Source organism: Uloborus diversus, chromosome 3 (genome assembly GCF_026930045.1).
Source record: "Uloborus diversus isolate 005 chromosome 3, Udiv.v.3.1, whole genome shotgun sequence".
NCBI lineage: Eukaryota > Metazoa > Arthropoda > Arachnida > Araneae > Uloboridae > Uloborus > Uloborus diversus.
Window position 1 is genome coordinate 130071597 of NC_072733.1, and position 288358 is coordinate 130359954.

Below are 288358 nucleotides of genomic sequence, written 5' to 3' on the forward strand. Positions count from 1 at the left end.
TTTGCAATGTAATAACAATCCCAACCTTAGTATTACATGTTGCCTTTCAATCAATAATAAAAGTCATTATTAATTTCAGGATCCAAACCGCACCCCTTAAAAACAAGCACAAACCTGGAAGCTTATACAAAAGGTTTGTACTCATCTTTGGCGGGAGGGGGGGGGGGGGGGGGGGGAGGGGATAAAAAAAAGGCAAATGAATGGAATTTCAGTTAGATCTCATACGGTAATACCTTTTCCACAGCTCATGTTTTAATGTAGTACATTTTTTCCTCATTCAAGAAATAAATAAATGTTTTGAATAAAGTGGCTACTAATGGTAAAAAAGGGCTACTAAACTGAAAGTGTATGCCAGCCACTGACGACTAAGTAATTTTTTATTTATTTTGTTTTTCGCGAACACTTTTCTTCCTTATGCAAGGAATTAAAACTAAAAATAATTAATTGATAATTGTCAGTGCCGGATATACGATTTTTTCGAGCTAGGGCAAATCTTGAAACTGATGCTCCTACTCATTCTCCTTCAAGTTTTGTATTGAGTTTCAACGACCCCCCCCCCCCCCCCCCCCAAGGAAATAGAACAAATTTGTTGTCCCCCAAAAATTGTCTCACGGGGGCAAAGATCCCAACTCCCCCCTTCGCCCCCAGATCCAGCACTCATCGTTTTAGTTAATATTCAAGGAAATAATTAGTCATTAAAGAATTCCACTGCACTTACATTTTTAAAGGAACACAACTAATGTTTAAAGTCATTGATCAGATACCAAGCAATAAATCACTGAATAGGAAAGTAGCACGAGTTCAAACAATGAAGGCAAATTTATTTTGATTCTGAGAAATTAAATTTTTTGAAAATGAAATTTATGAAGCAACAAACTGAAGTTATGTGAGCCTTTGTTTGTACAATTTTTATTACTTTTTACAGTATGGATTAGCTTTGAAAACTAAAATATGGAAATTAATATTTTAAATATATGCAGTTTCTGTACTAAGTAATATTGTGCACTACATTTTCCTGCAACCTTTTTATTGGTAAACATTGTTCGTGTGCAATTCTGCTGTAAGATAGTCAATTATCTTGGAAATATCATTGTATTTTAAATTTTCATAGTAGCTATGCTGACTAATAATTATATTCATCCAAAGCCTAAACCATCATCAGCCTGTAGTCTCAAAATGAACACGAATTTAGTGCATATTCTTAATTTCTAAAAGCTACTTTTATATTTGTGCGGTAGGTATCCTCGGATGATATTAGTGCGAAGAAATTGTTCTAAAACGCATTCTAAAAACTCTACCTGTGCCACAAAATGCTCAAAGAAGTGTTCAAAAACGTGTCTTTAACGCGATCGTATAAGTGCTTAAAAAGTGCGCTAAAAAGAATGCTGAACTAAATATATGTTCCGAACTGTGTTTCTAGAAGTGTTTTGGAAACTGACCCCAAAAAGTGTTTTAAAAAAGGGGACAAGTGTACGTGTTCAAAAAATGTTTTAAAAAGTGTTTGATTATTTGCAGTGTATGTGCTGAAAAAAATGTAATGAAACAAAGTTCTTTTTTCTTATTATATTGGTTTTTCTTCGCGCGCGTCTTTTGTAAAAGTTTGATTCAGTGCTTTCACATTGCATATCCCCCATAGTCAAAACCAAAAAGTGTGTTTATCTAGTTCCAATGACGTAAGTCTAAAAAAGCGAAGTATATATTAATCTAATAAGACACTTAAATTAGAACTACCCGGGAAATCCGTTCTTTTAAAAGTAAAGCTCTGCTTACAGCACAATTTTAATTAATGTAAAACAGAGAATGAAAAAAAAAAAGAGAGAGTTAAAGATATGGAAAACAGCAGGCACAAAAGGAGATTTTTCTGTACATGGAGTTGATTACATTACCCTTAATGTAAAAAATGGTTTTCAGTTGCTTCTTAGTGTCCAATCATGTGGTAATTCATACTTATTTTTTCTGGGTGTTAGGGCACAAACTGCATTGAGCACACTGCATTGATACCTAAAAAGACATTTTCCACACTCGTAAGTATTATACGTAATTAATTTAATTTCTTGAATACCATAAATAAACATCTGACAGTTTCTGCCCAAAATCCGAATTTCACGATTGATATAGTTCTGATCGATGATCACTGAATTCATCTACTTAACAAATAGATGGAAAACAACATAGCTTTTGAATTCCGCTCTGTAAAAGCGATTTGTCTTCTATTCACATTTTAACTAGAGAAATATATTTGGCATGTAAAAGCAGCATAAAAAATTATGAGCAGTAAAGTATATGCAAAACATGCGACACAGAACTAAGCGTTTGTTCAAAGAGATAGTTATAATTGCTTTTGATAAGTTGTAGATAAACTTTTATGAATTGCACTGTATTTCAAAACGGAGAGCGAAATATATATAAAACAAGAGTCACTAAATGGTTTCTGTGTTTAAAGTGTTGATAAAGTTTAATAAGTTACAGACACACATTTTGTTAATTTAATGCATTGCAGGTAGTCATATTTCTGTTTACTTCGTAAAGAAGCTCTTTCTCAGTTGCTTTATTTGTACTTCTTCACGTATCACATAAAACTATTATTTCATAAATTTTAACGTCTATAAAAATTTTATACCAAGATCAGTTTATGTTTTCCACAAATTCAAGTGTGATTTTGTTTCACAAAAAGGTACGGAAAGCATTGAAAGAATCCTTCACATTAAACAATCGAATTGCTACAATCGTTTTATTTAAAATAACACCGAAAGAAATTCTTTTATTTGAAACGAATCTGGTCCTTCTCATACAATTAACTGCCCAAATATCTTTGCATGAGTTTCATTACAAAATAACGAAGTGTGATGAACATTTTCAAACGCCAGTTAATTCTCATTCTTTAAGAATGCTCGGAGAAGGTTTTAAAAGGAAAACGTCATTAACCTTCAAATGGACGAAAGTGATTAATCAAGGTTTTTCTTCCACTTGAAAGAATATAATCGGCAATCGATGAAAAGAGTTTAGAAAAGAATTGCCGTTTATTCATCCAAAGAAAACATTAGAGTTTCAGTTTAAAAGGTTACCAAAAGTGACTGTTGAAGCTTTTTATTTTAGTATTTAACTTTATTTAGTAAATAAGCTGAAAATGTAAGAATATTCTGCATAACAATGATATGACAGAGATATACACGAATTCACAAAAATATTTAGCTATATATTATAAGTTAGAATATAAGATGAGGAATGAAGCAACTAGTTTATCGAGTGATTTCTGTGATTTTCTTACAAATGTATGAACTTATATTAAGTTGAGGTTATTTTCCATCCATTCAACACATAAAATACTTCGAAGTATAAGCCTAATACATGTGTACATGTATGCGTATGTAAATAAATGTGCATGCGTACAATGGTTATAATTTGGTAAAAATCAATTTATGCTTTTGATATTTGCCTCATAACGTTAGCAGTTTATGAGGTCAAATGACACTAAGACTTATACTGGCATTAAAAAATTTCCTTTTCTTCTAATGCAAAGAGTTTTATTAATTTTAAAAGGCAGTTTTATCCACATAACAATGTTAAGTACATAATTGTTACCTGGTTATTTTTTTAAATATTTGTTAGCTAAATAACAATATCAATTTCTATTTCAAACGTATTTTGCACTTAAGGGCCATTCCATGAAAAAAGTCAACCCTTTGTCCCGCACGTGACGGTTCATATATTTCATCAAAAAATAATACATTTAGAGGGTAATTACGAAATTTTTTGCGAAAGCAATTTTCTGCATACTTAATTTTTGTACAAATATTACTTATATATGTTTTAAATTTGACTACTAACTTTAAAAAATAGTTTGTTTTCCACTAGCATTCTAAAAATTTACCTTGTAGCTTATAGATAAATGTCCTTCCGTTACCGTATTTTTTTGTCCTTTCGTTACCATTAAAAAGCATATAAATTAAATCTATATTAAAATTCTAACTGAGCCTCCTTGACAAGGAACATAATTCTGTTTTGCATAAAAAATATTAGTTTCTATACCCAATAGGTTCTTGGTGAATTAACTGAGAAGTAGTATTTTGGTAACGGAAGGACATCAAACTGTTACCTTAGTAATAGACCAATTTCACGGTTTAAAAAAAAGAAATTTTAAATTACTTACCGAAAAGTTCAACTAGACATTCAAAAGATAAAAGTTAATCTAAATAGTATATGCTGATAACAAGTATATTGTAATTACAGTATGTAACAAAAAAGAGATTTTTTGCTCTGTAAAAACACAAAGAGAAAACTTGATTTTGCACTTGATTTTCTGAAAGTCATCAAACTATTGGGAAAAAACAGGTTAAGATTCAAAAAGTTCATTTATTTCAGAAGAGAATGGTATATGGCAAGTGACAGGATACTAATTTTTAAAATTCAAGTGTCATGTCACCTTTTTCCTGGAATTCACCTTTTATATTATCTATTTATTATTATTTTAGCTTCAACCTTACTAGTTCTAGTTTCTTGTAATTTCTTTTAATATAAGGAAATAAAACTACTTAATTTTAAGTTGATCTATATTTCAATAAGCATCAACAAAACGTTCTTAAAACAATTAACTGAAAGATTTAATCTGTAATCCTGGAAGTGAATAAAGGCATTGAATTTACAGGGATTGTTTATGATTTTCTAAGATGTTTGAAAGTATTCTTCGGTGATATTTGATGCATTGTGATCCTTCGAAATGACCGAAAACACAGAAAGATATCTTCGATCGTCGGTCATTGTATCGCAACTAAATCCCTCGCTTAGTAAACGGATAACAGTTGCTCAAGTATGTGATGCATTTTAAAGATATGTGATTACAAAAGATAAAAATTTACGACTAAGATCCTACTTCTCTGAAGAATATTGATGTGCATACAAATTAAAACGCTTCATAGACACCCTGGTAAGTCCTAGTCCCACAAGGAGCGCTTTTCTCAAATCATCTGAGCAGATTCCAGTTAAACAATAGCCGGAAAGTCAAGTCCCATGTGCCTATATTTCAAAATTGTTTTCTTACATTAAAACATTTTAAATATGAAATGATTCTAAAAACGTGAGTTACTACTGCCATATTTTGAAACATTTGATAAATTCAGAATTAAAAAAAAAAAAAAAAAAAAAAAAAAAAAAAGAAGAAAAACGTGTTTGAAATTGAGTCAAAATTAAAGTAAAACGTACTTCGGAAATTTTTAGTTATTTTCATAGGATCAATTGATAGTTGAGGCAGTTCGATTTTTGAATAGAAACCAACTATTTCATTTCCATTTTTGAATTTTCATAGAAAAAAATACTTTTAATTCATTGAAGACAGTAAATATTAAGACAGTAAATAGAATACAGTATACTCCCGATTATAAGCGGGTGGCCTATCCGCGGGGCGTATTATCCGCTGCCTTTCACACATAGCAAACAAGGAGGGGGGGGGGGACGGCGATGATCAACTGAAAGTAGATAAACGCACATATTTTAACTTAATAAGTGTAAAATCTATATATATATATATATATATATATATATATATATATATATATATATATATATATATATATATATATATATATATATATATATATATATATATATATATATATATATATATATATATATATACAGTCCCTATTTCTCTCTTCCTCTTCCTTCCCAATGACACTAACCTTCAAAGGACACCGAACTCAGACATGTTGAAACCTAATTTTTAGATCCACCCTATAGATGCTGCTTCAGATTTACGCTACTTACTGATTTTTAGTTCTACCTTACTTATAAATATCTACGTACACGTGTAAAGGAATTATCGGACTAATCATGAAAAATTTATCTTCCTCTCCCCTGTCTTTTTGGTATAACCTATCTTGTTAGAGTTAATCTGTTTGCACGCTTTGCTCGAGTAATCCGTTTGCAAATAATAAGCGATCCTTTTTTAGATTTAACCTACATTTTTTCCATATATTGTAATCGCTTTATCTATAGCTTAAATGTATGCGGGTGTTATTTTGCCGTGTGCAGGTAAACGGCAGTATCTGCAGAAATGAATTTTCGAGATATTTGAAGAAATTTGTCTTATTCAATAATAACCATAAGGAAATCTTGGAATTAAACGTTTTTTTCACACCTTTTTTTCAGCGAAAACCAAAAGTAAGATGTACAATAAAGCTAACGTACAATAGATGCCAAAAAAAAAAAAAAAAGCAGCTACTGCCCTTGACCTGCACACGGCAGCATTGATCTTTTAAAGCCATTACATATGCCAGCAATAATTTTCTATGCTGCACATATTTTCACCAGTATCACGTTTTAAGTACAATATAATCATTTTTAAGCAAAAGACGCAATTTTAATCTTATCTCTCATTTTATATATTTTTTATAGTTATCCGCGGTGTGCCAAGCAATTCTGCGGATAATCGGGCGCTTAGTGTATGTAAAAAATAGGGGGAAAATATATTTGATTTCGCATAAATATGTAGTACATTAAAAAAAAGAACTCAAGATATTATAATTGTACTTGTGTTCTCTTATATTTTTTGTGTTTTTCATGATCAACTTTTATTTAAAGTGTATGTGATTAGCGAAAATTTTTGTTTCTGAAGGTAGAAATATTTAAAACAGTTTCATTCGAAATATGTTATTGCACTGTTTTGAAAAACGACTAAAAATCATAATTCAGAAAATAATGAACGTTTAGCTAAAATTTACAATTTTATTTGCATGCGACAAAATGTGCTTTAGTAAAATAAAATACACATTTTTAGAGAAAAATCATACTGTGTACCAAGGTTTCCCAAAACAAGTGCCATAGGGTGAGGTGGGGTATGAACGTAAGTGTCATTGAAATCAATATACGCATATACAGCGTTTACAGACTTTCAGGGCAGATAGAGTACACCTAGACGTTGGGAAACCACATAGCAATGCATGGTCGGATATGCTTTACTGGCGTGGTAGTGATGACTCAAATAACCAAAAAGACAAGACACGATTAAGAGAAGAAAACATGTCAATTATTTTAGTACAGCAAAAAACTAAGAAAAAAAACATGAAGGAGCATCAAAGTAGGTGTTGGAAATTTAAACCCCGGGCCGTGATGCATGCCTGACATCTCCGGCGCATTGAAAATCGAACGTCAAAGTGAGCGCGACAACAAAAGCCACGTGTGCACATGCACCGTCATCTGATGCTTCGGTTTACGTAACGACATCTATCGTGTTCACCAGGCAAAAATTTACCAGTATTTTTGCTGTATTAAAAATAATAAACATGTTTTATCCTCTTATTCGTGTCTTGTCTTTCTTGTGCTTTGTATCGTCAATATCGCGCCAGGAAAGTTTCCGACCATACATTGGTATGTGATTTCCCATCGTCTAGGTATACTCTATCTGCCCTGAAAGTCTGTAAACGCTGTACTGATACACCCTGTATAAAAACACTTGGGGACCATCAGGAAATTGCAGTTCTTCAAAGGGTTCGCGAATCGGAAAAATTTTGGGAACTCCTGTTTTATACAAAACTAGCACCTCGAAGAGAAACTGGTGATGCACATCTGCATCAATGAACCGGCCATTGCTTTAGCCACCGACTGCTTTACATTCATGAATCGCAGTCGTTCTCCCAAGATTATCACATGTAACTTTCTTATTTTTTAAGATACGTTTTAGAGTATGGTTTTGTATTCACTTCAGCTGTAGATGCAGAGCACCAAATCATAGGATGCGAGAAGCAGTGGTACTCATCAATACCATTAATTTGCAGAAAGTGTGGAGTGAACTAAGCTGTTCATTTAATATTATATGGGACTGCTGTAGGCAAATAAGGGTCATTCCATGTCAAGTGATCCAAAATTCGGGAAATTTTTTCCCTCACCCTTTTGTATTTCTTTGAAATTCGGCTCATCGGTTGTACCCTTTGAGGTAAACAAAAGTCCAAATTTTTAGATTTTTATCTCCATTATTTTTTTATTTATGACACTTTGATTTTTCGAAAAACCGTCTTTTTTTCATGGATGCTTGAACATAAAACGGACGATAACTCAGCCCCAAATATAGATAGAAAGATTTGGCAAAAAGCATTTTAAAGTACATTAGTTGCTGTTTAATGGGATATTCAACATGACTAATTTCAGAAAAATTTTAATTTTTAAAAAATAAAATTTAAATTTTAAACTTAAATTTTTCAGAAAGGTTCAGATTTTTTTAAAAAAAATTCTCAAAAATTTGTGTGTATTTTATCTTCATTTGTGCAAAGTTTCAAGTTGGGATCTCAATGGGATCATATTTTTATGAATTTTTAAATAAAATTTGACTTATGAAATAATGACATTTTTCAGATTCTAACTAGTTAAATATGAGGTTCTCTTACTGGGGATGGTCTAGTAAGTAGTAATTGATCATGACTATTCTTGAAATGAGCTGACATGAATACATGAATTTGTAGATTAGTACCCCCCTCCCCTCCGCCACACAACCACTTTATGTCTTTTTTTTTTCAAAACTTTTCAAAATGTAAAAAAAAAAATAAATAAATAAAAACCAAAATAAATAGTAAACTTATTAAAAATTGGTAAATGTTTTTCTTTAAAATAAGAAAAAGCCCTCCCCCCCGAACCACCACTTTTATTATTTTTTTTCAAAACTATTTTCAAACTGTAAAAAAAATAAATGAATAAAATAAAACAAAATGAATAGAAAACATATTAAAAGCTGGTAAATGTTATTCTTTAAAGCAAGACAAAGTACATTATCCCCCCCCCACTCATCCACACATACGATTAACACTATACTAGTATCACGCCTCACCTGATGTTTTTTTTTTCAGACCAAGTGTTTCCTTTTCAATCCGAACTTCACAAAGTATACTTGATTAATTCACTATCTGATAAGGAAAGTTATGATTCATTTCATCCTTTACCCTTGCACCAACTTTCAATTTTGGAGGGAGGAAAGAAATAGTTTGCCCCAAGATCATAGCAAAATAGGAGTGTTTCCCCACGCGTTGTTTCATTCTTTTCACACTAAACTAAAAATAAATCTAAGAATCAGATCATATGTCTGTCCGCATAAAACTAAATGTCTTTCTACAACATTTGGAGTGCAGCTGTTTTCTTTTCTTTAAGGCTAGCTTTCTTTTAATTTCAGTTGTAAAGGAGAGCAATGCAGCGAGATCTATTTATACATATATTAAAAGCAGTTATAGATCAAACAAATTTTGCTAGTTAGAGCATAACCTTCCATGTTGTTAAGTTTCATTCCAGATTGCCTCCCCCCTCCTCCTCCCCCTCCCCCTACCGTCCCAGTTTCCGAAAGAAAAAAAAGCTGTAAATGAGTGGTTCTATTTGTCTGTTAAAGTTTTTATGACCCCCCCCCCCCCATTTATCACTACTGATGTTTTGCAGCGTGCGTCCCAGTTTATTACGGTTATAACTCTTACGTGCCAGCTTTTTTTTTTTTTTTTTTGAATACTGTTTTGAAAAAAAAAAAAAAAGATAAAAAGTGGTTGTGTGGCGGAGAGGGGAGGGGGGGGGGGGGTACTAATCTACAAACTCATGTCAGCTCATTTCAAGCATAGTCATGATCAACTACTACTTACTAGACCATCCCCAGTAAGAGAAACCCATATTTAACTAGTTAGAACCTGAAAAATGTCATTATTTCATATGTCAAATTTTATTTAAAAATTCATAAAATTATGATCCCATTGAGATCCCAACTTGAAACTTTGCACAAATGAAGATAAAATACACACAAATTTTTGAGAATTTTTAAAGAAAATTTATTATAAATTTTCTGAGAAATTTAAATTTAAAATTTAAATTTCATTTTTTTAAAAATTATTTTTTTTCTGAAATTAGTCATGTTGCATATCCCATTAAACAGCAAATAATGTACTTTAAAATGCTTTTTACTAAATCTTTCTATCTATATTTGGTGCTGAGTTATCGTCCATTTTATGTTCAAGCATCCATGAAAAAAAGAGGGTTTTTCGAAAAATCAAAGTGCCATAAATAAAAAAATAATTGAGATAAAAATCTAAAAATTTGGACTTTTGATTACCTCAAAGGGTACAATCGATGAGCCAAATTTCAAAGAAATACAAAAAGGTGAGGGAAAAATCTTTGGATCACTTGACATGGAATGACCCATAAGCAAAAATTCAATTAATTAAAACATGATTACTTTGTTCTTTTTTTTTTTTTTGCTGTTTTTTGAATTGTTTCTGTATGTTTCCTAAAAATACCATTATGTTTAAAAATCCAGTCATTATTTTCGTGTTGCTTCCATTATTTGCATTTATAAATTTATTCCTTGCAAAGAAAAATTGAAGTTAGCTGGTATCTTCCGAAATCTGCGACCTCTCACATGATTTAATAATTTTTGTTTTTATATTTCACTAGAGTACAATTCGCTTTCCTGTACTATTTAAAATTTGGAAATGGTTAAGTAGAACTTTAGTTTTGCATCTTAACCGCACTAAGAGTGAATGCAAAATTGAAATTCACGCACCTGAGTAGTGTAGTTAGCACGACGTTTCTTCTATCCCTGAATAAACTCTGAAGTGTTTCTTTTACGGTTAAAATTTTAAGACTGTAGTAGCTCACGAATATCATTCAATCGTTACAAATGTGTGAAAGATTCACCTATATCTGATTTAATCCATTCCAAAATTTTCTACCAGGCACCCCAGTGCAAACCTTTCCGTTAATCCAAACATATTGTCAAAACTGTATAGGTCTGATGAAAAATTATCACATAAGCTTTGTGCTACAAAATGATTAAAGTGAAAAACCAACGTAAATAAAGCGCAAATATAAGAGAAAATACAGCATACAGCTATTTCAAGACTACAATGGAACATCTTCATCAGTGCAAAAAGCAGACCGACACAACAAAAGTCGCGAGAGAACCGACAACAACCAACTGGACATCGGTATTTATACCAAATAGGGTAGCCTTGAAATAGCTACAGTGGCTCCCAAAAGTGTTTGTACACCTTGAAATTTTGTAGTAAAACCAAAATAACGCAAAACTGAATTCGAATATGAAGTTCAATTTTTTTCACACCATTTCTTTGCCATTCTGAATAAAACCCAGTAGTTTTTTTTTAAATATTGCCAAATTTTGTTTTTGAAATTTGACAAAAAACGATAAGACAGAGCAAAAATACGCCACAAAAGTCATCATACACTGAAATATTTTCGAATAAATTCATGATTAAAATTATCATATGTGTTTTTTTTTTATTATTTTTGCATTGCAATGACACTGTAAAGTCATTTGCCTTTAATTTTTTGTTTATTTATTCCCTAATATTCTGCTTATTATTTTAAAATTGCAGGTACGCGTAGAAAACAACAAACACGATTCGAAATTTGATTTTTCCCCTCACAGAAGCCATAAGTTGGTTTGATATGTCTCCCAATTAGTTAATTTATACCATTTCATAGTGAAGTGCTTGATAAAATGCTTTAAAGACAAGAATCGGATCGAAAACAAGGTAAGAAAATGTCAACTGGCAAAGTTAACAAAGCGTGATAGGAGGTTTACAGTTTAAAAAAAATATGAAAAATACACATTTGAGCGCTGAAAAAGTTTCTACAGAATTGAATGAAACATTTTACGTTTAAGTTTCACCAAAAATTGTTCGCCAAGTTCTCTGATTAGCTGGATTAAAGGGACCTCTTCCCGCAGAAATTTTCTTGCTCGTGCGAAAAACAGTAGCCTTACTCTTTCCGTCGTAAAATCAGTGATAAATAAGCTCAAAACGTTTTGGAACAACGTCTTACTTATAGGTGAAAATAAATTCAATATTTAGGGTTCAATTGTTGTATAATTGTCAATAGAGGAAAAAATGAGGAATTTAATCTTAAGAACTTAGCTGGATCAGTTAATCAGGACGGTGAAGGTGTTCTTGTGTGAGGGTGCATAACAGCATCAGAACTTGGAAATTCGGAATTTTTTTATGAAATAATGAATCATGCTGTCCACTTACATATTTAAAAAAAAACAATTTTAAACTATAAGCCCAAAATTTGGCAATCGAAAACAACTTCGTTGTTTATCAAAATAACGATAAGAAGTACACGTTTGCGTTTGGTGCCTCAAAAATTGTCCTTAAACTTAGAAATATCTCCTGAATCACCAGATTTAAGCTTAATGGAACATATTTGGAGATATCTGGTAGCTAGATTACGAAAATACACCATTGAAACGAAAAGCGAACTAGAAACAGTAAGACTCGAAGTGCGACTGAACAATTATTCAGAAATTGCATAAAAAAAGAAAGAAAAAACAATGAAATCTATTCCCAGGCGTTTAAAAGCTGTTGTTGATACTGCATGATATTCTACTAAATAATAATTTTGTAAAAAGATAGATTATTTACTAATTTTTTGATATTTTTTCAAAGTGTACGAACTTTTGTGAGATAAAATTTCCGGAACTTTTTAGTTTTTTATTTTTAAAAAACTAAGTTTTAATGTTTTATTAAAAATTTTCGTGTAGTTTTGTTAAAAATAGATCATAGATCTCATAATTAAATACTTATTTCGAAACAATAATTCTAATCAATGCATAGGGGCATGTTTAATTGAATGTCGTAGGTATACGAACACTTTTGGGAGTCACTGTGTATGCTGTATTTTCTTTAAAATTTGTACTTTATTTAAGTTGGTTTTTCACTTTAATCTATAGGTCTTAGTCTCACCTCACACCTATCCTTTAACTTCTTAGCGTGTGCCAAGATTGCTATGTATACAAAGTGTAACCCTATAAATTCATACCTTACGTTTTTCTCTTTGCCTTGAATCAAAACTTAATTTTTCATAAATATATGGGTCTTTTTTGGGTTTGCTTCACAGTTCTAGATGTACAAGTTGGCAAACAAATTATATTCTCCCATTTATGTGTCAAAATTAAGCCTATAATTCGATTAATTCAAATTTTAACTTTAAATTTTGATTCTACATTCTTGTAAAGGGAGAATTTTGAGCTCATAGGACAGTTCTGATCATAAACAAACTTATCAGCACCCAAGAACCAGACAAAAATAGAACTTTAACGCGCACCGCTGTTTGTACACAAAACGAAAAAAATTGGAAAAAAAAAAAAAAATTAATTTGAATTCTGAAATTTTGAATTCAAATTATGTTTTTCGCAATCACGAACTGAGACAGGACCCTACTCATTGGAGTTATTGTTTCTAGAAACGGCACCTGTCCCCCCCCCCCAAGTCTGCCTCTCCTCCTGGGCGGTTACTTGTGCATAGTTGTGTGTGTGCGTAGACCTGTGTGTATGCACGTAGGCGTGTGTGAGTGGATGTTTGTGAAGTCGTGCGTGTGTATGTGTGTGAACGTGCGTGTGTGTAGGATATGGACGTCTCCGACCAGGAGAAGCGGATAGCTCAAAACGGAGCAGCCGCGTCGCGCCGCCAGCAGACGGTGGGCGGTGGTGCTGCAAAGACTTCTGGTGGGGCATTCCACGGTATTTTTGACATTATGTAGAGTCCGTAACGTGACCTTTTTCCTGCCATAACTTTTTAATTTACCGTTTGATTTGCAAATTATTTTAATTTGAGCTGGTGTGTTGGTAGGAAAAGATCAAAATAAAATTATATACTAATCAAACAGTAAATTAAAAAGTTATGGCAAAAAAGGTCACGTTACGGACTCTACATAAATGTCAAAAATACCGTGGAATGCCCCTGGTCCAAGTTGAAAAAGGCACGGACACCAAAAACGGTCAAATGAGAACAATAAGCAATCGTGATTGCTCAAAAAAAAACCCTCACATTTTCAGTAAGAAAGTAAAAGTATTAAATACTAGATTACAATTTAAAAACCTGCAAAGAAATTAGTAAAATTAATGCTAAGTTTGTTTTCATGAACACACAAAACAAAAATATACTTCTGATCATTCAAATTAAGAGTTTAACGCAAGAAACACAGAAACTCAAAACAATTTCATTGTAGTCCTAAATTTCCTATTTAAATACAAATAGAACTACTTGATTATGTTCTGTATGCAAATGAAATAGAATTTGACAATTCACTTTCCCTAATGTTTTGAGCTGAATCGCATTTTTTCCCTTTACACAAACAAACATCACGTGAACTGGAATTGAATCCTAAGAAACATTTTCTCTTTAAAGAGTTAATTCAGATTTTTCGAAAGGACAAAGTAATTGCTTTTGGCTTCCGTGGAAAACTTAACTTTCTTGATTGCCGCACCTTTCGAGTGCTTTTAAGCAAGAAGTCAAGAAATTTTTGAAGTGAGGGAATGCAAAATATTTACAGGTAACTTCACCGCGCTCTGAAAAGTTAGATCAAGATTCCGGTGAGAAGCGAACTAGAAAATTACTTTAAATAATACGAGAAGAAGAAAGTTTCTCGGTCGGAAACGTATTTGTCAAGCGGAATAGGTTTTATACTTTCACTTGCTACGTTGTGGTTTCTTTTAGAAAATAAGTAATATTTTCCCCCACAACATACAATTTAGTGATGGTATTTAATTGACATTTTATACTAGGCAATTAATAAGCTATTTATCTATTGATAAATGAGGCGTTTGATGTAAAACCAGCTCAATTTATGAATTTTAGAAGTGTTTTTCTTTCACAAGTTGGTACTTTTGTCTATACTATTGTCCGTTTTCCACGAGAAGGTACTTGACTCCTCTTTTGTCATGTGGTATCCGATGATTCTATTTCGCTGTTTTCGACAAAACCTATATTCGGATCATAGCGATTTGTTGTAAAAGCAGCAATTTTTAAAATGTAAGAATAAATTAAATTACAACAGACAAGTGAAGCAAGTGATGTGTTTTGCACATTAAAATGCACGCCCAAGTTAAGGCTGTCTGGTTGTCTCATTTAAAAGCGCGTGGATTGCTCACTGATCACCCCCGTGAAAAATGGAATTCTGCGTTCGAGCAGGCGGGGCGAAGTACCTTCGCGTGAAAAACGGACAATACTCACACCACCAAGGGTTTTGTAACGAATCCCTATTAATCAGGTTTAAAAACCGATGCTCTAAGCCTGCTTTACTTTTAAAAGAACATAATCCATGCTTTTACCTTAGTGCCACTAAAAGTTCCAGACAAAATGGGTTCAGTCCAAGCCGGTCAAAGGTTCACCGTCTTCATTAATGGTGACTGGGGGGGGGGGACGTTAAATATGCTCGTGGACAAAAGGTTCTCCAAGTGAAACGATACCTCTGGAGGTGCTGGACCAGGGATTGCTCGGTTTCTGGTCTGGATTAAAAAATCAGAGCTGTCTTCAGGGTCCCAACCAACTGGTTAGTGGTAGGTAAGGGGAACGTTGGACTGAAAAGTGTATAAACGTACCGGAAACATTAACTACATTATTAAAAAAATTTGCTTTATCAACTGATATTTTTGATTATGTAGGTCAACATCGGAATTTGAACGAAAAATTAAAAAAAAAAAAAAAAGAATCCAATTTACATAAAAAACTAGCTTAATCAAAGTTATTTTTATCGGTAAACAGTTAGATATTACTGCTAATTCAAATAAAAAAAAAATTGAAGCTGCTCAACGATTATTTTGGACAGTTAACCTTAATTTGGGTTCATTTCTGCCAGTTGTTACAATTTTTTTACCTCATTTACTTCGGTTACTTTTTAGTCGGTCAGTCCTTCTATATTCCTTTAAAATCTTACATACTGTAGATTGTAAAACGTTCATTTGAATTGAGTTGGGTTGTTTTTTTCTGACTTTATGCAATGATACAATACGTAGCTTCGTTTTTTCCCTATTTATCACCTTGACGACCCATTTCAAACAATAAAAGGCTTTTAAAAGGGCGTAAAATTATCCGGGCGCCAAGCTTCATAATTGTGTCAAACTATCGGTTAACAGGTATGCAAATATTTTCGTTACTTTTTAAAATTCACACTGAATGAATAGATTATTCTAATTTTTTGACCCATATAAAAAATCAATATAGTTTTCCAATGTGTTAATGATCCATAAGTTGTTAAAATAATATCTGCAAAGTTGTTGAAATTGATTTACCCATTCATAAATAACGTCTTTTATTCTTTTTAATTTGCATGCGTTTATTTTTTCAGACTCAGGGACAAGTTTTGTTTAGAAAGTTCAGATATTCTATTATTTTGAATTTCGGTTGTATATTAAATCACATCCTAATGGCCTCCTTACACAGAGCGTTCTGATGATTTTAACAAACTATGGTACTATGTAACAAACTACATATTTGTTTTCCAGATTAACGTGTTTACTTAATATAACAAAGAAATATTTTCAAAGAGGCGAGAACAAACAAATATGTGCATACTTAGAATATTTGCAGCATTTATATGATTTATAACTTTATTACCAAACATCAAATATTCATAATACTTGATTCAAACTAAAAAATTCCAGATTTCTATTCCAATTTCGTCTCAGACTATTATTGAAAATGCATTTTGACTCCTTTCTATGTATATCAGTTTATATTAAATATTTGCCTTAAATCTGTCAGCGAACTGATACCTTTTCAGAAGAAACATAAGACATCTGATCAACAACATCTATTCACTATCTTGATTTACCTCCGAATGGTGAAACGGTTTCATTAAAGTTTGAAAATATTCTAATGAAGTTTATCTAACATGCGTCAGAAAAATCCGACACATATAATTTTGTTAAATCCAGACAAACCCGTCCACCATTTAAAGTTATTTGCCACTAATTACGGTATCAAATGCTTTCTTACGCGCTAATTCAAGTTTGTGGCAAACTCGTGTTTTACAACTTTTATATTTTTAGTTCCATGGAAATTTTCCCAATTGAGACACATATTTTGTTCTGGGTTCGATTTATAAAATTGAGTTTAGCAATGATTTTTCGGAACTGACTATGAAAATAGATTCAATGTGAACTTTCTAGAAACTAGAATTAATAAACCATATCGACGAAAGAGTGTAGCGAGAAATTATTATTTTAACTTCTCAAAAGAGTATATTTACTCGAAGTGATGAATTTCCTTTGAAATAATGCCGTACCAGCAAGAATATTCTTTAACCAAAGTTCTCTAAACAAATAAAATAAAAAATACCAAATAAAATGTTTCTTTTCAACGACCTAAATTGACCTTATCAATAAGTTAAATACTGACAACAATGCACTTTTAGTCTCTGATATTATATTGCATTATTATCGCATTTTATATCATACTGCACGGCTCGACGACGGGTGCCATTTGATGATTCTAATGCTTTTGCTTTTTGACGTCCTCAGGACATACTGGATGGCCATTTTCCAGCCCCTTAAGATTTGGAGGGGGGGGGGGAGACAGGGCTGAACAGCTCCCTCTGGATGTTCTGTATCCAGCGGTACCAGTATTGACTTGGTAGACATTCACAGTCCAGAGGATTTAGGGGTACCGACACACACACACACACGTACACTGACAGACGCGCACAGGTTTTAATAATATAAATTTACCAAGGTTTTTGAATTTCCGCTTTGTTAAAGCATAATTTCCGGGTGGTGTTTCAGGATTGTGCTTTACTTTTTTTAAAGCCATATTTTAATTTAATTCTAACTATTTTTTGTGCTTAAACTAGAAATAGCAACATTTATTACGTGAATTATCTCTATTGTAAATTCAATGCACAAAATTTTTGATTAATACTACAAAGTTATTTTCTAATAATGAGCACTCGTTAGTTGCACAAAAGTATGCCGACAAAAGCCCCTGTATCTAACGGATCGTCGAATTTGAATTGGTTTTTGCACAAAACAAAAGTATGATCCTTTCACTAAGATTGTAGCTTTCAAACAATATACTGTGCTCATTGATTTTTGAATTGCTAAATCTAATAATGTTACGTACTTGTTCCTTTGTTTCTTCATGTTAGTTGATAGTTGTGTAGTTTCATGTGCATTTGATTCATTAGAAGATAATAAATGCAAATTGGTTTCACCAGTTCGTAATCTCTGTAAAAGTTTGATTATTTCTCTGATATTTGCTTTTACTCTGCGTTCCAACGAGACATTCAAGGTATCGATCAGCATAAGTGTAAATATGCTACTTATGTGGGTCCTCTGCTACTAAATAGGAAATTCTAGGGTCCGACTAACTAAAAATGAGGCCCAAGGCCCACAATAATTTGGAGGCCCTTCTCTATTCTATCACTTTAAGTCAACGCAATGTAATACAATGTTAACTTTCCCGCAGTGTTGGTACTGGCCAATTTTTATATTCATTTTTAGACTTAATACTTTTATAGATCAACTAACTAAATTATGAACAGAATATTGCCCTCCACACACAAAACCCAAAAGTAAACTGTGGTCAATTACGAAACATTTCTTTTTTCTGAGTCTTCTTACTTCATTAGTCAGTTTATGTAATACTATATATATATATATATATATATATATATATATATATATATATATATATATATATATACAGTCGAGCCCGCTTAATGGAATATCGTACAATAGAATATCCCGCTTAATGTAATAATGTTCCAATGTACTACACCGTTGATGTGCGTTATTTTTATCCCGGATAATGGAATATCCCGTTTATTAGAATAAATTTTCTTGGCAAATTGCCTATTCCATTGAGCGGGCTCGAATGTATATATATATATATATATATATATATATATATATATATATATATATATATATATATATATATATATATATATATATATATATATATATATATATATATATATATATATATATATATATATATATATATTAGCTGACCCAGCCCCGAGTTGCTGTAAAGAAGTACTTGGATTAAAATATTCTTTTTACTCAATATTTTGATAGAATCTAATTAATATTTTTAGTAAGGCTTAAAATAATCTAGCCAATTTTAAAACAAATGAGATTGATAATGTACGTGTTAGGCTGAATTAAGTAATTATTGAATTTAGTAAATACTAACTAAATTTTCAATGGTTAAAGCACTATACTTACGCTTAGTAAATTTTGCTAGCATGATTTCGGCCAAAAATAAAAGCAAAATAACTTGAAAGTGATAGTAAATATCGAAACTGATTGTAATATATCAGAACGTAGAAATTAAACACAAACCAACATACACTTTTAGAATGTGCACTAAATTTTATTCATCTCAATTTATCTATAGTTTGTACAAAATACATTAACTAAATTAAAAACATATAAAAATTAAATTTTATAAATGAGATAGTTAACATTGACTTCGATCTATTATTTCTATTATTTGAAAACCAAAAATTATCTAAGCACTAAGTTGTGCACAATATTCTTGCTTCACCTGTCTTTGCTAACACGAATAGGTATGATAACTTTCCCACTCGTGAATAGGCAGTAGATACAGGGTGTCCTGAAAAGGACGGACTGTTTTCAAAAATTTATAACAGGAAAATGGTTAATGATAAAAAAAAATTGCAGAAAATTCATGTGGTGGGCCGTAAGTTTCGTCCCCCAGAGCTCCAAAGTTTAGTTCAAAAGTTTTTCAATAGATGGCGCTGCAGATAGTAAGCCTCTAAGTCAAAAAATAATTATTGGAATTCACCGATATTTCCTCCAATTGCGACATGTGGTTGCAGCCTGCGGCAGGCATTTTGAAAATATTGTTGCGACATTTTATTTTTCAAACATTTTTCGAAAAACTATGATGTAATTTTCTGTCTTTCTTTGATTTACGGTCTTACATCTGCTGCGCCGTCTATTGGAAAATTCTTGAACTAAATTTTGGAACTTTGTGGGACGAAACTTACGGCCCACCACATGAATTTTCTGCTTTTTTTTTGTCATTAACCATTTTAGTGTTATGAATTTTTGAAAACCGTCAGTCTTTTTCAGGACACCCTGTAGTTGCCCATGAGAGAAATATGTATGTTTCAATTCCAAACCAAAAGTAGACATTGTTTGGTCTTGAGATCTATTTATGGTCTTTTCAAAAGCTAAACAAATCGGAGATTGAAGCCTTCCAAATGTGTTTGAAAATTATGACGCTATTAATCGCTTACGTGGCGACACAAAAATTTTTCCTTTAAACTTTTCCGTCAAAATTGTTGAAATTTTGATGAAGAAACGTGTACCGTTGCATAATGTAGGTGGGTTGAAACTGAAAAAGAATAATTGGTGAACAAATTTTCAACCGAAAATCGTCTAGTGGCATTCGTGGTATAACCAGAGAATTTAAAAAATCAGTTGGAATGTTTACCGCTTTGTTTTCATAGACAACTGTATAGCCTTGTTCAGCATCAACGGTCGGCACAATCTGATTATGATTTTTTTTTCAGCTTTCAGTAATGGCTCATTATTCAAAATAATTGAAACTAAGACAGCGTCATTCCACTTTTTTTTTCTCCTTTCAAATCAGTGTCAACTAAGTCGGTGACCAATCGATCAGTTGATATCACACCATAATGACTAAACAACAAATTTGAAATTGAAATGTATAAACCTTCAATCAATACTAAAGCTTCATTATACATCTTTTATGGTTAATCTTGATTTGGATATCGGTGTTTTTGTTTAACTCTATGGAGTACATCTTCAAGTATAAAATATATATAGTTTCCCCACAGAAATTATGATTGTGTTGGATATTATGTCGTGAAAATTATCTTAAACAAATGACGAATACTGTTTCTCGTTATGCAAAACCTGCATTTGAAAATTCAACTCTCACTGATTGCGTGCTACCAATAATTACAATTCGCAAAATACATCGTGATATGTATTAAACACTCGACAATTAACGGTCCGCAAATATTCCCGTCTTTTAGGGAATGTTTAAAGAAAACAAATGCAAAAAATACATTCACTTTGTTTTGGATGCACAGTTTTGTTTTGGATCGAGTTTCGGTCCCAATGTCTTGGCTTTAATTTTTAATTATGCCCGAGATTGATGAATGTTGTGTTCTTTGTTTGCGTAACTTCCATGATTTATTCAACATCGTAAAAATAATTAAAAAACGTCCTGAAAAATAATGGGCAGCGAATACGCCCAATTTCTGCCAGTAACATATCTTAGAAAAAAGTAGGAGCGTATCCCACTAAAAGTGAGAAACCTTCCTAAAATTATCCTGAAGTCATTCTGAAGAATTCCGAAACCTATCCGATTCGAGACAATCATTTCTCTGAAACCTTTAGAGAGAACCGAAATAAGATACACACAAAAAAAAAAAAAAAAAAAATTGAATTTTGACATCTTGAATTCAAATTATGTTTTTCGCAATCACGAGTGTGTGTTTGTGTGTGGGGGGTATGTGTGTTTGTGTGTAGGGGTATGTGTATGTGTGTGTAGGCATGTGTGTTTGTGTCTGTGTGCTGGTATAAGTGTGGGTAGTTGTGTATATGAATGGGTGTGTGTGGGAGGGGGGTATGTGTATGTGTGTGTAGGCATATGTGTTTGTGTCTGTGTGCAGGCATGAATGTGTGGGTAGTTGTGTGTATACGTGTGTGTATGTGCTTGTGTATGTGTGTGTAGGTGTATGTGTGTATGTGTGCGTGTGTGTGTAGTTGTGTATGTATGCGCGTGTGTGTAGGACATGGATGCCACTTGGAGACGGCTTTCGCTATAGGAGCAGCATCGTGAGCAGCCGGTCGACGGTGATGGTGCGGAGGGTGGCGGTGGGAGAATAAAATCAAAGGACATCAAAACAGTCAAGTGAGAACAATAAGCAATCGTGATTGCTCAAAAAAATAATATTTTGGCACATTTTTTGACTTACCAAGAAAGTACCAAAAGCATTATCGCAACCATAGCCACTGCTATGAAGGACTTTCAAGCACGCAAACAAAGAATTCTACTTGCTTGTTACTCTTGGAAAGTTACGGAATCCAGGGACTCCCTTCCTCCCGTTGGGAGTTATGTCAATCTGTACGGACCACGAAGACGGTAATGAAGTCAGTTTATTAATAAAATTCATTAATCTTCCTGAAATTATCTTGGAATCTTTGAAGAATTCAGTACTATCCCAGGCTAAAAGCCAGTCGTGTCGCTGGACCTTCAGAAAAAGATTAGGTAAGTTGAATAGAAAGCTTGAAATCTCTCTACTTTTCCAAGAAAGCTCCAACACTAATGCTGCAAGCATGGCGAAAGGTAAGTCTGCGATTCCTGCAAAGCTACGGAATCCAGAGGCTCATTCATTCTCATTGATAGTTTAGTCAATGTAGACTGAAAATAATCGAACTAAGCCGATACACTTAATAAATACGCTCAGTTAATCTTTCAACTGGAAATTAAAAATATTTTTCGCAAAAGTGAGAAGTCTGCATTCATGACGTTTGCAGCAATTCAGGAAACTTTTTGAAGCAGATACAGTCGAGCCCGCTTATTAGAATATCGGTTAAAAGAATATCCCGCTTAATATATTACATTTTCAATGTACCAAACCAATGTAATTTGTTATTTTTATCCCGCTTAATGGAATATCCCGCTTATTAGAATATTTTATCGTAGCAAAATGGCTATTCCATTAAGCGGGTTCGACTGTACTTGATTTCCAAATAAAATTGTTGTGCACATGTGAAATCCCAACATGTTCCACGGGAATAATCAGTGACATTTCGGATTTGTTTACAGTGCATGTAAAATAGCGTGGAACATTGGTAAATTATTTTATATCTGAGAATTGGGTCAAACACATTATGTTTTTGACAATGTAAAAAAAAAAATCAGGGTCGTTTCTGGTGGTTTAAGTGCTCTCCGTAGAAAATATCTTCGGTAAAATATACTCGTTGACCGTTTTCAAGATGTACTGCAAGATGCTGTACAGAAGGGTCTCTTTCGTACATGGGGAAGCCAGATAGCTTCGGTGCTGTTTTTATGTCCACTCGTCGCCCATTGTGTTTTTTCGGGATTTTGTCCATATCTCTTACTTCAAATGCTACCTAATAAAGACCTTTAATAACGTATTTGACGAAGTATTTAATGAATTTAACGGAATGGCAAAACTCGACATTTATATGAGCCTCATACGTTTTTAAAAGCAGTGGTGAGTATGGAACTACCCGCTGCTTATCACTTTCAACTTGATTTGTAGAATTTGACATTTAGATTGAAAAGTGTGCCTCTATACTCCTCCTTTCTGCGGCGATATTGTTGATAACCTTCAATATCCGTAACATAGTATCATTTGTAAATTTTAGTTAACTGAAGAATAAAATTTTTGAGGATGAATCATCTTACAGCGCCATCTAGTAAGAATTTACAGAACTAAACAATCAATACACATCATTAATGTAAAATAGACATTTTATTTGCAATAAAAAATTTTAAAAACCATCCTATCTTTTAAGTTGGACCAAATTACAGATACTTATTATATATATATATATATATATATATATATATATATATATATATATATATATATATATATATATATATATATATATATATATATATATATATATATATATATATATATATATATACCTAGTTACTATGCTTAATTCTGCATGAAATTTAAGAAATAAAATGCTCTTACTCATGCAGAACCAATTAAGTAAGATAAATACTAATCAAAATCAGATTTTTTTCCTATTAATAAATCACTAATTTTTTATTATTTTCTTAAAAAGTACTCTATTCCTTAATGCTATGCATAGGTTTAAAAAAAATGAGGACCCTTAGGAAGATGAGGCTCCAGGTTCAAGCCTACTTGGCTGTGTGGTAATCAGGCTCTGAGAAACTCTATTGCCTGTTTCCGAAGCATACTAAACGATGTTAATCGATCAGCTAGTCGATTCAACACGATTTAGCATAAAATTTGCGTTTTTTTTTTAGAATGACGTCAAAGCGACAATAACTTCCAATGGCAATTTCTACAAGTTGGATGGTGAAATAATATCATAGTTGAGCCTTATTAGAATATCAGTTAAAAGAATATCTCGCTTAGTGTCATTAATTTTCAATGTGCCAGACCGCAGTTAATTGCCCTTTTAATCCCGGAAAATGGAATATCCCGCTTATTAGAATAATTTTTCGTGGCAAATTGGCGATTCCATTAAGCTGGCTCGACTGCATTTTATTGCACTCATCTTTGGAGACTGATGGTGAGCAGATTTAGTCCGTTAAAGATTTTGAAATGCATTCCTTAATCTTATAAGAAATATTCTATGACAGTTGCCGCCGCTTAAATAAATCACGTTTGTGCTAAGTATTTTGATTCCATAAAGTGGCTGATTCAATAACGCGGTTGATTCAATTAACCGCTGATTCAATTAACCGGCATTCACTGTATTATAATTGGGTTACTCCTGCTTGCAGAATCCCAAAATCCCAAGAGATTGAAATTTGCTTGGGATTGAAATCTCTAGTTCCTTCCCATTTTTTTTTTGTCTAGAACATAATGTGCTAACATTTTGACTGAAGATTTTTGAAAATGTTAACACCTTTTAAGCACTTTCTCTATAATAGAACGTTTGAAAACCGACATTTCCAAAAATAATTCTAATCCAATCTCACAATCACTTGCAATTTCATTTTTATTACTTAATGAACAGTCGTAGACTTATTTAACTTTCTTAACATATTCAACAGGAGACTTTAATGTTTTCTTGTTCTTTTTTCATGATGAGAATAAAAGGAGACGAGTCAGGCTTCAGACGATACCCGTGAAAAATTCGTTACATAAACGACATAAGTTTTGCTTGTATGTGTGTGTGGAGTGGGGGGGTGGGGGTGGAGGGAGACTGAAAATGTTGCAGGATTTCGTTCTCAGTCTCACTGTGTCAATCCCGCTAAACGTTGTAAGGAATTCGGATTCGTTGAAAATTCTAACTGAACCCACAACGTAAATTTTGCACTCGAACTTTTAAGAAAAATACAATTTATAACATATCGAATAGCTTAACGAACTTTTGACAATAAACCAGGTGGTTTTACTGGAAACCTTATAAATGTAGCGTCGTTTTATACGAAAACTATGATTCAGACGCTACTTTTTCCAGCTTAAAGAGATTAGATGTTAAATGGAGGATGAAAAAATGCACCTCGGAATAAACTGGTGGTAATTTTTTTCCCGTACTTCACTTAATCAGGGCTTTTAGTACCCCAGGCTTTTAGTAGTATGTATTAGGGATAATACGAGTTATTTTTTTACCAAGATCCAATCGGTCGCGAAATTAAAATAACGAGAAAATGAAAACTTTTATTTGAGAGTAGATCATCCAGCTACTTTTCTTTACCGTCAAAGTTCCAACTAAGACATTTGTCTTAGTGTTATACCAATATTATTAACCCTCGTCATGTAAGACTGACATCTAGCCTTTTAACCCATCCTAGACTCTGATTTGAGCCAAACTTGTGTGCTTCAGCTAGATTTTCGGTTAAGAAAAGGTAGAAATCCGAAGGTGTCAACTTTGGACTTTTGTGGTCGGACTGTATGCATCATGCACGTCATTCTTTTCTCATGAAAATTATCCCCTACTCATTACTGATTTGTAGATGAATTTCTTTAGCATTGGAGCCCGCAGATGTAGAAATCGAATGGTAGCCTAAATCATGAAATTTACACTTCGTACTATTATTTGTCGTATGTTTACGTGCTCACTACGCGTTGGAAACTTAGAACTGCGGCCTGACGTGATTGACGGGTACATTAGAAACACTACACAATAAAGCTAAGCGCAGTGCCATTAGATTTTTAAGGTAGTTTTTATTTTACGACTATTCAGACCTTAAAAAAGAAAATTTCCCTTTCTACGAAGAGTATGCTGCATTGAATTTTGAAAATTTATTGCCGTTTTTTATTTATTTACTTATTAATTATTTTTATAGTGTTGAACGATTTCTTTCAATTTGAATTTCTTCAGTTTAGAAGCGTGTTGCCGCATTATTGAAAATACCTTCCAGTAAGAAACTAGAGGTCATCAGTAGGGAGATTTGGGGCAAAGTGAAATGGTTAAGATGATCAAGTTTTTTCAAAATGAACAAATCGGAAATTTGTTTTGAAAATTACAGTACATAAAGGGAAAACATTGTATTTTAAAAGAAAACTTGCGTTGGAACAGTTTTTTTTAATTTTTGGCGGTAAATATGAGCATTCAAAAAAAGTGGAAAATTTTCACTTTTTTTTTCAAAGGGCAAAGTGAAAAATAAAATATTTCTTAATGAAATATTTTTTATTCGATTATGAAACGTATTTTTGATCAAAAGAATCAGTAAATAAAAGGTTGAATGAATAAATGAAAAGATAAAGAAATATTTATTTATTAAACGAATAATTTAATAAATAAATCAATTATTATATGAAGAAAAATATGATTATTTTAATAAAATATTTATTAAAATATTTTAATTGCCTGTTTTACCAAATGCTTTAATCTTCGGCCGTATTTTTTTCCTGACTAGAATAGACTACATATGGTACTATATAGTTAAAATAATACCTGATAAGTGGAGCTAAAGGCAGAGAACATATTTCACCATTTCGCTTTACCCCGCTATTTCACTTTGTCTCATGTTCCTCCTATTTAGTTAATCTTTCCCTAAAAGCAGTACATGCTTGCACTACATGTGAGGCATTATGACCATAAATTAAACGGAATCACTTGCGTAAGTCGAATTTGCTACAAAATCTAAAATTTGAAGTATTCTATCTCAGTAATACTTATGTAGGATGTATAAATTACTGTGCAATTGTAATTATCTCAGTTAAGATTAATTAAGTTATGACTTGTAAATGCATTTGCTGATTTTAGTAACAGGGGGTCAAAAAATATGGTTTACATTTTTTTACAGTAAATATTGCTCTGCTACTCTTAATATCAATACCTTTCTGCTTCACGAATACGCTTTACATCAAGGTAACATTCAGTGGTCTTAGTGATTCTTACATTCAATAGTAATTGACGAGTCAATAATGTAAATACAGTATTGTCTCAAAGTTATATAATAAAATTGGTATTTATTACATTAACTTGAGAAATGTTGTTATAAGTTCAAATCAAATTTTTAGTTCTTGACGGTTATTTATAGAAGATGCTGTTCTAAACTTGCTTCCCTACCCCATACTTAGTGCAATAAGAGCTAAGATAATGTTTAATTAAAGTTCAATAAGCAAAAAAAAAATCAATTTCTTTGTTCATAGGAAATCCATACTTTTGAAGCCATGCCATTAATGTCTTATTGTGAGAGTTTAATTTTTTTTTCGGAAAGTATATTAGCTTTTTACGTAAGGTTCATCTAACTACTTAATATTCAATGTTGAAAAGGCTTTCGGTAGTTAAGTTATTATGTATAAGCAGTTTTTGGGTCCCATTAAAGATGAAGATATTCCATATTCACATAAATTATTCTTGAAATTTGTAACCCTTCAACTTCCTTGCAATATTCAAACTCCGATTTCTTTTGTACAAAGTAAGTGTTTTAAAAGATTTTTTTGGTAGTCCTTTAGGTATGTAATGAATGTTCCAGCGTTGAAATGTGTTTTTCTAGTTAATATGAAGAATTTCAATATAATGTATGAATTATTATTTATTATTTTATTTGAAGCTGAAAAAGACATGCAAGAAAATGTGTAGCAAAAATTTAAATGTCTAAAAACCCCTTTTAAGCTTTTAAAAGGAAAACTCTTCAAAAAAGAGTCTTCTTCCAAAAAGGCATTATGCATTCATTGAATACGTTTTCGCTTTGAAACAAAATTCACAGGAACTTAAATGCAAATTTCAAAAAAGAATTTTACGATAGACAATTCGCAGCCAACCATTACGCTTTATACTTAAAAAGCATTGGCATCGAGAATGAGTGAATCAAAGAAGAAATTTTTCTTTTGAAGATCTGAAACAAACTGAAAGAACATTTTCTGGAAGTTTTCGCATATAAATTAAGTGCTATTGAAATTCATAATGTATCACTGATTCAAGCACATAAGTGTTTCTCATAAACTACAAAGTCTGGGAGCAATTCAAAATAATTTAAAATCACTGAAGCGTAGAAATATGCTGCCTGATGATTTAGATTTAATCCATTCATAAAAGAAGCATATGAATCGCATCCATTTCTTTTACCTTTGCTTCAAATTTCTTTTTCTTTCCAAAGACGTATTTAATTTGTGGTGAAAAAAGGACGTGATAGATTTTTGCATGGAATACAAAAGGGATTTGTAGCAGGCTCTAAAGTTGCAAACTTTTGGAGAAATTAATAATAAGGATATTCCTAAATTAATGTGAGCAAACTATAAAAAAAATCTCAACTGTTAACAAATAATTTCAAATAGTGTTTCGAAGAAAAGTTTTTAGGAACAGAATTCTTAAACACTGTTTTATAACATAGACAAAGTACACTTTAGGACAAAGTGCTATGAAGTAATGTCTGAAAAGTTTTAGACTATTTTGAGCGAACGAATAATTAAAAGAAAATACGCACGAGAAAGACATATTTTGTCTTCTCCAACTCAGTTAGTTGTATTGAAAAAAAGTCAAACAACGCTATAATGAAATACTTACGAATAATTAAAACAAGGATAAAATTGAGACTTAGAGAATAGATAAGATTTTTAAATATGAGTTGGGCAGTTAATTTAATTGTTTCTACTTATTTAAACTCTAAAATTGATTTAAATTTTTAATTTCTCGCAAAATGTACATTTATATTCGACCAGTTTTTTTTCCGAAATTAAAAATTGTTCGATCTAGATAGTTTCAGGACAAAAGTAACAAAAAGTAATGTATTTTATGTCAGAAAAAAAAATCATCACATTTCTCAAAACAAATATTAATATAAAGATACCGATACGCAACTTCATTAAAACGGAATTATTTATTTATTTATTCATTTATTTTTTATTTCTTGCGTAAGTGGAAACGAATTTTTTAGGAAAAAGAAAAAAATATTACTTTTCGTTCGGGTTTTATGAAACTTCAACTATAAAAAATTGAGAATTTAGGAAATGTGTCACTGGTTTGGCGATAATAAATAAACAGTAAAGATGATCGAAAAATATGGTTAGTACTAACGATTGATTAACCGTAAGTAATGGAGCATAATTTAATTCTTGTCTCACTTTGCATTGATCATTGATTTTCTTTGAGTTTAGGAAAAGGAACAAATTACCCCCCCCCCCCCCCCCCAACATTCTAATAACCTTAGATTCTTAGTTCCAAATATCCGTTTCTGTAAACTGTAATGATTTTTATCTCGGAATAATGTCTTAGACACTGATCACAGTGAATTTTATGGAAAATCTTGATTTATTATTGGAATTGCGTTTGATGATAACATTTTTATAAGTTGGGTCCTGCCTAAAGACTAATAGTGATTTATTGGAAAATCTTGATATGGTGTGTTGGTGTTTTCCGACCATATACCTTGCGTAAGCTCTGTTCTTTTTCTCTCTTGGCACTAACATATCATTACCTAGCAGTCGTGTTGCTTGATTCTCGATTTTATCTCTATCTCTTCTAACTTTATTGTTGCATGGGAGCAAGAATTATTTTATCAGCATATCCCATCTTCTTAGTTGTCTGAAAAGTTGCAGACTGTTGAGATTGGTTCTCACTTTGTTGAATCTGATTTTTTTTTTTTTTGGCAGTGTGACCTTTCGAGGACATTTATTTTTCCTTAGTACGTTAAGACCGTTGCTCGTTCTTTGGGGTGATGCTATATCTGACATTTTTATCACAATAGCTTTCTTTCCTCACCCTGTCAAAAATATTAGATCTCCAACTTTTATCGTGCTTTAAATTTATGATTTCTATTCAACCATTGACTCCTTTAAGTGTATACAAAACGTTCTCAGATGCTTATAAACTAACCATAATCGTAGTGTTTCATGATTAAAAAAACAAAATTAAAACTTAAGACTGCTTCTTAATTTTCTTTTTTTGCTACCTTAATAAGTCCAAAGTTAAATTAAATGTAATTACTCTCTTTGCCATGAAAAGTTGATCAACAAGAAAGAGTTTTCAGAATAAAAAAAAAAAGTTTACATACGTTGATATAAGTAAATGCTTAAATAAGTGTGATGTATTATACAAAAATTATAACATTAAAGGCTATATGATCATTTTTTTTCAGGATAACTAAAAAATAAATGAATTTCCTAAATAAACTGTGGAGTTACCTAAACCCTGTAGAAATTTTTGTGTAACTTTAGTCCGTAAAATCGGTGGCAGCTCAGCTGCCTCCACTATTCTGAAGTAACTTAACTGATATAACTGGTGTAAAGTTACACTTCGCTTGTGAAGATAAACCATGGTAATGTAACAATAAGTATAGCGCCTCACGAATTTCTATGTAAGATTACACTAGAGTTTTTTGTATGCTTACAGGGAAATAGTTTAAATGGTTACACATTAGCAAAAAGGAGTCTCTCATCTGACTTTCTTGAACGGGAACTCATTTTTAATTGTAAGTAGACTTATACTTCAAGTTAACTATTCAACAGTCTAAAATTTTTCAGATATTTTAAGGGGTTTAAGGACCTTTAACCTTCAAAATGTTCGATTTTCTGCAAAAAATATATGTGATGCATACTTTATCTCTGAACAATTTGATACCTTATTTACTACCATACGCCAAAAACTTTTCAAGTTATCGTAAAAATGCGTAAACTTTCCCCATAGAGATTTATGTTAACAGCAGCTGTTTAAGCCTCTTTTTCTCAGGTGCCAGTTTCTTCAGTTTTCTCGTTTTGCGCGCATATTTCAGAAAGTTTCTTATATATTTCCGTAAAACTTTTCATGCATGTTTGTTAGATATATTTTTATAATCTGAACCGAAAGTTTAACCAAAAATGAAAGTTAATATTAAAAAAAAAATTTTTTTTGCCCAAAATTTTGAAAATTTTCCGTATTAACATAAAACTAAAAAATAAATAAATAAATAATTTAAAAAAATTAATACATTTAGGTTCAGAGCATAAATATAAACCAGATAAACATACATTAAAACTTTTACGGAAATATATAAGAAACTTTCTGCGATATCATGCGCGCAAAACGAGAAAACCGAAGAAACCGGCACCTGAGAAAAAGACGCTTAAACAGCTGCTGTTAACATAAATCTCTATGAGGAGAGGTTACGCCTTTTTACGATAACTTGAAAAGTATTTTGTGTATGGAAATAAATAAGGTATCAAATTGTTCAGAATTAAAATATACATAACATTTATTTTTCCGGAAAGTCGAAAATTTTGAAGGATAAAGGTCCTTAGACCCCTTGAATGATCAAGTAATAATTTCTTTCTATACGTTTTAAATTGAAAATATAAAAACTAATTTGTAGGTTACAATACTTGAAATTTCCTTCTACCAGTATATATAAAAAAATCATACTAGAAACCCCTTGTTTTCTGTCTTCTTTACAGCTTTTGCTTTCATTCATTCGTATATTCAATATTTATCAAGTTTATGTTTCACAACCCAATTATTTATTCATTTTAATGTACAAGCAAGACATTTTTATTGCACTAAGAGAGGAAATAACACCAGGTGTTGCCCCACAATGCGAATTCCATTGGCGGGCAGCAAAGCAATTGTTTTTGTTGCTCGGCCACTAAAGGACGGTTTTAGTTTCACTGATAAGAGTTTACCAGCTGTGTCCCAATGATGGTCTTTACGCATGCGCTTTGAATTATACACAAACCATACACTGTAAAAACTTCCGAAACGTTACTGAGTATTTCCGTGTTACCTTTCGGGATTTCAATGGTTTTTATCCACTTCCTGGGAAAGTCAAGTATCATTGTCAAAATGTTTCCTGAATGTCTACAAGTCGTACGAATGCAGACTTTTCACTGTTGTAAAAAATATTTTTATTTCCCAGTTTAAAGATTATTTGAGCGTATATATAAAATGCATCGGCCTGAGCTCAGTGACGGCCTGCCCAGGATGATAAAGCTCTCACAGGGGAGCAAATAAGTCCACGGACTACGTAGCTTAGCTAGAATTGCAAAGGAGTAAAATTCTTAATACTTACTTGCAATTCTGGCTAAGCTTTGGCCATGTTTGCAACACTGCGTTTGGAACTTCCTGGATATGTTAAAAAGGTGCTAAGCTATAATATTATACCTTCTTAAGTTTACTCTAATTTTCCAGATACAGGACTAGTTTTAAACGTGAAGGTTTCAAAATTTTCCAGGAGGCTTGCAGGATAATTTCAGAAAGGTTACTGAATTTTAGCGGAAAACGTTCCAGGTTTTTGCAAGATATATTACTGGCATAATTTGGACAAGCCAGCTGCCCATTATTTTCCAGGAACGTTTCTGAATCGTTTTTACAGTGTGGTGTAAAGTTCCTCTCAGAATTTGAGTTTTTAAAGCAATGATACTACACACTTCAGAATTCATTTAACGTTACACCAATTAATACTGGTAACCTTAGACATTTTTTCCAGTGCTGCTTGAATGCACGGTGAGATACAGGCAAGAATCGAAACATGTAAGTACTCATGATGTCTTACGTCATTTCGTTCCACAGTTACCACAAAAACACCACTAATTTGATCAAACTTGCAAGCTGACCAACCTACGGCCTCAAGTGATCCTAGATGTTGTGCTGTCTGTGTGATGAAATCAGGATATCGAGTAGGCCAGAAGGACACCCCCGCCATGTGTGTGCATAAAAATGTTTTTATTTTCGTGTATAAAAATGGCTTCTGGGAGTCCTGTTATGAATGGCAACACAGGTAAATGAAGGCCTGAATGTACCTTTGGGCAGCCCTGATGTTATGGATAAATATTAAGAATATCGTGTAGTATACGGGAAGGTTGCCGTCAATGAACCGGTTCCATGACTAGACCGCGAAGGTATTTCTCGTACCAGAGTTTGTGCAGACTCGTAATCAGTTTTAGTACCTTTCTTTGTCTGAAAAGTTTACTGCTGAGTCGTCAAGTAGATAAAATTATTTAATCATAATGCTGATAGGCAAGAAAAGATTTCTACCGTTATCTTGCTAATTATTGATATTTTCATTTAGTTATAACATGCTTTGAATATCACTGATCATCTATCTAAACGTTAACATTGAATTAAAATAGCGCTTTTTCAAGTACAATTCCCCATACTTCATGTTTCATCATGATTCGTCACAGCAGTAACACCTATAAGAATATTCAAAATGACGCAGTTGCTATCATTGACCAACTAGGTGTTTCCATGAAGGATCCACCTGACAAAGTGTTTTATTCATGGAAAATCTCAAATATTAATGTAACTTCAGATCAATTACCTTTAAAAATTGCTCAATTGTTTTAAAATAAATATGACAATGAAAAAATTAATCTCAGTAATTCATGAAAACTCTCATACTTTATAATAATTTCAAGGCTTTTTTTAATAAAATTGATTAAAAATTGAAAACATAATAATACAGTTAAAAATACTTTTGCTGTTCAAAAAAATGCGAAAATTAGTGAAATGGTCAGTGGACAAGTGAGAGCATATAACGTGCTTCAGCTGCTTATAGAAATAGTGGCATGGACCCTAACGAAGTCTGCCGACAAAATAAAGTTCTAAAAGCAAATTTAAACAGTCGCATGGAAGATAAAAACCGGTTTGTTGTTACCCTAGTCACTTATTGAAAATTTAGGAGATAAGCCTCCGAAATAGGAATATGATTAGTGAATCATATTTTGAAACTATAGAAGAAGTTTTTGAAATTACTTCCGAAAAATTTTGGGAATTGGCCTTTCAAGAGACTGAGAAAAATACTTGTCCCACAGATTTAATCAAGACAAAAAGTCTTCTACTACTATACTGCCGTGTGCAGGTAAACGACAGTATCTACAAAAATGAGTTTTTGAGATATTTGAAGAAACGCGTTTTTGATTTCCCACAAACATCAATAAAATATTGAAATTTGATTTTAGGCTATTCTATATGTTTATATCGAAGTATTTTTTGGGCAGTCTGTTTCATTTTGATTTTGTAATCAAAATTTTAATTAAAGCAGATACTGCCGCTTATCTGCTCTTCGCAGTAGTAATTTTCATGCACTTTTACTGGTAATCAGCAGTAACTGCACAATTTACTATTGAATAATCAATAATTACAAATTCAACATAATACGGAGTAGATATGTCATTACGAAGTATATTTATTGCAATGTGAATAATATATTTTATTTTAAAAAATAAATAAATACTGTGTATACACTTGACATAAATTTAATATTAATAAATGAAATGTAATTTAAAAATAAAATAAAAATTCATTTTTTTACACAAATGTTTTTATGCCAATATAAAAATAAATTAATAAATATACATGTACAGTCGACTCCCGCTACAACGCGATCCGACTTACGCGAAATTGCTATAACGCTAGTTTTCCAGGAGCAACGAATTTTAGAGCTAAAGCGAATTTCTCGCTCTCAACACGAAAATATTTGGAAAGGATTAGTGATGCAAAGTTTCGGCTTTGTTATTGACTACTAAACAAAAATTCGTTTATGTACTTTCATCTTTTCAGCACCACTGACTGCGCAAGTTCCCACATACCGCACTATAAACATAGCATTGTTAGTTTGCATATATCACCACTCCTTATTTATCATTTATTTATTCTAAATATGAAAGGTGATGAAATATTGTGGCACCAAGGCACACTGTTTCATCTAAAGTTTGAAGATGGAAACAAAAAGCGTAAGTTTGCGACAATTACAAGAAACGGAATTTTAAGAAAAAGGAAAGATTCTTGATATGCTTGAACAACTAGAAAGTGGATCGAAGGTAGCGTAGCACGACAATTAGGAATGGATGAATCTTTTATACGTATAATTAAAAGTCAAGAAGGGAGAAGGCAATCCGTATAAGTCCAGGGGGTCCCACAGGGGTGTCCCCATAGATGTAAATGTTATAAAAGTAAACGCGAAGCTACTGTATTTAAAAATATATTAGAATGACGATCAGATCGTGCAGGATAAATCATCATCTTCAATTTTTAAGTTATAAATGTAACTTATTGTATCTATTGTTTATTACTCTTACAGTGCAGTGCTTTATTATTACTACATACTGTACGTACCATAGTTTTATTTTTATGTCGCTCTCTCCCATTGATTATTGATTTCGTGCATCGTAACAGTATTTTATGTTGAATAATGCAACTTTTTTTAAAAATCGGTAAAAATTCAGCTTTTTATGTAAGAAACGTTCATGTATAGTTAAAAAATGGTCAAAAACAGTTTAAAGGTGTTTAAATGTCTAAAATGCTTGGGTATTTCAATAAAAAAATCATATACACAACACTTTTCCACAACGCGAAATTCCGACTTACGCGAGGAGTCTTGGAACGCATCCCTCGCGTAAGTCGGGATCCGACTGTATATTTATATATATACATATGTTGATTATAAATTTATTATTAAAGAGGACATAATTTAAATAGGGTATCGATCTACATCCACTTGATATCAATTTAATCCAAAACACATTTACGTACCTCCTCAGATACCAGATATACTTGCTGATTTAATAAACAGTCCTTGCTACAACGAACTCATTTTTGTGCTTTACCTTTTTAAACACTGAATAGAAAAAACTCCAGTAGATTTTTTTTTTTTTTTTGCGCATCTACTAAATCTTCTGTCATGTTTCTTCTTAATTGGAATTCCTCAAAATCGCGGACGAAGGGGGGGGGGGGGGTGCAGACATAGAATTCTTCAGATGAAAATTATTTTTTAGGAAATCAAATTCCTTGAGCTGATTATCTTCATGATCCACTTGTAAAACAGATTCCGGGAACCTCAGCGAAACGCAACTTTGACGATGTCCTCTATGTACGGTCTTGACATGGATTTCAGTTTCCACTGAGATTGTCCTGCAGGGAAACCACGGAAGTCATCTGTAGTCATGCTGATGACAGTCAATTTGTTGTTGTTGGAGGAAGCCACAACATGTTTGTTCTTCCAATTCACTCAGAAAATCTCATAAATCAGTAATTCTAAACTTCATTAACTAATTCCAAAACGTATTTAAACAAAGGAAGATATTTTATTGAATATAACGTAATACAGTTCTCCGCCGACGTAGGGCGAGGAAAAAACTATTCAACTGCCACGTTGTTATTCACAAACTCCACCTGTTCCGTTACAATTCTTCGCTGTTGCCATACATAAAAAGAAATATAAACCGCAGACGATAAACAGAAAAACTATTAAGCCGAACATTGCACGTAAAAGGAAGAAGCCGTAACATACTCCCACTCATCAAGAAACTATTCTTGATGTGTTGGAAGTTTGCACAATTTTATAATTGGCCGTTTAAAACTATATTTTGCAGTTTTTAAAGTAACAACTCTTACCACACCATCCTTACCTGAATGGGTAGCAATTATTTTACCCAATGGCCAAATAGAAGGAGGAACGTTGTCCTCTCTTATGAGGACTATATCCCCTACAACAAAATTAATGCCCTTAGTTTTTTATTTTTTTTTTTTATTTTGGAGTGAACTCAAATAGTCCACACGCCATCTTTTCCAAAATCCAAGTTTCATTTTTTGAACAATATCCCATCTAGAGCGTAGTGACAACTTACTTTCCTGTACATACTCAGGAGGAGAAGAAATTACTTCACCTATCAAGAAATGGGAGGGTGTTAACATGCTCAACTGGCTCAAATCACCATCATCAAGGGTAATGAGAGGACGAGAATTAAGTAAAGCCTCGATTTGAGTCACAAGAGGGGTTAGTTCTTCAAACGTTAAATTTGTATTCCCGATAACCCGTTTTATATGAAATTTTACTGATTTAACGCCTGCCTCCCATAATCCACCAAAGTGAGGACTTAGTGGCGGTATCATATGCCATTCAATATTCATTTGGGACAAGAAATAACTTATTTTTTCATCTTTATTAATAGAGGACACAAAGTTATATATAGTTGACAACTGTTTTTTAGCCCCGACAAAGGTAGTACCATTATCAGAATGGATGTGCTTTGGAGCTCCTCTTCGAGAACAAAATCTGCGCAAAGCAGCAATAAAAGTTTCAGATGTCATATCACTAACTAACTCTAAATGTAGAGCCTTGGTGGCAAAACAAACAAATAGCGCTATGTAACCTTTAGTAGTTTTGGCACCCCTACCTCTATGCTTCAAAATACTAACTGGGCCAACATAATCTACCCCACACACTGAAAACGGTTTAGTAAGAGTAACTCTATCTACAGGAAGATTACCCATTATTTGTTTTGAAACAGAATATCTATATCTACAACAAATAACGCAGTTATGAATACATTTTTTGATAATTTTTCTAGCACCTATAATCCAATATTGTTGGCGCAAAATACCTAGTAATAAAGTAGTACTAGCATGAAAATGTTTAACTAATAATGAACTAATTTTATGCTGAGCTGGTAAAATAATTGGGTGTTTAGCACTAAAAGGCAGCTGCGAATTTTGCAACCTTCCTCCCACCCTAATCAAGCCATCTTTATCAATAAATGGGCATAAACTTAGCAATAAACTTTTACATGGTAGAGACTTGTCATTCTTGATGCAATTAATTTCATCGCTAAAGTACGCAGATTGAATATAAGAAATTACCACTTTACCTGCCTGCTTTCTTTCAGATGTAGTCAGTGGCAATGGCTTATCATTGCTCAAAATACCTGGTTTTCGCTTACGATTTCTCATTCTACAATTTGAGATAAACCTAAAACAAAATGCTAATATATCAATAATTTTAGAAAATGAAGAAAATTTCTGAAATAAGTTATCAATGATACTACAATTAACAGAAGTATTGAAACTAAATTTAAAGTTCTTTTTCTCCTTCAAGACAGTTTCTGAATTTTTAGCTCTATGTAGTTGATTAGGCCAGCTTTCTTCAGTTAATTTTAGCCACGAAGGTCCTTTCCACCAAATTGTGCAATCCGGAAGATATTTAGGAGCTAATCCTCTGGACACAATGTCTGCCGGATTTTCCTTCGTTGGGACGAACGACCAACTTTTAACCGGTACTAAGTCTAAAATTTCAGAAGTTCTGTTAGAAACATAAGGTTTCCAATTACGAGGAGGAGACGACAGCCAGGTTAAAACGACTTGAGAATCTGTCCATGCATGGAATGAGATATCACAGTCTGAAAATATGCTCTTTGTCGAAGAATACAATCTTGCTAGTAACAGAGCACCATTTAATTCAAGTCTGGGAATTGAAACAGACTTCAGTGGAGCAACCTTGCTTTTAGATGTCAAAATAATTACTTCTGACTCCTCATCAGAACGAGGCTGCACTGCATAGATGACAGCAGCATAAGCACATTCTGAGGCGTCACAAAAACCATGAAGAATAATGTTCTTATTAGTTGTTTGAATCCATCTCGGAATGCGAATGTAGCACACTTGCTCAAAGTTCCTTTGAAAAGCTTCCCATTTCGTAGCAAGTTCTTGAGGCAGAGGACTATCCCAGTCCAATTTCAAAAGCCATAACTGCTGATAAAATATTTTGATAGAAATAGTACATGGTGATAAAAACCCAAGAGGATCAAATAACTTAGCTGATTGCGATAAAAATGTTCGCTTTGTAATGTTACCTTCAAATTTGAAATTAACTTTAAAAACAAAGCAGTCGTTTAAGGAGTCCCACGTGAGACCTAAAGCTTTAGAGCACTCATCTGGATGAATCTCTAAATTTTGAACTTCTTTGGGTGAAGTAGGCAAAGAATCAGACAGTACTTGTGGAGAATTAGATCGCCATTTTCTCAAATGAAATCCTCTAGCCTCCAAAACTTCAGAAAGTGTTTTGATTGTTGCAATAGCTTCTTCGTTCGAATTTGAACCTGACATTAAGTCATCAATGTAGAAAGAATTCTTAATTATAGATGATACAGTAGGATCTTCGTTTTCAATGTCTAAACCAATTTGATGCAACACTCGTGTCGCTAAAAATGGTGCTGCCGAAGTACCATAGGTAAGAGTACATAATCGAAATTCACTAATTGGAGAACTCTCCGATTCCCTCCAAACAATTCTCTGTAGATCTTGATCCGCAAAATCAACAAGAATTTGCCGATACATCTGTTGAATATCTGCTGAAAATGCTATTCTATTCATACGAAACCTCATGAGAATAGAAAATAAAGCTGGTTGCACTGTTTGACCAACAGCCAAGATAGAATTCAAGGAATGTGAATCAGGTGGCTTACATGAACCATCGAAAACAACTCTGAGTTTTGTAGGAACACTATCATTCTTGATAACAGCATGATGAGGAAGAAAGTATGTATCAGAGTTTATAAAGTCAGAGCTTGTTTCAGCACGTGTCATGTGTCCCAATTTTTCATAATCAATCATAAAACTTTTATATTCATCTTCAAACTTTTTATCAGTTTTGAATTTTCTTTCCATTGCAAATAATCTCGATACAGCTAGTTTCTTAGAGTTTCTTAACAATGATTTATCTTTGTAAATTGGCAACTTGACAACAAATCGACCCTGATCATTAATTTTAAAGGTAGTCTGGAAATGAGTTTCACAAAATTCCTCTTCTTCGGATAGCAGTCTCTTTTTCACGGGTAATTCTTCAGTTTGCCAAAATTTCTGAAGAATTGCATCTATATTTGTGTTTTCTTCGACATTAATAAAATGCGAATGAGCAATGGGAGACGAAATGTCACTGCGAAGAATTCTTCCAGCAATGACCCATCCAAACATCGTATTTTGGGCAATGGGTTCATTCTTCGAACCAACAATTTTACCATTTCGCATTATCGTGAAAAAACAGTCGGAACCCAAAATAATGTCAATTGGTTGCGGACGCATGAATTCTTTGTCCGCAAGATTATTGATAGCTTTAATATAATCTAAGTCCTTTAAATCCAAAAATTCAGATGGTAACTGAGCAGTTAATTTATTCAAAATATATGCTTTAACTTCGATGCGCTCATTAGAAAATTTCGACCCAATGTCAAGCATTACGGAACCTCGAGTTTGACCTGCGGACACTTCAGCGATCCCAGTCAAAGAAATTCTATCATTTTTTCTTCTTAATCGTAACACATTCATTAAATTCTCACTGATGAATGAGCACTCAGATCCTGAATCCAGCAAAGCCCTGAAAGTGTAAGATTTTCCAGAACTATCCTGAACTACAACTTGAGCAGTAGGAAGAAAAGAAACACTTCTAGTATTGTTTACAGAAGTACTGGAAATAACACCCCGATTTACGTTGTTAGAGTCAAGTTCACAATCAGGTGAAAAACTCTCTCGTGGATTGTCATTTTCTTCTACGGTAGTTGGAAATCTTTTTTTCTCAACTAAATATTCAGAAACACTAGCAGTATTCCCCTTAATATTTTCATGCAATAATGTATTGTGCTTTGCTTGACACAGCATACACTTTAAATGTGAATTCGGACAGTCTTTTACCCTGTGCACATTTAAGCACAAATAACACAATTGGTTTCGTTTTACAAAATTCTTTCTCCCAGTAAAATCCATGCTTTTAAATTTCACGCATTTAAACAAGGGATGCACTCCATGGCACTTAATGCAATTTTTAGTAATTCTGACATCTGAGCGATTTTTTATACCAACATTATTTTTCATTGGCTCTACTTTTTTTAACTCGTTGTTCATTATTAACTCAAGAGACGAACACCTTGTTTTCAAGAAATCAAAAAATGATTTCAAAGAAGGAAAGTCTACGTTAGCAGTCTCAGAAGACCAAAGCCTTCTACTTTCTGTATCAAGTTTTTGAAGCATTAAATAAATTAACCAAGGATCTCTACTTAATGCTTCCTCACCAAGAGCTTTCAATCCTCTAATAATTTCATCACTTGTATCCATAAAGTTCTTTAAATTTGTATCATTCGCCCGTGAGATACCTTTCTGTTCTAAAAATGTTCCTATCAAAGACTGTACAATTTTCTTCTTTTTATCATACCTATCCAATAGATTTTCCCATGCTTCCAAATATGAAGCGTTAGATAAGGGAATATGCTTAATTAAAGACGCTGGCTCATCGGTGAGCAACCCTTTCAAATATTGAAACTTTTGTACATTAGATAATGAATCTTGATTATGAACTGTTACAAGATAAAGATCTTTAAAATTTATCCAATCATTAAAATTGCCAGAGAAAGGCGTAATATTTAGCTTTGGCAATCGGAAATTACTTAAATTTGTCTCCGCATTTTGCGTTACAGTAGAACCACCACCATTAATTTGTACTTCTCTTATCTGAGACGGAACATGAAAGCTTTCGATTTTATTTTGATACTGAGCTTTTAATCTAAAATATTTTTCCTCAAATTCTGCTATTTCAGAATCTTTATCATCTAATAATACATCAAGTTTTTCAAATTCCGTAAATAAAGTATCTAACCTTTGAATACGTATCAAAACTTCATTTTTCGTATTTATATCATTAAATGTATTCTCAAGTCTTGTTACAGAAGCTTTAATTCTTCCTCTAGAAGCTATTATTTGAGCTCTATCTGCCCCTTCCATAATACTAAGTCAAAAGTAATCGAATTAAAGTCAAATTCTTAATTCAAATAAATTTATACATCTCGCATAAACCAATATCAAATCAGCATCAGTTCCAAAAAATTAAGTGTAATCCTCAATAAGAACTCATCAAAATATTAACAATAAAATATTCTACAAATCAAATTAATACTTCAAATAATAATATTTTCATGAAACATCGGAAAATGATCTTATGCAATAAATACAAGTAAATAAAATATCTGCTTTAAATCTTCTCAAGACGTCCAATTATCTTCTTAACAGATTTTATAAATAGAATAAAGAATATTAGAATACAGCACTTATCTTAGTATAAAGCACTTATCTCACCGGGTGCCTCCATTAGTTTATGTTCTTCCAATGCACTCAGAAAATCTCATAAATCAGTAATTCTAAACTTCATTAACTAATTCCAAAACGTATTTAAACAAAGGAAGATATTTTATTGAATATAACGTAATACAGTTCTCCGCCGACCGTAGGGCGAGAAAAAAACTATTCAACTACCACGTTGTTATTCACAAACTCCACCTGTTCCGTTACATTTCTTCGCTGTTGCCATACATAAAAAGAAATATAAACCGCAGACGATAAACAGAAAAACTATTAAGCCGAACATTGCACGTAAAAGGAAGAAGCCGTAACAATGTTCAAAATCGTGAAAATCAAATACATTTACTCAAAATTCAAAACCTGACAACGAATAGTCGACAAGGCATATAATTTGATTGCTTAACGGCATTGTCGAAAACCCTTTAATGTTCCTGCGTTGTCATTTGGCAACTGGAAGATTCTTTAGGCATTTTTAAAACTACGACAAATATCTTAATGTTCTGCACTTTGCAATAAAGCAATAAATATCCATGAAAATTTAGGCGAAAGAAATGCTTCGTGTGTTAACAATGGCTCTCATCGAACTACTAAAAGTGCAACAGCTTAGTATATATTAAAAATTGTGAAAAATATCGTCTGAGACAAAACAAAACAAATAGAACAGAATCGTTCTGTTGCTACACGTTTATTTATCGTCTGCCAAGCATTACTTGTGTTTAATCGTATGTTATCTTCTATAAATGTACATTAGCAAAAAATAATTTTGTTTTATTGTTTTTAGAACACGGATATGAAAAATCAAAGATTTTTTTTTTTAAATGTTTGAGGGCTGTGAAATTACAAAACGTTTTCTTCGACTTTATTTGAAATAAAGTATGATTATTTTCCTCAAGTATCTCCCCTTTTAAGTATATTTTTCGCTCAAGGACGAGAGACGGTAATTCCCAAATTTTGCCGAAAGATTACGACCTGGCACGTATACCTACATCTAATGAGAAGCGACTAGGAATCATTTTAAAAAATGCAATATTTTGTCTAAATTTGCCAAATCAAGGAAATTTTTGAGAGGTCACACAATGACCTACCTCCCATCGGGGCGTTACTGCTTGCGCTTAGTTGAGCTAAAAAGAAATTGCGAAAACCGTTTATGCGTCTTGGTTCAAGTTTTGGTGGCGATTCATTTATGTTCCATTCTCCGGACAATGGTTATGGGTAGGTATAGAGCAGTAAGTACATACTGCTGATTACCTGCATAATGTAGCGATAATATCAGTTACTGCTAATCACCACTGATTAAAAAGAATGCTTTTATTTAGCGCTAACCAAATAAACATGTTTGCACCATGAAACTGAAGAAACATAGATTTGAAAAATTCCCCCCCAAAAAAAAGAAAGAAAATGGGGAAAAATTGCAGTTACTGCCATTTACCATCCCACGGCAGAACGATCATGGGCAAAAAATTTCATGAAAATCAAAAAATTTGCAGTTACTGCCGTTTGCTTGCCCACGGGAGAAAGTTTCCGTTCTTCCGTGTGCAGGTAAAGAACAGTAAGTGCATTCTGCCAATTACCTGCAAAATGTAGCGACAAAAGCAGTTACAGTCGGATCCCGACTTACGCGAGGGATGCGTTCCAAGACTCCTCGCGTAAGTCGAAATTTCGTGTTGTGGAAAAAGGCATTGTATATGATTTTTTATTAACATATCCAATTATTTTAGACATGTTTAAGCACCTTTCAAACTGTTTTAAACCATTCATTAACTATATATTACCGGTTTTTACATAAAGAGCTGAATTTTTACTGTATTTTTTAAAACATTGCATTATTCAACATAGAATACTGGTACGATGCACAAAATCAATGATCAATGGGGCGACATAAAATTAAATGATACAGTTCGTACAGTATGTAGCAATAATAAAGCACTGCACTATAATAGTACGGTACAGTAGATACAATAATAAGTTACATTTATAACTTAAAAATTGAAGATGATTAGTCATGGTGCGCAATCAGATCGTTATTCTAATATATTTTTTAATACAATAGCTTGACATCTACATTTATAACGTTTGCATTCTATGGTTTCGCCCCTCTTTCAGGGTCTCTATAATCCAAAATATAAGAGCAGCTTCTAATTTCATATTGTTTGCATTTTGCTTAGACACTACTGTGCAAACTTCATATTAAAACTAAATTCTGAACTTTTACGATTTGCCTTTTTTTTTAATCTTGAATTTTAATTGCACGTACGGAAAGTTCACTCATACCTAATTGTAGTGCTACCTTCGATCACCTTTTTAGTTGTTCAAACGTATAAAGAATCTTCGCCTTTTCTTGAATTGTCGCAAACTTTCGCTTTTTTTTCATCTTCACTAACAAAGTGATGTTTAGACTAGTGCGGTGTGTGGGAACTTGAGCAGTCAGTGATGCTAAAAGGATGTAAGTGCATTCACGAAGTCAGTATTTAGTAGCCAATAATGAATTTGACACTTATCACCACGATTCCTTTCAAATATTTTCGTGTTGGGAGCCAGAAATTCGCTTTAGCTCTAAAATTCATTGCTCGTAAAAAAACTCGCATATAGCCATTTCGCGTAAGTCGAATCGCGTTGTAGCGGGAGTCGACTGTACTGCCGTTTACCAGACCACGGAAGAAAGTTTTCGTTCTTCCGTGGGCAGGTAAAGAGCAGTAAGTACATACTGCCGACTTCCCGCAAAATGTTGCTAAAAAAGCAGTTACTGCTAATTACCACTGATAAAAATTGCTTTTTTTTTTTTTTTGCGGCAGCCAATTAAAAATGTTTGTACCATAAAACTATAGTAATAAAGATTTCAAAAATGCAAAAAAAAAAAAAAAAAAAAAATCAAAACATCTGCAGTTACTTCCGTTTACCTGCACACGGCAGAATAGTCTCAGGTGGTTTGAGACTTTTGCTCCTGGTTTCAGTAATAAAATGGTCAAAAATATTCTCTGACGTTTAAGAGAGCAAGTAAAATCTTGGATCAAACGAAAATTTCAAAATCAATTTAACAAAATTCTCAGCAGTTCAAAAGAGGTTGAAAGATATTAGCTAAGAACAGTGTTACACAGGTTGGAAAAATATCAAGTGGTGAACGAGGTGTGCTGACAACAGCTGTGTGTTGTATTAGTGCTGAGCGTTTTTTAATATTCCTCTTATCCGAAAATAAAACATTTTAGAAAATAAATCTATTTTTCTATACCTTATTGCTATTCATAGTGTTTATTGATCACCTGTTATAAATATTTGTAAGTTACGTATTGATTTTTTAATTTGAGAATGTGGCCCATCGATGGAAACTCGATGGTCCATCCATCGCAACCGGTAGCCATGAATGGACCACATGCTAAAACATTTTTAATTTTCATTCTTTATTGTGTATATTTATCATGAAAGTGAATATTATTATTAAAAGAGAAATAGGCTGAAAAATAGTTCCTATAATTAGCGTGATATTTGAGTTGGATTTCCTTTCTAAAAAAATCAAAAACTGTGTGTTCATTGACGGCAACCTTCCCCTATGCAATGCCACCTCATAACATCACACTGGCTGTAGGTGCAGTGTGCCGTTGAAAAGCAAAAGCTGGATAAGGGCTTCACACATAAGGGCTTCTTCCGCTTGGTGAAGTCGTGCGTTTGACGGGATTTGACTACAACAGAATAAAGCCATGTCGTCTTTAGCGAAAACTCCAGATTCAATATTTGCGAGGATCACTGAGGGTGTAAGTTGGTCGGTTTGACCAAATTAGAAGTGCGTGTACGGTAACTGTGGAATGAGATATCGTAGGACAATAGGAGACTTTTATGCCCAAATGCCAGCCGATTACTACGTGCATGCACAATACAGTTGGTTTGAAAGGAAATTAAATCTTCTATTCTCTTGAAATTTTCTTGTATTAAATTATCATTATGCTTCAATTGTATATTCACGTACTTTTATCAACATTGTACTTAAGTATGTATCACTCCATGTAAAATAAGCAAAAATGAGAAAAAATTGGTGATGACATAGTATTAGTTTTATTATGAAACTTTGTTTATACATACATTACATGAACCCGCATACAATCTAAATTATTTTTCCTTTGTATTTTTTTTCCAGTAATTACATAAAGTTAAAATTGGCACAATACAACAGAATTCGCTCAAATGTTGCCTTGCATTTTATGAACCTTGAAGCCTTGCATTTTATTAAGTAGTTAATGTAAACACAAAAATATATAGATATTTTGTTACAACTATTTATCTGTTTTACTAATTGTAAACTCTAAAAATAGTTCATTTTTTACAAAGTTAAACTTTTAAATTTTTTCTCAAGGTTTAAGGAATTTGGTGGCATAATTGAAATTTATTTTTAATACATTACTAACTTTCATAAGAAGAATGCTTTACTTTTGAAGCTACCTTCCTTTTCTTTCTTTTTAAAATATTTTTTTGAACTTTAAGGAATTTGCGTAAAATGATGATTTTCGCGTTCAGATAGGCACAAAATTTAAAATAAATATAAGTAATAATAAAGGAAAAATTCAAAAATTCTCAAATTTTACAATATAGGCCCTTTTGTCAATTATGTGCTGTAACAAACCCCAAACTGCATTTTGATATCTATGTTTTAACTTAAATTCAAAATAAGGTTTTTCTTTGTGCTTTATGTGACATTTCTGGAATTCCTAGGATTACAGAAACAGCTAAATGAAGCAAAAGCAAGTATATCCAACCTTTATTTCAATTAAAATAAACTCTACAGGCCTAAAAATTAAATTGTGAAAATTTTACTGTATACATTTTATATTTCAAGCAATAGTAATAATTTTAATAAATGCAGCAAAAATGTTTTTCACCCCCTCAATAAAATTTCTTTCAATTTTGAGTCAAGTGTGTTGCTCAATTTCTATAGGACATTCCAGTTGAAATCTTTAATAGTACTTTCGCTAATATATTTTAAGTAGTATCCGACAAACCTCATCTCTTAAAACCCATGTACATATAAGTAACGGTCCATATGTGTTCACGAACTTTATAATAAAGTCATTCTCATCTTCGAGAAATGTAGACAAAGGAAAAGAATATGGAAAAGCATTGTCTAGCCACTAATACTCATCATATGCATAGCAAAAAAAAATTACGATATTGATATTGGATGCATGATTTCCAAACTATCTTTATCTTTAGACCTTTTGCTACTAATACTGATGACTGACAAATATGACACTAATACTTTAGGAATTCAGTTGTTATTTGGGATAAATAAATGAGAGTTTTTCGTAAGTACAAAAGTTCTGCTGATACTTCAGTAAATCGTTATTGGAGATATATTTCATCATTAATAACGTTATTGATATTAAAAAATCAAACTAATATTCATGATTGTAGCAATGCAGGAGAAAATATCATGCAGTTATAAGAAGATTATTGTATGGACTATCCAAACTTGCTTTTGCTGCGAATGTTTGTTAGTCCTATCCATACTATCATAAGAACTTTTACCATGGCATGTACTAAAAAATGCCTCATCGTCTTTCCATTGGAAATTAGATTTATTGAAGTAAATCTTTGCTAACTTGCTATTTTTGTTATGGCAGAAGAGCTAATAGTTTATCCACTATAGGTATCTTTTGTGCCTTTTTTCCGAACATCTCAGAAAGATAGGCCAAATAAATTGCGTATAGAATCAATTATATTTATTCGTGGTTAAAAATTTTATCGCAAACGTATTGCCCAATTTCAAAGGCTATTGATAATTTGACGGAAAAGATCAATGTCCTCATTTTAAAATTCACTTTGTTATTTTGGTTCTATTGACACACACGATAGGTTTTATAATTAACTTTCTTGCAATTTTATTTTCACAGGTTTTCTACATCACGGGTTGAGATGGAAATCCAAATGTCATAACCACAATTAGGTATAATCTCACTGTGAGAGAGTGTCTCACATGTTAAAAATAAGCTATAATACAACCCCCGTAAATTAATATATTTTCCCTTTGCATAACGTGAAAGGAAAGATTTCTTCGAGTTTTCCTCCGCTCTGGGTCAAGGTCAAATTCATGACCGAAGCAACAGTTCTTTCTCACCTGTTTGGCGAGGGTGCATTTTCAAAGCGCGAGGCAGTATATGGAATCTGATTGGTCAAGAGCCTGTAGTTTCGTGGTCAGTGACCCTTTTCGAGGGTAGCCGGAATGCTTTGTGTGAAAACCTAGCCTCGCTGTTTTTTTGCAGTCAGTACTTCACTTGTGTCTTAGGAAGCGCAGAGCTCGAACAGCTTGTCCGACCGGGGGAATTTTCTCATGGCGGTGGAACAGATTACCCGAAACAGCTAAGATTGATTCATTTTTCTTTTAATTTCTATCTAATTTTTCTCGGAGCAAATGTCGTATAACTTTACGGATTAAACTCTTTTTGGGCGGACCACCTTAAAATATTTAATGTATTAGTATTTTTCTGTGATTTTCAAACTATGATGCTGAACGCATGCTGTCTTTTGTAATCTTAACATGTGATATCGTTGTAATCGTTCGCACCAGGTTAACAGCCTATGAATGGCTAAATCTTTTGAACCGTTTAATTTTCAATATGTGTAAAATAAAGTTGTTAGTCAAGTTTAAACACTTGTTTTCCTTTCTTTCCATTTTGGTGGTCCAATGCTAATAGTTAAGAATAACTTTTAGGCTAGGTTTTGGGTCATCTGCTGAAGTGCCTTTTTTTCAGTTGTCATATTTTCTGACATACGTCTATTTATTGTCCTAAAACTATGTTTGCGCACCTCGAAGCCTCTCGACCGGATTTAAGTGGAATTGAGGATCCTGGAGCCAGTGTGATTTTAGCATCTCACCTTTCATCTTCAACCGATGAGGTAATCATGGCCATAAGGTAAGTGACCTTGACTCTACCTGTCGAGTTTTGTGACCCATGTCATACATATTGTAGTTTTAGCCTTTTTTTAAATTCCACCGCCGGCCTTGAACGGGCTTTTGGGTGTTCCATGCTTTGACTGCATCTTTTCTGCCAAGGGAAACCTCTCTTTGACACAATATATTTTGTTTCGATGAAATGCCTTTGACTACAAGTGTATTGATTTGTGTCGCACGGCTCAGGCCATTGTTTACCTTGTCTGTACTTCCTACCACAAGCCTGGATCATCTGGCACGACCGGCAAAATTTCCTCACCTTTTTTATTTTTTTTTAGGGTGTAGCATGGGGCTTTTGGCATAACCGCTTTGTACTAACAACTACCACTAGATCACCGCCACACTCTTTTGTGTCATTTGCACCACGACTTCGCGCGCGCCCCCTCTACACCACAAGTGGTGCCTCGACCTGGATCTTTCTTGGTAGATATATTTTTTTTTCATGCTGCCTGTCGCCTCGGAAATAATCAACTTCCGATAAATTCATGTGTAAAATTGGTCCGCAAAAATTTTTTTTCCTTGTTGCTACTTGTGCTACTTTGTGATCCAATGCTTGTGTGTACTGTACACACAAGCATTGTGTGTGCAAAAATCATGTACACTGTACATGATTTTTTTGTTTTTTCGCACACAAAATTTTTTTTTGCCCACACAAATTGTGCATATTAATACCTGGTAAACTGTTTAGCTGGATAAATGCGATATGTATTTTGATAGCCATAGCCATGCAGTTCTGCAAAATGTCATGCATATGTATTATGTATGTTCATAATGTGTTTTTATCAAATTTATGGGTACTCGGAAATTGTATTTTGTGACACCATTGACATCTTAATTCGAATGACATCACACTTTTTCTGTATACGATTTTAACAATGTTTTTGACAATTATGCACCAATTTTGCTCTGCACACTGACGTTTTTGCTAAAAATTGTGTGAGGTATCAGGGCACATTCGAGTACACACCTAATATTACACGATGCCTCCTAAAAGCAGAGCAAAGGGTCAAACCTTAGGTACATCTACAGGGTCGACACAGCCCACACCATTGACACAGTCCATACCACATTTAAATCATGTACAACCCACACACTCCTCAAAATCAACATTTATGGTTCCTGTTTCTCCCTTTGACGGAGACCCTGAAACTTTAGAATTTTTTTGTGAACAAATGACAGACATAATTCATGTTAATGGGTGGTCAGATGATGAAAGAGGTGTTATATTTTTACGTAGTAAACCCCAGGGGGCTGCCCTTAAGTATGTTTTGGACACTCCTACCCTGAGATATGCACATGATGTAAAAACGATTATTGATGCCCTAAAGGAATTTTTCCAGAAAAGAACAACACGTTTCTCTATGCTTGATTTTCATGCACTCAAAATGTTAGGAGGTGAGAACATCACAAATCTTGCACATAGAGTTAAGAACATTACCTCACATGATTTTCAAATTTCAAATGCTGAGGCCCTTGACCAAATTCGTTTCCAAAAGTTTGTAGCTGTAATTCCACCGAACTATCGAATTAAAATTCTTGAGGAAAAGATAACATCATTCGATGGCGCTGTAAAACGAGCCAATGAAATTGAGAACGTGTTGCTCAATGCTGAGTCCTATGCCAATGACAATGTTGAAACAGAGCAGGTTAATCTACTTAAGACACACATTGCTGATTTGGAAAAGCAGCTACAAACTGCTAAAAATACGAATGTGAACACTGAACCCACGACCAGGGCAGCAATCGCTAATACTCACATTAACACACTGAGTAGTACCCCTCATAAGAAAAGGAGTCTCAAACAAAGGAAGGTAGGCAATTGGTCTTCTCCCTCTGAATCTAAATCAGAAAGTGACTTTTCCACCGAGTCTAGTCAGAGGAATAAAAGGAAATGTGCTCGCTGTGGCAAAAGAGGGCACTATAGAAGAGCATGTCCTGAGCATGGTAAAGATAAACAAAATAGGTCTCGGCAGAATTTTCCCTCACATAAGGGCCATTATGAGAACTTCAAAGATAGGGGATATTATGGTAGAAATTCTAATTTTGTGCCACTAGGCCGAAGAAGGACTTGGGGAAATTCTTCCACATTCAATAGGGGAAATCATAACAATGGCAATTTTAGGAATTACAACAGGCAAAGGGGCACATACAACAGAAAAGCTGTTTTTTTTAAAGGTAGAGCCAATTGGCACGCTAATGATAACAATGACACACTAATGGGAAATAACGAGTTTTTGAATGCATCTTTCACAACACGGGACTTAGTTTTCCCCACTACTTCACACCATGGAATGCACGACAATTGTCAAACACAATGTTCTTCAAATGCATTAAAATTGCTGCATGATTGTCAAAATCATGGCTCCATTTTACTTAATGAGAATTCTAACCCCCTTTGTGAAGACAATTGCTCCTTTAAAATTCGAAATGATACTATCGGTTTGAGTGGTCAAACTAATCACGGTGTTAGAAATCCTGCTGTTTTTGGGGACATGTCTGTTCCACTGCCATCACATCCACCTTGGTCGGTCCCTTCATATGTGACTTACAACCAACCTCCCGCCGTACAGGACTTAGGTGTAAAACATGCCGTCACATCTAATGTAGCAATGAGACCTCCTCAGAAATCCCGGGGAAGGATAGTACTAGGAAAGACTGTAGAAACACAAACTAGTCCGAAGAAGCATGTCGAGTTGAAATTGTCACCTCATGCTGTCGAATTTATTCCTTCAGCAAGATATGATAGTACATCACCACATGAAAACATTAACTCTCACTTATACAAAGTCCAATTACCTCTTTTGCCTATCAATATTGGCCAGAGGATCTTTACTTTTCTTGTCGACACGGGGTCATCCATTTCAATTTTGTCTACTGAAACATTCGAAAACATCAAAGGCATAACCAAATACAAGAATCTCTCACGTGCAGTCTCTATCTCAACTGTAAACTCTTCAGTCAATTTCAAAAGTTGTGTGGAGTTTTCCTTTAAAATTGAGACAGTATTTTTCAGGCATAATTTTTTTGTTATTGACCTCCAGGAAAATTCACCTTTCCAAGGTATAATAGGTTTTGACTTTTTAACAAAATACAACATTTCAATCAACCCGGCTGATGAAGCATTGTCTTATAATGGTCAAAAGTTTTCGCTATTAGGCCCCGTAAGACCCAATCATTGTGTATTGAACACAACTGCCACTAACACTCCTATCGAAAACAACAATACTGAAAATGACACTAGTCTGGACTTAGACCCTGTAAAACAATATCTGGTTTACATCAAATGTAAATCAATCATACCTCCCAATACTGACAGATTTATTGAGGCATACATCGACTGCAAGGAAGACCATGTCGAAGGAAATTTTCTTTTCACCATGACCAAAAACAACACCAACATTACCATTGAAGACTCCATTCTTGCTTTTCCTCATGAAGAGAATAGCAACACTGACAGAAGACAGAATAAACAAATTTTCTTTCACTTACCTATTGAAAACAAAACTAATGTAAATATACACCTAAATAAGAAAATGTGCCTTGGTAAACTTGAATTAATTGAACATATCAAGGAAATAGAAACACTAACAGAAGAGTCAAATGTGAATTTTATCCAGGCGTCACCAGATATTATTGAACTACGCAAACAAGAATTCAACCTTGAGAATTTTCAAATAAGCCACCTTACACCAGAACAACATAAGGTCATGCAGGACCTATTACAAGAAAACTTTCAAGTTTTTTCATCATCACTACGAAGTCTAGGTCACACTGACAGAGTGCCAGTTCGGTTTAACTTCTTACATGACTACCCTGTCAAGACCCTACCCTTCCCAATCCCTCAATCACTGCAAGCCGAAGTGCAGGAACAGATTAAACAGCTACAAGAAGCTGACATCATTTCACGACATCTTGGAGACTGGGGTTCACCTATACTTCTGGTCCGTAAAAAATCCGACGGGTCAGGAAAACAAAAGTACAGGCTAGCAGTCGACCTACGCCTTGTAAATAGCCTCATCGCACAGTCAGCCTATCCCTTGCCAAAGATTCATACAATCATCGACTCACTTGCCCAGTACAAGTATTTCACTTCATTGGACTTACTCTCCGCATATCACCAGGTCCATCTCCCTGAAGATCTTCAAGAGAGATTCTCTTTTGTTTCACCTTTTGGCACGTTCAAATACAAGAGATTTGAACGTGCTTTGGTGTTAGAGGAGCATCTTCAATTTTTCAAAACCTTTCTGACAGTATCATTGAGGACACTAACTTACCTGGAATCTATGCATTCCAAGACGACTATATCATTGCTGCAAATGATTTTCCCAGTATGGTTACGAAGCTCAAAGCTTTGCTGAATACCTTTAGAACCTACAACATAACCTTGGCACCTGCCAAGTGTAAATTTTTTTTAGATACCATTAATTACCTGGGGTTTCAATTAACACAAAACAAAGTCATGCCCATCTCTACAAATATTGAAAAAATAACATCTTTTCCAACCCCCAAAACTAAGCGCCAGCTCAAGCAGTTTTTGGGTGTTTGCTCTTACTATCGGTCACTTATTCCGAACTTTTCAGAACTTACACAACCACTGAATGCGCTCACACATCCTAGTGCGACCTTTCGCTGGTCCGAAAAATACGAGCAGTGTTTTCAAAATTTGCAGAAAATCTTTTTTTCCAAGCCCTTTGTCACATCACTAGACTGGTCGAAAGACTTTTATCTAAATACAGATGCATCCAACATAGCGATAGCCGCAGTACTACTTCAGGAAAAGAATGACATTTTGGTACCTGTTTCATACTATAGCAAGACCCTTTCACCCAGTGAATCACGATATCCCGCAATCAAATTAGAGCTTATGGCTATTGTCAAGGGAATTGAAGCTTTTAAGTGCCACTTATATAACAAGCATTTTTATATACTCTCCGACAGTCAACCACTCAAGTACTACAAGAAAACTTCTCCAGCCTCATTGACAACTCGTTGGCTACTTGCTTTGAGTGTATATCAGTTTACATTCCTTCACATCCCTGGAAAAAGGAATTTCCTCCCTGACTATATTTCTAGAACACCTTTGGATAACAATAAAGAGGACTTAGTATCCCATCCTGCACTGATTCACGATACCAATGCACCTGTAGTGGAGATAGCTAAGGAAGACGACGAAACATTTCCTGAAGTGGTTCAGACAAAGGTAAACACACTCCCTCTAAGTCGAATTCCCACACACAGCCAGGACTTTTGCCAGACTAATCATCTCCTGCACAAAGATACCTTGGAATATATTCTAAACATCACCAGCAATATACAAGAGGATCCACGGCTCGAGATTTCAGGACATACTTTTGTTAGGGAACAGCTAAATGATCCACAGCTATCACTCATTTACAACAACATAATTAATAAGATAAATGGAGATAAACACAAGAATTATTTTATTGATGCTAATACAAAAATACTCATGTATATGAAGAATAATGATGACAACCCCATGGTAACTGAAAATAAGATAGTTGTCCCCGACTCACTCAAGCCCAAAGTACTTAGGATATCTCATCTCTCTCATCTTGGTGTACAGAAAACTTTTGCTACAATCGCCGCAAAGTTCTTCTGGAAGAATTATTGTGTCGACACAGTAAATTTCATCGCCTCTTGCACTGTCTGTGTGGTCAACAAACCACAGAGAATCCCGCAAGCACCTTTTGGGGAAACGATGACACCTACACGGCCCGGTCAACTTGTGACTATCGACATTGTTTCATTATCTAGCAACTTAAACATTCTAACAGTCATCGATGCTTTCTCAAGGCATGTCGAGTTGTACACTCTAAAAAATATTCGATCCGATTCAATGGTTCAGAAAATCTTTGACTACATAACCACATTTGGAAGACCAGAATTAATTCTGTCAGACTTAGGGACACAATTCACCTCAGAAGTTTTTGAAGAATTTAATAAATTATTTAACATTAAATTAAGACACACGACCAGTGGAAATCCAAAAAGTAATACTCTAAGTGAGAGGATAAATGGCTCGATAAAATCATCAGTAAGATCTCTCATGCAGAGTAACTTCAAATTCGAGCACGCTGTAGCAATACACAAAGCCATATACAACGCCTCCAGGCACAGGACACTTGAGTTTTCTCCCAACTCTGTTCATTTCGGAAGACAACTGTCCCTCCTGACAGATGTAGTAAACTTCGACATCAACCCTTCCTTGAACAAAGCCTTTGAGCTGCACCAACTCCTCGATGAGCTGCAAATTGTGTACAAACAAGTCTACAACAACATAATTTCAAAAAAAGCTGTACAGAACACCAAACATGCCACAAAAGCCAAGCTACGTAAATTCTCGTTTGGAGACTGTGTATACCTCAGATCGAAAAATTCTTTCTGTCCCTCATTTTCAGGACCATTTACTGTGATAGAAGTTGTAACACCTGTGTTAGTCACTATACAACTTACTGACAACCCTGCAGCTTCTATATTTAAAGTCCATATAGACAGACTCAGGATTGTACTAGGGCTCGACCGATGGCATTTTTTGGCCGATGGGCCGATGCCGATTGTTGGCCGATTGTTCAAAGATGGCCGATGGCCGATGGCCGATTGTTTTCCTCCAAATGGCCGATTGCCGATGGCCGATGGCCGATGCCGTTGGCCGATGGAAAAAAAAATCAAACAGAAATAAATTAATAAGATTATCAAGGATTTAAAGGATCGTTTATTCATTTCACTTTACTTCCTTTCTACGAATAAGGAATGGTATAATCACACAAAAAAAAAAAAATGATTTCGACCTAAATTTCTATTTTACGATCACCCAATTTAAATTTCATAAAGTTTTTCCGGCACATTTGTACATGCATATGTACTTAAGAACATATAGATGACCGAAATATCCATTTTGAACGCCTCCTCAGTTAATTATCGCAAATTCTCGCGTAAACTTGCGCCACTCAAAAACGTTATGAAATAGTGTGTTAAAAACACATACGTACGTAGTATGATCTAAAAGTTCAGGGACAAGTTTTATAAAACCTTACCCTGAATAGTTCACATTACCGAAGCACATCTATCAACAAAATAGTCACCTTGGACGACTATGCACTTCTGCCAACGTTCGTATAGCTTTTAGAAGCACTCCTGTGGAAGACATTTTTCGCAACCTCCTGTAAGGCCTCTTGCTCTGCTGCTTTAACTTCATTGTGGGGAAGAAGGCGAGTTTCATGTTGAGGCTTAGCTCCGAGGGACTTTTACTTGTTCCCAGCCAAAAAAAAAAAACATTTGCATGGACGTCGCTTTCTTCCGTTAGGAGAAGATAAAGCTGCATCATAGAAGGTAGCGAAAAACGGCTTCCAGGACTGATTCCAGAAGTTTCATGAACACTGGCAGAAGTACATAGTCCCTCAAGGTGACCTTTTAAAGGTGAACGTGCTTCGGCAATGTGAACTATTTTGAGTAAGGTTCTATACAGCTTGTTCCCGAACTTTTGGATCGTATTACGTACAATCTGTATAGGGTGTAGTTATGCTTCTCCTTTTTTGACTGATGTGTGATGAAAGAGAAAGAACAACAGCCAAAAAAAAAAAAAAAAAAAAAAAAAAAAGAATGAAAAAAAATGAAGAAAAACAAAGAGACTGTTTAATAACCAATAGATTTTTTTTTAAATTGAACATATAATTAAGATTTCAGTAATATTGTAATAATGTATGGATTTAGGTACACTAAAAATAGTTTTAAAACATTAAATTATGTTATTTAATCATTCAAAAATAATAATAATAACATTTAAAAAAAAATAAAAAAAAATAATAAGAATAAAACTGAAACCGTCAACAAATTACGCAATTAAAGTGGAAAGATTGCACGTAGACATTTTTTAGTCATCAAATCAAACAAAAAAGGTGTCAGATAAATTACAATATTAAATCATAATAGGAATATTTTTGTACTTATTTAAAATTTATGAATAGAAAAGTTTGCATTTTTCATAAAAGCTATAATAGTGACAGACATTTTGCTGAAAAACGAAATAGCCATGAAAAGAGCGAGGTTCTTAAAACGCAGCTACAAAAAAAAAAAAAAAAACTCAATATTTACACCAAGTTAATAACCGAAATAAATATACTACTTGATCTGATGTTTGCACACATAATATTGAACAATTTGATTGTTTAATCTTTTATGAAGCTTTACAAACAAGTTCAAATTAAATTTTTAAATTTAACAATAATTTTCTGAAATTTTTTTTAAAAAATGCATAATAAAAAATCCTTGAAACTTTTCTATAAAAAACGAAAATAACTGATTCATTGATTTTATATAAATACATAAAAATCGTTACTCACAACAGAAAAAAAAATCGATCGCTATTAATGATGCAAAAAAGAAGGCGTATTACGAAATATAGGTGAAACAAGTATGAGAAATACGCAAAATGACATTTCTTGACCAAAATAAATAATCGCTCTAAATATTTAAGAAATGCTTGAAACGACGAGGGATGGTTTGGGGGGGGGGGGTCACCCTCTGATTTTGGAGTAACTCACACTTCGGCCCCATTTTAGGCCTCATTTGTTTAGTACAGAACCGCTACCACCAACGCCTCGGAAGAGTTTCTGAATCTACTTCAGCACTTCTGAAGAAAAAATTCAAAAGTCCCTTGGATTTTCGAATTGTCACCATTCAAAACGTCTTTAATCAATTTCTTACATTAATGCTCTAAATTCTTTCTAAACAATAGATAAAGTTTGAATAAAAACATATCTAAATATTGTTAATTTAAAGAACTCAGAAGTACAACTAGAGTTTAATTTCAGAAATTGAGGTAGTGGGAGGAGGGGCACGCAAGTGTTCTCGAAAATTCAAAAAATAGTCGTAAAAAATCGAGTTCAAAATAATCATAAAAATAGAGCTGAAAAAAACTTTTTAAACTTGCACCCGAGTTTTTTTTGACGTGCAGTGGCGGATTTAAAATATAGCAAATGTTGCAACTGCACGAAAGGCCCCATAACTATAGGGACACCGTAGGAGTTACAAAAATGCTTATGATAAATGTTTTACAACTTCTGTGATAGAGAAATGGGGCCCCAAAATATATTTCGATGGGCCCCAAACTTGTAACTCCGCCGAAGCGATACAGAAAAGACTGCATTAATGTGATTCATATTAAAAATATCGAAAAATTAAAAATTACCGTCGGTTCAACTGGAATCTACCAAAATGACACAAAAACCGGTTTTGCCATCTCATATTTGTTTCCATGGTTTCCAATGCGGCAATGTATCACCAAATGATCGTCAGTATGAGACACTATATTAGTTTTACATTGAAATAAGTAATTAATAGCTACAAAAAAGGAGTAAACCGGCTTTTCAGAACACCCAATCGAAGACAAAAAGGGAAGCGCACAACTGGAACGTACGCACACCCCGCATGCGAAAACTTAACCTTCTACAGCTTACCATCTTTGAGTTATGACTTATGAGAGATATATACGTACATCCAACTGCAAGAAACAACGCAATAATTAACTTGTTTGGTACCTGAATGTAGTATTAAAAACTCTTTCAGAGGTGACTAAAATAGAAATTCATACTGAAATTTAAGTAAACAGTTTTAAACTCCCAAAAATCAAAAACTCCCTTTACTTTGTATTAAAAAGTAAAAACAGCAAAGGTCCTTTAAAAAAAAAAAAAAACATCGGCCTATTCCATCGGCTTTTTGATGTATTTTAAGGCCGATGGGCCGATGTTTCCTGCTAGTTAGCATCGGCCGCCGATGCCGATGCCGATGGCTAAATTATTGAACCATCGGCGCCGATGCATCGGCCAGGCCGATGCATCGGTCGAGTCCTAGATTGTACCTACAAGGCGTCCCCACCTGGACAGCCCAGCCCCGAAAACAAAGGTTGCCAGTCCACCCGTTTCTGAAAATGACGAAATTATCGATCCTTGTACTAATCCTACCTCTATTCCAGTTCCCTCTCACCCCTACAACCTTAGGAAAAGGAAGTAAGCTGTCTCGATGTCACGAGCGTGCCTTCAACTTGATGTTGCACTACTACTAGTCTGCTTCACCTGATTGACCGGTGGCCATGCCTATCGTCTGATGCCCGCCACTCCTGAGTGACTCTTCAGGTCATCTTTATGCTGATGTCCTTTTGCCAGGCTGTAGACTCTCGGTCCCTGATGTGATCCACCAAAGCATCCAGTTTCCCAGAGTCAAAGTTCCTGAAAGACGCTGCCTACTGGTTCATCTTTAGCAGGTCTGCATCAGCTGCTCTGTGTTATATGCTGCACCAAGGTACCGTTCAAGTATTCATCAGTGATATCCACACGGACATTACCTTATCTACTTTATAAACTCTTTGTTTGCGTCTGTGAACTGGTGCTATTTTGAAGTTCATATATATTTTTAAATCAATAGGTTTAATTTCTGTAAAGCATATCTTACATCACACCATTAGTTACAGCATTATATCTTGATCAATGTACGCTTGTGACAACGTACAGCCCACTGTTGCCATGACACGCTCACTGCTTTTAGTCATGATCTCTCTTTTCGCCATATGTATGTATTTAATTGTGAATTTTATGGGAACAAAATGGTTTTATTGAAATCTTTATTTATTTAATGTTGGTATGTGCTACATCTGTTAATAACTGGAGTAACAAAGTTTTCTCATCCTCTGTGTTGCAATTTGCTTTAGGTCATCTGTGTATGAGTTTGATTGTCATAAGTTTTTTTTGACTTCACCTTTTTACTCATCAACTGTATAATAAATCTTTAAACCGTAAACTATTTTATTTGCATGACTGCATTTGTTGTTGACACTATTGTTGATTCGTACTCACTACTGACCCGTTTCAAAATTATGTGCACCTTTTCCCTTTTTGGTTTACCAGCCTCATTTGGCGTTTCCCTTAATCTTGTATTTAAAAAAAAAGAGCTAGCTTTGTAAATTTTCGTATCCAATCTCTTTTTATCTCGTAGTGTTCTACGAAGTTGATGATGTGTGCTACCGACAATGTTTGTCTGCTGGCATTGAAAAAAAAAAAAAAAAACTTTGCCGAAGGATGTCTTTCACTTTTTTACTGATTCAATGACATTTCGTGCATTGACGTTCAAAATCTAGTTAGAACTATCTGCCTTTTGCTTTCAACTGTCACAGTTTGTGTTGTTACTCTTAACTCAGGTCACCCATGTGAGTACATGTAATTAGGTTGCCACCTTTGAGAATTTTACCTTGAGCTCCCAGTCGCATTAACAGTTTTTATTTTTATCAGTGGGGGGGAGTAATCCCACACATGGTGTATTATACTTATTGTCCCGTTTCGTTGTAAATATCTCACTTCACCCACAGACGTCTGTTGTTTATATGCAATGCATGCTGCAGCTGCTATTATTTTGTATAAATGTATTATGTTTTATTCAAGGCTTAGTGTTTATGATTATGTGGTCCGACCCGCTCTAGGTTAACATTGCAACTGAATGTGTGATATGTAGTCTCATATAATTGGCTCCGTTGGGCAAGACTGCCTCTGCTCAGAATATCATGTTGCTCTAGCTTTCGCCTGTTCCACCCCTATTTGTTTTTTTTCCAACTTTGGCTTGGTGGGGGAATGTGAGAGAGTGTCTCACATGTTAAAAATAAGCTATAATACAACCCCCGTAAATTAATATATTTTCCCTTTGCATAACGTGAAAGGAAAGATTTCTTCGAGTTTTCCTCCGCTCTGGGTCAAGGTCAAATTCATGACCGAAGCAACAGTTCTTTCTCACCTGTTTGGCGAGGGTGCATTTTCAAAGCGCGAGGCAGTATATGGAATCTGATTGGTCAAGAGCCTGTAGTTTCGTGGTCAGTGACCCTTTTCGAGGGTAGCCGGAATGCTTTGTGTGAAAACCTAGCCTCGCTGTTTTTTTGCAGTCAGTACTTCACTTGTGTCTTAGGAAGCGCAGAGCTCGAACAGCTTGTCCGACCGGGGGAATTTTCTCATGGCGGTGGAGCAGATTACCCGAAACAGCTAAGATTGATTCATTTTTCTTTTAATTTCTATCTAATTTTTCTCGGAGCAAATGTCGTATAACTTTACGGATTAAACTCTTTTTGGGCGGACCACCTTAAAATATTTAATGTATTAGTATTTTTCTGTGATTTTCAAACTATGATGCTGAACGCATGCTGTCTTTTGTAATCTTAACATGTGATATCGTTGTAATCGTTCGCACCAGGTTAACAGCCTATGAATGGCTAAATCTTTTGAACCGTTTAATTTTCAATATGTGTAAAATAAAGTTGTTAGTCAAGTTTAAACACTTGTTTTCCTTTCTTTCCATTTTGGTGGTCCAATGCTAATAGTTAAGAATAACTTTTAGGCTAGGTTTTGGGTCATCTGCTGAAGTGCCTTTTTTTCAGTTGTCATATTTTCTGACATACGTCTATTTATTGTCCTAAAACTATGTTTGCGCACCTCGAAGCCTCTCGACCGGATTTAAGTGGAATTAAGGATCCTGGAGCCAGTGTGATTTTAGCATCTCACCTTTCATCTTCAACCGATGAGGTAATCATGGCCATAAGGTAAGTGACCTTGTCTCTACCTGTCGAGTTTTGTGACCCATGTCATACATATTGTAGTTTTAGCCTTTTTCTAAATTCCACCGCCGGCCTTGAACGGGCTTTTGGGTGTTCCATGCTTTGACTGCATCTTTTCTGCTAGGGAAACCTCTCTTTGACACGATATATTTTGTTTCGATGAAATGCCTTTGACTACAAGTGTATTGATTTGTGTCGCACGGCTCAGGCCATTGTTTACCTTGTCTGTACTTCCTACCACAAGCCTGGATCATCTGGCACGACCGGCAAAATTTCCTCAACTTTTTTATTTTTTTTAGGGTGTAGCATGGGGTTTTTGGCATAACCGCTTTGTACTAACAACTACCACTAGATCACCGCCACACTCTTTTGTGTCATTTGCACCACGACTTCGCGCGCGTCCCCTCTACACCACACTCACACACAGATGTAGTATGCTCTTGGCAACAGTTACGGAGAAATATAATACATTTTGAAGATGATGGAGCACGAAACAAAATGGTTAAATTGTTCTGAAGTTACAATAAATGGCCTAATTGGTAAATTTTTACTTTTAAAGTTTAGTGAAACAAATACACAGAAGGCAAAAACAAGAATTTTACGCTGTCTAAAATACACTTTGATAGATTAAACAAAAATGTTGAGTAAATTAGCAGCATTCTTACATGCCAGAAAAAGCATCTGAAATAGTGGAAAAAAGAAGCTTTCCAATTTTATTTTTTTTAAAATGTATGATTCCTATTAAGAAATTCGAAAACAAGTACAAAATTAAACCTAGTAGTGAGTTGTAAGAAAATTTTCTTTACTTATTACTTGTTCTGTCATTTTTCCATTGATAGATATAGCAGAATAATTTGGAATCTAAGGTAAATTTCTAATAACAGAACGGGAAACTGGGGAGGTTTGACCCACTTTTTACAAAGGTATTTAAAAAAAAAAGTTTCCACATGAAAAATTCCGAGTTGACTGTTTTTGAAACGAAATATATTTGAGCAGCTTTTTACATTGCTATTTTTTATTTAAATTGGGTTTTTATTATTTACGATTTTTCAATAGTGTCCAAACTATGTCAAACCTCCCCACTTGAGGGAGGTTTGACCCACCTAAAGGGAGGTTTGACCAACAGAGGTTAAAAGTTATAAAAACTATACTGAAAAGTAAATATGTCTGATTTATTGCTATTATATGATACAAGCAACAATTACATCAAAAGAAAAACCATATTTTTTGATAACATGAGAATATTTCACGTTTCTACTCACTGTTTGAACAAAAGTGAAATCATCGTTTTACTGTTTGCTTCAAAAGAAATATTTTTAGACATTTTCCAACTCTTTCTCATATTTTGAATTTTTTCTGTCTCAGCTTTGACAGGAGGGTCTGTCAAAATTCAAGAAGTGATCCGTTTTCTACCTACTTTGACTTTTCTAGGTCCTGCTTTGGCAAATAGGAGCAGCTGTTCAGGTGTTACGAGTTGTGAATACGATAAATAAGGGCGTGTGTGGGTTGAATATCTTAATAAGTATATTAGGCAAAGTAGAAAAGAAATTTCAGTTGTGTTTACTTTGATCAGAATTATTCACAAACAGGAAGTGTTTCAAATTACTATTATCTACATGTAAAGTGGCTTCATTTCATTAATTACAATTTAAGAGCAACATTTATTTCATTTGAACTAAACACAGTATTACTTAAAACAAATAAAATAAAGTACATATTTTTGAAACTGTTACACCATCAAACAAAACTAAATGGGGAGTTTTCACCCGGGTCAAACCTCTCGTAACTGAAGTGGGTCAAACTTCCCTTACTAGCCATTTTAGAAAATATAATAAAAAACGTATTAAAATAATTGTGAACTTTAAAAGTAAGTATACAGACGTTTAGCACATCAATCAGAGCCACTTACCAACTATATAACCAATGCCACTTACTTTTATAAAAGTTAATAGCAAATCGCACAGAGGAGATGAACTTGCAACGAAACATTTTACTTTTTTGCGTGAAAAAGCTATTACACGTGATTTTTTCTTAAATGTACTTCAAATTGGCTAAAAAAAGGAAACGGCTTTAGATTTGACTTAATATCAGGCTGCCCTCCGGTGCTCACCAGTTACAAATGTATCTAAATATGAAAATGACGGGGTAGGTCAAACCTCCCCAGTTCCCCTAAAACCTAAAACAGTTAAGTTTTCAATCCTTTAGCCAAAAAAAGTAAAGTTTTCAATTAAAATTTTTTAAAAGAATGATTCTTTATCAAGGAAAATCAAAAGAGCTCCTAAATTAGAGCAGATAGTTAATAATAGCATTTCGTTATCTTTGTTTGTCTGTTATTTTTCCATCAACACAGGATGTAATTCTGAATAATTCGAAATCTGAAGTAACTTGGCCAATTTTCAATTTTTTAAAATTTCTCAGATTTATAAAAGCTATAAATAAATTTCACTATCTTCGATTTAACAGAGATTTGTTTTGGAGAGTACAAAAATATATAGTTTTTGGTGTAAGTTTTAAAATTATTATCGAGTTTTGAGATACAAACAGGCTGCCATTTGCTCAGAAAATTTAGACGTAGTTCAGCATCCACTTCTAATGTTCACTACAAAGCAAATAACCATTTTTAAACTTTCATACTTAGCTCTCTTTCATTGATATGCATGATTTACATAAATAATAACTTTCATTAAACTCTGTGATACGCGTCTCACAGCTGATTTGCTCATTTTGCATGAAATTACCGTATGTAAACTTCTATTTCTTTCCGACAACGTTTTCTTGGTGCGCAAAATTTTGTGGCAAAGCGTGTATACCTTTAAAATATCGGGTAACTTAGTTTCTTTGTGATAATATTTCAATATCAGACATAAAAAAACCTAACTGGACATTTATGTATTTTAAAACTTTTTTTTAACCTTTGGAATAAATGAGCTTTTAATAATCTCAATTAACTATGTTTCAACGTTTCTCCTATTTCGAAAAAGATACTTTTTTGTGTAAAAAGGATTTTTTTACGCTATACACATACATTCTATTTAATGTTCAGTTTTAAAAAAATGGTTTAGTTTTTCGATCGTAGGTAAGTTATCATTCATTTCTGAGCTAGCAAATAAGTATCTTTAATTGTATACATATGTTTTTACAAAAACGCGAAACGAACTACGTTTTTATCTCTTGAAAAGTGAGACAAATTGGATTAATAAAAAGAATCCAACAAAAAAATTAGCATTTCATCATAAACTAATTTCAGGTTCAAGTGCTTTAATTACGTAGTTTGTCATTGACATTATTTTAATTATTTCTATTTCCGTTAAAGTGCGTTTGAAATATCTCAAAAAAAAAAAAAAAAATCATTGTTTTCAAAGAGCTCTTCAACCTTTTTTCGTTCCGCCGTGGATCATTTAGGATATACGTGTCAAGTCGTCTTAGAGAAGTTGAAGAAAAGATTTTTACTTACCTTTACATAAAAAGTCAAGTCTTTTGTTTCAATGTTACAACTGAACAATTGCAATACAAAATTGCAAAATTTTGCAACAGTACCACTAAAGTTAGGCACTATATTTTTTTGGAAATCAAAGCAGCTTTTATGTTGATTTATATACTTTCTGTGACCAGCTGTTTAGTTTTTCTGTATGGCCGGATGGCCCGAGAGGTCGATTCCCGTACAACTGCACTGCGAAAGATAATGGACGACTATTTTTCTGTTTACTTATAAGAATCTGCGTTGCCTTAAACAAGACAAAAGCATAATGTCTTGTATCATTACGCATTATTTTTCGATTTTCCCTCTGTAAGAACATGTAACGAACCATAATAAAACTTAAAGATTTGTCAAAATTATTTTCTCTCTTTCTGATTTTTTCTAAATTATTTTATTTATTGCTTAACATATTTGTTTAAAAATGATTCCTTCACCTTCCCTCCTCCACGTTTCTACTGCGATCATTAAATATATATATATATATATATATATATATATATATATATATTCAATGCTTAAATATTAAAAATATCTTAAAATTGCTACGTTTCGTTTGATGTTAAGAGTATCAATGTCATTATATACAAATAATTTTCAATGTAACGCAGGGTAACGACTGTTGCTGAAAGCTATAAAAATATCGTTTAACTCTGTCAGTTTTACTTTCTCAGATTATATTTCATTATGCAAGTCAACAAAAAGTACTTTATATTCCACAATATTCTTTCTAAAAAAATGTTATGGATCATTACTGTTAATTACTTGAATTTATAATTAATTTATCTTCATTACTAATTTAAATAACAGCTAGATTTACAAAATCACTAATGATTAAAAGTTTAATTCAAGCTAGAAGATAAGCAGTAATCATTTATTCCTTTGATAGCTTAATAATTATTAGACAACAGATAAAAGTCAAGAGTTTAAACCTTAAATTAATTAATCACGAAAGGAGATGGGGAATTAAATATTTACTCGCAAAACACTCTTTAATTCGAATCACAATGCTCAACGCTTAAAAGCGTGTTAAAATCTTTGTACTCATGCATTCAATCCTACTACCTAATATTTTATTAAAATAGTTTGTTTTGGGTAAAAGATTTAAATTTTAAAAACGTTGGTACATATTACTGCAAGAAGTTTTAATTATACATAGGTTTCTTTTAAATGCATTAATTTAAAGATCAATGAATTAAAGATGATGAAAATGCTTTTAGTTGGTTGCTTAAATTTGCATCATAAACATCAAAGTAAGAAAGTTGGTTTCGCATTTTTTAAAATTATAATAAACAGGGGCGCCGACTTGAAAAAAAAGTTGAGGGGGTCAAACGTGTCCAGGGGGGGGGGGTTAAGGGGGCATAAAATCCTCCACAAAAGAAGGGGGCCTGGAAATTTTCCAGATTTTTGAACCTTGAAAACACCTTTTTACATATTTTCTGATATGTATAATTTGCATGAACTAGTAATATGTGACCTGGCGTTTTGAATGTATAAGAATCTAAAAATTGGTATGCCAATTTTCTGGTTCAATTACACGATGTCACTTGTCTTAAAGAACATTTTTACAGCTTTATTTTGTGGTGAGCTGTACGGGGGGTATACATGTGTATAGGTTGTGGCTATAAATCTAAAACCAGCATTTGAAGCTCACCAAACTTCCCCCTCATATGTTCTCGTTTAACGTGTAGGGGAAGGTTGCCGTCAATGAATCGGTTCCATGACTAGACCGCGAAGATTTTTCCCGCACCAGAGTTTGTGCAGACGCGTAATTAGTTTTAATACCTTTCTTTGTTAGAAAACAGTCTATTACAGAGTCGTCAAGTAGCTAAAACTGTTAAATCATGTTGTTAATCGGTCAAGAAAGATTTCTACCATTATCTAACTAATCATTGAGATTTTCATTTAGTTATAACATGCTTTAAATATCACTGATCAATTAAACGTGAACATTGACTTAAAAGAGTGCTTTTTCAAGTACAATACTCCATACTTCATGTTTCATCATGATTCGTCACAGCAGTAACACCAATAAGAATATTCAAAATGACGCAGTTGCTGTCATTGGATCACTAGGCGTTTCCACGAATGGACCACCTGACCACCACCACCGAGATACTCCTCAAGGTCAAACAAACTCTCCGAAGGGAAGTGTATGAGTCACGCGAAGAAGACCTATTAGCCCAAACCTTCTGGGGGAGTGTTTTCAATCTCTCACAACGTTCAATTTGCTGAAATTTACGGTCACTATGCTTTGTCCCCGCCATTTACTCTTGGAATTATGATTTTACTTTGTGAATTGTTTTTGTTGATTCGCATATTTTATTTGGTTAGTGGTTAAGTTTCGCTTATTATAGTTATTTCTTTTGTTATTGTGTATAAGTGTATCAATCATGCCGTTCAGATGCTGTGTGCCTGGATTTAAGTGCAATTACGACAGCACCTATAAAAAGTAGACTTTTTAAATTCTCGGCAGATGTAGAAATGTGCAAAAGATAGATTAAATCCATTCCACGCAAGGATTTCGCACCAACTAAGTCATCTCGGGTGAGTTCTTTAATATTTTTTTCCTCATTAAAAACTAATGTGCACAAATTAATTCTGTTGTTGTTTCTCAAAAATAAGACTGGTACATTAAATAACAAATATCAATAATTACTTTTAGCAAAATGAATTTTTGTAGCAATTTTTAAAAAACTGAATAATCATAAACCGTATACAGTAACGTGAATAACCAGGAAGTAAATCATTATTCCGCTCCCCCCCTATTACATTCACTGGTAATATATTATGTTCAGTATACCTTATACCTATTTTATTCATGAGTGTTTTTGTTTATCTTTGTGTGGTTCTATCCTAATCCTAAAATATATTTCACATTCAACGAGACAGAAATATTTAAAATACGTTTCATGAAAATTAGATTTTTGTTTAATATTCCGTATTTTATGCATTCATTTTTTTAAAATTATTTCCTCGGCACAACAACCGTTGAAAGTGAATTTAAATTCTTAATTCAAAACAATAATTTAACAATATGTAATCATTTATTAAAATGTTTAAATTTTCCGCTTTAATTTGTTAATATGGAAAAAACCCTGGTGGGCAAGCTTTTGGCAGTTTTAATTTTAACCATGATTAACTGTAAAGTCAAAAACACCGTGTCAAAAAATAAACACTTTTACAATCATTATAAAAGTTTAAATAAAGAATAATAAATTTTATTAATTCTAAATTATCTAATGTTTTAGTTTTTGGAAGTACCCACTACCGGTGTTGCAATAATTCCTACTAAATGCTATCTATATATAAGGCAGCTAGTTCTGTACTTTAAATAGATGGGCTTTTTTAAGAACCTAAAAATATAAATGAGTCACTTTCATAAAAACAGCCATTTTGAGCTTATAAAAATCAGAAAAGTTAAAGTGAGCGGAATCAAATGAAACTTTTTATAGAGATAGATATGTGTAAGAGCTTTTTATATTAAAAAAATATTGGTAATGAAAAATATTCAAAATTCTTAAATACATAAATTATTTAATTATTTACAAAACTTAAAAAGTGAGAGAATGAAAAATTAGCAGAATGAAGCATATTTAAACATTAAAATTTACAGCTTCATTAAACAACAACATTGTATATATATATATATATAATGCATCTTACAATAATAAGAATTACTGAAGTTGATTGTTCTGGGGAAAAACTGTCTGGCAAGATTGTTGCACGCTGTTGAATGAACGCAAGTTCCAAACATTATTAAAGTAAACTAGTTGACAGATTTAATTTTTAAATGCTTAATGTTATAAGCAGGGTTCGTTGATTTAAATCAGCATTATTTAAATCGCGATTAAAATCATGATTTATGTCAAGTGATTATTTTTTAAATCAATTGAGATTTGAATCAAGTGATTTTTTTAACAAAGTCATTGATTTAAATGAGTAGATTTTACATAAATTAATTTTGCATTTTTGAAATCTGTTACTCTAAATTTAATTATACTGCATTACATAATTTCTATTCAACTAGCAAAATTACATACATACCTCTTTCTGTGTGTGTAACAGATTTTCAGACTTTGGCAATATTGTTTTTACTTCAAAATTACTTCAGAACAAGAAATAAAATTTTAAGTTTTTCTTATTCATCATGACTAATATAGTTAAAAAAAATAATTATCGAACATACTATTTTACACTAGAAATTTACAGGATGATGGAAACCTTATCTTTAAACTTATCATAAAGCATCACATTTTAACTAAACATAATAATGTATTTATAAATCTTAAGAATTTACTATTTAAAAATCTTATCCCAACATTATGAGAGTTTGCCGAATTGATTCATTAGTTCAGATTGCTTTCTTATCAAAGTTTTTTGCCCTCTTCATTTCAATTGAACAATTGAATTCATTTCAGAAATTATGTTGACTCTAAGCTGATAAACATAGAAAACTGCCATATTAAAAAAAAAAAAAAATCATCTAAAAAGAATGGAAATTATAATTTTAGGAAATAGTGGGCACTTCTGATTACTAGAATTATAGTTGAAATAATGGTGATTGTAGCTAAGGAGTGGGGGTGTTAATGTTATATTTAATTTGAAAGATGATTTGTTTTAAAAGCAGAAGCGGTCAACTTATACCTATTATTAAAAAATAGCTACTGCCATGAAATGAAAATAGCTAAAAAGATGCTTTTCTTTCGTTTTCTCAGCATATTTTTATTCCCACTTAAATATTAGTCAGAAAAATCTCCAGATTTTTACTGGTGTTGATCCTTTTTGATCTAAACTAATGAACTATCAAAAATTTCACTGTTAAATAAAAAAAAATCAGCCACAGATACAAGCGATGAATCTTAACTTATTAAAATCTAATTATGTTATAAAACTTATTTTTTAAATGTAAAATAGATATTTTGAATAATTTATTGGTTTCTTAATATTTTATTTGTGCATTTATTTGTTGAGATAGTGAAATGGATTTTATTTTAGTGATATTTTGATATGATAAAATGGAATAAATGCGTTCCGTGAAATGAATCTTTGCTTTTTTTTTGTGAATATTAAACACGACTATTAAATTATCCCACGCTGAAAAAAATATTATTGTTGATAATGTAATGTAGAGTTTATCATACTGAATGCTGAAGACAAACAGAAATACTTCCAATAAATTTTCAGGAATGTATTCACTCATTTAATAATTGCAATAGGAATTATTTTGTTTTCGCCAAAAAGAAATGTGCATCACGAGCATCAAAATAAGCATTTCGCTGACAAAAGGAAACTATTTAAACGATGGATTAAGAAAGTAAATCGCGTAAACTATCGGTATCTGCACCAAGCTGCATCCAGTCGCGTAGATCTTCTTGGGGAGCCATCTTCCTCCCGCTGTTGGGCCTTGAGTAGAATCTCGGTGGTGGTGACCTGACAAAGTGGTTTATTCATAGAAAATCTCAAATATTGTTGTAACTTCAGCTCAATTACCTTAAAAAATAGTTCAGTTGTTTTAAAATAAATATGACAATGAAAAAAATAATCTCAGTAATTCATGAAAATTCTTATACTTAATTGTATTTTCAAAGCATTTTTTAAAAATAAAATTGATTAAAAATTTAAATCATAATAAGACAATTTCAAATACTTTTGCTGTTCCAAAATTTTTTTTTCCGAAGTTAGTAAAATTTGGCCAGTGGACAAGTAAGAGCATGTAACGTGCTACAGTAGCTCATAGAAATGGTGGCATGGGACTAAGCGAAGTCTGTCTACAATATAGTCCGAAAACCAACTTTAAACAGTAGCATGGAAAATAAAACTGTTTTGTTGTTGTCTTAGTCACTTATTAAAAGTTTAGGAAATAATTCTCCGAAATAGGAATATGATTAGTGAAACATATTTTGAAACTAGAGCAGAAGTTTTTGGAATAAATTCCGAAAAATTGGGGTTATTGGCCTTTCAAAAGGCTGAGAAAAATAACACGTCCCACAGACTAAATTAAGACAAAAAAGTATGTTAGTTCTATATTCTCTGGTAGTTTGAGACTTAAGCTTCCGGTTTTAATAATAAAATGGTCAAAAATGTTCTCTGACATTTTAGAGAGCAAGTTCAATCTTGCATTGAACGAAAATTTTCAAAATCGATTTAACAAAATTATCAACAGTTTAAAAGAGGTTGAAAAGATATTAGCTAAGAACAGTGTTGCACAGTTTGGGAAAATATCAAGTGGGGAACTAGATGCGATGACAACAGCTGTGTGTTGTGTGAGTGCTGTTTTTTTTTATGTTCCTCTTATCCAAAAATAAATCATTTTAGAAAATAAATATATAATTTTCTATCACTTATTGCCATTTGTAGTGTTTATTGATCACCTGTTATAAAAATTGGTAAGTTAAGCATTGATTTTATAATAATTGGAGAATGTGGTCCATCGATGGAAACTCGATGGTCCATCTATAGCAACCGGTAGCCAAGAATGGAAAACATTTTAAAATGTGTATTTTTAATTTTCATTCTTTACTGTTTATCATCAAAGTGAATATTATTATTATTAAAAGAGAAATACACTGAAAAATAGGTCCTATAATTAGCGTGAAATTTAAGTTGGATTTCCTTTCTAAAAAAATCGAAAACTGTGTGTTCATTGATGGCAATCTTCCCCTATGCAATTTCCCTATGCATTTTTATGATAGTTTCGTTTTCAATTATGCATAAAAATGAAAAAAAAAGAAATTTTTGTTAACGTGGATTGTTTGAATTGTGTACAAACAATTACGTTTCAAGATGCGATAAAAAATGTAAGCTGTCAAAATTTACTTTTCTTTTTAGAAGCATTGTAATAAAATTTATTTTCTGTAAGATATTTTTATGTACTTTTATCTAAATCATAAATGATATAATCTATCTATTATGCACTAATCCTAAAAAACAAAATAAAAATTAATCTTCTGAAGGTTGGGAAAGGAGCTTCTGATAGTTCGAAGGTTTTATCTGGTCCCTTGGAACTTCGAGTTATCAAAAGTCGACAGTACGTTAAGTGGGGTCTTTACCTTAATATCTGAAGTTTTATAAAGGCCTGAAAATTCCTTTGAACCTCAGAAATGTCCAAAGGTAAAAACAAAATCTAATTGATCCACCCAATCTGAGAACAGCTATAAACTGCTTCTGCAGGACATCCATGTTGAAACTACGAAGGTATTCCTAATCCTCTTATATAAACTTAGGGAGCTTTCTTATATAACCTTTAATATAAACTTAGGAGAAACGAACTGTTTCGGAATCTAATTTGCTGTTTAAATCAACGTCATTAACGATTTTTGCAATTGTGCACTGTAAATCATATATTCTTTCCATTAAAAAGGCTTAAAACCCAGCATAGAAATATTAGTGCCAGTAGCATTTTAATATTTTGCAATTTGTTACTGCGCAGAATTATATCGCAAGGATTGGGCAGAATTATCCGCAAAGGCAGACATTTTTTATGCTGCCAGGAGGATAACAAAAAGATTTTAAAAGGAAACAAAAGGTTAGAATATTATAACACAAACGGACATAAGAAAAAAAGCATAATGACGTATTATTCACATCATGTTTTAAAAGTTCCCTGCAAACGTCAGTGACGTACATACGACCATATTATTAGAACACTGGAATACAAGAACGCAGAATTACCCTCATGCGCAGAATTCGAAAATTTAATGAATACATACTTTAGTATTTTTATATGCATTTTTGTACAGTCAAACTAACTTATAACGAGCCCTGATTTAACGAAAACCCGGATTTGTCGAGGATATCAGAAACATAATTCGCTTATTACGAGCAAACTCAATTAAAGCAAGTAATACTTAAGTAATTCCTGTAATGTCTATTGCACTCTTCCCATCAACTCAGCTAATATTTTTTCGGAAAAACCTTTTTACATCTTGAAGGGAACAGAAAGTTAAGGGGAGTCAGTACCCCCTATACCGTCAATGTTAATTTTCACAGGTTCATGTACCTTTTTCTGAAAATCTATTAAAGAATTTAAAAAAAAATTCTGTACCTTAAGTAGACTCTTTTCTCTATACTGAAGTAAAATTTTAGAGAAAAAAAGCTTAGTTTTAAAAAAAAAATCTAATGTGTAAGTCACTATATTTTTTTTTTCAAAAAATGCCATTTTGCAACACGAAGTCATCTCTATAAAAATATTTTTGGAATATGAGAAAAATTTTACTTCAGTATATGCAATTAGTTGCATGGAATAGGTGGTAAAAATTTCAAAGTCTAACACAATTTAGATTCTGAGAAAAAGGAACATTTAGTTTCAAAAATAACGTTTCGAGATATTGCAATTTAAAGGGGGAAATCATACCTCATCAAAATAGGTTTACATTATTTTAAAGTTTATTTTAACTTACTTCTAATATGAGCACGACCAAGAAGTTTGTTTCATTAAAACGATATTGAAATGGAGTTTCATAATATATAACAATCAAAAAATCGAGTTTTTGAAAGTATTTAGGGTACTGACTCCCCTTAATATTGAGTTACAAATCCTGAGAACAAATGATGAATGTCTTGTTTCATTCAGAAACTTTTACCGAAATCAGGGATTAAAATTTTGTTTTCGTGCAAATGAATTTTCTCCAATAAACAATGACAGAAGAAAGAGACAAAGAGAAAGTTGGAAGCAAATTAACTAACTTAATTCATATGTTGTATTACATTAAAAAAAAAAAGTAAATATGTATGAATTCTCTATAATTTTTCCAAACTCGTTTTTTACGAGCACTCGATTATTACGAACAAATCTCGTGCCCCTTCAAGTTCGTTATAAACGAGTTGGACTGTATTATGATATTAATTTACGAGGCTGAAAATTTCGATCCGAGGTCTAGAAGAAAAGAACACAGCCTAAATAAGTACATAGCATAAAACAATGTATATTAGTAACGACAATAACACTTCTCACATCCTTTTATTGGATTAAATGAAAGAATATTCAATGAAATAAGTTTAATAAATACTCTTTGAATTACATTTAATGAACCAGCTAAATAATCGTTCATTAAAATGCTTTCGCAATTAGTAATAAACATTCTGGAGCTGATGTGATTGAATAACATGCATTTTCGCTTAATTAAGTGTCCTTAATTAAACCATTTTACTGCTAGCAATTTAACACTCATTTTCTAATACGTGTTCATTATTTTTTTTTCTTTTGCTATTTTAATGATTAATTAATTAGAGTTGTACTTCTAAAACGGAAATATAATGCATAAAATATTTAATTTTATTTATTTAAATCCCATACAAAAACAACAAAAACGGCTCCTTTTTATTAGTCCGACGAATTATTATCTTCGAGAGAGAGGGAGAGAGATCCAAAAATGCAATGACTTAAAATAATGATCATTAGCTAAGATGTTGTTCAATTGAAAATCATGTTCTGATGTAAACATGTTTTGTTCTAGCGTTTTGAGTTTGAGCTGAAATATTTAAGATTATTAATAGTTAAAAAATTTAATTTTTAAAGAAGTTTTTTTTAGAACTATTTCTTAAAATAACAAATTTTTATTACATTACATGATATGAAACTTTTATTGCATTGAAATGCACTCTCTGAGCATTACACATTGAAATATATATCGTCGCCTCAGAGTAACAGCAAGGTATCTTAGTGTTATTTCTTTGATTAGATATCTTGCTGTTGCTCTGAGGCATGAAAATTTGCTAATTCTGTATGGAGCATTTTAAAAGTTAACTTTGACGCAAAAGATAATAAGTTTTGTTATAAAATATTTTTTTCCAGGGAAAATAAGAGACGTAATATAATATTACTATATATCAGCAGACTACTAACAGAATTGAAAAGACAAAAAAATAAGGATATCGTAATATTTTTCCTCACAAAATCACAAACAAACGTGGTACAAGTAATCATATCAAGCTCTTTTTCGTAAGAGATATCTTAGAGACTTCATTTATTACCTTTTCTAAGTAATAATGATGTTGCAACATCATTATTACTTAGTTTACTTTTATATAGACGTTTTCATTGAAAAAACTTTTAATCTCATTTTTTTGGATACAAAAAAGCAAAGTTTTAGAACTGTAAAAAGATATTTCATTTTTCAAAATAAATGTTTCAGGTTTTGTGGGAATTTCATTTTTTTTCTCCTTGAAGCAAAAGAAGGTACTTCGTTGTATTTTTTAGCAGTAAAATATTTATGTAAAAAATAAATTGAAAATAAAAAACAAAAATTTATTGCTTAAATTTCAAATTATTTTACAACTAGATTTCAATTTTCTACGTTTTAATTTAAATTAAAATATCCAAACAATCTGTGATCTTTTTTCTTTTAATTGTATGATATATTGAGTTGAAAGTCTGTGGTAGCTGTCATATTAGCTGATATCCGAAAATGGTAGAAAGATAACATAATTAGGCTATACTATACTACTTACAGGATACCTGAAGTGCAGATTGATAAGAAAATTAAGTTAAAATTCATATTCATTTAAATTTTTCTTTTAATTTTTCCAAAGTTCATTTTAAGAAAAATAGTCAAGTTGAAATGAATTAGCTCCCCTATTATTGATATTTTGTGACAGTCAAAGATAATACTTTTTTCAGGTTTTCACCAAAATGCCTACGCTTGAAAAATTATCGAGTTTTGTTATTGTATAAATATATCATCAAAAGTGTCAACTAGAACGACAAAAATACCATTTTAATTTACATGAATATCATTTATGTTTTAGCTCGCAGTTCCCTGAGGGTTGTTGTCCAAAATTTCCATCTAAGAATTCTTGGTAGAGTAATTTACTTTCATTTGTATTAATAAAAAAAATAATACAATTCCTTACACAGGTAACTTGAAGACTGCTATATTACTGTACAAAAACATTCGATTTCAGTTTCCAAGTAACATACTATGGCAGTAATCATTTACTTTCCCTTGAACGGTGGGAGACGGAACATGTTATGAGGGATCAGGAAAAACCAGAAATGCTTTATAGGAGCATTAGGGTAGACCGTCCAGTGAGTGAACACCACCCAGTGAATAAACAGCGCGTCATTTTTTTTTTATTTTTTAATAAGCTTCTAGAATTTTTTTTCTGAATAAATTCACTACAAAAGCGTTCTTTATTGATATTCGAAGCTATCTGACACCTGATTGGTTACATTGGATAAATATTTTTTTCCTGGAAAAAATTTGAATTTTATACTGCCGTGAATCGTTCTTTCTCTCTTTAAAAATAATAAGGCTAGTTTCGTGCTAGCAAATATTTTGATACATATTATTTTTATCGATAAATTTTATTTTTTAACTCCACGAAAGAAAAACTAAGTATACATATTTAGGCTATGGATTTAAATTGTTTCAGTCAATGCAGAATGCGTAGATTTTCAGGTAGAGAGGTGTTCAGTCACTGGGTACGAAAAATTGCGAAAACCCAGTGAATGAACAATGGCAAAATTTCTTTTGATTTAAAAAGAAATTTGAAGTTTCGTTGAGATATTTTCATTTTCGTACTTTTTTGTAATGTAGATAGTTTTATCTGCTTATTTATTTATGTATTTCATTATATATTTTATAATTTCTTTATTTTTCTCTTTGCAAACAATGCACCTTTTACTGAGTTTTATCTTTTATCTATCTCTATCTGTATATTAACCTACCTACCTACATCTATCTTTCTATATCTTTATCTCTCTTGATAGATAGACAGGTAGATAGACAGAGAAATAGAAATATACATACAAAGAGACAGAATAGATAGGTAGATATGTATGTTTGTATATAGATAGATAGATAAATAGATAGAGGTAGATATAGAGATAGATATATAAAAAAGAGGTAAATAGATATATAGGTAGATAAATATAGAGATAGAATAGGTAGGTAGATAGATATATCGATAGATTTATTGATAGATAAATAGATAGGTTTTGGTTAATAGATAGATAGGTAGATAGAGAGACTAATATAGATATAGATAGCTAGGTAGAGAGACTGATATACAGATGGATAGTAGATATATAGACAGGTAGATAGACCAATAGATATAGATAGGTGGATATATATAGATAGGTAGATAGATAGACAGGTAAAAAAGCAGGTAGATAAATAGATTGATTAGGATAATAGATTGGTAGATATTAAGATGTACAGACAGATAAATAGGTAGATAGTTAGGTAGATAGATAGATAAGTATATATATATATATATATATATATAGATAAGTAGGTATATATATATATATATATATATATATATATATATATATATAGATAAGTAGGTAGATATATATATATATATATATATATATATATAAGTAGGTAGATATATAGATACATACATATATAGATAAGTAGATAAATTGATAGATAAGTAGGTAAGTAGATAAATTAGTTGATCGATAGAAAAATAGATAAGTACATTGCTAAATAGGTAAATAGACATAGAGATAGACCGATAGATGTGTAGATAGAAAAATAGATAGAAAGATATATTGATAGATGGATAGAGATATAAAAAGATAGATATAGATAGATAAATAGATATAGATAGTTATATAGTTAATAGATCTCAAAGAAACTTAGTTTCTTTTTGAATCAAAATTTATCATGTTCATTCACTGGACTAATTTGTGTTCATTTACTGGTTCGAGGTGTTCATTCACTGTGTCGTTGTGCCATTTTTTCTTTAAACACCTAAAAAAAGTCGGAAGCGGTACCATTTAAGTTCCCGCGATTTTTTAGAGGTATTTACACAGATCAATTAAAATGTTTTAACTATTACGATCTGTATAGTATAGAATTTAAAATTACTAGAATTTTTAAAAAATGAAATTGTGCTTAACTGTTCATTCACTGGTCGGTCTACCCTACAAGAAAAATTTACCGTAGAAGGAAGGGTCACGAAAATCTAATTAATTCGGTAAAAAAATATGAAGCCATTAAACATGTTATACTGAATGTTTTCCAAAATGAATTAGCAAAATTCGAACATAAATCTAAGTTAAGCCTTCTCGAGATTTTAAGTGGCAATTCCAGTCATTTGCATTTGGAGTTGGAAAATTCCTAATTTTTGCTGCACTCTTTCTAAATCTTGCAGTAACTATGCCGACAACACTCAACACGAAGCTCACAGTTGCGGCCTATCGAGCTTCAGTTTATTAGACCAGTAAATGTAGTCAACAAATCTTAAAAATTATAATATTATTCTTATTTTGTACACATACATCTTAAAAACGTTTTCTAGTTTTTGCAAAGAATTTCTTGATAAATGTATTCACTGCTATAATTTGGACAATTTCATAGTCTTTGTTTTTATTTACGCGGGAAGATTGCATTATCTCAACCGTTAACATTCTTCTGAGAGGCTAGATAAGTGAACAGTTCCAAAGCATGAACATTAGTAGCAAGTAGAAAGACGCTAAATTATTTTAAAAAGTCATCAAAAACGATGTCCTTTTAATGCATATCTTTTCACAGTCTTTCACTTATTTTTCGGTGTAAAACTAGAGCACAATCCACACTAATATGAACCTAAAGACCAGAAACATTTTCACTCGAAAAAAATAAAAAATCTTCTGAGCATCAAATGTTGCATAGGAGTCGAAACGCAGATTTTTAGTAAACAATCTTCCCATATTAGTATTTATATTTATTTAAGTTTCTTACGCAGTTAGAATTTAGATTAAAAATGAAATTAAGTATGATTTCAATACTGTGTTAATATCAATTTATATTTTTGTCGATGCACCAATCTCATTGTTTATCACTTTTTGATTTGTGATAAATAATGGGACAGTGCGTCCCTAAAAGTATAAATACACATTTCTGCTATATTTTGAACATATTTAATTTCATTTTTAACCTTAACAATATCTGAGAATGATACTTAAATAAATATAAATAATAAGGGAAGGAAGATTTGCATTGCGACTCGTCTGTAACATACTGTTGAAAGGTTGTGTAAAGCAGAGATTCAGACAGCTGAACATAAACAAATACGTTTAATACGAAACATGGGGATACACATACAGCAAGACTTAGAGAAAAGTAGTGAAGACCTCTAAACAAGACTGTGGCTCTTTAACTCTTTAAGAACGGGAAGGGGGGAATTTTTTACTACAGTTAGGTCCTGACTTTTTCGATCAAGCTATTTTGGAAATGGAATTGTCCACTCTGAGACCCCCTTCGGCAGCATCTCGTCAGTTCTTGTGTGCACTAATTACAGGAGGCGTGGTAAGCTGTCACCTTAATCGCTGTCGCGCTTCAGGCGTGCAGCCTTTTTCGCTATTTCCCTAGGCTAGTGTTTATCGCGTATGCTGGTTCAGCTGTCTGCGATCCATAGACACATGGGATGTTTTAAAATTAGGAATAAAACATCTGAATTGCAAAAAAAAAAATATTCAAAAATCAAAAGCCACTTCGGAATGAAGAATTTCAAAGGGAAAAAATAGAACAAGTCGCGTGAATGAAAAAGAATGAATATAAAAGTTTCTTCATTTCCCCCTTCCTCCTGAAATGCGGGCATCTTCACAAGTTATTAGTTATCAATCCTTGTAGTTGTATTGCCATTGGGAATTGTACATCACTGTCACTTGTCCCATCAGTTGAAAATACTTCGGTCGGAAGAAAGGATCTTTGAGGTGGTCTCACAGCGTGACTTTCCATCAGTTCCTAACCATATTGCTAATCAGTTCGGTTTTTTTTTTTTTTTTGGATATCATGTTCAGCCTACAGCGCAAAATGCCTAACCTTTCTAGCAGCTTTAGTTTTTGGAAACATTTCTCCCGATTTCGATTGATTAAAAAAGTTTGAGCACAGCCAATAACTTTTATTCTTCTGCAGAATAAATTATAAAACATATAGTTCTTTTTAATACATGTTTTCCTTTTTTATAAAGTTATTGAAAAAGGCTATAATAAAATTATAAAACATTCTTTTTTCAGAAATATAAATATTTTTTAGATTTTTAAGAGACATATTTTAGAATTACAGAAAATCAGAAAAAATATATGTAACAGGGGCATGGCGAGAGAAGGTTTGCCGGGTTGATTCCCAAATCCCTTAACTTTCGCATACTGATTGTAAATCTTAATATATCTTATACACATATATTAGCCGCCTTCAACGCGTAGATGATATTAATCATAAATAAAAACATTACAGTTCAAGCACAAGCTTAAGATTTATTATGCAATAATTTAAATTTTCCAATTTCAATCAATTCCATTTGCACAAACTGATGAGAATAATTACTGAAAGAAAGTTTTTGAAACTATTTTCAAACATTTGGAAGAAATTGCACCCCTATCTCTTTTCCATTTCTGAGTGTACTACGGACAAGTAATAAAAGCTATCCCAGTCAGGAGAAAAAAAAAAGGAAAGTTAAAAGAAAATAATAGAAAGATAATTTTTCAAGAGTAATTATGAAAAAAAAAAAAAAAAAATCTTTTCCTCAAAAAACGGGGGTTAAGAGAATGCTTAGTGGGGAAGCCACGAAATCTTATTTATTTCCCCCCTTTTTTTCTTTTTTAAAATAAAACTAGTCTATGTAATTAAATTTTGACATTACTTATTAAATGACAGATAAAAATGGAGTTTGGCGTCAAAATTTGGGATGAATAGCCACCGTAGACTAACTCTTCCAGAGCCGGATTTAGTGGAGGGCAGGCGGGGCTACTGCCCCGGGGCCTCCAAAATAAAATTTTTACAAAATATCCTAGCTTTCACGGGTCGAAAATATCGGATATGTACATATATATCAAAATATTCGGATATACAGTAGAAGACCATTATAACGCACACCTTGGGACCAGAGCTTTCGCGTTATACAGGTTTTTGCGTTATATAGGTCATTTCACAAATTTTGAAACTAAAGTTCAGAATATGTCTCTATATTAGCACTTCAGAATGAGTTTTATCTGCAATGAGTATTAAAGCACCAACATTACAATTAGTTATTCACAAATAAATATGTTTCACAATCAAACGAAAGTGCATTATCCTGCACTTCTGCTAGCTTCTTGGTTTGCATAACAGCTGCATTTGCAAGAGCCATCTGGTATTTTCTGTTTACTGTAAGGGGGGTACTAATTTCCATTTAAAAGCTTTGGATTAAGATGGAAAGATGAAAAACTGTTTCAAAATAACAATTTTTATGTTTGCATAACAAAACAGAGGTATTTTTTTAACTTCAAAACCTATTGTTTACTTCTGGAAAGTTGTACGGTTTATAGAGAATTGCGTTATAGAATTCTCTCTTAAAAAATTCTAGCGATTTCAACTCAGACTGAGTAAATTTTCACTCATTTCCAGTTTTGAAAACGCACTTTCCTTATAGGAGTGAATTTCATTCCTTTTGCGGAGCGGTTATTTTCACTCCTTTTGGATAAGTTAATTTCACTCCCTTTTGATAAGCTATTTTCACTCTTTTTTAAGACTAAATTAATATTGTAAAAGAGTGGCTGCTTTCCGTTTTGGAAAGCCGATATTTCACCCTTTTTTAGAATAAAATAGGTAAAATCATTTCACTCTCATTTGGTGAAATTGTTTTTTAAATGTGTTTTCATGTGCTTATGCTGTGTATTTGAATTTAAAACTGTTTTTAAAATTGTTATTTCATTTGAAAAAAAAATTAGTTTTTAGGTTAAAAAAAATGTGAAAAAAAAAAAAAAACACCTGTTTTTAGTGTTTCCGAAGAGGATGCACAAAAACTGCATGGTAAATAGTACGAATAATTTTCTTTTTTATTAAAACTTTAACTGATAATATTTCTTGAACTACTCGTATATCGTTACAAATCACCCACTTGCAATATTACGTACATTTCCGATTCTAAAGATTGAAATAATATTAAAAAACCCACACAGTTCCAAATAAATAGATTTAAAATTTTGAAACTTTATATTGATATTCTCAATGTGCCTTTTAACATTAATAATGTTTTAAAAGTTAGATCAGTCCAAATTAATTTAAAAAGTCACTCATAAATTATGACAAGATACGTTTGAATTCAATTTTGTTTCTTCGGGGCCATTCTTAAATTACTTAAGGACAATTTTGGCAATTTTTGACCTTCCCTTCCCCCTATGTAAGGGTCTGTAAGATTCCCCCCTCCCATCTACGTAAGATTCTTTTTTTTTCTTCACAATAATAAAATAACAAATATCATATCACTGGGATCGTTCTTAAATTAACTATCATTATTATTTTTTTAAACCTTTTTGAGTAAAGAAATGTTTACTGTAAGGAATCTAGACCGAATGTTTTTTCGACAAATAATTTTTGTATATGATGCGATAATAATTAAAAATAAGACATGCAAAATACAAAGCGATTCTTTTATTATATTTTACACGTTTCATTCTTTGAAACACTAGTAAAAAACAGCTCATCCTATAATACATTTTACCTTCCTGAAGCAAATGAAATATAATATTTGCCAAACCACTTGACCGCGGATTTCTAATATAAAATATCGGCTTGGAAAATATTACGTAAGAATGGATCTAACCCCCCCCCCCTTCAAGCAAGGGTATGTAGAGAATTTTCCACCCCCTCCCCCTCAGGACCCTTACTTAATTAATTACATATGAATGAGTGTATTATACAAAGTTTATGAAACTCTTTAAAGTTTATTATACACACAAACAATATTTGATTAATTTAAAATATACGCAGTGGTTGGAGCTCCGACCATCGGGAGCGGATTCGGTATCCGACTTATAGATTTGCGCATGGTCGGGTCTGTAATACCTGCTTAAAATATATATACAGTACGCACACACACACCAAAGATGTTTACGACTGTTTCAAATGTCATATTTTTGATTCGATGAACGAAACAAAATTGTTGATGAAAGTTTCATTAATTTGGAAGAAAAAGTTACAAAAAGTTTGCCGTAACATTGCACGTGGGTGATTTGTAACGATATACGAGCAGTTCATGAAATATTAACAGTTACAAGTTTTAATGAAAAAGAAAATTCTTCGTACTTACCATGCAGTTTTTTGCATTGCCTTCAGAAACCTCATTCGGCAACAAATATTGTTTTAAATCATTAAATGAAGACATTTAGATAGCGACATCCACTTGGTACTCGCGACCAACGTTAGTTAAGCCGAACATGGAGGCATAGAAGATTCTCCCTAAATAAAATCACGTGACAGAATCGAACCAATGAAAATGTTTTTGAGTCCTTCTTTTAAAGAATGTTTTTATTTTTCGCTTATCCAAAGGAGTGTTTCCGAATTTCACGCGAATAAGGAAAAGTTTTAGTCTTGGTTTTTTCGTAAAGCGTCTTTTTTCGATAAAGCCAGCACTCAGAAAGAATGAACACACTCGCAATAGATTTCACTCCTTTTAAGAGTTATTTTTTTGCTCTTTTGAATTAAGAGTGTAGGTCGGCGTTATAATGGTCTTCTACTGTATATCGAAGTATCGGATATTTTCGAAAACATGATGATCTTTTCGAACCCTGATTAGGGGCCTCCACTCCTTCGTTTGCCCCGGGGCCTCCACACTTCCAAATCCGGCCATGAACTCTTCCAATTATAATCTTCATTCCAATGAAATAACATAAGAAAAATTCAGTTATTTTTTGGAGTTTTTTGGTTTTATTCCCGCAAAATAAATTAATACGTAAAATCAATCCGAGTAGAAATAATTTTTCAGTCGATTGTTAATTTTTAACTCTGAAAAGTGAGAGGGCAGGGCCCCTTTACTTTTGAAAGTAAGGTAAAATTGCCCCCCGCCCCTCCAACCCACAAACACACAAGTTGCCATGGTTATCGTATATAACTAGCTAATCGAATATGATAAAGATGAGAGCATACAACTTTTTAACATAGGAATGCAAGATAGATAAATCTGTACTGAACGAAAGTTTTCTTGTTTTGATGCAACTCTGAAATCGCTTAATTATTATTGACAACAATTTCATATTGGGGGAAGGAGGTGACATTTGTTTTCTCTTAAAAAGTCAATTAATTCTAAATTAGTGCTAAAAGTGTAAATGCAACAGATGTAGAAGCGCAGATTTAGATTTTCTTTATATTTATCAGTAAGTAAAATGCTGTATGACATGCTTTTAAAGAAATATTCCCTAAAATTTATTCTGATGATGTTTTCCTGAATAATGCCATTTATACAGAAGTAAATATGTACTTTAATTTGTTTGAAGAATTTAGCAATTAATTTATATTTTCAAGGAAACAAAGTAGTGGGATGTGCTACTGAAAGCAAGAGATAATGTCTTTTTAAATTGATTAAATGAATTTAGGAAAGAATTAAATCCGATTTTTTGGTGCTTGTTACACTACAATCGTTAAAGGAATATTACAATGTGACTTAGCGCCATTAGAAATTTCTGTTTATCCCACTTCAGAGACAACTGTTTTTGAAGATTTAAGCAGATTGTCATTTTTCATCTTTTTTTTTTTTTTTTTTTTGTAAATCATGGTTCTGAATTTACATGTTGACAAACTGACTGAATTTCCCAAATTAATGAATAACATGTTGTTCAGAAGAAAACTAGAAAATGCTATTTTGTGATTAAATTTTTATAAGTGCAAATATATATTATATTGCTAGCAAGTATCACTTTACTCAAAATTTTGAACTCTAAAGGTAAAGTGGATAATACGGTAGTTTGTAAATTGTATAATATCGTAACAAAATTCTTTTCTTTTGACCATTTTGAGAGAACTACTATCTAAGGCATCTTCTTTAGTCACCCGTGCGACCTGAATACTGGAGTTGGTTGACCCATGCATACATTTTTACATGTTATGTGTGTTTTAAGTCCTTATGGAATTATGACCTCCTATCTCACTTTTTGTGGGGCGCTACTGTTTGGGTAACAGTTGTGTGGTGGGGTGCAGTATATTTTCACGAGGAAGTTAAAGCTCTGGGCAGATTTGTTTTGTTTAGATGCCTTCCAAGCTCTGATTTGCTGAGTAATACTTTTAAGTTTCTAAAACTGGAAAGAAATAATTACATTTGGGTTGAAAATAAAAATAATGAAAAGAGAAAAGGTTAATAGATGGCGAAATATTGCAAGTAGTAATTGCACACCCGTGTTTCGAAGCTCCTTGTAAACCTGAAGCATGTATATGCAGTTATTTGCAAAGTTTGTGCTTTAATGTTGTACGAATTATCATAAAAATTATACAAAACATTAATTTATAAATCCTAGAATAGAATTTATTTTTAAAAAATTGGTACAAAAAAGTGAGGATTGGAAGTGGAGGAAATTGAAACGAAATCGTACAACGCATTCATCTTTTCTCATTTTTTGAGGAAGCCAAGCGACATCAAGTCATTAGCAGCTCCCCATCCATGCAGTTGTCGCTATCACTTGGTAAATAGCTATCGGCTAGAAGAAAGGGTCTTCTTCGGGGAGGTCTCGCAGTAGGGTGTCTTCTTCTACCCACCACCCCTGAATTCACAGAACTCGGCCGGGTACGGGCGGACTCGGATCTAAGTTACAAAGCCGTATACGGCCGGCCTCGGTCTTAAGGAGTTAAATAGAATAGAGGGCAGATTTTCAGTATCCAATGATGTTTCTCAAATAGCAATAAGCTTTCTCCAAAGTCCGATGGTGGGTTAAAGAAGAGATTTTGCGAACTCCGTGGAAAGCTGCAAATGTCTCTTCCAATAAGAAATAAGCACAGTTCTTTTTTTTAAACCAATAGAGAAAGCGATTACATGCAGCACCCGCCCTTAATCGCTTATTACTAAACAACACAATGACATAAGTTCATGCAATTTAAATTTAGGAAGAGCCTTAGTAAACATATCAGCAATTTGCTTATCAGTAGAAACATATTCAATATATATATTTTCAACATTTAAAATATTTCTAATAAACTTTAACTTAACATCAATATGTTTCAATCTACCAGAACTATTTTCATTAGTTATACATTTAATTGCAGACTGATTAACTTCATATATGACAATGTTATTTACAGTAAGAAATTCACATGCAATATTTTTATAATACACTAGATCTATTAAAGACTTAGCAACTGCGAGTACCTGAGCTTCAGTAGAAGAAATAGCTATTGAACTTTGTTTCTTCACGCTCCATAAAATTGGACACTTTTTATAAAAAATAACGTAACCTGAAACTGACTTGCGATCACGCGGATTTGATGCCCAATCTGAATCAACATACATAGATAAATCAACATTAGAGTCACAACACTTACTATACACAATTTTATAATCCGATGTACCTTTTAAATATCGTAAAATTCTTTTAAGTTCGTTCCAAGCCCATTCTGTTGGATTCTCCCTCAATTGGCTGAGACAGTTCACAGCGAACAGTATATCGTGTCGTGTTCTCATCACAAGATACAATAAAGATCCAACTAGTTCACGGTAAGGTCCTTTGAAGATAGTACCTTCCTCAAAGTCAGCTGGAGTTGACTTTGCTTCTAAAGGTGCTTTGCTTCACTCGGCTTGCACTCACTCATGTTAAATCTCTTCAATAGTTTAAGAATATACTCCTTTTGATCTAGCACTAATTTAGTAGAAGTAAATTCCAAACGAATTCCTAAAAATTCAGAAGCTGGTTCGAGTTTGGACATCTGAAATTCATTTTGAAGAAGTTTAATCACAATCATTATTTCTGAATCATCTGATCCAGCAACAAGAATATCATCAACATATAAACAAATGATTATTTTTCTTCCATTCACAATTCTGATGAAAATACACGGTTCCGAGTTTAACTGCTTAAAATTAATTTTTAACATAAATTGCGAAAATCTGAAGAACCATTGTGTAGGAGCTTTTTTTAATCCGTATAAACTTTTATTTAATTTGCACACACTGCCAGATGAATCATTGAATCCTTGCGGTTGTTCCATGAAAACAATTTCTTGCAACTCACCATTCAGAAAAGCTGTTTTCACTTCCATCACATAAGCTTTTAAATCCTCTTGAAGAATCGAAACAAGAACTAATCGTAAACAAGGCATCCCAATTACTGGCGAATAAGTTTGCACGTATTCCTTCTGCTGGTCGCCCCTTGCGCAAAGTCTGGCCTTGAGAGTTCCGTCTCTTTTCTTCCTAAACACCCACTTACTCTTTATGGAGGTCGCGTTATCAGGGAGATCTACCAGTTCCCAAGTTTTGTTTATCTGGATGGAGCGCAATTCTTCCCCCATCGCGACTTTCCACTGGTCTTGTTGTTCTTCCGGTAGTTTTGAGATGTCATAAAAGGTCAACGTCTCTTCTGACGTGTGCATTGCTTCATATCGTTCTGGCTTCTTACTTTCTCTTTCTGATCGTCGGGGTGCAGCTGCGGGCACTTTGGTTTCGTTTTCTCCTAACTCTTTATTTACTTCGGTGTCGTGTTTTTCCTCGTCTTTTTCTTCTCCTTCCGGGAGCTCATCTGGTGAATTACTTCTATCTTGCACATATACTTTATTTTCATTGAAGCAAGCATTACGTGACACAATAACTCTGTGCGTATCAGGATCCATTAATCGATATCCCATGCTGGAATATCCAATGAAGATCATTCGTTTAGATTTCGGATCTAATTTTTGTCTGCGAGTATCAGGAATCTTGGCATAAGCATCACAACCAAATAATTTAATTTGATTTAAATCCGGTTTCTGGGAATATTTTAGTTCAAAGGGTGACAAATCATTTATGCTTGAACTAGGGATTCTGTTATGAATATATGCTGCAACTTGAATGGCATATCCCCAACAGTTCTTAGGTAAATTTGCATCATATAAAAGTGCACGGGCTTTATCAAAAAGTGATCTGTTCATCCGCTCTGAAATTCCGTTCAATTCGTGAGTATAGGGGAGACAGGGATCTATCGTAACTCCAAATTTATTTGCTATAGCTTTAAGTTCAATTGAAACATATTCCTGGGCATCGTCACAACGAATTTTTCGAACGCTTTCATTCAATTTGAGAAACTTTTTGATTTCCACGGGAACATCACTTTTCTTTTTAAGAAGACGAACTTCAAAAAAACGAGAATAATCATCAACTAATGTTAACACTTACCTTTCACCCGCTTGAGTTGGTGGGTTGACCGGACCGCATAGGTCAGAATGGATTGTCATCATGGGACCTTTTTCTCTTCTTCGGTTTCCTATTCCTATAGGGTTCGCGGACTGCTTCGCTAACACAGTTTTCACAAAATGTATCACTTGTTGGTAATCCTAGTTTGCTCAGAACATGGTTTCCGGTGTGTCCTAACCTACGATGCCACAGTTCACTTCCATCTTTTTCTGCAACAAAGGAATTTGAAATGAAGGGAACAAAATTACTTGCATATTGACCTTTTGAATTCAGCTTGCACAAAACGAAGTTTGTACTTCCCTTTTCAATAACTGCTTCGTCATTTTTGAAGCTCACAGTGTATCCAGCTTTTTGTATCTGTTTCACTGAAATGAGGTTTCCATTTAGTTCTGGAACATATAACACATCTTTCAGTAGGTTCTCTTGCACACCGTCACCTAATACACCGCGAATAGTTCCTATTCCTTTAACTTCCAGTTTACTGGTTTTTTCAGCGCATGACACAGTTCCTGAGGATGGTTTTAACTCCTCAAACCATTCCCGATGTGCGCACATTTGAGCTGTAGATCCGCTATCCACTATAAATGATCGATGTTCTACTTCGCCAACAACGAAATTCACTGCAACTGCTCCATCCTTTGATGAAGTATTCTTCCCTTCTTCTGGACTGTGCAATTCCTCTTAAAATGTCCTTTTCTTCCGCACTGGTAGCAAACTATGTTACTTTTACAAAATTTCGCAATGTGCCCTGTTTTGCGACACTTGTTACACACTACCCGATGATTTGTAGAAAAGGCTGCACCATTCGATGACTCTGTTTTCCACGATTTGGGCTCCGAGACTCGACGATCTCTCATCAGCGCTTCAGCATCCAGAAGACGACCGCAAACAAACTCTAAAGTCAAGTTCTCCGAAGGCTGATTTTCTATTGCAGATTTCGATGCGTCATACTCTGCTGGAAGAGACATCAAAAAATAGACAATACTGTCCATGTCACTCACTTTCACGCCACACGATTTTAGTTGGGTAACGAGCCTGTTCACTTCATCAATATGCTCCTGCATGGATGAGTCCTTTTTCATTTTCAAAGTTGAAAGTCTCTTTCTAACCAATATCTGACTGACCGCTCCTTCTCGAACATAGATCGATTTCAATTTTGCAATTACTTCAGCACAAGTCTTTTCTTCCGAAAGCGAAACTAAAACTTTACCAATAAGAAATGATAACATCAAGGCATAGGCCTTCTTACTCGCTAAAAGTTTATTAGATTTCGAAGAATCCGCTTCACGTTCCAAATACACCTCTAAATTCTTTGCTGCGAAAACCGCTTCTATTCTCCTACACCACAGAGAGAAATTCCTTCCGTCAAAAGGCTCAACGGAATATTTTATCTCGTCCCCCATGTTACTCCGGTACTGCAGTGATTTAGTAGCTGGGTGAAACTTAGAACTAACCACGCTCTGCTGTTGAAAGGTTGTGTAAAGCAGAGATTCAGACAGCTGAACATAAACAAATACGTTTAATACGAAACATGGAGATACACATACAGCAAGACATAGAGAAAAGTAGTGAAGACCTCTAAACAAGACTGTGGCTCTTTAAATAGAATAGAGGGCAGATTTTCAGTATCCAATGTTGTTTCTCAAATAGCAATAAGCTTTCTCCAAAGTCCGATGGTGGATTAAAGAAGAGATTTTGCGAACTCCGTGGAAAGCTGCAAATGTCTCTTCCAATAAGAAATAAGCACAGTTCTTTCTATTATACCAATAGAGAAAGCGATTACATGCAACACATACGATGTTTCCAAGATTGTTTTTAAAACTGTTTTATAATGTGAAAATTATTTCAGATATCAAATCATAGGAGTGAAAAATACTCTAGTTTTACACCGGAAAATAAGATTCAGTTGTGTAAAAATTCCAGAATAAAAAGTAGTTTTTGATGATTTTCTATCCCACATGCTGATTCCCCACATGCTGTGAGTGTTCTCCTTGCAACAAATGTTGATACTTTTGTACGTTTCACCTCTCTAGTCACTCTGAAGAATGTTAACGGTTTACATAATGCTATCTTCCCCTACAAATGAGGAAAAGAAAAATCGATAATGAAACTAAATGGTAATCAACAACGTTTCAACACCCAAAATTAATTTTGTGCGTTAAAACGTTGTTGATTATTATTTAATTCGCTGCACAAAGATATTTATTTATTTTTTGGTAATAAAACTCAAAATTTGATGAAAAAAAAAGTTGAGCGGAGTGGCCTCCCAAAAGGAAAGATTGCTTGGGGAAAACGGTGGTCATATTTGAATTCCGAGGGTCATTTTGCAAATTAATAATTAAGATAGGTGTCAAAAGCATTACGGAAGGTTTTTTTTTTTTTTTTTTTTTGCCGCGAACTGTTATTTTTTTATATCATGTCTTAAGAGCTATTATTAAGACATGATTTAACTTAAGTGTATTTCATACTTCATACCAAATATTTTTAAATAAATGTTAAGATTTCGATTTCTGTTTGAACAAAATTTTGTATTTCATTATTGCCGTTTTTAATAATGTCATTTTCTTTTCTAAATGCGACAATTGGGCACATTTCTTCCTGCCTTAGGCAGCTTAATTCTTGACGGTTGCTTTATGTGCTCTTGTATAATTTTTTAATATTATGATTTTTCATGCGCTTTATTTTACTATTTGGAACAAATAGAAAATATAAACTTAAATTCGTACAAAATTATAACATTTAAAAATAACAAGTAATCAAGTATAGAGGATCGAAATTCTAAAAGAAAAAAAATAAATATACAAAAGGAATGCTTTAAATGCTTCATGCTATCTTGCAATCATGATTGCAAAAACTTGAATTTTTCCACGAAAAATTGTTTTTTTTTTTTTTTCGATTCGTTTTCTGAATTTTGTGTGGTTTCATAGTAAATCTTTGGCAAATTCTGCGCAGTGTTATGTGTTCTTATTAACACACTAGAAAATCTTCCGTCAAGATATGACGCGTGGAAATTGTTTCTATATTAAAACGAAGCAAATGCCTGTTTCGTAATATTTTATTAGTTGAAATTTAACCCTAAATCCAGCGGATTAACCCAAAACTCCAGCAGATAGAGTTCATTGTTGACCATTTTTTCGTTTCTTCATTCCCCTGAAATGACCCAGTCTTACCAGTAAAACAGTTAAGTCACAGGAGCCAGTTCAGCCTTGTCACAATAAAGCCTTTCACTGTATCTTAAACATTACCAAAACATATAATCAAATTATCATGCCGTGGCACGAGCTTCGTTGTTGATGACGTCAGGAGCGTTACTCGAACATTAGCTATTATATGTACGAGGATATAGGGATAATTATTTGTTGCTCCGTGTGTAGTTTCGGTTATATGAATATTTGTTTCCGTTTTCATTTATTTTGTGTTAGTTAAACAAAGGATTCCTTCTGATAGGGTTTCTCAATATACAGGGTGCTCCGTTTTAACCTGTAATACCCTTATTTTCGCAACCGTTAGTCCTATATTTTTACTTTCACTTGCAAAAAAGTTCAAAATCAGATGCAGAGTTAAGATATTGAAACCTTGAAGCAAAAATAGAAATGAATCAAAAAATACAAAATTTAACTTTTTATATGGGCCCTAGGTCCCCTAACTAATGTTTAGAGAAATGATCTCCATTTAAAACTATCACTGACACAAAAAAACTTGACATTTTTGCGACCAAAACTTTAAGAGATATTCTAGTTCAAAATTTTAAGGGACTATACAGAAAATGATATTGGAACCAATCGCCCTTTCATAAGACGTAAGAACGCTTTCAAGTTAAGAAAAAGGGGCCGTGGTAGCCTGATCGGTAGGGCATTGGACTCGGGGCCGGAGGGGCTCGGGTTCGATCCCCGCTGGTCGAAGACCCACCGTCGTCATTAAAGGGGACTGGGCGACGTTAAATATGCTCGTGGTCTCAATGTCCTCCAAGTGAAACGATACCTCTGGGGGTGCTAGTACCAGGTAGCTATTAGCTCTTGGACTAGTTCTAAATTCTCATTAACTGTTCGATCCGGTGATGGTGCTGCCATCTATCGGTATATAAAATAATGGAGGCAAGGCACTAGTATGCAGACCTCGACATAAATACAGTTGTAGTCAGATGTGACTCTTGAATAGAAATTGAATAGTTAAGAAAAACAAAGTATTTATATTTTTTTTTGTATTCAAAAATAAATGCAAACGTCATGCCGTGATACGCAAAAACACACTACAAACCTTGAACAATTTGGAAAACCACACTCTATGCACACATATAATTTCAAACACTTGTTAACCGCTATATTTCCCTACAAAAGGTGTTATTCACGGCGAGTGAAAAGCGGCGGGTCAAAACGCTGCGTTTCATATCTCAATGAATATTGGTCGCACTAATTTCAAACTTTTTATGTTGGAATTTTTTTTCGATGGAGGTTATTTCCCTAAACATAAGTTAGAGGAACTTGGACCCGTATAAAAAGTTATACATTTTGAATTTTTTGACTTCCTTTTATTTTTGCTTCAAACTTTCAATATCTTATAACTCTGCATCTGATTTTGAACACTTTTGCAATTAGAAATATACATATAGGACTAACCGTTGCGAAGGTCTTTCAGGTAAAAACGGAACACCTTGTACATAAAAATATAAGCATAATAAATAAATGAAAAAAATAACAAGAGGTTGTAGACCGGTTGAATTGTCCTTACTTTGCAATGCAGTGGAAAGGCATGAAAGCATTTAGATCTTTATTTCAAGTACTACGAAGTATTAAAACTGGCACATAATTTATTTATTAAATTTAGCCCCTGGTCATAATTCGACCTTGGAGGTTTTTACACATGACGCGTTTGCCTTGTGCAATCGACGGTTAAAGCTAACGCTTGTTAGTGAATTACCTTGCGAGCTTTCACTTACTGACGCAGGTTAATTTTAACGTTACTTTAATGTGGCTTGGAACGTTGATTGCTAACGGAGGGTGTTATAGCAAAGCTGACGAGAGTTAGTTCGCCTAACCATGTATCAGCATGTGAAATGCCATACAGCGTTTGATTTTTCACAAACTCTTGCTAATTCCGCAAGCTTAATTTCAGCAATTGCGCTTCGTTAGAGCCAAAGATTAGCATCAAAGTTTGAAATGCAGCGATATTGCATCACAAACGAGGACCCTAGCACTAGTGTACTAGTATGCACTGACAATCCTATTTCTGTTTTCCTGACAAATTTTTGTTATTCTGTATGTAGACCTGGCTGCAGATACGCATTCATATTTGTAAAAGTATAAATCGGTGAACGGCAAATGAAATTTCGCAAAAATCAATAAAACGAAAAATTATTTCTAAAGTCTAATATAAAATGTATCGATCTTATGAAGTAGGTTTTGCGTGCGATTATTTACCAAAAGAAAACGAAAAATAATATCAGATAAGCTTTGATTTTACTCAAGCGAAATAAAAATTCATCCTTATATACAGTATTATGCTGTTAAGTAATTCACAGATAACTATCGATATTTGTTTTTTAGTACCTAGTATAACTTGCTGAACGGAATAATTTGATTACCGAGACCAGAAGATAAAGTTGTGTTGTATTTGATTAGAAGATTAATGTAATACGCAACAACAACATTTATTAAATTAACGGCGCTGAATGCACGCGAATATTTCTTCTCAAAGAAATAAAAGAAGTGCAAAGTAGAATGCGTACTTCAATTATAGCCTGCTGTGTTACTTTTCAAGCTAGTTGTTCTTTTTTTTAGCTTCTTTAAAAATAAAGATAAAAGTAAAATATATTCAAATTTAAATTTCGAAAAAGCAAATTCTGAAACAAGTTTCTTTTACTTTCTTTAGAAATAAATCTTTTAAAAAGGCAAAAGGAATTTGATGAGGCTTGGAATTTGCAATTTTGTTTTTTAATCAAGCCTCAAAATAGCCCCCACCAATTTCGAGTCAAACAACGCAAATCATCTTCGTTTTCTTCCTCTTTAATAAAAAAAAAGAGAGTTGCCGTGTGTCAGCGCACGTGTCTGTAGGTAACTCACCTGCTAGAAGATTAAGCGGTATAGACTTACCGAATTTCGCAAAATTTTATTCGGATTAAACTCTAATATACTGCGAAAAAAAACCCTCAATTTTTTTTCTTTTTGTTTAAATTTCAATTGTAACCAACTTTTCACCAATTTTTCTAGTTTGAAAACTCAAAAATGGTAGGGCATTTTCTAAATTTCAGTCGAAGGTGCTAATTTGCAGCATAAGATGAAATTTAGGGCAAGCTTCGATAGCAATTAGAGAAATAATAACTCATTTGATCTTACTCTTCTTGTCTAGTAGACAGAAAATTTCTCTTCTCTTCAATTAATAAAGTAATATTTTCATTTTATTTCTTCTAATGCCATTTTCTAACACTATACTAACTATACTAACACTATACGTGTTAGTAAGTAATATTATAGTAGTGGTTTTTAGTGCACTTGCGAGGCTTCGATGGCGGCACACAATTTTCAAACACATCTTAATCGTAATACAGTTACCTAACTGCATGACTTTTAAGTAGAGTAATTTCCTTTTTACTTGCTTTTACAAAAAAGGAAGTATTGTATTCGCGAGAAAAATTTCACTCAAAAATCGACCTTAATTTCCATTTTACTCACCCCCGAATGGCTATTGATTTTTTTCTCGACTCGACCACACGCGGATAAGTGCCTAAGAACGTATAGAAACACGAAATACCCATAATGATGATTCCCGAGTTAATTACAACGAATTTTCTCGTGACGTCTATATGTGCGTATGTATGTCGCACAACTCAAGAACGGTAAGTCCTAGAAAGTTGACTTTTTGGTACGTAGACTCCTAGTGAGGTCTAGTTGTGCACATTCCCTTTTGGTTGCATTCGGGTATTTCTAAAGGGGTCTTTTGGTTTGGTTTGGTTTAAAGGGGCCTTTTTGGGGGAAATCATTGTTAATTTCGATGTAAACTCAAACGGTGTTATAGTTTGGTGGACACTTGGCGATATATCGCCAGTCTTTTGGTCGCCAAGTTTTGTCGCCAACTTGGCAAAAAATTTGGCGTTTTTTTTTTTTTTATTTGTTTCAATTTGGCTCCTGTTGGTGATATTTAGAAAGTAAATTATTGAATCACATTAAAATTGCCAGTAATCGGGGAATTACATTAAGTTGAAGTAAAAGGAAGTCATGTGATGCACACATCAGCTCGTTTTATTACATTTTCTTTTTTCTTTCCTCTTTCTTTTGCACACCATACTTGTACTGGAAAATGCTCTGCCAAATTTAAGCCTTCAAAGATATTTACAGAAAAAGTAGCTAAGAAGCGAAACGCTTCTAATTATTGCAAAGTTAAAAATGCTTCAAAACCTAATTTTCTCTTTGCCATTAAACTTTGAAAAGCAGGATATTTCTTAGAAAAACCTTGTTTGGGGGAAAGGTAGTTTAATTTTTTTTTTTCATGCTTGATATCCATGACGTCCTTTGTCTGATAACACTTGTTGTTTTCAAATACGAACCTGTCAAAAATAACCTGTAGTTAAAATTTTAAATAAATTTCAATATTAGATAACTTTTTGCTGCAACATATCATTAAATATTAATGACCATGTTATTTTTTTACCAGCGAGTTTCACAATAAATTTGAAACGATTTTTATTGAATAAAGTTATGATTTGCGTGTAAAAACACAGAAGGGTTTTAAATTAATTACTTATTGAAATATCCTCTTAATGAATCATTAATAAATCTTTTGAAGTAAAATTTATGCTTATACCTTTTTTTTATGCTACACGAACTGCGTCATACCAATCTAATCATTTTTCATTATACTCTGTTTCTTAATTTTCAAATCTTGTTCGTTCTTCATTTTATTCTTCAAAACTAATTAAAATCAACACGTCTACATAATTGATTTATATTTTTCAAGCACCAAAGAACTGAAACAAAGTACAAGCCTTAGGAAATGAAGACATTTTTACAAAAGTAATTGTAAAATATAATTAAAAAAATCACTTTTTAAAATTATTAAAATAATGATAAAAGAAAGGAATTTATTTCTTGATTAAGATTGTATATTTTCTTGTAGAACAGTATTTTAATTCCGTTAGTGATCATGAGTTTCAACTTAGTTACACAATATGGATTAGATAATTAAACTTGGATCTAATAGTGCTCTTTACACCAGCTAAGATACGTTTTCACATGATATATTAAAATTAATAGAAATAGTTCAATAATAAAAAATATGTTTTTCTTGAAATGAAAACACGTAGCTTAACAATAGTGATTTTACACACTAGAACTTTTCAAGTAATTTATACATTTTTATCTTCCTTTTACAAAGTAAAGGAAGTATTGCATTCGCGAAACAAATTTCACGCAAAATGAAGCCTTAGTTTCCATTTTGCTCGCCCCGGAACCAATGTTGAGTATATTTTTCTACCCGACCACACGTGAATATATGCCTGAACGTACAGACACCCGAAATATCCATTTTGACGATCCCCGAATTAATTACAACGAGTTTTCTCGTGACGTCTGTATGTACGTATGTTATGTGCGTATCTGCGTATGTATCTCGCATAACTCAAATACGGTATGTCCTAGAAAGTTGAAATTTGGTAAGTAGACTACTAAGGGGACTAGTTGTGCACCTCCCTTTTTGGTTGCATTTGGATGTTCCTAAGGGAGTCTTTTACAACTTTCTTTTGTTTGGGGGGGGGGGGGAATCATTGTTACATCAATACAAACTTAAGTGGTGTTATAATTTGGCAAACACTTGGCAATATATCGCCAAACTGTTGGACGCCAAGTTTTTCTGCCAATTTGGCGGCTTTTGTTTTGACCACTATTGGCGATATTTAGATAGTTAACCATTAAATCACATTAAAATGTCAAATATTGGGTAAATTAATCTGTATAAAACTTTTTGTTTCTTTTTTTTTGCTTCAGTTCGCACAAACTTGGGGTAAAAATATTTCAAGTGTGGGCATTACTTTTATCTTTAAATTGATGTAAAAAGAAGTCATGTGATGCAGACATCAGCTCGTTTAATATTTTTTTCAGCACTGCAGTGTAAACAACTAATCTGTTAAGATATAAGTATTTTTTCTGGGTTTTTCAAGCATTACAAACGTACTCTGAAATAAGGAATGATTTTATGTTAATACTGACGTGTCCTTAGTAAGGAAGATGGGTGCCATTGCTCCAAGAGGTTTGATTTCTTTATTTTATTTACATACAAGACAGCACAAGAAAGTTTTACAGCACAATAGCATCCAGGGCACTGGTGAAAATCGAACCCACAGTTTCCGGCTTACAAAGTGAAGCTTCTATCACAGAGCATACTTCACTCTATAGCCACGTTTCTTTTTTCGCTTTTAAAGACATTATTAATATTTTTTATTGATTCATTTTTTTTGTTTTAAAGCACAAAAGAAAAATAAATAAATAAATAAAAAAGAATGAAGACTTGGAAATAGTGTCCTTATTGGCAAAATAAAAGCTTGAATAATTAAAACCTAAGAAGTAATGGTACCCAATTCTATAAGACTTGAGGTATTTAGAATAAATGGATTTGGTTAACAGAGTTTAGTTTGCAAAAGAAACAGTCGAAAACATGTACAAATGTACATATAAAATACATGTATAGATAAAATCAATTAAAAATAGTTAAAAACTCTGCAAACAGCTGCTTCGAGGTTATAAAAACAAACCCATTTATTAGTGCATAAAAAAATGGTACCCAGAGTCTGACGACGGCCATGTGAACCCATTTTTTATTTGTTCACAAAGGCATTGAATTAATTTAATTGATGTATTAAGCTATACTGCTGTGTGCAGGTAAAGGCAGTATCCGCAGAAATGAGGTTTCGAGATATTTGAAGAAATTTGTGGTGGATTCAATACATGTGCATGTGTGGTGGATAACAATAGGAGAATGTTGGAATTTGACGTCTTTTTCGTTCTTTGTTTTTCAGCGGAAACCAAATAAGCGAGCTTGTACAGTAAAGATAACGTACAATAAATGACAAAATTGCAAAACATAAATAAATAAATAAATAAAAATAAAATGAAATAAATACAAATAAAAATAAAAATTAGAAATTTGCAGTAACTCTCCTTTACCTGCACGCGGCAGTATCATTGTAAAGAGTTTACTTTTGATTGATGAGATTAGTTATATTCGTGCTTTAACTCAGTCATTATTATTTTTTATTATAACAATGAATCAGTAAATCCAAACACTATAACAATATATTCAGTAAATTACCGCCCATTAGCCAGGGCTAAAGCAGAAATACGTGAAATACACCGCCAGCTCAGTCATTTCCAGCCGAGGACTGCAGTTTCGTGCTTATTAGCACTCATCAGCCCGGCATATGTGGAAAAACTTTTATGTTTTTTAAAATGGCAACAGTATTAGCCGAGCAGTTTGGTGTATATATACCTAGTGCTCGGGGCCGGAGGGACTCGGGTTCGATCCTCGCTGGTCGAAGACCCACCGTCGTCATTAAAGGGGACTGGGCGACGTTAAATATGCTCGTGGTCTCAATGTCCTCCAAGTGAAACGATACCTCTGGGGGTGCTAGTACCAGGTAGCTATTAGCTCTTGGACTAGTTCTAAATTCTCATTAACTGTTCGATCCGGTGATGGTGCTGCCATCTATCGGTATATAAAATAATGGAGGCAAGGCACTTAGTATGCAGTCCTCGACATAAATACAGTTGAAGTCAGTTGTGACTCTTGAATAGAATAGAATATACCTAGTGAATTCATGTTCAAGTGCTTCTGTTAGTTCTGTTATGATTTTAATTTATGTTCGTTCATTTAGTTCATAATTTTTCTTCAATAAAATGTTTTAAGTTAATTGGTTTCATGTATCTGTTATAACCGCGTGGCAGAAGAGAGTTAGAAGTTGTTTCGCGACATCATTTGGTGCATCAGGCCGCGAAGTCGTGAAAGGTGGTAATTGTGAGAGTTGTGTTTGAAGTTGCTAGTGGAAGTTGTTGGAAATTTTGTAGCTTGTGCAAAGGTCGTGAGTGGTTTTTCATTTCTATTTTGACTGAAGTTTGTGTTATTTCTACTGTGTTGTTGTGAACTGAACTGTTGTTGAATAGTAGGAAATTTAGCTCGTGAATTGAGAATTATAGAAATTGTGCTTTTATATACGTTAGTTGGTAATTGAAGTAAATAAGGATTGAAATGGCTGATATTGAAAAGTTAAAAGTTAAAAGAGCAGCTATTAGAATGACGACAACTAAACTAATTAAAAAAATAGATGACTTTTTGGTGAAGATTGAAACTTGCAGCGAGGATAATAATACTAAGTCGAGTATTTTGAAAGAGTTTCATGAGCAATTACTTGAGAAAGAAAAAAAGTCTGAAATTTGTGAATTTAGATATTGAAGCGTATTTACCGCTAGATGAAATTGAAAAGGATTGTACTACTTCCGAAGAATATTCGGAAAATATAGTACTTTGGAAGCAACGAATAAAAAATAAAGTAGAACTTTTAGAGACTAAAACTAACAATTCCAGTTCAGTTAATTCCTCAGAATTAAATGTTCAGAATGTTAGGACTGTAAAATTGCCTCGATTTAAACATTAAAACTTACTATGGGGATCCAGTGGGATATTTGGAGTTTATGAATCAGTTTAATAATGCAATTGATAAAAATACAAATTTAAGCAAAATTGATAAGTTTATTTAAAGACATTTTTGGGAGGTGCTGCAGCAAATTGCATTAAAGGTTTTACTTTATCAGAAGAAAATTACGATTCGGCTATTGAATTACTAAAAAAGCGTTTTGGTAATACACATACTTTGATTCAGTTACACATGAATAATTTATTGAAAGTTCCTGCTGTGTATAATTCGAGGGATTTAAATAGGTTGCGATTTTTTTTTTGATAAAGTGGAGGTTTAAATTAGGAATTTGAAAAGTTTAGGCATTGAAATGGATTCATACTGTAATTTGTTAACACCAATCATACTTGATCGTGTTCCTAGAGATCTTGTTTTGGAATTCAATAGAAAATATTCGGAAGGGTATAAATTTCAGGACGTTCTTACTTTCTTAGAAAGTGAAATTCAATCGCGTGAACGTGCATTACTTGTGCAATTAAGGTCGGAATCGTTTAAATCTGGTTCAGAAAATTCGGATAAGAATGATTGTAAAAATGGGTCAAGTAACAGTAAGAGTTATAAAAACTATGCTGCAACAGCAAACTATGTGGCTAGTACAAAAAAGCATTGTGTATTTTGTAATAGTCCAGATCATGAGTTTGAGTATAAAACTATCGAAGATCGTAGAAATAAGTTAAAAAATGAAAACCGTTGCTTTAAATGTTTCTCGAAAAATCATAGTCGCATGTGCAGGTTAAAAGTTGAATGCAAATTTTGTAAAAGTAAATTTCACAGTTACGTTTTATGTGAAAATGCTAAGAATAAACCTTTAAGTAATGACAAAGTTAATGAACAAAATAACTCTGTTGTGACGCAATGTAATTCGTCGGCTTTAAAATCAAATATTTTATTGCTTACATGTTCAGTGATTGCAAGTGCAGGTAAAGATTCAAATTCTGTAGAAATTGCTCGAGTACTTTTAGATAACGGTTCTGAAAGATCTTGGATCACAAAATCTTTAGCAAGTCGTTTAAAATTAAATATAGTTAGAAGGGAAAGGCTTTCAGTTTATTCTTTCGGTTCGGTAAAAACATCGGAAAGAATTTATGAGGTTGCAAAACTTAAACTATCAAATAGAAATAATTCTGAATCATCAATTGAAATTGAAGTTTTAGTAACGCAAACAATAACTTCAGCATCCTTAGCAGTACCTAATGTCAACGTTCAAAATGCATTGCAACAGAAAGGCTTGTTCCTTGCAGATATGTGTAATAGTGAAAATGAAATTGAAGTTTTAATTGGAGGGGATGTGTTTTGGGGTATAATTTGCGATTCAAAAGTGTTCAAAATAAATGAAACATTAAATTGCGTACCAACGATGTTTGGGTTAGCTATTCAGGGGGTCCAACAAAATTGCAATTCAAGCTTCGTAGGAGTTTTGGCTACGGATTGCGTAATTGCAAAGGATGTTCAGGTTCTTTGGGATCTTGATGTTTTAGGTATCACAGATAAGGAAGAATTAACTTTAACAGATAAGCGTATAATAGATAGATTTAAATCAAATTTAAAATTCATTCAGGGTAGATATGAAACACGATTGCTATGGAAATTTTCCCCGATTGAGTTAAGGAATAACTTTTGTAATGCAAAGAAAATATTTGATGAATTGCAAATAATACTTCGGAAGGATGAATGGTTGGCTAAAGAATATAATAAAATTATTGAGGAACAAGAACGGCTAGGTATAGATCAGGAATGTATTAGAACTGAAAAAGAATACTTTATGCCACATCGTCCTGTTGTTAGGATTGATAAGGATACGACTAAAGTGAGACTCGTTTTTAATTGTAGTTCAAAATTAAAGCAAAATATTTCGTTAAATGATGCGTTAGAATGTGGTCCAAATTTAAACGCTAACATTCTTGATATTATGTTAAATTTTAGGAAGTTTAAAATTGCATTCAATGCAGACATTGAAAAGGCTTTCCTTATGATTAGTATTGCAAAAAATGATCGTAACTATTTGAAATTTATTTGGGCTTCAAATAACTCTGAGGGATATAAAATTATGAAAATGAATCGATTACCATTCGGTTGTACAATGTCAAATTTTGTTCTCAGTGCTACAATTAAAACTCACATAAAAAATATGAAGATAATAGGCGTACAACTGTTGAAATGTTGAAAAGTTCATTGTACGTCGATGATTTGTATTTTGGAGCTGAAAGCGTGGAAGAAGCATTTCAGTTGTCGTCTGATGCCGTATCAGTTTTGAAAGATGGGGGTTTCAACTTAAGAAAGCTCAGATCTAATTCAGTTGAATTGGAATCTTTATGGGTTGACCAGGGTCTGAGTACTAGTGAGTGCTTGGAAAATTGTCAGTTAAAGGTGTTGGGGTTGAATTGGAATACTAAGGAGTAGGACTCGACCGATGCATCGGCCTGGCCGATACATCGGCGCCGATGGTTCAACAATTTAGCCATCGGCATCGGCATCGGCGGCCGATGCTAACTTGCGGGAAACATCGGCCCATCGGCCTTAAAAAACATCGAAAAGCCGATTGAATGGGCCGATGTTTTTGAAAAAAAAAAGGACCTTTGCTGTTTTACTTTTTAATACAAAGTAAATGGAGTTGTTGTTTTCATATAAAATTATTTACTTAAATTTCAGTATGAATTTCTATTTTTAGTCATCCCTAGAAGAGTTTTTAATACTACATTCAGGTACCAAACAAGTTAATTATTGCGTTGTTTCTTGCAGCAGGATGTACGTATGTATCTGTCATAAGTCATAACTCAAAAATGATAATCTGTAGAAAGTTAAAGTTTCGTATGTGGGGTCTGCGGACGTTCCAGTTGTGCACTTCCCTTTTTGGTTTTCGATCGGGTGTTCTAAAAAGCCTGTTTCCTCATTTTTTGTGGCTATTAATTACTTATTTCAATGCAAAACTAATATAGCGTCTCAGACTGACGATCATTTGGTGATATATTGCCGAATTGGAGACTATGGAAACAAATATGAGATGGCGAAACTGATTTTTGTGTTATTTTATTAGATTAACGTTGAACCGACGGTAATTTTTAACTTTTCGATATTTGTAATATGAATCACAGTAATGCAGTATTTTCTGAATCGCTTCGGCGGAGTGCCCGTCGAAATACATTTTGAGGATCACAAAAGTTGTAAAACATTTATCATTCTCATTTTTGTAACCTCCTCGGCCCTATGGTTATGGGGCCTCTCGCGCATTTGCAACATTTGCTATATTTTAAATCCGCCATTGCACGTCAAAACAAACTCGGGTGCAAGTTTTGAAAGGGTTTTCTGCTCAATGTTTATGATTATTTTGAACTCTATTTTTACGACTATTTTTTGAACTTCCGAGAACACTTGCGTGCCCCTCCTCCCACTTCTTCAATTTCTGAAATTAAACTCTAGTTGTACTTCTGAGTTGTTTAAAACTAACACCATTCATAAAATTGGAGATTTTTTTTTTTAAACTTTATCTATTGTTTAGAAAGAATTTAGGGCATTAATGTAAGAAATTGATTAAAGACGTTTTGAATGGTGACATAGTTCGGAAATCAAAGGGACTTTTGAATTTTTCTTTTCGGAAGTGCTGAAGTAGATTCAGAAACTCTTCCGAGGCGTTGGTGGTAGCTGTTCTGTACTAAAAAAATGAGGCAGAGGTTGGGGCCGAAGTGTGATTTACTCCAAAATCAGATTGTGACCCTCCTAACCCTACCTCGTCGTTTCAAGCATTTCTTAAATATTTAGCGGTTATTTATTTTGGTCAAGAAATGTCATTTTGCGTATTTCTCATACTTGTTTCACCTATATTTCGTAAATTGCCATCTTTTTTGCATCATTAATAGCGATTGATTTTATTTTCTGTTGTAAGTAACTATTTTTATGTATTTATATAAAATCAATGAATAAGTTATTTTCGTTTTTTATAGAAAAGTTTCAAGGATTTTCTATTATGCAATTTTTCAAATTTCAGAAAATTATTGTTAAATTGAAAAATTTAATTTGAACTTGTTTGTAAAGCTTCATAACAGATTAAACAATCAAATTGATCAATACTATGTGTGCAAACATCAGATCAAGTAGTATATGTATTCAGTTATTAACTTGGTGTAAATATTGAGTTTGTTTATTGTACCTGCGTTTTAAGAACCTTGCTCTTTTCATGGCTATATTTTTTTCAGCAAAATGTATGTCACTGTTATAGCTTTTATGAAAAGTGCAAACTCTTCTATTCATAAATTTTAAATAAGTATAAAAATATTACTATTTTGATTTAGTATTGTAAGTTATCTGTTACCTTTTTTGTTTAATTTGATGACTAAAAAATGCCTACGTGCAATCTTTCCACTTTAATTGCGTAATTTGTTGACGGTTTCATAGTTCTATTATTATTTTTTTTTTTGAATTATTAAACAACGTTATTTAATTTTTTTAACTATGTTTAGTGTACCTAAATCCATACATTATTACAACATTACTGAAATCTTAGTTATATGCTCAATTTGAAAAAAAAAAAAAAAACAAAAAAAAAAAAAAAAAACAAATCAATTGGTTATTAAACAGTCTCTTTGTTTTTCTTAATTCTTTTTTTGGCTATTGTTCTTTCTCTTTCATCATACAGCAGTCAAAAAAGGAGAAGCATAACTACACCCTATACAAATTGTACGTAGTACGATGCAAAATTTTGGGGACAAGCTGTACAAAATCTTACCCAGAATAGTTCACATTACCGAAGCACATCCACCTTCAAAAGGTCGCCTTAAGGGACTATGTACTTCTGCCAGTGTTCATATAACTTTTGGAAGCACTCCTGGAAGCCATTTTTCGCTACCTTCTATAATGCAGCTTCATCTTCTCCTGATGGAAAAAAGCGGCGTCTATGTAAATGTTTTTTTGCTGGGAACAGGTAAAAGTCACACGGAGCTAAGTCCGACGAAACGTTATGTTATTTGTTTGTCATATCAGAGTATTGACCAATCGAACCGTGCATCCTCAACATGAAAGTCATCTTCTTCCCCACGATGAAGTTAAAGCAGCAGCGAAGAGGCCTTACAGGAATTTGCGAAAAATGTCTTCCAGGAGTGCTTCTAAAAGCTATACGAACGTTGGGAGAAGTGCATAATCGTTCAAGGTGATTATTTTGTAGATAGATATATGCTTTGGTAATGTGAACTATTCAGGGTAAGTTGGACAAAAATGAAACAACTTTTAAAAGCACAAAAAGGATAAAAAGTTTATAAAAACGCAGACATACTTCGGAGGCAATAGCCTCCTTCCTCAGTGCGAAATGTACATGTGGCACTTTTTTTTTTAATTGCGAAATGTACATGTGGGTGAATCAAGGTCAAGGCAGAGTTTAAATTGCGTAACCAGAAAAACATTGACCAATCAGCTATCAGCGAGTGCTGAGGCAAAATATGACGTATTCTAACATGTAAGATTGAATAAGAATGGAGAAAAATGCGGAACAGCAAAAGACTCATTGCAAAGATTATTTATGTTTTTATGAATGTAAAAGGATTCCAGAAAATCTAATTCACCTACTGTTGTAGGTCTGCAAATGATCTTGGCTTCCAAAAAGAGAAAATTGTGCCCTGTTGTCCCAACAATGTTTTGCAATTGAAGATTTGTTCACTTCCTGTTTTTTAACGTGGTTTTCATGTTTTTTCAAACGAAATTAAGTGAACGCCTTGTCTGTCCCACGTAACCGATATTACATTGACAAGGAATGTGATATATGCCCCACTGATCAAGTGGTTGGATTGGGTCCTTCAGTTTGGAAAATGAAAGTTTATTTTTTGTCTGTAAATTACGCGAAAGTCAAATTTACTGAGAATTCTAGAAATACGAAAAGAAATGTGTGGATAAAACGGTAAAATCACAAAATTTGTAGAAGAAAAACTATGTATGTTGGAGGTTTTATTCCGGGTTGAAAGTTTGCAAAAAGCCCTGTCGATGACCTGAAGAGGATAACCGCATGTACATTTCGCACTGAGGAAGGAGCCTATTGCCTCCGAAACATGTCTGCGTTTTTATAAACTTTTTATCCTTTTTGTGCTTTTAAACGTTGTTTCATTTTTATCCAATTTACCTGCACAAAGCTATCGCTTTTCAATCTATTCAGGGTAAGGTTTTATACAACTTGACCTCGAACTTTTAGATCATACTACGTACGTATGAGTTTTCAATTTGCTATTTCATAACGTTTTTGAGTGACGCAAGTTTACGCGCATGACGACATCACAAGAGAATTTGCGATAATTAACTGAGGAGGCGTTCAAAATGGATATTTGGTTATCTATATGTTCTTAGGTACATATGTATGTACAGATGTGCCGAAAAAACTTGTGAAGTATAAATTTGGTGACAGTAAAATAGAAATTTAGGTCGAAATCTGATTTTTTTTGTGATTACAATTCTTTATTCTTAGAAAGGAAGTAAGGTAAAATGAATCAATGATCCTTTAAATCCCTGACAATCTTATCAATTTATTTCTGTTAGATTTTTTTTTTTTTGCCATCGGCCAACGGCATCGGCCATCGGCCATCGGCAATCGGCCATTTGGAGGAAAACAATCGGCCATCGGCCATCTTTGAACAATCGGCCAACAATCGGCATCGGCCCATCGGCCAAAAAATGCCATCGGTCGAGCCCTACTAAGGAGGACAGTTTGTCATTAGATGTAAAATCTTTGAGTAATTTATCTTCGTTGAAAAATACTAAGCGTTGTGTGCGGCAGACAGCCGCAATGATATTTGATCCAATGGGTTTTTTGTCTCCTTTTGTTGTAAGAATTAGATGTTTAATGCAAGATATTTGGAAAATAGGTACAGATTGGGATGATGAATTGCCAGAGAATTTGACTTTGAAGTGGAGGAAGTGGTATGGGGAGATTAAAGATTTAGATTCATTAACGGTAGAAAGATACTTCTTTTTAAATGTGAGTGACCTTAGGGATTCTGTTGAAATACACATATTTTTGGACGCGTCATTAGTGGCTTATGGTGCGGTTGCATACTTTAGGTATAGTAATAAGAAGAATGAAGTTTCGACATCCTTTATAATGTCAAAGGTCAGAGTGGCACCGTTGAAAAAGTTAACGCTTCCGAGACTGGAATTGTTAGGAGTGTTAGTGGCTGCAAAATTGTGCAAATATTTGTCTGGTTTATTTAATAATTTGTCTGATAGAGTAATATTATGGACGGATTCAGAAATCTGTTTGTGTTGGATTAGAGGTTCATTTAAGGAGTGGAAACAATTTGTTGCAAATCGTATTTGTCTTATTCAAGATTTGACTTCGCCTAGTATGTGGAAATTTTGTCCAGGTTTAATGAATCCAGCAGATAAACTGACAAGAGGTGAATCATTGAGTTTGTTGAAAAATGACAGCGTGTGGTGGCGCGGACCAAAGTGGTTGGCTAGTCCTAGTGATGAGTGGCCGTTGCAGAAACAATACTGTTCGAATGACGCGGCGAAAGTTGAACTTTTGAAAGTTAGTGTTAACACGGTTGTTTCATCGTACAGTCCTGTATTAAAAGTTAACGACTTTAGTAATTTCAAAAAATTACTGAGAGTGGTGTTGAGATTTATTTCGAAGTCCAGAAAATTATCAATTGAAAAGGGTCCACTGAGTGCTATAGAATTACAAGAAGCTGAAGAGATGTGGATAAAAACTGAGCAGTGGGAAGTGTTCCGCGAGGAAATTCAAAGGCTTCAAAAGAATCAGCAGATTAGTAAATCTTCTAAGATTTATTCATTATCTCCATATCTGGACGAGACTGGTGTTCTTAGGGTAAGAGGACGTCTAAAGGAGGCTCCATTGACTGAAAATGAAAAACATCCAGTCTTACTTCCGAAATCGAAATTTGCGGAATTGGTGATTTTTCATGAACATCTTCGTGTCTTTCATTCGGGTGTATCATCAACTTTAGCTCAAGTGCGTAAGAAATTCTGGATACCGAAAGGAAGACACTGTGAAAAGAGTTATTTCTACTTGTTTAATCTGCAAAAAATATTCGTTAAAACCAGCTAAGCAGTTAACTGGTCAATTACCCTTGGAACGTATTGCTGAAAGTCCACCGTTTACTAATGTGGGAAGTGACTTTAGTGGTGCAATAACTGTTAAATCTAAATTAACCAGTTGTGAGAAAGTGTACATTGTATTATTTATATGTGCCGTAATTAGAGCGGTTCATATTGAAGTAGTGCAAGATATGTCCGTAAAAAGTTTTATCTTAGCTTTGAGACGTTTCCTAGCAAGAAGAGGAAATACAAAAATAATATTTTCTGATAATGCAAAGACTTTCCGTTCATCTTGTGAAATACTGAAATCTTTTCGTAAGATAATAAAGCATCCAGAGCTGCAGAATTTTGTAGCGTCGGAAAACATCATTTGGAAATTTATTCCAGAACGTTCTCCATGGTGGGGAGGTTTCTGGGAACGATTGATGAAAAGTATTAAAGACCCGCTGAGAAAAATACTCGGTAGAGCTCTATTGACATTAGAAGAGCTTGCTACCATCCTTACAGAAATTGAGTTTATTTTGAATAATAGACCAATTACTTATGAGTTCAACGATTTAAATGAACCTATTGCATTAACACCTTCATGTTTTTTCTTTCCAGGAAAGGACAAGATTAACTTTCCAAATTATTTCCTTGAGGTATTTGACAAAAGCTCTAACCAAAAGACTTTACAGAAACGTAAATTGTTCCAGACTCGTTTAATCAAGCAAATTTGGTCTCAATGGAAAGAACAGTATTTATTGCAATTGAGAAGTGCTCATAATTTTTTAGTTCCTCACTCCCAACAGAACTTAAAAATTGGAGATGTAGTGCTTGTTGAAGGACCTTTGAAAAATAAGTTACTGTGGGACATGGGTGTGATCGATAAAGTTCTCATAGGAAGAGATGGCAATGTACGTGCATGCATAGTCCGCACGTCTAAAGGTTACTTAAGAAGAGCAATTCAACTACTCTATCCATTCGAAGTGACTGTTTTGTAATGAAATGTATTGTTTATTGAATGTTTAAATTAGTTTAATTTCAGACTGAAGTAAGTTGATTGTTAATTTAAGTGATGATTGAAATGTCATCAATCATCACTTGTAATTTAGTTTAAATTGATAGATCTGTTTAATTTATATTAAGTTTTAGTGTACTCATTAAAGAGTACAGGTGGGGAGTATGTGGAAAAACTTTTATTTTTTTTAAAATGGCAACAGTATTAGCCAAGCAGTTTGGTGTATATATACCCAGTGAATTCTTGTTCAAGTGCTTCTGTTAGTTCTGTTATGATTTTAATTTATGTTCGTTCATTTAGTTCATAATTTTTCTTCAATAAAATGTTTTAAGTTAATTGGTTTCATGTATCTGTTATAACCGCGTGGCAGAAGAGAGTTAGAAGTTGTTTCGCGACAGCATAGGAAAGTGACTGAGCTGGAGATGGAAAACCTCTTAAGGAAGCCAAGAGTGCGAAACAAACTGGTAGCTAATATGGAATAAGCACGAAACTGCAGTCCTCGGCTGGAAATGACTGAGCTGGCGGTGTATTTCACTATAACAATATATCAATTAATTGACTTTCAAAACAAAACATATTTAAAATAAGCAGTAAGTTTGAAAATTATATCAAAACATGTTTATCTAAATTTATTATTGTGTATTTACAAGTAATGCAACTGAACCATAGTATGCAAAGGAACTCCCCAATTTTGATGCTTCGGTTTATCCACAAAGAAATCGTGTAAACTACAATTTAATGTTTCTACAAGAAAATATAGTGTATTTTAGCTTAAAATTAACTAAGCATTTTATCCAGATACATGTATACAAGATAAACAAAGAAGTTTTTATTATGTATGAATTTGGCAACTTTTCACATGCGGGTTTCGCACTGGTATCATTTAGTTGCAAAAAATAAGAACAACTAAATGCCAGAGTGTTGACTGTTTAAAAGAATAATATAATGTGAATTTATAAAAATAACCATGAAGACTAATGACAAATAAAAGTAATTATTGCGTTTAATAAAGCTTTAAAATCATTAATAAGGACGTTTTTGTAACACATACGCTTGTAAGAACAAAAACAACTATTAATACTTTCTAAATATACAATTTAATGAGAAGTAAAACGTTAAGAATAAGTTAGATAGTTAAGTCCAGTAAGGATTTTCTGAAAGAAAATTAATGGTACATGATCAATTTCGTTTGGAATAAATTGATCATTTGTACTTCATTAGTCTTTTTTCCTCTTGTCATTAATTGTTTATTTCTCATTTCTATTCAAGAGCTTTTTCAATGCCAACTAAGTAGAATATGTATTGATTAGAAATAAATCATGCAGTTAAAAAATGATAGAAAGTAAACAGATTCACTCTTAGAAAATTGTTATTCGTGTTAACATATTACAAATTCAGTTTGATAAGACATTGAAAGAATAAAAACGCCATTAAAATGCGCATATTCTTTTACATAAATTTTTTTAATCCATTGTCCGTCATAAAAGAGGTTTTAGTATGAAACAAAAGTAAATACATATACGGCAGTGAGAAGCAAAGGCATATAAGTGGACATTTTCAAATTTTGAGTACAACATGTTTAAAAATAAGATCCTTGGTAGGCTTTCATTGAAAAGTTTTTCTAATTAATGCTGCATAACAGCACCCATACCAGGACTACTAGTACTATATCTCGCCCCAAGGTTCAAGGAGAGGTTCACCTACCATGTGTACTGGTAATCTCCAAATTTTTAATTTTGTTACTTACATCCCTTTGCTTCTCACTGCCTCATATAAAAAATCTTATTAAAAACAACTAAATGTATTATTTGTAAAAGAACTATTTTTTACTTTAAAGTTGCCAGAAAAGGCACTCAAGAGACAAAAAATCTTTTCCTTCAATAAGTATCCACAAATACTGCCGTGCTAAGCACAAAAGTCGTATCTGTGCACTTCGTGTGAAAATCGAGTTATTGTCACTAGGTGGTTCTTTGTCCCATATTTTACCCAAATACAATGTTTTATAGCCTTTGATTGATAGGAAATATTTTTTTAAAAAGTCTGAAAAAGTTTCATCTTAATCAAATACATGGAGACACACAACTTTAAATGGGAATTTCTCATTTTGAGTTCTGCTGCAGATACCGCTTTTGGGCTCATCACGGCAGAATACTCGTAGAAACAACACAATTAAACATCCTATATCTCTTTGAAGTAAATTTAATGACACGTATCACAAAGTAAATAAGTTTGATTCACAAATACGGTATACTTCTAATAATAGTATAATTGTAGCATTAACTAACGGCATTGATATTTTTTATAACAAAAACTAATGCTAATGAAAAAAAAAGTCTTTAGAATGTATCATTTCTATTATTTTCTATAGTAAAAAAGTTTATTAATATAATTAAAGATAAAATAAAAAAAAAAAAACTTGCATGTAATACTACAGTTAAAACTTGAGGTATTTAAAATCAAATCAAAATCCTGCAGGGACGTCTGGCTAAACTATTGACAGAAACTTGTCACTTTATTTCATTTTTGAACTCAGACCCATGAACTTAGGCCCTTATTCCAGTACCCCCCAAACGAAATCATTCCGTCATCACCATTGTATTTTATTTAGTCAAAACTGAAAGAAAAGTAGAACTGTGCTCGTCTGGTACAAACAAATATGTATAATTTAGGGATAGTTTTATGATGATTTCATTTTTCTCCACGACATTGAAGTCACTTTCTGCTATGATCGAGTAACAAGCATATTTTATTTTTCTTTAAAGCCCATTCCACTGCTTGTAATTTATTATTTTTTTGCTATTTGTCCTCTTTCTGGCTAGTTTTCCTTTATATTCGTAGTATTTTCTTTAAGAAAAAGAATAAATGAAAAAAAGAACAATCGGTAATTTACCTTTTTTGCTAATTCCCAGTGGCAACGTTAATATGTTCCCCCTTAATAGAATATTTATTATATTACTCAGATATTAATTGCTTTTTGTATGCAGTACATAAGTGAAACTAGGGTAAGTATGGTTTCTGCTCGAAAATATTTTGCATGTAAAATGCAACTGGATACTAGCCACTTGTGTTCTCAAGTAAGTTTTTGAAATATAGTGCATTTTTATTCTTTAATATATTTTTTATTGAATGAAAATCCTTCTTTCTATTATCGTATATTATTTGATTATATATATATATATATATATATATATATATATATATATATATATATATATATATATACAAGGGCGGACTGGCCATGTCGGCTAGTCGGGTTATCCCCGACTGGGTCAACCGCCGAGTGGGCCACTTTCAGCAATTATTTTTATTAAACTTAATACATTTAAATTAACACCTAACAATTTTTAAAATGTCATAATAAAAAAAAAGAAACATGTAATTTGTTTTCTCTATGTGAAAAAAGCGTTTGGAAACAGGTTTATTCTTTTTAGATCCTTAGTAGGGACCAAAGTAAATAGCCCCAAGTCTACACGTCCGAATGCTTTCCTCTAATCTACTTTCTCTCTAGTTTTTAGAGCTTTGGGGCCATGGCTTCCATTTTGAGGAACCAGGAGGGGTTCAAAAAAATTGGGGTTCGACGTGACCTGAAAAAGGGTCCGGGACGAAAAAAGAGAGTTAAAAACTTATATTTGTACATCTATTAACAAAAATTGAATGGGCCTGCACCATTAGACAAAGCGGTCCCGGTCCTGCCATAAATGCGTGGATCTTACTTTGGGATGTTGATACAAATGAGCAGGGGGCATGCACAAGGGGGGGGGGAGAAGGGACACTTGTTGGCCCGGTTCCGAGTCTGAAGGGGGCGCTAGATTTTTTAAATGAGGAAGGAAATGTATGAATGAATGTTGTGGTAAACAAGATGGAGGGGGGCCCATAAAAGTCATCTGTGACGGACCCCAAAATTTCTGTATGTGCCCCTGGTATTCACTGGTTGTGAAAGATTCAACTAAATGCTGTCAGTTGGCAAGATATTTTATTGCTCTATTTTAAATTATCGCTATACGAGTATTTTGATCTCAGACTCGCATACGGGAAAGGGACTACGATGAACTGAATCTTAAACAGGACAAAATTTCGACTTAGAAGGAGGAACTCTTAAACATAGACGGATTTAGGATTGCGTTCGAGGACGGGGAGGGGGGGGGGGCAAGTATTTTCCTTTTTTTTGAGCAACATTAGTTGTAATCAGCGCCAGATTAAGACTCTACGGGGTCCCAAATGTATTTCAGGTATGAGGTCCCTTTGTAGTCCTAAAGGCACCAACGATAGTCTACAATGGGGTTGCTTCCGAAATTTAAAAAAAAAAAAATTCTGAAAGAGCATGCTTAAAAACATAGGATTTAATCATTAGTAAAGTTTAATATTTTTTAACAATTATTTTAAATGGTGCAATTTCATTTTTTTACGCTTCTGCGCATGACATCACAAGTGATGAAATGCCATTAGCGCAGATCGCAACATTTAATTCGCTTCTTTACTCACACGTACTGGCACAACGATATGGTTGATAGCAAGCGTAGAGTGGAATATTTATTTCGCTTCTGAATTATCATAACCTGGAAACGCGGTAGACAGCAAGAGTAATCATTCAGGGCGCCAGTGGAGATGCGCCAAATTTTACCCCCTGCGACGTCATAAAGACCACGCCTTGTTTTCAAAATCGGACATATTAAAAATTAAGGGTTGAGAAAATAAATTTTTTTTTTGTCGCTCCATTTTTTTTTTAAATCAATTTTAGTGACTAAAAGTAGTACTTTTGACTGATGGAAACAATCCCCATTGAGGAATTTGATGCAAGAACCAGTTACGTCCAAACTTTTTTCTTTTTTTTAATTCAATTTTTGCGTGGGGAGAATATTGATATTCTGATTGGAACAAAAACGAGACACAAATATAAGATCATACCTCTGCTTTGTAGTAAATAATGTGCGAAATATATTAGACTTTCTATCGGACACTGATGTTATTTGTTGGTCTTACTGAAAATGAGTGAGTCTGAACTTACCTGGTTCTTGGATCAAGTCCCCTTATTTGAGTTTTTCAGATTTAAATATCGAAAAATTGCCAGACAAAGTCTTAAAACCTTCGCCAGTCCCTTAAAATTACTAAAGATAGCCTAAAGTTTCATTGATAGAAATTTCCATGGGTGAACTCCGTAACCCTTTTATCTGCACTGCAGCCTAAAATTGATTTCAGTTTCAGAAAAAAAATACATAGAGGGCACCAAAAAAAAAAAAAGAGCAGTGCGCGTTCTGATAAAAGGTTACTTTTTAAGAGAAATTTTGTCAAAGAAAAAAGGTGCTTCTTTTACTTTTTGGTATAGTTGCTACAAAGTTTAAGTGTTTTTGATAGTAATTATTTTTAAAATATTAAAAAGCCTTTTGATGTTTAGTTTTAAAGGTAATGCAAAAAACATTCAGATATATTCGAATCATATTTTTATGGATAAGTGATTGAAATGAGGGAGTGATGTTTCAAGGACAGGCCTGTGTGAATCTTTACCTTTTGGAAAAAAAAATCTCTTTTGTGAAGTTTTGTTTATACTTTTAATGGGCAAGGAGGGTTGATTTAGTTTAGGGTCAAAGGTTAACTTAAAAGAGGTAAGGCACGACACCCTCCAAAAAAATCTTAGGAGAAACACTCGGGAAAACTGTCCTTTTTCTTTTGAATATTCCCAAACATATTATAAGATTCTGTTTTTAAATTTTCAATGTCGGCAGAGTCGCCGGATTCCCTGTGGTAACTGAATTGTAGTTTAAAATTGGGTCAATATACTTCAGTTTTAAATGCTTCCAAATGAAACCCTGGTTACCTCAGCTTTAGATAACAAAAAATGTGTGGATGTTGTTTATATTGATTTTCAAATAGCTTTTGACAAGATACCGCATGTTGCTCTTCTCAGCAAGTTAGCTGACATAGGAATAGGAGGAAAAACTTTACTTTGGGTTAGAAATTGGCTTACTGGTAGGAAGCAAAGAGTAGTTGTGAGAGGAAATCATTGTAATTGGAGTGATGTTTTAAGTGGGGTTCCTCAGGGATCAGTTTTAGGGCCTCTTTTGTTTATTATGTTTATGAATGACATCAATGAAAATATTTCTGGAAGCATGAATTGTTTTGCTGACGATGTAAAATGTATGAGGATTGTCGAAAATGAAGAACAAGTAAAACATCTGCAAGAGGATTTAGATCATATTACTAAGTGGGCAGATAAATGGGGTATGGCAGTTAATGTAGGGAAATGTCAAGCGCTACACTTAGGTCATGGAAATAAGCGTATGAGATATCGTTTAGTGGGTTCAGTCATAAATCAGGCAGAAAATGTTATGGATCTTGGTATCTTTATAAATCAGGACTTTAGTCAACAGTGCACTATTGCTAGTAACAAAGCCAACAAAATGCTTGGGTTTATCAATAGATCTATTTCAAACAAATCTAAGAAAGTTCTTCTGCCTTTATATAGGAGTTTAGTAAGACCTCATTTGGAGTATGCTATTCAGTTTTGGTCGCCTTATCTGAAGAAAGATATTTTTGTATTGGATAGGGTTCAAAGAAGGGTAACTAAATTAGTAAGGGGACTCTCAGAGTTAGATTATGATACCAGACTTAATAGGCTTAACTTGTATAGCCTGGAGCAAAGGAGAGTCAGAGGGGACATGATTCAGTTTTTTAAATTTATCAAAATGAAAGATGTAAATGGGTTAAATTTTTTCGGGTAAAGCAGGACAAGGGGTCATTGTTTAAAGCTATTTAAATCTCAGGCTAACTTGGAAATCAGGAAAAACTACTACTTTAGCAGGGTCGTGGGCACTTGGAATAGCTTACCGGAAGAGGCGGTAATGAGCAAGGGAGTGGATAGCTTTAAGAGGGCCATTGATCTTCATTGGGACTAATTAATTGACTAGGACCAGCCTAGCTGGGCCCAGAGCCTGTTGCTGGTCGTCACATTTGTATTTGTATTTGAAATCACTGAGTTTTCTACTCTCTTAAACGTGACCAATGATATTATTGCGTTTTTTAATAGCTCAAAGTCGAAACGTTTTCGTAGAGATCTCCCGATGCTTCCCTGTTCCATTAATTTTACCAAAGGTAGCCTAAAATTGCATTTCTAAAACTTCCCATTTCGGAAAAATTCTGGGAAGAGCCTCTGGCATTCTATTGTAAACAAAGATAGATCTAAATAGATTTCAATTTTGGAAAAAAAATAAGAGCACAAAATCGTGGGGAAACCCCTTCTTTTTCCTCTCCTCTAACGTTACCGAAAATTGTAAAATTGCGGTTTTTGACATCAACTTTCAAAATATCACTTGAAAGTGAACTATAGAACCCCTTCTCCCGATTCTTTTCTCCTTATGCCTATATAGAACAACCAATTTCGAAAACTTTCCGGGGGAATTACCCGATTAATACCTTTCATCGTTTCCTTCTTATGTTGTTAGTATAGAAGAATAAAGATGTGCCTTTATAGACTTATGACCATTAGCAGGGCCCGATTAAGATAGCAGAGGCCCCTAGGTCAAATGGTTTTTCGGGGTCCCTTTATAGTTAATCCTCACCAAGTGATAGGAACAGGGGTCCTGGGGAGTTATGTTATGTAGTCAATCCTTACAATTTTAATCATTGTCTAAAAGAGTTTAGGTCATTTGGGGGCCCCTAAAAATCGGTGGCCCTATGCCACGGTCTAGTTGGCCTACTCAGCAATCAGGCCCTGACCATTTGTATTTTTCTTTCAAGGTATATAAAAAATGTATCAGTGTTAGCTTTATTTTACGTTTCAAAATTTTCTTTTTTTTATAATTTTAAAATTTGATTTAGAAACTTAAAGGAAACTAGGAATTAGCGGTATTTTAATGTCTTAGCTCGACTCGGAAGAATCGTTATCCGGTACTGTGTGATTTAACTTTTTTAATTTTCAGAGGTGGGCCAAAATATTCTTTTGCCGACCGGGTCGAAGTCAGCCAGTCCGCCCCTGTATATATATATATATATATATATATATATATATATATATATATATATATATATATATATATATATATATATATATATATATATATATATATATATATATATATATATATATATGCCGCGCAAACGTTAATCAGTGTGGCTCGATTGGCAGCGCGCGGGGCTTCGAACAGGTAGGAGCCAGGATCTGGTCCCGGCTGTGACATTCCAGTGTTTGGACTTTTAAATTGCTTTTATTTACACCGTGTTCAAAATGTGCTGTAAGTTTCTTTCACTTTCCAACGGAATGTTCTAGAATGTTCTACGTTCATATAAAAGCGGGAACCTCACGAGTTGTGAGCAGTTCTCTAGTTCTTCCATGCTGCGAGTTGCAGCAAGCTAATAAAATATCTAGTTTAGTTAAACGTTCTCTGTGATTATTTAAGTCATCGTGACAGATTTGGTGGAAGTGCCGGATAACGGTTCGATAAACGTGGATACCAACAACGCCCTTCGCAGAAGCCTTCGTTTAAAAGGAATACCTCCTGAATTTGAACTCCACTTGCCTAAAAGAAAGAAAATGGCGGAAAGCAAAATGGCGGGAGAAACCACTACACCAGTCATCGTGTCGCCTAATTTCCAGCAACAAAGGAATCCGTCGACCTTCCGAGGAGAGGCCGGAGAAGACCCTATGAAGTGGCTTAAAGAATACGATAGGGTAGCTAAGTTTAACAGATGGGATGATATGATGTGTTTAGCCAATGTTTATTTCTTTCTCGATGGTACGGCAAAGCAATGGTTTATAAACAACGAAGATGCTTTAAATTCGTGGCAGGCATTTCAAACAGGATTAACTGGTCTCTTTGGTGATAAGCAAAAATATGCCAGGAAGGCGGAAGAGCAACTGAAGAACAGAGCGCAGCACTCAGGAGAAGCTACACAATCTTACATACAGAGTGTTCTCGGACTTTGCATGGAAGTTAATCCCTCGATGCTCGACAGTGAAAAAGTGTCACATCTAATGAAGGGAATAGCAGAGGACATTTATCAGAGCTTATTAACAAAAGAAATTTCCACGACTGAGGATTTCATTAAATGGTGCAGCTACATCGAGGATATGAAGCAGAAGAGGGTTGGAAGACGAAAATTTGAAAGACTTCCAAATGTCGTACCGGTTGCATCTATAGAGGACGAGTTAGACCTGGAGTCCCGTATACGCAGAATTGTCCAAGAAGAAGTTCGACGGTTGATTAATGGAACTGAAGAGCCTATAAAGGCCTACTCTCAATCTCTGGAGGAAATAGTCCAAGATGAAGTTGAAAAGGCTTTGGCACCTATATCGGAGAAACGGACGGAAACCCGACGACGACCAACTTATACGGTGGCAAGTAGATCTGGAGTTTCTGACCAACACCCGGCAGTGCAGCCAAGAAAAACTGATGTTTGGAGAACAAGCGACAACAGACCACTGTGTTTCCATTGTGGAAGACCTGGACATGTTGTGCGCTATTGCCGAGAGAGAAAAGCTGCTTTTGACAACTATAGAACACGCCGACAACACGACAACGAATTGAACGCCGACAATCTTCCACGTGTAAACTTCCCACGCCGATCAACGCCTAGTCCAACTCGAGGCCGATCCCCAACACGCCGTTACAGATCACCGTCCCCATATCGCCGATCCAGTCAATCTCCTAGCCGTAGAAATGAGGAAAACTAGATGATGCGTCCTTCGTTGAGGGTGAGGCCGCTTGCTCGAAAAATCCTTCAACAGCCGCCAAAATGTCGGGTAATCATTTGAAAGTAACTGTTGACAACCACCCAGTATGTGCTCTTATTGATTCCGGGGCTTCCTTCTCCATCATCTCAGAGAAATTTCGCCGTCAACTAAGAAAAGTTATGCTGCCTGTAAAACAGAACGTCGTTTTAAAAGTCGCTAATGGAGATTATGTGCATCCGTTAGGTAATTGTATTCTCCGGATCGGCGTAGAAGACCAACTGATACCCTTTGATTTTACGGTGTTACGTCATTGTAGTCATGACCTTATCCTTGGATGGGACTTTTTAGAAACCTCCCAAGCCGTGATTGACTGTGGTCGAAGTGAGTTATTTTTGGAAGACGCTTGTCACGAACTCTGCGCACGGGATACGTGGAAACTGTGTGCTTTAGAAGACTGTATACTTCAACCCCATTCTATGACTAAAATACCAGTATCAGGATATCAAGTTGAAAGAAATCTAAGCATAATAGTAGAAGGCAATAAAAATTTGCTCTTCGACCGTGATATTGCTATACCGTCAATGATAACTTTCCTCCATAATGGCAGAGGTGAAATTTGGGTTGCCAACATGCAGTCCGAAAAACGAATAATCCCCCAAGGAATGTGCATAGGTCGAGCCGAGTTCCTAAATGAAGAAAATTTGTGTTCGATTGCTTCCGCTTCGGAAAAAATAGTTGACCTTAATTTAATATCGGAACCCCTCGTAGACTCTTCAGCAATGATATCGCCCGATTTAAGCGTCGACCGAAAACAAAAGCTGGCAGAATTGCTCCGAACATTTTCTGAAGTTTTCTTGAAATCTAACAAGTCAACAGCCACACGCACGAATGTAAAGCACAGGATTAACACTGGTGAACACGTACCTATCAAACAAAGAGCTTACCGCGTCTCTCCGACAGAAAGAAGAATTATTCGAGAAGAAGTTGGCAAAATGCTTAATAAAGGCATCATCCAGCCTTCTGAAAGCCCCTGGTCGTCACCCGTCGTACTCGTAAGAAAAAAAGATTTGAGCTGGCGTTTTTGTGTCGATTATCGCAAACTGAATAACATTACAAAAAAAGACGTCTATCCGCTGCCTCGGATAGATGATACACTGGACTGTCTGAGGGGCGCAACGTTTTTCTCTTCCATGGACCTTTGTTCTGGATACTGGCAGATAGAAATCGATGAAGCGGATCGTGAAAAGACGGCATTCATTACTCCAGAAGGCTTGTACGAATTTAGAGTTATGCCGTTTGGACTCTGTAATGCGCCTGCGACCTTCGAAAGAATGATGGATAATTTGTTGCGCCATTTGAAATGGACTATGTGTCTTTGTTACCTGGACGACATAATAGTGTTCTCGGAGACTTTTGAAGACCACATTAACCGGTTAAGTACTGTTCTGAAATGTATTCAAGAAGCTGGTCTTGTACTAAATCCAAAAAAATGCCTCTTTGCTGCTAAAGAAGTAAAAATACTGGGCCATCTGGTATCTAGTGCCGGCGTCAGACCAGACCCTGATAAAGTGAAAGCTGTAAACAATTTTCCAGTTCCAAAGAATGTTCATGACGTACGCAGTTTCCTTGGACTTTGCTCATACTTCCGTAGATTTATTAAAGGATTTTGTTACGTCGCCGAGCCCTTGCAGTTACTGTTAAAAGGCAACGTGAAATTTCGTTGGGGTTCTAAAGAGAGTGAAGCTTTTGATAACCTTAAGAAAGCACTTACTTCTAATCCAGTATTGGGACTGTACGATGAAAAATGTTCTACGGAGATTCATACCGATGCCAGTGGTTATGGCCTTGGAGCAGTTCTGGTACAGGTTCAGGATGCAGTCGAAAAAGTTATAGCATACGCTTCTCGAACCTTGACAAAAGCGGAAAGGAATTACTCTACAACTGAAAGAGAATGCCTGGCCATTGTATGGGCAATTAACAAATTCCGACCCTACCTATTCGGAAAGCATTTTTCTGTGGTAACGGACCATCATTCACTGTGTTGGCTCATGAGTCTCAAGGATCCTTCAGGAAGGCTGGCAAGATGGGCGCTTCGATTGCAAGAACATGATTTTTCTGTAAAATACAAAAGCGGTAAGAAGCATAGAGACGCCGACGCTCTTTCGAGAAATCCAGTTGAAGATGGAATTGAGGGGACAGAAAATTTTTTGGCTGTTACTTCGAGTATGAACCTTGCCATCGAACAGAAAAAAGACCCAAACCTTGCAAAAATAAATCTTTCCAAGACCCGCCTCTCTATGGATAGCAACGAATTCGCTTTAGTTGACGGAGTTTTGTGTAGAAAGAATTTTGATCCTACTGGAAAGAAGTGGTTACCAGTCATCCCCAAGCATCTGCGGACGGATATACTTAGTCATTTTCATGACGCTCCTACTGCCGGACATCTTGGTTTTGCAAAAACGTACGACAGAATTCGCAAAAGATTTTATTGGCCAGGGATGTACCGAAGCATAGTACGATATGTCATGCATTGCAGAGAATGCCAACGGAGAAAAGCCGTGCCTCAACAACCACCTGGACGCCTTATTTCCATTCCCCCAGCAATAGCCCCCTTCCATCGCATTGGGATTGACCTTCTGGGACGATTTCCAAAATCCGCTGACGGAAACAAGTGGATTATAGTCTGTACGGATTACTTGACACGTTTTGCAGTAACTAAATCTTTACCAACTGCTGAAGCAGAGGAAATAGCAAAATTCGTGCTCGAAGAAATTCTTTTGCGGCATGGAGCTCCTCGAGTAATTATCACTGATCGGGGAAAAGTCTTTCAATCCAAACTTGTTTCATCTCTAGCCAAACTGTGTAACATCGATCATCGTATGACAACAGCATATCATCCTCATTCGAATGGATTGACCGAACGCTTCAATAAAACATTGGCCGACATGTTATCCATGTATGTTGATATAGAGCAGAAGAACTGGGATGAAATCTTACCATTCGTGACATTTGCTTACAACACGGCTAAACAGGAGACGACAGGTTTTACCCCTTTTTACTTACTTCATGGGCGTGAAGCTGAGACAACGCTGGATACAATGTTACCATTTTGTCCAGATGAAGTGGACGACAACTACCTTTCTGAAATGATTGTCAGGGCTGAAGAAGCAAGACAGTTAGCTAGAATACGAACTCTGAAAGCTCAAGATAAAGACCGTCGACGTTACGACTCTAAACATCGAATGGTAATGTATTCCCCAGGAGATCTCGTGTGGGTTTATACTCCAATTAGAAAAGTTGGTCTTTCCGAAAAGCTCTTAAGAAGGTACTTTGGTCCCTATCAAGTTTTACGCCGTTTATCAGATGTGACTTACGAAGTGCAAGATTTTGATCCTGCATCGCGGAGAAGAAAAAAAAGAGATGTCGTTCATGTACTACGGATGAAACAATTTCATGACCCAGACCAGCAAATTGAAAACAGCAACCAAGATGTTCCTCCTTCGGACAAAAGAGATACATCCAAAGGACCTCTGACCCGTTCCAGAACTAAGATTCGTCAACCAGAAAAGCTAGACAGCGAGGCGCAGTCTTTTTAAGAGGAGAGTAATGCCGCGCAAACGTTAATCAGTGTGGCTCGATTGGCAGCGCGCGGGGCTTCGAACAGGTAGGAGCCAGGATCTGGTCCCGGCTGTGACATTCCAGTGTTTGGACTTTTAAATTGCTTTTATTTACACCGTGTTCAAAATGTGCTGTAAGTTTCTTTCACTTTCCAACGGAATGTTCTAGAATGTTCTACGTTCATATAAAAGCGGGAACCTCACGAGTTGTGAGCAGTTCTCTAGTTCTTCCATGCTGCGAGTTGCAGCAAGCTAATAAAATATCTAGTTTAGTTAAACGTTCTCTGTGATTATTTAAGTCATCGTGACAATATTACTGCCGTTTACGTACCCACCGCAGAACGGTTATGGGCAAAAAATTTCAAAAATGCTTATTGTCAATGAAAATCAAAAAATTTGCTGTTACTGTCGTGGCCAGGTAAAATGCAGTAAGCACATACTGCCGATTAACCGCACAATGCAGCGATAAAAGCAGTTACTGCTAATAACCAGTGAAAAAAAATGTTTTTATTATTTATTTATTTATTTATTTATATTTTTTAGTGGCAACCAATTAAAAATGTTTGTACCATAAAACAGATGTAATATAGATTTTAAAACTGCAAAAAGATTGAAAATTGAAATATTTGCAATTACTGCCGTTTACCTGTCCACTGCAGTATAGGTGTCCTAATCCTCCAGCAGTTCCATTCCTGTTAATTATCCCCTATCTGACTTTGTATTTAATGAATTATTTGTAAAGTAAGTAAGATGAAGATCCAGCAGCTGCACGTAAGTTAAGTATTGAATGCAAATAATCTAACCTGATTTACATATATGTAACTCCCTAGAACTTTTTAAAGCTTTTTATTGCTTTAATGTATTAAACCATTAAATATTTAACTGTAAATTATGCAGGCAAATAAAATATGTTGTGCATAGACATTATACTTTTTTTTTTACTGAAAATGAAATTTTTGCTGAATATAAAATAGAAATAATTAGTATCACAATATTGTAATGGAAGCATTTGAAACATTGACTTGCAATTATTAGCCAATTTCCTTCTACAATATTTAAAAAAACGGCTGCTGATGCAGTTATTAAACAATTTTTTTTTACACTATTAAAGTAACAGCTGATGATTGAAGTGATTCCAACTTTTCCGAAAAAATAACATTCATTGTGCTGACGTAAATATGAAAGTAGGTACTTCTGTAGCATGACTTTAAAGAGAAGTGACGTGGATTGAAACAAATAGCATAAAGTATTAAAAATCTACGTTTGCAATAGTTATAAAAAACACTGGCAGGTGGGCGTGAAATTCCCCTGGCAGCTATTTGGAGCGAAAAGACTGCTCCGCTTTTCTGTTTTCTGGTTTCATTATTTGACATTTACAAATCTCTTTCCTCTTTACTTTTCACATCGAAGAAGCTAAAAAATACGCAATATTTTTAGACTTTTGAAGTACTGAAATCAAATTTTGTTTCAGTCAGGCACGTTCTATTTAGTCCATTAAAATTTTCCGCAAACCTTTTTTTCTAAAACGAACACATATTTTTTATTCTTTATTTCAGTAGCTTTTGACGAAAATCTTTAATGCTGCGTTTAAAATGTCAAAAACTGGATTTTTGATACACGCATTTATTTATGAGTGTGATATCACACATAACTTCGGTTTAAAGACATAATACCTGCATTTGTTTCGATTCCATTCGCTTTAAAATGATGATGCAAGCACAAGAGCTTAATACATTTAACATGATGTGTTTATGTAATGCATAAATAATGAAAGATCACAAATAGTTGATTTTTTTTAACCAAACTATCTATGAAAAATATTGAACCACTGTGCATATTTTTGAATTAAAAGAATTGGAGTATGGAAATATGCACACTACAAGAAAATACTTTGCGGCACTGCATGGTATGTTTTCCTTTCTGATTATTTTTCTCCTTTCTGTAAGTTGTATAATTATTTCATACAATTTAAATAGCCCTTTAGCTGCACCAGGTTCTTTTTATTTTCTTGTCAAATCTTGTCTTGTGTTTATTTTCCCCCAAAATCTTCCCTCTTTCTCCTTAATTTATGTCGATCAAGCACATTCGATGTGTCTGTTGCAGTAATCATTTCTTAATTTTCCTTTAAATCTCCAAATCAAACTTGTAACTCTGGTCCTGTAGGAAACTATAGCTCGGTTTGGATTTCGGCTTGACCATGATCTTTTTTTCTCAAATTGTGTTTACCTAGTGGGGGGGGGGGGTAGTTAAATGCTTCAAATGTGCTTGAATCATTGTAGGCGATGTGTGGTTACGCGTGAGAACCTGAATCAGGGCTTATGAACCAAGATAAAACAGAAAACGGAATCACTTTTCTTTTAAAACAAAATGCTTTCTAGCTGCTTGTCCAATCGGCTCGGTACCTGAGATATGTTAGTTACCCGTTTACCGCCAACTGCACATATAGACATTTTAGTAAGTACCAGTCGGTCAATAAGAGGAGGCCTTTCGATTTAAGGGATTCTTTTGGCTTTTAGAGGCATGAAAAAATGTTGAACAAAATCTGAAAGGTTCTCTTACAGATTTTAAGTTTTCTTAAGTTGTTGCTAAAAAATTTCATTGAAAAATAATTCTTCACTTTTCGATTTTTTTTTTATGTGCGTCTTACCTGACAGAAATGAGAGAAGGGATGCTATATGTGTAATTTCTTTGGGGCTTTCTCTGAGACTTGACTTCTGCGAAAATTGTATAGTTACAAAAAAGGTTCTATACTTTTATTTAACAATTTTTTCGACTCATAAATAACATTTTACGACTCCTTAATGAGTTGCTTTTTTGACTCTTGGTAGCTATATAACACATTACACAGGATGAATTTGACCTGATCTGCCAAATACCATAGCCCCAGGAGAATATAGCCCCACTTTATCTTGTCCAACCTATAACCATAACCGAAATGTGGTAGATTGAGGAAAAATGATCCAAAAAATAAATTTTTAAGAAAAAGACCGATTTTTAAGTGCCTGGAAAACATAAGTAGGGTAAATGATCCAGTAGTCGGCCATTTAAGAAATCGGTTGTTGGCATTGTAAGACTTTAGGCTATACCTTTCTGATAATGATTCACTCACTTATTTCTGGAATAAAAACATTTTTATTTTAAAAAACAAGCTATTGCTTATACGTGAAAATGCTCCAGTAGTCGGCCATAGAAATCCAGTGCTCAGCCATGCATGACCCAGTAGTCGACCGTTTCATTTTCATTACTCCTATATGGTGTGAGTGAATAAAGTCAAACAAAATTAAATGCAAAACTTACAGCACTGCAGTGTGCTCACAAAACTAATTATTCCAGTAATTACGAAAGCATTCTCTCCTCTTGATGTCTTCGTAACGTTTACTACTTCCTTTTACAAAAAAGGAAGTATTGTATTCGCAAAAAAAATTTCACTCAAAAATCGGCCTTAATTTCTATTTTTCTTAATTCCGAACGAATGTTGAGTTATTTTTTCGACCCGACCACACATGGATATATGCCTAGGAACCTACAGACGCCTGAAATATCAATTTTAACGACGTCCGTGTGTACGTGCGTATGTGCGTATGTGTGTATGTATCTCGCATAACTCAAAAACGGTACGTCGTAGAAAGTTGAAATTTGGTACGTAGACTCCTAGTGGGACCTAGTTGTGCACCTTCAATTTTGGTTGCATTTGAATGTTTCTAAGGGGATCTTTTGCCCCTTTTTTGGGGGAATTTATTGTTAATTTCGATGTGAACTCAAGTGGTGTTATAATTTGTCGGACACTTGGCGATATATCGCCAGTCTTTAGGTCGCCAAGTTTTGTCGACAACTTGGCGACAAATTGGGCGATTTTTTTAAATTTTAAATTTGATTTCAATTTGGCAACTGTTCGTGATATTTAGAGAGTAAACAATTGGATCACATTAAAATTGCCAATAATGGGGAAATGACATTAAATTGGAGTAAAAGGAAGTCATGTGATGCACACATCAGCTCGTCTTTATATTATCTTCCAAACTGCAATCAATTTAAATATTTATCAAATGCAACATGCAATAATTTTGTTTATTTTTTATATTCTACAACAGCAGTTCTTAACCTAGGGGGAAGGCTGGGAGGGACTCTAGGGGTCGCAGAAGAAAATCAAAGGGGACGTTAGGTTCTATCAGATAAAATTAAAATTAAAACAAAAATGACATTCGTTTTTATGGTCACATGGGAATATAACAACAGTGTCAATCCTCTCATTAATGATGTGAAAGTGACTAATGTGCACGCTAACCTCACCTGGATCCTGAATTACCTCAAAAAATTGTATTTAATCCTTTTCATCTTGGATACCCCCCCCCCCCCTTAGCGAAAAATGTTTCTGTATTAACTGTTTATGTTAACATAAAAACTGAACAAAAGAGTTAAAAAAATTCATGACCGATAAAGGGCGAATTATTGATCGATATGATTGACACTTGACTGGTCCATGTTCATGAGAACGAACCTCCAACGTACAGAACATAAAATTAAAATTGCAGTTCCTGAAATAATTTCACCTCAAAACAATGCAAGTAAAAATCCGTTTGCGTGAAATATTAGCAATCAAAGTCACATCCAAAAGAAAACTTATCATAAAAATCAATGGCACTTCGCTACGAACGAACTAGAGTAAGATGAATTACATAGGCACGTCCGTATTTTCAAAGTTTTTTGGGGGAAAATGAAATAATGCATTTTAAAGGAAAGAAGCAAAACGCATAATTACATTATGTTTCAAAAATCCAGAGGGGTCAATTGCCCCCTCCCCCTCTTTGATTGCCCAAATGACGGGCTTGTATTTAACTAAATTTAGAAAGGGGGGGGGCGGTGTCATGCAGATAATCATACGCCTTTTAACAAGAATATTAGTAAACGATGAATAAACTAAAATTGATTTTGTCGCTACGTAATGCAATTTTGAAGCAAGTCAGCATTATTTTAAACAAGAAATAACTTTTGATTTCCTAGAGAAATAAAGCTCAAGGAATTAAATATTTGGTTATAGAAGCAGTAATAAGAAGTGGTACCAACATTCGAAATAATTAACCTTAGTAAAATCAAATCAACAACGTTAGATAGTTTGATAAGAAAAACGATTAATCACCATTCGTAATGACATGTTAAATAATAGAACTTTTATTCTAAACGCAACGATGTACTGTATTTACAACACATGTTTTCGAGAATTCTGAATTAAAATCAACATTAGAAGCAATAAAATGACGAAATGAATTTTTTTGTCAAAACAAGTTAAGGCATGAAGTTTAATCATTTTCTTTTAAAGTCATAAAGGGAATTTTTACTCAAAACCGCTGTGTCAGTACTTTATTATAATTATCATTTGATGAACATTAGAAATTCAATATTGAGTACGCAGTTGACTACTGTATATATCAATCAAACAGTACAGAACCTGTTGTCAATCTGCCATGGCCGACTGTTGAAAATGTATAAGAATTCAGTACCCAATGGTCGGCAGCCCCTCTAAAAATGTACGAGTCTAAGGTGGAGTTTATTTTGTAATTGAAACGTTATGTTATGCAATCTATTAAAACATAATTAAAAGCAAATTTACAGTAGAAACAAAAAAAATAAGGGTACTTAACATTCAAAGATGATGTGTCTTCTTTACAAAAAATAAGCAGAATCGTAAACTAGGATGATGGGCATACCATTTAACGAGATTTCCCAGTAAATTTCTACCTCTATCTGTTGTTTTGAACGAAACATAATTTTTATACCTAATTATGATAAGATGAATATGTTTTTGCCATGTTGTTTATCGAAATATGGTCACAAGTAGAGGAACTCACGCCAACATTTTGGATTCCAGGTACGTTCTTTCAGTAAATTTTCTCAGAAATGTGTTTTTTGGCTCACTCTCCTTTTACAACCATATTTCGGTTAAAGTAAGGGTTTCGACAAAAGAATGGGGTTTTATGCTCCGCTTGAAATCTTCTATCACCCCTTTCCGTTTGGCAAAAGGATGGGGTTTTATGCTCCGCTTGAAATCTTCTATCACCCCTTTCCGTTTGGCAGATTAGGTCAAATTCACCCTGTATATCTACTAAGTATATACACTGCTCAAAACAATTAGGGTAGCACATGATTTTAACAAAATTACGCAAAGATGTATACCAATAAGTAATATAAAATGAATCATCCATAATTTAAAGCTTACCAGGAAGCGGAATTAGAAAACTTTATATGTAAATCAAAGTTTATGACGTCAAAAACCAGAAAAAGAAGATAAGGGAAGAAATCGGGATGTTGCAAAAACGTTTGTTTTATTGCTGTTACTGCGAAATTCGATTGCGCAGTAATTGTTTTTGAGACAAGATTACTTGAGAATGTCTCAACAACGTGATATACCGGAATCCAGGGCATGGCATTTTATAGGCAGACTGGAATCCAAGCAAACGCAACGTAGTGTCTCGGACGCTGTTGGAGTGGCCAGAAGTCCCTTTACAATGCTGTGCAATCGTTTGCAAGAAACAGGAAATGTTAAACGTCGACCAGGGCAAGGTCAGCATGCTCCACTACAGCAACTGATGACCGGTATATACGGTTTATAGCCCGTCGAAACAAAACAGAGAATGCTACGCAGCTGCAAGACAGTTGCGCTTGGCTGCAGGACGAAGGGTGTCCAGCGAAACAATACGTAATCGGCTTCATGAGGGAGGGGGGGGGGCTATATGCACGTAGGCCAATGGTCTTCATTCCGTTGACCCCACGCCACCGTGCTGCCCGAAGAAGATGTGATGCTGAACATTGACATAGGGAGCAACATGATTGGAGCCAAATGCTGTTTACAGACGAATCCCGTTTCAGTCTGGAGTGTGACACTCGACGTGTACCGGTATGGAGGGACAGGGACACTCGAAATAACCCCGCATTCGTTCGTGAAAGGTCACGAAACCGATGAGCTGGTTGGATAGCATGTGGTGGAATTAGCATACGCGGACGTACGGGCCTGCATATCATTCGGAATGTCACTTTGACGGGCCGAAGGTATGCCGGCGACCTCATGTCATCTCTTAAGCTTGAGACATTGGAGATTTCTTTGTTTTCTAGGATGATTATGCCCGACCATATAGAGCTCGTCTGGTGGAGAACATGCTTGAAGCTGAAACATTGCAGCGTATGGAATGGTCAGCGTGCTCTCCTGACCTGAATCCAATCGAGCATGTTTGGGACATGTTCGATGACTCGTTACTGCGCGACTAAGGCCGCCTGTTACTGTTCGAGACTTAGAGATTGCACTTTATGAGGAGTGGAACAGTATCCTCCGAATTCAGATCGATAACCTCATCGCATCCATGGCAAACAGGTGTCTTAGTTGTTCGAGGAGACCACACGCCCTATTAAAACACATACATCATGCCTAAACAATACTTTTTTTTAAATCGTTTACAAGTAACCAAATTGTTGCCCCAAATCATCTTTTCATGTTTTTTCTATATTTTTAAAGAATTAAAGCTTAATTCCAAAACTTTACGTCTTTTTTCTGTATTGCGTATTGATACGCGTGTACTATCCATTGTACGTGGCTGTTTCGTGCGGTTTTCTCCAGTTTTTTGCTAGCTCCCCTAATTGTTTTGAGTAGTGTATATAATGAAAAACTCAATCGTCACGTTCGGGGCACTGATAAGTTGTTATTTTTAGTCTACTTTTTAATGTTATCAAATGTAGGAAAAAATAATGGTACACAGCATTTTTTTTTTCTTTTTTCGATATCGTCAGTTAAAGCTTTGTGGAAAAATAACAGCTTTTACTAAAGTTAGCCATGAAGAAGCAAAATTTACTGTAAAATGATGAGGCAATTTTGTAATAGCGGTTGCTTTACGTTTACCTGTTGATTAAAACCTGCTTGTTGATAACGCTTTATCATCAGTTAAGATTAAAAATCTAATTATTTTTTCTGATGACTATAAAATCATTATCTAGTGAATTTTTGCTATCTTATAGAGAAAAATGGAGCAGAAGAGGCCTTATTGGTCCCACGTGGCCTTATTTTTCTCACTCAGCTTATTGAAACATGTCCATATGCCCATTTCTAACTAAATAAGTTAATGCTTGGCAAAGAGATATTCTAAACTTAAGGTTCATAATCTATTATTTGAATTACTCAGGACAGAAATGTGACTCTTCGATCAACATTTTTGTTTCTCATTACCAAAATTGAAATGAAAATGACAGTGGATTATGGCATTTGGAGAAAAATATATCTGGTTTTAGTATTGCTAAATATAGAGTGTATAATACATTTAAAAAAATCTACAAATATTTTTTTATAAGTTGCAAATTGGCTTACTGAAAAATTCCCATCATGTAGCATATCCCATTCCTGCCCCGAGCCCTTCATTTATATCTAATTTATGTTTCCCTGCTCGTTTTCATATGAATATTAACCACGCATTCTAAGATTTTTATAAAATAAATAAATACATAAATAAAAATGCACAAAACTAGCGTAAATTAAAAAGTTATCCGAAGATGATTTTAAAACAGATAAACATAGTTTTAAGTTACAATTCGCAATTAAATGAATTTACATATTAAGACATATGCATGTTTTAAATGCAAATCTCTCTTTTTCATTAAGTCTAGCTTACATACTAGATTTAATGTTAACTGAAATATACTCAAGTATAAGGTTTTAATTGGAAGCATGGGGAAAATTTAACTAGGATTTATGGCTTTAAATGCTTTCTATCGGATATAATGCAAGCATTTTCTTATCTTACAAAAAAAGGGGGAACATTTATAGATAAATCAATTTTGACACTAATTAGTAAATTACGTAACTAATCTGGGTTTCTTTAATTTTTATTACGGACCAAAGTATTTTGATGAAAATATAATAAATATTTTGTATTAAAACATACATATAAAATGCTGAAAACTATAATGTCTTTAATTGTTCTAAGCATCTATTAGCATAAGGTAGCTGCCAAAAATTAAAAGTTTGAGGTAAATTGTGCACATAGATCAACAAACTCTAATCAGTTTTAAGGAAAGATATGGTAATAGTAATACTAACCAAGTCTGCAAAACAGAAAAAAAATTCTGTTAAACAGTCTTCTTACTGTGCGAAGTTATTAATTAAACTCTCTTTGTACGTGTTCACTCAAAACTAAAACGTCCGTTTTCCCCTAAACAATACTCAGTACTGAAGACCTCGAATTATCGACAAAAAGGCACATTTCTATAATGTCTAATTTATAAATAAATCGTTTTTTAATATGTTTTGTGAGATAAAGAAAATTCTTATTAAAGTTTGAAAAACACATCTACAGTACATTGAAGTTGAAGATACTTTTCAAATCCCCAATAGTATTAAAGATGGGTAAAAATGACGTGCATATGCTAACAAAAATACCTATATGCTACGGAAAACCAAGATACGAATAAGGTATTTTCAATTTTATAAATCGAAGACTGATATAAGCAAGCATGTGTCTCATAATTTAACAACCACGTGGACGTCTTGAGAGTTGAAACTAAAAATTTTAACTCAATACGAAGTAAATACGTTTTTTTTATATCGTTCGTAAAAAAGTACCAAACCGATCACAAGCAAATGGCATTATTACAGTGTCACAAGAAATATCTTAAACACACATAATACATCGTAACTTTAATGCTAATAAAAATATTACGACCAAACTTCAAAATAAATATAAATTCATTATTTCGTCTAATAAATATACTTTCCATATTGGCAACCTTTAGCCTTAATACCAAGGTTAAACGCGTCACAAAATTTTCGGCTATGGGCCGCAACTCACTAATATTTTATCCCATTCCTTGCATAAGAATTTCCTTAGAAATACCAAAGGTTTACAAGGTTTAGCACACAACGTTGTCACCAAGACCTTCTTTCATTGTTAAACGGCGCCAACGACCCCAATCTGTAATGGTTTGAGGTGGGATATGTGATAGTGGAAAAACACCACTTGTTTTTGTTGATAAAGGGATAACATTTATTTAAGAAACATACGGCAAACTCATTTTGCAAGATTTTGTCATACCTTGGTAGCAAAAGGTCTTTGGAAACAAAAGATGGACCTTCCAACAGGATTCCGCACCTGCACACAGAGCTAAAGGCACTCAAGTTTGGTGCAAGACAGATTAGAGTTCAAGAATGACTATCGTATTCTCCATATTTGAATCCAATGGATTCCATCTTAGAGACCAGGGCACGAGCTGAGCCTCACAAAAAAATTTCGCATCCCTAAAGAAACCCTTATGTAAAGAATGGGAAAAATATCAGTAAGTGAGTTGCGGATTATTACTGAGAATTTTGTAACGAGTTCAAAGCTCTGCATTAAGGCTAAAGGAAGTCACTTTGAAAATGTTTAACTATATTAGTCAAAATGTATTCATATTTGTTTTTAAGTTAGGCCGTAATATTTTCATTAGCATTAAATTTGTAATTTATCTTGTGTGTCCCAGCCTGTAAAACATTTATGTGCTGTAATATATAACATCCATACTTGTTTCTAAAAATAAAACTGACGTAAAAAAAAAAAAAGGAAACCTAAATTTTTCAGTGCCACAAAATGTAATGGTAAAATTACATGTGTAGTTATGACTTTTTACTTACATCTCATTGCATGTATATTTTGAGGTTGAAATAATACTTTAACATTTTCACACATCCCGTAACAACCAACGAAAGGCAAAAGACGGTAATACAAGAAATTTGAAACATGTCATGTTTATAACAGTATTACAATTTAAATGTAAAAGTCAGTTATTTTATCATAAATATGCAATAACTCCAATTTTTAAACAGTGCATCAGAAAAGATATCGCACTGAGCATATACGCTACTATTTTTATTTTACGAAATCTGTTAAAAATCATTATGTGAAAAAAATTAAATGTTTAACTCCGAATAAAATTAGCTAATAGTCAAATTAATAAATTAGAAAAACAGGAAATAACTTTTACTGTTTGACTCTTGCACAGAACACCCGTTTCCCAGGCGGGTATAGTTAATTTGTAGTTACAGGTGGTACTGTGACTAACTCTGACACTGTGTTTTGTAGGCATGAACAGGGGAAAGTGGGGTGAAACCGGGAAGTCGGGAGCAAATCGGGTACCTCCTTCTAGCCTCTGTAAGTGCTGCAATCGCGTGAACAACAGAGCAACTATCTTCCCCCTTGATAAAGAACAGCGGACATTAAATTAGAACGCAATAGACTCGCTTCTTTCGTTCCTGTGAAGAAAATTTTGTTTGAGTGGTTTTTGTTTAAATTTTTTGAATAAAACTAGACCGATTATACTACGTTCCTGTTTCTGCAACAGTGAAGGTATGTAGCTCTCTTTGTACAGCATTTAATTACCTTCATTATCATTCTAAGGAATTGTCTGTAGCGTTCTGTATAGTCATATGACGGCATTTTTTTATGAAAATTGTACGTGCGGGGCAAAACCGGGTCCTAACCGAGCGGCAAAATCGGGTACTACCCCCATACACTGAGAGAAAGACGCAGCCGAAGGAGGACAAAAGAAAAGGAAAAACTCGCATTTTGACGGGCTCCCCATACAAGCTTCATCTTCAGGCAACATTAGAAAGGAAGAAAAATAAAAATGATGGAAAGAAGAGCAAAGATGGACGGAAGAAAAAACCTGAAGGAAAGATAAACGAATAAAAGAAGAGGCAACATTTTAAAGATGCCAAAAATGAACAGAGGGAAAATAATTCCCTCCCCCCCCAAAAAAAAAAGAAAAACCGAATTTTACTTGCGATTTGTGTCAATAGGTTTTATAGTACAGCAAAAAATTAAAGGTAAAGACAATTCAATTTACTGAAAGTTCATCAATATGTGTCCTTTTATACTTATTCTATTATGTTATGACAATAGTTAACATATGCCACTAAAAAAAACTTGAATCTTGTGGAAACTTTTAAAATGTTTATTTTCCCATAGCAATAACATATCTACCCGGTTTTACCCCACTAGTGGGGCAAAACCGGGTAAAATCCCTTCTTTACAAAACAATTAATAAACAAAACTTATGTATATGAAACTGTGGTTGCATTGATAGATAAGTAGTGCATACTTTCGCATTTTTTTTAATGCTAAAAACTGTGATTTCTGGAAGCCTGTAAGCTTTAAGGGTACCGGTTTTACCCGACTTTCTCCTACTTCAAGCATAAAGTAAAATGCATCAAAAATAAAATCTATTGGTTCCAATACGATCTAAATCAGTTCAAATAAAACAGAAAAAATTAATACCTAAATAAAAATCAAACAAACCAGTTACTTAGTTTTACAGACGGCTGTTGCACAAAACAGATTTAAACAAAGCATACACCGTCCGAAAGGAAAAAATGAAGTAAATTTTAATAAGAGAAAATAAAAGCTCTACTTATGCATGTGAAAGACAGAAAGTATTTTGTATAATATGAAAATATTTCAAATAATAAGAAAGCTCAGATTTGCCAAAAAATGAAAAAAAATCAAGCTGATTCTAATGAACAAGCCTTATTAAAATAGTTTTTAGCTATATAAGTAATATTTTTTATTCTTTTACCGTTCGTGTAAAATTAATGAACAAAGCTCATCATTTTAAGGAATGAGCAGATTCCTCATTTTTCAGTTTTTAATCAATTCCTCGATCGTTTCCGTTCGTGACTAATGCAATATTTATTGTTTCTGAACCTCGTCATTACCGACCGCGCTTATCTTAATTCTCTCGTTAAATGAAAGGTACATTTCACTCCGTAATTTTAATTGCTAAACTGGAAAGAAAAGGCTCCAGATTTATCGCCTTAATTTACGTAGCCTTGGGTGTGCTATCCAGTGTAATCATTTGCAACACCAGCAGGTTTAATGCACTGGCCGGAATAAAGAGTTTCAATTCAAGTTGAAGCAGAATGAAGGGAGTTGGAAAGCATTTCCTTTGAATGAGAAACTAGACGCTTAAAGCAGGGTTATTTGTGTGTGTGAGCTGCTTTTATAATGATTGTATTTTTCCAGAGGGGAAAGTATTTTGTTTCGTATTAACACATACTTGGGCTAAGAAATGCTTAAAAGGAATAATTACACCGCACCTTTTTATTAAAGGTAACAGTTTTAGTACTTTTTTGCAATAGTTATTTATACGAGATACTAAGTTTTCATATAAGATTTTTCATTTATTTACGATCACCATTACATCAAAAATTATTTATGTTGCAAACATAATTCGCCGTAAAGTTGACCTTCGTGCTAGAAAAGTGAAAATGAAATAACGATAAATTGTACATATTGCAAGTTACCACATATACAGTGTTTCGGGGTTACAAGGAACCCCCTTTTCAATGCAAAATAAGTGAGCATGGACGAAAAAACACCCGACAAAGCAAAGAGGCTGGTAAGCAAACTGCTTAAAAAGTTTAAATAGCGGATTAACCTAACACTAATGAGAAAATTATTGATAAAGGTCGAATAAGAATGCAAACAATGAGCAAGCGCTTTCTTACAGGTACACCACAAACGCAAGAAAGAAATCGATTAGAGGAAGATTAAGCCACAAACTGCAATTTGTGCAACTTAGCTTTGTTATTTCATTTTTACTTATAATTTGCTATATTTAATGGTTAGTTAAATGTTTAGATATGAAGGGTGTAGCTTAAAAAGTACGTATTTCCAATTCCAGTCTTTAGCAAATGTGCTTTTTTTTTTCACTTTTTAAATAGCAATACTTAGGTAGGCCAAAAACCTGAGACAGTCTAATAATTGCAAAATGGTCCTCTAAATGTTTTACACAAAACAGAAACAGCAATTGTAACGCATATATTTTTGTGGTGACAGATGTTTGAACCGTTCCCGAAGAAAAAAAAGGAGACATGCGAACATACTCTTCTATGATGTTCATAATGGTGTATTAAGTTTTCAAAGCCATTTTTACGATGCGTTTTCTATAAGACTGGGTTTCTGATTTGTGAACAGCGTCCCTCAATACCATACATATCCAGTAGCACAGCGATTTTCAATCTATGGGCTGCGCCTCCCTACGGGACGTTTTAATTCTAAATGGTAGGTATGAGCATCATCCAGTTCATTGTTGTATTGAAAAAAGTTGGTACTATTTAATGAAAGCTCTCGAAATTAATTATTTAGCTTAAAAGAGCAAAAACTTCAGCGCAGAATTTTAACTAAGTCAAGTTACATAAAGGCTAAGTGTTAGATTTCACCCTACAACTATCCACGTCACATCTCACGCTATATTACATAAATTTATCTTAATTTCAACTAAATCTTATAAAGCTATTTTTTTTTTGTTACCCCCCTAACTCACCCTTGGCAGAAACTCAGAATTTTAAGAGTTCCCCTAATCCTTAAAAGTGTGTCATTGTTTGTGGAAGATTCATTAGCTTTAGCATCAAAATACAGAGCATGGGTTGTTAATTATGTTTTTATTTTATGAAGGGGGGCAAGGAGAATTAAGATTGTAATCTGGGTTGTGAATTTGCTAAAGGATTAAAAAATGCTGCAGCAACAGTATATTGTTATGAATATATAAAACTGTACGGTGACGACATACCTAAATTCCAAAAATAATGCACAATTTAATGTATTTCGACCGCATTCAATTGGTAAAGTATCGAAAACGCTTTTTTTCCCTACATGATTTATTTTTTCGGTGTTCATGAAAGGACAATGATCTATTTTAGCTATCTCAAAATGCTATAAAATTCAGTTAATTTCAATTTAATTTTCAGTGAAGAGTAACTAATGCGCTCTCATAAAATACGCTACGAGAAATGCTTTTCGTTTGTTTTTCTGACGTAAGAAATACAATAGCGTAGCAGTAACATTTCAGAGTCATTATAGAACATATTCCAGCTCATGTAAGTTATTTACTGCTGGGAGATGCTGCGAATATTTTTGCGTTCCGGTAAAAAATTGCTTATTCTTTAAGAACATTTTATTTTCTTTTTACTTTTACTGAATAAAAAATACTCAATAAATTACGTTTTTTTTTTCTTTTTATGGTTAAATGTTGCGATAAATTAATCACGCTTTCCTTTTTTTTCACTTAACGATTGCCATTTTAATTTATTGTATTTATTCAGTGTTTTTTAACGATAGAACCCACATGTCTATATTTTTTTCCCTCTGCGCTCTTTTTTATTTTTATTTATCAACAAACGTTTTTAATAACATTTAATAATAATAACAAAAAAAAGGTATGAAATTATTATTAGTTGCAAATTGATCAGTACAAATAATTCTTCCATTTTTATCGTATCATGTGACATCATTTTCTTAGAAATCATCAATTCGTTTTCTCAGAGGAGCATCACCGCTGGGAACTCCCCTTACATGTTTCGACAAAAAATGATCTTTCATACATTCTTTTTTTTTCTACTTTTTTTTAAACTTAAGAGCAGTAGTTTTCTTATTTCAATATTTCTTCAAAATGCTATTGATTAAGTATGTAAAGGAGATGGATGAAAACTGTTTCTGAAAAAAAGAAAAAAATTGCATAAATCTTGGAGTTCTTTTAAAACTTCACAAATAAAAACAGTGACAATAATTTATTCCTTTATATTTTCTTCATGTAACTTGTTCTTTACTTTTCTAAAGAGAAACTGCTTTTAAACTTTAAAAGGAGCACATCTACTAGTATTACTTATTTGTTTCAACTTTAAAGAAAATTCACACGTCGCTTGTTCAAAGAGTTTAAATTTCTTTCATTTGATATTTGGCTTGCATTTTATTTTTTAACACATGTATGTATTAAAAAAACACCAAGATTTAGGGATTATAATCTTTATATACTTCAAAGTTTTGAATTTCTTGTATGTATATTTTTACTTCCTTTTACAAAAAAAGAAGTATTGTATTCGCGAAAAAAATTTTACTCAAAAACCTACATTAATTTCCATTTTGCTCACCCCCGAATAAATGTTAAGTGTTTTTTTATTTTTTTTTTGACTCGACCACAGGTGAATAAGTGCCTAAAAACGTATAGACACGCGAAATATCCATTTCGACGATTCCCTAGTTAGTTACAACGAGTTTTCTCGTGACGTCTGTACGTGCGTGTGTATGTATGTGCGTATGTATGTCGCATAACTCAAGAATGGTATGTCCTAGAAAGTTGAAATTTGTTATGTAGACTCCTAATGGGGTCTAGTTGTGTATCTAACCTTTTGGTCGCATTCGGGTGTTGCTAAAGGGGTCTTTTGCCCCTTTTTGGGGGGAAATCATTGTTAATTTCGATGTAAACTCAAGTGGTGTTATAATTTGTCGGACACTTGGCGATATATCGCCGGCGTTTTGGTCGCCAAGTTTTGCCATCAACTTGGCGACAAATTCGGCGATTTTTTTAAAAATTTGGTTTCAAATTCGCCACTGTTGGTGATATTTAGAGAGTAAACTATTGAATCACATTAAAATTGCCAATAATGGGGAAATGACACTAAATTGGAGTAAAAGGAAGTCGTGTGATGCACACATCAGCTCGTTTTCAATACCATTTGCTATGTACATAAAAGTAAAAGAAATGCCTTTAAACCCGGAAGTTTCGTGCAACTACGGTCCTTCATAAGATAACTTGTGGTAAAATTACTCATAAAAAGAAATTAGAGGAGCTCGTTGACATGGATTGTGGTGGTGCTTAGAAGAAGGTTGAGCCAAATGGTTATTACTGATTTGTTTGGTATATTAAAATGCAATTATTAAAAGATATATGTATATGATTTGATTATTTCTTTTTGCTGTAATGATAAATTGGTTGATTTTCAAAGAATTAATACATGCACAAAATAACACATGAAGCATAAAATTACAGACAAATATTTAATTGGAATATAAACTTATTATACAGTCTAATTAGTTATGATGATATATTATATAGGCCGATCGTATAGTGTTAGTACATACATTGCAAGCCGCACGAAAATATGAACTATTGAGAACATTTGTAATGAATCAATTATCAGATTTAGAATATTCTTATTATTTATCTTTCATTTGTCAAGAATTAATATAATAAAGATATAACTTTAAATATATGAAGTTATGATATCTCAAAGATTATAATACGAATTACTCACATTAAATGATGAGCGGGCCCGCTATTACACTGGTGAACATTCACTGGAGTAGCATTACTATTGTAGAGGTAGTCTTATTAGTTGGAGTCCATGTGATTCGCTGATTCGGAATTTTAACACAGTTCATTGTGCTTCTTGTTGGAATTCATCGTTGATCGTACTATATTGATATGGAGAATATCTTTCCGAACTTATTTTTGTGGGTGATCTTCCTTGATTTCTTCAAGTATCACTTCTCATCATGGACTGGACGATAATTTTTCTTCATTCCTCCAACATGATTAAATTCTCAATGTATTAAATAGATTGAAAATAAGATGATGGTCGGACTGGAAACATCGAGACTAAACTAGACTACATATAATGTAATGAAATATAAAACATGACTGCATCATCTTCCTTTTATACCCGGGCGTGGACAGCAAGTCCAGCCCCGGATCGTTAACTCTTCAACAACTTGTGTCACGAACGGAACTTTTAAAAAAAACTGCAGAAATCGTTGGGGGTTTACCTATATAACCTTCTTTTTTAGGCAAACCCCGCTCAATGCCGCTTCCCAAGGGCAAACATAGCATTGCAGTCATAAAGTACATTCCAGACGTGTTCCCCCTCAATTCAAACGTGCTGGAGATAAGTACGCGTCAAGAAAAAGTTCCAGATCTCCTTGGTTCTATTTCTTTTAAACATCTGCCATCCATGATAAAAATCAAATCCAATGTTAAAATTGGGCTAAAATATATATTTTGTATGCAACGGGAAATGGTGTAATTCCCTCCCGCGGTGGTGCATATTTCTACCGGTAGATTTAGCAGGGATTCTTTCTGAGTGTAATGGGGTGTAATCTTGCGCGGTCAATGACCCTATTTGGCGCGGGAGAAAGAAGGGTGAAAAACTATCTTCTTCGAAGGCAAGCGTTGTATGAAAACTTGAAAAATAGATTTTGGGATGGCAGGAATATGCGGATTTTAAAAGTGTGGCAGTGTGATTCTTATCGCACTGTCACATGGATAAACACTAAATCTTCAACACGAAGCACAAATTTAACATAGGAGACATGTTTGGCATCCTAGCAGTAAGTTTTTATAACGATGTCTAGATTATTTTCAAATTAAAGTTCTTATACTAAACCGCTTTACGAGTACTACATCTTTTGTATTTATTACAGTTATAAAACATTTCCAAACTATTTAGTGTGAACACTTAGGGTTCTCGTACAACGCGGGTGCAGTTGAAGGTCTTAGGGCAGATATGTGACAAGCCACAAGGAGTGACTTTTCGATCAAAATTTTTGTTTACCATAGTTAAAATTGAAATAAACATGACAATGGATTATGTCACTTGGAGAGAAACATATCTGGTTTAGTATTGCAGAATATAGAATGTATCTTACCTTAAAATAATTCTAAAAAAATATTTGTATAAGTTGGAAATTGGCCTACTAAAAATTCACATCACGTGGCTATATCGCATTCTTTCCCCGAACCTTTCAATTGTAGGTTTTTCTCATGCCAGGGTAGAGCCCGGGTCGCCTCGGTGGAAGGTAGCGATTCTAACCACTATACATACATACATACTTAGAACTAGTGATGTGCCGGATCGTTAAAAAAGTAGATCCGCGGATACGGATCCGGGTCCGGATCATTAGTGTCAAGATCCGCGGATAAGGATTCGGATACGGATCTCATTTTTTTTTTAACCCAATTCAACTATCCAAGTGTAAAATATGTTACGGAAGGTATTCCCGTCAGAATAATGGCAGTTTCTTCAAAAAATGTCAACTGCGGCAAAAATATAATCGAGATTATGATTTACTCTTTAAAAAAATCTCCGTTAAAAATGAGGGAGAGTTGGAAGGAATGGGCCAGCGCTATGCTTAGATGGAATGTGAAAAATCATTTCTAGCTTGCTCGGTAGATGTAGGATACAGGAGCAAGAGTGTAAAGCTGCTACTGGACAGGCTAGAAATAATTTTTCGCATTTTATTTCAGCATAAATACAGCGCTGACCCATTCCACCGAACTTACTCCCACCGACGAAATAAAGAACCGGGAACACCTTTACAAACAGTAAATACATTAGATAATTTAGTCTCACTTTTTTGGAAGGATGCCAAGAAAAACAAAAATGAAGAATAACAGAAACCCCAAATCAATAACCAAAACTAATATTAAATTAAAAATTAAAAACCAAAACGTGTCCCAGGGAGCCGACCTCATATTAAGATGAATTTCGCGGGTCAGATTACACATTTGTTAACAAATATGAACTGATGGCAGGTAAAAATTTTAAATCATTGAGCTTTCTCTCCTTATCTTCCGACTATGAAATCGCTACTAATCACGCGTATAAAGGCTTAGAATTGCATTTAAAATTTACTTAACAAGATTATAGCTCCTACTGTATATAAGTTGGAAGTTTCAAATAAATATCAAACGCAGAAAACTTCGTTCTTTCAATTAAGGCCAACATTTTTAACGTACGGGTAAATTTTTACTACCCTAATTGTAAAAAACGTTAAGTCGGTTTTTAATTAATTTCTCCGGTAATTAAAGTTCTCCAAAAACGAGGTCAAGCTAAGAACACTTTCGATCAAGTCACCATTTGAACGAAAAATGAACTATCAAAATCGGTTTATCTGTTTAGGAGCTACGATGCCACAAAAAGACACACTGATACACACTTTTAAAACTTATTTCCCCTTTCTTTTTGCAACGGGGGGGGGGGGGGAGGGGATACAAATTGGCTTCAGAAATGATACCTTAAAATTTAAATAGGGAATAAAACCTAATTTAAACGGAATTTAGGAGTCTTTTACTCAAATATTTAAAAAAAAATTTAGAATAGAAATGATCCATTTAAAATCCGTCAAAAAAGTAACGGATACGGATACAGATCTTTATTTTCCCTCGGATATCCACGGATACGGATATCCGGAACATCACTACTTAGAACTAGAAGCAGTTGTAGTTTTTTGCATATTGTATAAAAACTTTGATTCAGCCAGCAAAGAATGTACTCAGCACGGTACTAGGGATATGAAATAATTCTTCAACCAGGATAAATGTCCTGAGAGAAAACAAGTATGTGTCACATACGATGAAAAAAAAAAATCCTGAAAACGTATATGACATTCTTCGCTGCTTCAACAAACAGATTTTCACAACTGGACAAACAATTTTGTTCACGAATGATGTGTGTTATTACTAGTAAGTGATAATAAAATGCAAGTTTATTATTATTGCGCATTTATAACATCTAGCTGAAGGCATTTACTTAGATAGAACAGATCTTAAAGAAATCCTGAAAAGTAATCATATATATTATTATTTTCCTTATATTTTATGAATGATAAGTTTAAACTAGTTTTAATAACACTATTTACCAATAGTTAGTAGTGAGATATTAAAATTGGTGCAAAAAAAGAGGATCGAAAAGAAATGGAAGCCTCTGCTAAAAACGTTTCAAACAACAGAGACAGTATTTAAGAAGCTAAACAATTCAGAGGAAATAAAGCAAGATTACGTAGCACACGTAAACGAAACATGGATCATAAAAGATGGAAATTTTTTGCGTTTTCAGAAATAAAAAATCTTTAAATTTATTCAAAGGAAAAAAACAATTGAAAAACATTTTTCAACCAAAATGGAGCGTATAATCCTATTTTGACATAATATGCGTTTTTAATTTTGTTTTGGAAATTAGCATACTTAACATTTCGTTACACCGTATGAAAATGTTTCTGAAAATTACATTAACTTCTAGTTTTTTTTTCCTTTTTTTTGCAGGTGTTGGGGGTTGACACGGTGGGGGCTGTATGATTTAAAAAATGATTTAAACCATACTTTAACAATGGTTTCAACAAAGGATTTTCTTCCACTAAAATTACTAACGAAAGAAAAATAAATGGAAAGATTTTTTTCAGTTTTTTTAAATCAAAAAGTATTTTTCTTATGTGTTATTTAAGTCCGTCTGTAATAACTGTTGGTTTAGTTTTGGTAATGTAATGTTAAAAATTTCTCCTGTAACACTTACTTCAATATTTTCATCCGCCAACTTCCCCGAACATTATACACCTTTATGAGAATTTGTACGTGATAAAAACAAAAGAAAACGTTAAGTAACTTGTAGAAAAAAAAACAAGAACAGTAAATAGTGGGAAATAACTGAATATGGTTGCTTCAGGAAAACAAATGCTGTAGTGTTAAATTTCAAGCTTAAAAATATAACTAAAACTACAATTTGAATGTAATTTGGAACGAGAGTGATGATAACACATTTTACAAGGCTTATCATATTTTAAAACTTATTGCAAAAACAATATGCTTCACAGTTTTAGGTAAAATTAACCACTCGTATAGTTAGGTAAAAGTTAACCACTCGTATTTACAAGTTCTGAAACAGTTCAAGCAAAGCGAACCTGGAACTGTTTCAGAACTTGTACATACAAACTGAAAGAAAAAATCAAGTTATTGTATTGCACTTCATGTCAAACGAAATTTGTTTATTTAAAAAAGAAATTTAAAAAAAAGCAAAATTTTTTCCTGAATTAAAAAAACAGAAATGAATGACTAAGAATGTGTAGCATAAAACTTAGGTAGAAAAATTTAACTAATCATTCTAAGAGGTTTTATGAATCGATGCTGAAATTGCTAACACTGTTTTAATTATATTACGAGAGAGAAAATTTTAAAACCTACTATATTAACCACAAAGTATTAAGTTTTACCTTATTAAAGTACCGTAGCATTGAGCGAAATTCATTAATAATGATGTCAAAACATTAAAGATTTTTTATTACCTTGGCACGTTTCAGTTTTATGCATCCAAATATATTTTTCTTAACTGGACATCAAATTTTATTCTTGAAGAAAAATAATTTAGGATATTTTTATTAAAATAACGTGCTTTATGTTTCGTGGGTATGCATCAAAATGGGGAAAGAAAGATTAATTACGTAGAAGGGTATTACAACTTTGAAATAATAAAAATTTTTGTCTTGTGAAAAGTTCTCTTAAATTTAGCTTATTAAAAATGAGTGTTAGTACTACTGCTAGTAGCAATATGAAATGAAATTTTATAATTTTTTTCTATTTATGAAATCTGCATGATTATTCAAAAACAAACAGTTTTAAATATTAGCTATTTATTTAAAAATTTTCGACAAGTCTAATGTAAAATTTAAAATGTAATTTATATTTTAAACAACTGCTATTTATTTATTTTTTGTATACGGTAGAAAAAAAGGAACTGTAACTGTAAAGAGTGTTTCATGAGAGTTAAGACATTATTTTAAACATTTTCATTGCAAGAAAAGCAGCGATATTACCTGTAAATAGATCCGCTATTCATACAAGCAAATTGTCATACAAGCTGACAAGTACATAGTGTTCATATTTACTAAATCTTACAGTTCTCAGAACCCCTTCTAACATGAAATAAGGTGCGTTGGCAACTTCTTTCCGGATGTGAGCTTTCAGGCCTTGTAAGGAAGCTTTCGATAGTTTTTTGCAACGCGAGATACCGAAACACACCATGAAAAATAGCAAGGGGCCAAATTGAGTGAAGAGGACAAGACACTCCAAATCACATCTTATTGAAATAAGGCGTTGTGGAAAGTGTTCCTTCTCAAATCAACTAATGACGCCCTTAAATTGTTAACCGTTCTCCGTTCAGTAGGAACCAAACGTCATCTAAGTCAAATTCATAAAGTCGCGGGTAAAAAAAGGTACTTTTTGAGTGAGTGTATGGGAGGGGAGACTCCTTTCTGAACCGATTTTCAAAACCCTGTAAAGCAAAACTTGTGATATATAGCTACATAATTAAATAGAAAACATGATTCACAAAATAGGTTTTATAGGTCTATATCTTACAGTTCAAACTTAATCAACGCTTTTTTACTTCCTTTTACATAGTAAAGGAAATATTGTATTCGCAAAAAAATTTTCACTCAAAAATTGGCCTTAATTTCCATTTTGCTTGCCCCCGAAAGAATATTGAGTTTCTTTTTTCCAACCCGACCACAAGTGGATATATTCCTAAGAACGTATCGAGTTCAGAAATATCCATTTTGAGGATCCCCGAGTTAATTACAACGAGTTTTCTCGTAAGGTCCGCATGTACGTATGTATGGATGTGCGTATTTATGTCACATAACTCAAGTACAGCATGTCCTAAAAAGTTGAAATTTGGTACGTAGACTCCTAGTGGGGTCTAGTTGTGCACCTCTGTTTTTGGTTGCATTCGGATGCTCCAAAGGGGGTCTTAGGTCCCCTGGGGGGGAATCATTGTTAATTTCAATGCAAACTCAAGTTGAGTAATAGTTTGGCAAACACTATCGCCGAGCGTTTGGTCGCCAAGTTGGTGACAAATATGGCAGTTATTTTTTCAATATGGTTTCAATTTGGCAACTATTGGCGATATTTATAGAGTTAACCATTGAACCACATTTAAATTGCCAATATTGAGAAAATTAATGTGTGTAAAACTTTTTTTTTTTTTTTTTTGTTTGTTTCGGTTTGCAACAAACTTGGGGTGAAAATATTTAAAGTGTTTCTATGCTTACTCCAAGACACTATTTTCATTAGATTAGTGTTAAAGGAAGTCATGTGATGCACACATCAGCTCTTTTTCTTTCAGACTGCTTAATAGTTATGACTTTGTATTTGCCGTGTATGTAGCTGAATCTGAAAACATCGTATAGGTCTTCTGAAATTTCAACTTTAGAGCTGTTTTTCTATTTTTCAAGTATAAAGATTATTTCATTTACTCGCAATTCACTGTGTGGAAATTGAAGACATTTTTCCCGCAATATATATTTTATTTCTTCTTAACTTACATGGTGAAGCATATTTTTAACTAATTTAATTTTTATGCTGTTTTTAAGGGTTTTGAAGGCATCTTTAAAATAGTGGTATATCAATTGGTTTGAAAAAATTCTGCAGAATTATTAAAATATGCTAGTTTTTTAACTTGAAACGGTTATTGCCCAATTCGGCTTTTAAAATGTAATATTAATCAATTTGAGATCTATCACATGTTTTTATAATGTTTAAAGATGCAAGTTCTACAAATAAAATAAAATAAAAACGTCATTAAAAAAACATGTATGAAAAAACGCAGAATTTGCAAGCCCAATTTTTATACAAAGAATCTGAGTTTTATTGCAAATTAATAAGCTATCAAGTGGGACAGCAATGCTGTGGTAACGATTGTTACTAATAATGGGGAAATTTTGTCAATTTTTTTAGCCAAACAATACAGCCCCAAAGAAACAAAGAAAAATTTTATTTCACTACCGAATGTTGTTTCGGATTACAAAAAGTATATATGGGAGATGTTGACCTACGTGACAGTGACAAAGCTAATTATCGCATAAAGATTGAACGTAAAAAAATGGTGGTGGCTGCTGCCTATGGATGTAAACAGCAGAGTGAGCAATGTGTCCGCGGCAGGGTTTGATCCATGGACCTTTGTGACAGCAGCCCAGTGCTTTGCCGCTGAGCCAAAATGACCTCAAATCTGAGGTGACCAAGTTGGATATTATGCTCTCTAGATATACGCCTCAGTTTTGACTATTTAAAATATCATTGATAATGTTATAGTGATTTCATGCAAGTTTGACTAACACAAAAATGGCCCTGATAGAGTTTAGATCTTACATTGATAGAGACTAAAGTAGAGTGTGTCTACTTTAGTGTTTGTAAAAGTTTTCGATTTCATAAACACGTTTCTAATGCAAGCGTCAAGAATACATAAAAATGTCTTAATTTATATTGCAATAAGATTTGTATCACGAAATACACTAGCAAAGAAACCAGTAGCAATCTTGTTTTTTTTTCTTCATGAAAAGATATTTCTTTTAACTTACCAATGTACCGCTATATAACAAAACAAAACTTAATTTACTCAAAGATTGTTCCAAACACGGAAAAAAAAACTAGTTCCATGAAAAGCAGAAAGTAACAACAGTCCTTTCCAAGAATGCTGAATAGCGAAAAGTTTGTTAACCCTTTCCAAAAAGAAGAAGAAAAAACTAGTGTAAGGTAATTCAACCTTTTTGTCTTCTGGCATGCAGAAAAATAAGTAGCGGGCAAAGCTTTTCTAATGAATAACGCATGTTGTAGCGTTAAAAAAAGAATTACTTTTTTTTTTCACTATAGCATTGCCAACACTTTCCAAGTAGTTTTATTACCATAACAACTTTACCTAAAAATAGCATAATAATCCTGTAAAATAGAAGAACATATTAAAAAAATCATTTTGCTTAGGATTAACTTTAGAAGATATTGAAAAATACAAGATAGCAGATAACAAAAAAATGTAAATAAAAGCTATTAGTCGTAGAGCTAATATAAAGCTTTATACTTTCCCTTATATCATTTTGAACATACTCATTATTTACAAGACATATATTGCTTGAAACGTGCACTCTATTTATGACATATACAGTGTAAGAATTTTCCAATGGTCTTTTGATTTGTGCTCGAATAGAACTTGGTTTCTTGGGAACCATTTTAGTTATTGCATTGATACTAATAAGTTTTTTTTTTTTTAAATATTTATATGCATTTAGAAAAATGTTGGAAGTACAGATGGTAAGGATTCAATATTGAAATTGTAACTTTTCTTTTAGCTGCAAAATATCTGTACCTTAGACTAACGTAAGTCACATAATCGCTACTTTACAGGAGAGAGGAAAAACGTTTGCTTGCTTCAAACAAAGATTGGGACATGCACTTTTACAACACTGGTAAATAATTGCAAAGGTTTTTTTTTTTAAATTACGTTCATATCGTTCGATTCGGAACAAGACACTAATAAACTGAAAATTGCAGTTTTTGGACTACTCTGGCTTTAAGGTACAGACCAGTGGTTGGAAAAACTACTTTTTTTTTGTAGCGAACTACAACTACAACTACTTTATTACAAATGTAGTTAACTACAACTACTTTTTTCAAAATGTAGCAACTACAAACAACTTTTGAAAAGTAGTCACTACTTCGCTACTTTTTAAAAAATAAATAAATGAAAAGCATACACATACACACCGTTTGAGGATTGAACAAAAAAATTCAAAAAGTAGTTTAGATTAATGAATTGGCTCATTTGAACATGGATATTACTAAGAATTATTTATTCTTTCATTCCTTAACTGAGCCAATTTGTCATTCCAAATATTTTTTACGATTTTTACGGATATTCGGTGCGATTGAAAAAAATGGATTGAAAAAAATTAAGGACGTTCACTTTCAAGTTTTTAATCCTTTCCGACAATGAATATTTCGTTCAAAAAGTGCAAAAAAAAAAAAAAAAAAAAAAAAAAAAAAAAAAAAAAAAAAAAACATACATATATGTATATACAACGGATTCAGATGATGAAAAACATCTTTTTTAAACAAAGGCGGAAAAATTTTATTTTCATTATTGGAGTTAATTTTATAGGAGCTTATATTTTGTAGGAACTAGTTAATTGATTTTGAATTTCAAGCTAGTGGTCGGGACCTGGGCACCATCTCCTTTCTGAATCTACTGATAAAATGAAATAAGCAGTTTTCAATTTTACCGAATGACCTCAAAAACTAACAGTATTTAATAATTGACTTTTAGTTTGTTGATATATCAATACTCAATTAGTAAAAATTGAAAAATAAAAGAAATAATGAAAATATCCCAAACGATACTAGTATTTATAATAAATATCCGAAATATGAAACCGTAACTAAGAACGCTTACTTTACTTCAATGTGCAATTTTTAACTACAGTGGACTCGTGTTCCGACTTACGCGAAATGGCTAAATAGAGAGCTTTTCTCGAGAAACGAATTTTGGAGTTTACGCGAATTCCTCATCGCGCAACACAAAAGTTTTCGGAAGGGAATTGCAAGACTTAGGTATCACCTTCCTTATTGGGTACTAAATATTAGTTTCGTAAATCCTTGGACTTTCCCTTTACCATCACTGAAAGTAAAAGTACCCCGCACTGTACTAGTCGAAACATCGCTTTGTTAATTTGCAAATCGCCACTCCGCATCTTTTTCATTTTAAATATAAAGTTGATGAAGCGTAATTTCACATAAGCGGGCTGTTAATCTAAATTTTTTAAATGGAAGTAAAAATAAAAAGTTTCAGACAACTAAAGAAATGTAAAGATTTTCGATATGCTTGAACAACTAAAAATTGCGTCGAATATAATTACTGTATCTACTGTACAGTATTATTGTAGTACTGCATGTTATTATTGCTACATACTATAGTTATCGAGTGCTTAATTTTGTGCCATGCTCTCAATTGATTTTTTGCATTCCAACCATAGTTTTATTTAAATACAGTACAGAGCTTTTATTTAAATACAGTAAAATTTCAGTTCTCTATGTTTAAATTCGGTAATAGGAATTTAAGAAATAGGTTAAAACAATTAGAAGGATGTTTTCAAATGTCTAAAATAATTGGTTTGGTCAAAAAAATCGTATAGATACCCTTTTCCACAAACCGAAATTTTAACCTGCTCGAGCATTTTTGGAACTCATCTCTCACGTAAGCTGAGATTGTAAACCGGCCAAGGCAGTTCAATATCATTCTCTTACATAATATTTACAGTAGCTTCCATATTAGGAAGATATTTTGGCACAATAATCTCATTGACATCTAAAATGTTCATCCACGGGACAATTTCTGCTGACAGAAAACACAAACGTGGTACCACTTGGCAGTAATCGCTTATTCTTTTTTTTCTAAGCCATGCTCTGCTCAAGGCACATATTGGGGGAAATCTGAACATTTCGATGTCAAACTAACTAATGGTGTCAAACAGATAGAACGTTTAACCTCAAAATATGTCTGATGTCAACTCGTATTTTTCAGTCTTACGAGTCTGATTGTTGCAAGTTATACTCGCGTAAGACTTCAACTAGTCAAATTGTTTAAAACCACGTTTTTTTTTTCTGAAATTTTATTTAAAAATAGTTTTTAGAAATCGCTACAAACTACTTTATTTTGTAGCGAACTACTCGCTACTCTACTTTTTTTAAAAAGTAGTGCGCTACACTACAAACTACTAAAAAATGTAGCTACTACAGTAGCGTCGCTACTTGTATCGCGCTACTTCCAACCACTGGTACAGACATTTGACCTTCAATTCCACAGAACAAAAACAGTAATAAGTAAATGGTTACCAACTGAATGAGAGTTTAAAAACAGATTTTTTTGCCAAAAAAAAAAAAAAAAAAATCTGTGGTAGATTTATTTTGATAGAGACCGTATACGCACGGGTACTAAGAAGACCCAATTGAGTAGATTAATAAATTGCGCTTTCTTTAGTGTATTTCAAGCTCTGAAGCCATGTAAAGATAACTTTCTTCTTGAATTAAACTTCAAATGAAATTATAGAAAAGGAGTCATGCCCAAATAGATTTATCTTCTTATTTTCAATATTCTTGATTCGAAAGTTTAAGGAAAACATTTAGCAAAAACAAATTTGTTAAGATAAAGGCGTTTTTCCCTCTACTTAGAAAATAAATGAAAGAAAGAAAGCTCATTATAACTTATTGGCATGTTTTATGAGGCATAGGTTGTAAGTTTGTGCGAATACATAAATGTGTAACCTTTATCTCTTAAAAAGCATGTTTTTAGTAAATGCAATATTCATGATTGATTAATATACCTGCATAAAAATTCTATTACTTTTATAGATTAGAAAATATAGTTTCAAAATTATTTAACTTGCTTCTAAGTTTGAAAATATGTGATTGTGTCAAAACTAAGTGCGTAAATTAAAAGCAAAAAAAAAAAAAAAAACTATATATTTTCAAAGATTTAGTTTCCTTTAAGGTAAGAATATACTTTAAACTCGGAGAAAAAATATACAGATTTAAGATAACATTGTTATACAACAACTTTAATGCTAGCTGTGATTCTCAGTATTCCATTTTGTAGTTTTGTGCATCTCACTTCTTATCCGTTAACCGGCTCTACCCCCCCCCCCCCCCCGTAGTTGAGAATGAAAAACTGTAACATCAATCAAGTCGAACCAACAGTTTATATGGTACATATTGCTTAAACATGGAATATGTTATTATCAAGGTTATAGTTTGGTTTTAAATTTTGCTCAAGTTTTTAACCACTAATGAAACAAAATGCGTGCTGCTCAATACCTTCGTTTACATAAAAAGCAATGGATTTGAGTGTGTCTACGAGATGCCAAGGGAACAAAAATATCACTTTTGCAGCCATGACGAATGATACACAGATAGCCAGAGAGTTAAAAAGTTGCAACATTGTAGTCTGAATTTCATAACATTTGATCACTTTTATTTTTAATGCAACTAAAGACTACTAGTTTCAGGGTCCTCGGAGCCTTAAAGTCTTTTCGGTTTAGCAGTAAAGTACTTGGTTAGCATCACAAAGCTATATGGTTCAAACTCCACCACAAACGCGCATCGTTTCCCTCCTATTACGTCCGGGTCGTCAATGTGACGCGTGTAGATGTGGACGTGAAGGTTGAGCGAAGCGTGTTCGTAGTGAGGTTTGAACCACGCACCTTTGTGATGCTAATCCAGTACTTTAGAGCGGAGCCAAAAGGACATTAATGCTCGGAGGGCAAAGTTGAGTTACAAGATCTCTGAAGGTAAGCCCACAGGCTCTCCAGTACTTTAGTGTTTCTTTTTTTTTAACCCTTCATTGTCGGTTATTAAGAGTCATTGCGTTATTTTTGTCCTCATTTCCAGACAGATCAAAGTTACTGCTGCTTTTCACAAATAGTATTTAAATCTCAAATTTGTTTTAACTTATAAGTAATAATTTATGTACGCTTGCTGCTTTTATTATATTTTATTTACTTATTATTAACCAGCAACCACGACTACTAGATGGTTAATCTTTTCACAATGATCTCGCCTTGGAAGGTACCAATGCAATATATGCTTTAAGATTTCAATGAAATTTAGGTCAGGACTACTTATAGTTCAATCCACACTTTTTTTACTGCTAATTAGCTAAACATTGTAAAAAATAACATAAACATGACTATATAAAAACCACCAATTAAAAATCTACACAATTAAACTAAACGCAAATTTGTTGAAACATTAATTTTCATTTTAACTAAGCTAATCCCTGTTTTATTAGTATACAAGAATAGCAATTTGAATTTCCTAGAACTCTCAACTAATATCGGAGGTTAAGTCAAAACATTTAAACTATGATTCAAAAAGCCCTTTTTTGTGAAACACCACACGCACAGATATACACTAAAAAATTTCCGAAATGTTACTGAGTATTTCCAAGAAACGTTTCGGGATTTCAAAGGCTTTTATGCAATTCCTGGAAAAATCAAGTATCATTTTCAAAAAATTTCCTGATTTGCAACAAGTTACAGGGTGCGGAAAAAGTTCCCACAATTTTATTAGATATTTCAATAAGCTGTAACTAACACATAATTCAACAAATCAACAAGTTAAAGCAATAAAAATTTTTAATTGAAACAATAGTAATAACATTAAACAAAAAAATTATAACAATTGTTCAAAATTGGCTCCTTGGGCTTCAATACATTTACGAAGCCGCAGTCTGAAATTGCCGACGATGCTCGCGCACGCATTCACCGTTATCTCATTCCAGGCACGCCTCAGAGCCGTTTTGAGCATGTCACTGTGGAGTATCGTTTTCCCGATATTTTTTCCTCCTAGATTGACCACACCGAGTAATACATCGGATTGAGGTCCTGTGAGTTAGGGAGCAAACATCCTTGCCCCCAAAACCTGGGAACAGATCTTCGCAGAAGGCAATCGTCGATCTTCCGAATACGCAGGAGCCCAGTCTTGTTGGAGTATGAATCCATCTTGGCCAAAGTGTTCTGTTGCCCATGGCCTCAGTACATCGCATAGAACCCGCTGCTGATAGCTCTAGCATTAATTTTGACGTTTATGTCAATGAAAACGAACGGCGTCTTCCCAGTGGCACAAATGCCAGCCCAGACAATTACGGAGGCTGGAAAGAGACTGTGTTCGATGGTTTTTGCAGCAGCAGTCTTCTTCTGACCCTTCTCAACCAGTTGGTGATGATTTTGACGGGTACGTGTGAGCTCGATGGTGAAGATCTTCTCATTGGTAAAGAGAACCTTCGAAAGGCGAGCACCGGCGGTCAAGCGAAGCATCCGTCGAGCTTTTATCGATTTTTTCTGCTTCATTGTGTCATTGAGGAAGTGGAGGCGATTGATCTTGTAAGAACGAAGTCCCAACTTGTTTTTCACGATGGTTCGGACGCTTTTTTCGCTGATCTCCAGTTTATTGGCCATCTTTCGCATTGAGCGCTCTGGATTGCGACGGATGCGACAGCGGATCTTCTGCACATTCGCTGGAGTCGTTACAGTGGTTGGACGACCACTCCGTGGACGGTCGGCAGTCCCTCCAGTCTCCTTGTAGCGTTTCACAGTGTCATAGACTGTTTACTCTTGAATCCAGGCGTTCGAATAATATCGGCTGTTTTCATTCCCTTCTTGTGTAATTTAACGATAGTAACACGCACGTTTTCACGATTCATAGCTCATTAACTCAATGAACTAACAAAGAACAAATAATTAAACCTCAAATACTTTTAATGCCAATAAACAATATGTACCAAATAAATCGCCAACATACAATTTTAACGCCAAAAAACGTTTTAAGCAAAATTGTGGGAATTTTCTCCGCACCCTGTACACGAATGCAGACTTTTTACTGCTGTGAAAAATATTTTTAGCTCCCAGTTTAAAGATTAACTAAGCGTATTAATAAGGTGTTTCGGCTGCAATTAGATTGTGGCCCGTCCATGGTGATTAACCTCCCAAAGGAAGCAAATAAGTATGGACTACGTTGCTTAGCAAGAATTGCAAGCGAGTAAAATTATCGATACCTGCTTGCCGTTCTGGCTTAGCTTTGACCATGTTAGCTACAGTACTTAGGGAACTTTCATAATAAATCAGGAAGGTGCCAAGCTATTACATTACATCCACTTTAGTTTACTCTTAAGTTCCAGGAACACGACTGGCTTAAAGCGGGAAGATTTCTGAATTTTTCAGGAATCTTCCCGGATAAATTCAAGAAGATTACTAAATTTTAGTGGATAAGGCGTTCCTGTTTTTGTAAAATATCTTACTGGCAGAAATTGGGCACATCAGCTGCCCATTATTTTCCAGGAACATTTCTGAATCGTTTTTACAGTGTATGGATGCAAGTTTCATTGAACATATCTTCGCCTCAAAGCAACAGTAGCATATTTTACTGTAATTCCTGGGATTGTGTATCTTACTATTGCTCTGAGGTGACGATATAATGGTTTGTATGATTTTTTTTTCGATAATGTTGTGTTAAATAAGGAAAAGTTACTTAATCACAGACTTTAGGTGTTTTACATCCTACCAATGCGAGAATCATTTGAATGAAGGACTTACAGCGGTCTAAGCGTGATTATGTTCATTTACGCGACATCATAATTTTTAATATATTGATCTAGAGATTATAAACGTGATGCTACGTTTATCTCTCGGTCACCTATATTTTCATATGGCTTAACATCTATTTCTTGAAATTAAGTCAGTCATATGAGGCAGTGAGAAGCAAAGGGATGAAAGTAGACATTTTCAAGTTTTCGATAAAACGCGTTTAAAGATAAGGTCCTAGGTAGGCTTCAATTGAATTTTTTTTTCTAAATTATGCTGTACAGCAGCACCTTTAGGGATACTAGTACTATCTCTTGCCTCAAGACAAAGGAGAGGTTCACCAACCATTTGTACTGGTTATCTCCAAATTTTTTATTTTGCCACTTACATCCCTTTGCTTTTTGCTGCCTCATATGCAGGGCTGTGGAGTCGGAGTCGGACTGATTTTGGGGTAAAGGATTCCGAACGACTCCGACTCCGGTTTTTTTTTCTTTGAATTTCACTAACTCTCATTGCATTAAAAAAAAATTGGCTACCGACTAATTTGATTACATGTACCAACTAATGAGAAAATAACTCACTGTTGCAACTAGCTGGCTTGATTGTTTATCGAACTTTCTGTAACAGCTACCTACGCCTTCTCCTAATTTGCTTATTTTCTAACTTTATTTAAGTGATAACAACTGTCAGCAAACAATTTTGTTGCCTAACATTTTCTTAATTATTCACTTTAAAATAAAAACAATAATATATTTTTTACTTCGATCTCTGTTATAAAATAGTAAAAGGAATGTATGTATCGCTTGAACAAGTCGGGAAACGTTTCAGGGTGCTTGGTAAATTCAAAAGAGTGTTGGAACGAAAGCGCAAATTCAAAAGATCCGATAAAATATAAATATATTTTAATTCTAAAAACTTTATCTAAGGAAGCTTGGTTAACACCGAAAAGTACAAAGAAAAATCAGTACATGATTACCATACTCAATCATGTACTAATTTTACTTTGTGGTTACAACAGGGTTATTCAGGGTTACAACACTCAATAATTGTAGTCAATCTTAAAATCTTCATATTAAAGTTAATTCTGAAACTGTCAATAAAAAAATTAAAATTAAAAATTGAGCTAAGAAATGTAGGTATAGTTAAATCTATTCGTACAAAGCTGTATACAGCCGCATTTTGTGTAAAATTTGCTCCAGACGTACATGTACCCGACCACTCTCCGCAATATAGTGCAATATTTTTGTTGAAATTTTTAAAATGAAATTTAAGACTTATTATTGGGGAATTTTTTCCAGACTTAAAGTATTTCAATTTTTACAAACTCTGAAATTAAGTTGAGGTGTCACCCACCAGATGGCTGTCGCCCGGGAGGGGTGGAGGGGCGCCCCCTCTCAAGAAAAGTTTTTTGACTTGGCAAAAAAGTTTTTTTTTCTCTCTCGAAACTCTTTCTCTCACTCTTTCTTCTCTGTGCTTTCCAAAATTGAGAGCACAGGATTTGATCAGCATCTATTTGTTAAACATTAAAGAGGAACAAATTAATCATTTTCAATTTTTTTAAGAGGGGATTTTTAGTTATTTGTCTTTAAAAATCGCACCTATCAGATAATTTGATTTTCAAACTGAATTTCTAACGTTGTATGCATCTTAGGTTTACAATAAAATACAACGTCAAAATTTCATAAAAAGGTATTAATATTTCAATCCCTATTTAAGGGTTTCCTCCCCTCCCTGCGAGGAGTGATTTGAAAATATAAAAAAAGAAAAAAAGCTGGTGTTGGAGTCGGACGATTTAAAATCCTGGAGTCAGAGTCGACCATTTTCCTTCCGACTCCGCAGCCCTTCTCATATGTTTTCAAAACGTTTATGGTTTATTAGTCTTAAATACTAGTACATAATGCACTAAATCAAGGGAAGAAAATTATTTTTACACTTGTAACTAATGAGAAAAAAATTAGTATCATACGTCAATACACGTGACATATAATCATTGTCAATCCGAAAAATATCAAAAAAAAAAAAATAAATAAATAAATAAAACACGTTATCCACTTAACAAAATGTAACTTATAGAATAAAGAACTGTGTAATCAATTATGCTACCAACAAGTTTAGTAGAAACAAGAGAGTTGAAAGTTTAGACAGAAAATAAGACTTTGGTGTGAAGTAATTTCTACTCCTGGAATTAAGATAATGCGAAAAGTGATATATAGGAGCAATCTTTTGTTCGAAATAGAAGTTCCATATTTTTATTTTCTTTCGTTATCCCTGGATTGTTTCTAGGAAACTTTTTAACTCCAAGGAGAAAATGTCATTTCAACCCAGATCAATTTTATGAATCAAGCTATTAGTTTTCCTTTTCTTTTCTGATCGAGTAAAAAAAGAAAAAATGATAAGTTGAATCATTATACTTAAATACATATTAGAATCAGAACACGTACGTCTGGTGCAATAAATACAATGGTAAAATATGAACTTGTCAAATTTCAGTAGAAAACGCTATATAATGAGTATGCGGTTTTCTAAATGCTCATATCACGCAATTAAAAGTTATATACATTTTCAGTCCATTGAGTATCACAATATGCAAAGCATATTTTCAATAAATAGGTTAAAACTATCCAAGGGAAGTACTTCTTGAAGTTATACTTTACGTGTGTAATGGATTTTGCTCTTGCACAATTAACTTATTTTGATGTGTGCTGAACTGTTTATTATTATTTTTTTTTTTTGAGACAAATATTTTTTGAAAATATTTTGAGAATTTTGAAAACTTACTCACTTTTTGTAAAATGAACTTTTCAATTACTGCTTGTAAAGCTTTAGACCTAAACATAAGTGGGACCATATGTTTCAGATTTGAAAAATAAAAGGATATTTTGAACCAGTCGAACTCGCTTCGAAAAAAAATGCTCGTAAAAAACGGTCCCCTCCCCCCGTGAAATAAAAAGCATAGTTATTTTTATATATTTCTATAAATTACTAAAGAAGTTAGTCATTTGCTTTGAACTGGCTTTTTGCCTCTTTTTTGTAGTTTTCGAGGAACGTGTAGCCCGAAAAACATCGTCATTAGCGTCCATGGCTTCAAAATAGTTTGAAGTTTTTCTGCACTTTAGAAGCTATTAACCCATATTTTACCACACAATGGAAAACTTAATATTTTTCATAAAAATTACTATTACAGACTAAGGAGATTTCAGGAATGCACGTAAAATTTTAAACATTACCGAATATGTATTCGTTTCCATTTTACAAGTTGTCCTATATATAGGACGATAGTGCAATCCACTACTGTATACTTGGTTTTTCACTTAAGCTTTCTGGTACGTGTAAAATGGAAGAAACACTCTACGCAAAGTCCTAAGTAATATTTTTCATGAACTGCAACTGCTTTTCTTAATACAATGCTTCAACTTTGTCAGGCTAGGCCTAGGTCGGCACGGCATACGTGACCAAGAAGGTGCGTACGCGACAGGGCAAAGGGGCTACGTGATCCAAAAACTGCATACGTGAGTCCCTAAGCCCTCCGTGTTGACCGAAGGTCAGGCACCCCCTCTAAATAGGACCCACCGGAGAGACGGAGGGGAGACCGAGGAGAGAGCGAGACAGTTGCGGTCGCGGAGGCTGCCGGTTTTACTACAGGACCAAGCTAGGTCCGGACTGAACAGGAACGGGAGAGTTTGGGCCCGTAATCCTGAAAGAGACTGTACTGACGGGAGAGATTGTGCCAGTCGTAAAGTGTGGACTGTGACGAACGGGAGAGTAGTGCCCGGGTCCCCAAGGTAGAGTTACAAAGACTGTGAAAGACTGAGCATCATATATGCTATCAACGTGTACATATGTGAATAGTTGTTGTGTACATAGATATAACTAAATAAACCGATAATTAACCAAGAATCTGTGTGCCGTGGAACCTAACTGGCGCAGCACAGCAGGACTTTCATCACCCAAGAGAAAGTAAAGGATCTCTGGGATCATCCGCGGTTGCATAGAAGATTGAAATGAACGAGATAAAGTAGTATCTCAGTGGGCATCTGCTGTTGGATTATTGACATTCCTGAGAAGGGTATCTGATCTGCGGCGCTGAGACTCATCGGACGGTCGCTTGGACCTACTAGGATGCTGAGAAATACCTGGAGGTGACGTAGAGCTTATTGTTCGGACGAGGAGCAGTGGAGAGAAGGAAGAAACCCCGAAGCAAGTGTTGGATCACCGAGAACCCCGTGCGAGAGCTCCAGCGGCTGGTATAGGGTAAGTCCCCAAATTTCTATCTGTCTGCTTTTGGGGGTTCCTTGTATGTCACCGGTATTAAGAAGTCAGAGTAAAAATACTAAGCTGTCAGTAGACGCGGGAAGAGATAGTGAAATTCAATTAAGGTTGAGAGAAATTGAATTAAGGGAAAAAGAAATTGCATTAAAAGAAAAAGAATTGGAAATTAGAAAGTTAGAATTAACTGAAGGTAGTCAAAATAGAGAAAAAGAAAAGGGTAATCCGTCAGATAATATAGAGAGGTACCATAGAGTACTCAAATCATTGATTCCACCTGTACCTTCGGACGTGGGAGATTTGCCTTTGTTTTTTGAAACTATAGAAGGGGTGTTTTCCTCACAAAATGTGCCAGATGAGTTGCAGGGACGGCTAGTTGTACCACTGTTAGGCTGTTTAGTAAGGCCGTTGTTTGTAAATTTAAAAGCGGAAGAGCTTGACAAATATGAAAGGATTAAAGAGGAAATTTTAAAGCATAATAGGTTGACCCCAGATGAGTACAGGAAACGGTTCGATACTGCGAAGAAAAGAGTAAATGAATCCTGGACGCAATTTGCGGATAGGTTAAACTCTTTGTGGGCATTCTACCTAAAAAGTAAAAATGTGGAAACGAAGGAAGACGTGAATAACATTGTCGTAGTGGACAGATTAAAGGCAGAAATGCCATGGGAAACAAAAAAATATCTTGGGTTACAGGAAAAAGATGATGGATTTAAATTAAGTGAGGCAGCTTACTTAGCCGAAATACATGAGAGGGCGGCAGAAAATACGTTAGCAAATAAAGGGAAAATATATATGGAACCAAGAGAAAGAAATCCTATGAGATGGGAAAGAAATAATAATACCGGGAAAACCAGTTATAAGTGCAAACTAGAGGGGCACATGGCAAAATATTGTAAAGAAAATGAGAAAAGAGTAAAGGCACAGGAGGTTAAGGTCATTGATGAAAACAAGACAAAAAGGGGGCGAGTGTCAAACAGGGTAGATGAAAATAATAAGGTTGTAGCTCACGTAAACCGGGATTTCCTGGATAGTAGAGAAAGAGGAAAAGAAAATATTGTGTCAGATCTCGTAAAAGTTAAGATTAATTATAGAAACAAAAAAATAGAGGGAACTATTGACAGCGGAGCACAGATATCGGTCATCAATGAAAAATTATTGCTAGAAAAGGATATTAACCCTAGTGGGAAAATCTCATTGCAACCCGCATTCGGCAAGCATACAGAAGCTGACCTGATAAATATTCCTATAAGCTTAGAGAATGAATTCAATAGTGAATTAAAACCCGAAATATACGTTACTGTAGCTAGCACACCAAAGTTAAACGGTAGTTTGTTGCTAACCCCGGGCGATTACGAAACGCTGAGAATACAGGCAGATAGCCTTTGTCCGGTTAAGCGAGAAAGCGCGGAAGAAAAGGGGGCTGAAGAAAATGAAGAGTGGGGGATTTGCGCTGTTGACATTGACGTGCGAGGAGAGGAGAAAACAGAAAACCCGCAAATCGCTGATTGTGATATGGGAGCACTGTCAGAAAAAGAGAAATTGAAAGCGCAACAACGGTGTTGTCCTACATTAAAAGTAATGTGGGAGGAAGTTAAAAAGGGAAAGGGAAATTGCATATTGAGTGATGGTATCTTATATAGTAAGGGAAATGTGGGAGGAAGCAAGGTTGAGCAATTAGTCTTGCCGTTAGAGAAAAGAAAGAATGTCATGAAATTAGCGCATGAATCAGTGTTTGGAGGGCATTTAGGTGTTCGAAAAACGGCAGAGCGAATCAAATATTCCTTTTCTTGGCCTACAATGAATAAGGATATCAGAGCGTATGTAGATGGATGTGAGGACTGTCAACTTAGAGGGAGGATAAGGACAGCGGATAGGATACCTATAACACCTGTCGTGAGACCGGAACTTCCGTTTCAGGTAGTGAATTGTGACGTGCTAGGACCACTAGATATTAAGTCGGGTTGAGGGCACAAGTATGCAATGACACTAGTAGATCAACACACCAGATGGCCGGAGTGTGTGCCGTTAAAGTGACTTACGGCTAAAGAAATGTGTGGGGCTTTATTGACCATTTTCTCTAGAACAGGGATACCTCAAACGATTTGCACTGACAGGGGAACAAATTTCACAGCAGAACTCACTGAGGAGTTTCTTAAAATATTAGGAACCGCGTCAAGATTCTCTACGCCCGGGCATAAGGAGTCAAATGGATTAGTGGAAAGATGGAATGGCGTACTCAGAAACATGTTATATCATGTAATGAGAACAGACCCTAAAAACTGGGATAAGCAGGTGCCATTCTTATTGTGGGCATACAGGGAAGTGCCGAATGCGACTACTGGGATAGCACCATTCAAGCTATTGTATGGGAGAGATCCGACAGGTCCATTATCGATATTGAAACAAAGCTTTACGGGAGAAGAATGGGTTCCAAATTTGAAGCAGCAAAAGTAGCTCGCCTGACTGCAGAACAAAATCAAAGTAATATGGCGAATTATTACAATAAAATATCAAAAATGAGAGAGTTTGACAAGGGAGATAAAGTGATAATATTAATTCCGGATAGTACGAGCAAGATGTTAGCTAAATGGATTGGTCCTGGGGACATAGTAGGCAAAGTGCCACCTCATAGCTATATAGTGCAATTGGGGGATGGATCTAAAAAGCATGTGCACGTAAACAAACTTAGACCTTTCAAACAGAGAGTGGATACCGTAGGAGTAATTTTTGAGGAAGATAAGGAAATGGGTGAGATTAGCTGTGTACCAACGAAAGCAGATTGTAGAGAAATAGGAGAAATTGGGAGAATCATAGAAGACAACTGTACCGGATTAAATAGGGAGGAAAGAGTAAGACTAGGCAAAATTCTGAATAAGCATAGAGAATTATTTAAGAATAAATTGCAAACAGCACGAGTAGGAAAGCATGAAATAAAACTAAAAGAAGGGGCAACATTGGGAAAAATTCATAGATATAGGGTGCCTGAAGCATTGAAGGACGAAGTTGATAAACAGGTACAAGATTTACTAAGGGAAGGGTTGATCCGTCCTAGTAAAAGTTCCGAAGCTCACCCGATAGTATGTGTTGCAAAACGAAATGGGGAGATCAGGCTTTGCGTGGACTATAGAGCGTTAAATGCTGTCACGGATGCTCCCACGTTTCCGATGGAAAATGCAAAGGAACTAATTTACAAGGTAGCGGAGGCAAATTATATAACAACTTTAGATTTGCTGAAGGGGTATTGGATGATACCGCTGGACGAGAAGACGATCCCGCTTACTGCTTTTATGACGCATAGAGGGGTATATGATTGGCTGGTTATGCCATTTGGGTTAATAGGAAGTTCCGGTACCTTTCAAAAAGTTTTAAATGAGACGTTGGAAATTCATAAATCATATGCGAGGGCATACATAGACAATATCGCCATTTTTACTAAAGGAACATTGGAACAGCACTTGCAGCATATAGATGCAGTGTTGAAAACTTTAAAGGACAAGCGGTTAACGGTAAATTTAAAACAATGTAACTTTGCGCTTAGATCAGTGAAATATTTGGGACACGAGATAGGTCCAGGGAGGCATGAACCGGATGCCGAAAAGATAAAAGCCATAACAAATTTGAAATCCCCGACCACAAAGAAGGAATTAAAAAGTGTTCCAGGGTTATTTAATTATTACCGCGATTACGTCCCGAAATTTGCAGAGGTGGCATTGCCACTCACTGAGCTGACAAAGCGCAGGGTACCGGTAAGCATTCCATGGACGGTAGTTGAGGAAAGAGCCTTCCGGAAGTTAAAGGAGCTGTTGTGTGAAGCGGTAGCGTTGTATACACCGGAGGTGGGACGCCCATTCTTAGTGTACGCGGATGCTAGTGACGTAGGGGTCGGCGCTTGTCTAGCACAGAAAAGAGACGAATAGTCCTGGATCTGACAGCACTTCTGTAGGAAAGTTTGAGTAGGGAGAATTTTTTTTCAAAAATGGTTAGTAGGTGTCCTAGAAAGTATTTTGGACTCGGGTGGACATTCGCCACCTGGTCACTTTTCCTGCTATGACGTCATCAAAGATGGCGGCATCTCGATCACATAAATGCTCATAATTATTTTAATACTTGACATTTTTGCATGATTCTTTCACATTTTTATACTAATTTATATTAACTAGTTTACTTTTAAGTTACAGTGTTAAAGTTTTCCAGAAAAAATAGTTTAAAAACAATTTATTTTATTGTTTCTTATTTATTTTCCTTTTTTAAAATTCACTCATTATTTTTCAACTGTCAATCGTTGAACAACCGTTTAAAATTACACTCAAAAACTATTTACGTAAAAAATGTTTATTTGCCATTTTCAATTGGTGTGGCTAATCAATCAAAATGTTTATTAGTCGCCCCACTTAGGCGCGCCACTATAGGCGGCGTAGACATAAGATTCGAGAGCGTTGTTATTCTTCGAAGTAGTAAGTTGGCAGCCATTGAATTATATGATGTGTTATGAGTGCGACAGAGGGTGATTCTTGAAATGATGAAACGCTGTTAATCTGAATGTTTCTTTTGTTCGAGATTTATCGAAATAAAATTGAGATATATGGATATTATTAAACTGCCAAGAGTGTCAAAAGACAGCATAAGAGATCTCAAACCAGTTGAAGAGACTTGAATTATATGTAATAAAAGCGACAATAGTGTGATAAGTACAGAAAATGGTTGTGAAAAAAACAGGGCCGCTGTAAAATTGTGAAATGACGTAGCTACTAAGCGTTTGAACGCGTTAAGTGAGGAAGAGTTGTTGTACTACCATATAAATAATGCATGCTTTAAGCAATACTGTCATTAGAAACCTATTTTACAGCTTCGAAATGAGAAGGAAAAATCAAAGGATGAAGATGAAGGCATCATTACTGCTCAGTCGAATGTGCAGGAAAGTTTAAAGAAATCTAGAACAAAGCGTGCACGTTATCACAGTCCACAAGCAGGAGGTATTCTTCATCGATTACAATTGTGTATCATCTGTAACCCTGTATCATATAATCGCATGTGCGAGAAGTACAGAATAAGTGAGTATCCGAGAGCTAAGGAGTTTTTAAAAGCCACATTATACTTACAAGATGATGTTTTCACTCGCACTAGTGATTTGGAGGATGTATCAAGTGTTTTCGGCGCCGATCTTTTGTGTTTCTAGATATTTATTGAAGTACAAACGAAAATTTAAAGCAGATGACAGGAGTACACCTCCAGTTTCAGAAAAGGTGGCAGCCTTTTCGCTTATAGCTCATGACAACGAATCCGGACTGCATGAAGGCTATGGGTACACGCTCAGTTACATTCGAGACAAGTTTAATATACAAAATGAGGGCATCAAATTCAGCAACAAGGCGCTTAAACTAATGCTGTGTGATTGCTTTCAAAATGACATTACTTTCGCCAAACCTAAAGAGGCAAACAAACCGATTATGTTTTTTTCTGCGAATATTCAAACAGAAGAAGTAGCAGATGTCCTTAGAAGCTGCAATCCTGTAACAGAATGCCCCATTCTACTAAGAGACGCATTGCAGGGGCTACATTTCGAGCTCAGCGATAAATTTGGTGATGCGCAAGACCTTAAAAGATCTTGGACTAAAAGTAAGATACCTGATGTTTTAATAAACTTCTTCAGTACATTATTTGACATAGATCCAAACTCCATGAAAGAAGTTGACAATGTACAAGAAGAGGAAGAAAAGAGGAAGTATTCTTAGAAGTGGTATCTTAAGGCACAAGCGTTATTACAAATAATGTACTATAACATGCATCGTGGAACTAAAAAAACTTCTTCACATATGATGGGCGAAGAAATACATGAGAAATGCAAAAGTAAAACATTGATAACAAGCTTGAATCATCTCGGCTTCAGTGTCAGCTACAGTGTAATCATTCGTCACCACGATAATCTGGCACAATATGCTCTTAAACAGTCTCCTATTGCAGTGCCAATGCCCAGTCATTTTAAGACAGATTCATATACGGTTGGCGCTTTCGATAACTTTGACCACGAAAAAGCTACTTTATCCGGTATACGAGGCTCTCATGACAATGTGCGCGTACTATTCCAAGATAAATAGCAAGACATATCAGGTAAACCATGCTCATCGGAAACTGGTATCACACGAGGTATGAGCTATCTGAAAATTGTTCATTGTTCAATGACCAAGGGCTAATGGTAAAACCACAAAAAAGCGCAGTGTTAAAAGAGTTGAAAACATCTTATGGTAGTAACAGTGATGATACCTGGTTCAAGTCTGACGACAAAACCTGCTTTATAGTCGACGTCATGAACTCTGTACGAAAGGTTATGACAAATGAAAATAAAACCTTTGGTGGAGCTGTTTCAGCATTTTCGTCATACATCGGGAGCATCACCAAGAACTGTGGAAGAGTAGATTACATTTTTGACAGTTATCGCAAATTATCTCCCAAAAAGTCTGAAAGGGTGCAAAGACAAGGTAGTAGCATCGTTATAGATGTGGTCAAAATCTCAGAAGATCTTCCATTGCCTGTCCAACTCAGCAGCTTTTGGGGTTCTTCAAGAAACAAATTGATGTTGCAAAAGTTCATTGCTGATACAGTCACAGCTTCTTTGACAACATAATACCAACCGCAATTTTAGTGCTTTGCATGGTGATGAAGAGGATGATGTAATATTTAACTGTACATCTGTGCAATGTGGAAAACAGATAATTCACCCAGAATTAAACTGTCTGACAATAGAGGAAACTGACCTCAGAATACATGAAATACACCGCCAGCTCAGTCATTTCCAGCAGAGGACTGCAGTTTCGTGCTTATTAGCACTCATCAGCCCGGCATAGGAGAGTGACTGAGCTGGAGATGGAAAACCTCTAAGGAAGCCAAGCGCTAATTCTATATTAGCTACCAGTTTGTTTGGCACTCTTGGCTTCCTTTGAGGTTTTCCATCTCCAGCTCAGTCACTCTCCTATGCCGGGCTGATGAGTGCTAATCAGCACGAAACTGCAATCCTCGGCTGGAAATGACTGAGCTGGCGGTGTATTCCTGTATTTCTGCTTTAGCCCTGGCTATTGGGCGGTAATTTACTGTATATGACTTCAGAATGTTTATTCATTCAAAACATGCATCCCTGTGTGGGTTTACTAAAATAGTTATTGTTAGCGCGCCGACACTGATATAATGGTGTTAGCTTTGTTTCACTATTTTACTCTTTTAACGATTTGGTGCTCAGGAACTTTGGGTGCGTACTGGAGTTGGTGATTCTACACGATTCTTATCTGTTAATGATATTCACCGAAAAATAGGTGAACTTTCCTGCCATCCACGCACTATCTGGACCAGATTATACAAGTAGATTTGGTACCAAAAAATCTTCTCCTCATTGTGCATCTGTAGAGTATTTGGAGAGTTTTGGCGCATCATCTGACTGGATTTATATAGAGCAAAGCCTTAAATCTGCAGAAAAATACTTAGTGCAAGTACTGCAAAAAGGGTCATTCTGTAAATCTTTAGATGAACTTAGGTTATGGCTGTGTCATCATGCGAAAGGTATTAACACTGATAACTTGCCGCCTACTAGTAGAAGTGCTAAGGGCCACTTATTAAGATCATATTTTTACACATACGTACAACGACATTGTTTTGACGATGTTGCTGTTGACTTAGATCCTTGTGAATTTGGTTTTGCAGTGGTAGATAATGGTTTGATGCCAGAAAATAACTTGCAGAGATTTCCAACTGATTTTATTGGAGCATGTAATTACTTGAAATGTGCCAAATCTTCCTGTACTTGCAGAGCAAATGAAGTAACTTGTTGCTCTTTTTGTAAGTGTAACAGTACGGGTTTGCAACCAACTCGTAACAACCCCTTTTAAATATAATTTTATTAAGTGCAACAAAAAAATAAAAAAAAAGTTATTAAGTTATAGCAGTAGTAAAAATACATTGCTATTCGCCTTAAAAACACCAATTGTAACTTACTGGCCAAATTTTCATTTTGTTGGTTACGTATTAACATAAATTTGGGCTTATATGGGGACGAAATCGCACGCCCGCCATCTTTGATGACGTCATAGCTAAAAAATGTACGAAATGGCAGATGTCCAAATAAGCTTTAAATACTTTTTAGGACACCTACTAAACATTTCTGAGGAAAAATTCTCCGTACTCAATCTTCCTATCGAAGTACTAAGCATTTATGAGAGCGAGCGGCCGCCATCTTTGATGACGTCATAGCAGGAGAAGTGACCAGGTGGCGGATGTCCACCCGAGTCCGAAATACTTTCTAGGACACCTACTAAACATTTTTGAAAAGAAACTCTCCCTACTCGAACTTTCCTACCGAAGTGCTGTCAGATCCTGGACTAGAAAGGGTGCATCCGATTGCGTTCGCGAGTTCAAAATTCAGTCGGGCACAGAGGCGATGGGCAGTTGCCGAAAGGGAGGCATATGCCGCTATTTGGGCATTGAAAAAGTTTGAGGTGTGGACGTTTGGGGCGGAAGTAGAACTTATCACCGATCACAACCCCCTGACATTCATCACACAGAATGCATCTCCCAGTCCGAAGCTACAGAGATGGGCTCTCGCGTTGCAAAGATATAAGTTAAAAATCACATATAGAAAGGGTGCATTGCACCAAAATGCTGATGCTTTATCAAGGCTGGCAGTCAAGGAAGAAAATGGGGATGGTGACATCCAAGGCAACCTCTCAGAGGGAGATAGGTTTGGGGGCTACCACGATGATAAAACGGCAGGACTGTCTACAGAGCTGGTCGCCCAGTAGCCAGTTTTGGGTGGGGGGTGTCAGGCTAGGCCTAGGTCGGCACGGCATACGTGACCAAGAAGGTGCGTACGCGACAGGGCAAAGGGGCTACGTGATCCAAAAACTGCATACGTGAGTCCCTAAGCCCTCCGTGTTGACCGAAGGTCAGGCACCCCCTATAAATAGGACCCACTGGAGAGACGGAGGGGAGACCGAGGAGAGAGCGAGACAGTTGCGGTCGCGGAGGCTGCCGGTTTTACTACAGGACCAAGCTAGGTCCGGACTGAACAGGAACGGGAGAGTTTGGGCCCGTAATCCTGAAAGAGACTGTACTGACGGGAGAGATTGTGCCTGTCGTAAAGTGTGGACTGTGACGAACGGGAGAGTAGTGCCCGGGTCCCCAAGGTAGAGTTACAAAGACTGTGAAAGACTGAGCATCATATATGCTATCAACGTGTACATATGTGAATAGTTGTTGTGTACATAGATATAACTAAATAAACCGATAATTAACCAAGAATCTGTGTGCCGTGGAACCTAACTAACTTATAACAGTGTCGTTTTCAACTCGACGTTTTTGCTAAAACGTTTTCAGTCTGCAGCTTCAAAAAACTCTTCTGTATGGTTAAAGACTTTTTTTTTTTTTTTTGATGAACAGACAGTTGCTAGAGGTACACACAAACCCATGTAAGTAATAGCAACTTTTTTACAGGCTTCAATACATATCAAGGCGTCTTCTGAAGCAAAGAGCTTTGATACTTTCCAAGCAATATCCAGTACTGCTTCAAAGGCATTTCGAAATTATGGTCGATCTTTACCATCTTGTATTACTTATGGATGAATAATGTGTCTATATGATTTTCACATAAGTCCACACCATTTTTACTGTAGTACAAAATGAAATATTTTTCTTTTTTGTTTAAATTCATCATTTCTCTTTTTTTTGAAAAACTTTGAATCTCCGAAATTGCTGATGAGTGATAATTCTTCGCCTTCGTTTCAACGAACATCTGCGATCCTGTGCCTCATATGAAATTTCCTATCGGATGTTCAAATCCCATAATTTTCAAAAGTTTGGAGTGTTCTAAGGGACATTTTCTCATTCCAATTTCCCTTACTGTTTCCGTTGTAAATAGTTGTTTGTTTCTGAGATGAACAAAAATATTATAAGATAAAAAAATGTATGTTTTGTGCCTTGCTAAAGTTTTAATAATAGACAGCAAATAATCAACAACTGTATTATTTACTAACTCTGTTACATGAGTGTAATTCTTTTCATTTTTCATCTTTTTAGCTCTGTTATGACAGTCAAAACAATTTTCAGAATTTATCTTTTTTTTGTGCTCTTTGTTATAGTATAAAATGGAAAGGGGGTAACCATCAAAAGAGTTGACAATCGAGAGCTTACTACCAAACTTCACGAGCTTCCCATTTGTGTAAATTTTTCATCTATATTTTTCATAATAAGGGGCAATTATTTCAACAATGATTGAATGCTCAGAAAACACACCATTTTTTTGAAAAACTTCATTCAACAAATTATAAATTCTATTATCTAAATCAATAATAGAGTTATCCACAAATTGTAAAATAAGCTTGATATGAAAGAACTGTTTTCATGACATAGTTTGACGAACAAAAGTTGTTCCTTTATCGGGAGCATCTTTTCCATTTCACTGGGCATTATATAACATCCGCTACGTAACATTATGCCCAAAAAGTGTTTCAATTTTGATGTTTGCAAAATAAAATCATTGTTATTCTTAGGTCAAGGATACTTACTTTCCTTTACAAGGATTATTACTTTCCTTTAAAACTTTCATCATATTTTCGACCACACACTCAAAAAGTTTCACGGATGTTTTCCTGAAATTATGTCCAACAATATCTTCTGACGATTTTCATTTGGAAATGGTTCATAAAGTTATGCAAACTTTGGTACGCACTTAGGCCGTTTTTATTTCGATATATTAATTTTTTCATTAGTGTTGATTCCTTTTGAAATGTTTATTGCTCAAGGAGTCTAGGAATTTTTTGTCAAAATCAGCGTAACTATACAGAATGCTAGAATTATTTTCATAAATTTCTTCATCATTATTGACTATATCTGGATCAGGTGGCAATATTTTCAAGTTAATGTCACTTTCATGGGTTCATCCTCCTATGACATTACATATTCTATAGCTAGTTCAGTTGTTAATAATTTCTTATTCAATATGTCACATGTACTCTTTCTTTAATTTATTTGCTTCTGAGATCAGCGTTTATACTTTGAACAGCAAATATTTTTACTCAATCCAGAAGGTAGCATCACAACTTATTAAGTGCGGATGATAAATTAGTCAACAAAACCCGCTCTTTCGACTCTTGTTGTGAGAAAACTTCATAGTATTGAGTTTTGAAAGAGAGCAATAAAGTTTTCCACTCCATTTTCCAACAGCTCAGCTACTTTTGTACAGAGCGCGCATTAGGAGGGGATTTTACCATCATCCTATTTACAGGACGGCTAATAAAACCTTCATAAAACCTATTTAAATATAGTTTTATCTTTGCAAATTTTACTCAGTACTAATGTTTATGACTAGTAATGATACAATTGAAAAAGGATTTTGGCATATTTTCTACACAATAATTTTAATTAAATATTAAATTATGCATTACATAACTGCAAAAAATCGTCTAATTCAAAAATAAAAGTAAAATAAAAATATTTATAACTGAACTCTAAAATTTTGTCTACAGCACTTATCAAACCTAAGGTTTACAAAAATACCAAACCAAAATCTAAAAAATGTGATAACCCTTGCCAAAATGCAATAAATATGATCTGTTTTATATACAGGACTATAGTAAAATATGGGTAGTCGCCATTATATGTATGTAGCCATTGTTCTCTGAATTTATGTCTTATTTATTAACTTAATTACTTTTTGACTTTTGGCTGAATTCAAAATGTTTATGGATTTTTTTTTCAAAAATAGGATATCTTTTCTAAGGTGGAAATCAGCAGAAATTTTATGAAATGCAAAAGTTTTGCTCGCTTAAGGCGGGGTTTGCTCGTTAAAAGCGAGTTATGTTCCCACAGACTTAACATTGTACCAACCAAATCTGATTGATTTTCTCGCCAAATCAGTGTTTTCGTTAAATCAGGTCTCGCTATAAGCGAGTTCGATACATAATTGTATCTATTGCCTATTTCATTCTGAAACATTACATATTAAGTTTCGTCATACTTGTAGTTTTTATATTCTCATTTTAAAACAAATCGTGCACATGAGAGTACCGCTCTTTTTTTTCACGTATTAGAGGGGAATGTAAAGCGTTGTGCTGGTGGGAAAATAAACTTATAGGAACGCCAAAAACAGTCAAATGAAAGCAATAAGCAATCGTAATTGCTCAAAAAAAAAAAAAAAATTTGCAAAAGAAATGCGTTTTTTTTATGATGCGAAAAGTTGCATGTAACAAGTTGTAATATATATAGTAATTTGAAGACATATATACAGGGTGTTGTTCCGCTTTAACCTGCAAAGTCTCTATTTTCGCAACCGTTAGTTCAAAATACATACTTCCAATTGCAAAAATGTTCAAAATCAGATATAGGGTTAAGATATTGAAAATTTGAAGTGAAAATAGAAATGAGGGAAAAAATACAAAATTTAAGTTTTGACACGGACCCCAGGTCCACTAACTTATACTTAGGGAAATAATCTCTGTTGAAAAACAATTCCAACACAAAAAGTTTGAAATTAGTACGACCAATATTCACTGAGATATGAAACGCAGTGATTTGTGAATTACACCACTTTACATTTGTCGTCAATAACACCTTTTGGGGGAAAATATAGAAGTTAACAAGTGTTTAAAATTATACGTGAGCAGAGTGCGGTTTTTTAAATTGTTCAGGGTTTTGCAGGGTGTTTTTGCGTATCACGGCATAACATTTGCATTTATTTTTTAATAGCAATGAAAAATATAAATACCTTGTTTTTTTTTCTTTACTTTGACAACCTATCATTCTTTTGAAAGGGTAATAAGTTCCACTCTTATATTCTGTATGGTGCCTTAAAACCTTGAACTGGCATATCTCCTTAAGTTTCGGTCGTTTTTTGTGTCAGCAATAGTTTTCAACGGAGATTATTTCTCTAAACATAAGTTAGGGGACCTAAGACCCGTATAAAATTTAAATTTTGTGATTTTTGATCCATTTTTGCTTCGAACTTTCAATATCTTAACCCTATATCTGATTTTGAACATTTTTGCAATAGGAAGTATGCATCTAGGACTAACGGTTGCGAAAATAGAGGTATTGCAGGTTAAAACGGAACACCCTGCATATATATATATATATATATATATATATATATATATATATATGTATATATATATATATATATATTAGCAGTTCCCGCACGGCGATGCCCGTGCTAAATTAAAGGGAGTCCGTTGAACAAAAAACAAAAAATCCACGCCAAAAAATATTCGGCTCCGGGAGGTTTTAATCGTATAAGCGCGGTATTTGTTTATCCGTTACCTGATTAAGCGAGACTCACAGTATATATATAAAAATAAATATAACGATTTATCAGGCAAAAACTTAGATACACGACTTTTATTTAAAAATATTTCTTCCTTCTCAAATACAACTTGCATGCTTTTTAAAAACTTTTCGCTAAAAATAAAACACTTTTTAGCTCTTTCTTGTAGATGTCCGCATTCGAATACGAAGATGAATGAATCGTTAGAAGTGGAAAAAAGGGGGAAGTATTGCAGAGCATGCAAGGTTGAATGCTGAATCGTAAAAAGTTTTTCTCACTAACCACAAAGTATATTTTTTTCTTATTCTTATCACCTGACTCTTCATAAGTAATGTAAAACAATTAAAGGATTATGATTTTTTTTTAATTTTCTACGAAGAAAATAGATTATTTGTTTTTTAGTTCTTTTATAGAGAAACAATCTGAAAAACCTAATCAAATATATACCTTTTTTAGGAAACATTTATGGTCAGACGTTAATTTAGGTTATTTTAATGATGCGCAATTTGTTTATCAGTTTTTTTTTCCACAATTGGTAAATAATTACGTTTAAGATGAACATACTTTCTTCCTCCAAAAATATATAACGCCTAAGTTTATTCTAGTAATATATTTTGTTTTATAAATCAAAACCAAAAAAATACACTGAATTAGATCTCTAAGGCGTTCATTATGTCACCGATAGCCTTCAATAAAATCAGAGAATCTGAATGTTGTGAATCAGATGTCATTCACATCGTTGAGTTAAAATTTAATTTAAACACTATATTTAAACATATTTTAATTTCCAAATACACTGCTAATTATGGTTTTACTTTATTAACTATTTCTCTTATTTAGGATATCGATGAAAGATTTTCCTTGAGGAATCGCATCTTTTTGCATTAAAAAAGAGATATCTATTGTTATCCCTGAAATCAATGTCTCACAATTTTTCGAAAATTGTTTAGTTTTGTTTATTTTTTATAAAAATGTCGATTAAGTTTTAACTTTTAAGTGCAAAGACATCTAAAAAAATTCTTAACTTCATAATTTGTTTTATTCCTTAAATAAAATAATTCCCGTATGCATATCAGTGTAATGTTACCCTATATATTTTCTGCCTCATTTATCCTATGTATTTCTCTGCCTCAACTGGTATCTCGGAAGTAAATAATGTTGGCAAGCATGTTGTGAAGATCAAGTTTTCTGTCCTACCTGATAATTCGGTGTTAATTTTCCAATATAACGATAAAGGAAATGGTAAATAATTCTCCGCTCAGTTCTAATCACAAAGCGAACCATGACACTGTGACAGCGAAAAATGTTTTGTTACTAATATGGGTCATCAATTATCAATTTAGTTTTACGTAAAACATATCATTGACTCGGAAGCAATAATAGTAATTGCGGTTCATTCATAACTTCCTTTTATACTCTAATTTATATTCTTTCTAGAGAGGTAAGTTTTTCTTTTTCTTTTTTTAAATTCCGCAGTCAGGAGGAATCCAGATAGGGGAGGATCGAGATAGGGTTACAGACAAACACACACACACCCCGAGACAGACGCGCATAGATTTTAATTACAGAAATTGCTTTTTAGCTATTTTAAACCTCAGTTTCTCGTTGTATGAAAATATTTTGTGTTAATTTGTGTGTTTAGTAATGAATTGACTAAATATTTAGTAACGACACAAATGAAAAATTAATAATAATATTTAACAATGAATTTGCAAACGGATTCCAGAAAACTTATAAAAAATTCACATATTTTTTACCACTTATAATAACCAAGAGTAACATTAATATTACAGAGAGGATATGCCAGCAGTTCATATGAGAGTCTACAGTGCTGGTAAAAAAAATTGCATCACCCTCGCATTTTCAAAACAATGGGATATGTGGGAAGTTTTGGTCGACCGATTAACGATGAATGTATGTGAAATTCTGCAAAACTTATGAAACAAACATTTAACAGCAGGAATCCAATAACTGTTTACTTTATTTATGGAAATACATGGCCAAAACTGTAACAAGTACAATGTGAAGTGCATCCACCTTGCCAAGTGGACAACGAAAAAGTAAATAGAGGTTTTAATTGTAACACTCTTTCTGTTTAAAAAATAAACAAAAGTACCATGGTAATGTTTGAACATCATAAAATATAACCTAATATTTTGTTGGTCCGCCTCTAGCTTTAATGACAGCTTGACATCTACGGGGCATTGAACGGATGAGTGATCGAATGTATTCTTTACTGAGTTCATGTTGCCAGACACGAATTATTAATTCCCGTAGTTTTGCAAGTGATGCTGGCTTATGTTTCTCATCACTTCTGCACCTATTCTATTCCAACAATTTTCGATCGGATTTAGATCGGGGCTGTTTCCGGGTCAAGGCAAACTGCTGACCCCATACACATTTTTCCATTTCTGAACCTGCGTTTGAGTTAAAGAGAAAAAAAAATTACTTAACCACGCGTCAATTTAAGTTTAATGGCAGGATAAAGGTTTTTAAATTGTTACTTACGAGTTTTGCCTATCGCACGGAGCAGAATCATCCTGGAAAATGACGTTTGGAACTGAAGTAAAGTGATCCCGGATAGTAGGGAACAATTTCTCCTCCAAAATGCCAATATACAGCTGAGCATTAACTGTTACTTGCACAAAGTGAACGCCACCAACTCCTTGATCAAAAATACATCTCCAAATCATTTGGAATACTGGATGCTTGACTGTGTGTTGAATGCAGTCGGGATGATATTAATCTCCTTTGCGGCGTCTAACTGTGTGCTGTCCGTCGGACCCATGCAGATTGAATTTCGACTCGTCCGAAAACACAACTGTTTTCCATTGATCGACAATCCACCCTCGATGAGCTTTTACCCAGTCTAGACGCTGTTTTCCAAATTTTTTTGTCAACAGTGGCTTCTTTCATGGTCGACGTACCACCAAACCCGCACCACACAGTCGTTTTCGTAAAGTAGACGTGGATGCGTGAACACCCGATCCGTTTTCACATGCTGTTCTAAGGTCTCTGGAAGATGATTGTCTGTTGCGAAGACTGAGTCGTATCAAATACATGTCCTGCGCTGCATTGGATCTTCGTGGACGACCACTGCCACTCTTTCTTAATGTGCTTCCAGTACTCTTTAGCTTATTTAGTAGTGGAACAACAGTCGATTGCGAACAGTTTATTATTTTTGCTATGGAACTGTTAAATTGGTTATAAAAATGATCATAGTAGACTGAATATAAAGGATCATTTTTTTTATATTAATGATGAAACCAATATTTTAAAGCGTTGTGTAAGAATAAATGCAAAAATCCCATATATTTACGTATAGTGGAAAATTATAAATCAACAATAAATTCATAAAAAACAACAATTCAATTTTTGTGAAAACTTACCATCATTCTTTTTATTTTAATTTGAGATCATGTTTTTATCAAAAATATTAAACCAAATCACCAACAATAAAAAAACCACATCAAATAATATTATATGTATATATATATATATATATTCAATTTGATCAATGCTTAAACCATACTTAAAATTGGATAATTCACTATGTACTTAGTTGATATTTTGGATAGCATCGAAATGCGACGATTTCTCTGCTCATTTGAATGCATTCAATATTTAACGGCTATTTCCTTTGTTTTTTTTATCGAATGAATTGGCTATGTATTGCTTTATCACTATTGAGACTTTTGAAGATCACATTTTTTGAAGAACTATTGTTGGTCCACTGAAGATGAAGACAGGATTAAGTCGAAGCCCTTATAGGCTATTTAGTTGAGTGTTCGATAAATTTCTGGGAATGTTGATGAATCGGCAAGTTCGTTATTTCTGGAACAACATCAAGTGATATTGAACTTGTTAAATTTTTGCGACTATAAGTAGTAATTGGCGTCTTGAAAAAAACTTGAAGATGTTTTGCAATTAATAAATTCCTTGGACTATTAAAAAATTGGCAAGTTCCATGATTTTTGCAGCAACATCAAGTGGGTATTGACTTGTTGAATTGCGACGAAGATCAAAAATTTTACTTCTAAATACGCAGCTTCTTGATTAGTATACTTGAATATTCATTAAAATACTTATAGTCCATATCTTACTCATGTTTTCAGATATCGAAGAAACTTGTATTTTTTCCTTTTCTGCGGCTGGAACAATACACACAGATTTCGGACCCACATGATGCTGCTTTACCAGGAGCACTGCACTGGACTTTTTTGAAGATAAATCAGAATCACAAAAACGAAATGGCACAAGGACGCTGTGTCTCAATATCCAATCACATTGTTGCATTTAAAAAATGACAGCATAAGACTCCACCCTTATTTTTTCAAATTTAGGTGGACAATTTTGGCTCGTGTTGGTGCTGCCCTCTATCAGTACAAAATACCAATATTGTAAAAATCCCAAAAAATAAAAATGTTAAAGTCTGATTCTTTAACATTACTCCCCCCCAAAGGAAAAAAAAACATATGATATCACAATGAAATAGTTTCAAAAAAAATTTTGAAATGGTAAGTTCACAATGGTTTCAATGGAATTGAAAACAACTCTGGATTAGCATGAAAGAGTTATCAAGGGAAAAAAAAATTTTGTGGTTCCTAATGCATATGAAAACATATTAAAACTGAAAAACTGTTCAACATTCAAATTGCAACAATTGTACAATTTCCTGAAAATTTCCATGATAATTCACAATAAATATTGCAGTGTTAGTTACAACATTCTCCAAAGTAGCTAATTTTAGACAATGATCAACCATTATTGCAATCATATATCAGGTAGCTAATCTGATATTAATCATTAAAGTGATTACATAGATCTTATGACGAAACAATACAAATGCATACTACAATATATAAATGCCGAAACAAAAAAAAAAAAATCATTTAAGTTGCAGGAAAAATTTTACAACAATGCAATTTAATGCTTTTATCATTTGTATCCTGCGGCTTTAATAAATAATTGTCATTTCTAAAAATTCTTTCAATGGTAAATGGCCCTTTATATTTAGGCATCAAGGCACCAGGCTTGTTTAAAATTTTAATGAATACTTTATCATTAATTTGGAATTTGTGTATTTTTCTACCCTTGAGTTGATTTTCGTGTTGTTTAAAATATTTGTCTTCGTTCTGTGCCACGGCTTTTTTATTTTCATCAGCACATTTAGCCATTTCCTTAGCATATGCATCATAATGAGACACTAAATCAATATCAGAAAAAATTTGCATTGGAACATTGATGCTTCTACCCAAAAATAGTTCGGCAGGAGAAAAACCAGTAACACCATGTTTACTGGCGTTATAATGAAGTTTAAAAATTTGAAGTTTCTGAGACCATTCACATGTATTCTCAGATAAGGATGCGACGGATTCTTTTAAAATTCGATGGGTTCTTTCAATTGTTGAGTTCCCACGAGGATAGTATATTGAAGATTTTCTATGCTCAATGTTTAATCCCTTAAAAAATTGTTCAATCTCATCAGAAATTAAATTAGGACCATTATCAGTCAAAATTACCCTAGGAACTCCGTAAGATGAAAAATAAGTGTTCAAGCATTTAATTATACTAGTAGAAGAAGTATTTGATAAACTAAAAGTTTCCAAAAATCTGGAATAATGATCAACGATTGTAAGAATAAAAAACTTATTATCAACCGATCTACATAATTTACCTACCAAATCACAAGATAAAAATGAACCAGGGCTTAAGTCCTTTTTAGGAATGAATTTTGGTACAGTGTTATTGCGCTTGGTCTTATTGGCCAGACATTTTGGACAGGCTCGACAAAATTTTTTAACAGCAGCAAACATGGATGGAAAAAAATATAATTTTTGCAAAAAATTATACGTCTTTTGAGCAGCAAAATGTGGAGTATGGGCATTTTCAATAGCAGCATTTCTTAAAGTAGAAGGAACATAAATCCTTTTAAATTTTTGAATTTTATTCCTCTTCTTTACCTCAACAATCTTAATTAAAATTTTGTCATCATCTAAACAAAATGTTTCCAAAGTATTTTTATCATTGTTTTGCAATTTTTCAATAATTTCTAAAATTTCCCTATCCTTCTGCTGTTCCTGGAAAATAATGTCCTTCGACAAGTTATGTTTTGGTTGGAAAAGATTAATGTTATTAACTGTCATTTGATTTTCCTCATATACGCGGCTTAAGAAATCGCTTGGATTTTTTGCCCCAGGGATAAATTGTGGGTCGTATGAAAAGTCACTTAAAAATAAAATCCATCTGCATACCACGTCAGGTTGTTTTTCCATGTGTAGGAATTCCGTCAAAGCTTTTGCATCACAAAAAAGAGTAAATTTGACTCCATATAAAATTTCCCTAAAATGTTTAATAGAAGAATAAATAGCGAAAAATTCCCGCCTCACAGAAGAATACTTTGATTCAGAAGGTGACAATTGCTTAGAAAAAAATTCAATTGGAAAAAATTGGTTGTTGATTTTTTGCATAAGTATAGCTGAAATGGCAATTTTGCTAGCATCAGTAACCAAAAATAAAGGAGCATCCTTTACAAAATTTTTTAGTGTTGGCTTGTTTAAAATGGCATCCTGTAATTTTTCAAAGGCATCCTGACATTCGTTTGACCAAAAGAATGGTGTGTTTTTCTTAGTCAAATTAACTATAGGAGCGACAATTTCAGCATACTCAAAAACAAGATGTCTAAAGTAATTAGTCATACCCAAAAATGATTGAACCTGCTTGGTGTCCCTCGGGATAGGAAATTTATTTACTTTATTTATGTTATTCTCAGAAGGAGAATATCCATTATGGTCAATGTTGAAACCTAAGTATGTTATGGAGGGTTTACACAGTTGAAGTTTAGCTGGGTCGAGAGTCAAGTTAAAGAGTTTCAGTCGATCAAATACCTGCTGGAGAAGATTTGATAACTGGGCTATATCATCAGCAGCCAGAATTATATCATCAAGGAAAAATTGCAAGTTAGGACCCTTTAATCCCTTTAAACAATGAGTAATCAGAGAACAGAAGTAGCTCCCACTATTCCTTGCGCCAAAAGGAAGACGCTTGGGTTGAAAATTTCCCAATTCGGAGCAAAATGCTAACTTTTCCCTATCTTCGGGTTTTAATAAAATTTGGAAAAAGGCTGATTTTAAATCGAGTACACAATATAATTTTCTACCCGCAATATTTTGCACTATCTCTGAAATCTTTGGTAGACAGATTTTGAATGGCTCAGTAATAGCGTTTAAAAGGCGATAATCAACTACCATTCTAAAATTTGGTTTTGCATTGGGATCATTTGATTTTGATGGCTTTCTGACAAAAATGCAAGGGAATGAATAACTACTAGTGGAATGTTCAATAATTTCTGCCTCTAAAAGCTTATTAATCTCCTTTTCAGCAAATTGCTTAGCTATTCGAGGTAATGGATATGGTTTAGTTGACAGAGGAAAGTCATGAAAAAGTTTAAATTCAGGTACAATAAAATCCGTAGAGCCAAGTGTTAAATAATTTTTTGAAAAAACTTCATAGTTGTCCATTAATAATTTTGTCATTTTATTTTTGTCATCCTCATTAAGGTGATCTAAGCAAAAATCATCGGGTGAAAGTTCTTTCTTTCTCAATTCCTTAATTTCCTGAATTGTCAAATTGTTTACTTGAGCGGTCAGAGAATCAGAAGGTTGTTCGAAGTCATTTTCAGAAATTTCCTGAACAGTACCTAAACCTTGATTCTTTTGAATGATAAAATCGGTGTCAGAATTGTTGTCAACAATGATGTACATTCCCTCAGCATTTTTGGCAGAATGCAGAGAAAAATTAATGCTACATTTATCCTGAATTTTACCTGGTGAAAAAAGCAATAAATTGGAACTTTTAAGTTCTTTAGGAATACACATTTTTACAATTTCAAAAGAATTTGGAGGAATTTTAACATTAAGAGCAGATTTCACTTTGAAATAATTAGTTGAAAATTCCTGAACATCATTAACAATGGTATCATTGGTTGCAGAAATAGCATTAGCCTGCTTGATTTGCTCATTAGGTGAAATAGTAATGAAGTCTAATTTAGTTTTGTCAGTTATTATTCTCTTATTTACAGTGTCGAGAATAATTTTGTTACGTTGAAAAAAATCATACCCCAAAATGAATTGATAATTAGCATTCCAAGAAAAATTTGTGGTGAAAAAAAGATTTGAAAACCACTTCCCCTGAATTTTGAATTTTAAATCCACAGCTGACCTACAATTTATGCTTTCATTATTTACGGTCTTAATTTTCACTCCCCTTGACACATAATTTAATTTTGAAACCTCCTTGATTTGTTCTAAAACAGAAAATTGACAAATTGAAATATTCGCACCAGTATCCATAAGTGCATAGCATTTAAAATCCCTAAAAGTAATTTCGATGATGGGTAAGGAATTTTCAGAATTAGTGCAGGACATTAGCACCCTATTATTTAAACTTTGTAATTCATTATCTTTTTGATGGTGATTATCAAAATTTTGTAAGGTTCCCATCTTCTGCACATTTTTCACATCATCCCTTGAAAAAATATCATTGATCTCATTTGACAAAAATTTATCTTGAAAAAAATTTGGATCCTGCCATCCTACAGTCTCATTGACATGATTATGGGGTTCCGAATTCTGATGGCTAGCATAACCTCGAATACCCCCTACTAGTTTAAATTACCCTGGTTGGAGGAGTTGCGGTGGTACGGTTTGAAATTTCTTCCCCTTTGCCTATTGTGGTAACCCCTATGACCTGAGCGGTTCCTCTGGGAAAAATTGTTTTGATTGTGACCCCTGGAATTACCTGGAAAGTACCAACATTTAGTGGTCCAGTGATTACGGCCACAAATATGACATTGAATATTTTCAAAATTGGTTTGATTTTGTGAAGTTGATGGACCCTGATTAAAATTTTTATCTTGAAAATTATTTGTTCTATTCACCTGAAGAGAATTTACATCATAATTAAAAGTTGCAGCATTCTCATTTATTCCCTTTGAACTTTTTAAATTGTTAACAGACTCTGTCAAGATGGAAATTTTTCGATTAGTTTCCTCCTGGCTTTGTAACAAAACATTAATTTCCAGTTGGGGTTTACAGAAATTCCCAGAATTGTTAAGGGCATTTTCAACATGCTTCGCAATTTTAAGTGCCTGTTTGAAAGTGTTGGGACCCTGCTTCTGAACCTCAATTCTGATGTCGGGCCTTAGAGCATCAATAAATTTGGAAAATTTTGATTTATCCACTAAATCCAAAAGATCCTTCTCTGCGTTGTTATTCGGGTTTAAAAATCTATCAGCGGCTTTAACAACACATTCACTTAAATCCGTTACGGATTGCCCCTGCTTTTGTGATATACCCCAGAAATCCTTTTGGGCAGATTCAAAAGAAATTGTGTAAGAATATTTTCTCTTTAACTCTTGAGAAAGCTCGGAAAATGCAGCATCGGCATTTCTTTTTAAGATTTCGGAAATAAATTCCTGTGCTTTGTCTCGTAATCTCAATTTTAAGATTATTATTTTCTTTGCAGCTGACCATTTTTCGAGTTCAGCAATTTCACAAATGTTATCCAGAAATGCATGCACATTCTCGGAGTTTTCTCCAGAAAATGTTGGGATGAGGGGTAACAATGAATTTGCCATGATACAAATTTTAGTACTTATTCAAAATATATATGCAACTCAAAAAAAATATATATATATGCATTCATGAAAAAAAATGACACAAATATTCAACCATAATAATATAAAATCATTTTGGCATTAAATTATCATATATAATCCAGAGTGGTTTTCAATCATTGATTAAAATAAGTAAAATAACCCCAGTTCGCTCACACGGCACCATAAAATGTTAAATTGGTTATAAAAATGATCATAGTAGACTGAATATAAAGGATCATTTTTTTTTTTATATTAATGATGAAACCAATATTTTAAAGCGTTGTGTAAGAATAAATGCAAAAATCCCATATATTTACGTATAGTGGAAAATTATAAATCAACAATAAATTCATAAAAAACAACAATTCAATTTTTGTGAAAACTTACCATCATTCTTTTTATTTTAATTTGAGATCATGTTTTTATCAAAAATATTAAACCAAATCACCAACAATAAAAAAACCACATCAAATAATATTATATGTATATATATATATATATTCAATTTGATCAATGCTTAAACCATACTTAAAATTGGATAATTCACTATGTACTTAGTTGATATTTTGGATAGCATCGAAATGCGACGATTTCTCTGCTCATTTGAATGCATTCAATATTTAACGGCTATTTCCTTTGTTTTTTTTATCGAATGAATTGGCTATGTATTGCTTTATCACTATTGAGACTTTTGAAGATCACATTTTTTGAAGAACTATTGTTGGTCCACTGAAGATGAAGACAGGATTAAGTCGAAGCCCTTATAGGCTATTTAGTTGAGTGTTCGATAAATTTCTGGGAATGTTGATGAATCGGCAAGTTCGTTATTTCTGGAACAACATCAAGTGATATTGAACTTGTTAAATTTTTGCGACTATAAGTAGTAATTGGCGTCTTGAAAAAAACTTGAAGATGTTTTGCAATTAATAAATTCCTTGGACTATTAAAAAATTGGCAAGTTCCATGATTTTTGCAGCAACATCAAGTGGGTATTGACTTGTTGAATTGCGACGAAGATCAAAAATTTTACTTCTAAATACGCAGCTTCTTGATTAGTATACTTGAATATTCATTAAAATACTTATAGTCCATATCTTACTCATGTTTTCAGATATCGAAGAAACTTGTATTTTTTCCTTTTCTGCGGCTGGAACAATACACACAGATTTCGGACCCACATGATGCTGCTTTACCAGGAGCACTGCACTGGACTTTTTTGAAGATAAATCAGAATCACAAAAACGAAATGGCACAAGGACGCTGTGTCTCAATATCCAATCACATTGTTGCATTTAAAAAATGACAGCATAAGACTCCACCCTTATTTTTTCAAATTTAGGTGGACAATTTTGGCTCGTGTTGGTGCTGCCCTCTATCAGTACAAAATACCAATATTGTAAAAATCCCAAAAAATAAAAATGTTAAAGTCTGATTCTTTAACAGGAACGTAACGACAATCCTTCTTTGCCCAATGCAACGGCAACACTCTTCTTTTGTGGTGTCAGTTGAACGTATTTCGACATACTGCAACTCATAAGTCCAGATCGTATATGAATGCATCGAACGTTTAACTGTTTTTTATACAGTTAGAAGGATGATGCAATCTTACGCAATAGCTTGCGTCATGTACCGATGCCAATTCGTGTTATATGATGCAAGAACCGTTAAATATTTCATAATTATTTATAAATGCTAAAAATATTTGGATTTCGAGGGTGATACAACTTTTTTTACCACCACTGTAGATGTATTGTTCATAAATGCCCTATCCACCACGTACAACCCCTTTAGAAATAATTTGTAAAAGAAAAAAAATCTTTATTGAATGATAAAATTAAAACAGTGTCATATTTTAATTTGAATGGTCATACAATGGTTTGTAGTAATTAGGTATAGATTATAAGTTTGTTAAAAATATGTTTTCAAATGAAGATGACAGTGATAAAATTGTATACAACACATGTGGTGAGAAAGAAGTTTTCAGAAAAGAAACATTAGCTGGCTCATTGTTCTAAAAGTTTGGCCAAAAGGTATTGCATGTACGGCAATTGGTTGAGAATTTTTCAAAATTTTTTTGTTTGAAACTATGTTAGCAACGAAAACCATGTTCACATGTGTCCATCCTTCTCCCATATCAATCATTTCCAATATTCTATAAAAAATAAATGACACTATGATAATTATGTATATGCTTAATGTCAATTCATAAATAAAAGAATTGTGTCTGGGAAAACACAGAATGAAGTAGAAGAAAAATTGAGTTTTTAATTTCCAATACTGTATTCTAAACGAATTAAAATTGGAGAACAATCGAGGTCTTATTATCGAAAAGAAACTTCCCAAGTTGGGAGAAGTTATGTATTCTAAAACAAAGCATTCCGAATCAATGTCTTAGAAAAGTTTAAAAAAAAAAAGTTTGAAGTGAGCCTCTAAAATTGAATAGATCTTTAAAAATAAAGCATTTCTTTTTACTGAAAAAAAAATTTTAGTTTTGAAAGAGGATTTGAAAATATAATTTCTTCCTTTTACACGCTTCCTAATCATATACATCTCATAAAATGCAAATTAAAAAGTACGGTTATTGGTTTTCGAAAAAGATCTTTAGGATTAAAAGTTACTTAAAACTGAGCTCTGATAATAAAAAAATAAATTAATAAAATAATTTTCTTTTATAGAGCAATGATTCAGAATAGTTTAGGCGCCAGAGGAGTAGAAGAGAAAGAATGCAGAAAAATCGAAGAAAATATTTGCCTTAGACAAATTCTTTATTTCTCTTTAGAAATCAATTAAGAGGAAAACAAAGGATTTGTAATGAAGACAGTTTTTTTAACTATCATAAGACCTTTCCAATTAGCTACTTCCGAACTGAAAAAGTGACTATAAATGAACAATAAACAGATTCTGGTTTAAAGAAATTACTCGTTAAAGTTAAGAACATTATGGAAGAGCTGCCATAATGAAATGATTCTATGCAAAGTGGTATACATTTAAAGGTAGGTTTTTGTCGACGAAATTAAAAGAAATAAAATCTGATGGGTAAAAATTTGGATTTTAAATGAAAAAGTAAAAGCAAAGTTAAGCTTAATAATGACAAAAATACGTCTTGTCGGCAGTTTGGATTTTTTTTTCTTTTTAACATTATGTACCATTTTTGTATATTCGTAACTAGTGTTAGTTTCTTAGTTTTTTAAGAATGTTTTTTACATATTTATACTAATTTCCCGTTATATGCTTAAAATAATTGAGCTTACTTTTCATATTATGCATAAAATATATTACTTATGATTATAACGTATGATTATAGTCTCGCTTTTGGTTTTGTGAATGAAAATTTTGCCAAATAAAAGAATCATTTAGAGGAAAACAAATGATACATATGTGTCATTCTTACGTAGATGAATCGACATAATCTTTATGCTGATACTGTAATATTTGAAATATTAGATTTAGTTTTTCCCAGAAAAAGAAGGAAACAACAATTGTTTGATATCGTAAAATTGTAAACTAGAAAAAAAAAATCTTATACACATGCTTTCTTATAAGAATATTTTTTCTGTATTAAAACACTATTAAAAAGTTAAGACTATGTTTCTGTTAGATAACTGACCCAAAATTAAACGCTTCTAGCTCAAACAGCGACACACTATGCTGTTTAATACCAATGTTGTATAAACAAATGAAGTGTAAAACTATCGCCACAATCTGTAAAACGATGAACAATTGTATAAAATAGATTGTTTTCCAGAGAAAAACCTTTCTTCTCAAATTCATAACCTGGGACGCACAAAACTCCGATACCTATAAGTGAAATATTGGTGCATATTTTTACTGCACACCTTTTATTTCTTCTTACCTACCAAATCAGCACCAAGTATATCCATTTTCCATCAAACTAATGTTCTTAACCGAACCTTCATCAGAAAGAATTTGGTTGTTTTGCCATTCTTTCCATCTGTAAGCTATCAGGTTGCTAAGATTCTAAAACGTTTCCAATTCCAGGTGGTGTTCTCTTCTATTAATAAACTTTCTTTCTCTTCTCTTAAAGATCCTATTCACCCTCTTAATTGTTGTGGAATTTATAGAATTAATTGTAGTTGTAAACTTGCCTATATTGGACAGACTCGGCGTGCTTTAAAAATTCGCTTGAAAGAGCATCAAAATTACGTGAAAAAACAACAATTAAATAAATCTAGTATTGCTCAACACTGTTGGGATTCGAATCACTCTTTTGATTTTAACTCTTATCAGATTATCCAAAAATGCCCCAATTCATCAGATCTTGACTTTTGGGAATCCTTTCATATTTTGAGGAACAGTTCTAACTTAGTTAACGATCTTAGTGCAGTTCCATATTTTTCCAACATTTGGCTCCCATATCTTTAATACTGTCCTTTCCCCATCCCCCCCTTTTTTTCCCATTCATTTTTATCTACCTTCCTTTGTTTATTTTGCCTTTTTGTCTTGATTGACACCCCCCCCCCCAATTTTCTTCTATTTTTCTTTATTTTTCCTTTTTTCGAATATTTTTTTGTTTCTGTTTATTTTATTTCATGGTTTTTCATTCAGCTTTTCCTTTCTTGCTGTTCACGGTTACTGACAATTTATTTTCTTTTTGTTTAAGCTTCGGCTTAATCTTTGTCCAGTTGAATTCTTTCTTTCTGGGTTCGTACCTTAGAGAAAGCTCTTGGCCTTTACTTGCATTCCTATTGGTTCCTGATCGGTTTATAACTTTGTCATTGGTGTTTGGCTAATCCGCTGTTTTTATCTTTTAAGCTGCATGCTTATCTGCTCTTGGCTTTTGTCGGATGTCTTTTCATCCATAAGCTCATTATTTTTTGCATTGAAAAAGCCGTTCCCTGTAACGCCGAAACACGTGTCTGCTGTAATTTGCAAATTTGTGCTTCTTCTAACGTTGTTTTGTCTTACTAAACATACATGTATTTAGAATTTATAGTTTTGTGATTAATGCTTCAGAGCAACATGCACATCTTACACACTCGTCATGATTCACAATGTCCATCATTTGAAAATGAGGTCACGTAAGTGTCTCCAATTTCATTCACACACTCTTTTAATCTTTGACAGAAATTTATGTTACTGGAGTTTGCTCAGCTTCCTACCAAACTCATGGGTAACGTGTAGGTATCGCAGAGGAAGGTCTCAGAAGTCAAACGACTCCAAAGACAAAAGTCACATGCTGAAAGGTCATGGAAGGTCAGAGATTTGCTTGGAGATCTGGTGAAAAGGTTATGGGTTCTGCAGCACATGAATTTCAATCCGCGAAGAGTGACATGTAGTCTTGTTGGAAAATGATGTTCAATGATTTACTAAAAAAACCTTAAGTAAAGTGTGATATCAAAGTAAATAGCAAAGGATTTTTTCGATGGCAACGCTCCCGTTTCTTGATTCTTATCATGTCTATCGATCGTTATGTGCAACTTCCAGATTAAGCAATTTGCCTGTTTCACAACTGCATCCTGTAATTGAGAAGGTTCTATAAATTGCTGCATTATTCGTTTACGACTTCAAAAAATTAACTTACTATAAAGAAAAAAAAATCTGCAAAACGTGTCATCGGAATCCCCAAGAAAAAAAACCTGTTTACGAAACATAGCGTAAAATAAACTTAATTCTAAATTGCAAAACATGTTTGTGACTTTTGAACTTTGTGCTTGAAATCTATTTTTATTACAATTTTATTAGTAAGAAATAAATTTGTGGGCCTTAAAGGGGCGGGAATACAAAATGAAGAAAGCATTTTAAATAATGATATAAATCGTGAAATAAAAATAATGATTGACATTAAATACTCTATTCAATATATGAGAGAAAAAACTATTTTTACAATGAAGAAACCGTTCGAACTTAAATTGAAAATTCTTTAGCTAGCATTTTTCTAAAAGAGAAAAATTGAATATCAAGAAATGATTACGTCAAGAATAAAAGTAAAAAGCAATGAAACCATTATAAACAGATGGTTTCCTCGAATATGCGGCCGATATTCAGCCAAGCAAAATGCCTTTATTGATGGATGAATGTCGACAGCTTCTACAGACACGAAACAAACATGTTATTTTATTATTGGAAAGAAATGAAAATTATAACAGAAAGAAAACGATTTTAGAGCTATTTCAAACGTATAGTTTAAAATTAATTTTAAAATTTGAAGACTTTTCAGTTTAATAAAAGACTATAGATAAAGGTTTTTTAGTATGATAGTTTCAATTTCAAAATAACGTCCTTCAAGTAAACTTTAAAGAAAATGCTTATAATGAAATTGGACTTTCCTGAAATGTAGGAATTTCAAAGTTTCTTCTGGTAAATTGCACTTCTATATATTTTATGTATTTAACCATCCTCGAACCTTCAAAACTAAATAAACAAATAAATGAAGCAAAATGAAATACAGAAAAAATGAAAGAAAAATCTGAAATTTTCGCAATCCACGATTGCTGAACGAAAATGGAAACATTGTTTTTGAAAAAAAAATTTCGTATTTCTACACATAAAAGTCGATTACTTCGTAATTTTAAGACCTCGAATTTTGCTTAATTTTCAGTCTTACTTTTCTGGAGTTTCTTTTCCATACTAAGTTTTATAAAAAAAAGAACTTACGCATCGGAATTGTTTAAAAGTTACCATGATACATGATGCAATTAGCGAAAACAAAAATTGGACAAAACAATGGGAAATGTGCACATATTATAAAATTAAATACAATAAGATGTTAAAAATTACAAAAAAAAAAAAAAAAAAAAAAAAAAAAAACACCCTTTTTACTTTAAAGCAGACAAAATGGATAACAGCATTCTAAATGAAGTCATTTAACATTTGTGGTAAATGAAACTCTGTTAGATATGATTTAAAGAAATAATTACCGTATATAAACGTTTACAGTTAATAACGTTAAAATAATCAAACTCCGACACCGCTACTCGCTTTTGCCTTACCTAAGGTCAAAATGTAACGCTATTGACTATTTTCGACAAAATTAAAACCTAACATCAAATCTCGTGAAGCAAGTTAATTGCTCAAAAAAAAAAAAAAAAAAGTTTAGCATCTTTGAGTGCTCTCACTCATTTGCAATTTAGTGTGTGGAATTGGGATGCTGGTGTCGTTGAATTTTTGGGAGCATATGCATGTTGCACTTTACACAGTTTACAGTTTACGTATAACTTCCAAGTTACCTTTTGAGTAGTTTTTTATCATTTATTTAAAAGTTTAAAATAAAAACGGATAAAAAAAATACTTCAAGAAGAGAAAAAAAGAAAACTAATTAAAATCGCGACGTTACTTTCCATTAAAGGGAGAAAGATAAAAAAAGTTGAAAAGAGAAGAAAATATTTCGTGTGAACAGCAGCTTAAATTGTTCGTTCTGAAAAAATGTGAAATAATGAAATTAGTATATTATTATTTCAGAAGTGTCATTTCATAGAGAATAATTTCAAGCTGCACTCGTCTTTAACTGTGCTATGCAGGATATAGTGAATAACTTTTTTTTGCTAGGGTTTAACCCAAAACAAATATACTAATGACCATTATTCAAAACTTATTTTTAGTCACTGTCCATAATACAGGGTGGTTATAAAATAACGTGAGGTGTTCAGAGCCCTCTAGCAAGTGAAGTATTGAACAAAACATTGCCAAATTTCATGGGCGTACATAGCAGGCCATGGGATTTGGATTTTTACAATAAAAAATAATAGTACCAAAAGTTACCACCAGGGAGAATTTTGGCACTGCAAAAGTGTATTACTTGCGAATACTGAAGAATTAATTGCCAAAAAATGCCAATTAAAAGCACACATCAAGTTTTTTGCTACAAATAATTGTTGCTTACAAATGAGGTTCAATAAAACCAACAAAAATTTCAATTTGTAACAAGAGAAGAATTTTACTAAAAGTCGCCAAGAAGAAATTTCGGCGCGGCAGCAAGAATTTCTTCCTGAATAATATTCATGTAAGATGGTGCACCACCCCATGTTGGGCTTTGAGTATTGAGTGTATTGCGGCAACATTTCTTTAATAGCAGTTTTATTAGCCATGCATTTCCTACTGTAAGGAGACCGTGGTCGCCCAATCTTTCACCTTGTGATTTTCAACCATGGGGATTTCGTAACGGTGTTGTGTATCTGCGACGTGTTCCCGATATCTCAACTTTCAAAATTAGAAAAATGTTACAGGTAGGCGAAATTACCCCCCCCCCCCAAGAAGTGTAGAAAATATTGTGCATTGTTTGCAGTACCTGGAAAATCTCGATGTTGGTCATATTGAACCTCACTTGTTGGTACAGATCATATTTTGTGAATAAAATTCATGTATATTTTATCAGTTAGTATTTAATCCTTCAATGGTCACAGTAATACATTTTTTCAACGCCACAATTTCTCCTGGTGGCGATTTTTGGTACTGTTTTTTTATATTTCAGAAATCGAAATTTAATGTTTTACTGTGTATGCCCATGAAATTTGGCAATGTTTCATCCACTACTTCACTCGTTAGAGGATTCTGAACACCTCACGTTATTTTATAACCACCCTGTCATTAATGTAACACAACAAATGACTCAAGATCCTAAACTGGATAAACTGACAAACGAAATATATTTCGCCATTCTTTTCCGTCGGAGTACCTTAGAAAACTACAGGAATAACTACGAACTGTGGCTGCTTTATTTTTGATCACGAGAAAACTGGATATACTGTGATTAGTGAAGTATATTTTGAAATGTGTTTTCTTTAGAGCATTTTGGAGGAGTATCTCGATGGATGCTTGGCACGTAAAACTCGAAAAAGAAAAGTTAAAAGCCATTCTGCGACCAGTGGATAGGTAGGTAGTTCAGTAGCTTAATTTTCATAAATATCCTAGAATGAAACTAAAAATATTCTTAAGCGTTTCCATTTCCAGTTAGTGTCTTTGCCAATTAATAAACGTTCGTTCTCGACTCTTATGGATTTTATCAGTCCTCTTAACTGTTGTGTATTTTATAAAATTGATTGCAATTGCGGTCTTGCCGATATCGAACAGAACCGCCGTTTTTCGAAGTTTCGCTTAAATGAGCATACACATTATGTGAACAAAAACACCAGGACAGGTCTAGTATTGCTCGACACTGCCGAGAATCAAATTATCCCTATGATAACTCTGATGAAATTGTCCAGAAATGCCCAAATCAGTCAGATCTTTATGTTTGGGAATTTTTCACATTCTGAAGAATCGTTCTAACCTAGTTAATGCTCTCTTAAAGCCATTCCCTATTTGTTTGCAGGGACAAATCTTCCATTTTTACAATTAGTTTTTTACCCCTTCTCTTTGAACTCATATATGATTGTCCTAGGTAAGGTCCCCCTTTAGTGATGGCCCTAGATGTTATCCTGCTGCCCTTCTGAGCTTTTTTAATTTTTACGTTTCCATTTCTCATTTTATGTTGTACATATTTGGCATTTTTGTTTGTTTTCCCACCATTTTCAGGATGTTCCTGTATTATTTTGCTTTTCTCAAAATATAACAATTGATTCGTTACAATTTTTTCTGACATTAATTTTATTGCTAATTGATTGATTAGTGGTTTCATTATGACAGCAAAATTTATTATTACACTTCCTTTGGAGAAATTTATTGCTTAACAGCTTTTTCTTAAAAGGAATCATGTAATTCGTCTCCGAGTTTAATTTTATCTTGTTTGTTTTGTTAATTTGCTATTTTTACTATTGAAGCTGTCTGCTGTTCAGTCATGTTGCTTTTATCGGATATCTTTGCATCACAAAACTATTTTGCATTGAAAAGAGGATTCCTGATATTCCGGAACACGTGCATGCAGTAATATGCTAATTTTGTGCGATAAAACGTTGTTCTTTTTCTTTTCCTTTTGTGCATAAAGGAACTTATTTAATTATGTTTTTCTGTGTCTGAAACTGCTTGATGATAATTTTTTTCTGCGTTGAAAACTATTAATTTGAATTCACGTGAACTAAATTGCGTTGTAGCAGGTGCATTTATTTTACTGGCTGTAAAGTAATTTCTATATCTTAAAAAAAAAGTCATTACATATGAACATTTTCACCCAATGTGCTGCTATGACTGCCGGCGGAAATTCCCATTTGTGTTTAAATAAAAAATACTTTACTCGTTTTCAATTGCAATATATTTGTCAAAAAATGTGTTAGTGTAAGTAAACGCATTATACAAGTAAATCTCTTTTTGCCTTATTTAGATGATTCTAAAACAATGAATACAAAATTTAGGAATATTATATTGTCCAGTCAATAGACACATTTTACCTTACAAAAAATGGGGTCAAAGATTTTTTTTTTAAATTTGTACATATTGATGCCGACATGGGAAAACCAAGTTATCCAACACGAAAGACCCCGGGAGAACTTTTGGGGGCCGAAAAAACTCAAAAATTTATGACTTTTTTTGTTTTTTCCAAAATATCTCCGAAATGGTTCAATTTAGGAAAAAAAATCAAAAAAATAAAGTTTAAAGAACATTAAATTTCCTACAACTTTTGTATTTACAACTTTTTTGAAGCACAAAGAACAAACTTGCTATTGCTCTTTGAAAATAGGCAGTTTTCCTCTACTCCGCAAAAAAAAAAAAAAAAAGCATTCACACCGAAAACAAGGCGTCACAATTCTTAGAACTCGAATAGAAACTTACTGTTTGAGTTTCCTGCTCCTTCCCCACTGCTCACGGACTAACATTTCCGGTCTGACAGGGGTAGTCTTCATCAGACTCCAATAGCAGATGATATATAGCAGTTTGTAACTGGGCTACACATTATATACATTCATTTGAGGCATATAATTCGTACATTCTAGTCTAATTATTACAAACAAAAATGCGATCTTTAAATATTAATGTGAAGGAATGAATATTAGGCAGCTAATAAGCAAACAATCAACACAATCATGAATCCTATGTTGATACAATAATAATAATAAAGCCGCCCCCCCCCCCACCGCTCATGAACTAATAATTCGGATATGATAGAGATAGTCTTCATCAGACACTAATATTATTTGATTTATATTTCAGTTTGTAATTTAATTACATAATCTACACTTTCATTTAAAGCACATAATTCGTACCATCTTTTCTAACTATTACATGCAAAAATGCGATAGTTCAATATAAATGTGAATTAATAAATATTAGGGTGCTAATAAGCAAACAATAGACACAATAACGCACAAATGAAGGTACAATAGTAATGCGTAATGAACACTTTGAAAATATTCTGCAGAAACTGATTTTTTAAGCCATGAAAAACCAGAAAAATAAGATACAATCTTCAAAAGAGTCTGAGGAGCTGAATCGCTTTTCAAGTCAACAGGCAATAGACTTTGCATTCTGTGTTCCCAATCCCATTTCCCTAGATCAATTATGTTGCCCAACCGACTTAGAATTTGCTGGTTGCATGGTTGCACCAATATGAATGAAAACGTCTAGCATTTTTTTTCCCTTTTTTTTTTTTTTGCACGCTGGAGGTAGCCCTGCAAGATTTATTTTGGCTCTGTATACTGGTTTTATAAAAAAATTAAATCGCAAAGTATCCAAAGATAGGTTCAAATACCTTACGTCACCTGTAAATAATATTTTCAAAATATTTTCTCCAGCTGCAGCTACGGCATCATGATGACTGATTGGATCCATAAATAATTCAATAGCTTCCGAAATTTCAGAATTTTTTTTGACTATGTTGCGCAACTTAATTTTTCCTTGGCCAAAGATTGCCGATGTCGTATCCCACCCGCTAAACGCATAGATAAAAAGAATACTGCTGATGTCAAGCTTAAAGGATTTAGTGGAAAAAAAAATCACAAGTATTCCCTCTTCCAGGTTTTAAAGAGAACAAGTTGCTGAAAGGCTGTCCTAAAGCTGTCATCAGCACCAACAGATCCATATCCTCGCCCGCTATAACAATCTTCTCAATTTCCTTCACCTTTGAAAGAACAGTAAGTCGGCATCTTCTTGAGCCTGCCTGGCTTCAATGTCACCCTTTTCGAAATACGTCTTAAGAAGTTGGCTAAGACGATTTTTGTTGTTACCGTAAACCGGGGTTACTTTGATACAGGTTTCGCATATTGTGTATTGTAGCACCTTCATTTTTCAAGATATTTCAACAATTCTTGAACCAAACGATAGCTTAACATCTCAGCTTTAAATTGCCGTTTGAAATTCTTAGATATATTGAATAGGGGGGAGGGGGGTCATTTCTTTTTTAAATTAATGTTACCCCATCATCCGGGGTTACTTTGTAACAACGTGTTTTCTCCATCTAAAACGACCGTTCCGGTAGTTGTAATAAAGTTACCCCATCCAAAAGATAGCCTGAGTTTTTTTTTTAATAACAAAATTCAATTTTGGGTATTTAACAAAATTCAATTTTTAATAACAAAATTCAATTAACAAAATTCAATTTTCAAAATTCAAAGTCCATTTTTTTGGGGTTTAAAAAGCTGGTTTTAAATGAAAAATGGTTCTTAAGTCACGTAGAGTGGTTCCTACCACTCTAAGCATGCTCATCTAGCAGGAATCAGATTTGAATCTAGCTAAAAAGAGAGAAATTTATAGGAAACTTCTTTTATTATAAAACATCAGTTGAAAAAAGCTTGAAATCACATCAAGCGTGTTTTCTAAATGTAAAACCACAGCCATCGTAATGTTTTTCTTCATTTCGACAATAAAAAATATCAAGGTAACTTCACTTGATTAGAATAAAATATAACTAGAACTTGAAAAGAATAGATTCAAAACTTTTAAACGCTCGAAAAGAAATTAAGAATAAGGCACAGAAATCACAAACTTTTTAAAATAAATGAGGCACATGAGATCTTTCTCATATCGTGAACATTATCCAAGGTGCACTCACAGCAGTCTTTAATCTATGGCTTCAAGTCAACTGAAAACAGTGCATTCTCAGTGTAACCCCATGGCCATGTTCAGAATTCCCCATGCATCAAAGTTACACCTTCAACTTGTGTTGTTTTATGTTTTAATTCATAGTAAATCGTAGAATTGAGTTACAGAAATAAAAAAAAGACAAAATCATCTTAAATAGTTGTGTAATCAGAAAATAAATCACCCGAATTCAAAAGGTTACTCAGTTGGTGGCACCAGAAGAGGTTAGGACAACAAACTGAAAACAGCTGATATCACGGATAACACATAAATCAGTGTTGCCAAAACCATTTTACTGTTTCAATCAATTGGCGATGTCAGCGCACTCTGAAAAGTGTTTCTTGAAGCCCTGAGACCACCAGGGGGTCGCCAATTGTAAAATTAAGCCAGCCAGAACGGTTCAAAAATAAAAAACAGGTTTTTATAAAGTTACCCCGTCAGTCTAAAGTAACCCCGGTTTACGGTATAATTTGCCAGAAATCTTTCTTGAGGAATTTAGCTTACCAAGTTAGGTTAAACCATTACTTCAAGGGAAGAGATTGATTGCTCATTGATATAGCATTTGTGACAGGCAGTGTGGATTGTCATTTCTTTTAAGCCCTTCCAAAATCACTGATGATCCTCCTTTTGACGTTTTGCACTGCATCTCTGAAGATTTTATATTCCCATCTCCTTCACAATCCTTATTACGCCTTCATTCAAACTGATTTTGCAAATTAACAAAAAAAAAAAAAAAAACATCTTGGTCAGGCGTAATCATTTCTACAAAAAAAAATGTAATACAGAACACACAGATAGATAAAACATACTCTCACTCGAACTCTGAAATGACCAATACGCGTAGCTATTGAGTCGATACATCGCATTTGGAGAAAAAAAGGGATAAATGGGGGTGTTTTGTTTATATTAAAGGGAACAGAGACTGAGTTACCCTCAGCTGCGAAAGACAAATCATTTCCAAGCTCAGGCAGCCAGCGTTTCTCCTTTTCTCCTCCGTTATCCGATGCGCCTTTACGCACTTTGCTGAGGGGTTCAGAAAAAGTGTGACTTTCAAGAAGTTGTAACTCGCTTGCTTTTCATGCTACAAAAATGTTATAATGACGAAAAGTTGAAGGAAATTTAATCTTCTTCAACATTTACATTCAAAGTTTTTCTCTAATTTTAACCACTAGTCGACCCGTGCGGAACTCCGCACTGTGCTTCGAATCGTTTCTTAAGGCATTTCGCTCTTTAAAAATTTCAAAGGAAGAACATTATGAAGAAGAACCGAAAAAAAGTAAACGGAAAAAAGTAAGCGCACAAGAGAAGGAATGTAATTTGAAGACATTAGTAACAAACAAAACCTCGTTAAATACCATGTTGTGATAATGTGATCATCGCTTACCTTTTGGTTGTACGTATTTTCAATGCAAACATAAATATTATTAAAAGTGCGGCTGAGTGACTCGTGAAAAAGCAGTAATTGTGCATGTGAAAAAACAGGTTGTGGCAAATACAGTCCTGACCATGTGAGCATCTGATGGGAAAAAAAAGAAACATTAAAGAGATATTTATTGGCACGGATTCGAATTGGCGCCATTCTGATTAACAGCCCGACACCCCAACAAACCTAGCAATTGCGCCTTCCTTTTCGAATGCTATTCATAGAAGGAATGCATAATAAAAAACAGCAAAAAAGCTTTTTGCCGAAAAAAAAATAATAATAAGATCATGCGTCTATGTTTTGTCATTAGCCAGCATGATACGATTTAAAAGTATTCGCAAAGCATAGAATTTGATTAAAGAATGAGAAACATCTCACGTAGCGATTGAAACAAACATTCTAGAGAAGTAATAAATTAGATTGAAAATAAGTGTTTTTATTTTTGAATATTGAACTACTTTCCATAGCAGGCTGCTTTAACCGTTACAGCTTAAATGCCCGCACATGTTTCTCTTTTAATCGAACACTTAAAATTCAAAACCAAAACCAATTGAACTAAGTCCGTTTTTTAAGTGCAATTTTTCGAACGTAGACAAAATGTATTTTTTTTTATTTCAGCAGAAAGCAGAGGGGTAGAAAATTATTTCTTACTAATGAAGTTGATAATAATTTTAGTGTTTTATATCGTATTCGCGCGAATAAAAAATTAAAGGTTTACTGGGTGAAACTCGTAGTTGGGGCATTCCAAGGTATTTTTGACATTTATGTAGAGTCCGTAACGTGACCTTTTTTGCCATAACTTTTTAATTTACTGTTTGATTAGCATATTATTTTATTTTGATCTTTTCCTACCAACACACCAGCTCAAATTAAAATGATTTGCAAATCAAACGGTAAATTAAAAAGTTATGGCAAAAAAAGGTCACGTTACGGACTCTACATAATGTCCAAAATACCGTGGAATGCCCCAGCTTCAATTTGTCGTAGTATTTTTTCATTTGTACAGAAGGTCGAACACTGCTATTAGAAAAATCTACATTTGAGCATACAATGAAAATGTTTTTCTGCACAAAACGGATTCCCTTGAGGTAAGTCTAATACTTTTTTATGCTTGCATTATGCTTACTGGTCTGAATGGAGTCAAAGCTTTAAAAAAGGAAGAATACCCTTCGATTAACAGTCAACTTATCCGAATGATAACTGTAGCCTGCATAAAGAAGTCGAAACACCAAGTAGCATTCCCATTGCATTTATTTTATTACGTGTGTTATCTGCTGTATGTTATGAGTACATGTAATGTGTAATATTAATCTAAATTTGCTATTATGTCGGACAGCTCGAGCTTGCCCGAAGTTCAGTTAGTTTACAGCCGAACGCTCTACCGAAAAAAAACTTATCAATTTAACCGAACAACTAAGTCCAGTGCTTTTAAGCTTTATTTATTAAAAAAAAAAAAAAGAAAAAAGAAAAACACAACCACACAGGTTAATTTAATTTTTTTTTCTTTCCGAAAGTGACGTAAAAAAATTGGAAATTGTATTAGAATTTTGCTTTTTAAAAAAATCTGCAACAGAACTTCAGGCTGCATCAAGGTTTTGCAACAGCAAGGGGCGTTTCCGAAAACTTGATTTTTCGACCGTAAGTCTTTTTTTCGTTATTTGCCGCCCTGATAATTTTTAAAATGAGAGGGGAACAATATATAAGATAAGATGTTGATGGGAAATGTTTTTATTTTTGAAAATTTTTACAATTTGTTACCGCAGGCTGCTTGAACCATTATGACTTAGATGGCGCACGTGTTCATCATTTAACAGCATGGTTAAAATACAAAATAATTTGAACTAAGCTCTTTTTTAAGCATAGCTCTTCGAATATAGTTAAAATGTGATAAGCTATTTGTTTTTTACAAAAAGAAGCAAAAAAATGTTGTTTACCCATCAAATTGAGGTAGTAATTTTTTTTATTTGTACAAAGAGTCAAAAACTCATTAAAAGAATCTATAATTCAATATACGATTTATTAATTTTTTCTGAACAAAAACAATTCCATTGTAGTCTGAATTCTTAAACCTGATACTTATATTTTCGCTTACATTATGCTTTAACTTTCTTACTGGAGCCAAAGCTTTAAAAAAAAAAAATAATAATAAATAAATAAAAAAGCCTTACTATTCAGAAGTAATTTAGCACCATGTTCCATCAAGTTTTCATAACAGCAAGTAGCGTTTCCTTCTCATTTATTCTATTCCCTCATATTTTTTATTCATTTTCTTAAGTGTTCATATAATGCGCGATGTTTCTCTAATTTTTTGATGCAGACACTCCGATCGTGGGCCTGAACACTCATTCTCCTGGTTACCATTCGAACGCTCTGCCGATCAAGCTATTCAGCTCTTTCGGTCATAGTGCAAGTTAAAGTTATAAATTTTACCGAAAACCTCATTCTGTTTCTTTAAAACAGGTTTTTTGGCAGATAAATACAATTTTTAGACAGTGGGTCTATTTTTCGTCAGTAGCCTGCACGATAATTTTAGAAATAAGGTGTAAATCAAAGAAATCGACCAAGAATTGAGGACGATCTGACGTAGAAACCAAAAACAGGCTACAGAAATAATATATAAGGATTTTTGAGATATTTTGGAAATACTACAAAAAGTCACAAATTTTTGAGGTTTTTCGGCCCCCAAAACTTCTCCCGAGGTCTTTCGTGTTGGATAACTTGGATTTTTCATATTGGCACTAGTATATACAAATTAAAAAAAAATCTTTGACCCCATTTTTTGTAAGGTAAACCCATTTTTTTCTACATATTGACCGGACTAATAGTCTTGTTTCGTCTTTATATCACCAGATATTTTATTAATCTTAAAAGCTGGTATAAGGTATATTATAGGAACACTGTATACTTCATTTCAGCTTGCTTTTCTGCTCTTTAAATAGTGCGAGGCTTTTAATTAACCCGTTTCAAAGTGTTACTAAAAAAACGCTAAATTAAAGACTAGAAAATATCAGGGTTGATCTACTATCGAGCTTCACTGATATCTTCTTTTTACAACACATTTGGCATGCAGACAAAATTTACACTGAGCTAGATCAAGTAACAAATAAATTATAAAACAAAATTTGAAAAAGTCGTAACCGTGCACAAATATAATGCATGTGTAATGCAAAAAAGGTTATAATTTTACTTATTTTCAATACATATTTAGTTTAAAACATTACAACCAAAAGTAAATAGAGACAAAAGTTATTTGAGTGTTACTTCAATAATTAATTTTAAAGCAGCGTATATGCATGGAAACACATTAGTAATAATGAAAAATAGAATGCTAAACATAAACCTCTGAAAAAAAAATCATTAATTTCCAAATAACAATTTTCATGCGGTGAAATAATTTAGTTATGTTATAGCACATGAAAAATGAGTTCTTACCTAGCGTCTCATTTTTCTTCAGTAACTTTTATTTTATTGAAATAAGGTCAAGCAGAAAAATAAACAGTTAAAAAATATATACATTAAAAATGAAGTCGAAAAAGATTTCGTTTTGGCTTCAGTTCTATTCAGCGAAATTTTAAACCACTTTACCTATTATAAAAAAAAAAAAATATTATGCTTTTTTATGAAGCCTCTTGAATGCAATAATAAATAAGAATTAACTTAATTTAGATTTTTTAACAAGATCTAATGAAAAGCTACAGTACTTGATTTTGAGCCCATGTTTCCCACAAAAAAAAGAAAGAAAGAAAGAAATGAGAGACCGCACAAAGCACTTAATTAAGATGTCCAAAAAAAAAAAAAAAATCTTTGATGTTAAAAAAAAAAATCTTACTTAAGTTTTTTTCGCTGCAACAACTTCGCTGTCAGGTATATAGACAATTAATATTAATCTCAGTGTGATTAAAAAAATAATATTGTACATTTTGGTACAAGAAGCATCCAAATTATTGTTCTAATTATAACCGATGCTACAAAGAAATCGCAGTATAGCCCGCAAGGGCTCTTGCGCCATAAAAATCAAATAAACCAACCAAGTTACAAAGAAATTAAACTTGTTCAACTTTATTTAATAAATATTAATAAGTGGACGATAACTGTAAAGAATTAAAAGACAATATTTTAAACAGAACCGTAATAACTATCATATTTACCAGTTGAAACCTGCACTGCAAAAAATAATTGTTGTTTCAAAAGTAATATACTGTATTTTCCTACAGTTTAATACTGCTCCCTCTCTCTCTTTGCTAAATAACAGAGAAAAACTGTAAAACTATTTTAAATTGCGCAAAACGATGCGCAAAAGGTGTTTCCTTTCATACGGGAAGATAAACGAATGAATTCGAGGTATCGATAGCCATGTTAGTAATTTTTCGGGGGTGTGCTGAGACAGGACTGATCAGCTGTAATTCAAGTTAAAGGTAAGTAATAGTTATATTATTCATTCCCTTTTCCTCAAAATGTAGTTTTCTTTATCATCGATAATGAATGAAAAATAATAGTGTGTATTTTGAAATCATAATTCGTATTCCAATATTCGTTGATGTTGACTTTGCAGTTTCTTTTAGTTGCTAAGTTGTAGCGATTGCTTTATAGCAAAACTCCGAGTAGTTGTGATCCTGAATATTTTACTACACGTATGATAGTTTTTAAACATTTTCTGAAATTCAAATTTGATTTAAAAATAAATCAATTCCTTTCTTGATCGTATTTAAAGTTATTAGAACATTAGACTTTGTTTACGATTATATTTTGTGTTATATAGGATGTGAGTACTTAAAGTTTAAATTCTTATGTTTTCTAGTAAATTTTTAGCGTATCGCGATTGACTTCTTTCTTCTTTTTTTTCTTTTTCTTTCTTATGTTCAGTTTTAAATTCTTTGACAGTTTGCATTTAAATATTTTATTGATAAACTTTACGCTATAGTGTAAGTAACTTTTATATCCTGTACATAATTCGATGAATAAAATGTAAATAAATAAAATAACAACGTTACCGAGAGACATGCAAACAGTTTCAAGTTTACTGATATTTTTTGTTGAGGAATTTGCCCCTCTGGATATACAATACTCTGATGTTTGAACGACTCAAAATTCTCTGAAATCTGGAGCCAGCTTTCATATTTATCGAACAAAACTAAAATAACAATAATTAAAAAAATCATCAATGAAGCCTCAAAAAAAAAAAAAAAAAAAAAAAAAAAACTAATAAAAAAATAAGCATTTTTAGTTACAAACACGAAATCCTTGTGTTTTAAAAGTTTTATATTTGCGTTAGTAGGAAATTAAAGTTTTACTTCGGGAAAAATGCACTAGTACCATTGAAACTTGTGAACCTAAAAATAATTTTAGAAACTATATTCAAAGACACTCGATGGGAGGTCACGGGAAGTCTCTATAACCTCCCCAAAATTGCCATATTGGGAAAATTTTGTCTTGCGATTCGGCAAATTTGGGGACAATTGTGATGTTGCAATTTTTGAATTCTCGAATGTCCAAAATTTATTAGATATTGTACTTAATTGTGCGTACTTAATGTGTGCATGCACCAGTATTTTATTAATCGGCAAGTATGTAAGTTCCGTTCGACAAATTGAGATTATACGCCTTCCAATATATTTAAGTTCAAGCCGTGCCTGGCTGTATTTTATAATTTTCAGCTTTTCATTTCTGATCTGGCAGTGTTGCGTTCTCGTCAAAATTACAGTTTTTTAATTTAAAATAGAAAATTTACATTATTATGCATTGTTTGTCATAGTTTGACATCATCTACATTTCTGAATGAGCATGAAGGACATGCTCATTCAGAAAAGTAGATTCTCGAGAACTACAGTAGAATTTGAAACTCTTGTAACCTTGAACTCGTCAGTTTCCTTACATTTTAACTTTAAGAACCCTTTGAGTCTTAAAGTTTGGTGTCAACGTGTTTATGCTAAAGAAAAAAACTATATTATAAATACTGAAAAGTGTGATTCTGTACTTCACTGTCTTTCACTGCATATAAAAAGTAAAAATATGTAAGAGTGTTATCCGTGTAAAATGGAAAAATCGGGGAATTTCGTTTAAACCTGTAACGGAGATTCAAGCCAAAGCCGGGTAAGATCTTTTGCATTTAAATGCGATGGGTTCCTTAGCAGTTGAGTTCTTTAGGGGGAGGGGGATTATTTTCACAATAATAGACAATTTTTCAAAAAAGTGAGGTTTTCGAATATTTTGTCAGGTTTCAAAAAAAGAACAGAGATTTGCGGGAAAGATCCGATTACGGAAAGGAAATTCTGAACTCCCGGTTTGAAATTTACCTTAGCGACCAAAGCATAAGAATCGAAAAAACCAACAAATCCTCCAGTTAGCAAAGTAGCATCATAGAACACTATAACTCAACATTAATGAATGGAATTAGGACACTTTTAAATGAATCGGGTTTGCCTAAGCAGTTTTAAGCCGAATCACCTTTGTGCTTCCACTACCACTACTTACGGACTAGAGCAGTTTTAAAAAGAAAAACCAAAACCTTTTTTGAGCTATTTGAGGGAAGAAAGCCATCTATTAAACACTCCCGTGTTTTTCGGCTGTATTTCGTATATTGGAATTCCAAAACAGAAAATAAACAAATTGGATATGAAAGCTAAACAGGTAGTCATGGTAGGATATGCGTTTCATACGAAAGGTCATAGAATTTGGGATCCCGAAAATAGCGAAGTGACAGAAACTCTGAATGTTTAATTTGATGAAAATAAATTCTGGGCGGGGAAAAAAAACAGGAACGGGAAACAGATATATAGAGTTTTATTTCACTTCTGAGTAAATCTGAAGTAGAAGAAGAATATCCTGAAAATCATAAAATAGCATGTTGTGAGAATTAAATGGGTTAAAGAAATACCAAGGCAAAGTATATATTGACACGACGGTTCTAAAGTCCGAATCGCGAAGCCGAGGTTTATTGTTGTGAAAATAACATTGAATATGACCTAAAATATTTTGATTTCACTTGTGATGATAATTCAAGAATAGTATCAGATTCTGATGAAGATAGGGATGATAATTCAAGTAAGCTAGAAGCTAACATTTCCGAAGATGTAATTCCTTCAAATTTGAAACAAAGTTTGAGAACGCCAGAAAGTAAAGATTGGCAAAACGCAACAAAACAGATGAGAAGAACGAAATAATGCGCTTCAAGGTCAGACTAGAAATTTTTGGTAACCACCAGCTATGGGGGGGGGGGGGGGATACTTTTCGCAAGTGTTCTGTCCAGTAATTTCCTTTCCTTTGGTTGAGGCTTTCTTTTCAATTTTTGTGTATAAGCTACATTGGGTCTATTTCCAAGCAAAGGTTTGCAATGCGTACTTATATGCGGATTTAAAGCAGGAGATTTGTGAGACAACCGAAGGGTTTGACGATCCCTGAAATCTAAATTTTGTCTGTAAATTGAATAAATCATTGTTATTCTGATACAGATTACGCCTCAAATCACGACGACTGGATTCCAATGCCGGGGGGGGGGGGGGGCGTTTGTAGTGTTTTTGGATAGGGTACGAATAATATGGTGTACATTCAAACAAAAATGCACAGCATTGTCAACGATGGAAGCGGATTATATTTTATTTAGTGAACAATCTAAGGAAATTATATGGATCAAAAAAATTTCAAAAGAATTAATTGGCCACGAAAAGAGTTCAGAATTTTAGATTGATTAATAATACTCTGCACTGTGACAATCTAGTTACGATCGATTTTTTTAGTTCTGCAATAGAAAATTTCAGAACTAAGCAGATTAATGTGGGGTACCATTTCCCTAAGGAATTCGATTGACAAAAATGAATTTGAAATATAATTTGTTGAGAAACTAAAAATAATTTAGCTGATTGTTTCACAAAACCTTTCTGTAGGGAAAATTTACGTAAAGCTTGAATTGCAATGACATATTTTTCTAGAGTTTTTTTTTTTTTTCTGAAATGTTTCAATTATTCCATTATGTTTAAGCTATAATTTGTGCACACAATCGGATGGCCTATATATTTTTTATTCATTTCTTATAGTATTTCATTTTTTGCGTGTGCTGGCTTGCCAAGAAGGGGGGTATTTGCTAGCGAATATTTTGTTCCTGTCACTCCAGCGGACGGAAAAAAACAATTGTAGTTGATTTCATTTTGAATTTATGCCCGGTGATAGGGTTGCGGTTAGGTATTTCGGAAAAATTTAAACTATAAATTTCATTCTAGCCGCCTGAATTTACTTCATTTAAATTTATTCACTAATGCAATATCATTTCTTTCAGTTTAGTGGTGTGCAAATATAAAGAACTACGTAACTTGTGACCAGAACTGAATGGCAGTCTTTATCAAGATGGCATTTCGCATTTGTGTTCCGCTTGGAATTTCAAAGAAGCCTCTAGTCTGAACGATGTTGCGATGATTCACTTTGTAACATGAATGCCGGCAACCGAAAACGGAAGTTTTTAAGTATGTCTTTTCATTTATATTTTTGTGTTTTCGGATGTAATTTGTAATCACCAATGCTTTATAGTTTTCGAGCGTTCTTAGCCACTGAAGCCTATCCTACGGTCTGCGTGCCGTATTGGGCCCCTGAAGCTGATTTTTGTGGCCCGTTGTCAGATTCTATGTTACAATCAAAAACTATGCATTGGAACAAGATAAACTAAATTTTATTTTGTTTTGATTGAAATGTGATCGGTCATACAATTCATTTAAGTCTGATTTTTTTTAATTTGTAATTTAATATTAGATTTTACGGGTAGTTGAATATTATCACTTCAAGAATCACCGGAATATAGAAATTTCTGTTGATAAAGCTGAATTAGACGTACATTTCTTTCATTATTTTTTTAAAATTTTTCCAGTAAATTTTGAAACACTAATTCTTTGTTTTTACATGTTATTAAAATCGAAGGAACCAAAACAGCATGCTAAAAGTACGATGTATTACAGCGTATGAAACTTTCTTCGCATATTCAGACTTGTGTGACACTTATCAAACAAAATTATAGATTATTTTTATTGTAATGTAAATAAAAAGTAGTTATTTTGTATATGTGAGCATGTTTAAATCTACAGTTAAAAGTGATGCGGTCTTCTGGCAAAGCATTTTCAAGAAGGGTAGCATTGTTTACAACAAAGACGGCGGGCCAAATGTGGACTTACAATTTCTCAATGATTAGAACTGGCCCGTGCCAGATTTACTCTTTTTTGACATGTGTGACGATTTATTATTTTGTTAAAAACTTTCAACGTTTCTGACCGATTTTCATTTTTTACTGAATTGACTTTAACTAAGCCATCTTGATTTTGGGAGTAAAGAATTGTTTCTTCCAGGTTTCAGGTAAACTCTGAAAAACTGAAAGTTAAATTGTCTAAATCCTCTCAAAAGAAGTGCCCCTTAAAAAAAGTTGCTGGTGGCTTAAATAGGGACATCGATAGCTGTTGAAAACGGGGTTCGGGGCGGGGGGCGTCCCCATTTTGAAAGACGTAGAATATAAATGAAACATTTTAAATTATGCTTAAATATTAAGAGATATTTAAGATAGAACGTTCTTACGGTATTATTTTATTTCAACTCAAATGACTCTTTTATTTGATTCCTTAGTACTTAAGAAAAAAGCTCCAAAAAAATTAAATTTTAATAATATAATAACACAATTATGGAATAAAATGCATGAAAAAAAAATATTTTAAAAATTTAGTAATATATTTGACATTAAGTACAGGCAGAGTTCTAAATAATTATTTTACGTCACACTTTGTTTCATATTCAGATTTCAATAACGGGCAGCTGTAAAAGAAAAAGAAGATGAAGCTGGTATCAGTTGAACATTGCTCGAGCTGTTAACAAGTGTTGGAAAGGAATATGGGCTACCAAAAAAAAAAAAGAAAGAAAGAAAGAAAGAAAAACCATCTATATACGGTTTTCAGTGCTACTATAGCAACTCGGGGGGGGGGGGGGATTAAAAGAGGCTAGATACAGTATTCATTGTTTTAAATGAATACCTAAATATTTCCCAATTGGTTGTCCTAAACGTCGACCTTGCTCCATTTTCAAAAAAAATAATTCTCTACCTCATCCTAATTATTGTTTTGAAGTAAACATATTGCAATCCGATAATCTGGAGCCTGTTATAAGAAGGAATTAGTTTCAAGTTTTATCATCCTTAAAACATTTTTATTTTTTTCTTTAGGCCAAGATGTTAGCTTTCCCATTTTGGACAACTTTCCGTTGCTTTTTTTTTTTTTTTGGAATTCTTGGCTTATAAAAGGAGTTATTCTCCCGATCACTTCAGTTAGCTGATCGAAAAAAATAAATATTATTCTTAATCAACAGTCTCATATGTAATTACAAAATCCTTCAAAAAATACGAAAATTACAAGGATTTTTTTTTTAATTGCATTTCAGAAACCGTTATAAGTGCATTTCTTTACATGGAAGAGAACATGTAAGATATTATCTTTCTTTTTTGAGTTCTTATGTAAAGTATCCAGATTAGGTCTACTTTAATTAGACATTAATAACCACCGTTTCGCTTGCAAATTGCTGCCAAAAAGTTTTTCTCTCCTTAAAACAACATATTTAGCCCTCAACTGATTCCTGAAATAAACGGTTAAATTACAATTCAGGTATATGTTGAGCGGTTTCAAAATAAAAGCAACTCCCAAGGCAATTGCAGCTCATTCAGTCATAATTTTAATCATTTTAGGACGTAATTTTTATACCTACGTAATTTGATTTTTCCATGTATGTTTTTTGGTGTCTACAAGTTTTATGAGATTCTAACAATTTTTATTTTGACAGATACTTTCATAATATAAGTTCTAATGATGGCAACTAAGTCGGCAAAGATGTCAAAAAGAAGAACCAAGTTCGTGATGTTAAAATGTTGATCTTGAAAAAAATTAGCATTCGATTTTAAATGATTTTTTTCAATTCAATTGTAAAAATGACTAATCTATATTTATAGGTAATGTATACGAAATAAAATAATTTGGCAATTTTTTAATGGTGTGAATGTTTCGTTTTTTCTCATGAAAACAGTATAACAGAATATAAAGTTACATAATTTTTGGAGTTGTAAAACAAAGTTTTAACTTTTAATACAAGTGCTCATAAACGTAACAGATTTTATTGTACCGAGTGAAAAATTGTTTCTGTTTAGTAGCTTTGGAAATTTGAACCGTCACATATTTATTGTTTTCATGTATTTAAACTTTAAATGCTTAATAGGATAAATTATTATCTAATCTATAATAATCAGTTTACAATAATAACCATTCTGTTCATTCTAAATACTGAATACTGCTCATATGGTGTGAAATAAAGTTAGTTTGTCAGTTGTACTTCTCAAATAAAGTATAGGTTTAAGTGCAACTTATAACATTAAAAAAAGAGAAAAATCATGAAAATAATCTGTTTTACCCGAATTAAAATAAATCCACATAATTGCATGCATAAAGTTTAATTAAACTTAAAGGTATAAATAGATTGCATGCTGCAAAACATTTCCCACATTATGATGCACATTTTAGCAACACAATAATGCTGGAAGTGAAAAAAGTACTTTTAATGAAGATACGATGTAGTATTTTCAGTTATAGATAAAAAAAACCTCATTTTTACTACCTTCATTTATCAAAAAGTTTGTTTTATGAAAAGGCAATAACTGTTCTTAAAATAAAGCTTCAGACCATATTTTGCAATTTCCTTTTATTTGTAAATTTTTAAGTTTGCGATAGAGCTAAAAGTTTTTGTAGAAATGAAAATGCGCCACTTTTTCTTCTTTAACAGGTGTTTATGAAATATAGAGATTGGGGGGGGGGGGGCATTGATTTATTTTGTGTACAATGAAATTAATATCAATAAAACATAGATTTAGCAGCAGTTAACTATTTTTATGTAAAAGGCTTTTATATTTATTTACTTGTCGCTTTTCATAGCCTAAAACATTATTTTTGTTGTTGAAAAACTTTAGAAAAGGAACAGATTTCGTATGTAGGCTAATTTCTACAACGTACATACAGAATCAATTGCTTTACTTTTCTATATTGTTCTTCAGCTGTAAAAGCAGTGATTTCGGCTATGAAAAGAGACAACGATACGTTTTGCATAAAAATTGATAACTATTTATTTTATGGTTTACTGCTGTTAATTTTACTGTACAAATCATTTATAAAACCGTATGCTACTGTTGCTTTTATGGCGTAATTCAGCTTATTCCGCAGCATAATACTGCTAACTTAACAGTTTGATACTGTTAATTTTGCAGGGCAATTCCGTTAAAAAACAGTATATTACTGTTAATTTTACATATTATTTCTGTTAAATTTACAGGTCAAGTCATTCCTTAAACAGTATATTACTGCTAATTTTACAGTTTGACACTGTAAGCTTTACAGGGCAGTTCCATTAAAAAACAGTATATTACTGCTAATTTTACAGTTTGACACTGTAAGTTTTACAGGACAGTTCCATTAAAAAACAGTATATTACTGCTAATTTTACAGTTAATCATTGTTAATTTCACAGGCCAATTCCACTGAAAGACAGTATATTACTGCTAATTTTACAGTTAAGCGCTGTAAATTTCACAATACAAGTCTGTTATAAGACAGTATATTACTGCTAATTTTACAGTTTAGCGCTGTAAATTTCACAATAAAAGTCTGTTATAAGACAGTATATTACTGCAAATTTTACAGTTTAGAACTGTAAATTTTACAGTTTTTCTTTGGAATGTGAGCTGCCAGTATTATACTGTAAAAACAACAGTTTATTTTTTGCAGTGTGAGAAACTTTCAAGGCGTAAAAAACTTTATATATATATATATATATATATATATATATATATATATATATATATATATATATATATATATATATATATATATATATATATATATATATATTAGGGTGGTCCTTATTTATATGGGAAAATATTTTTTTCGGAATTCAACAGGTGACGCCCCCTAGTTTTGTGACACTATAATAAAAAGTAATCTGTGCAAAATTTGAACTCGATCGGTTAATAATAACACGTGCCCCTAGGGCGTTGAACTTTAAAACTTTTAATAATTTTCCCACAAATCGAGTTTTTACTTTAGACTCCGTACATCGTTTCTCCTAGGATTGCAAAATATTTTTACAGCGAGGTAGCACTAAAATTACTCTTTTAAATTATTTCATATCATCTAAAGATTTTACATTGAATAAGAATGAAATAGTGCTTTAGAAACTTTACCTTAATCATACACTTTTCTCAATGTATTTCAATCGTATGCATTTTCTTCCGAGTCTTGGACTGTCTGTAAACTAAATTGCTTTTGTGACTGAAATTTGGTACATTGATTGTGAAATTCTTCGATCAATTGTGCTCCTCTTTCAATTGTATCATTCACAACTTTCAGTATTTTAACGATACCTCTTCCCTTTAAATAGCTTCCTTCATTTTGCCACGAATCAGGATCAAATAGGAAAACATCTTTTGGTGTTTGTAACTTACCAAACAGTTTTATTGACTTGTAATTGATTCTATAAAGAGGGAGATCTTTACTAGGGAAGTATTCCAAATCATCTACTGTTATCTGAAAATTTTTATACAGTCATCAGACACGTCTTTCTTATCAGCAAGCATTTCTTGGAGTTGTCTTTTCCTATCTTCAAAGTTAATTCCTTCATCCAATACGGACAAAGCAACTAATTCATCCCCTAAATACCATAAGTGATTTATGAATTTTCCAATCACTGCTTCTGCTGCATGTTTGTCATCAATTTGTACGCTGCTAGTTTTTTTAGACACAATTTATTATTTAAAGGAGCCTAAATTGGGTTGCTTCGAAAAATCATATCTTCATACAGCATTTAACTGTTAAACATCATTTATGGGCTTTCTCTTCATGTAAGGTCAACTTAAATTGTTTCCAGTTTATTGGCGGTTTTTTTTCCCCAGTTACATCTTGATGTAGCTTTGTATCCCAGTGAATAACTAAAATATCTAAATTTAAATTCATGAAATTTGATTTTACTTCTCGAAGATTTTCTCTTGCTCTCTTAAAGGATGTCCAATTGATCACAAGGTCATTTGGATTTAAATTTACTGCAGCTACATAGGCTGTTAATAAATAAACAGCATCTGTATCCCTAATACGGCATTTGTCTAATAGTGATGAAAGGCGAGCCGATATCAATAGTTGTTAATCTTTTTTTCGTTGTAGTAGAACAGATATAGAAAAAAGTTTCAACAAGTTAGGATAGATACCCATTTTGGTTTCTAAATCTTGTGAATTGCTAGAACAATTTGATGATAATAAAGGTATATGTACTGAAATAGAAGAAAATTAGTTTAAAATATAAATTTTTACATTATTCCGATCTGGACATTTTTTAATTTACATTTTAGGTATGGAAAATACAGTATATTTTTATGTTAGAGTAATCGAGTATTTTTCAAAATTTATACTTAAAGAATTAAAAATTGCATAAACATTTAAGTATATTTATAACTAAAGAACAGCGAATTAAAATATAATTACCAGTATTATATTTATAGCACTAAAATCTAGTGACCCTATTTGCCACACCTATAACATACACAGGAAATTTTTTAAAGCAACTCCCCCAAAACCTGGAGGAGGCAATTTGTTATCGTCAAAGATCATTTATTAATGGCCTAGGCCATTCATTAATGGCCTTTAGAATCCCTTGTGTCTATATTGGTTGAAAGAAATATTTCCCTGCCTCTTGGTTTGAACCGAGCGCAAAATAGTGGTATGGCTGACACAAGGCCATTGGTGTACATGAAGCCTCTGTAACATGTAAAATTTTACACAATGAAAGTGAGAGAATGGTCAGTCTGGAAGTAGCAACATCTATTCAAGTTCAAAATTACTTTAAATATGAAACTAAAGAAAACTTTCACATAAAAATGAGAAAATCCGCAATTTTTTCTTTGAAACTCAAAAAAGGGGGCCCTAGGGGCACGGGTTAATATTCATGGATTGACTTAAAATTTTTCAAGGATCATTTATTTGTATAATGGAACAAATTGAGGGGGCGTCGCGTAAAATATCTACAACTTCAAAAATAAGGACCACCCTAATATATATATATATATATATATATATATATATATATATATATATATATATATATATATATATATATATATATATATATATATATATATAATGCGGGAAAATGTGACACATGGATATATGCCGCACTGATTTTATTTCTTTAAATTATTGGTAAAAGTTAGTGATACATGAAGTATAAGTGCACTATGAGATTTCTTTTAACAGTTTACAGCGTGAGTCTCCATTCATGATTACTGTTAACTCTAACATAGTTATTTTAAGTGAAGTGCGCATTTTCCCTACCGTATCAGTCAAACATCTAATGTCGAAACAGTTTTTCTGCTCTAAATATCGTAACCATGCATGATTTCGAAGTCAAAAATAAGTGCAGGGTTTGTGTAGAGTACTGTGTGAATGAATATACATACTTCTCTAATTCCCGAGGTCGATAACTATGGTGTGAAACTTCTGAATCGTACAAAATGGGATGCATCCCGCACCGCGTTCCGGTATACATGCCGCACTTTCTTTTTACGAAATACTGCTATTACTTAAACTGATATTCATCAAACTATGTCTTATTTACTATTTTACTTACTTTATATACAGAAGTATCTTTTCTGAGTGTCATTAACGTTATATATATATATATATATATATATATATATATATATATATACTCTTTTTTTTTCTTAACAACAAAAATCTTTCAGATAGTTTGTTTTTGGCAGTTGCGGAAAGAAGTTTGCTGGTTCCAAATACATAACACTAGAAAATTAGACATCAAAAACTACATTATATCGTCCATGGGAGCACGGCATTACGACACGACCCTCTCATGGAGCACATGGGCCTCCTTCTCTCGAAGTTACACAATAAAGTGGCCAAAATAAATTCCAATCGGTTGCCTCTATTTTGTTAAATTGTTTCTGAAAGATGTACTGCGATTTACCATGTTAAACTTAACGTTTTGTTTCCTGATTTTAACAACGACAGAACTGTAGTTCAGAATTCTACACAATGAGTTAAGTCTACAATTTGATTTTTTCTACACTGCTTTGAAGAACACTTTTAATATTTATCTATTTCCTCACAATATTTGGGAAACGTAACTTCAGTTGGATGTTCTTAAACTACGATTTCTAAGTTTTTTTTTTAAATTGAAGTATTTATGTTAACATTTTCAACAAAGACAGACTTGTTTTTCGTTAATTTGCAGTTACTTGTTTTAGTCAGCCGAAGATATGTTAATGTAAATTTGAATCAGAATTCTTCTAAAGAAAATATTTTATTAAACCGAGACTTTGACTCATGGGAATTGGGACTCACGACTTCAGAACGTTGCTCAATTCACCTGAACCAATGGGCCTCGATTTTGACTGCTGTTGTTGTTTTCGTGTTCATAAACACCACTATGAATATATGGGGTTCCATTGTCTCAAGAAGTTGAACTTTTTTACTTACATATGGGACAACAAAAAATATATTTACAGCACGAAAAGAGGAAATAACACCCAGAGCACCAGTAGGAATCGAACTGGCAACCTCTGGCATTTGAAGCAAAACTTCTACTTCAGACTCACGAAGTCCTCCTTCATTTTGGTATTCAATACGTAAATAAAAATCAGAATAAAATGATCATTCGACGAAACAGCCAAAATAGAAGTTGTCTGTTTAACCTTTAAAATGATGTCTGACTTATAAAGTTCGCTTTCGTATGGAGGAATTTATTGCGTTCGCTCCCTCCCCCCAAAAAACTAATTTGGAAAATAATTTATCATAATTCTTCCCCTCCCCCCAAAAAGGTTTTAATATTTGAAATGCGTACAAAACAATATAGACACCCCTGCATTCTTTAAGTCTATTAGTTTGAACAATGCTGTCCTATTTAATTTGTTTCTACGACTTTACGTAATATATAATTCCAATTAGTAAGGTTTTTAGCTAACTTGTAGTAGAAAGAAATATTACTATTGTTTTAATTACTCTTAAAATAGTGGGAAATATCTAGTGCAGTATTTCTCTTTTTTACTGTAAGTGATAGTTATGATTTTGTTCAAAATTTCTTTAACCGAAAATATTTCCAAGAACCTCCAAAAGGTTAGATTTCTCAAGAGAATTATTTTTCGCTCCAAGCAGTTATTATATCCATTCATTAACAACGAACGTCAAAAATTTCGAGTTCAGTACAAATTAAAATTACCAAAAGCAAAATTTTAAAAAAATGTTTTAATTGCGGAATGTTAAGAGGAAAAATCAAATTAATCGCGAAGTTTTAATTAAAACTCTCAATTACAATTCCTTAAAATAAATTGAAATATACGTCTGCGAGCTAAAATTAGTTTTACTGAAATTCTTAACAGTTTCTTTCCTGAAAATAATCAATTAAGACAAATTGGAAGTATTTTTTAGATGGATTGTTGATCACTTAGCTCGTACCGCCAATAGTAATTTTAAATTCATACAATGAATTTTGCCATTTGAATAGTTTTATTATTATTTTGCTCATGAGGAATTTCGAAGAAAGTTTCCTTTTATTTCATTTAATTTTCAAAATATTGTGATATGAATTCTTCATGCTTTTAATCAAGATATTTTATTATTTGTTACTAAATGAACATCCTGAAGTAAGAAACACAATTATAATGAGGTTTTAACTCCGAAAGTTTCGAAGATTCTTAAGAACCGCATATTTTTGAAAACCGGAATTACACTTGTAAAGAAAATTGTGTTAAATAAAAGTATCTGCGGTAGCTTCATTGATATTTTTAGAATCACAACTACTTCAATTTTCTCTCCTTTGATAAATCCCGATATTCCTTATACAGTTGTTACAGTTTGTCTTAAAAAACAGGATCGAAATCAAAGTATGTACAATTTTGCTAGTTCGTGAATATTTTTTCTCATAAGTCAATAAAAATGGAGTTCCTTGCAGAAATAGTTGGTGCTCAATATCGGCTAAGTAACTTTCAAAAATATGAACAAGTGATCAATTATCAAAAATTATTAATACACACACACACACACACACATATATACACACACATTTTTGCACTTTAGATCAGAAGTCTGAAAAGTCAACATTTTAAACGAAAAATAAAAATTCTGTAGGATTTACCCCTTTACGGGCGTCAATCGGGGATAAAGAACCTGAAGATACATGGCCTCCTGTGGCCTTCTTTAGACTTTAATGGTCTTAGGAATTGTGTATAATTTGCTTGAAAAAACATGCACAATCGAGGGCATCACACTTATTTATATTATACTTTAAAAATGTTTAATTATGAAATCTGCGGTGTTAGGATATTTTGTACATCATCTTTATTAATGATAAAGCTGAAAGTCTCTTTGTCTGGATCTCTGTGACGCGCATAGCGCCTAGACCGTTCGGCCGATTTTCATGAAACTTGGAACAAAGTTAGTTTGTAGCATGGGAATGTGCACCTCGAAACGATTTTTTGAAAATTCGATTTCGTTCTTTTTATATTCCAATTTCAAGAAAATTTTACCGAGCAAATTATCACAACGTAGACGAATAAATTACGGAATTATCATAACGTGGAACCGTAACATGGGCATGCAAATGAATATAGCAAATTGGCGAGAAATTCATCATCCATTATTTGTAAATATACAAGCGAACCAAATTACCTTTTAATTTTTCTACTACGGGCACAGCCGTGCGGGTACTACTAGATATTAATAAATTTGTGCGTTGCAAAGGAACATTTATATTGATTTTTAAGTATGTCTATTTAAAATTAAAAAACAAATGTCAAACAAGATCCTTTTCAGATTCCACTTGTACGGTCTTTTACTGGGATCCAAAAATTAATGTGCAGTTCAGTTTTGAAAATTTTTCCGTAGATACTACACATAAAAATTGGAAACTGCCACGATGTACTGTCATTTAAATTTTATTTACCAAAGTGTTACCTCTTTTTACAGAATTTCCTACAAGCTGCAAAAGTTAAAACTATAAATTGAATCACGTTGTTGAAAATAGATTTCAGCATTTTCTGTTCTAATATTTGTATCATGTTTTACTATTAACTTAAACGACACTACACAAGTAATTTAGTAATTTAACATCGTTTTAAGGCGTACTTTAGACCTGTCAAAACAAAAGCAGACAGCAGTCGGTAACCTCGGTCCAAGTGGGGAGTCACCGTTTTAAAGGGTCTTTTTCGTCGTTTTTGCGGATACTCTCAATCTCGGTGGGGGGGGGGGGGCATCGCTCTCAGAGGGATATACACCCTTGTTTAAACAATATGAAATTTTCTCTACGAGGGGTCCTTCTCCAGAAAAATTTTGGACTTTAAATACGGCTTTTTACTTGAAATAAACTTATATAGTTAACTGAAGAACATAACAATTTCGCGAAAATTTTTAAGGTCTGAAAACACTATATGCACCTCAGTTGGATATAAAGCTACATATTATCGCCCCATGGCCAGATCTAAGACGGATTTGCAAGCAAGCATCGAAAATATCAGTTGCAACATCCAGAGATTGCAGCTGCGTTCTAGTTTTATGCTAAAGAGTCTGAAGTAGCTAAAACCATGCTCAGGCAAAACCTCTTATAAAGCTGAGTAGTTGATAAATAAAAATTCATTCGCATAACAAAAAGATGTGTGCAAACATGATATGGCTCCGTATCGAAAAAACGAAGATAAAAGCTAGAATATAAACATTGTACCCCAGCTTATGCTAGAGAAGTTAGTAAAAAGAAACGGATGCGTGAAGGGGGTCAAGACCCTCCCGTAGAAGTTTGAAAAATTGATGTCGTAAATGCAATTTTTGGAACGTTTTGGTGGTGAAGTTAAGTGAGATGGGGTTAAGATTCCTTCCCGAGTATTTTCCGTTAATCTAGTCAATTTCAAGCTTTCTTTAACGATATTAGGCAACCGAATGCTTTTTCGAGAAATTTGCACAAATAAAAGGTTAAAAACGCAATTTTATGCTATCTGTGATGGTCCAGGGCAGGCCCGGATCTACATACCCAAGTCTTGCGCGGGGGGGGGGGATGTCCTTAAGGGGCCCAACTGCCTAAGAAATTGAATAAATTAAATTTAAAAAAATCTAGCATTAAGACTTATTACCATTGCAAATATACATTGCTGGCCTCTGGGTAGAGGCCCTAGAGATCTTGTTGCGATGAGGCCCAAAACTTGTAGATCCGGGGCTGGTCCAGGGGCTCTCTCTGAAAGTTTTTCCATGTAGAGCTCGGGAAATCACGATTATAGGCTATCTTCGGGGACGTTAGGAGAGGAATTCTTTGGTGATTTACTTTGAACAATATTCAAAATTGGAATCTTTAAAAAGGAGTTTTACACAACTTCTGGTGACTTTACGTGCTAGGCGGTGAAGTTTTTCAAAATTGAATACTCCAATTCAGGCTATAACTGGTGACGTTTAGGAAATGAGGAGGGTTAGGAGACCCTCTCTTTAAAAGTTTCGTCAGTGAAGTCTGAAAGACGCAATTTTAGTCGATGATTGGTTAAGTTTAGAAAATGTTAATTTTTGGATGCTCTCTATGAGATTATTTTAACAACTAAGTCTTCAAAAGGCTGTCCTTGGTGGCGTTTCGTTTGAGAAATGGTAAAAGTTCACGGGCTATCTCTGGAAGTTTTTTGACCCTAAAGATAGAAAAAAACTCAACTGTACGCCTTCTTCATGAACGTTAAGGGTATCTCCTAACGTCACGAAAGTGATGTCAAGTCTTTTTCTCTGGAATTTTTTACAAAATTGAAGTCCTAAAGATGTGACTGAAGATTAGGGTATGGGAAAGATAGAGGAAAGAGGACACCCTGCCTCCTCTTGTCTCTATCGGCCTCCTTCCCTCCCAAAATCTTTTTCAAGAAGTCATTTTTATGTTGCATGTGAAGAAAAAAGGTTCTATGATTCTCCCGAGGAATTTTCAAAAACGAAATTTAAAGCTATCTGTGCTGGTACTAGGGAGGAGTTGCTCAAGGGTACCCTCCTGAAATTTATAAAAATTGAATGCTTAGAAGAGCAATATTTTGCTCTGTTTAAAGACGTTAAGCGTGTAGAGAAGAATTTAGGTATATTCGTCGGCTAAATTTGGAAACTGAATTTTCAAAGACACAATTTATTCTATATTTTATAGTAATATTAGGAAAAGAGTGAGTGTTCGGAGATCTTCTCCAGAACTTTTTTGAAATCGAAGTGTTTAAAACGAATTTTAGACTCTCTTGGACGAATCTAGGGACTCGTTGGGGTTCGGGTGCTGTCTTCTGAAAAGTTTTGATATTGAAGTTCTGAAAACACAATTTTAATTTACATTTTGACACAATGGGTTGTCTCCAAAGGAAATAATTCAAGCTTAAAGGCCTAAAAATGAATCTTTTTTAGTCACAGTGTTTGAGGACTGTCCCTACAAAATGTCTACATTAAAGCTAGAAAAGCAATATTAAGTTATTTTTATGGTTTTGTTAGGGGAAGGAGATTCGGGAGCCCTTTTCCGTCCTAAAAACATATTTTAAAGCTCACTAAGGCGGCGATAAATATAGATGAGAGCAGTTTTACACTTGAAGTAGTTTGAAATTGAAACGCCAAAATAAAATTTCATTCTATGTTTGTACAAAAAAGGGGTGAATGTTATATAAATTGCAAAAAAAAAAAAAAAAAGCTAGAAAATTTTCTTCAGAAATATTCGAAAATAGAGTACTAAAAATGCAATTTTAAGCATTCTTTGATGACATTAAGGGGAAGCGGGGGCTAACTAAGCAAAACCTTCCGTAATTAGAGGCCTAAAAACGGTTTTAAGCTCTCTTTGTAAAAGTATTGCAGTATTTAAAATCTCCGAAAATTCGGTTTTATCCAGTGCAAGTTCTGACCTTATTTGGGGGAGGGGGGGGGGGTGGCTATAGCTCCGTTATCCTTACAATGAAATAAAATATATATCTGTAAATTTGAAACTGAAAACTTCAGATTAAAAAACCTTGATAGCATCAGGACGAAGCTAAAGCCTTTCCATTCCTTTACAGATCACATTTGAATTAGTTTTGACCAAATGGAAGAATGGGATGGATTACAGTCTTCTAGCCCTCCCCCCTTTTTATTAATACGCCACTATATATAGTAGTTACATTTAAATGTAATGCATATTTAAATTCACAAATGTATTGCAGTATTAAAAGTCTCAGAAATTTCGATTTTATCTAGTGTAAGTTCGGACCTCAAGGGGAGGGGGCTATATCCCCCTTAGCTCCCCCTTGGATCCGCCACTGCTCAGAATTGATTTATAAATAGAAGTTTGTGGGACAGAACTGCTATATTTTCCACAAAACGAATTATGCAAATGAGATTAGCTTATGCTTTATTTTATTCGATACAGAGATGGCGCTACTTGGCAACGTTAAGAAACAGCTAACGAACCGATTGAAAATTTCCCTGAAAGCATCTAAGACGAAGAAAAAGAAGTTCATCCATTTACCAGAAACTGATTCAACGACTTACACAAAATCTTTCATTTATGACGAGAAATTCATAGAAGTGCTTTATCTTCTACCGCAAGCTTAACTTTGTCTAAGAAAAGAAATGATTTTTGAAAAGGGGGTAAGCGTGACACCATTAGTCATCTGATTAAATGAATGACATTTCTATGATAGGTAGGCACGATTTAAAGAGAATAAAATTTTGAATATAATTAATAACGCCTCTTGAAGCAGGTTTGTCAGCGAAAGGCATAAATTAAAGATTTCTCTAACGTCCATATTAATCCAATTTTGTCGTAAAAGTCTTCTTTTTGTAACAAATTAGTTGAATTTTATAATTTTGTTTCTCGCTTTTAAACGAGGAATACTATTTTCCAGTTTTACATTAAAGGTAGCGATTTGGTTTTGAAATGAAACAATGATTAAGGTGGAATATTACTAGTCGCTAAGGGAAATATTCTTTGTAATCTCTAAAATGTGTACACAACCCCCCCAAAAACGGAGAATGAGATTATAAATATGCACTTCATACAAATGCTGTTATTCCCGGATGAAGTATGTACAAATGTGTTCTGTTGTTTATGAAACCTTTGGAAACCGAGCCCAAGCAGCATTACTAACCGATTTAAGACTACTTGATAAACACCATAGAGATAGAATTTCAACTTAGTTTAGACAATACGCAACTGATGAGAGCATCAGTGATCAACATTTTGATATTTTTGATCGATACCAGGAGATGAACAAACCTTGATCCAATGCCTCAATGATATTTATTTATAATGGCAAAATAGGAAAATTTTGCGGCCATGACAGACTTAACATGAATCGGTTACAATAAGCATACAAGGTAGATTATCCCGCGACATTTCGACTGATACGTAACTGATCTGGTTTCTTTCATCTACTTTTAAAATGGGAAAAAAGTCCTGCTATTACATGATGAAAATAATTGCAGAAAATTACGTCAGTCAAGACAAAGTTATTAAATGTTATTTAAACGAATGTTAGACGTCATGCACGCGTAAAATTAATCAAGTTAATTTTATTTGTTTTTAAAATATATTTTTTTTTACTATAGTAGGTTCCTGATATCATGATTACGAACCTCAGTGCCATTTTTAAAGTACTTGATCCCAAAATAATGAGTTAGGAGATGGTAAAGGCACAAACTTGCGCAATACTCAACCCGTCACTGAGTACGGAATGCACGTAACTTGTTGTGCTTCCTAATATCTGGTGAAAACTAACTTTTTTCTTTTTTAACAATCCTCATATATATTTAATAGCCAACGATCGAGTAACGCTCCTGACGTCATAAACAATGAAACTCGCGCCACGGCATGATAATATGATAATATGTTTTGGTTATGTTTAAAATGCAGGGAAAGGCTTTATTGTGACAAGGCTGAACCAGATCCGGTAACTTAATTGTTTTACTGGAAAGACTGTCATTTCAGGGGTATAAAGGGGTCTTTGGTCAACTGCCTTTTTTTCGAGGAAGTTCAAAAACATTTTTGTGCAGAAAAGTATCTTTCGGAATAAAATTACGAGGAGGAAACATGCAGGAAAACACACCTTGTTTATTGCAACATAAAAACATTTGTCATTATCTATTAATGCCAATTCATTTATTCGTGCATTGTAACTCTGTCTTAAAGCAGTGCGCTATTTGACTGAAGTCAAAGCATGGATATATTAAAAATATTCTGTTCATGTTAGCATTTCATTTACTTGCGACAATCTTTTCTAGCATTGAAACTATTCTCTGAAAAAGAAATTATTGTTTAGCTAAAATAAAACTTTTCTAAGTTTCCAAGTTAATGATATTAAGCTGGAAGAAGTATTTTCTTTCTAAGGTTCCAATCGTTTATTTAATTGACGGTCATAAAAAAAAGCTTTATGGCACAAGAAAAGTTAATAAAGTCTTTTTCGAGTGCTAAATCGTTTTGTAATAATTTGATTTTACTGCGCCTTCGTTGTACTGCTCCCTTTCATACTTTCAGAGAGCGTTTTACAAGCTAATTATGATTGTGCCTTTGGTGTAGTGATGTGGCTATTACTTTTTGTTAAAACTTTAGATTTTGACGAAACGCAAATACATAAACTATTTTGTTTATTAAATTTGTTCTTGGGCACTGAAGAAATTCAACCGACGACAGATACATGTAAAATATGTAATTTAATTTAAAAATATGCTTCAACCATGATAATTTCATAAAAACATAAAGAATGTGATTTCCTCAATAGAATAATGAAATTTTGGAAATTATATGAATAAACTAAGAAAACTTCAATTTACGCCGATGTAATTTAGAAATTTAATTAAAAATAACTCTTAATTGTTTATCAGTAGTAGTTAGAAATTTAAAGAATTAAAGTTAATAAAAAATTATATACAGTGACTCCCAAACGTGTTCGTACACCTTGAAATATTGTACACTGCAAAAAATAATTGTTGTTTTTACAGTAATATACTGCTTTTTCCTACAGTTTAATACTGCTCTGATAAATAACAGAGAAAAACTGTAAAAATATTTTAGATTGCGCAAAACGATGCGCAAAAGGTGTTTCTTTCATACGGGAACAGAAACTAATGAATTCAAGATATTGGCAGCCATGTTTTTTGATGATTCGGGTGTGCTGAAGCAGGACTGTTCAACTGTAATCCAAGTTAAAGGTAAGTGCTGGTTATATTATATTCATTCCCTTTTCCTCAAAATATAGTTTTCTTTATCATCGAGAATGTATGTAAAATAACAGTTTATTTTGAAATCGCAATTCGTATCCTAATATTCGTTGATGCTGACTTTGCAATTTCTTATAGTTACTAAGTTGTAGCGATTGCTTTCTAGCAAAAATCCGAGTAGTTGTTGTGATTCTGAATATTTTATTGCACGTGTGATAGTTTTTAAACATTTTCTGAAACTCAAATTTTATTTAAAAATAAATCAATTCCTTTCTTGATCGTATTTAAAGTTATTAGAACATTAAACTTTGTGTACGATTATATTTTGTGTTATATACTATGTCAGTACTTAAAATTTAAATTTTTATTTTCTCTAGTGAATTTTTAACATATCGCGATTGACTTCTTTCTTCTGTTTTTTTTTTTCTTTTTTATATTCTGTTTTAAATTCTTTAACAGTTTGCATTTAACCATTTTATTGATAAACTTTACGTTATAGCGTCAGTAGCTTTTATACATAATTCGATGAATAAAATGAAAATAAATAAAATAACAACGTGACAGAGAGACATGCAAACAGTATGCAATTTACTGATATTTTTTGCTGAAGAATTTGACACTGTGGAAATACAATACTCTGATGTCTGAACGACTCAAAAGGAAATTAAAGTTTTACGTCAGGAAAATTGCACTAGTACCATTGAAACTTGGGAACGTAAAAATAATTTTAGAAACTATATTCAAAGGCACTCGATTGGAGGTCACGGGAAGTCTCTTTGACCTCCCCAAAAATGCCATACTGGGAAAATTTTGTGTGGCTATTCGGCAAATTTGGGGACATAATTGTAATGTTGCAATTTTTAAATTCTCGAATGTGCAAATTTCTTTAGATATTGTACATAATTGTGCGTACTTAATATGTGCATTTAACAGTATTTTATTAATCGGCAAATATTTAAGTTCCATTTGGCAAATTGAGATTATACGCCTTCCCAACATATTTAAGTTCAGGCCGCGCCTGGCTATATTTTAAAATTTTCAGCTTTTCATTTCTGATCTGGCAGTGTTTCGCTCTCGTCAAAATTACAACTTTTAAATTTAAAGTAGAATATTTACATTATTATGCATTGTTTGTCATATTTTATTCGCTTTGAAGGGCATGCTCATTTAGAAAAGTAGATGCTCGAGAAACTACAGTAGAATTTCAAACTCTTACAACCTTGAAACTCATCAGTTTCCTTACATTTTAACTTTTAGAACACTTTGAGTCTTAAATTTTAGCATCAACATGTTCAGGATGAAGACAAAAAGTATATTATAAAAAATGAAAAATGACTATGTACTTCACTGTCTTTCACTGCTTATCAAAAGTAAAAATATGTCAGATTGTTATCCGTGTAAAATGAAAAAATCGGAGAATTTCGTTTAAACCTGTAATGGAGATTCAAGCCAACACCCGGTAAGATCTTTTGCATTTGAATACGATGGGTTCCTTAGCAGTTGAGTTCTTTAAAGCGGGGGGGGGGGGGGCGATTATTTTCACAATAATAGACGATTTTTCAAGAAACTCTCCAGTTTATTTCTTTAAGAAGAAAAGTGAGGTTTAAGAACATTTTGTCAGGTTTCAAAAGATAAGAGATTTGTGGCAAAGCTCCGATAACGGAAAGGAATTTCTGAACTCCCGGTTTGAAATTTACCTTAGCGACCAAAGCATAAGAATCGAAAAAACCAACAAATCCTCTAGTGAACAAAGTAGCGTCATAGAACACTATAAGTCAACATTAATTGAATGGAAACTTTGAAATGAATCGGGTTTGCCTCAGCAGTTTTGAGCCGAAGCAGCTATGTACTTCCACTGCTTACGGACTAGAGCGGCTTTAAAAGGAAAAACCAAACCCTTTTTTGAGCTTTTTATGGGAAGAAAGCCATCTATTAAACAAAACCTATTTTGAGCTATTTGGGGTAAGAAAGCCATCTATTAAACACTCCCGGGGTTTTTTTGGATGCATTTCGTATATTGGACTTGAGCCCGGTCAAAATAGACCAAAAAAAAAAAGCGAAAGTTCGGAAAAATTCCCATAAAGCTGAAAATTGGTACAGACCTTAAGAACATCATTATACATGAAATGTCAAAAGTCCTCATCGATCCGAGTGGAGCTAAAAATTTTATGCAAGGTCAAAGGTCAAAAAATCAATTTTTCATATATATCTCTTAAACGATAATTGTTAGCGAAAAAATGGAGGTTACAAAGTTTGAAAGGTATGCAGTTGTGTACAAACAAGTGGGGATTCCGAGGATGGGTCATACCTTCCACCCTAAAGCTACTAAATATAGGTTAAAATGGCATTGGAGACATATTAAAAAAAGAAAAAAAAATCCTTTAGACCCCTTATTTGTACCCCTATTTGGTACTTTGACTATGAAATTAACACAAATATAGTTAAGGACAACACTAAAGTGAAGTGTCAGAAGTCCTCATCGATCCCAGGGGAGCTAAAAGTTTTATTCAAGGTCAAAGGTCAAAGGTCAAAAACCGATTTTTCGCAACTATTTCTTAAACGGTAAGTGTTATTGTAAAAATAGGGGATACAAAGATAGAAAATTAATAGATAATTAATAAATAATTAATGGATAATTATGCACAAACGGGAGGGGATTCAGTGGATGGGTCAAGGGGTCATACCCCCCTCTCCCTAAAGCGATAAAATAAAGTCTAAAACTGCAGTTCAAGGACTCAAATTTCAAAAAATTCACCCTAAAATCCCAATTTTTGTCCAAATATTGCACTTTGACTATGAAATTACCATAGAAATAATTAGAGACATCATTATAAACGAAATTTCAAACGTTCCCAACGAATCCCAGTGGACTTAAGCGTTTTATTCAAGGTCGAAGCTCAGAAAATCAATTTTTCACAAATATCTCTTAAACGGTAAGTGTCTTAAAATAGAGGATACAAAGTTTGAAAACTATGCATTTATGTACATACAAGCGGAGATTTAGAGGCTGTGCCTTGGTGGTCTTACCCCCCAGCCCTCCCCCCGTAAGCGACAAAATTAAAGCTGCATTTTGATGACATATTTCGTTGACCTTAAACCCCCTATTTGTGCCCTAAAATTACTTTGATCCCTTTCTGATAACGAGTACTTCCAAAACCAGAAACTGGATCTGCCCTAGGTGTTTAAAAAGCCCAATATTTGTGTCCTCCCCCCCCCCCACAATAAATGATAACATTCATAAGGTATCACAGTTTTTAAAACTTAGAAATAGTACTAAAGCTCCTTTTCTTTCTTTCGAGTGACCTCGAGAAACTACACTTGACCGCTATGCCTATCCCCTCTTACGATTCACACCCCCCCTTCAAATTGAAAAGATCAAATTACATTCAGGGGAGAGTGGATGCGCTTAGATTCCTTTGTATGAGCAAAGTCAGTCGCACAAGTGCTCCTATTAACAGGGAGTGATTCTTTGTTGTGAATAGTCGGGTTTATTGATACTATTTTTGATATGAATACGTACCCTTAAAAAATAATTCTTCAAAGATGCCGCAAGATTGCTTCATTTGCAATAAATCTTTGACTTACAGTGAAATTGTTACTGTTGAACGCGGACTAAAATCTATAATTGATTCAAGTAGTGCAAGGAACGATGTGTTTATTGAATACTTGAAAGACAAACAGTCGGTGGATCAGTTCATGTTATCGCAAAATGTGCACCCGAAAGTGGGCATTGCGACAGCTAAAAGACAACAAGAGACAGAGGCCAGTACATCTCTGAGTAGTCCACCTCGTACTAGAATCCTATCAGGTGAGACAACATTTTGTTTTAAAAACTGTTGCTTATTTTGTGGTGATGAAGCAAATGAAGAGACTGAAAAGAAAAACAGCAGAATATACGGCGTAGAATTTGTCAAGTTGCTACTCTTTTCTTTAAAGATAATATTCTAAAGATTGCACATAATCGTTCAGATGACGTCGCAAAAATTGTTATTGCACGCATACAATATGAATACGATTTAGTTGCTGCTGAAGCGGAGTACCATTCTAATTGCTACACTTAATTTCTAAAGCGTTCTGTAGATCTTAAAACAGGGTCCTGAAAATCCCGCTGTTACTATTGCGATGACAGAAATATTTGATTATATTGAAAATGATGATGATTGTCAGTTTTCACTGTAAGAACTAAAAATATTTGTAAAACTGAAGTCCCAGATGATAAAACAATCAAAAAAACAGATTAAAGTTAATGTATGGCAATAGAATTATTATAACCGAGAAACGTGGAAGTTTAGAAATGATTTGTTTACACTCAGCACGATATACTGAACAAAGCTTGGTACGAAAAAAAAAAAACAGCAAAAGAGGAAAGATTTAGGGTACTAAAGACTGCGGCAGAAATTATTCAAGTCAAAATAAGTCATTGACTTATTTTAACTCTGCTAATTTTACAGTTTATCGCTGTAAATTTTACAGTTTATCGCTGTAAATTTTACAGTAAAAGTCTATTATAAAACAGTATATTACTGCAAATTTTACAGTTTAGAATTGTAATTTTTGCAGTTTTTCTTTGGAATGCGAGCTGCCAGTATTTTACTGTAAAAACAACAGCTTTTTTTTTTTGCAGTGTAGTAAAACCAAAATAAAGCGAAATTGAATTCGAATATTTGTCTCTTTTTTTCTCATCACTCCTATGCCATTTGAAATAAAACTCAGTGTTTTTTTTCAAAACATTGCCTGATTTTATTTTTGAATTTTTCAAAAAACGAAGAGACAGAGAAAAAATACGCCACAAAAGTCATCGTAAACTGTAATATTTTCGCATGTCGTTTTTTTATTATTTTTGCATTGTGTTGACACTAAGTCTGGCTTTAACTTTATGTTTATTTATTCCCTAATATTCTGCTTATTATTTTTAAATGGCTGTTATTCGTAAAAAACAACAAAACACCATTCGAAATTTGATTTTTCCCCTCACAGTACACTGCAAAAAAAAAGCTGTTGTTTTTACTGGCAGCTCGCATTCCAAAGAAAAACTGCAAAAATTACAATTCTAAACTGTAAAATTTGCAGTAATATACTGTTTTATAACAGACTTTTACTGTGAAATTTACAGCGATAAACTGTAAAATTAGCAGTAATATACTGCTTTTTAATAGAATTGCCCTGTAAAACTTACAGAATCAAACTGTAAAATTAGCAGTAATATACTGCTTTTTAATAGAACTGCCCTGTAAAACTTACAGTATCAAACTGTAAAATTAGCAGTAATGTACTGCTTTTTAATAGAACTGCCCTGTAAAACTTACAGTATCAAACTGTAAAATCAGCAGTAATATACTGTTTTAGGAATGACTTGACCTGTAAATTTAACAGAGATAATATGTAAAATTAACAGTTATATACTGTTTTGTAACTGAATTGCCCTGCAAAATTAACAGTATCCAACTGTGAAGTTCGCAGTATTATGCTGCGGAATCAACTGAATTGTGCCATAAAAGCAGCAGTAGTATACGGTTTTATAAATGATTTGTACAGTAAAATTAACAGCAGTAAACCATAAAATGAAGTTATCAATTTTTATGCAAAAGGGTTTTTTCACCCTATCGTTTATTTCATAGCCGAAATCACTGCTTTTACAGCTGAAGAACAATATCGAAAAGTAAAGCAATTGAGTCAGTATGTACGTTGTATAAAACAGCCTACATACGAAATCTGTTCCTTTTCTTAAGTGTTTCAACAACAAAAATAATGTTTTAGGCTATGAAAAGCGACAAATAAAGAAATATAAAACACTTTTACATAAAAATAGTTAACTGCTGCTAAATATATGTTTTTTTGATATTAATTTCCTTGTACACAAAATAAATCAATGCCCCATCTCAATATTTTATAAACACATGTTAAAGAAGAAAAAGTGGTGCATTTTCATTTCTACAAAAAACTTTTAGCTCTATTGCAGACTTAAAAATTTACAAATTGAAGGAAATTGCAAAATATGGTCTGAAGCTTTATTTTAAGAACAGTTATAGCTTTTTCATAATACAAAACTTTTTGATCCATGGAGGTAGTAAAAATGAGAAAGTTTTTTTATATATAACTGAAAATACTACATCGTATCTTCACTAAAAGTACTTTTTTCACTTCCAGCATTATTGTAATGTTTAAATGTGCAGCATAACGTGAGAAATATTTTGCAATATGCAATCCATTAAACCTTTAAGTTTATTTTAACTTGATGCATGCAGTTATTTGCATTTATTTTTCTTTTATGGTAAAACAGAATATTTTCATGGTTTTCCTCTTTTTTTAATGTTATAAGTTGCATTTGGATCTACTTTATTTGAGAAATACTAGTAAACTAATTTTATTTCACACCATATGTGCAGTATACAGCATTTAGACTGCACAGAATGGTTTTTATTCTAAACTGATTATTATAGATTAGATAATACTTTATCCTATTAACCTTTCAAAATTTACATAGATGAAAACTATAAATATATGACGGTTTAAAATTCCAGAGCTACTAAACGGAAACAATTTTTCACTCGGTATAATAAAATCTGCAGGTTTATGAGTACTAGTATTAAAGTTAAAAATTGGTTTTACTACTCCAAAAATTATATAACTTTATATTATGTTATACTGTTTTCATGAGAAAAAATGAAACATTCACACCATTAAAAATTGCCAAATTATTTTATTTCGTATACATCACCTATAAATATCGATTAGTAGTTTTTACAGTGAAATTGCAGAAATTCATTTAAAACCGAATGCTAATTTTTTCAAGGCCAATATTTTTACATTACAAACTTGATTCTTCTTTGTGACATCTTTGCAGACTTAGGTGCCATCATTAGGCCTTATATCATGAAAGCATCTGTCAAAATAAAAATTGTTAGAATCTCATAAAACTTGTGGACACCAAAAAACATTCATGGAAAAATCAAATTTCGTAGGTATAAAAATACGCCCTAAAATAATTAAAATTATGACTCTGAATGATCTGAAATTAAGATTGCCTTGGGAGTTGCTTTTATTTTGAAACCGCTTAACATATACCTAAATTGTAATTGAATCGTTTATTTCAGGAACCAGTTAAGCGCTAAATATGTTGTTTTAAGGAGAAAAAAAGAAAAAAAAAAACTTCTGTGTAGCAATTTGGAAACTACGTTATTGAAACGGTGGTTTATTAGTGTCTAATTAAAATAGACCTAATCTGAATACTTTACATAAGAACTCAAAAAAGAAAAAAGAAAGAACATAATCTTACATTTTATCTTCCATGTCAAGAAATGCATTTATACTGGTTTCTGAAATACAATTTAAAAAAATCCTTCTAACTTTCGGTAGTTTTGAAGGATTTTGCATAGGAGACCGTTGATTAAGAGTATTATTTATTTTTTTCGATCGGATAACTGAAGTGATTGGTGATCGGGAGAATATATATCTTAAGGATAATAAAAATTGAAACTAGTTTCTTCTTATAATAGGCTCCAGATTATTGGATTGCAATATGTTTACTTCAAAGCAATAATTAGGATGCGGTAGAGAATTATTTTTTTAGAAAATGGAGCAAGGTCGACGTTTAGAACAACCAATTGGGAAATATTGAGGTATTCATTTAAAATATTGAATACTGCATCTAGCCTCTTTTAGCCCCCCCCCCCCCTCCCCGAGTTGCTATAGTAGCACTGAAAACCGTAGATGTTTTTTCTTTCTTTTTCTTTAACTCATATTCCATTCCAACACTTGTTAACAGCTCGAGCTAGTTCAACTGATACCAGCTTCATATTCTTTTTCTTCGACAGCTGCCCATTATTAGAAATCTGAATATGAAACAATGTGTGATGTGAAATAATTTAGATTTCTGTACTTAATATGAAATATTTTACTTGTAATTTTTTAAAATATTTTTTTTCATATATTTTATTCCGCAATTGTGTTATTATATTGTTTAAATTTAATTTTTTGGAGCTTTTTTTCCAAGTACTAAGGAACTGCATAAAAAAATCATTTGAGTTGAAATAAAATAATACCGCAAGAGCATTCTATCTTATATCTGTCTTAATAATTAAGCATAATTTAAGATGTTTCATTTATATTTTATGTCTTTTAAAATGTGGACGCCCTCCCCCCCCGTTTTGAACAGCTATCGATATCCCCATTTAATCCGCCAGCGGCTTTTTTTTTTTTAAGTGCTACTTCTTTTGATAGGATTTAGACAATTTATCTTTAAGTTTTTCAGAATTTACCTGAAACTCGGAAGAAACAATTCTATATTCCCAAAATCAAGATGACTTAGTTAAAGTCAATTCAGTAAAAAGTGAAAATCGATCAGAAAAGTTGAAAGTTTTTAACAAAAGAATAAATCGACAAACATGTCAAGAAATAGATTAAATCTGATACTGCCAGTTCTAATCATTAAGAAATAGTAAGTCCACATTTGGCCCGCTGTTTTTGTTGTAAACAGTCCTACCCTTCTTGAAAATGCTTGCCAGAAGACCGCACCTCCTTTAACTGTAAATTTAAATATGCTCACATTTGCAAAATAGCTGCTTTTTATTTACATTACAATAAAAATAATCTATAATTTTGTTTGATAAGTGTCACAAGTCTGAATATACGAAGAAAGTTTCATACGCTGTAATACATCGTACTCTAAACTCTAATCTTTATTGTTGCTCTCATTATAAAGTTGACTTTAAATTTTGTTCCTTTAAATTTTTACAAACATACGTACAATAAATAATAAAGTACTTAACATTCTGATTTGGTTCCTTCAATTTTACTAACATGTAAAAACAAAGAATCAGTGCTCCAAACTTTACTGGAAAATAAAAATAAAAAAATAAATAAATAATGAAATAAATTACGTTTAATTTAGCAATAACAGAAATTTCTATATTCCGGTGATTCTTGAAATGATATTATTCAACTACCCATAAAAACCAATATTGAATTACAAGTTTAAAAAACCCAGACGTAAATGAATTGTATGATCCATCACATTTAAATCAAAACAAAATTTAGTTTATCTTGTTCCAATACATAGTTCTTGATTGTAACATAAAACCTGACAACGGGCACACAAAAATCAGCTTCAGGGGCCCAATATGGCACACAGACCGTAGGATAGGCTTTAGTGGCTAAGAACGCTCTAAAGCTCAAAAGCATATGTGATTACAAATTACATCCTAAAACATAAAAATATAAATGAAAAAGGTACTTATAAATTTCCATTACCGGCATTCATGTCACTAAGTGAATCATCGCAACATCGTTCAGACTAGAGGCTTCTTTGAAATTCCAAGCGGAACACAACCACGAATTGCCTTCTTGATAAAATGAGACCACCCATTCAACTCTGGTCACAAGTTACGTAGTTCTTTACATTTGCATACCACTAAACTCATAGAAATAATATTGCATTAGTGAATAAATTTAGATGAAGGAAATTCAGGCGGCTAGAATGAAATACTTTAAGACATGAATAAAAAAAAATAGAAATATATTACAGGGCATTCCGTTTGTGTGCACAAATTGCAAGTTAAACATAATGGAATAATTGAAACATTTCAAAAAAAGAAAAAAAAAACTCTAGAAAAATATGTCATTGCAATTCAAGCTTTATGTAAATTTTCCCTAGAGAAAGGTTTTGTAAAACAATCAGCTACATTATTTTTAGTTTCCACAAATTGTATTCCAAATTCATTTTTATCAATCAAATTCCTTAGGAAATAGTACCCCACATCAATCTGCTTAGTTCTGCAATTTCCTATTGCAGAACTAGAAAAATCGATTGAAGCTAGATTGATTAATAGTACTCTGTACTGTGACAATCTAAAATTCTGAACTCTTTTCGTAGCCAATTGATTTAAAATTCCTTTAACCCACATCCTTAGATTATTCACTAATTGAAATATACTCCGCTTCCATCCCCCCCATTGAAATCCGGTCGTCGTGATTCGAGGCGTAATCTGTATCAGAATGACAATGATTTATTCAATTTACAGACAAAATTTAGATTTCAGGGACGGACAAACCTTTCAGGTTGTCTCACAAATCTCCTCTTTTACATCCGCATATAGATACGCATTGCAAACATCTACATGGAAATGGACTCAATGTAGCTTATACACAAAAATTGAAAAGAAAGCCTCAATCAAAGGAAAGGAAATTACTGGAGAGAACACTTTCGAAAAGTACCCCCCCCCCCCCACCTGGTGGGTATTTAAAATTACCAGTCTGGTCTTGAAGCGCATTATTTCATTCTGCTCATTTGTTTTTAAATAAAAAAAAACATCTGTACCCTTTTTTCTTTCTAAAACTTTCATTCAGTGGAACCAATACGTAAACGTTTCTTTCTCATATCACCTGAATTTCTTGAGCCATTCCGTTTTGCCAATTTTAAATCTCGGAAATGTTAGCTTCTAGCATACTTGAATTATCCCCCCTATCTTCATAAAAATCCTATACTTTTCTTGAATTATCATCACAAGTAAAATTAAAATATTTTGTGTCATATTCAATGTTATTTTCAGAACAATAAACCTCGGCTTCACGATTCGGACTTAAGAACCGTCGTGTCAATAGAATAATACTTATCCCTGTATTCTTTATTTTGCCTTGGACTTGCTTTAACCCATTTAATTCTCAACATGCTATTTTATGATTTTCAGGATATTCTTCTTCTACTTCAGATTTACTCAGTAGTGAAATAAAACTGTGTCCCTCTGTTTCTCGTTCCTGGGGGGGGGGGGGGGTCGTCCAGAATTTATTTTCATCGAATTTAACATTCAGCGTTTCTGTCACTTCTCGATTTTTGAGATCCCAAATTCTGTAACCTTTCGTATGAAACGCATATCCTACCATGACTCCTTGTTGAGTTCTCATATCCAATTTGTTTATTTTCTGTTTTGGAAGTAGCCCGGTCAAAATAGACATTCGAGTTCGGAAAAATTCCCATAAAGCTGAAAATTGGTACAGACCTTAAGAACATCATTATAAGTGAAATGTCAAAAGTACTTATCGATCAGAGTAGAGCTAAAAATTTTATGCAAGGTCAAAGGTCAAAATTTAAATTTTTTAAAAAAAAATTGAAAACATTCATACAGTGCTGAAAATTGGTGCAGACTTTAAATGCATCATTGTGAATGATATATGAAAAATTCCCATCGTTTCCACTTGAACTAAAAATTTTATGGAAGGTCAAAGGTCAAAATAAACAAAAAAAACTTTAAAAATCGGAAAAATTCACATAGAGCTGAAATTTGGCAGAGACACAAAATACACAATTATAAATGAAATATAAAAAATCCCCATCGATCCCACTTAATATAAACATTTTATGCACCGTCAAAGGTCAGAAAATGTTTTTTTTTTTTATTTTGCAATTATTTCAAAACATAACTGTTATTATAAAAAGCGCATATTAATTTGTAAATTATACAATATGTTGAAAAGACGTTTTTATATGAAGTTCAACTCTTTCTGGTTCAAATTATGTGAAAATGGTGAAACAAGTATAACCCTTATTATCCCTTATTTAATGGATATAAGATGCCTCTCAGTACCTATTATCCCTAATCAGATTCTTCAGGTGCAGCAGCAACAATTTCTCTAGCCTTTGCATACAAAGGTTGATCAAAAGTAACAAGTAATGCTTTGTATTCTCCAAAGCACAAAGTAAAGTAGTGTATATACTATTGTAGTTATTTGCAGGTTGGTGAATAAATGGTAAGAACAAAATTCTAGACATTGAAAAATCCATATTATTCTTTGTTAAACCTTCAATATAACCGTTCCAACCTGATAGCGATAAATGATTCCATTTCCCATACAGCCATAACAAATCTATTTTCCGGAGTAAGAAAGAAGTTGTATCACTTTCATAAGCAAAATTCTGAGCAGTTATTTTACTATATCCTACTACACCATTATTGTGGTACTCTTGTGTTGGCACATGAGCTTTTTTTGCAAAATCTTTCACTGAAATAATTTGTTTCATTCGCGATAAAAGATCTTCTGCTAAAACTGAACTTCTAGGAGTAATAATTTGGATTATGCCCATTATGTGTAGAGTGTTATGGCTATCTAAAGTGTGTACGTTAATACCAGCATTGTCTGCTGCGTATTGAATAAATGTCCCGGTTTCTGGTGGTAAAATATGTGGCTGATGGTTAAAAACTGTAGCCGCCTCATACGCCATAGTATCATTATACGAAGCACTTAAACCAAAAGACGAGAAAATTTGTATCAAACGTTTAGATCCAAATCGTCAATGAAAAAATACTGAGAGACCCAATTGTAATATCGAGATGAAAGATCAGGACGAACAGCAGCCATAATACAGTGGCTGACACTAGTACATATTAATTTCAAATGTTCCTATTTAGATCGTTTTCTTTTTAAGATAATTTGCTCCAAAAAATAAGTCAATGACTCTGGAATGTCACTATTAATATTTTCAAACATTTGACATGGCGCGGGATAATTGTTAGTGTCGCACACGACAGATTGAATATCTTCTTGAATAATTTCTGCCGCAGTCTTTAGTACCCTAAATCTTTCCTCTTTTGCTGGTTTTTTTTTTCGTACCAAGCTTTGTTCAGTATATCGTGCTGAGTGTAAACAAATCATTGCTAAACTTCCACGTTTCTCGGTTATAATAATTCTATTGCCATACATTAACTTCAATCTGTTTTTTTGATTGTTTTATCATCTGGGACTTCAGTTTTACAAATATTTTTAGTTCTTACAGTGAAAACAGACAATCATCATTATTTTCAATATAATCAAATATTTCTGTCATCGCCATAGTAACAGCGGGATTTTCAGGACCATGTTTTAAGACCTACAGAACGCTTTAGAAATTAAGTGTAGCAATTGGAATGGTACTCCGCTTCAGCAGCAACTAAATCGTATTCATATTGTATGCGTGCAATAACAATTTTTGCTACGTCATCTGAACGATTATGTGCAATCTTTAGAATATTATCTTTAAAGAAAAGAGTAGCAACTTGACAAATTCTACGCCGTATATTCTGCTGTTTTTTCTTTTCAGTCTCTTCATTTGCTTCATCACCATAAAATAAGCAACAGTTTTTAAAACAAAATGTTGTCTCACCTGATAGGATTCTAGTACGAGGTGGACTACTCAGAGATGTACTGGCCTCTGTCTCTTGTTGTCTTTTAGCTGTCGCAATGCCCACTTTCGGGTGCACATTTTGCGATAACATGAACTGATCCACCGACTGTTTGTCTTTCAAGTATTCAACAAACCCATCGTTCCTTGCACTACTTGAATCAATTATAGATTTTAGTCCGCGTTCAACAGTAACAATTTCACTGTCAGTCAAAGATTTATTGCAAATGAAGCAATCTTGCGGCATCTTTGAAGAATTATTTGTTAAGGGTACGTATTCATATCAAAAATAGTATCAATAAACCCGACTTTTCACAACAAAGAATGACTCCCTGTTAATAGGAGCACTTGTGCGACTGACTTTGCTCATACAAAGGAATCTAAGCGCATCCACTCTCCCCTGAATGTAATTTGATCTTTTCAATTTGAAGGGGGTGTGTGAATCGTAAGAGGGGATAGGCATAGCGGTCAAGTGTAGTTTCTCGAGGTCACTCGAAAGAAAGAAAAGGAGCTTCAGTACTATTTCCAAGTTTTAAAAACTGCGATACCTTATGAATGTTATCATTTATTGGGGGGGGGGGGAGGACACAAATATTGGGCTTTTTAAACACCTAGGGCAGATCCAGTTTCTGGTTTTGGAAGTACTCGTTATCAGAAAGGGATCAAAGTAATTTTAGGGCACAAATAGGGGGTTTAAGGTCAACGAAATATGTCATCAAAATGCAGCTTTAATTTTGTCGCTTATGGGGGGGAGGGCTGGGGGGGTAAGACCACCAAGGCACAGCCTCTAAATCTCCGCTTGTATGTACATAAATGCATAGTTTTCAAACTTTGTATCCTCTATTTTAAGACACTTACCGTTTAAGAGATATTTGTGAAAAATTGATTTTCTGAGCTTCGACCTTGAATAAAATGAATAAGTCCACTGGGATTCGTTGGGAACGTTGGAAATTTCGTTTATAATGATGTCTCTAATTATTTCTATGGTAATTTCATAGTCAAAGTGCAATATTTGGACAAAAATTGGGATTTTAGGGTGAATTTTTTGAAATTTGAGTCCTTGAACTGCAGTTTTAGACTTTATTTTATCGCTTTAGGGAGAGGGGGGTATGACCCCTTGACCCATCCACTGAATCCCCTCCCGTTTGTGCATAATTATCTATTAATTATTTATTAATTATCTATTAATTTTCTATCTTTGTATCCCCTATTTTTACAATAACACTTACCGTTTAAGAAATAGTTGCGAAAAATCGGTTTTTGACCTTTGACCTTGAATAAAACTTTTAGCTCCCCTGGGATCGATGAGGACTTCTGACACTTCACTTTAGTGTTGTCCTTAACTATATTTGTGTTAATTTCATAGTCAAAGTACCAAATAGGGGTACAAATAAGGGGTCTAAAGGATTTTTTTTTCTTTTTTTAATATGTCTCCAATGCCATTTTAACCTATATTTAGTAGCTTTAGGGTGGAAGGTATGACCCATCCTCGGAATCCCCACTTGTTTGTACACAACTGCATACCTTTCAAACTTTGTAACCTCCATTTTTTCGCTAACAATTATCGTTTAAGAGATATATATGAAAAATTGATTTTTTGACCTTTGACCTTGCATAAAATTTTTAGCTCCACTCGGATCGATGAGGACTTTTGACATTTCATGTATAATGATGTTCTTAAGGTCTGTACCAATTTTCAGCTTTATGGGAATTTTTCCGACCTTTCGCTTTTTTTTGGTCTATTTTGACCGGGCTCAAGTCCAATATACGAAATGCATCCAAAAAAACCCCGGGAGTGTTTAATAGATGGCTTTCTTACCCCAAATAGCTCAAAATAGGTTTTGTTTAATAGATGGCTTTCTTCCCATAAAAAGCTCAAAAAAGGGTTTGGTTTTTCCTTTTAAAGCCGCTCTAGTCCGTAAGCAGTGGAAGTACATAGCTGCTTCGGCTCAAAACTGCTGAGGCAAACCCGATTCATTTCAAAGTTTCCATTCAATTAATGTTGACTTATAGTGTTCTATGACGCTACTTTGTTAACTAGAGTATTTGTTGGTTTTTTCGATTCTTATGCTTTGGTCGCTAAGGTAAATTTCAAACCGGGAGTTCAGAAATTCCTTTCCATTATCGGAGCTTTGCCACAAATCTCTTATCTTTTGAAACCTGACAAAATGTTCTTAAACCTCACTTTTCTTCTTAAAGAAATAAACTGGAGAGTTTCTTGAAAAATCGTCTATTATTGTGAAAATAATCGCCCCCCCCCCCGCTTTAAAGAACTCAACTGCTAAGGAACCCATCGTATTCAAATGCAAAAGATCTTACCGGGTGTTGGCTTGAATCTCCGTTACAGGTTTAAACGAAATTCTCCGATTTTTTCATTTTACACGGATAACAATCTGACATATTTTTACTTTTGATAAGCAGTGAAAGACAGTGAAGTACAGAATCACTTTTCATTTTTTATAATATACTTTTTGTCTTCATCCTGAACATGTTGATGCTAAAATTTAAGACTCAAAGTGTTCTAAAAGTTAAAATGTAAGGAAACTGATGAGTTTCAAGGTTGTAAGAGTTTGAAATTCTACTGTAGTTTCTCGAGCATCTACTTTTCTAAATGAGCATGTCCTTCAAAGCGAATAAAATATGACAAACAATGCATAATAATGTAAATATTCTACTTTAAATTTAAAAGCTGTAATTTTGACGAGAACGAAACACTGCCAGATCAGAAATGAAAAGCCGAAAATTTTAAAATATAGCCAGGCACGGCCTGAACTTAAATATGTTGGGAAGACGTATAATCTCAATTTGCCAAATGGAACTTAAATATTTGCCGATTAATAAAATACTGGTGAATGCACACATTAAGTACGCACAATTAAGTACAATATCTAATGAAATTTGGTCATTCGAAAATTTAAAAATTGCAACATTACAATTATGTCCCCAAATTTGCCGAATAGCCACACAAAATTTTCCCAGTATGGCATTTTTGGGGAGGTCAAAGAGACTTCCCGTGACCTCCAATCGAGTGCCTTTGAATATAGTTTCTAAAATTATTTTTACGTTCCCAAGTTTCAATGGTACTAGTGCAATTTTCCTGAAGTAAAACTTTAATTTCCTGCTGACGCAAATATAAAACTTTTAAAACACAACAGGTTTCATGTTTGTATTTTAAGATGCTTATTTTTTGAGTTTTTTTTTTTTTTTTTTTGAGTTCTTTATTGATGATTTTTTCAGTTATTATTATTTTACTTTCGACCGTTAAGTATGAAAGCTGGCTCCAGATTTCAGAGAATTTTGAGTCGTTCAGACATCAGAGTATTGAATTTCCACAGTGTCAAATTCTTCAGCAAAAAATATCAGTAAATTGCATACTGTTTGCATGTCTCTCTGTCACGTCGTTATTTCATTTATTTTCATTTTATTCATCGAATTATGTATAAAAGCTACTGACGCTATAACGTAAAGTTTATCAATAAAATGGTTAAATGCAAACTGTTAAAGAATTTAAAACAGAATATAAAAAAGAAAAAAAAAACAGAAGAAAGAAGTCAATCGCGATATGTTAAAAATTCACTAGAGAAAATAAAAATTTAAATTTTAAGTACTGACATAGTATATAACACAAAATATAATCGTACACAAAGTTTAATGTTCTAATAACTTTAAATACGATCAAGAAAGGAATTGATTTATTTTTAAATAAAATTTGAGTTTCAGAAAATGTTTAAAAACTATCACACGTGCAATAAAATATTCAGAATCACAACAACTACTCGGATTTTTGCTAGAAAGCAATCGCTACAACTTAGCAACTATAAGAAATTGCAAAGTCAGCATCAACGAATATTAGGATACGAATTGCGATTTCAAAATAAACTGTTATTTTACATACATTCTCGATGATAAAGAAAACTATATTTTGAGGAAAAGGGAATGAATATAAGATAACCAGCACTTACCTTTAACTTGGATTACAGTTGAACAGTCCTGCTTCAGCACACCCGAATCATCAAAAAACATGGCTGCCAATATCTTGAATTCATTAGTTTCTGTTCCCGTATGAAAGAAACACCTTTTGCGCATCGTTTTGCGCAATCTAAAATATTTTTACACTTTTTCTCTGTTATTTATCAGAGCAGTATTAAACTGTAGGAAAAAGCAGTATATTACTGTAAAAACAACAATTATTTTTTGCAGTGTAACGTTAAATTGGTTTAAAATGTCTCTAAATTAGGTAATTTTTTATCATTCGATAGTGAAGTGCTTGATAAAATGCTTTAAACAAAAGAATCGGATCGAAAACAAGGTTTGAAAAGGTCAACCGGCAAAGTTAACATAGCGCATTCGGAGATTTACAGTTAAAAAATATGAAAAATACACATTTGAGTGCTCAAAAAGTTTCTGCAGAATTAATTGAAACATTTTACGTTTAATTTTCACCTAAAATTGTTCTACAAGTTCTCTGATTAGCTGGGTTAAATGGGACTTCCTCCCGCAGAAATTTTCTTGTTCGTGCGAAAAACAGAAAGCTTATGCTTTTCGTCGAAAAATCAATAAGAAATAAGCTCAAAACGTTTTGGAATAACGTCTCACTTAGAAATGAAAATAAACTCAACATTTTTGGTTAAATTTTTGTATAATTGTAAATAGAATAAAAAATGACGAATTCAATCTTAAGGGTGCATATCAGCGTCAGGCTTGGTAGTTTGGAATTTTTTATGAAATAATGAATCACGCTGTTCATTTAACTGTTTTAAAAAACAATTTTAAACTATTAGCCAAAAATTTGGTTATCGGAAGCATTTTTTTTTTTTTTTTGTTTTTAACTAAGATAACGATAAGAAGCGCACGTTTTTCAATGTTTGCTTCTGGAGCCTCAAAAATTGTCCTTAAGCTTAGACATATCTCCTCAATCGCCATATTTAAACCTAATGTAACATATTTAGAGATATCTGGAGGCTAGATTACGAAATTACGGCTTTGAAACGAAAAGAGAGCTACAAACAGTAAGACTCGAAATGTGGTTGAACACTTGCTCAGAAATTGGAAAAAAACATTGAAATCTATTTGCATACGTTCAAATGTTGTTGTGGATGTTGAATGATATTGTACTAAATAATAACTTAATAAAATGTTAGATTATTCAATAACATATAGATATGTTTTAAATGTGTACAAAGACTTTTGTGAGAAAAATTTCCAGCACTTTTTGGTTTTTGATTTTTTAAAAATTGAGTTTTAATATGTTATTAACATTTCATTTATTTTTGTTAAAAATAAATCATAGATCTCACAATTAAAAAACCATTCCAAAATATTAGTTTTAATCAATGGATGTAGGCGTATTTCATTGAAATTCACAAGTGTACGAACACATTTGGGAGCCACTGTATGAAACTCAGTATGATACCATTTATTCGTCGAAGATAAACGTGTAAGTATTCGGAATAAGAGTAGATTACAGAAAATATTTAAGAGCCAGTTTTTTTAAGTCAGGCAGGCTAGATACATGCCATTTTTGATTTCGCTAAAAATTTTACAGTGGTTTCTTTGAATGATTTTAGGAGACATATATTTTTTCTTTTCTTCCAAAAAATTTTTTTGTGACCCGCAAAATTCCGAAAGTTGGTCCCAACTTAGGGTCCCAACCAACTTATTTCTCAAATCGAAATTTTTTAATATTAATTTATTTCTGCGCATTGAGCATCAGCAAAAGTAATCTTTGTGACTGCATCATGATATTTAGTCCCTCAAATGAAATATATCGTAAATTGTATGGCTGACCTTCAGTGGACCCAGGCAGGGGTGGCTAAACTGTGCCGAAGAATGTGAAAATGTGTCATGTTTGAGGCATCCTGGTTCCTTGCAGTGAGGTTCAACCATAGTTTTTGCGAGTAATTTGTGTAGGGATACGTATAAATTATTAAATAGGTCATTAAATGCATAGTTAATAGCCACTGCTGCGAAAAAATAGCAGTTTTGTCATAAAAATATGATAAAAAGTGTACTTTTTAGGGGCTTGTGCACTGAAGGTCAGTATACAACTTACTGCGTGGATTTCAAACTAGAGTATGTGCATTTTCACAATCAAGTGACCGGACTATGGGCAAATTCTTTTCAAGAACACAATACGTATTTCAAAACAGTAAAATGAACTATTTAGTTTTCAATTCAATCAACATATCCGGGTTTAAACTTTCCTCCATTCAACTTCCAGATATTAGTTAAAAAACTAGTATGATCAAAAACTTACCATAAAAGAGTTATAGACTTGCAAATAGACTGATTATGTTTACTCGCATACTTTATAGTATGGTAACTGGAAGCAAAGTGAAAAAAAAGTCATATTTTACTACTTATGATAAAAGCAATACTATGGCATTTTAAAACAAGGGTATAGTTGCCTAACTGACTAGTGGGACAATTAAAAATACAAGACAAAGCATTGTAGCTTGAGTACAACTAACTGGGTGCGTCGTTAACTCTTATGCATTTTCCTCATCTTGAAGTGCATTTTATGAGCCTGCAGAATCCTTGCCCATAGTTCTGTCATTTGTTTGTGAAAAGACATACATTCTAGTTTGAAATGTAGGCAGCAAGTTCTATACTAACCCTCAGTGCACTGAGATACAGACCCCTAAAAAGTACATTTGTTACCATATTTTGATGTTTTTCTTTCACTTTGCTTCTAGTTATCATATTATAAAGTATGCAAGTAAGCATAATCAGTCTATTTGCAAGTTTTAAACTCTTTTATGGTAAGTTTTTGATTATATTAGTTTTTTTTTTTTTTAAAGTATCTGGCAGTCCCTGGTGGAAAGTTTAATCCTGGATATGATGACTGAATTAAAAACTGAATAGCTCATTTTACTGTTTTTAAATACGTATTGTGTTCTTGAAAAGAATTTGCCCATAGTTCTGTCACTTGTTTGTGAAAATACACATACTCTAGTTTGAAATGCAGGTATCCAGTTCTGCACTGACCCTCAATGCACTGAGATAAAAGCTCATGAAAACTGCACTTTTTAGCATTTTTAGATAGAAAAATTGCCAGCGCAGAGGGTAAGCTATACAGCTAGTGAGGGTATTGAATAATTTATATGTATTCTTACACAAATTGTGTACAAAAACCATGGTTGAGCCTGAATGCAGGGAACCAGAGAGCCTCAAACATGGCACTTTTTCATTTGTTTCGACAAAGTTTGGCGACCCCTGAAAGTCTGCACTGTTTTTTGGCTGATGCTTAATACACAGAAATAATCTCATTTTAAAAAACGCTGATTTGGGAAAAACTCTACGTCGGGCTCCACTTTAAGAGTTTTTACAGGTCCCCAAAAATTTTTTAGAGGAAAAGAATAAAATACGTGTCTTCTAAAATCTTTAAAAGAATCTACCATAAAAATTTGAGCAAAATCAAAAATGGTGTATATCCGAACACCCCATTTCTGCCCAGTTCTTATTAAAAATTGGCTCTTAACCACTTAACGCATTTGCCCGTATCTGACACGCGCATAAGTTAACAGCACATTTACACATCGTGCTTTACACGGGCAACCTAGTATCTCGCGTTATTTCATTTTGAATACCCGTTTGAATACCGTTCTAGTAAAAAACTCATACGAACATAAAGCTCAATATTTTACGGGAAAAAAAATGCCAGAAGTAAACTTTCGATGTACAACAACATTAGATACTTAATGTGCAAATCAATATGCAATTTATTTTTGTTTTCCATAACACACGACATACCCCAGTATTCAATGCACGAAATACAATGCATGTAACATGTCAATACATGAAAACAGATAGTACAATTAGGTCTTCTATGATTAATTTACACTCCAGATGAAAATGGTTATGGTTTTATAAAATTAAACGGTTTGTCACTGAAAAAGGCTAATTTCCATCAAGTTGCTTAACTCCAAACTGAATCAATTGAATAGATTTTATTATTAATAAGTTAAATTAAATTTAGACTAACTAAAATATATTTTAATTGATGTTAATACAATTAAATACAATTTTGACAACATTCTTACTGAATAGTTGAATGATCAAATAAAATCATGAATGAGTAAACACATTGATGAATTTATAAAAAAGAAAATAAATAAGATTGATTTAATAAAGATATGAGGATTGAAAAATGGAGAACAACGAGAGACAAAATGAATAAATGAATGAGTGAGTGAATATATAAAGAAGTCAGTGAATCTATACATATAATAAAATAAGATGTTTGTGTGTGTGTGTGTGGCGCGCTTCCCGGAAAAACGGCAAGGCCTAGAAAGATGAAATTTGGTATACAGGTGCTGTTTTTGCCGAAGATGTGCACCTCGGGCTTCGATTTTTGATATTTTAATTAGAAAAAAAGTTATTTAATGTTTTATGTGTTTTTTTTGCACTTTTTAGTACTTTTTACCTTACAGACCCCGAACCAATCGCACCACACAAATATTTTTTGTACTGTAGTGTAGGAAGTTTAATTTTAAATATGATGAATGAAAAAAATTTGAAGACAGAGCAATTTTTGTATTTTTTACGAATTTTTGAAAAAACCATTAATTTACAGTTTTTCCCGGGTTTTATTTTTTTCTAATATCATCCTGCGAGAAGTATCAAAGCCTCATTTCTAAAATTTAAGTTGGTAATAGTAAATACATTTCGCCCTCTTCAGAAGAAAAAAGTTCTTAAGAATAAGCAATAGTTTTTTTTTTTTACAATTTTTTAAAGCTGAACACATCATGTCTTTCCACGCATCGGTCGAAAAAAGGTTCTTCATTCCTTTATGCCTCTGACGTCACTACTTGGATTTCGATTCGATATTTACGACGGAATCTTAATCGCAAACGAGGTTAATCTTTTTTTTTTAACTATATATCTTACTTCTACATTTTATGACGTGATGGGCACGTGTTTTTCCGGCAGCGCTTGCTTTTTTTCTTTCCTTTTTTTATTTAGGGATTGCATTTATTTCTTTTTCCTTCCCCCCCCACCCCTAAGCTTGACGTTTTACTGTATCTATAAAACGAAACATTTCATAGTTGTGCGCATTTAATTCAATAAAAACAGCGAGATTTTCTTTTATTTGTCAAACGCTACTTTTTGCACACTACGGGGAATTTTGGAGATAACTTTTTTTTTTGCTCAACTTAAATAAAAAAAGCGGTTTTTTGAGTGATCTTTGTTTTTATTATGAAATGGGCGGGGAGGTTAAAATAAATAGAGGTGGATCGTAAAGGTAGATAGCCGCCGAAGGCGGCAATCTTGGCATAAAAAATGTGAATGGCACAAAAAAAGATAGAGATGGATTGATTAATACTGCTGCCAAATTTATTTAAACAGCCGCCGAAGGCGGCAAATGCTAAGTAAAAAGATAAAGTTAGCCAAACAGCCGCCGTAGGTGGCTGCTTGCATAAAAGGCGAATGGCGTAAGAAGGCGAACCAGCTGGTCGCCGCAGGCGGCTAGTGAATAAATAAATATTAAAATATTAAGCAATAAGTCACCCTTCAACCGGGGTTAAAGTAGAATTCCTTGCAAGATACTGAAAACCGAGTTATTAGATGCAGAGAATGCAGTTTTGTATACTTGTTGTGGACTCGTCAGCATGAAATAGTTAATAACCGGACTAGAGGCAGTTAAACCTAACCATGGTTGCAGACTCTCGCTTGAGACCAATCTACTTTATCTACCAGTTTATTGGCTCTCTCAGCTTCAATCTGCCGACATCAGTCAGACTGATGAGTCCACAACGTTAAGAAGACTGCGGCCTCTGGATGTGATAATCAGGCTATCGATATATTGCATGTAATAAAATACTTGTTTCAAAGAATGAATTAATTGATTCAATAGTTATTCAATTGGTTAAGTAAATAAATGAGTGAATAAATGAATAAAAGAATAATGTAATGAATTTTCAACCAGTCGAATGCAAATACTCTTTTCTCTTGATTCGTACTTAAATTATTGAACAGATCTAATAAGTGAAAAAAAGAAAAAAAAAACATTCTTTAAACGACCATTAGAATGATTGATTGAATTTCTTGTTTGCTTGATTAACTGTTTCGTTGAATAAATGATTGACTGGGTGATTGATTAGATACTCAAAAAAAAAAAAAAAAAATTGATGAATGAATGAAAGAATAAGTTGATAACTTAAAGAAATAAAATATAAAGTATAATTATTGAATGCGGTTAAATAAATGAAAAAAAGTTTGAGTGAATAAATAAAAAAAGGTGAGACATTGTTTAAAAATTTAATGATTATTGAACTAATGAAAGAATGAATGCTAGTTTGATAAAAATAATGCTAAATAGACTGTTTGAATGAAGATGCAAAGATCTTGGTTGATTGTTTTAATGAATAAGTTATTTACTAACTGATTGAATGAATGAATAAATGGAAAAAATGCATAAAAAAATGAGTGTTCGAAGAAATGAAAAAACTAATAAGTAAGAATAAATAAAGTAAAGAACAATAAACATAAATGATTGAATGCATAATGTAAAGAATACTACAACCAAAGACAATAAAAACAAAAGAATGAAGAAATTAATTAAGCTAAATATGAAAAAAAATATTGAAAAATGATAAATATATAAATTGACGAATGAAAAATGAATAGTAGAACTAATTTATGCTAAAATACATAACAAAATTAATGAATGAACGCAAATTATAACTGAATGAACTAATGAGCAATACAATTGAAAAATGTAATTAATTAATGAGTGATAAATATGAGACATTGATTAGATATATATGTAAAAAAATGTGATAAAAATAGTAAAAAGAAAGAATGAATAAATTAAATATTTTAAATATGAATGTTTCAATGAGTTTTAAAAATGAATGAATGAATTAATAAATAGTAAAACGTAAGAATGAATGCAGGAATTTGTAAACAAAAAAAATTAAATAATTAATAATTGATAAACATGAACAAATAAATTATAGAAATGATAAATATAAATTATTGAATGAATGATATAAGCACAGTACAAAAATGAAGTTATTGATGAATAAAACGATGAATAAATCAATTAATTAACGATACGTATGAAAGCTAATGAGCGATAAAAATGACTGACAAAACGATAAAAAATTAATTGAATCGTTTATTTCAGAAACCACCTAAGTGCGCTTTATTCAACTTTCGGAAAACTAAAAAAAACTGTTTTGCAGCTTAAGTATAGGTCTATTCTCATTCATATATTTTTTTACGAAATCAAAAACGTTCTATTGGGATAATCTATTTTTAATTTCTTTTTTTTTCATTAAAGTTTTTGAGTTATAATTTTTTGAAAAAATTGCACTTAGGTGGTTTCTGCAATAAATGAGTGTATCCAAAGTGATTTTTTAAAATTTATTATTGAAATTAAGTCAAACCATTAATTTTTATTTGTTTTGGTATTAAAGGTAAGTAACAGACACACTTAAGTATAAAAAAGAGTTTTTTTACTAGGCCTAAATCGAAAGATACAAGTAGACTACACGCTACAATATGTTTATATACAAAGATCTGGCCTTATTCACTTCTTCAGCTTCTGGCAAGTCTTCTGGTAACTCCTTGTCAGTTGTTGGCCATTGGATGATAGTGTCATAGAAGGCTTCATATCCAACAGTGTATTCCATCAACTTTTTTATATCGTCTATCTTTTTTTTGTTGATTGGGAGGGACCTAAATCCAAAAATATCACTTTGCAAAACCCGATAAATTTTAAAATTTGTTATAGCCTACAAAAACGTTTAGCTAAAAGTAAAATATAAACGTTTAAAATAACCTTGGTAAAATAAAAGTAAACATACCTTCCCCAAAGGATAAGCTTTCTCTGTTTGTAGTTCCGGAGGGCTGGCAGTTTTTAGCAATGTGAAGGTAGATGTTGTTATTCCTCCAATGAATTCGCTTGCGACCACTTTTCCCGGAGTATCCTTGTTGTAGAAAAACTGCTTGTACTTGGACACTTTGAATGGCTGCTTATTTTCTTTGGGTACTTTCCTGCCTGATGTTTCGTCTGAATTTGGCATTTTCTTATATGATTTGGGCCACCACTTTTTGAAACTGAGAACATCGTCTGATTTAAGGTGATATACACTAAATCGGCCAGACTTACTAGCTTTTAACATTAGCTCTGCATATTCATCAAGCGTATAAATCCTGTCCATCTTTCTCAAAAGACGCTTTATACTTCCAAAATCTCGGTCACATGGGGAAAATGAGTGGCCTCGTACAGGGTAGTAGTGAGTTATGGTTTTAAACCGACCTGAGTCACAGAGGTTTAGTAAAAAACGCACAACTGTGTGATTCTTATTTTGGCCTGATGGTCCATCACAAAACAGTGTGAGATGCTTCACATTAACCGGAATGTCATTGAAATAGTTCAGTAGCATTGAACATACTTCGTCTGGGCCTTTGTTTGCTTCGCCCTCATGATAAACATACAGTTTGGAAGAATTAGTTTTCAAATCGTGTAACGAAAACACATTTACCCAGAGCTGCCTCATATAAAAAACCTCCTGTACAGGTATGTGCGGCAAGGGTAAGTTTTGCATATAGTCGAAGGCTAGTGCGACCGTGTTGTCATCTTTGTTTTTGCTTGCCTCATCCATAGCTTTGTAAAACTTTTTTGCTCGCCTTAAGTGTATCATTTTCTCAGCAGCTACATTTCTTTTAGCATTGTCACTCAAACCCTTGTCTTTCAGTTTGGCCGACAGTCTTTCGCAAGTTGAACACACATCAACTTGGGGTCTTCCAAAACAGTAAGCAAAGTTCTCTTTAAAGTATTTGTTGTAGAAACTATATTTTACTTTATTTTTTAGATCAGGGTTGTCTAAAATAAACATTGCATGCATTTTTGTGACATCAAGCCTAGCGTCAAGATATTTTTTAGGTTTTCCCCCATAATGGGTTTCCTTGACATCAAACTTCTCAATGTGCTGCTGTATTCTCACACAAACGTTACCTGGAAGAGCGTTTCCACTTCTAGATTTTCCCCTCATATCTACAGGGTTTTTGTGAAGGGCAGAACATTTATTTATTCTTTTGATTCTATTGTCAGAAATTCCAAACACTTTCAAGAAAACACCTCTACAAACTTGAGTAAGAACACCATTTATTTTCAAGTTATACTTGTATGAATGGGATTTTTTGTTTGGGAAGTCATCAGTAGTCACGTCAGGGTTTTCTTGAGTTTGCTCATTATTTACATTAGACCTGCGGTTTTTGCGTCTACGTTTCACAGGCATAACCTCTACTAAAGCTTGGAGGTACGTGTCTTGGGTGTTTTTATTTTCCAAAGAGTAAAATGTTTCCCATAGTTCTCTATTTATTTCATCCGTAAGTTTCAAATAACATTTCAAATTGCACTTACAGTTAACATCATTCAGCGGGGCTTTGCTGGGAACTTCATTTCCTTTGTACGAGACGTACTGCAGTCCTTTGAGCCTAGCATTCCGAATAATGTTCCGTTTGTATTTTTCTTCTTGCACAACTCCACGCCTACGCTTGAGATTAGGTTCATCATCTGAACTATCCGACATGGCTTAAGAACTATATAATGTAATGATAAACAACAAAATAACACCTATATTTCACCGAAAACTCACGAAAACTAAACTAACTACTCAGTGTTAGGTAACCAATGAATCATACAAAACAGCGAGACACAACAATGCTGACGTCAACAAGGCCGCCAACCGTCACGAGTGAAATTTACCGCAGAAAGAACCTAAGCGACGGCGCTTGGGTTCTTTCTGGAATAAACGGATTATTTTCAAGGCTGCCAAATAGCATTGCTGACATGGAACATAGGTTATTTCTGCACTAAAAGATGTAATTACCTTTAAATTGTACAGTACCATCAAAAACACATTTTTTAATATTTTGTCGCTTAGGTGGTTTCTGAAATAAACGATTCAATTATGATAAATGATAAATATGAATGAATGAGTATAAATATAAGTATCGCAATTAATGAATGATTTAATAAATGAATTGATGGGCAAAAAATGAATGAATGTAGTAAACAATAATAAATATAAAAAAATGAATGGATAAATGATAAATATGAATAAATGAATGAATTAATAAATAACAAATATGAATAAATAAATTAATGACTGATATGGAGGAATATATAAAATTTTAAATGAAAAATATGCGTGAATGAATAAATAAATGATTAATATGAATAAATAAATCGATGAGTGACAAATATAAATATTAAATTAATTGAAATAATGAATAGATAAAAAAGCAATTAATTGAAAAAACGAAAGAATAAGTTAAAGAATGATAAACATGAGTGAATGAAAAAAAATGAATAAAAATATGAATGAATGGATGAGTGAAAAAACTAAAATATGAATGAGTTAATAAATGATAAATAAAAATATTTCAGTTAATAAAAATAAATGATGGAATTATTGAATAAAGAAAAAAATAAATGAATTACTGAATAGTAAATATGAATGAATGAAATAATAATTAGTTAATATGAATTATTCAATGATAGATATGAACAAAAGGATAAAGGAATGATAAATATGAATAAATTAATTAATACTTGATAAAAATAGTATGTATAATGAATGAAAGATAAAATGGATAATCGAATAAATGAATGATCGATAAATAAGAAAAAAAATAAATAATGAGCGACAAAAATTAATAAATGATTGATGTAAATAATTAATCTGTGAATGATGATGTATGAGTAAAATGAAATATATGAATAAATGAAAATTGAAAGAAATACATAATGAATGGTAAATTAAAAGGATCAATGAGTTTATTGATAATGAATGAATTAATTTATGAAAGATAAATGTAAATAATGAATGAATGATAAAAGGAATAGGACTAACAGGACTAAGAATTACTGAATCAATTGATTAATGAAAAATAATTGTATGAATGAATAATAAATACGAACAAATGAATTAGTGAATGAAAACTAAAACCAATTACATGGATGACATATTGAAATTAAGAACAAAAAATGAAAGACTTGATAATTGAACAAAAAAAAAAAAAAATGATTAATGCTTGTCAAATATGACGAAATGAACCATAAATATAAATAATAGAGTTAATGGTAATAAAATGAAAAACGAAAGAATGAGTTCAATAATAAAAAAAAATAGAGAATGATTAAATTCTGGATAAATATGAATATGTGAATTAATGAATGATAAATATGCATACACGAGATAATGAATGAAAAATTACGAAAATGATTGTATAAAACCTTAGATATGAATGTATGAATAAACCAATTTTAAAATGACTAAATAAATGGATTAAATGATAAACATGAATAAATGATTTGATGAGCTTTAATATATATATATATATATATATATATATATATATATATATATATATATATATATATATATATATATATATATATATATATATATTTATTTATTTATTTATTTATTTATACATATATAAGTTTAATGAATGATAAATATGAATACGTAAGGTAATGAATGTTGATATAAATTATTGAAGAGATGATATAAAAAATAGAAAATTACAATGATGGAACTACTTAATAAAAAAAGTGAATGTATTCATAAATGAATTGCACATATGATTAAATTAATGAATTATGAACATGAATAAATGATTTAATGAATGACACATATGATGAATGTATCAATGACTGATACATGAATAAATTTACGAGCGATAAAAATAAGTATATGAATAAACTAATGAATAAGTATGAATGAATGAATGCTGAACATGAATAAATGATTTAATGAATGACACATGTGATGAATTGATCATCGACTGATACATGAATAAGTTAACGAGCGATAAAAAAGTAATGAATAGTTATGAATAAATTAATGAATGAATAAATAAATGAATTACCTTAAAATAAATGAATGAATGAAATGATAAATATGAATGAATTAAATAATAAGCGATAAAATGAACATATGAATGAGTCATTGACTGATAAATATGAATAAATAAGGTAATAAATGCTAATAAAAATATATCATTGAATGACAAAATGATTGCATTAATAAATAGTAAATATGAATGAATGAATTATAAATATGAAGGAATTAATGAAATTATTAATAAATGATAAATTTAAATAAATGAAAATATTGAATGATAAATACTAGTACAAATAATAAAATAAATGGTGTAATGAACAGTAAAACTAAAGAATGAAAGAATTAATTAAAAAAATGAAGGAAGGAGTTAATAAATGATGAGTAGGAATAAAGCAATTCTTGAACGATAAATATGCATTATGGAGTTAATGAATGATAAATATGCACAAATAAATTAATGAATGATAAAATGAATAAATAAATGCATTAACTGATAAATATGAACGAATGCATTAATGAAAGATAAAATGAATAACTAAACAGATGAAACGCTTTATTTGAAGAAATGAATTAATGAGCAATCTATCTGAATGAGTTTAATGAACGATAAATCTTTACCAATAACATAAAGCTGAAGAGTTTGTTTGTTTGAACGCGCTAAAACTCAGGAACTACTGGTTCGAATTAAAAAAATTCTTTGTGATTCCCGCTATGACTAAGAGGAGCGAAGCTGCAACAAAAACTGTTATTAAAACTGTAAAATTTATATCATAATGTAAAATGTTTTGAACGCAGTTTGTTTTGATATCCGTATCCACGGTGATTCCACCTGAAAGTGTGGGCTTCGCGATACAGTTCGCGTAGGTTCGAGTCAGCCATGAGGCAAATCTTGAGGTTCTTTAAAATTGAGCTAAACTTTGCCTGATTTTCAAAGAAAACCCTAAATGATGCTGAAAAAAGGTTTGTAAAAAAATGCGTTTCACTGTCTTATTTTTCTCATTAATTAACGAATAATATATAGCTGAAGAGTTTGATTGGACGCGCTAATCTCAGGAACTATAGGATCAAATTAAAAAATTATTTTTAAGTTGAATAGTCCATTTATTGAGGAAGGCTATATAACACCACGCTATGACTAATAGGAGGGGTAATAAAAAATGTTATGAAAACGGGAAGATTTATATCATGATAAAAATGCTTGGAACGCCGAATATACGTATATTTTTGATGAAGACCGAGCAACGACGGGCAATGTATGAAGATATAGGGTAATGAATGTGAATATAAATAATTGTATAAATGATATTAATAATGGAAAAGATAAATATTTAATGAATTAATATATGATAAATATAAATGAATGATTTAATGAATAATAAATATGATGAATAAATTAATGAATGACTTTTATGAATGAATTAATGAGCGATGAAAATGAATATGTGAATAAGCTAATGACTGATAAATATGAAAAACTGAGATAATTAATGTTAACATACATAACTGAATGCATAATGTAAAGAATAGAAAAAAAATAAAATGAATAAATTAGTTAATGACTGGTAAATATGAATGAAATCATTAATGAATGAAAAATATGCATAAATGAATGATAAGTATGATTAAATGAATTGATGAATGATAAACATAAATGGATGAATTAATTAGGGATAAAAATAAATATATGAATGAATGTATGAATGAATGACAATTGTGAATGAATAATTTAATGAATTAAAAAAAGAAATTAGTGACTGATGAATCAAAAATATGCATCAATGAATTAATAAATCATAAACTTAAATAAATGAGTTAATGAATGATAAATACGAGTATAAAAAATGAGTTGAATTGAGTTAGGAACAGTAAAACAAAAGAATTAAATATTTAATAAAAATGACAAATAAATTAATAAGTGATGAATATGTATAAATGAATGAAAATAATGAATGAATAAAATCGTTAAATGATAAATATGAATGAAAGAGGTTATAAACGATAAAATTAAATACATATATATGAATGTGTTTAATGAATGGTAAATATGAAGATATAAGGTAATGAAGGTTAATATAAATAATTCAATAAATGATAAAAGAAATAGAAAAACACAATGATGGACTTTTTTAAGAAAAAAAAAAGAATGAAACTATTAGCGAATTGTAAATATGAGTGAATGTGCTAATGAATGATAAACATGAATGAATGAATTAATTAATGAATAATACATATAAATGAATGAAATAAGAAATAATATGAATGATCGAATTAATGAGCGCTAAAAATAAATACATAAACAAATTAATGAATCTTAATTATGAATGAATTAAGTAAAGTATGATAAATATGCATGAACTAATGAATAATTATGAACAAATTAGTAAATGAACGATAAATATGAATAAATTAATGGATCTTAAAATGTATAAATTAATCATTTACGTGATGTATATAAATGAATGAAATAATGAAATAATGAATGAAATAATGAAATAACGAATGAAATAATGAATATTTGAATTAGTTAATGACTGATAAAATAAATAAATGAAGTAATGAATGTAATATGAATAATTGAATGAAGGCCACATAAAACAAATAGAAAAACAGAATAAATGAATTAGACGATGAATGATTAATATGAAAAAATGAATTTATAAATTAAAATATGAATTAATGAATTAATGAATGATAAGTATGATTAAATGAATCAACGAATGATAGATATGAATGAATGAATTCATGAAAGAAATAAATACAAATAAATTAATTAATAAAGATTAATATAAATGAATCAATAAAAGATAAATACGAGTATAAATCATGAATTTATTGGTATGAAGAGTAGTAAAACAAAATAATGAAATAATTAATTAATAAAAATAAACGAAGGAATCATTAAATGATAAATATGAATAAAGCAATTAATGAATGATGAATGTGCATAAATAAGTGAATGAAAGATAAATATGCATAAATAAAGTTATGAATGAATAAATAAATTGATTAAATGCTTAACATGAATGAATAAATTAATGAGCGATAAAAAAATCTAATCAATGCTAATATAAACAACTGAATAAATGATATAAAGAGAATACAAAAAAAAAATTAAAGAATAAGTAAATTAATAAATGATAAATATGAAAAAATGAATTTATGAATGCGAAATATGAATAAATGAAGTAATGAATGATAAAAATGATTGAATTAATGAATGATAAAAATGATTGAATTAATTAATGAATGATAGATAGGAATAAGTGAATCATTACATAATAAGTATTAATAATTGAAGTCAATAGTGATAAATTAATAAGTAAAGGATTACTGGTGAATTCCAGCGGTAAATGAAGGACAGTTTAATCAAAAAAATCGATGTGATCATATCAAAATATATTTTTTTTTTCAAAAACTAATGCATAGACTTTTATACACATCATAGTAAGTTGCTAAAAAAGCCAAAGTCAGGATTTTTTTTTGCCAATTAATGAAATTTAAAAAGCAGTAACGGAAGGAAATTTTTGCGACATGATTTTTACGCAATCATGTTCTCCCCAAAAGTTCAGCCCAACTGTTAAAGGGAAAATTCTATAAAAAAATAGAGCACATACGGGAGTGTTCAGTCATTGCAATTACACCTCTAATTTAAAAAAAATAATTATTTTAAGCATATAAATTACGTATTTGTTAAGGGTAACAGAAGGACAGTAACGGAAGGACAAAAAGTCGAAAACTATTTAACTTGGTAAATTTCTACTTACAAACATTTATTCAGCTAATACAGCAGTCTGAAACAATAATGTCTAATACCTGAGCCATCTGTTACAAAATTCTGAATTCTTGAAATACTCAAAAATATTATCAGAATTCATGGAACATTTATCTTCTGTCAGGGGATACAAAGGTCCTTCCCACGTTCTTATGCATTCTCAAACGCGCGAGATATTTTTAACTCCTTCATCTTCTATATGAGGTATCTCTCCAACATTGCCCTTTGTTACTTTTTTCCCTTCCGTTCAATTAACAAAACTTGTCTAAATGTTATGAATCCTTTCGCATATTCTCATTATTTGGTGCTTTTGATTCAGCTGCATCTTCTTTTTAATATTATTTATTTTTCTCAGTCTGAAGTGAAATCTTCTTCGATTTGTTAAAATTCTGACTTTATTCAATAAAATAACTTGTTACAGGGTTCAAATAGTGTATATTTTGTGTGTCAGGATAAGAATGGATATTACTCCATATTTTTGAAAATTGTACTTTGAATTTACTGATCTCTTTATTGTATAATTAGCGGCTGCACTAAAGCTCTAACAGCCCTTTCCTGTTACTTGTGTCAAAAAATCTGAAAGCAGTTTCAATATTGTATTGTTTCAATATAGATATCAAGTATGTAAGCAATTGTTTCTGCTCAAATTGGCGTGTCATATTACAAACATGTCATATCAAAATGATTTTTACATGCTTAGGAACTTTTAAGTGTAGTTTTAATGATTTTTATAACGAACAATAGAATAATAAAAATCACAAAACATTTTTTTAAAAACAATTAAATAAAAAATTAAGTATTTTTTTTGTCTTTCCGTTACCTTTAAAAACTATGTAAATTAAATCTATATTAAAATTCTAACTGAGCCTCCTTGACAAGGAACATAATTCTGCTTTGCATAAAAAAACATTAGCTTTTATACCCAATAAGTTCTTGGTGAACTAACTGAGATGTAGTATTTTTTAACGAAAGGGCAGCAAACTGTCACCTTAGTAACGGGCTTATTTCACGGTTGAAGAAAGAAATTTTAAATTACTTACCGAAAAAAGTTTAACTAGACATTCAAAAGAAAAAAGTTTACCTGAATATTACATGCTGATGAAAAGTATACTGAAATTAAAGTATGTAACAAATAAAGAGATTTTTTCCTCTGTAAAAACTCGAAGCGAAAACTTGATTTTGCACTTGATTCTCTGAAAGTCATCAAACTATTGGAAAAAAACAGGTTAAGATTTAAGACATTCATTTATTTCTGAAGAGAATAGTATATGGCAAGTGACAAAATATTAATTTTTAAAATTCTTCAAGTGTCATATTTCCTTTTTCCTGGAATTCACCTACTACATATGAATGAGTTTAATGAATGATAAATAAGAAGATATACCATAAACGAATGCTAATATTAATAATGAAAAAACACAATCATGGAATTACTTAATTAAAAAATTGAATAAAATAATGAATGAATGGTAAATATGTATGAATAAATTAATGATGATAATTATGATTGAACAATTTAATGAGTAATGTATAATGAATAATATATGATATTTTTGTTGTATAAATTATGATGAATGAATAAATGAATGCTAAATATGAATGAATGAATGACTGATAAATATGGATAAATGAGGTAATTAATGATAATATAAATAATGGAATGAATGATATAAAGAACAGAAAAACCATTGGAGAATGAATAAATTATTGAATGATAAATATGTTTGAAGGAACTCATGATTAATTAAATAATTAATATGAATGAATATATTAATGAATGATAAATATGAATCAATAAATTAATGAATTCATTAATGAAAAAAATAAGTGAATGATAACTATGCATAAATGAATGATTAAATAGTTATATATAAATGAATTCATGATTGATAAATATGAGTATAAATAATGAATTGAATGGTAAAATAGTAAAACAAAAGAATGAAAGAATTAATTAGTAAAACAATTAACGAAGAAATGGATGCAAATGATAAATATAAATGATGATAAAAAATTAAGGAGTCAATAAATGAAAAAATCATAAAAAATGCATTAAATGATAATTATGAATGAATGAACTAATGAGCTATAAAATAAATATGCGAATAAATTACTAAATGATAAGTAGCTAAATTATCTATACATATAATAAAATAAGATGTTTGTGTGTGTGTGTGTGGCGCGCATCCCGGGAAAACGGTAAGGCCTAGAAAGATGAAATTTGGTATACAGGTGTAGATTTTGCTGAAGTTGTGCACCTCGGGCTTCGATTTTTGATATTTTATCTATACATATAATAAAATAAGATGTTTGTGTGTGTGTGTGTGGCGCGCATCCCGGGAAAACGGTAAGGCCTAGAAAGATGAAATTTGGTATACAGGTGTAGATTTTGCTGAAGTTGTGCACCTCGGGCTTCGATTTTTGATATTTTAATTAGAAAAAAAGTTATTTAATGTTTTATGTGGTTTTTAGCACTTTTTAGTACTTTTAACCTCACAGACCCCGAACCAATCGCGCCAGACAAATATTTTTGGTACTATAGTGTCGGAAATTTAATTTTAAATATGATGAATAAAAAAATTTTGAAGATAGAGCAATTTTTGTATTTTTTATGAATTTCTGAAAAAACCTTTAATTTTCATGTTTTTCTAGGTTTTATTTTTTTTCTAATATCATCTTGCGAGAAGTATCAAAGCCTCATTTCTGAAATTTAAGTTGGTAATAGTAAAAACATTTCGCCCTCTTCAGAAAAAAAAAGTTCTTAAAAATACGCAATAGTTTTTTTTTTACAATTTTTTTAATGCTGAACACATCATGTCCTTTCACGCATGAGTCGAAAAAAGCGTTCTTCAATCTTTTATGCCTGTGACGTCACTACTTGGGTTTCGATTCGATATTTACGATGGAATCTTAATCGCAAGCAATGTTAATCTTTTTTTTTTTTTACTATATAGCTTACTTCTACATTTTCTGACGTGATGACCACGTGTTTTTTCGGCAGCGCTTGCTTTTTTCCTTTCCTTTTTTTTGTTTTATTTAGGGATTGCATTTATTTCTTTTTCCATCCCCCCCCCCAAGCTGGACCTTTCGCTGTATCTATATTACGTTACATTTCATAGTTGTGCGCATTAATTCAATAAAAACAGCGAGATTTTTTTTATCTTTGTTAAACGCTACTTTTTGCACACTACGGGGAATTTGAGCTTTTTTTTTTTTTTTTTGCTCTACTTAAATAAAAAAAGCGGTTTTTTGAGTGTTCTTTGTTTTTATTAGGAAATGGGTGAGGAGGTCAAAATAAATAGAGATGGATAACAAAATTTAGAGATAGTAGAGATAGATTGTAAAGGTAGATAGCCGCCGAAGGCGGCAATCTTGGCGTAAAAATGTGAATGGCACAAAAAAAAGATAGGGATGGATTGATTAATACTGCTGCCAAATTTATTTAAACAACCGCCGAAGGCGGCAAGCTTGAAGTAAAAAGGTAAATGACAAGTTAGCCAAACAGCCGCCGTAGGTGGATGCTTGCACATTGGATGTCAATGCCCCCCTCCCTCCCCCACATGTGGAAGTGTTTTTTGTTATTTTTCGACAAAATTTGCATGAAGAGTACGTCGTTTGTGTCTCCCCACCCCCTCCTTTAAAAATATTCCAAACGACGAAACTGGAGACAGATCTAGAAAATATTTTATTCAAATTATTAATGATATAGATAGATATAGATTGATTGATACCGCCACGAAATTTATTTAAGCAGCCGCCGAAGGCGGCAATATTGGCGTAAAAAAACGAATGATAATACTGATTTATAGAGAAAAACATTGATTAATGTCGTCGCTAAATTGTTTAAGCAGCCGCCGAAGGCGGCACCCCTGGCGTAAAAAGGCGAATGGCGTAAAAAGGCGGACCAGCTGGTCGCCGCAGGCGGCTAGTAAAGAATAAATAAATTCATGGTAAATATGAATAAATTTGTTTTCGAATGATAGTTGACAATATATTAATAATTAATGTAATGAATAGTTAAACGTAAGAATAAATGAATCAAATGATTAATAAGAAATAATTCCAAAATGATAAATAAAAATACTTGAATGAATGATAGAACTAAGGAATTGATCTCTGAAAAAAATTAATGAATAATGAAGAAAAAGGTAAATAATTTAATAAATGATAAATATATATATAGATGGAATAAAGAATGATAAATAAAAATAAACGAATGAAAAGTAAAATTATTTTAATGGTATATTGAATATCGAAAAAAGAGAACAAAGGAATTAATTTATGAAGAAATAAACGAAATAATTATTACATGATTAACTTGAATAAATGAATAAATATACATAAATGAATTAATGAATCATAAACTTAATGAATATATTGATGAACGATAAAAATGAATATATGAATGAGTAAATGAATGATAAATATGAATAAATCAGGTAATGAAAGTTAACATAAATAATTGAATGAATGACGTAAATAAGAGAATGAATGATAAATATGAATAAATTAATTATTTAAGAATAAATTGGATAACGAATTAATTAACGAATGATTAATGTAAATGAATGAATGAATAGTATAATGCAGAGTAAAACAAAAGAAGAAGCAGATGATTCATGAAAAAAAAAGAATGATTAAATTCGTCAATGATTAAAATGTAGTTGTGAATAATAAAGATGAATATTAGAATAATTAAAGGATAAAATGGATAAATTTATGGACGAGGAAAACAAATGAAAAAATCAATGAATAATAAATATGAACAAATATTTGTTAAATATAAGAAAATGTATGAATAATATAATCAATATTAAAACAAAAGAATGATTAAATTCAGTTTTGAAAAATTTTTTGAGAATGATTAAATAAATTATAAATATGCATAAAGCAATTAATAAAATCATATAATGAACGTATAGATATAGTAAACAAAAGATACAAAAATTAATTAATGATAAAATAAATAATTAAATGAATTAAATGTAAAATAAGAATGCATATATAAATGAGCTATTGAATGAAAAAATGAATAAATTAGGTTTTGACTGATAAACATAGATAATTGAATGAAATGTATAAATAACAGAAAAACAAAATGAGATTTTTTAATGAAAAAAATCAATGAATAGGAAATTCTGAATGAAAGATTTAAGGAACGACACATATAAAAATAAAATCATGACTTATAAATAGGAATAAATGAATCAATAAAAAATGAATGAATTAATGAATGATAAAAATGAATGAATTAATGAACGATAAAAATTGAATGAATGAAAATTATGAATCATAAAAAGAAAAGAATGAAGTAATGAATGATAAACATGATCAACTTAATAATTAAATGATTGGAACATAAAAAATAACAGTAAAAGGTTGAATGAATGCTATGTAACTAAATAAATGGAAATCTGAAACAAGCTAAAAAAAAAATGATGATAAAATTGATTATTTAATATTATGAATGATGAATTTCAGAATGCTTGACTGATAAAAAGTAATAATAATCAGAATGTCTAAATTCCTTCCTTGATTACTTTAAGGAATGATAGAATGTATGAGTAAGTGAAGTTAGGAATGAATGAATGAAAAAGAGAAGTAATGATAGAATGAAATAAAATAATATAAAGACTGATCATGCGAATATATTGTTGAAACGTTGGGCGAATGAAAAAAAATAAATAAATGAATGCCGATTGATTAAATCATTATTTGGTTAATTGAATGAATAAGTAATAAATTACTGGATGAGAGAAAGAATAAATAAATAATTTATTGCACTGAAAAATATTTAATTAACTGATTACTCTATCGAAAATTAAATAAGAAAATTATGATTTAAATAATTGCCTGATTTTAAAAAGAAATGGTTATTTGGTTATTAGAGAAACTGATTGAAAAAGACTGATGATTAATATAATATATATATTTATATAACTTATTTTCTTATTTTTTTGTTTTAATAAATAAATGATTGAGTAATTGAATAATTAAATAAAAAAGAGGATAGAATTATAAAATGAATGCATAAACTTGACAACTTGATTGAAAGAATGAAAAAAAAAAGAAAAAAATGTTGGATTTTTGAATTAATGAATTAATAAGGTAAAAACAGACTTATTGAAAAAAAACGGAATGTTTGGTAAATGTTTGATTTTTTTTTTGCTTGTTTAGCTTTATTAATAAAAGGTTGCCAAAGTTAAATTTGAAGGAATAAATGGTGGAATAAAAGAGAAAAGAATATACTAACTTACTGATATAATGAATAAAATAATGATATAGGAGCATTCCACGGTATTTTTGACATTATGTAGAGTCCGCAACGTGACCTTTTTTTGCCATAACTTTTTAATTTACCGTTTGATTTACAAATTATTTTAATATTAGCTGGTGTGTTGGTAGGAAAAGATCAAAATAAAATAATATGCTAATCAAACAGTAAATTAAAAAGTTATGGCAAAAAATGTCACGTTACGGACTCTACATAAATGTCAAAAATACTGTGGAATGCCCCTATAATAAAGGGGGAAAAACCTAATTTAACAATTGACAAAATAAAAGGATTTAATGAAAAAATAAGTAAATGGGTATGAATGAAAATTTGAATGATTAAATAAAAGATATTCGAAAAGATTTGCTTCGAAATCAGAAATTGATATATTGATTAAGTGATTGCAAAATTGAGTGAATGCATGAAATAATGGATAAATGTGAATTTTTTTAAATGATTGAATAGTTAAATACACTTCTTATTGAATCAAATATAAAACAAGCGTGATTAACCGAATAAATAAATGAATCATCGAAGGGCTATATTAAAATTTTCAATTGTATAAATATTTTAACTTCAACCAGTGATTAACCGAATGAATAAATGAAATATTCACTGATCGAATGAAAGATTAATTGCTTGAAATATATAAAGCTGAATGAGTGATTAATATAACACATGAATGAATATATTTAACGGATATAAGAACGATCAATTGACAGATTGATATATTTTTTTTATCAATCTCAATTATTCACTCGGCAATTTGTTCAATCATTTTATAAACTTACTCGAGCTTTCCCTATATAAATGAATTAGTTTTACAATTGTTGATTCTTTTATTTTATGAATCATTTATTTATTTTTCAAGCACTTGATCAATCAGTTAATTTTTCAATTAATCAACCATTTTACTAGCTCTAATAACTTAATCCTTTATTGGACTGCCTGCCTCACGCAGGCAGTCCATGAAAAGCATTTCAGTATAAAATCTATGTGTAAGTTAATTACATGGTTGCCAGCTGACGATTCCGACATTTCACATACTGAAGCAGCAAATGTTAGATGACTCACTTGAATAAGAACTAGAAGAATGCACTATTTTGATTTTTTCATTTTAAAAAGAAAAGCAAGGCAAGATGCCTATGAATGGAAATTGAAAAAAAAAAAAAAAAGAAAAATTAATTTGAATTTTGACATCTTGAATTCAAATTATGTTTTTCGCAACCACGAGTGTGTGTATGTAGGAGTGTGTGTTTGGGTGTGCGGAGTATGTGTATGTGTGTGTAGGCACGTGTGTTTGTGTCTGTGTGCTGGCATAAGTGTGTGGGTAGTTGTGTGTATGAATGTGTGTGTGGGAGGGTATGTGTATGTGTGTAGGCATATGTATTTGTGTTTGTGTGCAGGCATGAGTGTGTGGGTAGTTGTGTGTATGTGTGTGTATGTGTATGTGTGTGTATGTGTATGTGTGTGTATGTGTGTGTATGTGTATGTGTGTGTATGTGTGAATGTGTGTGCGTGTGTGTGAATGTGTGTGCTTGTATGTGTACGTGTGTGTGTGTAGTGGTGTATGTATGCGCGTGTGTGTAGGACATGGATGCAACCTGGAGACGGCTTTCGCTAGAGGAGCAGCATCGTGAGGAGCCGGCCGACGGTGATGGTGCGGAGGGTGGCGGTGGAAAAATAAAATGATAACACGCCAAAAACAGTCAAGTGAAAGCAATAAGCAATCGTGATTGCTCAAAAAAAAAAAAAAAAAAACCGGCATATTTTGTTCTATAATCTATAATATACATTTTTAAAAAGCGTTAGTAGTTTAACTTTTCACATATTTTCTAACCTTTTTCATCTTCGTATTATTAAACAATTCTATTGAGTGAACGAATTATCATAAACTTTCGAAACACAAATGGTTGAACTTATAGTGGCATACTATGCTTACACATTCAATCTGAAACCGCTAGGCCAATTCCCGATTGGCAATTAGAATTTTCATATTTAAATGTAATGGCGTTTAAAAAAAGAAAAATAAAGCATATTTTCTCCTGTACATAACAGAAATTTTATTTTTTACGCATTTTTTCGTTCTATATATTTTTATAAGATAAAAATAGTTTTATGTTATTATTTGGTCGGGAAATCCATCCGATACAATATGTATTGTCCGTTTTTCACAAGAAGGCACTTTACTCCTCCCTCGTCACGTGGTATCCAATAATTCTATTTCGCTGTTTTCGCAGAAGTATATTCGGATCATAGCATTTTGTTGCAAAAGCAGCAGTTTTTAAAGTGTAAAAATTACTAAAATGACAACAGACAAGTGAAGCAAGTGATGTAAAAGACACTAAGACTTTTTTGCTCATTAAAATGCACGGGCAAATTAAGGCTGTCTGGTTGTCTCCTTTAGAAGCGCGTGGACTGCGTGCTGATCACCCCCGTGTAAAATGGAACTATGTGTTCATGGAGGCGTTGCAAAGTGCCTTCTCCTGAAAAACGGACAATATCCAATCACGTAGCCCAGTATCTCACTAACGAATCTCGCGCAACAAGCACGAAGACGTAAACAGAAAAAAAAATAAAAAAATAAAATATAAAATAATAGGGGTGGTGCATAGTTCAACTTCCACACTCCTAGGAATTATGAGAAACACGAAGGCATGTACTATGAGTTTGTCTGCCCATCGCAAGCAGACCGACTAACACACAAATGAAAAAACAGAAGCTGAAAATAATTTGAAAAGAAAAAAAAATAGAAAATAAAGTAACATAAGAAAATTTCCAACTTCTGGGATTATGACGAGTTAACTTTGTCGGCCAAGTTTTCACTAAATCATTTTTACAGTTCACAAATTCCAGCTGCTGTAGGTAGCGTTTTTTTGTTCTCTAAAGAAAACCTGAAAATTTAATAAAAATAATATAACTAGTTTTTTAACGCTCTACGCACACTTTTCGTTCACCTAAGCACATTTCTACTCCGAATGTCTCTGTGGTTACATATTTCTAACTACTATCATCAAAACATCTTTCCAAGACTCACAAGATAATTTTCCTCTACCACAAATTTACATAACATTAAAAGAGAATGTGTCCTCATGTTTACCCTTCAATTTGCTTCAAAATGAAAGGAAACCGCGTAGTGTAAGGTACTGAAAGAAAATATATCGTATGCTGCACGGCTTTGCCCGTAGTTGAAAATTAAAAGGTCATTCGGTTCGCCTGTATATTTACAAATAATGGATGGCGAATTTCTCGCTAATTGACTATGTTCATTCGCTCTCCCACGTCATGATAATTTCGTAATTTACTTGTCCATCTTATAATTTTCCTTCGGAAAGTTTTCTTAAAATTGAAATAGAAAAAGAACAAAATGGAATTTTCGAAAAATCGCTTCAAGGTGCACACCCCCATGCTACTAACTAACTTTGTACCAAATTTTATGAAAATTGGCTGAACGGTCTAGGCGCTATGCGTGTCACAGACATCCAGAGAGAGATACTTTAAGATTTTTTATTAGTAAAGATAAAATGGTTAAAGAAAATTCCAACAAATCCTCACATGCCATTTTATAAATCACAATCACAGTAAGTACATTTTTCTCAACAATGTGGTTGTCCTTGATGTCTTGTTTCTCAGAATTCAAGCTATCGTAGATTACCCTAAAGATTTTTTAAAAAAGTTTTTTTTCCTCCAGTTTGTTTAATGTATTCTTTCTAATTGAATGTCAAATCACATTATTAAATACTACTTGTCTATGCCGTGTCTGTTACTTAGAAAGCTTTTTTCTTAAAAAACAAGACCTTATTAACGAGACTTTTCTGAAATATTGATTATTACATTTTAAAGCAATCGTGTATTTCATGCTTCAAAAAGAGTTTATTTCCCCACACAAGTATGACCTTTTTTGGTGTGCTTAGGGAATTAATTAGTGTGGCAATTCCTTTCTGGTTACAGTTACGAGGGATATATTCTAACAATTCTACTCTTTATTTGGGATATATTCTAGCAATTCTACTCTTTAATTACCAAAATTAAAATTAGTTTAAAAACTCTTAAAGTTTCTTTTTTTATTGCATTTCTTCAGCATTATTACTTACAATTTTACCAGATGTGTAAGAATTACTTTCTTAGAAGTAAGTTATTTGAATTGGAATTTTCTCAGTTAAAAAAGAAAGGTCAGACGGTACTTTCGTTTTATTTATTTATTTATTTTTTACTATGTATTGTACTAAAATGTTCTCGTGAAAATGAACCGAACATCCCAAATGTATTGCGTGTGAGAAATGAAAATGCTTTTATTGGTAAAGATTTCAGCTTATTCCGATGGAAATAGCATTTTTATAGAAATAGGCAACCAAACAAAAGTTGAAAATCAAGTTTATGTAATTGTACTTAATAAGTTGTGTTAACAGATATGTTTTTTTAGCATAATCCTATGTACTAAAAGTGATACGTGTTTATCGTATTTTCCTTTTAAAAAACCAACAAATGTATTAAGATATTTTCAATGTATTAAGACAAATGTATTAATGTACATTTTTTTTTCTTGATTTTCTTATAACCACGTTTTCAAAGTTTTTATTTACGCCAACAGCTCTCGCTGTTTTTTAATTCTAAAGATTTGAAGCTTTTGGAAAAACTGTAATTGAGCATATCACAGTGACAAAAACCTCAAAAAAATAATGTACATGCAATATGTGGTTTTGCAATAACGTTCAATTAAACTTGGGAGCCAAAATCAGTTTTTTCGATGGAATTTTTCGAACATTTACCCACAAAGCCTGGTTTTTAGTTAACTATTTCCAAATTGGAGAGTCATATCACTCTGTGGTATCTAACAAAGAGATGGACACAAAAAGTTTTAAAAATTACGAAAAAGTGAATGAGCTGAATTGTTTAGAAAATGGTAGTTTTTTTTTTTTTTTGCTAAAAATGACTTTTTATTTAAAAAAAATAGATATAAAATTTTTTTCAACAAATGAGCTGTCAATATGTGTTATTTATGTCATATTTAATAATCTCAGAAAGCTTTGAAAAGGTGCAATGAATATTGAAGAAAAAAATATTTAGAATGTTCGCCTACCCTTAAAAAATTACATTTTAACAATTATGATTCACTTATGCTTTATTTTGATCGGAAAACCGAATTTCATTCTCTGTGTCTTCTCAGATGTTCAAACAAAAAACTTCGCATTTATATTTAAGGCAAAATAAGTTAAGATTTGTGAGATAAATGGAAAGTTTTAAGTAATTCTAGGAACTTATCTCGATTGGATTGCGAAAAAAAAGCGAATTCACTTTCAACTTCGGCCATATTTTACCGTTAGTAGAAAAAAACAGCTCTCGGATAAAAGTAGACTCTTACAATCTAGATTAGTTTGCAGAAAATTGTTTGGAATAACTTTGTATTCATTGCACGTGAAGAAATTACCATAGTAGTATGGCAGAGGGCTCAAGGACAAGAAGGAAAATTTTGTAATTACTTCAACTATTTTTCTAAACTTATATCATTATGTACTGTAAAATTACTGACTGTGGGAAAGAGAAGTAATGTCACCCTAGTTTTCTTCTAAATTTCCAAGACATTTACGATTTTTTTGCAAAATATCGATCTTATTTTCATCGGTTCAATACAAGACTAGATGATCAATTTTTTTTTCTTTCACCAGTTTTACTAATGTTGTTTTCATTTTGATAAGTGATCTGATTAATATCCTACCATCCCTCAGTCAAACGTCTAAACACTGTCATTCAAAAGGCTTCAAAATGTTGTCTAACAATAGATTTCTGCAGAATACTAATTGATTTTTGAAACCACTGTTTTGTTTGCTTCTCTAAAAAATCGATGGATGCTAAGATGGTTAAGATACGTGCGAGCAAGCTCTTTTTGAGTTTACCCTAACCACTATAAATAAGTTATTTCACCCCCCCCCCCAGTCTGACGTTGTCTTGAACTACATCCATTTTTCATTACATATGAGTGAATAAATGAATAGTAATAGTATGTGAATGTAGTATGTAGTAATAATTGTGTATAAATGAATGTAAGTGGTCATGAAATTTTGAATAAAACTATCTAAGTAGGCATTCATTGCCATCGTAGCACGCATAACGTTTAAAAATTTTATGTGCGTTTTGAAATGGATACCACAACGACAGCAAACATTTAAAAACATTTGGGGGAATTACGTGCGCTACATGGGTTGAAAAGGTTTTCCAAATCATGTTGTATAGCATCACTCACCAGGACTACAATCACCATCTCTTATCCGTAATACAGAGGACAAGTGATTCTACTCATTGTATTAGCTATCTTGAATTTTTGAATTTTGTCACTAAACCCCTTAGAAACACTTAGAGGGGTGAATCATTTTTTCTGAGTTGTTTTCCTTTCTCAAAAGTTTAGGTAAACTAGTTACATAGTGTTTTATAATCTTAATGATGTTTCTTATTTTTAGACATTAAAATAACGATGACAGTTTTATATTCATTCGACTATTTCCATTTTTGTTTTTTAGTTAAAATATCAAAGGTTTACAAATTTGAATTCCTTGTGTGATGCCTAAATTCTTCCCCGAAAAGTTTTAAATGCAATTTATACACCCAAACCTACTTTTATGCGGTAGATAGGGACCACATAAAAAAATCGAAACTTTACGAGTAGATTTAAAAAGTTGGTTTTTGCAACACAGTTAAATTTAGTTAATTTTTTTATGCGGTTGATAGTTACCGCATAAAAAAGTCTCACATAAAAAATAACCCAAAAACTTACAAAATAATCTTTAAACGAAACCAAAGTAAAACAAGTGATGATAATTTTTGCCGAATAGTTGGACAAAATTTTCCGAATAAGTAAATTTTTGGGAGGTGATAGTAACTTCCCGTTGGGGTGCCTATGTCGTCACTTGAAGATACTATCTCGCACTCGTTTTAAAAATACTTTCGTGAACTGAATTTCAATCTGATTGAAATTTAAATATAGCACACCATAAAAAATCGCTCAAAAAAGAAAAAAAACTTTCAAAAGAAAAATTGCATAAAAAGACCGCATAAAAGAATGTATGTAAAAATGGCATTAATAATGAACGAAAACTTTTTTGGGCTCTTATAGGTAGCTAATATGTCATTCCTTTTTCACCAGCGAGATCAAAACCCAAACATCCCCGTTTCAATGAATTTTCAAAAACTTGGGTTTGAAGTTTATCATTTCAATATTATACCAGTGAAGCTCATCTACTAATTGAATTCAGTTTTCTACAGAAAAAATATTAAGAGAAAGTAAAAGTACGCTTATCTGCCAAAGTTGAATGGAAAACACAAACGACCCGTTGCGGTTTTCGATAATTGATTTGTTAATTTCACAACATGATGATTTTACTATTCGAAAATTTTATTTTTATTGAAAGACATTTTTTGAAGTATTTACTTTTGGCCTTCACTGAAGAAGCATACTAATCACTTAGTTCTTAATTACTACATTAAATGACACCTTTGTATTACATACTTAATTTTTAAAATCCTACACATTCAAACTGAGATACGTTATAATTGAGCTTTGAGGCACTTTTATAGGGTCAAAACAACATCAAGCAATTGCTACACATACAACGTTATAAAATAGTTGATTGCAATACCATAGTTGTAGCCATATCACTATTGTGAAAATAAGGCAAAATGTTCCTTATCTTTCCTGCGCTAGTTGATCAAGGAATATCTGTATTAATATTAACGATGTCACTCTTATTTCAGATATGTGAACTTTTAGAAACGTTTAATACATTTTAAAAAACACATGCAGAATTTTTAAACTTAAAGCATGTGTAAGACCTATTATTCAGTATCCAAACTTTCGTTACAATTTTTGTTTTCAATATGGCTTCATACTTTTCAACGCAAATATTTTTATTACTCTAGAAGCACAGATCAACTAACGTCTTCTACATGGTAAAGGTAAGAGAAATGAAAAGCTAAAAATTAATTGGAAATTACTTATTAGTTGGTTCATTACATTTTTTGGCTTATTCGCTTAAATTTTTTTATCGACTCTTCCTTGCGAGTATCATTTAGATTACGAAATATCTGTTGTAAATCGTAAAACATTTCAAAATTAATTTAAAAATAGTTTAGAAAATGTTAAAGTGTTTAGTCTTAGAAAGCTTAAATTGACAAGCATTTTGAAATAATTTATAACATATCCCATTTCTATTCAGAAGTAATTAATAATTTTCGAAAATAATCACATTGTAGATACGTAGAAATTACACGTAACTGCTTAAACTCCTATATTGGTAACAGATTACATTTGCTTTGTATTTTATTCTGTTTATTGAACATTTTCAAAGAAAAATATACGTTGTTTATGCATATACTATAAACATCTTCTATTTTTCTTAAAGCATATATAGATGTTTTAAAAACATGAACATAACAAACGTAGTGTAGAATCCAAGCTTACATGATTATAAACATGAATATAAAATTAACACCCTAAATATAAAACTGACTAGATATTGAAAGACTGAAATGAGTGAGATGAAGTTATTTTTCGTTACCTAAGTAAATGTTAATAATATCCGTCTTTTAAAATTTCAGCGTATAACTTGTCTGAGTTATGCACTTTCTATTTTTTTTTTAATTTTAGAGAGTTGACGTGCAAGTGCTATTACATTGGAATTCCCTTGCACAACCAACTTATTTAGCAGTTAATTATCTAATGATTCTGTTCTCTACTGAAAATACACTAAAGTTGCACTTTACAAGAACTTTCAAATTAATTCTTTCGAAGAGGACAATTACGATGATTATCTGAACTAAAATAAATCCATCCGTAGTTTCTTGTTTTTTTTTTTTTTTTTTTTTTTTGGATATATAGTTTATATGCAGTTGTAAAATTTAAAAAGCTGAATGAAAAAAGCATTATAAGCTCCTCAATTTAAACGAGGCAATATAATGGTATTTAAATGATTTGTTGTGAGTAGTTTTGTACACTGCAAAAAAAAAGCTGTTGTTTTTACAGTAAAATACTGGCAGCTCGCATTCCAAAGAAAAACTGCAAAAATTACAATTCTAAACTGTAAAATTTGCAGTAATATACTGTTTTATAACAGACTTTTACTGTGAAATTTACAGCGATAAACTGTAAAATTAGCAGTAATATACTGCTTTTTAATAGAACTGCCCTGTAAAACTTACAGTATCTAACTGTAAAATTAGCAGTAATATACTGTCTTTTAATGGAATTGCCCTGTTAAATTAACAATGATTAACTGCAAAATTAGCAGTAAAATACTGTTTTTTAATGGAACTGCCCTGTAAAGCTTACAGTATCTAACTGTAAAATTAGCAGTAATATACTGTTTTAGGAATGACTTAACCTGTAAATTTAACAGAGATAATACGTAAAATTAACAGTAATATACTGTTTTTTAACGGAATTGCCCAGCAAAATTAACAGTATGAAACTGTAAAGTTAGCAGTATTATGCTGCGGAATCAGCTAAATTGCGCCATAAAAGCAGCAGTAGTATACGGTTTAAAAAATGATTTGTACAGTAAAATTAACAGCAGTAAACCATAAAATAAATAGTTATCAATTTTTATGCAAAAGGGTTTTTTCACCCTATCATTGTTTCTTTTCATAGTCGAAATCACTGCTTTTACAGCTGAAGAACAATTTAGAAAAGTAAAGCAATTGATTTTGTATGTAAGTTGTAGAAATCAGCCTACATACGAAATCGGTTCCTTTTCTAAAGTTTTTCAACAAAAAAAAATAATGTTTTAGGCTATGAAAAGCGACAAGTAAAGAAATATAAAAGCCTTTTACATAAAAATAATTAACTGCTGTTAAATATATGTTTTATTGATATTTTCCTTGCACACAAAACAAATACCTGTTAAAGAAGAAAAAGTGGCGCATTTTCATTTATACAAAAAACTTTTAGCTCTATTGCAAACTTAAAAATTTACAAATAGAAGGAAATTGCAAAATATGGTCTGAAGCTTTATTTTCAGAACAGTTATAGCGTTTTCATAAAACAAACCTTAATGATCCATGAAGGTATTAAAAATTAGAAAGTTTTTTATACATAACTGAAAATACTACATCGTATCTTCACTAAAAGTACTTTTTTCACTTCCAGCATTGAGTTGCTGAAATGTGCAGCATAACGTGGGAAATGTTTTGCTGTATGCAATCCATTAAACTTTTAAGCTTATTTTAACTTTATACATGCAATTCAGTGCATTTATTTTTCTTTTTCTGGTAAAACAGAATATTTTTATGGTTTTCTTTTTTTAATGTTATAAGTTGCATATGGACCTACTGTATTTCAGAAATACTAGTAACAAATCAACTTCTTTTCACACCATATGTGCAGTATTGAGACTGCACAGAATGGTTTTTATTGTAAACTGATTATTATAGATTAGATAATACTTTATCCTATTAGCCTTTTAAAATTTTCATAGATGAAAACAAATATATGACGGTTCAAAATTCCAAAACAGAAACAATTTTTCACTAAGTATAATAAAATCTGTCAAGTTTATCACAACTAGTATTAAGTTAAAAATTGGTTTTACTACTCCAAAAATTATATAACTTTATATTCTGTTATAATGTTTTCATGAGAAAAAACGAAACATTCACACCAATAAAAATTGCCAAATTATTTTATTTCGTATACATCACCTTTGAATATCGATTAGTAGTTTTTACAGTGAAATTGCAGAAATTCATTTAAAATCGAATGCTAATTTTTTCAAGGTCAGCGTTTTTACATCACAAACTTGCTTCTTCTTTGTGACACCTTAGCCGACTTCGGTGCCATCATTAGAACTTATATTATGAAAGCATCTGTCAAAATAAAAAATTGTTAGAATCTCATAAAACTTGTAGACATCAAAAAACATACATGGAAAAATCAAATTACGTAGGTATAAAAATACGCCCTAAAATGATTTAAAATTATGACTCTGAATGATCTGAAATTGCCTTGGGAGTTGCTTTTATTTTGAAACCTCTCAACATATACCTAAATTGTAATTGAACCTTTTATTTCAGGAACCAGTTAAGCGCTTATGCTGTTTTAAGGAGAGAAAAATTTTTTTGGCAGCAATCTGCAAGCTAAGCATTTGTAACGGTGATTATTAATGTCTAATTAAAGTAGACTTAATCTGGATACTTTACATAAGAACTCAAAAAAGAAAGAAAATAATATCTTACATTTTTTTCTTCCATGCAAAGAAACGCACTTGTACTGGTTTCTGAAGTACAATTTAAAGAAAAATCCTTTTAATTTTCGGCATTTTTGAAGGATTTTTAATTACATATGAGACTGTTGATTAAGAATAATGTTTTTTTTTTTTTTTTGATCGGCTAACTGAAGTGATCGGAGAGTAACTCCTTCTATCAGTGAAGAATTAAAAAAAAAGCAGCGGAAAGTTTTCCGAAATGGGACTAACATCTTGGCCTAAAGAAAAAATTAAAATGTTTTAAGGTCGATACAACTTGAAACTAGTCTCTTCTTATAATAGGCTCCAGATTATCGAATTGCAATATGTTTACTTCAAAACGAAAATAAGGATAAGGTAGAGAAATATTTTTTTAGAAAATGGAGCAAGGTCGAAGTTTAGGACAACCAATTGGGAAATATTGGGGTATTCATTCAAAACAATGAATACTGTATCTAGCCTCTTTTAGTCCCCCCCCCCCAAGTTGCCACAGTAGCATTGAAAACCGTAGATGTTTTTACTTTCTTTTTTTTTTTTTTTTTGTAACCCATATTCCGTTCCAACACTTGTTAACAGCTCGAGGTATGTTCAACTGATACCAGCTTCATTTTCTTTTTCTTTGACAGCTGCCCATTATTAGAAATTTAATTATATAAAAGAAATTTAATAGCATTTTAATCCATAATTGTGTTATTATATTGTTAAAATTTAATTTTTTGGAGATTTTTCCTTAAGTTCAAAGAAATCACATTGAAGAGTCATTTGAGTTGAAATAAAATAATATCGTAAGAACATTCTATCTTATATATGTCTTAATATTTAAGCATAATTTATGATGTTTCATGTATATTCTATGTCTTTCAAAATGGGGAAGCCCCCCGCCCCGACACCCGTTTTGAACAACTATCGATGTCCCCATTTAAGCCACCAGCGGCTTTTTTTTTTAAGTGGCACTTTTTTTGCGAGGATTTAGGCAATTTATCTTTAAGTTTTTCGGAATGTACCTGAAATCTGGAAGAAACAATTCTATATTCCCAAAATCAAAATGGCTTAGTTAAAGTAAATTCAGCAAAAAATGAAAATTCGGTCAGAAAAGTTTAAAGTTTTCAACAAAATAATAAATAGTCAAACATGTCAAAATAGAGTAAATCTGGTAGGGCCAGTTCTAATGATTAAGGAATTGCAAGTCCACATTTGGCCCACCGTCCTTGTTATAAACAATGCTATCCTTCTTGAAAATGCTTTGCCGGAAGATCGCACCACTTTTAACTGTAGATTTAAACATGTTCACATTTGCAAGTCTGAATATGCGAAGAAAGTTTCATACGCTGTAATACATCGTACTTTTAACATTCTGTTTTGGTTCCTTCGACTTTAATAAAATGTAAAAACAAAGAATCAGTGTTCCAAAATTTACTGGAAAATTAAAAAAAAATAATAATGAAAGAAATTTACGTCTAATTTAGCTCTAGCAACAGACATTTCTATATTCCGGTGATTCTTGAAGTGATAATATTCAATTACCCGTAAAATATAAAATTGAATTACAAATTTAAAAAATTCAGAATTAAATAAATTGTATGACCGATCACATTTTAATCAAAACAAAATAAAATTGAGTTTAACTTCTTCCAAAAGATAGTTCTTGATTGTAACATAGAACCTGACAACGGGCCACAAAAATCAGCTTCAGGTGTCCAATATGGCACGCAGACCGTCGAATAGGCTTACGTGGCTAAGAACGCTTTAAAACTCAAAAGCATTGGTAATTACAAATTACATCCGAAAACACAAAAATATAAATGAAAAGAGATACTTATAAACTTCCGTTGCCGGCATTCATGTCACTAAGTGAATTATCGCACATCGTTCAGACTGGAGGCCTATTTGAAATTCCAAGCGGAGCACAACCGCGAACTGTTATCTTGATAAAATGAGACAACCATTATTCCATTCAGTTCTGGTCACAAGTTACGTAGTTCTTTACATTTGCATACCACTAAAAATAAAGAAATGATTTTGCATTAGTGAATAAATTTAAATAAAGTAAATTCAGGCGGCTAGAATGAAATTTATAGTTTAAATTTTTCCGAAATACCTAACCGCAACCATATCACCGGGCACAAATTCAAAATGAAATCAACTACATGGAAATGACTGAGCTGGCGGTGTATTTAATGTGTCAACTACAATTGTTTTTCCTTCGTGCGCTGGAGGGACAGTAACAAAATATTCGCTAGCAAATTTCCCCCTTCTTGGCACGCCAGCACGCCGAAAAAAGGAAATACATTAAGACATGAATAAAAAATTAAAAAATATTATAGTCCATCCGTTTGTGTGCACAAATTATAGCTTAAACATAATGGAATAATTGAGACATTTCAAAAAAAAAAAAACTCTAGAAAAATATGTCATTGCAATTCAAGCTTTACGTAAATTTTCAATACAGAAAGGTTTTGTGAAAAAATCAGCTAAATTATTTTTAGTTTCTCAACAAAATTTATTCCAAATTCATTTTCATCAATCAGATTCCGTAGGAAATGGTACCCCACATCAATCTGCTTAGTTCTGCAATTTTTTCTTGCAGAACTAGAAAAATCGATCGCAACTAGATTAATAGCACTCTATACTGTGACAATCAGTCTAAAATACTGAATTCTTTTCGTGGCATTTAAAATTCTTTTTATTCACATAACTTCCTTAGATTGTTCACTAACTGAAATATACTCTGCTTCTATCGTTGAGAGTGCTACGTATTTTTGTTTGAATGTACACCATATTATTCGTACCCTATCCAAAAACATTACAAGCGCCCCCCCCCCCCCCCATTATATTCCAGTCGTCTTGATTTGAGGCGTAATCTGTATCAGAATAAAAATGATTTATTCAGTTTACAGACAAAATTTAGATTTCAGGGACCGACAAACCCTTCAGGTTGTCTCACAAATCTCTTCTTTTAAATCCGCATATAGATACGCATTGCAGACATCTGCTCGGAAATGGACCCAATGTAACTTATACACAAAAATTGAAAAGAAAGCCTCAACCAAAGGAAAGGAAATTACTGACTTACTTGCGAAAAGTATCCCCCCCCCCCCAATAGCTGGTTGTTACCTAAAATTACCAGTCTGGCCTTGAAGCGAATTATTTCGTTCTGCTCATCTGTTCTGTTGCGTTTTGCCAATCTTCCCTTTCTGGCATTCTCAAACTTTGTTTCAAATTCGAAGGAATTACATCTTCGGAAATGTTAGTTTCTAGTTTACTTGAATTATCCCCCCTATCTTCATCAGAATCTGATACTTTTCTTGAATTATCATCAGAAATGAAATCAAAATATTTTGGGTCATATTCAATGTTATTTTCAGAACAATTAACCTCGGTTTCACGATTCGGACTTTAGAATCGTCGTGTCAATATATGCTTTGCCTTGGTATTTCTTCAACCAATTTAATTCTCATAACATGCTATTTCATGATTTTCAGGATATTCTTCTTCTACTTCAGATTTACTCAGAAGTGAAATAAAACGGTATACCTCTGTTTCCCGTTCCTATTTTTTTCCCGCCCAGAATTTATTTTCATCGAATTTAACATTCAGCATTTCTGTCACTTCACTATTTTCGGGATCCCAAATTCTATAACCTTTCATATAAAACGCATATCCTACCATGACTCCGCTGTTTAGCTTTCATATCCAATTTGCTTATTTTCTGTTTTAGAAGTGCAATATACGAAATACAGCCAAAAAACACGGGAGTGTTTAATAGATGGCTTTCTTCCCTCAAATAGTTTTAAAAAGGTTTTGGTTCTTCCTTTTAAAACCGCTCTAGTCCGTAAGTAGTGGAAGCACATAGCTGATTCGGCTCAAAACTGCTGAGGCAAACCCGATTCATTTAAAAGTGTTCTAATTCCATTCATTAATGTTTAGTTATAATGTTCTATGACGCTACTTTGTTAAATGGAGGATTTGTTGGTTTTTTTGATTCTTATGCTTTGGTCGCTAATTTAAATTTCAAACCGGGTGTTCAGAAGTTTCTTTTTGAAATCGAATCTTTCCCGTAATTTTCTCTGTTCTCTTTTGAAACCTGACAAAGTATTCGAAAACCTCACTTTTTTGAAAAATCGTCTATTATTGTGAAAATAATCCCCCCCCCCTAAAGAACTCAACTGCTAAGAAACCCATCGCATTTAAATGCAAAAGATCTTACCCGGCTTTGGCTTGAATCTCCGTTACAGGTTTAAACGAAATTCTGCAATTTTTCTTTTTACGGGGATAACAATCTGACATATTTTTACTTTTTATATCCATTGAAAGACGGTGAAGTACAGAATCACATTTTTCAGTATTTATAATATAGTTTTTGTCTTCATCATAAACGCATTGATACCAAACTTTAAGACTCAAAGGGTTCTTAAAGTTAAAACATAAGGAAACTGACGATTTCAAGGTTAAAAGAGTTTCAAATTCTACTGTAGTTCTAGGTATCTACTTTTCTAAATGAGTATGTCCTTCAAGGCGAAGAAAATATGACAAATCTGAATTTGTCGAACGGAACTTACATATTTGCCGATTAATAAAATACTGGTGCATGCACAAATTAAGTACGCACAATTAAGTACAATATCTAATGAAATTTGGACATTCGAGAATTCAAAAATTTGAATCGTTACAATTATGTCCCCAAATTTTCCGAATCGGCAGACAAAGTGTTCCCAATATGGCAGTTTTGGGGAGGTCATAGTGACTTCCCGTGACCTCCCATCGAGTGCCATTGAATATGGTTTCTAAAATTATTTTTAAGTTGACAAGTTTCAATGCTATTAGTGCATTTTTCCAGAAGTAAAACTTTAATTTCTTAATGACGCAAATATAAAACTTTTAAAACACAAGGGTTTCGTGTTTGTATCTAAAGATGCTTATTTTTATTTATTTTTTTATTTTTTTGGAGTGCTTCATTGATGATTTTTTTTAATTATAATTATTTTAGTTTTGTTAGATAAGTATGAAAGCTGGCTCCAGATTTCAGAGAATTTTGAGTCTTTCAGAGTGGCAAATTCTTCAACAAAAATATCATTAAACTTGATACTGTTTGCATGTCTCTCGGTCACGTTGTTATTTTATTTATTTACATTGCTATAACGTAAAGTTTATCAATAAAATGGTTAAATGCAAACTGTTAAAGAATTTAAAACTGAACATAAGAAAGAAAAAAAAAACCAGAAGGAAGAAGTCAATCGCGATTCGCTAAAAGTTTACTAGAAGACATAAGAATTTAAATTTTAAGTACTCACATGCTATATAACACAAAATATTATCGTAAACAAACTCTAATGTTCTAATAAATTTAAAAACGATAAAGAAAGGAACTGATTTATTTTTAAATCAAATTTGAGTTTCAGAAAATGTTTAAAAACTATCATACGGGCAGTAAAATATTCAGAATCACAACAACTACTCGGATTTTTGCTATAAAGCAATCGCTACAACTTAGCAACTAAAAGAAATTGCAAAGTCAACGTCAACGAATATTGGAATACGAATTATGATTTCAAAATAAATACTGTTATTTTACATACATTATCGATGATAAAAAAAACTACATTTTGAGAAAAGGGAATGAATAATATTACTAGCACTTACCTTTAACTTGGATTACAGCTGAGCAGTTCTGTCTCAGCACACCCGAAAAATAACTAACATGGCTGTCGATACTTTGAATTCATTAGTTTCTCTTCCCGTATGAAAAGAAACACCTTTTGCGCATCGTTTTGCGCAATCTAAAACAGTTTTACAGTTTTTTTCTGTTATTTAGAAGAGCAGTATTAAACTGTAGGAAAAAGCAGTATATTACTGTAAAAACAACAATTATTTTTTGCAGTGTAGGGAAAAAAGTATGGATAGTAATGTGGTATAGTGATAATATAATGATAATAAAAATGAATGATTATTTGACGAGCATTGTATGGCGTGTTAGTTGTATGTAATAGTGGGTATAGGACCTTTGCACACAAGTGGAATTTCTGCAACTGCTGTAGCATTTGCATTTTTAGTCGATGAATGGAAACAGTATCTGAATTGTTTGTGAAATAATTATTGCTGAATTAATGTTTCATAATTTGAAGAGACTGATACATGCAGAATTAACAAATGTGCTAATGCAAAAGGCTGCATCAAAAATTAGGTATCCTAGAGAAAAGTGCAACTGAAAAAAGTGTGATTGCAGCAGGAAATCCCTCACCCCGTTTTTTTTTTTTTTTTTTGCCATTGAAATTCAAAGTAATACTTTTTTTTCTTACGAAAAAAAATTTTAAACAAAATTAAACACAATTCTAAAAGAGGGTTGGATGGGGTAAGTGGGACCTTTTTTTTAAAACAGTTCGTTTTGAAGCCTTATACAAAGTTTTGAAAAAAAAAAAAAACTAACTTTAGCTTGGACTTTACTAATAAACACAGTTCATTATTATAAATATTAATAATGATTATATTTTAAAAAAATCAGATGGGTATCCCATACAATACATTGGGCTACCCACACAGCATTTAAATTTAAAGCAAGCATATCTATAAAAGGGGTATGATATCTCTGTTGACATTTAAATCTCTCAAGAATCACGTGATGACTGCACGTAACTCTCTACAAGTGTTTCATTCATGTATTAAATGAATTGCATCTCATTAATTTGCGATATCAATTGTATAATACAGTACAGTCGAGCCCGCTTAATGGAATATCGGATAATAGAATATGACGGTTAATGTAATAAAATTCCAATGTACTACACCGTTGATGTGTGTTATTTTTATCCCGGATAATGGAATATCCCGCTTATTAGAATAATTTTTCCTGGCAAATTGCCTATTCCATTAAGCGGGCTCGATTGTATTTAAATTTGCACCCGATATTCACTAAAATCGTGACCAATAAAATCGGTTATCACACTCGTGAGATAAACAAAGCTAAAAAAAAAGTATTGTAGATACAGAAATGAAAATAAATATTGCAAAACGAAACAGCCAGGAAATGGTTAAAAGTTAATTATTTTGTAAATATTTATAAAAGGTATAAGCAATAACAGTATAAGATTTAGCATATTTGTGTAAAATATCTTGATTAGTGTAAACTTTGGCAATAAAACTCAGAACTTGAGATCTTTTTTCAAAATCTTTTGTGCAGCGTTTTGCTGTGTAGCATACATGACAAATATATATATATATATACACTGCAAAAAAAAAGCTGTTGTTTTTACGGTAAAATACTGGCAGCTCGCATTCCAAAGAAAAACTGCAAAAATTACAATTCTAAACTGTAAAATTTGCAGCAATATACTGTTTTATAACAGACTTTTACTGTGAAATTTACAGCGATAAACTGTAAAATTAGCAGTAATATACTGCTTTTTAATAGAACTGCCCTGTAAAACTTACAGTATCTAACTGTAAAATTAGCAGTAATATACTGTCTTTTAATGGAATTGCCTTGTTAAATTAACAATGATTAACTGCAAAATTAGCAGTAAAATACTGTTTTTTAATGGAACTGCCCTGTAAAGCTTACAGTATCTAACTGTAAAATTAGCAGTAATATACTGTTTTAGGAATGACTTAACCTGTAAATTTAACTACGTAAAATTAACAGTAATATACTGTTTTTTAACGGAATTGCCCAGCAAAATTAACAGTATGAAACTGTAAAGTTAGCAGTATTATGCTGCGGAATCAGCTAAATTGCGCCATAAAAGCAGCAGTAGTATACGGTTTAAAAAATGATTTGTACAGTAAAATTAACAGCAGTAAACCATAAAATAAATAGTTATCAATTTTTATGCAAAAGGGTTTTTTCACCCTATCATTGTTTCTTTTCATAGTCGAAATCACTGCTTTTACAGCTGAAGAACAATTTAGAAAAGTAAAGCAATTGATTTTGTATGTAAGTTGTAGAAATCAGCCTACATACGAAATCGGTTCCTTTTCTAAAGTTTTTCAACAAAAAAAAATAATGTTTTAGGCTATGAAAAGCGACAAGTAAAGAAATATAAAAGCCTTTTACATAAAAATAATTAACTGCTGTTAAATATATGTTTTATTGATATTTTCCTTGCACACAAAACAAATACCTGTTAAAGAAGAAAAAGTGGCGCATTTTCATTTATACAAAAAACTTTTAGCTCTATTGCAAACTTAAAAATTTACAAATAGAAGGAAATTGCAAAATATGGTCTGAAGCTTTATTTTCAGAACAGTTATAGCGTTTTCATAAAACAAACCTTTTTGATCCATGAAGGTATTAAAAATTAGAAAGTTTTTTATACATAACTGAAAATACTACATCGTATCTTCACTAAAAGTACTTTTTTCACTTCCAGCATTGAGTTGCTGAAATGTGCAGCATAACGTGGGAAATGTTTTGCTGTATGCAATCCATTAAACTTTTAAGCTTATTTTAACTTTATACATGCAATTCAGTGCATTTATTTTTCTTTTTCTGGTAAAACAGAATATTTTTATGGTTTTCTTTTTTTAATGTTATAAGTTGCATATGGACCTACTTTATTTCAGAAATACTAGTAACAAATCAACTTCTTTTCACACAATATGTGCAGTATTGAGACTGCACAGAATGGTTTTTATTGTAAACTGATTATTATAGATTAGATAATACTTTATCCTATTAGCCTTTTAAAATTTTCATAGATGAAAACAAATATATGACGGTTCAAAATTCCAAAGCAGAACAAAACAGAAACAATTTTTCACTTAGTATAATAAAATCTGTCAGGTTTATCACTACTAGTATTAAGTTAAAAATTGGTTTTACTACTCCAAAAATTATATAACTTTATATTCTGTTATAATGTTTTCATGAGAAAAAACGAAACATTCACACCAATAAAAATTGCCAAATTATTTTATTTCGTATACATCACCTTTGAATATCGATTAGTAGTTTTTACAGTGAAATTGCAGAAATTCATTTAAAATCGAATGCTAATTTTTTCAAGGTCAGCGTTTTTACATCACAAACTTGCTTCTTTTTTGTGACACCTTAGCCGACTTCGGTGCCATCATTAGAACTTATATTATGAAAGCATCTGTCAAAATAAAAAATTGTTAGAATCTCATAAAACTTGTAGACATCAAAAAACATACATGGAAAAATCAAATTACGTAGGTATAAAAATACGCCCTAAAATGATTAAAATTATGACTCTGAATGATCTGAAATTGCCTTGGGAGTTGCTTTTATTTTGAAACCTCTCAACATATACCTAAATTGTAATTGAACCTTTTATTTCAGGAACCAGTTAAGCGCTTATGCTGTTTTAAGGAGAGAAAAAAATTTTTGGCAGCAATTTGCAAGCTAAGCATTTGTAACGGTGATTATTAATGTCTAATTAAAGTAGACTTAATCTGGATACTTTACATAAGAACTCAAAAAAGAAAGAAAATAATATCTTACATTTTTTTCTTCCATACAAAGAAACGCACTTGTACTGGTTTCTGAAGTACAATTTAAAGAAAAATCCTTTTAATTTTCGGCATTTTTGAAGGATTTTTAATTACATATGAGACTGTTGATTAAGAATAATGTTTTTTTTTTTTTTGATCGGCTAACTGAAGTGATCGGGAGAGTAACTCCTTCTATAAGTGAAGAATTAAAAAAAAAGCAGCGGAAAGTTTTCCGAAATGGGACTAACATCTTGGCCTAAAGAAAAAATTAAAATGTTTTAAGGACGATACAACTTGAAACTAGTCTCTTCTTATAATAGGCTCCAGATTATCGAATTGCAATATGTTTACTTCAAAACGAAAATAAGGATAAGGTAGAGAAATATTTTTTTAGAAAATGGAGCAAGGTCGAAGTTTAGGACAACCAATTGGGAAATATTGGGGTATTCATTCAAAACAATGAATACTGTATCTAGCCTCTTTTAGTCCCCCCCCCCCAAGTTGCTACAGTAGCATTGAAAACCGTAGATGTTTTTACTTTTCTTTTTTTTTTTTTGTAACCCATATTCCGTTCCAACACTTGTTAACAGCTCGAGGTATGTTCAACTGATACCAGCTTCATTTTCTTTTTCTTTGACAGCTGCCCATTATTAGAAATTTAATTATATAAAAGAAATTTAATAGCATTTTAATCCATAATTGTGTTATTATATTGTTAAAATTTAATTTTTTGGAGATTTTTCCTTAAGTTCAAAGAAATCACATTGAAGAGTCATTTGAGTTGAAATAAAATAATATCGTAAGAACATTCTATCTTATATATGTCTTAATATTTAAGCATAATTTATGATGTTTCATGTATATTCTATGTCTTTCAAAATGGGGAAGCCCCCCGCCCCGACACCCGTTTTGAACAACTATCGATGTCCCCATTTAAGCCACCAGCGGCTTTTTTTTTAAGTGGCACTTTTTTTGCGAGGATATAGGCAATTTATCTTTAAGTTTTTCGGAATGTACCTGAAATCTGGAAGAAACAATTCTATATTCCCAAAATCAAAATGGCTTAGTTAAAGTAAATTCAGCAAAAAATGAAAATTCGGTCAGAAAAGTTTAAAGTTTTCAACAAAATAATAAATAGTCAAACATGTCAAAATAGAGTAAATCTGGTAGGGCCAGTTCTAATGATTAAGGAATTGCAAGTCCACATTTGGCCCACCGTCCTTGTTATAAACAATGCTATCCTTCTTGAAAATGCTTTGCCGGAAGATCGCACCACTTTTAACTGTAGATTTAAACATGTTCACATTTGCAAGTCTGAATATGCGAAGAAAGTTTCATACGCTGTAATACATCGTACTTTTAACATTCTGTTTTGGTTCCTTCGATTTTAATAACATGTAAAAACAAAGAATCAGTGTTCCAAAATTTACTGGAAAATTAAAAAAATAATAATGAAAGAAATTTACGTCTAATTTAGCTCTAGCAACAGAAATTTCTATATTCCGGTGATTCTTGAAGTGATAATATTCAATTACCCGTAAAATATAATATTGAATTACAAATTTAAAAAATTCAGAATTAAATAAATTGTATGACCGATCACATTTTAATCAAAACAAAATAAAATTGAGTTTAACTTCTTCCAAAAGATAGTTCTTGATTGTAACATAGAACCTGACAACGGGCCACAAAAATCAGCTTCAGGTGTCCAATATGGCACGCAGACCGTCGAATAGGCTTACGTGGCTAAGAACGCTTTAAAACTCAAAAGCATTGGTAATTACAAATTACATCCGAAAACACAAAAATATAAATGAAAAGAGATACTTATAAACTTCCGTTGCCGGCATTCATGTCACTAAGTGAATTATCGCACATCGTTCAGACTAGAGGCTTATTTGAAATTCCAAGCGGAGCACAACCGCGAACTGTTATCTTGATAAAATGAGACAACCATTATTCCATTCAGTTCTGGTCACAAGTTACGTAGTTCTTTACATTTGCATACCACTAAAAATAAAGAAATGATTTTGCATTAGTGAATAAATTTAAATGAAGTAAATTCAGGCGGCTAGAATGAAATTTATAGTTTAAATTTTTCCGAAATACCTAACCGCAACCATATCACCAGGCACAAATTCAAAATGAAATCAACTACAATTGTTTTTCCTTCGTGCGCTGGAGGGACAGTAACAAAATATTCGCTAGCAAATTTCCCCCTTCTTGGCACGCCAGCACACCGAAAAAAGGAAATACATTAAGACATGAATAAAAAATTAAAAAATATTATAGTCCATCCGTTTGTGTGCACAAATTATAGCTTAAACATAATGGAATAACTGAGACATTTCAAAAAAAAAAAAAAAAAACTCTAGAAAAATATGTCATTGCAATTCAAGCTTTACGTAAATTTTCAATACAGAAAGGTTTTGTGAAACAATCAGCTAAATTATTTTTAGTTTCTCAACAAAATTTATTCCAAATTCATTTTCATCAATCAAATTCCGTAGGAAATGGTACCCCACATCAATCTGCTTAGTTCTGCAATTTTTTCTTGCAGAACTAGAAAAATCGATCGCAACTAGATTAATAGCACTCTATACTGTGACAATCAGTCTAAAATACTGAATTCTTTTCGTGGCATTTAAAATTCTTTTTATTCACATAACTTCCTTAGATTGTTCACTAAATGAAATATACTCTGCTTCTATCGTTGAGAGTGCTACGTATTTTTGTTTGAATGTACACCATATTATTCGTACCCTATCCAAAAACATTACAAGCGCCCCCCCCCCTCATTATATTCCAGTCGTCTTGATTTGAGGCGTAATCTGTATCAGAATAAAAATGATTTATTCAGTTTACAGACAAAATTTAGATTTCAGGGACCGACAAACCCTTCAGGTTGTCTCACAAATCTCTTCTTTTAAATCCGCATATAGATACGCATTGCAGACATCTGCTCGGAAATGGACCCAATGTAACTTATACACAAAAATTGAAAAGAAAGCCTCAACCAAAGGAAAGGAAATTACTGAAGAGAACACCTTGCGAAAAGTATCCCCCCCCCCCAATAGCTGGTTGTTACCTAAAATTACCAGTCTGGCCTTGAAGCGAATTATTTCGTTCTGCTCATCTGTTCTGTTGCGCTTTGCCAATCTTCCCTTTCTGGCATTCTCAAACTTTGTTTCAAATTCGAAGGAATTACATCTTCGGAAATGTTAGTTTCTAGTTTACTTGAATTATCCCCCCTATCTTCATCAGAATCTGATACTTTTCTTGAATTATCATCAGAAATGAAATCAAAATATTTTGGGTCATATTCAATGTTATTTTCAGAACAATTAACCTCGGTTTCACGATTCGGACTTTAGAATCGTCGTGTCAATATATGCTTTGCCTTGGTATTTCTTCAACCAACTTAATTCTCATAACATGCTATTTCATGATTTTCAGGATATTCTTCTTCTACTTCAGATTTACTCAGAAGTGAAATAAAACGGTATACCTCTGTTTCTCGTTTCTATTTTTTTCCCGCCCAGAATTTATTTTCAAGGAATTTAACATTCAGCATTTCTGTCACTTCACTATTTTCGGGATCCCAAATTCTATAACCTTTCATATAAAACGCATATCCTACCATGACTCCCTGTTTAGCTTTCATATCCAATTTGCTTATTTTCTGTTTTAGAAGTGCAATATACGAAATACAGCCAAAAAACACGGGAGTGTTTAATAGATGGCTTTCTTCCCTCAAATAGTTTTAAAAAGGTTTTGGTTCTTCCTTTTAAAACCGCTCTAGTCCGTAAGTAGTGGAAGCACATAGCTGATTCGGCTCAAAACTGCTGAGGCAAACCCGATTCATTTAAAAGTGTTCTAATTCCATTCATTAATGTTTAGTTATAATGTTCTATGACGCTACTTTGTTAAATGGAGGATTTGTTGGTTTTTTTGATTCTTATGCTTTGGTCGCTAATTTAAATTTCAAACCGGGTGTTCAGAAGTTTCTTTTTGAAATCGAATCTTTCTCGTAATTTTCTCTGTTCTCTTTTGAAACCTGACAAAGTATTCGAAAACCTCACTTTTTTGAAAAATCGTCTATTATTGTGAAAATAATCCCCCCCCCCTAAAGAACTCAACTGCTAAGGAACCCATCGCATTTAAATGCAAAAGATCTTACCCGGCTTTGGCTTGAATCTCCGTTACAGGTTTAAACGAAATTCTGCAATTTTTCTTTTTACGGGGATAACAATCTGACATATTTTTACTTTTTATATCCAGTGAAAGACAGTGAAGTACAGAATCACATTTTTCAGTATTTATAATATAGTTTTTGTCTTCCTCATAAACGCATTGATACCAAACTTTAAGACTCAAAGGGTTCTTAAAGTTAAAACATAAGGAAACTGACGATTTCAAGGTTAAAAGAGTTTCAAATTCTACTGTAGTTCTAGGTATCTACTTTTCTAAATGAGCATGTCCTTCAAGGCGAAGAAAATATGACAAATCTCAATTTGTCGAACGGAACTTACATATTTGCCGATTAATAAAATACTGGTGCATGCACAAATTAAGTACGCACAATTAAGTACAATATCTAATGAAATTTGGACATTCGAGAATTCAAAAATTTGAATCGTTACAATTATGTCCCCAAATTTTCCGAATCGGCAGACAAAGTGTTCCCAATATGGCAGTTTTGGGGAGGTCATAGTGACTTCCCGTGACCTCCCATCGAGTGCCATTGAATATGGTTTCTAAAATTATTTTTAAGTTGACAAGTTTCAATGCTATTAGTGCATTTTTCCAGAAGTAAAACTTTAATTTCTTACTGACGCAAATATAAAACTTTTAAAACACAAGGGTTTCGTGTTTGTATCTAAAGATGCTTATTTTTATTTATTTTTTTATTTTTTTGGAGTGCTTCATTGATGATTTTTTTTAATTATAATTATTTTAGTTTTGTTAGATAAGTATGAAAGCTGGCTCCAGATTTCAGAGAATTTTGAGTCTTTCAGAGTGGCAAATTCTTCAACAAAAATATCATTAAACTTGATACTGTTTGCATGTCTCTCGGTCACGTTATTATTTTATTTATTTACATTGCTATAACGTAAAGTTTATCAATAAAATGGTTAAATGCAAACTGTTAAAGAATTTAAAACTGAACATAAGAAAGAAAAAAAAACCAGAAGGAAGAAGTCAATCGCGATTCGCTAAAAATTTACTAGAAGACATAAGAATTTAAATTTTAAGTACTCACATGCTATATAACACAAAATATTATCGTAAACAAAATCTAATGTTCTAATAACTTTAAAAACGATAAAGAAAGGAACTGATTTATTTTTAAATCAAATTTGAGTTTCAGAAAATGTTTAAAAACTATCATACGGGCAGTAAAATATTCAGAATCACAACAACTACTCGGATTTTTGCTATAAAGCAATCGCTACAACTTAGCAACTAAAAGAAATTGCAAAGTCAAGTCAACGAATATTGGAATACGAATTATGATTTCAAAATAAATACTGTTATTTTACATACATTATCGATGATAAAAAAAAACTACATTTTGAGAAAAGGGAATGAATAATATTACTAGCACTTACCTTTAACTTGGATTACAGCTGAGCAGTCCTGTCTCAGCACACCCGAAAAATAACTAACATGGCTGTCGATACTTTGAATTCATTAGTTTCTCTTCCCGTATGAAAAGAAACACCTTTTGCGCATCGTTTTGCGCAATCTAAAACAGTTTTACAGTTTTTTTCTGTTATTTAGAAGAGCAGTATTAAACTGTAGGAAAAAGCAGTATATTACTGTAAAAACAACAATTATTTTTTGCAGTGTATATATATATATATATATATATATATATATATATATATATATATATATATATATATATATATACAAAAAAGTAAACTTGTACGTAAAATTCCATTCCAACTACTTCTTCAAGGAAAAGAAATCCAATTATCTTATCCTTTCATTTTTATTTCTTTATACCATACGCATCATTTGCTGAGTTACGTCAAGAAAAAGATATTAAAGAACAATATTTGCTGGATGCAAAAGGAATGGGTTTAACGTACAATGGGATGCAGCCAGTCAGATTAACGTAAAACTTTTGTTCACTTTACTTGAGTTCCAGAACAGCTAGGTATGCGTCTCCTGAGAAAATTAAATTTTCCCTTATTTTGTAAATGGCACAAAAATGTAAAAGGCAGGAGAACTCAAAAAAGAAAAACAAGTAACAAAATTGTTGTCAGATTACCCAGTGTGGGTCGTTTCGAAGATGGCATTTAAGTTTTATGCGTGTCATTTCTTGCATGTATTACCCGACTTCGCAGAATATTGCTCAGACAATATTTTCTTTGGAAAAAAATAAAGCAAAATGCTTTTTTTTTTAAATTCTTTCAAGGCGTTGAGGTGAAGTGAGCGCAACTTGGAGAATTACTTTGATAACATGCATTGCTATAAGAATACCACATCAATTTTCAAAATGTCTTCACGTTGAAAATTACATACAAGATATAATAAATGCAAAAAGAGGGGGGGGGGGAAGAAGGATGATTTAAAATGTCTTTATAAAATATCTATGTGAGAAAAAGTCTTTTATAAAATATCTTAATATTGAAATTTTAAATAAAAGAATAAAATAACCAACCATTGCAGGAAAATCCCAATGGATAGTACGAAAATTATGATAATGATTTCATAAATAAAATTAAAAAAAAACAGCCAATCTAAACAGGAAAAAAAACTTACAAAAGTATATCTCTTAAATCGTGATTGAACAAACCTACGCTCCTTAATACTGAAAATAGATTTATACATTTGGCTATGTCTCAAAAATGGTAGTAATTCGGGGTCGAGCTTGATACAAAAAAAAAAAAAAAAAGGTTTAAAATGTTTTTTCTCCCATCCCCATCTCTGTGTTACTTCAAAATGAGGAGACACTAATTATAAGAGCAATGCGTATTATTTTGCTGCATTTAAGAATGAATAATAATTACACACTTAAAAATAAAAGTCCATCAAAAGTGTTTGAAGGTTCTAAGTTTATTAAAGTGCAGTTATAAACACATGTGTTTGTAAGATAGATAATGTAGTTTTGCCACTAATGCCAAATAAGTTCCAAACGCTCATTAGCTGCCAATTCTAAAGGTTTTACTTCATATTTCCAATGATTTACTTTATCTGTATTGTTGGCATTATTTTCTATGCGTGATCAAATAAAACTGTATTTTTTTATTTTAGCACACAGCTTTAGCTCAGACTTTTACTTTCCATTCTTCCATTTTTTCACGACTTAATAATTCTTTTCTGAAACTACAAAAAAAAAAAAAAATAATAATAATAATGGTACAGGCGCTTTTTTGTTTTGAAATTTCGTGCATACTGACTGTATCTTAATAGAAACATTTATTCTACTAATGTTTTTTTTACCGAGATTGTTAATAGGTTTTAGGAATAGTAGTCTTGTCTTTGGTTTAGTGTTTACGGACAGT

General features: G+C 32.7%; 1 protein-coding gene across 1 annotated transcript; it reads right to left on the reverse strand.

The window, feature by feature from the left end:
• Window positions 1–35696: 35696 nt before the first annotated feature.
• On the reverse strand, window positions 35697–41404 carry LOC129218946 (uncharacterized). The gene is made up of 4 exons (XM_054853266.1): window positions 39345–41404; window positions 36868–39251; window positions 36254–36345; window positions 35697–35855 (listed from the first exon to the last, which is right to left on the reverse strand). Exons 1-4 carry the CDS (start codon window positions 41402–41404, stop codon window positions 35697–35699), a joined length of 4695 nt encoding a protein of 1564 aa, XP_054709241.1.
• Between the last annotated feature and the right edge of the window lie 246954 nt (window positions 41405–288358).

Coding starts and splice junctions, on each gene's coding strand:
- LOC129218946 (XM_054853266.1), bottom strand. CDS start 41,404: ATGGAAGGGGCAGATAGAGCTCAAATAATAGCTTCTAGAGGAAGAATT. Junction 39,252..39,344: donor ATTTACAAAGATAAATCATT/GTTAAGAAACTC, acceptor TGAATATAAAAG/TTTTATGATTGATTATGAAA. Junction 36,346..36,867: donor GCACATCCATTCTGATAATG/GTACTACCTTTG, acceptor ATTTTGTTGTAG/GGGATATAGTCCTCATAAGA.